We start from the raw sequence: 288,358 nt of genomic DNA, 5'->3' as shown, positions 1-288,358 counted from the left end.
TGATGTTTTCTGAGATATGATGTCACGAACCATTTCTTTTAATTTTCTAGCTCCGATGAATTGACACATGGGAGTGTGTCAAAAAGGGGGAAGTTGAGTTTTAACATCAAACAATGGTTGTATGAACATTTTATGACTTTATTTGTGTGTTTAATAATTTAGGTATGGTAAAACTTAAGCTTATAATGACCCAAAAGTTGCCAGACTTTTTCTAGAGAGCCAGTGAGAAGCATTATTTTCATGTTTAAGCGTTAATGATTGAAATAAACTGAATAGTGTTTAGAAGACAAAATGCCTGTGTTCACGAGAAACTGAGTATCGCACTGGAGAGGAAACCGTGGGACGGCAGGCTGAAAGAAACACATGATTTTTGTGAAAAGGGGGGCAAATGTTAGAATTAAAAATGGTTAATTTGTTTTTGATTTCTTTTACTAAACTAAGTGGTTATAATTAATTTCATACACACATTGCAAATGTGCTCATAAGAGTTGGCACTCAGTCTTTTGAAGGTCATAAGCTTCGTTCGGCGTGACAGTCCGGACTGATATATTGTAGGTATTGACTTTGAGTGCAGAGGATGCAAACATGCTTACACACACATAGATTATGATTAGAATAAGTCTCTGGGTCAGAGAGTCCCAAACATGATATGCTAAACCAATTTTGAATCACTAGAGGAACAATGGATAATAACATTAGATTATTAGGGCTAGGAAGAAAGGTGTTTTGGTTTTCTGCCTTAAAGAGAAAGGAACAGACACCAGACGAGGTCACGGAGATACGAGGATCCTTCGCAGCAGAGATAGACGTGGAGACTGCCAAGACAGCAACTGGGGTGAAGTGTCATGGCGTTTGGGCTCCGGCTAGTCACCTCAAGAGGATGGATCCCATAAGCACAGCAATAAACACGAAGGGATTGGCGAAAATTAAGGAACACCAGACCAATGAGGTTCGAGAGGCTCTTGGTAAAAAGGGGGACACGGCTGTGACCCAAGAATACACAGATCGTTATTTGAAAATCGGGGCAGAATAATCCCCTGATCTGTGCAACGACTGAAGGGTGGTCTAACCCCTGAGGTCGAAGAAAGAAGAGGAGCGGAGAATCACCTGAAGAAGAATTGAACCCTGCAACACTGGATTGCAAGGTGTAAGTGATCTCTTTAAAAAGAGGTCAAAGGGTGAATTGTGAGATTATTATATTATCTTATGCCACGTTAGACCCCTAATTAAAGATTGTGAAATTATTATGCAGTTTTCACTGAGCATGAGCTTTATCCAGAACTGATTTGGTTCATCTGACTGTTCTTTCGGCGAGGCCGTTGCTTTGTGGATACAAAGGGCTTGAGGTTATGTAGACAAAGTCCCATGTGACTGCAAAGTCCTTGAACTCTCGAGAGCTGTACTGTGGGCCATTATTTGAAATAAGCTTCTCTGGTATACCATGTCTGGCAAATATAGCCTTGAGCTTTTTGATGACTGACCCTGCAGTAGTTGAGAATAGCCTTTCGAGCTCAAAGTAGCGGCTGTAATAGTCTACAGCTACTATGTAGTCTCGTCCGCGCCAGGTGAAGAGGTCTGAGGCCACGGCCTGCCATGGTCTCTCAGGCATGAGAGGTGGAATGAGAGGTTCTTTAGGGTTCGCTGCACACCTTTACTGACATATAGAACAGTTCTACACTGTGGTAGCAATGTCTTTGCCCATGCCTGGCCAAAAGAGGGCATCCCTAGCTCCCTGCTCACTTCACTCGATCGCCATGTGCCCAATGTGGATTCTCTCCAGCATATTGTTTCTCAGGGCTGTTGGCACTATGTTTTTGTCACCTTTGAAGATGATGCTATGGTAGTGCAAAATTTCTTCTCTGAAATTCCAGAAATCCAAAAGGGTTTTGGGACATTTCTTTCTGTCCTCAGGCCAGCCAGCATGCACTGTTTGCTGTAACAGGGTGAGCTGTGGGTCACTTGCTGTCGCAGCCTGTATTTCTGAGAGTTTTTGTCACTTACTGTAAGGCTGTTTATTACTGAGTGGACCTGGTCCTCCATGCCTTCGCTCAGCGTGCTGTTTTGGTCGAGCAATGGTTTCCTGGACAGAGTGTCGGCCACAGGTATGTCTTTTCCAAGCCGGTGCACAATCTCTATGTTATATCTCTGCAGCTGTAAAAGCATGCGCTGCAGATGAGCCGGGACTACAGAGATTGGCTTCTTCAGTATGTGCTCCAGTGGCTTGTGGTCTGACTCGACAACGACTCTTTTGCCGTATATGTAGGTGTGGAAACGTCTGCATCTGAACAACACTACAAAGAGTTGTTTCTCAATCTGTGCATAATTAACCTCTGTCCGGGTAAGTGTCTTTGGAGCATATGCTATTGGGTGACCGTCTTGCATCAACATGGCTCCCAGACCATACTTGGATGCATCGACCTGTAGGCGAAACCAGTTACGACGAGTGAAGGGCAGATCAGACAATGGACTCTCAAGTGGTGATGACTTATCAACCTCAAGCTAGGCCCTCCACTTCCAAAGCATACCCTGCTTTATTCTCCTTTATGAATGTAAAGGATCATAATTTGCAAAAGTTGCTTTCATTAATGTCAAAATAATAAATTCTGTATAACCTGCTTTTCTTTTAACCAACTACACGAGTTGCCCCCTGCTGGCCATTAGAAAGAATGCAAGCTCACAAAACTGCTGCACTGGATTAACCTTTTAGATCTCACAACTACTTTATATTCTGTGGTCTTAGTGAAAAACAGCAGCCCAAGCACATATGTCATCAGTAATGGCACTAGGTTAATTTGGGATGGAGCACCCTGCAGCTGTAGTACAATCTGCTCTATCCCCTTTACAGCAATACCAGCTGCATACAGCCCTGAATAATTGCTCTTTACCAAAGAGCTGTAACATCACACAGCAGCAGGATTTATAGCATAAATAATCAAAGTTTCAGCCGTGAAACTAAAGGCAGCATGCTCAGGATTAATCCAATATCATCAGAGCTGTCGCCACATTTTTGTTTTCAGGGAGAGTCCACTTATTATTTGTTAAGAACCACAGTACTTTCTCCTGCGTATTAAATCATCTTATCTACAGATTTCAGTTTTGTAGCAGCCACAATAATGCAAACATGGCTGAAAGTACATGAGAATTTAGGATAACAAATAATTGGCCTCATAGTAAAAGCACACATTCTCTGTAGGTGTTTCCACCTCACATAGCCCCAGAGTAAAAAAGTTAACAACCAAGTATTACATATATTATCCTATAACGCCTCACATTTATTTTACTGTAGGAGACGCATATTTAGCCATTTGTTGCCGGCACGTGCTTTCTCTTCCCATCATAATCTTAACTCATAAATCCCTAATTTTTAATGATCATTTTGTGTGGTGTCCCAGATGATGATGTCAGGTTTTTTTTCTTTAATTATATGCCAAGTTGGAAAATGACATGTTTTGTACCATGAGATACTCCTCTTCACACAGCACATTTGTGGTGCAGGTGTAGTAAAGCAGAAATGTTTCTCAAGCTTCCCAGATGGAAGAGTTTAGTGTTCCTGTTGTGTCTAATTTACAAATTTATGCGTTGATTGTTTCCAAAAATGTATTCGTAAAGGAACCGTACGAGCTTGTTTTCATGCAAGCAGAGCAGGTCCACAAGGCCTGAAGGAATATAGTAGACTCCTGGTTTTTAGGACCAAATCAGTCCCAGTACACAAACCTGTCAGTCCACTGGGTTTCAAAAATCTGCTTTTTCAGAGAAAGAATTAAACATTTTCAACAACTCATTCTGAGCTTTTTCAACTGGATCAATACAAGTGGTGCACATAATGACAGGAGGGATTTTATTCCCCTTGAGTTAGTCAAGCTTCCAACGCTGCACTTGTCACTTACCTTAATGACCCAAATCCCATAAAACGTTTCAGGCTGAGGGTGTGTCATTAAGTCGTTACAGGCTTTTAGGAAGCAGAAAGTCAATTTGCAGCGATGGCAAGAACAGTAATTCAATAACGTTCCGTGTTTGTTTTACATTTAGGCCTTTCTTTGCATTTGCTTTCATACTTCTGTTCTCTGCTGTTATGATTGCTATGATATCCTGGCTTAGGGGTTACTAGTCTCGGCTTCAAGGCTATGCAGCTGCTCTGCCTGGTGTTATAAAACCCACACAGTGCAAAGGCTGGAGACCATAAAATGTGGAGAATCTGTCAAAGTGTGGGCCTCATCCACGAATAACTGACCGCATGTGAGGAAATGCCATTTCAACATAAATAATAAAATTACTTCATGTTGTGCTCATGAACATACTCGAGCATCTTTCTATAACAGTGCCAATATTTGGACGTCGCAAGGCAGCTACTTCTGCTTTTTGTATATGTTTGGTAAAGGCTTACCGTGTCAGAAAAAGCTGAACAGTAAACATTGCACGATTGTGTATTTCTTGTGGTAACATTTTACTCAGAAAAGGTAACATTCTTCACTTGCAAAAACTCTGTCAGATGTGTAGTTGCATCAGCAGTATGCACACATCATCATCATCATACAGGCAGATAATTTAAGTTTTCAGTGCTACAAAAAAATGTGTACAGTGTAACATGTTGTCTGGTAAGGATTGACATTTTTGTAGTGGCAGTTAATCAATAACACCAGCACTCACTAGTTTATTCATACAATAAGAAAGAACACTTTGTGATGGGAAATGTAAAAATAGCCACAGTAATAAAATTCCACAAGTAACTGAAACAAGTGCTCAACGTTCAGAGGTCAAATGCAGTTTTTTGAGCAACATCAGAAGACTTGGTAGATTTCACAACATTTTGCACTGCGGGTGAACCTGCAGGTTTGAGGCATTAATGACAGAGATGATGCTCAGCATTCAGCATTATAGAGATTCCTGAGTGATAAATGACACCTGTGCATATTTAGAAGGTCAGCCTTAAGAAGGCCTACTCCGAGATAAAATAGATATCACTAATGCTAAGTGCTTTGGCTTTATTACAGGAAGTACTAACATATCATGTCAGCTGGTTTAATAATAACCCTAATAACTAAAAATTCTTTAATATTTATATTTAAGTAAATATTGACATACAATATGCATATACATTTTACTATTTAAAACATGCAGTTGAAGTGTAAATTTCCACCTAGGTTATTTTAAAAACTGTAGTAGTCCACTCTTTTATGAGTGGACTACTCAGACAGGATCTTTAATTTTATACACTTCCCTATTAATCCACTGAAATGCCCTATATGGTCACGCTGGTTAGTATTACTTTAACCAAGCTATTGTCTTCATAGGACTGTATGTACATGTGAAGGCAGTTCCTCACAACAGATTACTGAGGATATACTCATATGCAGTGCAAGAAATCCTTAAAAGGAAGTCTCTATTTTCAATAGAAGGTCGTTTAAAAACTCTGAGCTGACCTTGTAGTATAAAAAAAAATAAAAAAGTAAAAGCACCTTCACTGACACATTGCAGGAACAAAAAGGTCATTACAATTTAAGTGTCTTAATCTTCGAATAAAAACCAACAATAAATGCCCATAACTGTAAGGTAAAAACAATCACTGGACATGTTCTCTGTGCCTCTTCTCTAATCTAATATAAAAATCTTACACAGAGCTCATATAACAGGATCAATTACATAAAAGAAGGACTCACAGTTAAGACACATTCATTGTAGTCATAGCTTGGAGTTGAAAGATTTTGTCCAAACAAAAGAATCGGTGTACTGATGTGGCAAAGTTAATGGGAGGTTGTGTGGAGTCATTTGTGACCTCATAAATATATGTATGTTTTCAAATATCATGTAATTTTCCACATCTAAGATTTAGAAATGGAATAATAACATAAATATTTGTATTGAAAACTTTTACATTTAGAATAACCTCTTTTTAAAAGTATACAATAGCATCGTCCCTTGATAATCAATAATATGTCCATGGCGCTCTGCCCATTCAAGTTATATAGAAACATCACAAGTTTATTATCCTCAGCTGTGGCTCATAGCATTCCACCCTCTCTGTCCCCATGTCTGCAGGTCTGGCATGAGTATGAACAAATACACACAAACCTTTAACAGTGGCTACAAAAACAGCCCTCCTTAACTGGAAAGATAAAAACCATCCTTCAGTAATAGTATCAAACAAGAGGCACCTGAAAACCTTAATAAACACTCATTTAGCAGTATCACCTGGCGTCCTGTGGAAAATAACCCAAGAAATAACTATACATGCACACAAGAAAAATATTTACATTTAATAAGCAACCTCCCGCCTACATTAGTGCCCCAATCTGTAAACTAATCATCTTTTAACAAGGAAGAAAATGTAAAAATCTTTGAACTGCATGTCAGCTACTCACTAACTCTGTTTAGTAACTGTGGTGTTTACTGAGTGCTGTGTGTTTACTACCTAGTAAATGTCATCTGATGACTTCAAATTGTCAGCACTTCTTCCCCAGCTAAAAACACCTATGTGGGTGGATGAGTGGTTACACAATCAGTGCTGGATGATGATAAAATGAAGAGCCCATGTTCTTGTCAAGTATCACAGAGACAGATTATTTCTCCATTATAGGCAAAAAAATCATTCTAGCGCCAGCAGTAGCAGTAGTACTAGTACATGTTGTTGTGTTTGGGGTGCCAGAGTCAGAATTTGTCAGTCTCTTCTGGATAAATGCAGGGCAAAAGGTAGATATGTAAACATCTTTAAACCCTGAGTTACAGAAACAGTAAATCAACGGGTCCAGCAGGCAGTCGCTGTAAGACAAAACCATGAGGGCGTCGTACACCTGGACAGCTATGTTTTCTGCATCCTGCCAGTTCTTCAGCCGCACAAACAGCAGTGCTGCTCTAGTTATAGTGCAGGGAAGGAAGCAGAAGGAGAAGACAACGACAACAGATGTGACTAAGCACACAGCCCTCCTCAGCTTAGTCTTCTCCCCAACCGTCTTCTTCCTCAGCCGGCTGACAATGCGGACTGTGCAGTAGACGAGGATGATGTAGGGGATGATGATTTGGGAGAAGAAAACAATCTTAAAAAAAAAAACAAAACAAACAAAAACCCCACTATTAGGTATGACTCGTTACAATAGCCCTATGTGTCACACAGTCAACTTGGATTTCTATACAGACATGGGAAAGTTTATCATGTACACTCCTAACTTAAACACTCTGTCTTCAATTATGGACTAATATTTTGACCCCTTTAAACCTCCTTAGCTTCTCCAGCTATCCCCCTGCCTTTTACTTAAGTTATGATGTTAAGTTAGAAATGTAAACGATTCAAATTAATTCTTTCTTTCAAGAATAACTGGTGATTATCTGTTGATTTTTGTTTTTCTGACATTAGTTAACAGTTGTCTGGTCTCTAAGATTTCCAAATATTGTGAAAAGTGTCTATAGAAGCATTTATCTTTATCTGTACACGTTCCACATTTCTTCCCATCACTGGCCCAGACCCTGAAAATCCTGTGTTTATTTCAAAAGTTACATAAACAAAGGAATATTAATAATTAGGACAAAGAGAAAAAAAGTGCTTAAAAATAAATGTAAATGATTCATGAAAACTTTTGTTTATACGCTGTCTCCAATTTTTACTTCAGAAAAACTATAACTCGGTTCTGCCACGCCTGGGTGAGTGTATCTATGTCTTGTGGAAAGGAACTGCCAGTTAGGGAACTGAACTGGATATTGACTGTAATGCCAGCTTTATAGGAAGTTGAAGCAGTTGTGTTAATCTCTGCTGTTCTTCTTAAATGTTCAAATATAAATATTAAAGTCTTTCTGAATCCAAATCCACCCATTTTCTTTCTGGAGGCTGGAGGCCATCTGATCTGTCAGAGCGAGGCAGCGAACAACCTGTTTTTAGTCTGTTATCACCAGTATATATTGTTAGGTAACATAAAACAACACTAAATCCAAACAAATACACTGAAACCGTACCTCTCTAAAGGTGTCCGTCACATCATGTAAGAATGTCTCCTTTTCCCGTCCGTGGCTGTTGCAGCACTCAAAGGTTGTGACCATAGTAGGAGTGGTGAGGGGAAGCAAGAGGATCCAGATGACGACAGAAATCTGAGGAGATTTCTTAAACACGTTGACAAAATTTCTCCTTCCAAGATGGACCACACTGAAGTAGCGATCGAGGGACATTGTGATGAGGAAGGCGATGCTGGCTCCTCGATTGAGAAACAGCATGAAGAGCATTATCTTACAAAGCACAGTGTCCTCACTGCGCCTCAAGTTGTGCTGGTAATGATGGATCTTGAAAGGAAGGCAGCCCACCAGCAAGAAATCAGCAACCACAATATTGAACAAGAAGATCGCTTTGTTCTTCCAGAACTTGTATCTAAAAAGGTCATAAAACAGTTAATTGTTTCACAGCCAGTCAGTTTGCTTTGTATCAAGAGCGAACGAAGAGGAACAGGAAAAAAATAAACCTAAGCTTATGATGCTGTTTCTGCCATCTACACGACCTCTGAGTGCGACTGTCCAACATTTTACTCAGTTCTCTGAGGAGAGGACGACTCATGTCAGATAAACTCTTCAAAACTGATAGACCGGCGTGGTAACATATGTAGATTTTACTTTGTAGCGACTTGCAAGTGCTGCTTTTTTGTTTTGTTTGCACTTCAGTGTAACACTTACAGCTTAGCTTTTTTGTTCTACACTTTCTATTTTAACTTTTCAAGAAGAAAATTTGATTCATCTGTCCATTTCAAAGGTTTAATAGAGTTGTGGTAGGTCTTGTTATTTTTATGGCGTCTGAATTGGTTGCATCAGAGTGGTCACAGTCTTTTAAAGATAAACTTAAAACCGCTTTCTTCACCACATCGGTAGCTCAGTTGGTTTACACTTCATTTAGCAAACTTTGCCCCCAGTAACGAGAATCCAGCACAGCTTTCCTCTTGGTTTTTACTAAAACAAGAATAAATCTAAACGAGTGAAAAGATTTCCCGTACCTGAAGATGAAGATGTAGAGAACGGACAGGTTGAGAGGCAGACCCAGTGTAAATTCTCCCACCATTACCCAGGAGAGGACTTGGTATGTAATGTCACTGGGTGTTTTGCAGTGGTCAACTGATCGATTTACAGACATGTTTTGTTGAATCATCATATAAATGGCAAAAAATGTCCACCTTCTATAGCAGATAAAGCTACGGTCAAATTAATATGTCGTATATTGAGAAAGCAAGCATTGCAGTTAAATCCTTTATCCTGGAGGTTGTTGTAGGTTCCTATGATCTTGAATCTTCACCCCTCAGGGACAGATGGCTCCTTCTCACTCTCCTTCTAGTTCCTTAAATTGAACAGTCCCTTTAAGAGAGCCTTACAGTGATTGTGGACCTCTGTCAAGGCTGGTTTTTCCATGGCAAAAGATACGGAGGAAGCACACTCTCAATGCAGCGAAGGAGAAAGGAGAAAATGCCCTCGCTTAGCCTCTGTTTATGTGATGCTGCCACGCTGGTTACTTGCGAAGAAGTATTTACATTCAGGAGGTGCTGGAGGTGTGGTTTAGGGAGTTCTACTCAACTGACTGAGAAACTAAGCATGAGAGTTACATTTATGAATCTTTCAATCTGCAAACTCTAAATTATTACTGCAAAAAAGGAATCTGAACTAAACTCCTTGTGACATTCAGGGGACTGTCAATATGAGAAAATCATGCTTGCACATTTGCAGTGTTATGTTTGGAGACATTCATGGAAAAAACATGCAAACACATATAAGTTTTACATTGCTATAAAGTGACAGATCAGTGTCTTTAGGTACACAGTTTTAGATTTGAGATTTTTCCTACATTCAATAACCTGTTATGACAAAGTAATAACATTGTTTATGAATCTTTTTTAAATGTTTAAAAAAAAAAAATCATAAACCTGTGTCTTATTGACAGATACATTTGTTTGTCAAAGCCACATTTGGCAGCAGCTACAGCCTTCTATGTTCAAGGGTAGATATTTTCAATCTTTGCACATCTGGATTCAGGCTGTTTGTTCCACTCTTCCTGACACATCTTTTCAATCTCTCTGAAATTGCATGGAAAGCCAATCTGACTGAGCTGCTACTTTATAGTCGCTGGCAGAGTCTGTATTTCAGCTCCATGCCAGCTAATCTAAGTTGGATTAATACTTATCAGTTGTCTTGGTTAAACCTGCTTTGGTTATGTCAAAGTGAGAGTTTGCCAGAGTCAGAATCAGCTGTTTTTGTTGTTTGGTTGAAGGATTACGGGCAGTGCCAACCTATACCTCTATTTTATCAATATGTCACCGGTGCCACAGAAATAATGAGTGAAGGATCAGCTTCATAGCTTGGAAAGTGTGCACGTGATAATTATCTTCAAATGAAATCACCCCTTACTTTGTGCAATCTAATGTTGGAATTCCAGATTTGTTTATGGTTTCAAACTGATTCAAAATGATTACGACCATTGTGCTTCTGTGATACTGAAAGGTTTTGAAAGGTTCTGCATTCTGACCTGCTAATATTCTAAATGTTTTCTGTGCTGGTGTGCCGGCACACAGCGGGTTAAATGGTATCCACAGGCATGGATATTGTGTTTTTGGATTAGCTTTGTCATAGAGGAGGGATTTTTCCAGGCTGTATTCTTCCTCAGTTCCAGCTGGGATATTCTCCAGACCCAAATGACACTCTACAGGAATGGTATCATCATGAATTCATGCATGTTTGGTTAAGTGTTGTTGAGCATACATATAGGAAAACTGTACAACATGAAAGATACAACAAAAAAGTGAAGGGTTGTGAATACTTTTCAAAGAAATAGTTGTATGATTCATGGGGTGAGGTTGAACCAGAATACAAGTTTGTCTGAAGATCTGATGAGTTTACACTGCATACATTTTGTTACAGTATACAAGAGGATTCTTTAAGGAAATATTACAGCTTTCTAATACAGACAGGAGTTCATCTTATTCAAGTACACCTTTGTTTGAACATACTGGCATTTAGAGAATTGCAAGCAGTGGAAAAGTCATGTCTATGCTTTAGGATGAGCATAATAAGTCTTCTACAACTATGAAAACTGAGGAAATCATAGACAAACACTTTGGTCATTCTTACAAAATACTCCTTGCAAAAATCAACCTGAAAATGCATAACAGCGTTTTTGGTAACTAAGTCAACCATGCAATCTTGTCAAAGTTAACATACTTTGCTCTGTTCATGTTAACCATTAAAGTAACCATTCTTCCTCCTCTCTAAAGCTCTCCTCTGCTGTAAAATACAAAAAAACTAATCATTTCAAACTTCAATATAAATTTGAATTCTATTAAGCCATGCACTGGCATCTTTACTTCACTTTACTTAACTGTAAGCTGTGTCATTGTCTGACACAATGTTGCACAAATGAGCTATGCCACATGGTTTCTGCAACAGACACATGAACACAGTTGAGTACGTTTTGTGCTTTATGGCTTGTTGCACGTCTGACTGTAACAGTGAGAATTTTAACCCATTACAGCCATTGCAACATGACTTTTCTATACCAATAATATGAGTGTATGTCATAGCCCAGCAGGCCTGCCTGAGGATGGTCAGCTGTGACAGTGTTTTTGTTGTTGTTACTCTCTCTCTTTCGCTCCTCCCAGGACGGGACTCATTATGGGTTCCCACCTTTGGCTCACGCACCTGCAGGACATCTACCTACCTGCGCCCAATTATCTCTGTGTTCCTGTCACTACTTAAGACAATGAAGCTGTGCTACTCGTCACTGGATCGTTGTGCGACTCGCGTTAGTGTTGTCCCGGCATTTTGCCAACGATCCAACCTGTGCTCTCTTTCCAAATAGACCTCCTGGACCCATCCCTGTTTTACCCCGGTAAAACAGGGATGGGTCCAGGTCCAGGTCCAGTGAGTGAATTGGTGAGTTGGTGTGTCTGGCAGATCACGGTGTGTGGCTATAGAGGATTAAGTGTGACGTATTACTGAATATAGTAATACAGTACTTTTATTTAATATAGTACTTTATTTAATTGCATAATTACTACCAGGGAAAAGTAATTTGTTATACTATTTGTTACGTTACTTTTATGTTACTCTGTAAAATAGCTCAAGCACAGTTTGCCATAATCACTATTTAAAAACATAAACCTGAGGCTCCAACCCCACAGACTAAAACAATTGCTTAATGAGGTGACACATCTTTAAAATCGTTTTCGTAGTGGAATACAAAGCTGACTGGACAAAGCAAAGATGAAAACCAGAACAAAAAAGCGATCGCCAGGGATTCTGCTTTGGAAACGTGAACAGGAAGAGAGGGAGGCTGCAACCTGACTGCTCATCTGCTTTGTTACCTGTTGAAGTTGAGGGTCTGGCCCCTGGGGTCGGCATTCACTCAATTTTCACTCTGGGTTCTTGGCTAGCTTAGCGTTAGCATGCATCTTGGCAGATGCTTGTAAAGAAACTGAAGTTATCTTAGCAGCATAATGCAGCCGTTTCTGTCCTGGGTGCAGTTTTACACTTCCACTCTAGACTGCGCCATTATTTTCGCTTCTTAGACGTGAACACAAATCAGGTGATTTACAGTGGGATGCAAAAGTTTGGGCAACCGCTTCCTATAGGTTCCAATGAGAGTCTGGATTGTGGTTGAAGGTATTTTGGACCATTCCTCTTTACAAAACATCTCTAGTTCATTCAGGTTTGATGGCTTCTGAGCATGGACAGCTCTCTTTAACTCACACCACAGATTTTCAATAATATTCAGGTCTGGGCTGAGATGGCGGTTCCAGAACGTTGTACTTGTTCCTCTGCATGAATGCCTTAGTGGATTTTGAGCAGTGTTTCCAGAATGAAGCTGGCTTGTCCAAATGTGCTTTAGCATACCTCAAGCGGCTCTGTTTGTGCTGTGGGCGGAGAAAAGGCTTCCTCTGCATCACTCTCACATACAGCATCTCCTTGTGTAGTGTGCCGAATGGTTGAACGATGCACAGCGACTCCATCTGCTGCAAGATGATGTTGTAGGTCTTTGGTGCTGGTCTGTGGTTTGACTCTGACTGTTCTCACCATTCGTCGCTTCTGTCTATCCGAGATTTTTCTTGGTCTGCCACTTCGAGCCTTAACTTGAACTGAGCCTGTGGTCTTCCATTTTCTCAATATGTTCCTAACAGTGGAAACAGACAGCTTACATCTCTGAGACAACTTTCTGTGTCCTTCCCCTAAACCATGATGGTGACAATCTTTGTCTTCAGGTCATTTGAGAGTTGTTACAGACCCCATGTTGCTACTCTTCAGAGAAAATTAAAAGAGGAGGGAAACTTACAATTGACCCCCTTAAATACTCTTTCTCATTATTGGATTCACCTGTGTATGTAGGTCAGGGGTCACTGAGCTTACCAAGTCAATTTGAGTTCCAATAATTAGTTCTAAAGGTTTTGGAATCAATAAAATGACAACAGTGCCCAAATTTATGCACCTGCCTGATTTTGTTTAAACAATTATTGCACAATTTCTGTAAATTCAAAAAACTTCATTTCACTTCTCAAATATCACTGTGTGTGTCTCCTATATCAGCGGTCCCCAACCCCCGGGCCTCGGACAGGTACCAGTCCATGAGTCGTTTGGTACCGGGCCGTGAGAGTTGAGGCTCAGGTGTGAAATGTATGGTTTTCAGGGTTTTTATCGGTTTTCAGCGTTATTTTGTTATCGTTAACTTGGTTTCCTGGGTCTTTTCACGTGTGTTATGAATAAATCTTCTTTTTTTCGGTACCGGTACTAGTTTTATTTTGTTGTATTATCCGCGACACCTTAAAGGCCGGTCCATGAAAATATTGTCGGGCATAAACCGGTCCGTGGCGCAAAAAAGGTTGGGGACCGCTGTCCTATATGATATATTTAACTGACGTTTTTTATTGTAACAACCAACGATTTATACAGGAAAATAAGTATTAACAAGGTTGGCCAAACTTTTACATCCCACTGTGAGTGTGAGTGCAAGAACCGATAAGCGGGACTGAGATCAAGCAGACAATTGGAGCAGGAAGCAGGAATTGGACTTCTGGGAACCGATTTTCTGCAAGTACCGGTTCTCGACTCCCATACCTATGGGAAAACTATTGTTTTGTATGGGGAAATTAATTCATATTGTCTTACAGTGTAATTCATTTGCATCGTAGAAATTACCATGTAAATGACCAGGTTAATTTTGTTCTGGATTGCTTCCCTGCACCTTCAGATCGGAGATGGGTTCTGACTGTTTCCCTGTTCTTTGCTATGTTATTTATAAGTTCTTACCAAGATAATATGAGAGCAGTTTAAAAATAAATATGTTTTAGTGTTACAGCAAGTTGTGAGTATTTTGCAACAGCATTACTCAAGTTAAATAGACAATCAGTAATATTTTGTAATATTTTAATAAAAAACATGCTTCTTCCATACAGACATGACTCATATCAAAACCACCATCACTATACTCTCCAGAGCAGCTGCTAAAAGAAAGGAGAATAAATAAGAGTTTATATCTTGTATTGATTTATTATCGTGAAATAAAACTAAACTACGGTAAAATTTGATTTGAATGAGCAAATCTCATCTCTCATCCGAGCTCCCTTCTCTCCTCAAACGTGAACAAGACAAAAGATTCTTAAACTCCACACTTGGGGCAGTAATTCATCCCCAAGCTGGAGTGGGCACTTGACCGGGTGAGGACCATGACCTCAGACTTGGAGGTGCTGATTCTCTTTCCTGCCATGTCACCCTCGGCTGCGAGATGCTCCAGTGTGAGCTGGAGGCCACTACCTGATGAAGTTATGAAAATGATTCATTTAACATGTTTGTGGTTCTCACAATAAAAAATACTTACTTGCTTGAATTTTAGGTTTTTTGTGTTATTTTAGGCCAATTGTATAAATACACTATGTTAACATGAAAAAATAACTGTAAATTTAGACATGTGAGGTTGTACTGAAAGCAATGATACCACAAAAAATGCAAAGAAAACAATTTTTTAAGGGGAAATATAAAGGTAAAATCAAAAGTAGTCAAAAACAGCCAACTATACCCTGGACCCCAAGAGAATGTGGAACAGGGAAAACAAACAGGTCCAAACAATCACAGGATAACAAGATAAATGAAGTAAAATTAAATGCAAAACACAGGGAACAAAAGACTGCCAAAATAAAATGAGGCGTAACAAAGTAAACATCTTACATCAAGACATAAACTAAATAACTTTGAAGAGCATGTGTACAAGAATCCAAAACAGCTGTAACAAACTTCAGTTAAAGGAGCACAGAGAAATATTTGGACAAGCCTGGACCCAGAGGCCCGCCGCTAACATAGCCACCGGTTGACTGTCTGCTTGTGAATTATCTCTGCTTTGCAATGATTCCTACATCTGAGTCTGTCTTTATTTTAAGCTAGTTTAAAAAAAAAAAGATTTAGTTTTATAAATCTCATAGACTACAGATAATGCAACAAACAGTATTACTTAACCAGGCAACATCTAAATTATAAATTAAACACAATGTTAATACCAGCAGCCTGACACTTTTTAGGTCCCTATCCTACTGCCAAAACAACTGTAACAGATCTGGGTATGGACATGCATGTGGGATCCCAGAGGGTTTTCTCTATTTGTTGGCACCAAGGCGTTGGCAGCAATTCTGTGGTTTGTGTGGGATGTTGAACGATGTCACTGTGGGTCGAGCTTCTTTCAGTAGATTTTGGGACTGGGAAGAAACCTTGTTGGGTTAGATTTTAATCATGTTCCATGAATCAATAACGAGCATTTTTTGTGGCTAAGCTGAGTGCACTGACCTACTGAGAGGCTACTTACATTTAGGAGTACCTGCCGTGGTGTGCAAACTACTGCTAACAGTTCAAATGAGACAACTAATGAAGTGACAGTTCTTTTCCCTCTCAGTCATTAGTTTGACACCATGTTGGCCGCAAAAATAAAAAAAAGTGTTTTCATGTCACATGAAAGGAAAAAATTAACTATTTTTTTAAAACAAAATTTATATTTGAAAAAAATGTATGTAGTTATATACAGTAAACAGTAAATGGCATATCTCTAACTTTTTTCTGTCTAAAATCTCAATGTCATGTTTTTCCCTCAGATGCAGTTTCTTCTTATCTTATTTCTTTACATGGTCTCACATTCTTTAGAAATCCCAGTGTCATCTCTGTCAGTAAAAGCTATGTAATGTGTTCTAATTTGATGTCTGCCAAAACTTGTCAGAACTGGTCTTTTTACACGTGTCAACACGCCATAACCACATGCTTGACTGCTTGTATCCCAGCAACCCTTGATCTGTCTCTCTTCTTTTCTTGAGTCTAAATTCAAATGTATTTGTGCAAGAAGAGACAAAACGGCCAAGAAAAAGTTTTAATGGTAATAATTATGAATCATTTTGGCAGATTGAGTTTAAAGTTCACCATTAGATACATTACAGTCGTCTTTTGTGGTTACTAAAGGCTTCCAGAAGTTTTCCATCCGTGCCATCATTTTCAGTCACAAATATACACTGAAAAGCTTTTAGCTCTCCGTTAAGAGTGGAACGAGCAATTTTTTGACACTTTTTTCCTCATTAATTAAGTAATAGAGCCACTTGTCACAACAGTGACATTCACTCGTAACCCCAGAGAGGAGCTGTATTTTGGCCTGAATGTGTTTTCACCCACATCTGAACATCATGGAAATGTTTTCTTTTTGTTAATTTAACTACCTGTTGTATGCAAATATATTAACCTATATCCACATATACATGTACACCAAAATTTCTGATGTGCCATCATCGGAAAATGAAGATTAACATGTTGGTGCAGAAGTAAAAATACACAAAATATTTACAAAATGCCTCATGTAATCAAAAATATAAAATGCCAACTTGTGTTAGTCTTTTTCACAACTTAATTTACTGCTACAATATATCTAGGGTATGAAAACATTCAGAATTATGTCGTTGTTTTTTCCTGCATACCAAAAAACCCAAATATTGGCAGCCCCAAAAGGAAAGCTAGCAGGGTGGTAATAATGTTTTTTAACCATCTGTTTCAAAAGGCCAGAAATTAATAATAAGGACTCTGCAAAGATTCCTTTCAAGGAAGGTAAGGACTCCCTCCTACTCTTTTACTCTCTTTTCTTTATGTCCAGAGTGTGTAGTCATCCCTCAAAAGGCCATTTTTTTAGTGTGGATTTCTAAATGTACTTTTTAAATGTAAAATGCAGATTGAATGATATGGTAACACAAGAATGAAGCATATTGACTTTGCAGCTGAATTCATTAGGGTCACAGATAAACAAATAATATTTTCAAAATGTCACATTTACACAACTTTCAGACAAGTAAACAAAGTAATCACTGCAGGGTGTTAATATTTAATTGCTTCTAACGCTGTCTCCTTATTATTTAAAGTCATACCATTTTTGACCTTAAGCTATACAATTCTCTCTTTACTTGGTATTTATTTCCTGTTTACACTGCGTAAGTTACTCATTGTCAGGCAAAGCAGATGTCATATTTGTAGATGTAAATATTCAGCTTACATTTTTGCCTTAGCTTATGTATCAATCTCCTCAGTTTGTTTTTTACCCATAACTCAAAAGAATTATTTAACTCAGTTATTACACTTGTAGTTATTCATTATTTTCTTACAACAAAGAACTATAACAAATGCTGCTATGCCAAATAAGTGCATAAGTGTTTGTACCTTGCAGTGACTCATTGTTAACCCACAGATGATTTAAATTGTAGATGAAAGCAGAGAGCATAGACTCACCAGATTCCAGCTTATTGACTACTTAAATCAGGGAGGTGTCTATTTACTGACAGACAGTTACACCAGACATACCCTGCGCTACATCTACTGATGGTGTCATTAAGGTGAGTAATTTCACCCCTGTGACTTATATAGAAATGCTGGGATTTCTGGGACTAAGTCAGGGTGAAGATTAGTTCAGGTTGAGTGTATGACTCACGTTTTACGTTGTAAGAGTCATTTGTGGGCGTGGCACTTTGTGAGCAGAGCTTTCAAGGTGGTATCATCAAGGTGTTCCCAACATACCGTAATCCATTTACTAGAAATAATCTCAGGATGAATATATATACATATCTCTATTCACACATCACAAACAGTTCAGTACCGACCAGCCACAATGTTAAAGCCACCTGCCTAAAATTGTGTAGATCCTTCTCATTCCACCATTTGATGATGTGAAGCCAATCAGAAGACACATGACTGAGAGCGAGACTTACTTCTGACTGTGGATAAACTGAATGTCTGCTACATGGCCCAGTATAAGACAAAATAAATATAAATATAAAAAATAATTATTATATTGAACTGTTAGGAGCTGGAAATTAGCATATTAAATCCCCTGTCATGATAATTTCCCTGTATGTACTTTTAAAATGACGTATTAATCACCTGCAGACTGAGGATCCCCTAAATGTTATCTAACAGATGGTGTGAAAAACAAAAACTTGTTTCACTGTTGTGGCTTAGATAGAAGCTGTGTTGGTATAATTTGACAGAAGAACAGATGTGCATACTTTGGCTGGGAGGCATTCTCTTAGAGAAATTTCAAATTTTGACCCCTGTGCTATATCCATAGGGCTGATAAACTAATATATTTTTTCATTTTTTACTTCTGTATATTTGAAAATCTTAAGAAAGTAGGAATTGAAATATTTATATGCCTTGTCCTCATAACACATTTTAACCATTGAACCATTTTTTTCAACCTGCGGCTACTATAGAGATCAACCACACTCTGTATGGGAACTCTCCCTTCTTTGTTTTCATAAACCTGAAATGACAGTAGTGTTTGCAGTTCTGTCTGTCTTTCCTGTTGAGCTGACCTGTGGAGTTTCTTTTACTAAAAATGGGAAGTAATTGGATAGATAAAGTGCTTTGAACTTGGTGCTAGAGAAGCAGTAGACAAGTGGGTCGAGCAGACAGTCTATGTAGGAGAGGACCATGAGGCCATCAAAGGCCACTACAGCTTTGTGCTCGATGTAATCAGGCATATCTTTGACCCGAATGATAAGCAGAACCATCCTGGCTATGGTGCAGGGGAGGAAACAGAATGAAAAGAGCACCATGACAGCAGTGACCAGAAATACCGCTCTCTTCAGCTTGGTCCTATCCCCGACTGTTTTTTTCCTGAGTCGGTTGACGATGCGCACAGTGCAGTAGAGCAGGATGACAAACGGGATCAGGATCTGAGTAAAGATTACAGTCTCTCTGATGCCATCCACCACATCCTTAGATAGGGGGATAAAAATAAAAGGGAATGTCAGCAGTCTAACCTCTGTTTAAAAATCACTTTGCATGACTGCTGTGGAGGATTCCTAGATTTAAAACAAAATTAAACTCTTATTAAACTGTTATAAGTATTAAGACACAATGACCTTAATTTATGCACGTGTTGTCTACAGTAAGAGAGAATAAGGCATGAAACAAGTAAGCATTACCTTGATAACGGTAGCATTTTCTTTAATGAGGCTGTAAGAGCAGTCAAAGTTTTTGAGCATGGTGGGGATGGTGAGAGGCAGAAGCAGCACCCAGATGAGGACAGAGATCTGTGGAGACTTCTTAAGCGCTTTTAGGGGACTTTTTCGACCAGGGTGCACCACATGAAAATACCGATGGATGGAAGTCGCTGTTAGGAAGGCGATGCTAGCTCCACGGTTTAAAAACAACATGAAAAGCATGGCTTTGCAGACAGCGTCATTGTTACTATTTCTAACTCCCTGGATGAAGGTATAGGCCTTTATGGGCAAGCAGATCAGCAGGAGGATGTCAGCCAAAACCAGGTTGAAGAGGAAGATATTATTTGTGCTGGATTTCCAAAACCTTAGCTTGAAAATAAAGAGGTGGATGACAGATGCATTCAGAGGCAAAGCCAAGATAAAAATCACAATTATTGCGGCTGCATAGAACTTGTACACTTGCATCTCGGCAGCTTCACCGTCTTCAAGAGGTTGTTCAGTTCCATTGGTGCTTTCCATTTTAGCAGTCAAAAAACAAATTGCCTGGGGGTCAGCAAATATTAATTCCAAGCTTGAAAACAGAAACAGATTCTACCCTGGAAGCATAGAGCAAAGCATTGTCTCTAAAGTGAAGAAGAAATCACTTCAAAGATCGAGTTCCATCCTGCAATCAAAACAGAAAAAATCCTGTCAAACAGGTTTCCTCGGTGTCTTTAGTTTTGGTCCTTTTTAAAACTTTAGGTTTCTTCTTTCAGTCCTTGAGTCACTGCTACTTTATGTCCTTTCAGGCGAAAGTCAGTACCAGTTCCAGTCAAATCTGGAAGTAATGTCAGTGTGCAGGTACAGTAGGCATCTCTTTTGTACTGCTGCTCTGCCCCCAGTTTGTAGCTCCTCCTTATTGCATGAGGGGGTGAGTCACCAGGTGTTATTGCACTGTTAGACCAATGGGACTTACATTGACCAAAACTCACTTATAAAATAGATATAGAATATAGAATACGAACAATTCAAACATCTAACTACGAAGCAAAAGCACCTTTGTTTTTTAATCATGGCATGTAAACAAACTTTCTGTGTAGCCTCGTTAAGCCCTGACAAGGTCTGTGTAACCAAGTTAAAACAAGCACTGATAGCACCAGCTTGACTTTTGACAGCGTGACAGCGGTATGGGGAAACATTGTGGGAACATTTCAGGTTTTTGAGAAAGAATTAACCATCTTGCCTTTGTGGGAGTTCAGTAAATCTCTGAAGCTACTGTGTCACTTAGTTTATCTAGAATGACAGCTGTCAAGCATCTCAGCTCAGAGATTTTTGCGTTTGTGTCACTTTTAAAAGTGCAGGCCTCTTATGCAGATGCTAAAAAGGCTGCTTGGGGATGTTTGGGGGAAAACACGGGGTGGGGGTGAGTAGGGGGTGTATTGGCCTTAGGCCTCACTTTGCTCTGCATGCCTTCACTGCTTCAGCAAGTCCAAGCATCTCTAAAGAGTCAGATTCCCCCTCCAGGGTCATTGTGAAAACAATACTATTCATGATTTTAACAAGACTGGGTGAAAGATAGTTTTAAATAGTCTTTTAACTTTCTTTTACTATCTTTAATTTTTTTTTTGTTTAAAAACATATAAAAAATTAAGGCCTGATGTTCTTATGATAAAAGTATCTTGAAAGAGAGAACACTGTCAATAGAGAACTTAGATGTAGATGCTTCTGCTTTTATAAAATATTAAGAGCAATACTGTAAAACCATGTGATCTTTTTAATCAATATTTGTAGCCTGTCAGACGTTAACCTGCTGTTTCCAGATTTTCAAGCCCACTTCTGAGTCCACTAGCATTCAGTTGTAACGTTGTACTTAAACTAACTAACGTTGATTAGTTTGATTATATTCAATTCAATTGAATTGTGGTGGACCACTAGAGGGCTCCACTCACACCCAGTGTATAGGAAGTGTGTTCCTGTGTTTTGTGGCGCGATATGCGCAGTTGATGTTGGAGACGAATAAAGAAGGAGTGAGAACTGAGAGCTCTGTATCGTTGATGCTTACCTCCACATTGGTGACCCCTGACTCGAGCATGCAACGGGCCGCAGATAATGCAGACTCCGCTATGGATGCATCAGTGGCCGCCGAACCTCCGCCTCCTGTTGCAGCTACGTTCGCTGTGGCGCTGAAACTGCCGGACTTTTGGCTCCATGACCCCCCATCATGGTTTGTACACGTGGAGGCTCAGTTCGCCCTTCGCGGCATCTCGGCTGACGACACGAAGTATCACCATGTGGTGGCCTCGCTCGACCCGCTGGCCACCCGTTGCGCCATGACGCTCCTCCGGGACCCACCCGCCCAAGGGAAATACGCCGCCCTCAAGGAGCTGCTCCTTCGGCGCTATGCCCTCTCCGACGCTGAACGAGCCGAAAAGCTCCTCAACCTGTCAGGCTTGGGTGGCGGTACCGCGCTCGAGCTCATGGAGAACATGCTATCGTTGCTCGGGCCGGATGACGGTGGTTTCCTCTTCGCCCACCTCTTCCTGCGCCAACTACCGGCCGCCGTGAGAGCTGTCCTCGCAAACTCCCCGCTTCTGCCTGCGAAGGATTATCGCTCCCTGGCTGAAGAAGCGGATCGCATTCTCCTGGCTAGCCGCACTTTCGACGTTCACGCCCTGGCTACAGACTCGCCGGCGGCACCTTCCACGCCTCCACCTGCCTCCCCCGGAGCATCCGCCCCCTTGCTGACGGCAGGGATTGCTACACGCCGGCACCGCGGAAAGAGCATATGTTTCTACCATCAGCGTTTTGGCGACAGAGCGCGTCGCTGCCTGCCGCCTTGCGCTTTCACGGCCCAGGGAAACGGACCCACCAGCGCGCCGTAGCAGCCGCGACCGCTGGCAATACAGAAAGGCTGCTCTTCATAGAGGACTTGCGCTCCGGGAGACGTTTTCTCGTGGACTCCGGCTCCCAGAAGAGCCTCCTTCCCCCTACCGCTGCCGACGGACTAGCAGCGAACTGTGGGCCGCAGCTCATTGCAGCTAATGGCTCTCCCATCAAAACGTTTGGGGAACGGTTGGTGACTGTTTGTTTTCATGGCCGGGATTTCCAGTGGAACTTTGTTGTTGCCGCTAGCTCTGTACCTATTTTAGGTGCTGATTTCCTGTGTGCTCATGGACTGCTTGTCGATGTTGCTAACAGACGTTTAATCGATGCTCTCTCGTTTTCTTCGCTACCCTGTTTTACTCGGGCCGCCGAGCCCCTGATTCGGGCTAATGTAGTGACCTCCGGGGATGCTTTTCAGCGTTTGCTTTTAGAGTTTCCATCGCTGTCTGTCCCTAATTTCTCTAGCACGGTAACGAAGCATGGGGTTGAGCATTATATTCCCACGGTCGGGCCCCCGGTGTTCGCGCGCGAGCGCCGCCTCGATCCCGCGAAACTGTCCGTCGCTCGGGAAGAGTTTGCAGCCATGGAGCGCCTTGGCATTGTACAGTGTTCGAACAGTGCATGGGCCTCTCCGCTTCACATGGTGCCCAAATCGGACGGTCGGTGGCGGCCATGCGGAGATTTCCGCTGTTTAAATAATGCCACGGAGAATGACCGTTACCCCATCCCCCACATTCAGGATTTTTCTGCCAATCTCGCCGGAACGTCGATTTTTTCTAAAATTGACTTGCAGGAGTTCTTGGGGATGATACATTTTTACAACCGCTTTCTCCCCAGAGCTGCCCACCTGCTACAGCCACTCTATGCTGCCTTAAAAGGTAAAACGGCCAAAGATCCGGTTGACTGGCTGCCGGAACGCGTCCATGCGTTTTCCGCTGCCAAGTCTGCGCTGGCTGACGCCGCCCTGCTGGCCCACCCGCTTCCGTCGGCGGAGATCGCGTTGACCACCGACGCGTCCGACGTGGCAGTAGGTGGGGTGTTGGAACAGCGGGTTTCAGGTCTCTGGCAACCGCTCGCCTTTTTCAGTCGTACGCTCCGGGATGCTGGAGTTGCTGGCCCTACACCTCGCGACACGACATTTTCATTTTTTCCTCGAGGGTCGCAACTTTACTGCGTACGTTGACCACAAACCTTTGACTTTTGCGATGTCCAAGGTCTCTGACCCATGGAGCGCACGCCAGCAGCGCCAGTTGGCGGCCATTTCAGAGTTTACCACAGACATTCAGCATGTGGCTGGTAAGTCCAATCACGTCGCTGACTGTCTCTCACGTGTGTTGGTTTCTCCGGTGTATGTCGGCGTCGACTACGCTGCCATGGCCGCCGAGCAACGTGCTGACCCGGACGTCCTTGCCCTTCGGTCAACAAAAACGGGCCTCGTGCTGGAGGACACCCCGGTGTGGGACGGCGGTCCGCACCTTCTTTGCGACGTTTCCACCGGCCGCCCCCGCCCAGTGGTTCCCCTTTCGTGGCATCGTCGTGTTTTTGACTCGGTGCATGCCCTCTCTCATCCCGGCGTCCGGGCCTCGGTCAAGCTGGTCAGCGCCAGGTTTGTTTGGCCGGGCCTTCGCAAGACGGTGAAAGAATGGGCGGTGGTTTGTATCCCATGCCAATGCTCGAAAATCCACCGGCACACACAGGCACCCCTCGAACCTTTCCGTGTCCCGGGTAGGCGTTTCGATCACGTTCATGTGGACCTGGTTGGTCCCTTGCCGCAGTCACAGGGTTTCACGCACCTTTTGACTGTAGTGGACCGCACGACCAGGTGGCCGGAGGCGGTACCCCTGGCGTCCACGACAGCGGTGACGGTGGCCAGGGCATTTTTGTCAACGTGGGTTTCACGTTTCGGTCCCCCTGCTGACATTACCTCGGACAGGGGCCCCCAGTTTGTTTCTGAGCTTTGGTCTGCTATGGCTGACGGCCTGGGGGTCAAGGTCCACCGCACCACAGCATACCACCTACAAGCTAATGGGATGTGCGAACGGTTTCACCGGTCACTTAAGGCCGCGCTCCAGGCTAACTTAACAAGTGGCGACTGGGTCGACCGTCTTCCGTGGGTTTTGCTGGGATTGCGTAGCGCGGTTAAAGAAGACCTCGGGGTTTCCCCGGCTGAACTGGTCCTTGGCCAGCCTCTCCAAGTCCCCGGGGAATTCTTACCTGAGAGCCCTCCCCCATGTTTCGATACCTCTTTGTTGCCTTTTCGTCCCCCAAGAGACTCATTTCCTGTTCCTGGTCCTGTGCACCACTGCCTGCCTGACACTTTTGTTCCGAGTTCGTTGGACTCTGCTCGTTTCGTTTTCGTCAGGCACGATGCCCATAGGACTCCGCTGCATCCACCATATGACGGGCCATACAGGGTTCTTAAACCAGGCAACAAACATTTCATTTTGGACTTTGGCGGTCGGCAGGAGGTTGTCTCTGTTGACAGACTTAAGCCTGCACATGTTATGCAAGAGGATCAGGTGGTCCCGGCCCAGGCCCCTCGCCGCGGCCACCCACCTGCCACCGGGCTGATGGATTCTGTTTTTTCCCCCAGGAGCGGCCCAAAATCAACGGCGTCCGAGTCGTCTGCAGCTTTTTCTGACCGCCAGTGCCAGCCTTGCTCCCGGGCTGGGTTGCCCTCTGTCAGTTCCCCACCCCCCCGGTTCAGCCGTTCTGCCCGTTTGCTTAAGCCCCGGGTCCTGGACTAGTTCTGCTGGGTGTTCGGGGGGGGCATGTGTGGTGGACCACTAGAGGGCTCCACTCACACCCAGTGTATAGGAAGTGTGTTCCTGTGTTTTGTGGCGCGATATGCGCAGTTGATGTTGGAGACGAATAAAGAAGGAGTGAGAACTGAGAGCTCTGTGTCGTTGATGCTTACCTCCACAGAATTTTATTTATACAGCGCCAAATCACAACAACAGTCGCCTCAAGGTGCTTTATATTGTCAGGTAGACCCTACAATAATACATATAGAGAAAACCCCAACAATCATATGGCCCCCTATGAGCAAGCACTTTGGCAACAGTGGGAAGGAAAAACTCCCTTTTAACAGGAAGAAACCTCCGGCAAAACCAGGCTCAGGGAGGGGCGGGGCCATCTGCCGCAACCGGTTGGGGTGAGAGAAGGAAGAGAGGACAAAAGATGAGCTGTGGAAGAGAGTCAGAGATTAATAGCAAGTATGATTCAATGCAGAAAGGTCTATTAACACATAGTGAGAAAGGTGACTAAAGAAGAAATACTGCATGATGGGAATCCCCCAGCAGCCTACACCTATTACAACATAACTAAGGTAGGATTCAGGGTGCCTCTCACACTGTACAAGTCACCGACCTTGGATTCAGCAAAACAGCCCCAGACCATCAAACTTCCTCCTCCATGTTTGACAGTTGATGCCACACACTGTGGAACCATCCCTTTGATACTCGATGGCATTCAAAGATCCTGAGTGGTGAACCGAAGATTTCAAATTATGATTCATCGGTCCATAATACCTTCTTCTAGTCTTCAGTAGTCCAATGACAGTGTTTCATGGCCCAGGCAAGCCTCTTTGTCTTATTCTGACATCTTAGCAATGGCTTTCTTGCTGCAACTCATCCTGTCAAACCTGCAGCTCAAAGTCTTCTCTTCACAGTTGAAACTGAGACTTGCTTACTACGACCACTATTAAGGCTGTGCTTGAAATGGTTGTCCTGTGAGCTGCCTATCACGTAAGCCTTTAACTCTCAGAAACCTGTCCTCTGATTCAACTGTGGCTTTGGGTCTGCCAGACCTCTTCCTGTCACAGTTTGCCCCAGTTTCTGAGTGCTTTTGATTGTGAAGGAAACTCTACTCAGTGACACCTTGACTTTCTTTGCAATTTCTGTGGAAGAAAGACCTAAATTTTTAAATGTTATGAGGGTCTTTCTCTCTTCCATTGTTAATTGCCTTATTCTCACCGTTTTTGTAGCATCACACTACTTTCTGCAGTACAATACTGTTCTACTGGTGCTCACAAACATATGGTACCAAGGTGTGTTCCAACACTACTTTTATGCAGGCAGAGTAATCCAGGCAATTTGGAACACCTGTAGGAATTAGTAGCACCAGCTTTTAAGGCTCGGTCAACCACCATTGCTGCAGAACAGCTTTAAATTGTTAACCCAATTGTTTTTTGTGTTCCCTGAAAAAGGCCTTTTTCAGAACAGAAAAACCAGAGTTAACCCTGCATGCTGAAGTGGCAGCCCCTAACTCTACTCCAGTAAATTTAAGTAAATGTTAATGTTTGGAAAAATTTACTTCTAAAAGAGCTTTTATTGCACCATTTTCATTTACTCATGAGCTGCTGTAACATGAATCAAATGGCTGAATTGCCACCTCAGCATGCAGTCGAGTTCTATAGAGCAGCGGTACCGGGGTACTGGTTTCCAAGGTTTTTATCGTTAACTTGGTTTCCCTGGGTCTTTTCCCGTGTTGTAGCTGTGTATCTTATTTTGAAAGAAATATTTACGCATTACCATAGCGTCCAGAGAGCATTAAGGGGCAGAGAGGAGGATGTTACTCTCAATGTTGTTGGCGCATTTCAGGAGGACGCTGCTAATAAAGTTACACAATAACACAGTAAATTTGCATTTATTATTATATTTACAAAATGCCACAGTTTTTGTCTTGGTCATATCATTTTATTTTGTTGGCTTTATCCGCGACACCTTAAAGGCCGGTCCGTGAAAATATTGTCTGACATTAAACCAGTCGTGGTGGAAAAACAGTTGGGAACCGTTGCTATAGAGCAGGGGTAGGCAACTCCAGGCCTTGAGTGCCGGTGTCCTGCAGGTTTTAGATGTGTCCTTGATCCAACACAGCTGATTCAAACGGCTAAATTACCTCCTCAACATGTCTTGAAGTTCTCCAGAGGCCTGAGAATGAACTAATGATTTGATTCAGGTGTGTTGACACAGGGTGATGTCTAAAACCTGCAGGACACCGGCACTTGAGGCCTGGAGTTGCCTACCCCTGCTATAGAGTCTTACTAATGACGAATGATGAGTTTGAGACCCCTGATTTAAAGTGTCTTGCAAGAGGAGAGCGAGAAGAGGTTTGGAGCAGCCTTGAGGCCCTGCTGCAGGTACAGTGTAAAGATGCCACCACAAAGGAACCTACAAAGACAAAGAGCCTCCTCCTCTCTTCATTGTCTTCAGACTTTGATTCAGATGAGGAAGCCCTGTGTAAAAGGGCCCTGAATTTGTACAGAGCAGAATCCAGTCGAGCAGAGACCCACCCACAGCTGACTGTCCTGGCCCGCAAGTATTTGATTAGTCCTGCCACTTCTGTCCCATGTGAGAGACTGTTGCAGACTTGCAGGTCACATAGTAACAAAAAAGAGAGCTGCCTTGTAGGGCTGGGTATCGTCACTGATTTCTAGAATCGATTCTATTCCGATTCACAAGGTCCCGAATCGATTCGATCCACGATTCGATTTGATTTGATGAACATTACTTGATGCTGCTGAAGCGAAGCAGAGCAAAGTTACAGAGGTTTTATTAGAGACACAGCTAATCATTTTGCAATTTTACATAATTTTAAAAAGTTTCAGTTTGTTCAGTAGCCTATTGAACAGCACAAATTAGGCTTTCTTTTCAGAAGTAAAAGGGGAAAAAAAAGACAGCTGCCGACAGTGCTGTAAACAACGGTAGATTTGTGCGTAATAAGCAAGCAAATAATGCAGAAAACAGAGATTTTTAAATTGGAAGCTGTTCTTGAAGTATACTGAGAGAGAGAGAGTGAGAGAGACAGAGAGAGAGAGATGTGCCTGAAGTGAGATTTTATTGTGCTGGAAGCAAATCAGTAAAAGTAAGAGGGAATTCATGACGATGTTTATGTGAAGCGAAATGTGAAGCCTAGTTTGGATCTTCTTTTGCTGCTGGTTCAGTCAATATTGTTTGGAGAGAGATAAAACCTGCCGCTTCAGAATCTAGCGCAAAAGGGACGTAAACACAAAGCGTGGATGTCAGGAATCGCTGTGTGCAGGCAGGAGGTGAGGACTCAAAATGCAGGATTCGCAACACAGGAATCAACTCAAAAGGGCAGTTTATTGTAGACTCAGGAAAATGATACAACTAATGATATATTTTTATATATATATATAACATTGTTATACACTAAAGTAGCTTTTAACAATGCTGCAATTATTAGTTTTTGTTGGCATGTAAAATTCTTGGTTAAATGAATGAAACTACACCTGTACATTCTTTACGCCACAAACTATTGGATTGACAGCTATTCTGCAGCATTGCTTAACAAACTGCTCCACATTGGTTAAAGAAGCCTGTTTCACAACACCAACTCTCCCGCTTGGCTTTTGAAACACCTTGTATGGCCTTTTGATGCATAACAGAGGGGAACCTTGTGAAACTGCAGTATATCTGAGGCATACCTCAATAATTATTTACTATCCTGCATTGATGAAAAGCTAATTTTAGTATTCTTTGAGCAGTGAACCCTGCTCACTCCTTCAGTGTGTGGGTTGGAGAATTGGTACCACTGATGTTGCATGGTCGATTGCATTAAGGATCTCTGTACCTCAACAGCTCTTTCACATTAAATTTAGTTTTTCAGTGCAAGAGTTAAAAATATGACAATAATGTGGAAGCTGATAGTTCACTTCCTTTCGTTTGGGAAATTACCACTGATGACTAATCCTCATTTTACCTGTCAAAGACCATCTGTTTGTAATTGGTTTTCTGTGTTTATTTGAAATAACTGAGTATTGATATTAAATTATATTCTGGCATTAGTCTGCAGTCTTATCTACTGATGATTACTTTGTGCGTTTTCAGCTGTTGGTACTTAGCTGGACAAGTTGCTGCCTGTCAGACTGGAGATAATTAACATAGCAGTTTTGAAATTTAGTGTAAGTAGGCGTGGTAACAGCAATTCTTATGTGACAGGCAAAGATTTAGTCCAAGCAAACAGCCTCTTGGTATAATAAAATTGTAGCTGTCAGTGATTTTAATAGAGATGTGATTGCAGGTTGCAGGTGAACTTATCCCTGACACTCAAAATATTATGTCTGTCTGGAGGTGCTGTCGCTTCTAAAGCCTCAAAGCTTTATCAGCCTTAAAGTATTACAAAGCAACAGCTGCTGGTAATTGACTGTTCATGTCATTTACTATCACAGGATCCTGGGAGAACACAAAGTGAGCTTTAACTCTTGACTCATCAGGAAGTCGTCAGAGAGAGGTTTTTAAATCTGAAATATTATTTATCTTTCCTCAAACCACAACATTTTCCGAATATAATAAAAAATTCAAGACTGTTAATAAGTTCATATCTCACATTGCTAAAAACATCATGGTCTGAATCAAAATGGCGCCACAGATGGCAGCCTTGGTACTGCGCTCTCTTGCACTTTCCTTGGTTTTGTTTATATTCCGTACATTTGGTCACTCACTTTTTTTCCAGAGATCAACTGCTAAACATCAGACAGTCATCTCAAAATAGTTCTTATCCTTTTTTCATAAACCTGGAAAGTTTTTCTGAGATTTTAGTCAAGGCACAGCAGCTCTCTGTGGCGCTCGAAGTAGACGCAGACAGGGGGACCCGTGCTGGTGCACTGGTGAAATTACGTTGGCATTCCACACGGCACTCCCCTCCATTCATCTTGCGAATCTCTGCTCTCTTCCAAACAAAGTGGATGAATTACTGCTTTTAAACCGGGCTAACAAGGACTTTGCATGATCTGCTGCCCTGTGCTTTACTGAAACCTGGCTCAATGAACGAATCCCAGACGCTGTCTCAAATGTGCCAGGCTTCCAACTTCACCGGGCAGACCGCAAAACGGAGCTCTCAGGGAAAACAAGGGGTGGTGAAGTCTGCTTCTAGATTAACGAAGGTTGGTGTACTGCTGTCACAGTGTTACAGAAATACTCCGGCCCAAACCTGAAAACTTTTTTCGTCAACTGCAAACCATTTTATTCACCGTAGGAGTTTTCTTCCTTCATACTTGTTGGAGTTTACATCCCTTCTCAGGCCAACCCGAACAACGCACTGTGCGAGCTGGCTGACCAGATTACCACCCTGGAAAGAAAATCCCCCAATTCCTTTACAATTGTCCTTGGGGATTTTAACAGAGCAAATCTAAACCACGAACTTCCTAAATATAGACAGCATATAGACTGCCCCACCAGGGACAACATCACACTGGACCACTGTTACACTACATTAAAAGATGCCTATTGCTCTGTCCCCCAGGCAGCTTTGGGACATTCTGATCACTGCCTGGTCCATCTTATTCCAGTTTATAGGCAATAACTAAAACGTGCCAAGTCTATAGTCAAAACTGTGAAGAAGTGGACTAGCGCAGCAAAGCAGGAACTGCAGGACTGTTTTGATTGCACTGATTGGACTGATTTTGAAGCTGCATCTGAGAATCTGGATGAGCTGATGAACACTGTGACATCATATATCAGTTTTTGTGAAGATGTGTGTGTGCCAACCAAGACCTTTTGCACATACAACAACAATAAACCACATTTCACTCCTAAACTCCAACATCTTCATAAGGCCAAGGAGGACGCCTACAGAAGCGGTAACAGGGCCCTGTAAGAGCAAGCCAGGAGCACACTGACCAGGGAAATCAAAGCGGCTAAAAGGATCTACTCCCAGAAGCTGAAGGAGTTTGCCTACCAGGCAAACAGGTCGGTGGATGATGCAGTGAACATGGGACTGCATTACATCCACCAACATCTTGACTGCCCAGGGAACTTGTGCCAGGGTCCTGTTTGTGGACTTTAGTTTGGCATTTAATACCATTGTGCCTGAACTTCTCTCCTTCAAACTCTCCCAGCACAGCGTGTCACCAGCTACCTGTCGGTGGATCACCAGCTTCCTGACAGACAGGACAGTCTAAGACCAGGCAACAAAGGAAGTTTGACTTACTTGTTGTGCGTCAGAAACCACAGGAAGATACAGACACAGTGTCCTCAGCGGCCAGAGGAGAAGAAGGATGCCACACCGAGGATGTGGACCAGTGGGTGAAAAATTTATCTGACAGACAGCTCACCCAAGCAGAGAAAACATCCTTGCAAAAGGGTTGAACTTTGCTGTGATGCAGAGACAAATCGTGCAACTGGAACTGATCACAGCTACAGAAACAACAATTCGAAACACCAACATTGCAGACATGGAAGCAGAGCAACTACAGACAAAGTTTTCTGCCTGTCTCAGTAATGCAAAGCCCCCAGTATCCAACATAAGTATGGAGGAGCGGAAGGCACTCACATCACTTAGTAATGACAATAACATTATCATCCTTCCGGTAGACAAGAGTAGGCGCATGGTTTTGCTAAACCAGAAAGACTATAATGAGAAAAATTTTTCACTGCTCAGTGACAAAAATACTTATGAGCCCCTGAAACAAGACCCAGGAAGTGGTTACAGGAAGAGGGTGATAGACTAGCTGTGTCCCAAAACGTAGGCTGCATCCTCCTGTGGCCGCATTTGAAGGCCAATTACGTCACAGCGATGCGGCGAAGGTTGTCCCAATTCGTCGACTCCTCCGAATCCGGCAGACAAATGCGTCCTCCTTTTCCCCAGATTTGAAGGATGGGTCGGGTGTATCCTTCGTGGTCCGCCATATCCCAGAATTCATAGCAGGGCCCAGCCAATTCCAGTTTCTAACAATGGCGGCCGCTGCTAACTTTAATATTACTCTTATTAATCTTTCTGGGTCACAAAATAAATTGTTAACATATTTTCAGGGGAGAAAGTAACCGTGTAAACTTCAAATATCTGCTTGGTTTATCAAGACATCACATATTTGCAAAAGTGCTCCGACGTTTTCGGAGACGTCTGTTACCCACCTGCTCGATAGCTAGCCGGGGGGTTCAACAGTCACTCAAGCCGGCGAAAACAGCGGACTTCCAGCTTCATCGTTTTCAGACCCCCACGGTCTTTCGCTACTCAGGTTAAACATCATATATAAGTCACTCAGACTTAGAAATGTTATTATTTAGCTTTTTTTTCCAGTGTTTTATTTGTTCCAGAGTAAATCGGTTTGGCTGAGATCAAAGTTATTAGATTAGATTAGATTAAATAAAACTTTATTAATCCATCGGGTTGGTTCCTCCGGGGTTTTCACACAGCTGAATAAACTTCAAACAGAAAACTGATTAAACAGAAGTGTGAGATGGTTGAGAATTTACGGCAGTGTCCTGTTATATTGTAGATAGCAAGGAGCAGATGGCTGAGTTTATTAAAATCCACCGAGAGTCCGAGACAGCTGGTGATGCAAATCTGAAGGCAATACTGTCCCATTTCACAGCCTCGCACTTCCGGCCTACTCAGCCTTTGAAGGACCCGGCCATGTAGACCGTGAAGCCCGGGTCCTCCAAAGGATGCGGCCTATGTTTTGGGACACAGCTACTGTCTGAAGCAGTTAGAACAAGACAATGCTATCGACCGGACCTCATACCATAGGCTATACCCAGGGAAATCTACACCAAGTCTGTATGGTTTACCAAAGATACATAAACAGAGTGTCGACCGTGGTTCAAGAGTTGGCAGTTCGTCTTGTAATCAGAAGGTTGCCGGTCCAAGCCCTGGCTCCGACAGTCTCGGTCGTTGTGTCCTTGGGCAAGACACTTCACCTGTTCCCTACTGGTGGTGGTCAGAGGGCCTGGTGGCGCCAGTGTCTGGCAGCGTCGCCTCTGTCAGTGCGCCCCAGGGCAACTGTGGCTACAATGCAGCTTGCCATCACCAGTGTGTGAATGTGTGTGTGAATGGGTGGATGACTGAATGTAGTGTAAAGCGCTTTGGGGTCCATAGGGACTAAGTAAAGCACTATACAAATACAGGCCATTTACCATTTTACCATTAAACAGGGTGCACCTTTAAGACCTATTGTCTGTATGATCAACTCGGTTACCTATAACATCTCAAAGTTTCTGGCTTCGATCCTCAACCCGTTGGTAGACAGCTCTGAACACCACATCCAGAACACCTTAGAATTTGTTAAGATGGTGAGAGATGTCATTATGGAGGCAGATGAGACAATGGTCTTGTACGATGTTACATCTCTCTTCACTTGCGTTCCAGTCATGGAAGGGTTGGAGATAGTTCGTAAAAAGATTACAGGATGACCCCAACCTCAGCAACAGGACCACTCTCAGCATCGACCAAGTGTGTTTGCTTTGGAACTGTGTCGTAATTCCACCTACTTCACATACAAGGGTCAGTACTAACAGCAGAAACATGGGTGTGCCATGGGTTCCCCAGTTTCACCCATTGTGGCCAACTTGTACAATGACGAAATGGAAAAGATGGCTTTGCTATCCTACCCTGGAACACCACCAAGTCATTGGTTCAGGTATGTGGATGACACCTGTGTGAAAATCAAATCTCAGGACGTACCACAATTCACAGATCACATTAACTTGGTGGACCAACACATCAAATTCACCAGGAAGGATATGAAAAGTGGCAGGTTAGCCTTCTTAGACTGTGAGATCTCCATCAGTAATGGGGGACATCTAAAAGCTGATGTGTACCGTAAACCTACGCATACGGATCAGTATTTAAGGTTTGACTGTCATCTCCCACTGGAGCACAAACTGGGTTTTATTAGGACACTACAACATAGAGCGAACACCATCCCCACAGAGACAGCGGCCTGGAAAACAGAAGAACATCACATCAAGAAGGCCCTGAATAAATGTGGTTATCCCAGCTAGAACTTTGTCAAAGGCAAGGCAAGTTTATTTATATAGCACAATTCAACAGCAAGGTGATTCAAAGTGCTTTACAGAGACATTAAAAAACAGAAACAAATAAAAAGCATGATTTAAAATGGAAAAAAAAGAGTAAGTTTTAAAATTTAAGCTTAAAAGTAAAACAGTGTGGATTTGCTGCTTTATTCAAATGCAGCTGAGAACAGGTGAGTCTTCAACCTGGATTTAAATAAACTGAGTGTTTCAGCTGATCTGAGGCTTTCTGGAAGTTTGTCCCAGATATGTGGAGCATAAAAGCTGAATGCAGCTTCTCCGTGTCTGGTTCTGACTCTGGGAACTGATAAAAAACCGGATCCAGATGACCTGAGGGATCTGGAAGGTCCATACTGGGTCAGGAGGTCACTGATGTATTTTGGTCCTAAACCATTCAGAGCTTTATAGACCAGCATCAGAACTTTAAAGTCTATCCTCCGACGGACAGGCAGCCAGTGTAAAGACCTCAGAACTGGACTGATGTGATCCACTTTTTTGGTCTTAGTGAGGACTCGAGCAGCAGAGTTCTGAATGAGCTGTAGTTGTCTGACTGATTATTTAGGTAGACCTGTAAAGATGCTGTTACAGTAATCAAGCCTACTAAAGATGAATGCATGGACTAGTTTTTCCAGGTCCTGTTGAGACATCAGATCTTTTATCCTTTAAATATTCTTGAGGTGATAGTAAGCTGACTGTGTTGTTCTAAGTTTAGAAAAACAGTCAAACTGCGTCCATCACTACACCCAAATTTCTCGCCTGGTTGGTGGTTTTTAGGTGTATAGATTGAAGTTTTTTGGTGACCTGTAATCATTTTTCTTTGGCTCCAAAGACTATTACTTTAGTTTTGTTTTTGTTTAGCTGGAGAAAATTGTGGCACAACCAGTCATTAATTTACTCAATGCATTTACCAAGAGCCTGTACAGGGCCTCGGTCTCCTGGTGACATTGTGATATATATTTGTGTGTCATCTGCATAGCTGTGATAGTTTATTTTGTTGTTCTTTATAATCTGTGCCAGTGGGAGCATGTAAATGTTAAACAGAAGGGGTCCCAAGATGGAACCTTGGGGAACTCCACATGTGATACTTGTCTGCTCAGATGTGAAGTTACCTATTGATACAAAGTATTTCCTGTTTTGAACCAGTTTAGTGCAGTTCCTGAAAGACCTGCCCAGTTCTTCAGTCGTTTGAGTAATATGTTGTGGTCAACTGTATCAAATGCTGCACTGAGATCCAGTAAAACTAAGACTGACATTTTTCCACTGTCTGTATTCAGACATATGTCATTAAACACTTTGGTCAGAGCGGTTTCAGTGCTGTGGTTCTGTCTAAAACCTGACTGGAAGGCATCATAGCAGTTATTCTGTGTTAAGAAGTAATTGAGCTGTTGAGAAACTACTTTTTCAATGATCTTACTTAGAAATGGGAGATTTGAGATCGGCCTGTAGTTGTTCATTTGTGTCTTGTCAAGATTGTCCTTTTTCGGCATAGTTTTAATTACAGCAGTTTTTAGTGGTTCTGGAAACACACCTGACATTAAAGAAAGGTTGACGATCTGTAACAGGTCTGACTCCAAAGTCTTTGAGACCTTTTTGAAAAAACTTGTTGGCAGGACATCTAAACAGCAAGAGGAGGAGTTCAGTTGACCTAAGATGTCCTCCAGGTCTTTGCTGTTAATGTGGTGAAACTGTTTCATGGTGTTTAAACTATTTTTCGGTGGACACAGTACATATCCTGAATCTGCTGTTGATGTACCAATTACTTGTCTAATCTTTTGGATTTTGTCTGTGAAGAATTTGGCAAAGTCATTGCAGGCCATGGTCGAATAAAGTTCAGCTGCCACTGACACAGGAGGGTTTGTTAGCCTGTCAACTGTAGCAAATAAGACCCGAGCATTATGACTGTTTTTGGTGATGATGTCAGAGAAGTAGGACCTCCTTGCACTCCTCAGTTGTAAATTATAATTGTAACGTTTCTCTTTATAGATGTCATAATGAACCTGGAGGTTTGTTTTTCTCCATCTGTGCTCAGCTTTCCTACACTCTCTTTTTTCATTTTTCACCAGTGTGGAGTTTCTCCATGGAGACTTCTTCCTTCCAGAGATAACCTTCACCTTAATGGGAGCAATAGTGTCCATAACATTTAACATTTTAGCACTGAAGCTATTGACGAGCGCATTGACTGAACCTCTGGACAGGTCAGGTGTTAATGGGAAGACCTGGTTAAAGATCTCACTACTGTTTTCAGTTATACACCAATTTGTGATCACTGCTGTTGACATATTTGTGTGGGCTGAAATTTTACTTTCAAAGAAAACACAGTAATGATCAGACAGGCCCACATCAGACACAGTAAGCTTTGAAATGCTCAGGCCCTTGGAGATCAGTAGGTCAAGAGTGTGTCCTCTATTATGTGTGGCCTCTGTTACATGCTGAGTCAGCCCAAAGTTGCCCAGAGTGTTACTCAGGTCTTTAGTCCCTTTGTCCTGAGGGTTGTCCACATGGATGTTAAAATCCCCAACAATAATTACACAGTCGAAATCAACACAGATCACAGACAGCAGTTCACTGAGGTCATTAAAAAAGTCTGTGCAGTATTTGGGAGGCCTGTAAACATTAAGAAACACAACTTTGGATGGGGCCTTCAGCTGTAAAGCCACATATTCAAAAGACTGAAAACTTCCAGGAGATAGCTGCTTACATTGAAATGATTCATTAAAGCTTTGTCAAAGCTTGGAAGGCACCTAAAGAAAGCTCTAGCCGATCCAGGAGAGAAGGACAACCACTGCCTAAGCGAAAACCTGTAGGGATCTCGTATGTGTCAGGAGTATCGGAACAGTTGAGACACATTTTTTCTAAATACCACGTCTCTGTGGCTTTTAAAACCCAAAACACGCTGCGTCAAAAATTTGTTCACCCCAAGGATCGGGTCCCCCGACACAAACAGAGTAACATAGTGTACGCTGTTAAGTGCCAGGAGGATTGCCAGGATTTATACATCGGGGAAACCAAACAACCTCTGGTGAAGCCTATGGTACAACACAGAAAAGCTACCTCGTCAGGCCAGGACTCTGCGGTCTATTTACACCTACAGGCCAATGAATGATGATGAGGATGCACACATCCTGGACAGGGAGGAACACTGGTTTAAGCGCGGAGTCAAGAAGGCCATTTACGTGAAAAGGGAAAGACCATCTCTGAATCAAGGGGGGCCTAAGGGTACATCTTTCACCATCTTACAATGCTGTGATTGCAGCCATTCCCCAACTCTCTGTGAATGGTACTCATGGCCATTGATCATTGTTCCTTGATCAATGGCCATTGATTGATAGGCTTTTATCAGTGACTGTTGATCAACGGTCATGACAATTTGCATATTAATGATCAAGGAACTGACCTCCCAGCCCACTGTTCATTCAGTGAGCTAGTTTCAGTTATTGTGCAATTTACTGTTTATGAGGTTGAGGAAACCTGCTGTCAGCTGAGGCTGAAGAAGTCCTTGGATGACTGATGAAAATTTTCTCCCATTGAAAACGCTACGTTCAGATGAACAGAATCAACCTTTTAGGATTTACTTAGTTGGATGACTGAGCATGCATGAAGACAACCACAGTTTTGGTTCTTGTGCAGTCATTTCCCTTGTTGGAGAGTTTAAAAAAATGACAGTCTTGATTTTTGTAAAGGAGTCGCTCTCATGACTCATCAAGTGACACCACTTACTGGCCAAATGGTAATACTGAGGAGAGGTTACCCTTTTTGTTAAAAAGAGCCAGCCAGTGTGATTCAGATTTCTGACAAGTGTTCCTCCTACTGAGAGGAGACATCAGGCAGGATACTGAACACGTTGGACAGATCTACGTTTGGCTTGGATATGGTTTGGTATCCACCCTAAACACCTGGAGGCACATGTTTAAATCTTGGCTCAATACATACTTCCCCAAAGAAATTAAAGGAACACTCTGAAAACACATGAGATCTAAATGAGAAAAATAAAATCATGTTGGGTATCCATACTGATATGAAATGGGTAAGGTTTTAGAAACAAAAAGAAGAAAACAGTTTGATTGTTTGATAAAAATTGTTTGATAAAATTGTCATTTCATTTATTTATTGAAAATAAAAATTAGCAACCTGCAGAGGCCTGACCTCAAAAACCCACCAAAAATCTGAGTGAAGAAATGATGCAGCAGCCTTGTAGCAATTCAAACTGGTACTCACGGTGTGACGTAAAGCGGCAGTTAGACACAGCATGGCGTAAATCTGCACAAACATTTACAAATACGCTTGTACTTCTTGAAGTCCACATATTAGTCACACACAGTGCTCCTGTACATGTTTTAACAAGTTTACACTGTATGTTTGTCTTGTGACTGTGCATGTATTTCTGTGTGTGTGTGTGTGCGCGTGTGGGTGCGTGTGGGTGCGCAGGTCCACAGGCAGCAGGTGGAGGCTCTTCAGCAGCAGTTTAAACAGAGAGACAGTTTGTAATCAAATGGCAGCTGCTGAGTGAAAACTGCCCTAATTAGAAAACTCTGTTATGCCACACTGCTGACTAGTGGTCAGATTATGTACTGCCCCGTCAACTACTGTATGCAGACTGGCATACAGCAGACTGTAAAGTAAAATACAGTCTGTGACTTTGTCTGATGTAAATGTATCACATTCGAAACAGTTTTTGAGTATCCAGAACTGTGAACTATTGTTGCTTATCTGAAATGAAATATTTTCTGACAAAATAGTGTCATAAACTATAGCAATACAAAGCTCAGTATACGGGCCAAAAGTTCAGTTTCTTTCTTTAATTTTTCACCTGTCAACTGTGTCTCATCCTCACTGCTCACTATGAATTTAACCAAAAATCCTTCTAAAAGCATGCCTTGCTGACCGGTGAGCATCAGTTTGAAAAAAGAATTTTTAAAAACCACTCAAAGTTTGATAAATTAGCCTCAAAAGATTTCCTTTGGATGGCAAAATTCCACATTAAGGCTTCAGCAGCATGATCAACATATCTGGTTGAGCCCATTACAGCACATTGTGAATGTCGAGCAAGCAGGAAAGAGAAACTATATACAGACAACCACAAGTAATTAGCAGAGTAGTACGTAGCAGGCTGCTGGACCACAGATATTTATGTTTCCACACAGTTTAAACTGGTCTGAATCTACTGTGCACGTGCACGAGTGCAACAGCACCATTTGCAACAATCTGCAGCATGTCAGAATTTACCCATAGAGCTGAAAGAATTTCATGGACAAGCAGCCACAAGCAATAATCACCTTTAGATTCACCTCTTCAGATTGTTGAACTTGATTAGAGCCACCTGATCAAAAGCTCATGCACATTCACTCATTTGCACAATCAGCACCGCAACAAACTCGCCATATAAGGCCGACCTTTCTGCTCCGTTTGTGAGGCGTTCATCTCACAAAAAAGGAGATTAAAAAGAATCTCACACTACAGGGCTTTAAATAGTTTCTGATCTCAGCAAGCAAAAGCATGATTGGATTATCAGTGCTGTAACATCTCTCTGCTTACATATTGTGCTTTTGTGCCTGTTCTCACCTTCACCAAGTGCTTTTTCAGAGAGAAATGACTGTAGTTCAGATATCTTTGTTGATGTCTGTGTCTTGTGTAAAATTCATGCATACTGAGGCATTTTGCATGTGTTCCCAACAACAAATGGAACAATTTAAGAATTCATAGTATTAATCATATTTAAATGTCAGATAAGAAATGAAAGTTCTTATAAGTGGTTTTTATTCCTGGCATTGCAAACCCTAAAAATCAACACCAAAACAGTAGATAGCCACTCAGACAAGCTGTGCTTTGAGGTCACTTTTTTCTTAACCAGCTATTAACTGAACAAATGACATTGTGGCTTCTGTGGTACTGTTTTATTGGTGCCTTTCAGACATTCATGTACTCTACAGAGACAGAGAAGGACTCACTTGTGTTGTTATGACTATTCTCCACGCTGCCCTCTGCTGATGCCACTTTCTCTGATAAAGAGAGATTTACTGGAAAGACAATTTTACATCTCAGAAATATATTAAGCATTTATTATTTGAGTAAGTATGCCTAACATGCCATGGAAGACAGGAAATGGACTGAGATACGCAATAATAGATTCCAAGTGTGTCTCATGTTGCTGAATATACTTGTTTTAATGTTTTTTTCCCCTCTTTACAACTTGTTTCTATTGTACAGAAATTCTAGAGTCCACCTTTGTGTCTGCAGTGCAAATCTTGTCAGTATCAAATTATCCAGGTATACAAAGGACTGTTAAGTGGTTATTAAGCACCCCAGCAATAATTTATGTGAAAGGACAAAAGTTGATGTCAAAGCACTGACTGACCTCATTATAAGTTCATGTGGTGCAAACTGATATGTTCCCTGTGCCAGTTCAGTCGCTGCACAAACTTGATTTTTACTTCCCAAAGTGCATTAGTTCCTCACATGGAGCATAAAAACATGATTTAAAAAAAATCAACAAATTGCAGCAGCATAGTGTAAATAAGTCAGTTGACTAACATTTAAACTAACATTTCAAACTAATACATCAGATCTTCCCCTCCTGTGTCCATTATGTTTGCGTTCAAAAAGCGAACCTAGTTGATTGTGAAAAAACTCGGCCGAAGGCTTCATAAATGGGGTTTAACTAACCCAGTGATTGACCTCACGATGGCTGCATCTGTCTTTTATATACAGTCTGTGTGTAGAGCTGATCGTGACACACACGTAACAGCTAGCATATGTAAGGTGGAGCTGTGGCAACCAGACACACTGTTAGTCACGTGGCGAGTCAAGGCAGATGTGGGTCATATCTGGGCCTTAACATTTATTGTTTTCTGCTTTATAGAGTAAACCAGAGAAATATCACCTACACATACAGTTTCCTTCTGATATTTGAAGCTTTGCATTGAGTTGTAACTCATTATTATGACAACAAGCAAACTCTACACAGAAAGTTTCCAGCCAGATGGTAGAGTAGAGCAGGGCGATATGACCAAAAATATTTATCACGATATAGATTTGAAAATTTGCGATAATGATATAACTGACGATATAATTGACACTAGACAAAATGCTTTACAACTCCACAATTTTATTAGTGCAAAAAAAAACCCCATCAATGTATTTTCACTTAAACAAGCAGCTGTTTTTTGCATTAAAGTTATATAAAAATGTAACAGCGCAAATTCCTTGCTGACAGTTTAACCAAAAGGCATTTCCAGTGGAAATTGGCCGACATATCCTCAGCATAACCATGTATGATATCCACAAAACTTAAAAAGAGGTTATACACACACAATACGCCGCCGTGCCTTTTTCGCCATGTGCGTATGAAAACAAAGGCACTGCGCAGGCGTGTTTTACCCATATTCTATTGCGATATTTCATTTTCTTACGTTGCCCAACATTATACCGGTATTACCGTGAACGGTATGATATGGCCCAGCCCTATGGTAGAGTCAAACCCAGGTCCTTCTTGCTGTGAGGCAATAGTGCTAACCACTGTTCCACTCAGCTTTAATGCTATATACCTGTCCATCTGGCAACTTTGTAGAACTTTTGGAGCCTTAGTGATCTCCATAGAAGTCCACATTTTCACCAGTTTTGTGCAGAACCAGATCAGATGCGTGAGAGCAGCAGAGTTCATGGCAAATCCCCTCTTTCTAATAGATGTTTTCAAAGTTTCAAACACTGAGTTACAACTTAAAGAGCCACAGTACATTTCAGAGCCACACGACAAAAATGTGTACATTAACTACTTTAATTAGAAAAGAGTCACTGTCTCACAGCCTATTAAAATGTGTGTTCACGTGTGAGTCTGTCAAAGTCCACTACTAACCAATAACGCTTTTTTATAATCATAAAAACAATCAATCGCAGATACTGTTTGTCTACATTTTTCTTTAACAACCACAGGTTTTCGTGTGGGTCGTGTGTTATAACATTGACTACAGCATATAAAGAAACTCAATTTACCAGCAAATTTTATCATATTTAACATATAAATGAAATATGTTCTCATGCAAGCTACACAAAGGGCTGTAGGATCCTCACTAATGATGTGTTAGGTCAAATAAACAAACCAACCCTGAAAAAAAAACAGCCTATCAGAGCCTCCAACCCTAAAGAAAACAGTAGAAAAGCACCATGCAGTATTCATTTACACCAGCTAGAGTATGCCACAGGTTAAGTTGATTTGAAGCATTGGCTGATCAGTGGAGGATCTTTTGGTCCCCACAACAGCGAATCAAAGTCAGTATCAGCATCCTTATCTGCCGTCACCTTCTCTTCTCTTCTGCTCTTCATCTTGTGTCCTTTGCCCGAAACCAACTGACCAGTTAGGCTCTGAATCTCCTGTAGGACTGTCCTTATGTCCAGTTCGTGCTGCGAGGCTTTCAGAGTAGCCCTGTTAAATGGAAACGTCCTTATGAAGTCTCCAACCTTCACTGGTGGAATATTTTGTCCATTCCCTGTGGTTTTCTCCGCAGTGATCCGAACTGGCTTTGTGCTGTGAACGTTTGAAAAGAGTCAATTGTCATCCCTTTTTAAAGGTTCTCAAACTGGCTTCAGTTTTATGAATTTCAAGGCATAAAAATGCAATTTTCACCAAAATTGTAAAATATTCCAAGTCAGAAGTAATTTAAGTAACAGTAATAGGTCAAACTTTCCACTTTTAAAACCAACGATTTGTTCTTCTTTGACATTTTGCAAATTTACAGTACCTGTAAATGTTTGGGAGCTTCCAGGACGCAGCAGGCCGTGTGAATGCTTCCTCACTCTCCTGGGTGTCAGGTGTCAAAGAGGAAACGTCTGTCTCTCCTGAGCACTGCCTCTCAGCTTCTGTTTCAGTGTTGTCATGGTTTGTAACATCAGACCTGTAAAGAGACCCGTTGTTCATGAGGTACGATACAAGAGGCTGACGAGACTGTCTGTTCAACGCTGACTCATTTGTCCTTGAATCCTGGCCCAGTGTCGGGTTTTGGGTCTGGTTGGTGTGGAGTTTGATAGTACTGGTGTTAATTATTCTGCATCTAGCTTCATGTATCTTCGATAATTCAAAAGGGGGAAGGCATCTTTGGTAGTTGGCTTCAAGGTCACGCTGTTTAAGCTTACCCCGTTTTGTCTTTTCAGGCTGATGAGACGTTTTTAGCAGAGGGAGAATTTGAGTGTGCGAGCCCTTGTTACCTCTCTTTTTCTTCTGATGGTTTAACGTTGAGAGCACAGGTGCAGACGGGTGGTTCGCCTTAAAACAAGGTTGCTTGTACCTATGTTTCCGATAAGCTCTGTCTCTTAAGCTGTCGGTCGATGTGTAGTTCATCATATCAATGACATCACTGACTAGCTTTTTCTTCACTGAAATATCAGCTTGGCAGTCCAGTGTGAGTGCAGGGCTGTAGTTGACCTCCAGCAGCCAGGGCTTAAACTTGGCATCTATGAGGATGTCAAATCCAAACAACTCCACACAGTTAGGACAGGAGGGCACTGATGTAGCAATGGCGAGGAGGGTCAGAGTGACGATGTTGTTGATCCTCTGCCACAGAAGCAGCTCGTTGATCTGTTGACTGTGGAGAAAATGTCTGAATTTGCTCATGGTCCACTTACATCCCCGGCCCACTCTTCCTTTTTCAGTTTTGTAGAAGGGACCGAACTTGTTGATGCTGGTGTTAGTGAGGTGAGCATAGAGGTTATGCAGAGATGACAGGTTGAACTTTTCAGTGGCAAAACGCACCAGGCCTTCTTGATGAATGTACACAGTCAGTGGATGAAAGCTCTTCACACACACGTAAATCCTCAAGTCAAACTTGTAGCCGGAGATCAGCAGAGAGCTGCTAATGTACCTCTGAATGACAACAGAGCAATCATAAACCAAGTCCTTAATATCCTCGAAAATGAAGATCCCTCGGCCTCTGGAGAGATCCACAGGCTTAACTATCCAGTAGATCGATGTTCCTCTGGCCAGACGCAGTCTGTTGTACTCAGCCAGGAAGCAGGTGTAGTCATTGGGGAGGATGAAAGTGGTGGGACTGAAGTCATAGAGAGCTGAACCAAATGTTGCTTTCATTCTCCTCAGGTTGCGTGCCAAGAAATCCTAAAGAAATCCGAAAGAAATGCAAATAATTCATTTGGTATAAATTCAGGTTTTCTTTTTAAAAATTACTTTGTTAAAAATGATGTAAAATCTTCCCAAATTAACTAAAACTATCAACAGAATGTGAGGAGACAACCACTGACTTTATATCACAAACATTTATGTGGTGTGCTGAAGATATTTTAGAAGTTGAAGTCAAAGGGCAGTAGATTACCACTTTGCACCACAGGATCATGAGAAAGTGAATCAATACAACCCATATTTAACAAGGAAAGTCATTAAGAATGTTGTTAATTGCATTTGCCACCAAAAAAGACGAAGCCTGTTCAGGAAATAAGGGCAGGGAAAATAAGAAATATCAAAGAGAACAGCACGTCTGAAACTCAAACACTGGTATAATGCTGACCCCTGGTGATAAAAGTTTAATCAGCAGAGGGTAACGACAAAAAGTACATTTCAAACGGACCTATTATGCTCTTCCCTGTTGTTCTCATGTAAATACTATTACACTTGGTTGAAGTTTCAGATGAAGTGAGCGTATGTACAAGTAGTCAGAGTCTACTAATCATTCATTTACAATTTTTTTTCTTTAATATTTTGCATTCCTGCCCGGATGGCACAGTGGTAGAGTAATTACCACGGACCCTCACTGCAGGAAGGTTCTAGGTTTAAATTTCCTGGTCCAAAATCATGCGTGTTAGTTGAACTGGTTGTAGATGTGTGAATCCCAGAAGTTATGCTTTGTGCTTTTCCAACATTTCAAGCACTGACACAAAAATTTTTAAACAGCTCAAGAGCTGAGTTTTGTTGTACGAGAGTTGTTTACGTTTCTCGACGTAGGAATGAGATTCAAATGAACAGTTTCTTTTTCTGGTAATACGTCTGTCATTCCAAAACATGAAGTTTAAAAAAAATCTATGTAGACATGCACCTTGCGTGTGATGCCAACAGTTTTAGGATGGTGGTTGAGGCGTTGCCACGGCAGCAGGTTGTGATATTGTGAGGTCTGAAATAAAGAGCCTCTCCAGTAAAGGTTCCAGTCTTCCTCCTCACGCTCTCCTTCATTATACTCCTCCCACCCTCGCTCCAGAAGCACCTCCCTCACCAGCTCGGGGCCTCTGTCGTGCAGTCTGAACACCAAGGATGCAGCCATGCAGCATCATCCACTATAGATACAACAGAATAATGTCAGAATTTTATTGTAACTTAATTTAATAACCTAAGTTACATTAGCATTTTAGCATTTATAAAATTGGAGGATATGGTGTGATGTAAAAGGAAATTTAGCATGATAAAGCGGCATATAGGAGAAATAGTCATCACTTTATCAAATATTGGCAGACCATAAAATGTGCACTGATATCATCCAAAAAAACAACATCCTGTATATGCATCGCAAAAACATAAGAGAACCTAAAAAAAATAGAACTGTTTTCCTAAAACACTAACAGTTTAAGCTTTCCAGAAAGTTTTATTTACATTTCATCAAAAAGTGTCATGTCCAAAATTCACAGTCACAGTCTCTGGGAAAATCCAAAGTTCTATATTATTCCAAAAAAATCCAAGATGTTCTAAAGCATCCTAAATACCCTGATTAATTGGGAATAGCTGTTTTAAACAGTTCAACAGGTGAAAAAGAGCAGTTCTCTGCATTTGGCTTGTGGACAGTCATGGCTAGGACAAAGAAGCTCAGGGAGGACCTGCGGCTTTGCATTGTGGCTGTTCACAAGTCAGGAAGGGGCTACAAGGCCATATCTAAATGTTTTCAAGTTCCAGTGGCTACAGTGCAAAGTATTATTAAAAAAATACAAGGTGTTCCACAGCGTGGAACACCTTGTATTTTTTTATATATTATATATATATTATATATTATATATATGTATATATTATATATATACTATATATATATATATATATATATATATATATATATATATATATATATATATATATATATATATATATATGTATGTGTGTTTGTGTGTGTGTGTGTATATATATATATATATATATATATACACACACACACACATACACTGATCACAGGCACACCAGTGAGAATTACTAGATTTTGAGTGGGAAAATTTCCACATCCTTTTTGCATCTTCCAGGCAAAATTCAACTACAGTTCAAAGGTTTCAAACAACGTTGAGCTGCCACTTAACAGTTTATCTCTTGGCTGGACACTCAGCACCTTGTGTGTAATCCAAAGCATTTACACGCTAAATCTGAGAAGCCCAAACAAAACCGACACTTTGTCCACCGTCTGCCAAGAAAGAGGGATCAGACTGAAGCTCCAGTATGCCAGCTTACCAATAGGCTCCTATTTAAAAGGGGGACAATGCTGCATTCCAGACTTTGAAAACCTCTCAAAAACATTTGAACATATGATTGCTTCTTCTCACACAAAACAAAAACAGTGGCAAGGATATTTCCTCACAATTTTTGCAGCAAAGGACAAAATGCAAGAAAGTCTTCATCTGCACTGCTTAAAGAAAATGCACTAATGGATGAAAATGGAATATAAATGTCAAATTTACAAAAAATGAAAGAGACTGAGCTTACCTTTAAACTGAGTTGACTTTAAAAGCCGTTGTTTCCTGACAGATAAATGAAAGGTAGGATGCAAAAGTCTTTCTTCTCTGATCACGTTACCCACAGCTTAATACCAACAGGCTTCCTGTTCTCTTAGCTCCTCCTACAGACCAAACTAGACTCTCAGCCTGCTACTGTTGATCGTTGTGGATATATGAAGTACATTTAGAATACAGCACTGGATGTCTATGTTCATATTACACAGTCTCCTTTTCAGACTGGACAAACTTCCCCACAATACCTCCATCACTCGATGTCGAGTCATGACTGATCATCATATACAGCTTTTCAAATGTCAATATTGAGTCTGAATCTCTCTAAACTTTTTTGCTTGCCCCTTCTGCTTTTACAAATTTCATCTTTTAATTCTAGCATGTGGCATGATGCTACTGTAGTGTTTCTGTTGTTCATAAGAAGACGACCATGGTGGCAACAAAAGTTATTGCAACACACAGATACATGTGAATATTGTGTCGCTTCTCTGCCAATTTTTATTCCTCCAGTGTCCAGTACGTGGCGTAGTTTCTCCACAGAATACAACACTTGTGAATATCACAAATAGGGTAACTGTGCATACAAATAAATAAAAAAGACACACCCATCTTAGAATAGATTTTTTTTTATTCAATTTTAATTTCAGCAGACTGCAGGTTAACCAGTAGATGTCATCTTATGTGGAAGAAGAAATTTCGGGGTTGCTTTTGTCTGTAGTTTGTGCCACATTTACTGTCAATTGAACATGTAACTGTTATAAAATGAAACATGCAGTTTATTTAGTTTCAACATTTACCACAGCGGTAGAGTTTATTCAATCTTTCTATGTCCAGCTGGCTCAGATGTGTCCTCTGACCTATCTCCACACCACTCTGCTTAGGCAACAATTGGATTTCCATTTGTACTGAAGCGAGACCTGCAAGACAGAGATGGGGTGGGGGTCTGGAGTCTGTTTCAAGTACTTTGGAAATCATGAAATAAGGATGACTTCAACTTACAGCGGGTAGTGCATTATAGAGCTGGGATCATATTTTAGGTTTTGAGTGTTTCCATGCTTCACCTGGAAGTTATTTTCTTTCCCTTAAAGGAAAAAGACAGTAATGGTTGAATAAACAGAACAAATGGCTCAGAAGTGCATTTTGTGTTTATTGCTGCGCGTCAGTATCCCGATATTTAGCCTGCTCCGGCCGTTTCTTTTAGAGGAGCTGCAATACCAACCATCCTGGCATTTACAAAGGAGTAAAGAAAATTCAAGGAATTCATATTCTACTAATGTAAAGTAATCCAAGTCACTCAATGAACACCAACCTGCAGCTGAGCAGGTGGTATTCAGGGTACAAAAAAATATTCTGTCTGTTGAGACTTCTATTGTATCACAATAGAAGTGTTAGAAATTCTTTAAGTCACCATTGTGTTCTAGCAAATCTAAAAATAGTGCAAGTGCATTAACTGATCACCAGTCTGGAGCAGAGCTGGTGGCATTGTGGGTGTAATTTTAAACAAAAGAAAAACAAATAAAAGCATAATCTGAAAGAGACACATCCAAAAATCTATCATGTCATATTAGAACTCTTAAAATAAGAGGAATTGCTGCACATTTCATACTGCATCCACTCTGAAATCTACATGCATGTAGTCTGCACCAACATCCAACCTGATGAGTGTCTTTAGAAAGAAAAAAAATAAAATTAAGGACACCAACTGAAAGTTAAACTTTAAACATAAATACACTTTAAATGTTACCGATTATAAATAAAAATAACCTCTAGAGCAGTGGTGTCCAAACCCAGGCCTCGAGGGCTGGTGTCCTGCAGATTTTAGATGTGTTCTTGATCCATTACAGCTGATTTAAATGGCTAAATTTAAATCGGCAGGTTCGGCCATCGCACACTAGAATAAATTCTCTTCTTAAATAAAAATGAAAAAGGGCTACTTTAAATGCATCATGTTTTTAATTTGCAAGTTCATAAGCATTTTCCCTTTCACAATCAATTCTACCCCCAGGTCAAAAATATGTCTGGGATAATGTCACTAATATAATATTATTTATAAATATACCCGTCTAGCAGTTAATTGCATAAGTCACAAGCAAAGAAAGACCACACAATGGTGCATGTTTAAACAAGGAGAGTTTACTGGTCAAAATTATTTATTAAACAAATAAACCTTTTTTTTTTTTTTAACCACCAACAAATACACGTTCAAAGCAACACAACGGCGGCCCAATATCAGACCGAATTCCACTCTGAGCAATCTTAATGAAGCAGTTGGTTTTATTTTGTGGATTCAAGCTGCTCTTCATATTTTTGGCCACCAGATGTCACCAGAGAGGACTGTGTTGAAAAGCTTCGAGTAATGAACCGTTTTTCAATACAAGCTTCAGAAAGCTTCATTTGGCCATCACTAATTATTAATATTCAGCTAAAAATCCATACTTTGTAGTACGTATGTTTTTATGCTGTACCTGTTGACATGCAGAAGGCAGCCAGCAGCCGCAGAAGGCAGCAAGGCATCTTTTGAGAAAGAAAAGCCGTTGTTTCTCTGATATATACATATGTTACTACACAGGTGTCATCACTTCCACTGATTACAGCGTTGCAAATACAATTAAACCACAAGATGACGCTACATTATTCCTGGTTGGCTGTGATAGAAGAGACATTTTACAGGGAGGCGACATGACACTCAATCTTTAACTGAGATTATGGGAGAGACCGCAAAATGTAATTTATTATGCATTTGAGCTGAAGGGGAAACTCCTGAGATTAATAATTTATTTTTCTCTCTTTCCCCCTCTGAACCAATCTATAAAATAATACACTGGGTATAGAATTTTTTGTGAAAGTATCGTCTTTTTTTCTTTCTTTTAATGAAAACATGTTATGTTATGTATTTGTTCTCTAATGCCCTTCTTATGTGGAAGTCATGGGAATCTAATGTGCTTGCAAAAGATGGGTACCTTTCTCTCCCCCAGTCACCTGTGAATCTGTCCAATAAAATCCAAATAAACAAGAACTACCTTTAAAGGACCCTCATAGCTCTCGAACTCTTCATATGTATTCTGGAGCTATGACTGCTTAAATGAACGTTTGAATGATTAATGGAAAAGAAAGTATTTTAAAATAAATGACTGCTGTGTAGCATAGTGATGTAGTGATTAACACTGTTGGCTCACAGCAAGAAGGTGTTGGGTTGAATACACTAGCTGAAGTATTTCATATCTGTGTGGTGTCTCTCCACTTCCTCCCATGATGCAAAGATTTGCCTGGGTTAGGTTATGGTAACAATAACATCAGTGTTAAGACAAACTACTTCTGTCAGGCAGGAGGTACTGCAGTATCCCACACCAGCAGACTGAGGGACAGCTTTTCCATCAGGCTGCTGATCAGTGACACCTTACTCTTCCTAACGAAACTTCAACACTATGCACTCCATAATGTATATATTTCTTTTGCACAATTAAACTGCTGACCTCTGTAGATTTTACATGTATGTATGTATGTATGTATGTATGTATGTATGTATGTATGTATGTATGTGGCATACATATTAGTAATGTGCATATATCCTTAAAATTGTACATATATTTTACTCTTATAATTCTCACATTCCTGCGCTTATATTTGGCTTGTTTATGTTTCCGGCGTTTTTGCATACCACTGTTGCTTGTGAAGCTTGCACACAAGAATCTCACGTGTGCTGTACCAGTGTAGAAGTAATGTGACATGACAATAAAAGTAATTTGAAGGTAAGACCTGAAAAAAAAAAAAAAAAAAAAAATTTCAGGGTTGCTTTTGTCTGTAGTTTGTGCCACATTTACTGTCAATTGAACATGTAACCGTTATAAAATGAAACACGCAATTATTTAGTTTCACAATTTACCACAGTGGTAGAGTTTATTCAATCTTTCTATGTCTAGCTGGCTCAGATGTTTCCTCTGACCTATCTCCACACCACTCTGCTTAGGCAACACAGTTGGATTTCCATTTGTACTGAAGAAATCCCTGCAAGACCGGGGGAGGGTAAACTTATCTGGAGTCTGTTTCAAGTACTTTAAAATTAGAAAATAAAATGAGGACGTCGTCAACTTACCGCCCATAGTGCATTATGGACGTGAGATCATATGGTAGGTTTTGAGTGTTTCCATGCTTCACCTTGAAGTTATTTTCTTTACCTTTAAGGAAAAAGAAATCCAAAATGGCATAGTTGAACATGATGCACCTACTGTATCACAATAATAGCCAAAGTAATTTCTTTATACTGAAGTTAATGTTCCCCCTTTTTTTGATGTGCATTACAAGAGACAGTTATAGTTCTTGTTTCAAGAAGATGAAGGCTTTGACAAGGAGAGACTGAGCTGGCAGGAGAGGATCTTAACATTCATGTGCACAAACTTGTACTTTACATTCCATCAAAACCACTGGGGGCATATTTTCCATTATACAAACCAAGAGGTCTCACTTTTACTGACCAAAGATTTAAATTGCATCCAAAGGAACTGGGCTGTGTGAACAATCTGGATACAACTTGTTTTTAACTGCATTACAACTAATGCAAAAAGCAAATGAGCTTGTGTACCTGCCACAATATTCTGCCAGTTCACTGTGACATATTTATCCCGGTCTTCACGAGTGTGTTCATGATACAGTCCCAGAGCATGGAGCAGTTCATGGCAAAGGTTCCCCACGGTGCACACTGAAGCAAAGAAGAGCTGCTGGGCTCCTCCTTGACAACCAACGGATGAGGCACAGCTAGGTGCAAAATAAATAAATGTTAGAGTTCAACCACTCAGTTCTGACCTGAGATTCTCCCTTAATGTCTGAATATATGGATAATGGAGGCTGAAGCCAAAATGTACCAAATTGAATGGAACAGGCCTTAATTTGTGTCACAAACTAGTAATAAGTAATAAGATTAAATAATTGTTGAGCAGGCTTTAATGAGTGCCTACTTTATGGGGTTTCCCTTTTGCTGCCAAGCATGTTGTTTCCCCATCTATTAATCTTTCATTAAAGCTTTTCTTCCCCATCTCTTTCTAGTATCCAGTGTTCAAGTCTCTAGTGAAACCACCACAGTATAAAATTGGATTGAATGATTGAAGCCTTTAGAGATAGACCTGTAATAAAAACAGGTGTGGCAAAGGGCAGGCCCGCAAATGCTGGAAGTTTCTGATTTTCCTTACTGTTGCTTTGTTTCCTTGGAAACAATTTGTTATGGCAATTTCCTGTACTGCTTCATCTTTAACAAACTAATGAACCTACCCAGAGATAGTTGACTTCTTACCCATTGCCAGTCACAAGCTTCAAATAGCTCGACTCGGTGTCTCGTTTCTTAAAACGAATACATGTGACATCCGATATCATCTTAAAGGCAGCTTTAATTTCTGCCTCTCGGGAAACTGTTGGAGTCAAAACCAAATCAGTTATCATTCAGTAATCAAATATCTGGTCCTATTTGAGGGACAACAACCTACCCAGTTCATCAGTGATGATGTAAGGGGTGGTGGCATCCGGCCACAGAGTCTGTACAGCATTTCTGTTCTCCTGCAAGTTTAAACATACAGCAATCAGCAGTGCCACACAAAATATAAATAAATATAAAACACCTCCATCTTACCTGAATTAGAATGTCTCCCTCCTGGACTGGCATGTCTTGATCAAACTCTGACAAAGTGCAGGATTTAAAAATCAGAAAAAGTAGTCATTGGACATGAAAATTAAGTGGTTTAGTGTGGCCCACTAATCAAGAGGCTGATTTTTCCATCTGCAGTAAGGCTCAATTTTGTGATTGGCTGTTCCATGGCCATACGTGCAAGGCAAGAGGCAGCGAGATAAGAAAGATCCCACAACAGAGCCAGCTGATTGGACATTGATTAACTGAAATAGTGCTTGATGGCATCTGACCATCTCATCTGGGCTGGCTAAAGCATCTTAAATACTGTCTATAATAGGATGTGTAGAAGGGCTAACACTAGCTAATCTGCCAGGATTGTGGCCAGTCTAATCTCATGCTATGCTCAAGTTTTACCTTTCAAAGTTTCTGCACTCTCATTCTTTGAAGATTCAGGTTCTGGAGCTGCAGCACCTGCAGACAGCCACATATTTGGAACACCTCAAACATAAAACCTGACAGTCTGAAGTCCTGTGAAAACAGACCTGAAGCAGAGCCAGTTGTATTTGAAGTAATGTGGGTGTCATTGAAAGATGTGGCATAATCTGAAACAAACACATTCAACATCCATCATGTTTCCACTTTTAAGCATGTACAAAATACTAATACTAAAAACTAATTGTGAAGATATAACCCACAAAAATAATGACCAACCTGCAGCAGGACTGGTGGCATTCAGGGCATCAGTTAAAAATCTTGGACCAACTAAAACAGAAACTACAAGTATGCACAATGTTTTTAATCAAGCAAGATACAATTAATCTGCAGGAGCTGTCTGTCAATGTCTAATCATAGAACAGTAGACTAGTGCAAGTGAGTCAAGCCAACACAAAACTGTAGCAGAGTCTGTATTATTGGGGGTGTCATTCAAATTTAAGGGATAATCTGAAACAAACATCCAATATTGACCATCTTTCCAATTTTTAAGCATGTACACAGTATACTAACACTGTGATGGCCTTCCAATGACAAAACAATTATTTGCACCAACCTTCAGCAAGACTGGTGATATTCAGAGCATAATTTAAAGGAGTTGCACCACCTGAAATATAAAGCACATCCAGGGTTTACATTGTGCAGTAGAGATTCCATATAAATGACCGTAATCGTAATCATCATCATCATCATCATCATATTTCACACACCAACCATCCTGGGATTTACAAGGGAGTTGAGAATAATGATGGAATTCATATTCTACTAATGGAAAATAATCTGAGTCACTCAGTGACCACCAACCTGGAGCACAGCTGGTGGTATTGAAGGTGTCATTTAAATATATGGCATCATCTGAAACAAACATCCAAGTTTCGCTTTTTGAACAGGCAGAGTTATATTAACACTGATGACTTTCCAATGACATAACCCACAGAAACACATTAGCACAAACCTTCAGCAAGACTGCTGGCATTCAGGGCATCATTTAAAGGAGCTGTGCCAACCGAAATGGAAGCAGTGTTTATAAAGCGCACGAAACAAAATACTAAATCTGTTCTTTGGTTATACATAACCATAGAAATGGTACAATTCCCAAAACAATTTTCTTAATTAGAGAAAGTAACAAATGTATAAGGGTGCTAGTGAATTAACCAGATGCCAACCTGGAACAGAGCTCGTAGTGTTCAGAGTGTTTTCTAAAAAAGTATGATAATCTGAAAGACAAAGATATCCAGTATTGACCATTTCCACTTTCAGGCATGTACAAAATATATTGGACACTAATGGCTTTCCAAAGACATAACTCTAAAATAATTCCGAAACAACCTTCAGCAAGACTGCTGGCATTCAGAGCATCATTTAAAGGAGTTGGACCCACTGAAATGAAAATCCAGTACATATTTCATATAAATGACCGTAACGATACCAGAATCAAATATTCTGGGTTATTGGACACCCATTGTATGCAGTGGTAGACACTAAATCATAATATCAGATGCACAACAACCACCCTGGAGACAGTTAAGTGGACTGGATTCATGATCTAGCAAATGAAAAATATTCTGAGTGATTCAGTGAGCACCAACCTGGAGCAGAGCTGGTGGTATTCATGGTGTGATTTAGAGAAAAGGCATAATCTGAAATAAAAATACATCCAATATCATCCCTTCTTATTTTAAGGGTGTAAAGAACTTGCAGCATCTGAAACAAATACTGGGGACCCATGAAGAAAAAAATATTCTGTCTGTAGAAACTTCTATTGTATCAAGTGTTAGAAAATCTTTAAGTCATCATTGTATTCTAGCAAATTAAAAACAGTGCAAGTGCATAAACTGATCACAAGTCTGGAGCAGAGCTGGTGGCATTGTGGGTGTAATTAAAAAAAACATCACATCAAAAATCTATCATGTCACAAGTAAGGGGAACTGCTGCACATCTCATACTGCATCCACCCTGAAATCTACACGCATGTAATCTGGACCAACCTGATGCGGTGGAGTATGTTTCATTGTGAGCGCCTTTTAACAAAAGGCACACACACCACACACACACAAAAAATTAAATTAAAAATAGGCACTAACTGAAAGTGAAACTTTCAATATCTTAACTACATTTGGAAAGGTTATTGATTATGAATTTAAAAAAAACAACAAAAAAAACAACCCAAAACAAAACAAAACAAAAAAAAACAAACTTTGGAGCTTACCTCTTGGAGTCGCTGCAGTGGTGCTCTCATACCCACCCGTGGTAGTGGCAGTTAAAGAAACATTACCTACAAAAATGTAGAATCCTCAGATTTGTTATATTGCAGCATATGCAAATCAAACATGCAAATGAATTTAATGAGCACCAACCTGCGAAAGGACTGACGGGACTGATGGGAACACTGCCAACTACATACACACAAAAACATTATCACTATTGAGCTAAAAATCCATACTTTGCAGTACGTATGTTTTTAGGCTGTACCTGTTGACATGCAGAAGGCGGCCAGCAGCCACATAATGCAGCAGGGCATCTTTTGGCAAAGAGAAAAGCTGTAACAGGTGTTGTCTCTCTGATATAGACATGTTACTGTCTCCACAGGTGTCATCACTTCCACTGATTACAACGTTCCAAACTAAAATTCAACCACTAGATGGTGCTACATTATTTTTGGTTGGCAGTGTAGGAAGAGACATTTCACAAGGAGGTGATATAACACTCAAACAATCTTGAATTGAGATTATGGGAGAGACAGCAAAATGTCATTTATTATGCATTTGAGCTGGATATCATGTCTTTTTTTAATGTGCCATATCATGTATTTGTACTCTAATGCCCTTGCTTTGTGGAGGTCATGGGACTCTAATGTGGTTGCAAAATACAAGTGTTCACCTTTTTGTCCACCTGTGACTCACCTGTAAATCAGCTGTCCAATAAAATCCAAATAAACAAGAACTACTTTTAAAGGACCCTCATAGCTCCTCAACTCTTCTTCATATATATTCTGGAGATCTATGACTGCTTAAATGAATTTTTTTTAATGAATACTGGAAGAGAAAGTATTTTTAAATAAATGACTGCTGTGCAGCAGTGGTGGCGTGGTTAGCACTGTTGGCTCACAGCAGGAAGGTCCTGGGTTTGAATACACTGGCTAAAGTATTTCATGTTTGTGTGGCGTCTCTCCACTTCCTCCCATAATGCAAAGATGTGCCTAGATTAGGTTGCTGTAACAATAACAGCAGTAAATACCTCAGATTGCTTAGCTGGCTCTGAACCAAGGTTGTCAAACACAGGGACCTGAACCAGCTTGCAAACAAATGTAATCTGGATATCTTTGCAAAGGTGAATATTTTTTGGATTTCATTATATCTTCACTGTTAATTTCATCCAAATCACAGGCCTGAATTATTGTTAATTTTATAGCCTTATTACTGACAGAGGCAGTACCCACAGCCTGGTATACTAAACTAACAAATAACAGATTAAATGTAATAAACTGAAAGTTTATTACTTTGTAAACAAGTAAGTCTGACACCTTTCCCAGTTTCGTTGCTCGAGCAGGACCACAAGATGGCGCAAAATGAAAACCCGGAGAAGCTTATTTAATTGTATTTAATGTATTTTGGTCCTGAACTGCAGTTTAGTCACAGCTATGTTTGCTATCAGACTGAAGGATGTCTCACAGTAGAATCCTCTAATAAATGTTGTCAATGTTTCACGGGTGGAAGGTTAGAAGTCAATGAAGCGACTTCAGAACAGTATTGACTTGTAAGACAAACTTCAGGGCTAAATACTACGAGTCAACCTCTTGGCTATGTGTCATAAGAAATGTCGCATTCATGTAACGTCGGACATACAGTGAAGTATTTGTAACTAGAAAAATTCAACTTGTTTATTCTGTCACTTGGAGAATCACAAGAGTGATAAAATCTTTTCTTGTTGTTAATTCATTTTTTAATCAATAGTGATGCATTGGGGTGCCTAACATAAGTAGGTTTGATAGGTACATAAGTTTGATAGGTACAATAGCTCAAGTCTTGATTGTGTGACATGGGTTTTTTGTTAGTGAGTAGCACTGTGCTGTAAATTTGTTCTGTTGTGTATTTTCTTGATTAACTGAAAAAATGATTAAATCTAATTCAGCCCAGTTACAGTTTGTTTCCCTAGAACTAAAGCCCAACAGTCGTCTCAAGTCATCAAATGCAAATATTAGCAATTAACTACGGTTTAGAGTTTGTGAAGTTTGAAGTGATGACTTGGAAAAGAATCTGGTTCAGCACAGCGCAAAACAGTTACAATAATAACAAATGGTTAAAAAAAATATGTGTGATTTTTAGTTTATAGTGGTTTATTGCACGTGGGATTAAAAACATATATCAATAAAACAACATCAGTAAGACACGTAATTTTTAGGATTTGTTGGACATCAATAAAAATATTTCAACATTTTAAAAAATAACAATTTTTTAAAATCCATATAATGTCTTACGCTTTAACACAAAAAATCATGAAAATGAAAGAAGAAGAGTTAATGTGACTGCTGTTACTGTTAATGCTACTTGTTGCTAGTTTCCACATTCATAAATGTAAATTTACAATTACTTTCTTGCTATATGTCCTCACGTATGATCATTTTCTCGTTATTTTGTTTGTCCTTTTCTGTTTGTCACATTGCTTTTGTTTCTATTGTTTGTTTGTTTGTTTTATTTGTAACCTTTCCTAATGGTTCTCTTGTGTATTGGCTTGCATGTTTACCTAACAAGCAGCGGATATCCGGGAGGAGACACAAATTCCTTCTGTGGCCACCTGTTGTGAAGAAGTAGCCAAAAATGTTTTATTACCCCTGGCTATTACTTACATCACACTTGACACTTTACACTTTAACTTTTTCACGCGTTATCAGATGTCAGATTTTTCTCACAGACCACGAACGCCCCTTCAGTCACCATCATGAGAGTCATGTGATGTCCTGTCATGTGATGAAGTCACTTCCTACTGATTTGGTGAGGAGCAGAGACACTCTGCTGTATCATGTCGTCTTAGTTAGGCTCCACAGACGTTACCCGGTACAGTAACCATGATGTTTGGGTATAAATGTTCTCGCTTCGAGCCTCTGAAGCTGGCTCTGTGGTTCGCGGCCTTTCTAGGCTGTTTGTTGGTTCGGTCCGGAACGACGGAGAACAACAGCCCGTGGTACCAGGACCTCTGCAGGTAACAACACACACATACACACCTTCGGGGGGTACAAACACTGCAGCTGCTGACAGATTAACAGCGTTAAAGGTGCAGCTGTTGTCCTCTCGTGTACACACATCGTCTAAATAAACTGAATTGAGAAATATGTCTTTTAATGCTTATTTCCAGTCATAGGTAGTTGTTTTTTTTATTTAGCAAACAGCCTAAATAAGTTTGAATCAGCTAGCAAACCAGTACAGCTGAATCAGACTACCCCTGAAACTCACATAACGTCGATGCTAGTTAGTTTTTCTTGTTCATCGAGGAAAAAAGTGAAGCTTAGCTATAAATACCGAAACGTGCACAAAACTGTCGTGCTTAATTGGGGAATGTTAAACCTTAGCTACGTTGCGTTTTTCTCACAGAGCAGCGGCGTATTTATATAAGTAAACGCACCGGAAGAGAATAACAACATAAATATGGGAGTTAAAATAAAGTCAGCGTTGTCCTTCTTTAGTGGAACGCTGTCTCAGTAGCTGCTATTCAAATATTGACTCAGCAATAAAGCGCAAATGATAACCCGGTGACTCAACGCTTAGGTTCAGCCTGGGTTAATATTACTTCCTCGATTTGCCAGCTTCCGAGGACGTTGGTTAGAAACACGCATGGCTTACAGTTAACTTCTCCCTTAGTTTCTGTTCCTCGTCTGTTCCTTTACAGTCTGGTTTAGGTCAATATCCGTATTGATACGTTCAGAGAACACGGTGTATTTTTGTATTCTTTAGGTTTTACAACACCTGTTTTATTAGAAAAACATATAATATCACACAATACCATATCACGTTATACCTAACGGAGGGGGAAATAATGATGCTAATGATTAATTCATATTTTAATACAAGTGAAAATGACAAGAACATTTCTGAACTGTTGGAATTTTTAGTATACATCCATTAAATACTGTCCCCCCTTCTGTGTCATAAAAAGATTACTTCAATATTAGTTAAAAATGAGAAGTGACACCTTGTGTGTGTGTGTGTGTGTGTGTGTGTAAGGCTTGCACATGTGTTTTCCACACTCACTGAAATGGAAGCGTGGGGGTTTTTAAAAATTATTTTATGACCTCCTCCTTTCTTATCTCTGTTTTTAATCCCAGTTGGTTTAATCTCACTTAACTCAGATTAGTCCATTTTGTTTATTCTTATTGTTACATTTGTTTGTTAAAGAAAAGAATGCCTTAAATTTAAGTTTTAGGTATTTAGAGAAAGGCATCAGTTATTTTCTGCCAAGGATTGAAGTGGTAAATTTAGAAGAAGATAATTTAAAACTCGAAGGCACGTTTGTATTTCTTGTTTTGTCAAATCAGAAGTCCAAGCTTCAAATTTACTTAAAGGTTGCGTGATGGAAAAAGCTGAAAAACGTACATTTGCAAAGCACGAATCACAATTTTTACATAAACGCTTTACTTCTGTAAACCACTAGATATTTTAAACTGTCATTTATATGTCAGTGTGTTTTTGCTATACAGATGAGTGTGATTTATTTTATAGGAGAAATAGGTAAAAGAACACGAGTGACAGTATAAATTTTTAAAGATTCATTTCCCATTTGTTCATTGTAGTAACTATTTTTGACTGTTGATGGAGATAAAAATCCTTTTAACAATTTTCAAAAAGTTTTACAGCCCAAAACAATGACTTATCTTTATAGTAGCAGTGGAAATGATAGTCATTTGTTGTCCCAGACTGTAATTTTGTGGGGTCGGGGCCAACAAGCTCATTTCCTGGGTATCTATTTGCTTATTGTCTTCTATTCCTTGTCTTGCAGATATAAATGGGAGGCAATAGATCAAGATAATAAAGTGAGATATACACTAAAGCTCTGTGACTCTTCACCACCAACCAGCTGTGGAGCTGACACTGCCATGTGTTTACGAAACCTCACAACCAACAAAGAGCAGTCTGTTGGTGAGTCTTCTGTCTGCCTTGTTCTTTATGTGGGTTATAGTGCCCACCAACCTGCCCACTGTTTGTTTGCTGTTCCTCCTCTTGCTGTCCCATCATGCTGAAGAATAACCGTTCTGCACAAACTGCACGAGATCCAGTATTAGTATCCATACAAAACACAATCATCATAGCAGCAATAACCAGTCTCTACAGGGCAAGTCGACCAAGTGTTGATTAGTAGTTAGCTTAAGTCAACCTGGCTTCTTGTTACTAACTTTCTACATACACAGCAGACTAACCACAGTGATCAACTTCTCTTTGATTTTCTTGTTGAATGGACAGGCAGTCATCTCACTCTCTCGGGTTATTTTCATGACTTTAGCTGATTAGCTGGCACTTGAAACGTTTTTCATGCCAAACACTGCAAACTAAGCAAAACAACAAATTCACAATTCAGTTTGGGTGATGCACGATGTCATCCCCATTGAAAGTAGATGAGAGATGCTGATTTAAAGCCTGAAATGCATAATTCTGCATATGTTGCTCATCAAAAAAATGGATGACCTCTACCATACATTAAGATATGCTCCTAAAAGCACAGATTTGCTGGAGCGATGCGGTTAACTAATTTAAAGTAGAGAAGATGAGACCTACATGCCTGTATCAGGACACCTGTCAGCCACAGCAGCCATGGCTTTAAAGCTTTAAGAAGATCCACATGGAGAAGTTATTCCCTATATATATATGGATAGACCGTAAAGATGCTTTTTAGTGCCGTTAGGTTGGGTATACAGCTTGATGGCTGTTGGCTTTGAGGTTTTTGTCCAGAGGATTTTGAAAACTCTCAGCAGCAAAGAGGGTGGAAGATGCTTCAAGTAGTAGAAAGCTAACACAAACAGTCTACTTCTTGAGTCAGACTGTTCTCACTACAACCTACTGAGACAGACATCCGCCCACCACTGGTCTGGTTTTATTTGGGATCCTTTCAACAATAGTGTAAAGTGCCCTGGGATGACTTATCTTATTATTTGGCTCTATATAAACAGCACTGAATTGATGTCAGTAGGACAGTGTGTTGAATCACAAATCAGCCAGGCATGGCAGCATCCAGATGGCTCATTATAGTAGTATAGTGCTAGTAATATAGAAACTCAGTATGTTGTCTTCAGCGTGAATACAGTGCAGTTGCAATTTCCATGGTAGTACTACAGCAAGACGCTACGTTAAGTAACTTTCGCTGTTCTGAGAGAGATGTTTAATGTGTGGCCAGTGATATTACGTGTGTGTGCGTGTGCTTGGCTAAGAGTTAAAGGAAATGATTTAATCTAATTCCTGCTAATTTGAGAGTTGAGTTTTAGGCGTTAGCTGTAGGCTTGTATGGAAAAACAAACAGGTTACTGCTGACTGAAAATCCTCATTAGTTGGTGTCCTGCACACATTCAAGCATCTTATTACTGTAAAAAGGATTTTGTCTTACAATCATTTTGGTCTGTTTGCAAGCATGTTGTTAGCTGTGTCTCATGACAGTCACACGACAGAGTGCTTTACAGATCGTTAATGGCAGTGTGGGGAAAACGTGTACATCCTGTGGATGCTAAATATTATATTTTAAGCACAATTTGGTAATATGTGCACTCTTCATGTGGTTTGTGTCTGAATGAAGCATGAAACTGGACTTTGTCTTGAACAAAGTCCAGGCAAATGTTTTGTAGAGAAAAGTGTGTCTTCTGTAGAACTGATCTTTGTTTTGTTTTTTTGGTCTAGAATCCTAATATAACATGTGTCTTTACAGGGTCAAAATTGTGAAAAGTTAGAGGGGAGGAAAGTGTTTTATTTATGTACTTATTTAAAAAACTTTTCCTCATACAAATTATTTGCTAACTACAGCTTGCCTATATAGGTAGCCTGTTAATGTGTTTATGATTTATTATTATTTATTGTCGGTGTAATGTTGATGCCAGCTGTTCCCAAATGTGAGACTGCAGTGGCTCATTTCAAAGTCTGAAAACTTGCTGTGGCCTACCTAAACATTTAGTCACTAAACAATCTTTACAGAAACTTCACTGATTCCCTTCGATCCTCTAAAGATTTAATGGTTTCCATCACTTTACTTCTAGCCTCAGCACAGTGCCATTTCACTGCTAATGAAAGATGTAAGAAAAGTTCAGGAACAAAAAATAGTTGAAAGTGGAGAAATTATTATAATTGTTACTTTTTTCATTCTGCTTTAATTTAATTTTAAATGTCAACATTTCATGTTAATTAAACTTGAATGTTAAAGGTAGTTATGAAAGTCTACTTATTGCTAATAATGTCTCATGATCCATCTGCAGTACAGTCAAAGCCTGCACTTTTTAAACAGACTCGTATATTCTTACAAAATTAGATAAAAGAGGGACACTAGAGGATGCTATCAAACAGAGCAACGCCAAAGGTTAAATACTGTTTACATATTAAAATGCCAGAATGAAATCCTCCTTTCACATAGTGCCATTTGCTCATCTGTGACATTTAACTTCCATAAACTGAAAATACAACAGTTCATCACGCTGTGAAGCGAATAAATTAATGCATAAACAGGCAGCTACAGCATATTCTGCACGGCATTGTCTCTATTGTTGCAGGAGCACTGATGGAGAAAGTTAATTTCAGATTTATTTTTACTTTTTGAAGACCACAACCCCCCCCCCAGGAAATCACAACACGCTTGAATATACTTTGGATTTTCCTTTCAATCATTTTTTCCCTACAAAATGTCACAAAACGGTTTATAAATGCTCTTTAAAATGTGCAGTATTGTGTTTGAATATATTCAAATCCCGTATAATAATTACTTTTCTGTTGATCGTGTCAAAGTGTTTAAAAAAAAAAAGACTCATAATTACATAATTTTGAATATAAATTTTTAATACTTTTGGAAGAGAGACCTTATCTGGTTTAGAAGGTGCATATATTATTGCACTTTCTTGTTTCGTAGGATGACAAGTGAGAACATTAGTGCTGTTTTTCTTGTGGAAAATTTCAGTGTTGTTGCTGACAGCAGGGGTTACAGTGCTAATTGTCTTTCAGAGCTTCATCAGAGATCCCGTCTCTGTGCTGATCGGTCTGCTGATCGGTCTGCTGATGCTGCCGATGCTGTGTGTCAGCAACATCCACAAACAGCATCTGTCTTTAAAGGCCTCTTGTGTCTCAGTGTCTTTATTCATTGTCCCCCAAATTGTTTGAGGGGTCCATCGTCTTTCTGCAATTCAGCCGAGCGAGTGGCTCTCAAACTTTTTCTGTCATGGTTTGTTTTTGGAAACAAAGAAAACGCTTTGTCTCAGGACCTGCAAAATTAATTAAGTTAAATAGAACTGGTGTAATCAAATGAAGACATCAAATCTATAAACTACTCAAATAAGAATTACTTTGGAATTAATCTGATGATTGATGGCTTTATTAACCAAAAGTGCCTGTCAGGTCTTTTAAATGTGGTTCTTTGTTGGTTCTTCTAACCATTTAAAAAGTGACGTTTAGATCCCATAAACTAGACATTTAGCAGAACAACACCTCTTTTTAGCTAAAAATGTTTTTAGTCTTTTAAAATGCCAGAATTTTTTTTTCCGATTATTTGATAATGAACTGAATATGTTTGTTTGGAGTAGTTCTTGGCCAAAATAAAACACTTCACCACAGAAAATCATGAGCCACTAGAATTCATCACAGACCTTGTCGACCATTGTCTGTGTTATGCTCTGGTCTGCTTTGCTTTTCTGTTCTACTCCACTCTGCCACTGGTATTTTCCTGTTTACAGAACAAGTCTATTGTTCCTTTTACAGTCCAAGAAGTATTCCTTCTGTCCTTCTGTTGAGAGGGGAAAAATGGTTTGGTACTCCTTCTTAGAATTGATTCCAAAGTCAAGCTCAAGGAGTTGAATTTGTTTTCTGTGTTCTGGCCCAACACATCAGCTATTTTGATTCAAGATGATAACGATGATACAAAAGCTTGAATCTAAAATGAATGTAAATATTACAGGCTGAGGTGGTAACGATTTCCTTTATCTGTGACTAAGATGTTGGAGAAAGTGTTCAGTTGTATGGTCATTAAGTGGTGTTGAGGACCATCTGGACCCATTTATTATCCTCATCCATTCACACAGCCACAGTTGTTGGGATGAGCTTTGCATCAGCTGACGGAGGAATCCAAACGGTGTGTTGATTCAAACAGCAGCAGCAGCAATGACAAATTCCCTCAGCGAGTCACATGGATGCATTTCTTCAGCTTCAGTATTCAGGCCACAAATGTTTCTTTGCAGTAACATATCCAGGATGGCACCACGTTTCAATCACAACTAGTGCAGTCTTGCCACATTCCTTCTTACTGCTCAGAGTAATGTCCGAGTCCACCAGAGAAGCCCTGAAGCCATGTTTCGTTACACTGTATGAGTGTGGCATTGCCTCTTTGCAGTGGTCCACAAAAGGCATCAAACTGGACTCACGGTGCTGTTTAAGGCTTAATAAGCACCCTGAGAGATGCCTCATATTCCCCATGATGATCACTGAGACTTGTCCAGCATCGAAACCCCGTCATTGGCTGAGTAGCTCTTCGGGGAATAGTAAAGAGACTTCATTGCCAAGAACATGAGGAAAAAAAAGCATTAGCATACTCGTAATACTCAACTTTATATGACTTACAAAACAAAGCGTTTCCATTTCACCTTTGTATAAAAAAACAATAAGCAGTTAATTTTAACTTCATTAGGAAGTAAAGCTATAAAAAAAAAGCAATGGGAGCTGCTGCCACAGGCTGTAACTCAGCAGATATGTGAAAGTAAATCTCAGACAAGACGTGTTTTGTCTTAATATCTTCACTTCATGTTTGACAAGTGTCACTTCTTTCCTTCTTAAAAATCCTCTAATTGATGAGAGGATTGAGATGGCATAAACTGCTGTTTATGCCATCTCAATGAATCTTGCAAACAGGCCTTATTAGCGTAAATGCTCTCTTTCTTCTTTATTGTTCCCACATCAGTCAGATTCATTCAGCTTTGGTTGTGCTCCACATTTTTTTTCTCTCCCTGTGAGTTCAAACAGTCCAAAGCATTGGGCCGTCTGGGAGGAGGAATGCCCAACTGTTTAGAAACCACTAATAAAAGGGTTTGTTTGGACCAGGTGACCAATGTGCTGCTTCCATCATCGTTCATTAACAGACACGTTCGTGTTGCATTTGCACCTTTAATAAAGGGTTAATTAACACATGGTATTTAAAACCAGTTCTTTTCACTGAAATATTTAAATGAGATATTTATTTAATAAATCACATCTTTATAGCCACTGTCGCTGATATGATGACATAAGCTCGCGGTGATTGTTTGAGGATTTTTCTCAACCTCAGTTATATCCCTGCCTTTGATTTTTGTCCGAGACCTTTCTGGCTGCCAGACAGATTTATTTCAGTCCCACAACAACAACTTATCCTGCAGCTTGAGGTCATGACCTTCCTCTGGTGACAAAGTGGTGTATGGTACTGCTCGTCTGACTCCTGAGTGCATCTGTGGCCTGCATTTCCAGCTTATTTCATTAGATTGTCTTCATTAAGCTTTAGTTATTTTTCTTATGAGGAAGCGCCCACGTGTAAAGTGAAAAAAGACAAGCATGGACAACATGAAGTGCTGATCAGCTGAGCTGAAGTTTAATCACATCAGCTGATTTATCACATGACCCGGGAACACATCATCAGGCATTCACACTCACTAACACAGACATGACTCAGGCTTCCTCTCCCCCTCCTTCTCTCTTGTGTTGTTTACTGCCTGCTCGAGCCTTTGTCCATGCTGTCTGGTTGACTGTGCTCAGAAACCACACACTGTTCTCTCACACACTTTGACATTCTCGTCTTCTGTACTTCCTGAAATCAAAATCTTTGGAGCAATGAACGCTTCCGCCACTCTATAAGAGGAAAGTAGCTCTTAGGCTGATCCTAGGGTTTCACTGTCTTTTACTATTGTGTTTGCAAGGCTTTCAGCTTCTATGTGTTCAATGTCATCTAAAAGACTGCCAAGAGAAATTTCCTGATACTTTGCAGAGAGGTAGACCGTGGACAAATAATAATAAAAATAAATAAATAAATCTGTTTATTACAGTAAACTACAAGGAGAAAGCATTGCTAATTTTGTTGCTTTTCAAAATATGTGAACATTAATTTTCTTACAGCCAGCTTCTAAGCAGCATCTGAGCTCATCTAATCAAATTATGTAGATACATTTCTGTTAAATCCATACATGCTGCATACTGAATTTCATTGCTTCTTATCTATGTTGTGCCAGCTGCTAAAGAACAACAGATAACCACTGTAACTGAATATTACAGGCAGGGACGTGAGCCGCGTTTCAGCCAAGTTCAGTAGTTTGAAGACCTGCAGTAGCTGTCAGTGTTAGTAGGTCACATGGTTGTTTAGTTACACTCCTTTATTGTGTTCTCGTGATAGTAGTCTTATCAGAGAGTTCAGAGATCATGCTTTAATATGTCGCATCTAATGAAAACCTGTAAACCAGCTAAACTAAACCAATAAAAAAGTGTAAAACAACTAATTAAACCAGAGGAAGTAAAGGAAACAGAAGTCCCGGAAGGCAAAAATGAGGAACAATAAGCATTATATCTTGATTGTTTTATTTTAGTAATCGATGGAAGCTACAAGTGTTGCTAAATTTCAAAATTAGATTGATTGCCCTAAATTCAAATGATCAATTAAACACACACAGATCATCACTGAGGTCTTTGGTTGTTTGATCCAGATTCTTTTTTTGAAGCTACACAGCATTTTTCAACTTGTAACATTTTATTATCTTAGCTTTTCGTCTGCCTGACTTGCGGTGAGTTTATTTAACAGGCTGAGTCTTAAATCAAGTCAAATTCTTAACATGCACAAGACTTCCCACTGCTGCCAGTTTTCTGTTTTGTAGTGCTTTGAAATGATTAATGACAGTGTACAGACACCAGGGTCAAAATGTTAAGGTACAGAGCCGTCTGGTGATTTGGAAATGAGATGCAGAGTTTACATTGACCTGCTGGGTCAGTGGATGTTGGAGGGCAACAACATTATTCTGCCAAACTGCCTCAGGGACTGTTCTGGATGAATGGCCTGAGAACGAGAGCCTGTGTATGTATGTTTGTTGTACCAACTGAACGATCTTTGTCATACCTTTATTAGATAAATGTTTTCGTGCTGGCAAGCTCAGTGATCTTTATGTGATCGGTCCACATCAAGTTAAATGAATTTGCATTGATCTAAAGGAAAGCTAACTACCATTTCTGATGTTAAAATGAATCACCACTCAGACTTAAAGGTTTCTCTGACCTGTTGTTATATTATGTAATTTAGGGTTTAATGATTTTCAGTCATTTAACTCTTTACATGCATGTTATTATTTTGTAATGACTGTTTTCTTTGTCTTTGCCAAATGTACAGGTGACCTTTCGCTGCAGAAGCTCTCTGACACTGTGCTGGATTTCAACAGCACGCAAACTTGTCCTGGAAGCAACAACAAGATTCAGACCAGCATCAGCTTCCAGTGTGGGAAAACCATGGTAAGACTGACAATCAGTAAAATATACCAAATATTCTTAGATGGATGATTACCTGTTGTTCAATAGCTGCATTTATGGGAATGCACAGAAAATATCAAACTAACTGTTCGATGTTCTGTATGAATTTCCTTTGTCCACTAACACCTGGTGTGTGCTGACGTGTTGTGCAGCAGCTGTATCTCAGTCTCTGCAATCGTTCAGCCACTGATGTGCTGCAGTAACATTAGATGCTTTTGACATAGTTTAGTCACATTGTGTGTTATATACATGGGTCAGAATGGAAGCATAGCATAGTAGAGAGGTTCTGAATAATAAATCTTACTTGCAGCATGAATCATGGTGTCCACCAATTAGCATGTGAACTACTATTTTGAAGCCTTGGTTTCATCTTTATGGACACCTCTTTTCTTTTTTTCATCTCTCGCTCCCTTTTTAACCTTTATGAACGATGAAGGGAGAAAGCAGAGCTCCCTGTGTAAGGAAAGCTACATGCAACCATGCATTGCTAATCACACTGCCACCTTGGTACATGCTCCTTTTTTTAGGAGAGAGAATTCACCATATTTGGACAAGTTGAGTGTTAAGTTTTAGCTATAACACTAGCTTGGTGTGCAGAGTTTACCCATACACTTCCATACACAATGCTGATTAGTGCATGGAAATAACATACAAGTAAGCTAAATACATGGATGGATGGATCAAAGGACATTCTGTGTTGGCATTCTGTTGTTGCTCTTTTAATCCAAACATCATTAGTAAAACATAACATTAATCTTTAATAGCTGTGTGATGCATAGGAAGGTGGCAAGTGGAAATGATCTGTCCAGACTCTGTATTTGAATCAGGTTTTACACGTCATTTTCAGCTCATATGTTCAAGGGCTTTCAGCAGGGGAGTCTGTGGAGTTAGCACTTGACATTGACATCATTATTTAGCCCCCAAAGGTTGCTGCTGTGCAGAGTGATTGCACAAATGATGGGTAATCCATTAGAGGAGGTAGGACATTTGTGATATTGTGATATTTGATTTTACGTAATTGTTCCTAAAGGCAGATTTTGTCAGTTGACACAGAGAGAGGGAAAAATGTTTTGGAAGATTATCTGTATTTTACAAACAGTGCAGCTCACCTATTCAAACAGACTTTAGAAATATGTTAAGTTTATAACAGGAAGACAAGTACAATCAACAAATGAATTTGAGGTTAATTACCTTATTTATTCTAAAATTAAGATGCACAGAAGGTCAAGTTTATTGCGTGTTATTGCTGACACTTTCGATGTCTTTTGGATACAAAGTATTAAACATCCTGTTTTTCAACACAGGAAGTTAAATGGCGCTCTGTTGTTTCATCAGGTATTTGTGTCTGTGTGGAGAAATGTGCAAAAGACAAAAAACTAAAACACTAAGTTAATTTATTGAAAGTGAAACAAACATTTGGAAGTCGCTTTTGCTAAAACCAAACGTAACAACTCTAAGATGATGATTGTTGGATTCCTGTGGCTGCTTGTCAGTGAATCTGTGACTGGAAATGATGTAGAATAATGACAGATACCTCATAGTGTGATCCTGCTCGCTGCGTTGTGTGTATCTGTGGTTTTGATGGGGTGGGTGAGTGGTGGGTTGAAGTATCATTTCCTGTCGAGAAACAAAGAGGAGTTTTCTGTTTCAGAGTGTACGACGGGGAGAAATAAAAGTGGCTTCCACAATTTTTAGGGCAAATCACTAAATGCTGAAAAGAAGAAGTGATGACAGCAAAATGCAGATTATACTAGACGTTATCTTAACAGAACTGTGCCTTGTTTCAGACATGTTGCAAAAGAGTTTTAAAAAACCGAGCGCTTTAACATATGGCATTATCTTTAAACATGTTATTCCTATATTTACTTTGTTGTTGTAGTTTACCCCTCCTTTTTAAGTCAGGTCTAAATGGTAATGTTATAGATGTTATAGTTAAATCCTCAATATCTATTTTTATCAGTACATTTAGGAAAATAAATAAAGGTTATTGGGCTAGAAGTTAATCCTTGATGTGTTTATTATTAATCACTTTTGGAATTTTCTAGCAAACAAATTATGTTCCTGTTTCCCTTTACTGTCATATGCCCAATACAAATATATGTTTTTAAGTTTTTAATTTTACCTCTTTTATTACTACTTTTTTATTGTTATTTATTGCTGTCTGAACAGGTCTCTCCTGTAAATGAGAAGCTGAGTCTCAATGGGATTACCTGTTTAATAAAGGTTAAGGTTGCAATGTTCAGCATTGGCTTGAGGATCAGTGAAATGGAGTGACGTCTTGTGAAGCATTCAGAGATGTCCTTTCAGTCCACTAAAAAGGACTGTGCTAGAGTAGCACTGCACGATTCACACTTTCTTCGAACCAACCAAACAGTGCCTGTGTGGGGGTATCAGCTCACCTAAGGTGGCCCTATTAAGAATATCTGCTCTCATGTCACACAGCTATAGGCTGGCATTATTTGTACATGCACTGATCTTTTATGTCGTCATTTGAAATTTTAAGCATTTGTAATATTAGAATACACAATTATGACAGTAAAGTAAAAGGGATTAATGGGAGAAAATGTTGTTGTTTTTGACTCTGTAAAACAGCAGCTAAAATGTGGAGAATACCTGGAATTTAAAAAACAATGCTGCTGTCAAAGAGTTTTTGAGAAACTCTGAATGAAGCACTGAACCATCAGCAAATCCAGAAGCAGCAGCAGGCTGTGGTTGTGTTTGTTTGAGGCTCAACACTTACTTAGAAGTTCCTCCCCACAATATAACTACAACAAAGGTTAATACTCTGTATTTCTCTGTGATAATGGAAACAATGACACATTCAGCATCTTAAATGCTTAAATCTTTGATGTCATGGACGATGTGCCGTATACTTTAGCATGCATTCATCACCTGTGTCAACATGAAACTACCTTTCTTACTCATGTTCCTGTGTTTGTTCTGCAGGGGACTCCAGAGTTTGTGACCGTGTCTCAGTGCGTGCATTACTTTGAGTGGAAGACCTTCGCTGCCTGCAAGAAAGACAAATTCAAGCCACATAAAGAGGTGCGGTGGAGCATCTGATGGGGTTGCTGACTCATTCAACAGACTTTTACATTTAGAAGAAAGAAGGAATGACATCTTCACTGTGATTAAACACAATGAGCTGAAGAAGAAATGGAAAGCTGTATAACCATATTCCATCACTGCAAAGATGTTTACAGCGTTTATCTGTGCAGAAAATGGGTCACATGTTGTGACAGTGATCCTGTTAATGTGGAAACATTTGAAAAAATGTGTGAAATGAATTTGTTCAGGAAAATGTTAGAAGCAACAAAATAAACCAAAGAGTATGATATATCCATGATCACAGTTACTAAGTTGTGTATTATCAGATAGCTATAAACACACACAGTGCAAAGTTTGTGGTAACACAACAGTAAAACTGTTGAGGGGGGGCTTTTTTGTGAATGCAGCATAAAGTGGTGCACGAATACATCTGTATTGTAGAGTTAATCCAGCTCTTCTTTGCCCAGGTGCCCTGCTACGTGTTTGACTCTGATGGGAGGAAGCATGACCTCAGTCCTCTGATAAAACTGAAAGATGGCTATCTAGTGGACGACGGCGAAGACAGCATAGACTTCTACATCAACATCTGCCGCAGTCTCAGTGAGTACTTGAAGGAAAGGAAGTGATTGGATTCTGTAATAATGAGGGTTTTTTTGTTTTGAGGAACACTACATTGACAAAGTGTGCACAGAGCAGAAAGGGAGCCTGTTTAAAGGCCCTTCTTCTTTGTTTTCATGTGTTCCCTAAATCTAGGTCCATTCCTTGAAGGTCTATAGATGGTCATTACTATAATGTGGCACAATAAAATATTGCATAGCATCGCCACATTGTATGTTAAACAAAGCAATTACTGGAAAGCCATAGAAATAGAAGCAATAGTGGTGCTTTTGCAAGTTAAAATTTTCAATTTAAATGTAAAATAAAAAAAATCAAGGTGTTAAAATTAAATATATAATTACTTGTAGTTTTTCATGTTTCTGTCATTTCATTTACATGGATTCCAGATTCCACTATTTACATGGTTTTAGCTCTGTGTTTGGCTTTGAGGGCTTGAAAAGAAGGCAGCTGGACAAAACTTCTGGTGTTAATAAGATGTTTTTTCTCTCATTAAGAGCCCGGTTCAGTTCTAAGACGACTGATAGAGACTGCCGGGTATTTAACCACTAATGGGGGAGGGCTGTCCCCTTGATTGTCTTGAAGGTGGTTAACCCACTATAAGTTGTCAAATAAGCTAAGGTGTGCAAAGGCATAGGTGATTATCCTCACTGGGGCCAGAGTTCTATTGAAGAGATGATTCTAAGTCTCTCACTGATGAATTTAAAAACTGACATTGACAGAATTGACAGTGCTAAACAGGCCAATCACAATGCATCCTACTGAGTGGTTGCTTGGGTTCTGTTGTGTAAAAGTTGCAGCACTGCTCACTGCATTGCGTAGCACACACTGTGTTGCCAAATTTTCCATGACATAGTCACTGTTTTTACGTTTATGCTGTTTGGTGCGGAGCAGATGGTGTAAAATACTCTTTTGAGGCTTTTTTCTTTTTTCCCACTGAGATCAAGCTGTTTGCTTCAGTCAAAAAACAAAACACTAACACATTGGTGAGGGTGAACCAAAGAATTGTGTTCACCAAATGACACCAGTAGTGATGTGAAAAAATGTTGCTCGGAGGAACACCAAGCTCAGTGCTGTTTAACACCCGTTAAGCAGCTGTAAACAAAGGGGCAGGGACTTGTGACTGTTGTTTACATGCTGTCCTGCATATCGTCATCACACCGAATTAGTTTTCTAACAAGAAGAAATTTAAGAATCTTTTTTTAAATCTCATGTTCTCCTCAATCGTCTCTCAGACCTACCAGACAAAGGCTGTACAGAGGGCTCTGCAGCCTGCCTCGTCACCCGTGAGGGCTCATACAACATGGGTTTTCCTACCCAGCAGCTAGAGCTAATGACTGATGACAGGTACTTTCTTCATGTTTGTTAACTTTTACACTGAACAGGAAGTAATGACAGTGAAGTTTGCAGGTATGGCTCTCCTGAAGCTTGTTTTTGGAGCTGTCTTCTAAGTCTGGTGCTTCAGGTTTAGAGTTGAAACTTGAAGTTAAATTCTAATCTTGGCGCTAAGAGGCAGTATATGCAGGAATAAAAGATTATCAGAAGGTCAAGAATGTGCAGATGTGCTATAGTCATGTTTTTAAATATATGTATGTGTTGACATAACCTTTGGTAAGTTTGAACACAGGTTAAGTCAGCACCGACTGGTTATATGAAAAAATAAACATGAAAAGAAGACCTTTTCTTAGTAGTTTTTCATACTTCTTGCACTTTTTCCTCTCTAGCTTGAGTTTACAGTATTCTTTAAGTGACGACTCGAATCCTCCAGCAATCTGTGGATCAAGCAAACCAGCAGTCAACATCACCTTCAGATGCCCATCAAGCAGGCATTTGGTAGGTTACGCTACAGTCTTCATGATGAATTGTTTGTTTCACTGCTTAAAATGTATTCATACTCATTGTTATTATTGTTGTTGTTTTTTTGGGAGGGGTGTTTTGTTTTTGTTTTTTTGCACAGCTAGCAGAATGAACCTTAACCCCTAACTTTACTTAATTTTCACATTCACAGGGCAGCACTCCTACGATGATAGCTAAGCCAAACTGCCATTACGAGGTGGAGTGGGTCACTGAATACGCTTGTCACAGAGACTATCTGGAGAGCCATACCTGCAAACTGACCAGCGAACAGCATGACATCTCCATAGACCTAACTCCTCTCACTTTAGCCTGTAAGTTTTTGTTCCTCTAAAACATCTTAAACAGCTTAAACAACCTTTTATAAGTTATTCCTTATAGTTGTATGAAGAATGAAATGTCAATGGGGGAACCATTAAAATCCAATGAAAATAAAAATAAAGTGGTAGTAAACCACACTCAGCTGATGTCACGTTAACATGACGAGTTATTAGCTTTACAAATGCTGCCATGTGACAAATACATCCTTGTTCCTCAAACTGGTTTCTACAATTAGAAAAAATAAGGTTGTAACTATCAAAGGACTGCTAGTAAAAACAAAACTGTCAGTTGCCTTAAGGCAGCTGTTGTTTATATAAATAAAACTGAATTAAATTGAAGACGTGTAGTGTAAAAGCAAAATAAAGCTCAAACATTGTATCTATTTTTTTGGCAGTTACACAAAACTTGTTTTACATATTTAACTGTCTCATGTTGCTGCTTTTTTTAGGCCCATTTAGAGGAAGTGACTTTATGACTAAATGGTGTATGAACTTCCTGGTTTTGTTAGAAATGTGAAAGGTTTTTCCACTCACTGCCACAGTCCATTTGAAGTCTGTGTGCCAGTCTGCAGTTTGGGACAAAAGGATAGTTTCAAGTGAAAAACTTAAGGAAAAATATGTTTTTCTCATGTTTGTTTTCGGATCTCTGCCTGCTTCATTTTTTGGTGTGACTGTATAAACATTTTTCTTGTTCTTTAAATTGACAAACTGCTTATTTCAAATCGCTGATGGCCATCAGTGATTTTCTTTTTTCCCCTCCCTTTTTTTATGGATAAGATAAAAAGACATCACATTTTCTGTTGTACACTGCTCAAAAAATTAAAGGAAGCCTATTAAATGTCTGGAATATTGACCTACTCAAATAAGTAGCAGAGGGTGTTGCTAATCATATTTGGTGTCATGAAATTAAGAATAGGTGTGCTGGGGGGCAACACAGTGACAACCCCCAAAACAGGAATGGTTCTATAGGTGGAGCCCACTGACATTTTTCTCCCCTCATCTTTTCTGACTGTTTTTTCACTAGTTCCGCCTCCTCAATGATGGCACATCAATATGTACCATTGCCAAAAGGTTTATTGTGTTTCCCAGCACAGTTTCAAGAGCATAATAGAGATTCCAGGATATAGACAGTTACTCCAGGAGAGCTGGACAAAGCCATAGAAAGTCCTTAACCGATCAGCAGGATGAGTATCTGTTCCTTTGTGCAAGGGCAGAACAGGATGAGCTCTACTAGAGCCTTACAAAATGACCTCCAGCAGGTCACTGGAGTGAGATCTGATGAGTTTTGAATGCATTCTTTTCTTTTTTGAGCGCTGTGCTGAGATGCAGCCAGTATGCTTGCTTCATTTTTAGCTTAATAGAAAAAGTGAAAGAACCTTTAGAGGCTTTGATATTCTTCAACATTTTCAGGGTCCAGGAAATTGAAACATAGGATTTATTTGACAGTTATTTAAAAACAAAACAAAACAAAACACATATACCAGGTGTTCGCAAATTCTTACATTATGTCCTGTTTTGATCTTCCACATATTAAGCAACAGTTTGTACAGTTTAATAAGAGTTTTAGAAGAGCTGCCTCCAGCCAGCTAAGCTAACTATCACCTAGCTATATGTATTATATATGTATAAACAAACATTATACACATACATATATGTGTAGTTATCATGTTGTCAGAATTTTGATATTGAAAAGTAGTTATTGGTTCTGTTGATATTCCTAATAGGTAATGTCCATACATGCAGTAAGATAAAAATCAGTAACATGTTGACTGAAACTTTCAAATGCTTTCTTGTGTTTGTAGCTTCGGATCATCCATACTATACACAGTCTGGGCCCAGTGGCACACCTGACAGCTACGTCTACTACCTGAACATATGTGGTAGGGTTCCCACTCAGGAATGTGGTGACGGGCCGTTCATATCGTCCTGCCAGGTGAAGACTAGCGAAGGAAGGAAGATTGTGGCTGGAAAATATCAGAGCCAGACATTACGGTAATTTCTGTGTGTTTGTGAAGTGTGTATAGGAGTATGGGTGTGGAATAGTCCACTAGCCGTGATTACTATTCGTCAGAGAATCACGAAATACAAAAGGATCAAAGATGGTTTTATTATTAAAGTTGTAAATGTTTTTTTTTTTCTTTCTAACTATCTGAAAATAAGTTTTCTAATTTGATTTAATAAACTTGCTTGTTGAGATGTGTAAATTGTCAAAATGATATCCTGACATTGATCCATGAGCATGGAGCTGTAGAGCAAATCTTCCCTTTCCAACCCCCTTACTTCCCCTTTCCATTGTTTTTCCTCCTTTTCAGTTATTCAGATGGAGATCTGACTCTGATCTATCCAAATGGCCTTAAATGCTCCTCTGGCTTTGAGAGAATGACCATCATCAACTTTCAGTGCAACAAGACTGCTTGTGAGTCAACTTGTTTCTCTGCTTTCTCACAGATGCTGAAATTCTTGGCACCACCTGGCAGTAGAATAAAAAACGGAGCGGACATATCTGTATTATAAAAGAGTTACACGGTGTTCTGCCTTGTAAAACAAAGCAAATTGCACAGACAAGGCAAATAGGAGGTCAAACTCCAAAAAGGGAAATCGAAATAATATTTAGTTTTTATGAGTGTCGTTGGAGTTGATCTCTAAGACAACTCTAATAAAATTCACATTCATAAAATAAATGCACAATTACCATTTAAATAAATAAGAAATGATTGTAAGGCTCACCTTGTATAATTTGCACATTGTTCCTTTAATGTATAAATATGGAGTTTCAGGTGAAGTTCAGTCTTTATTAAGTACTTTTATATTATTTGCCTTTAATTCTTGCAGCCCACGGCGGGCGAGGGAATCCAGAGTTTGCTGGGGAAACCGACTGCACTTATTATTTTAACTGGGATACGGCGTTTGCCTGCGTCAAAGAGAAGGAGGATCTGTTATGTCGGGTCACAGATGGCAACAAGCGTTATGACCTTTCACCCCTCACAAGATACCCAGGTGAGTTTTAACTAGGGCTGCTCAATTAATCGAATTTTAATCTCGATTACGATCTGAGCTTTAACGATCATTAAAAATGACTGAGCCGATTATTAGCCCCTCCCTCGTGCTTTACTCTCGCGCTGCTCCGTGTGGCAAATCGAGCGCACCTCTCTGCATTTCGAACACGTGTCACAACAATTAAGAGCAGCGGTCCCCAACCTTTTTTGCGCCACGGACTGGTTTATGCCCGACAATATTTTCATGGTCCGGCCTTTAAGGTGTCGCGGATAAATACAACAAAATAAAACTAGTACCGGTACCGAAAAAAAGAAGATTTATTCATAACACACGTGAAAAGACCAAGGAAAACCGAGTAAACGATAACAAAATAACGCTGAAAACCGATAAAAACCCTGAAAACTATACATTTCACACCTGAGCCTCAACTCTCGCGGCCCGGTACCAAACGACTCACGGACCGGTACCGGTCAGAGTCCCGGGGGTTGGGGACCACTGATTAAGAGGACCCGAGGGAAGCTCGGAAAGCTAAGCAGAAGTTATTTGGAGAGGAGAGTGACTGCTGTTGGTTGAAAAGAGAGGTAAAAAAAACTTCAGTGGTGTGGAAACATTATGGGTTCGCGGAGTCAGACGTGGATCAAATAGACATAGTGTGTAAACTTTGCTACAGTGTCGTAGCTGCACCACAGAGCAACACTGCAAAGTTCACTAAACATAGATGTTTACATTTTTCATTTATTTTTTATATTGCAAACATTTGCACTGTTATCAGTATTTGCACACTATTTTACATTATTTTTTTGACAATCTTTAAAGTCATTATTCAATACATTGTTATTAAATAAATATCGTCAAATAATCGAGATCTCAATTTCAGTGAAAATAATCGTGATTATCATTTTTGCCATAATCGAGCAGCCCTAGTTTTAACAGATCAGTTAAATTTCTCTTCGAGTACTGGTTTTGCTTTTCCACCAAAAGCCTAGTTTTTGGCAGGCCCATGGTGCCTTTTTAAATTCTTAATTTAGTGTTTAGCGGTGACTTGAACACAATTTCTTCCCTGGTGCAACTTTTGGTGACTGTTAGGTTACATATGAGTGACACGGGGTGGTGATGATGATGATGAAATAACATAATATATCTTGGAAAATTAAAAGTATTGGGATTTATTATAATTTTTCATGTCGTTGTTGTGCAGTGATGTTGGTATTAAGTTTGGTTCAGATTGGCCGACCTGTTAAGGAGGAAATGGGGTACATAGGTATATGCATGTATTTATGTAGCTAACTACAAATACCATATGCTTAAGTTTATTTACTCAGCATGAAGAATTTCTGTATTTCACTTTGATCTAGCGTGTTTTGTCTCTTTAGGTTTACACACAATAAGTTACTATGTGGTTCTAATTAAAATTATATTACTCTATGTTTTCCCTGTTGCTTTTATTATAATTACTGTTAATTCACTTGGTTGTGCCCATAGCTTCTCATCGTAGCACCTGTTCAGTACCATGCTTTCAGATGTGACTGAAAAATTAGGGGAAAAAAAACAACTTTTTTGTATGTTTATTTTTTCTTTCTTGCTTCAGAGTCAGAGGGCAGTGAGAACTGGGAGGTGGTGGATGATAAATCGTCAAAGTCAGACTCGCGTTACTACCTGAATGTTTGCCACAAAGTCATCCCTACAGGAAGGGCAGCTGGTTGTCCAGTGGATGCCGCCATGTGTGCCGTGGGTAAGAATGTCCACAAGGAGGGCGTTCTTAAAGATTAATCTGGTTGAATCTGAGTACTTTAATAGATTTGTTGACAAGTTATAGTATTTTGGTCCTCATGCATACTTCCCCCCCAATAAGTATGAGACAAACCGTATTTTTCTTGCAGTGAATATAACCATTGTGCTTTATGTATTGTCTCTTATTCAGATAAGAATAACAGAACTATCAGCCTGGGAAGCTTCCTCTCTTCACCCCAGAAAACCAAAACTGGAAACGACATCAGGCTGATGTATACTGATGGAAGTTTTTGCACCCAAAACAAGACAAGGATCAAAACTATCCTGACTCTCAAGTGCAAACCAGGTATTTTTTTTTTTAAAACCCTCTTCTCTGTTTTCTTAGTTATGTTTCTGCTACTTTTGACTCTTTTGCGTTTCTTTTTCCTGTACTCCTGCAGGAGATCTCGATAGTGCTCCTGTCCTTCTTGGCGTCTCATCTGATAAGTGTGTTTATGAGTTGGAGTGGTACACAGCCGCCGCCTGCGTCCTCTCGAAGACGCAGGGGGACAACTGCAAGGTGGAGAACCCTCAAGCAGGTATGACACGCTCACACAACTATAAAATATGTGTGGGCTTTTCCTCATTAGTTTTTAATTTGAGCAAGAAAAAGGATGGAAGAAAACAAGGTAGCAACAGGGTTAATAGAGGCTTTTAGGAAGGAGAAAATGGTATTTCTCAGCCACAAATCCATAAATAAGTTTCTGTGTAAGTTTTTCCTTGAAAGATAAAAGGGGGTAATCATGATCCTTCACGTCTCACTTGGAAATCTGATCGTATATCTTTCTGAGCTCTTAAAATTAATTTCCACTGGCTTTGAATCACTACGGTCATGATGTAGTTTGTTTTGACTGTGAACTGCTAGAAAATGGTACAATTTAACCCAGCACTTATAATGAATTTAAAAAATCATAACAAACAGACACACATTATAAATCCAATCCATTATTATTATTATTATTATTATTATTATTATTATTATTATTATTATTATTTGTAAAAGTGCAAAAATCAGACCCATAAATCGGTTGACTGTCAACATCTCTGTAGAGTTACACATTATAATAAACACTAACTGACTGCAGACTAAGTTGTAATTTTCTTCACTGATTCACACAGTAAAGCTCTGTAAAGATTTGCAAAGCAACTCTGGGCTAGTCTGCTTTACCTCAGTAGACAGTGAATGCATTGATCACATTTGTTTCACCCAGTTGTCCTTTCCAAGCAGGAGAATGTAGTGTTGTATTTGAAATACACTGCTGTTTGTAAAAGTCGGGGTAAACCTCTGTCAGTCGATAAGATGACTAGATGCTGACGTTAATGTCTCGCTCTGAATTCAGTTAAGTTTAAATTTAACAGCAGTAAACTGAGATTAACTGACTACTGATTTTAGCTCTAATTAACACTGTTGCCTTCAGTGGGGCGCACCTACTCTATATTTGTCTGCCAGCGTCAACATTCTCCACACAATCTGACAGTCTGTGTCAAATACAGCTGATTGTGCCTTGCTGTCAAATATACTTTACATGTGGAAGAAATGAAGGACAAATAAATAGGCAAAAAAAAATCACAATTCAAAGTTTTAAGTATTTCTTGATTTACAAATTTTTATTTTAAATCTGTTTTTTTTTTTTTTCATCATCTTCCAGACAATTCAGTTTAGAGCTCATTGCATATCTTGTAGTTTTTATGCAGTTTAAATGAACTGTTAGAAAATAAAATAAAGAAAACACCTGTTGTCTTCTGATATATATAAATACAAAAAGGGGATAGAAAAGTGGATCTTGCTCCATTTAATATGTGATCGTTTTAAAAATTGATACTTCCAAATCCAAAATGAATTATGTTTTCTTAGCAATTAATTCCAGCTGTGTGTGCATCTGTCTGTGCATGTGTGTGCGCACGCCAGGAATGACAAAATAATAATCTTGAAAAAGTTAATTAATAAAAAGTCATCTGAACACACCATGGTTTCACTACTCTTGCTCGATACTGCCACCTAGTGGAGAATGTAACACCTGTATCATGATAGGCTACACGTGTGCCCTCTCACATGTTACTTTCATGATGGCAAACCAGGAAGAAAAAAAAAAAACTGTGGTTGCCTTTTTCTTGTCTCTTTACTTTAAATCCTCTTGTTAACCTCTAACTAACCTCTGCTTCTCCACAGGCTTCTCTTTCGACTTGTCGCCCCTCTCCAAGCCTCATGGTGGTTTTTACAACCTGACTAAAGGCATCTATCAGTATTACATCAACGTCTGTGGTCCAGTCAGTGTTTCGTCGTGTCCTGAGAAGGCCGGCGCATGCCAGGTGCAAAAGAAGTAAGACTACAGGCTACAAACATGCAAGAAGAATCGCACTTCTTTATTCTATTCTCCCCCACTTTCTCAACTTTCACTCCACTTTTAAGCACTTTTAAAAACAACTGTGCTTAAAAAATGAACTGACTTGAATTTTCTCACAAATCTGAGAAATCAATGTAAATTATCCCTGAAGTATTCGTAGTGTGCTTTTGCTGTGTTACCTTAGTTTGCTAATTTTAATACCAGTTGGATCAAGAATTCAATAATAATCTGCCTCCATCTGATTGCACTGCAAATTCCTGCTGTATTGAAGGTGTAGTGGAAAGAAGAGGGATAAATGAGCGTCACGCATTGTGCAACAATGTATTTAGTTTAGGATCTATATTTTTTTTTGGAAGCCTAAGTTAAGCATTCCTTCTATCAATCTGCATTTTGTACATTATACTGGTCATTTTACGTCCCAACACACAACATTGTGTGTTACACAATACACACTCATTATTAAATTAAAGATCCTGAAACTGAGTGATTTAAATACACTCAGCAATAAAGAAACATGAATAAATTACATCATATTTTTTTCTCCTGCCTTTCCTATTTAGTTTTTGGAGTCTTGGGGAACAGAACTCCCGTCTGTCGTACTACGATGGGCTGATTCAGCTGAACTACAGTAACGGCACCCCATACAACAACGAAGAGCACACTCCCAGATCTACGCTCATCTCTTTCCTCTGTGACCCACAAATTGGACCAGGAAACCCAGAATTCCAGGTAAAATCCTCCCTACCTCTTTGTCAGATTGTTTAAACAGTGTTTGACGTATTTTGTGTCTCCTGTATGATTTGTATATAAACATCTGTTTGTTAAAATCTTCGTTCAGGTAGAAGACGAGTACACGTACAACTTCCGCTGGTATACCTCCTACGCGTGCCCTGAAAGACCTCATGAGTGTTTGGTGACCGATCCAGACACACTGGAACAGTATGACTTATCCAGGTAATGCTTTTAAAAAGCATTGTGCAGCAGCTGCTTTACCAGTGTCTAAATCCAAGGCCATGAAAATAAGTACATCCAGTCCAGCACTGAATTGTTTCCAATCTGCTGTCCTCCTCGTCAAGCTTTTCTTCTTCAATTTCAGCCTGTCACACACCACCTCCAACTGGCAGGTGATGGACTTATCCGACAGCAATAATCTGAAGAAGTATTACATCAACGTATGTCGCCCCATCAGCCCTGTACATGGCTGCGACCGCGATGCATCCATCTGCGAGATGAAATATGTAACCAAACAGGTCTGTAACATTAAACACCTCCACTAAATCAGAGAGATGCGACATTACTGAGGAAGAACACACAGCTCATGTCAGTCTTCTGGTGAATATTTAACATTGTACCAAACTTTCCCTGGTGGAGACCAGACGGTGAACTGCAGTAACACAAGAAAGCATAGCTTGAGTATCATCCTCAAAACACCTTGTCAAAATCAGAATCTGGACACCAGTGAGTCCAGCCATACACCCCTTTGCCAACTCTGATTGGGTAGTCGAGGCCTGGATGGGATGCGTTTTTCAAAGATCTTGAGGCAAATTTGACTTTGAATCTTTTCTCATTGCATTGAAATCTTGTATATATAGCCTGACCAGAAGGACTGTGAAACTGACTTGAAAGAGGGCCTTGTTGCAAATCCACTTCAGGGTTTATGATTGATTGTGTTAATTTTTCTTGCTGGTTTTAGAGAATTGTGACTATACCACTATGGGCCAGATTTACTAATGTATTGCTCATGAAAAAAGAACTATCTGTATTTGTATCTGTACTTTACCACTGGTTAAAGGAATTCAACCAAGAAGCAGTTTGCAGAGTGGACTGATCTGAACTTTAAATTTGTCTGGCTTTGTCTCTAACTACCATCCCTACATGTGTAATTGACAGTTACAGTCAACTCTGACAACAGCGCTGGCAACAACAAATTCCTCTTTTTCCATCATATAATTTATATTACAGTTGACAGAAACGATAATACTTATTTTGCTACACTATTTTTAATATGTTAATATTTATTGATTAGTCTAGTGTGCCTTTAGAGATGGAAAGATCTGGACATGAATATAGGCGTACCAAACATTTAATAGCCCAGAAGAAAGTGACACAAAATATGATTTGCTATATTTTTGTAAACAAAGTCATTCAGCAAATGATTTTTCTGTGTTGTTGCTGCTCTTTTTTTGTTTTTTAATATTGCTTCCACCCATTTTATAATAACATGCTCAGGGTGAACATTTGAATAAGAATTTCAAAGTAACTGCAGAGTGTAAGTGGTGTCTGATACTGAATTATTTACCTGTTCCCTCCTGCCTCTCCTCAGGGCTCTGTAGAGGAGGTGGTGTCAGTCAGTAACATGGGCATTTCAAAGCGAGGGCCGATCATCGAAGCACGGGACCGCCTTATGCTGGAGTTCACAGATGGCTCTGCCTGTGATTCGGACGGTCAGAAACTCTCGTATACAACGCGCATTCACCTGGTCTGCTCCAGAGGGACTCTCGTGAGTAAATGCAGTTTTGAGAAGAGAATGGCTTGCTGGTTGTCTACAGTGGTGGTTTGAGTGTAACAATGTTTGCGCTCCACACTATTCAGGTTAAGGGACCGCGATTCCTGATGTACCAGAACTGCACTGCCACCTTTATGTGGGAGACCAATGCAGCCTGTGCCATCAGAACCATCACAAACAATGTAAGTGTACTTGCATGGATCTTAATTCTTAATTTGACTTAATTGTAATTGATACACTGTGGTAAACTTAACAAAATACTTGAAATGGTTGTAATCTGCGTGGGGTTTTGGGGGTTTTTTGGGGTTTCTTTGTTTGTTTGTTTTTTTTTTTTTTTTGGCGTATCAGACATGTGCTGTGGTGGACCCCAACACTGGCTTTGAGTACAACCTAACGCCTTTGGCTTCCAAGACCGGATACAATACAAGTGGGAATGGCAAGAAATTCCTGGTAAGACACTTCAACAATATTCTGCCAGCATACATAATTTCTGCAAATTATAGCTCTCAAGTGTTGCATGGAAGTGTCGCAGTGCTATGGAAAACATTGCATTTTTGCATTTCAAGTGATATTTTTCAAATGGTTGTATTAAATTCTAATCAAATAAAGCATTGTGAGGAGGGAATTTAATTGCCAGCCGTGTAGGGTGACGAATGCTTTATGACAGTTGCCTTAAGTAGTAAGTGGAAAATTAATTTGTAATTCAAATTCACATTAGAGCTATATAGCGCATTGATTGTAGTTCATGAAACTTCAGAATAAGATGAAAAATGTTGATTGTCCTCGTTTAGTTTATTTAAAAAAATGTGAAAGTATGAAACAATGTTTTTCTTTCAAATGCTACTAAAAAGGGTAATGAATTATATTAACGGATAAACCTTATGAATGCAGACTGATGAAACAACAATTTCAGCTTTAAAATGATTGCACATCATTTAACTTGACATCAAACTGTTAGCATAGCATTGTAGTAATGGTCGGAAATCTCATTGTGCTTGTTTTGTTTTCTGAGACCATCCAAAGATCACGCAAGTGCAGCTGACATTTATTAGAAAGGGATTTGGGTGTAACTAGCACTTTTTTCTTCTTTTAATTTTTTAACCTCTGCAGAAGTTTCTTCCTGTTGAAAGGGACGTTTTCTTTCCCTCTGTCGCCAAAGTGCTTGCTCATTAGAGGTTGTCTAACTGTTGGGGTTTTTTCTGTATTATTGCAGGGGCTTTACAATATAAAATGATTTGGTGCTATATAAATAAAATTGAATTTAACATTTTAAATAAAAATGTAACCTATTAATCAAATATAAAACAAACAAACAAAAAAAACATTAAAACTATAAAACTTAAATACCAACATTTATAAGCTTTGGCAGGCAAGTGACTAAAATGATCCAAAATATTGTCTTTTTACTGCTGATTTACCTGTTGTTGTTTTTGTTTTGTATTCTTTTTAGTTTTTGAATTGGATGTGTGATGCTGGACTACATCATTCGACTGTGTATTCACAGACTTTGTCGTTAAGACGTTTACTTATTATATGGTATGAAATATCGCATAAAGGAAACTGCACACAAACTCAAAGTGGTATCCCACCTACCTGCAGGTAAACATCTGCTCAGATGTAGCTGAATGTGGTCAGGGAATGGCCGGCTGTGAGCTGGAGAACGAGCACCCCATCAGCCCTGTGGGGGTGGAGAAGACCCTCCAGTATTCAACTGACGGCATCCTCCAACTAACATACAGGGGACCTGTTGACGTTCCAACAGGTAGCAAAAGCACAATAGAAAATGTACAAAATAAAGCAGTTCACGCTGGATCTTGAAATGTGTCACACAGTGAGATCTGATGATGGACATGGCCAAGTGTCCGTTCATTTTGTATTTTGATCAAACAACACGATGGTTATAAACAAAAATACTGATGCTATTTTTACGTTACAGTGGTGCACTTTTTGTGACTTTCCTCCATTTATTTATTTTTTTTGCTTTTTCATCAGCAACTCGGGACACCTTCCGGATTAATTTTGTGTGTGATCCAAAGTCTTACCCTGGATCCTTAAAACTGGTGCGAGAGGACATGAGTACTTCACCTAAGCATGTGGTCCATGACGTCCTCTTTGAGTTCTCCACCGCTTTGGCCTGCATGCCTGCTCCAGTTGACTGCAGGATCACAGGTTTGGACACACACACACACACACACACACACACACACACACACACACACACACACACACACACACACACACACACACACACACACAAATTAATTATCATGGCTTCTTTTTTTCAGGTGTCACTATTTTTTTTTTTTTTTTTTTTTTTTTTAGAATTTGTTAGATTAAAAAAAAAAGTTTACTAACTTGAACATGTCTTCATTTATTAATGAATAAATCTGATTTCTTTTTTTCACTTCTAGATTTACATGGTAATGAGTATGACTTGAGTCACCTGATCCGGGATGAAGATGACTACCCGTGGAATCCCATAAACACAGATTCAGGCACATCAAGGAGGTTTTATATCAACGTCTGCAAACCCCTCCCACGTGTAGATGAGTGTCCAGGTGAGAAATTAATAGGTTTAGATAGACATAAGAGGATTTGACGTTGACGAGGATTTGACACAACTAGGGCTGCAACTATTCATTGATTATTTTGAATAATTTGTTTATAAAAAATTCTCGATACGAAGTCTTTGCTTCGATGCTTTGTTTGAGGCACGGCTCCGTAGCTCGCCATTGTCACCATGGAAATGCTAATGTGAGCGTTTCACCCACATTTGCGACTAAAGCAGACGTGCAATGCAAACATGTTTAGAGCAGCTAGTGAATAAAAATTCTGACAACATTAAGCCCACACAGGGCGCAGTTTTAAACAGAAACACCAACAACAGCAGCGGAGACTATGACGTTGGCACAGTTTAATGTGAAGCCAGAGTCTGTTTACACACTGCAAAGAGACTCAGCCAGTGCTGAGAAGATGAGTGCAGGTAGAGTTAAAGAACATGTGTTTCTAGCGCCCAAAAAAGCAGCTGTTCTGGTGACCACCATTTAAACTTTTACTTTTACCAAAGCCCCTGATCAGCAAACTCCAATGTGAAGAAGACAAGCAAACTTTGTATCTGCTCCTTCCACAGCCATTTGTTTTAAACAGCGAAAAATCAGCAGTAAGCCTCCAGAAGTTGTATTAAAATATGCAGATGAACTGTTAACCTAGTCTGATACCACATTTAAATTGTACAGGTTGCTGGTTAACTGATTTGCCTTCATTTACAATTTATTGTTATAAAATACACCCAGTTAAGTCTGACATATGTTTTTTGATAGTCTTACTTCATTTACTTGGTGTAAATAAGCAGAGCAGAGAATAAGAAGAGTCTTCCATTGGAGATCGGTGATTAATATTGCTTTGAGTGGAACGGGTTAATGAACCCTAACTGATGCAGTGAGTAGCTTCTCTCTTTGTAAACAACCACGTTGCCAGTCTGTGGGCATAGAAGAGATTTTACTCCGTTTCACAAGGGTCAAATTATTGGCCTGCATCAAGCAAAGAAAATAACTAAGAATATGAAACTACAGAAACTGGTTTAGAAACTGTGCAATGCATTTATGAAAATCTGTAACCAAAGTGGGGAAATGGAATCTCTGAGGAACTGATGCGGTCCAATTTAAAAAAAACCAAATAATTAATAGAAATCAACATTTGAAATCACAGCTATGTTTAACATTCAGAGAGCACTTCTACTTACAAAGTCAATGACCAAGTTTTTCCACAAATGAAAAAACTTTATGCAGCTGTCTGACTCTTCCATCATCAATACAAGTTCTTAACATTTAATTCAGTTCTGGATGTAAATAAATGTTGTGATGTTTATAAAAATGATCTCACAGCAAATGCATGTTGTCATCAAAGCTAAATAAAAATATGAATGACGTTTTTTGTTTATTGTTTTGTTTTTTGGAAAGGCATTTTCCTAAATGCTAGACTGTAAGGATGGCACGGGATATTACTGGAAAAATGCAGGCAAATAGTTAGAGTATAACATTTTGTATTGTCTGCAGTGGGCTTTTTGGGATCCTGCGTTGTCATTGGTGGCAAAGGATACAACCTGGGATACATCCAGTCCAGCCCACAGGCAGCAGAAGATGGCTCCATCAGCGTGGTGTACCAGAATGGAGACAAATGCGGGTCTTCGTCCCAGTACTCAACTCGCATCATCTTTCAGTGTGATGAAAACCCGGTCAGTGTTTTTAGACTCTTGAACTAACCCAGTCATAATGTTCACAAGATGACTATTTGATATTATTATAATATAAATGTTTTAGTTGTGTGGATCAGATTTGGTAGGAAAAATGTGATGTTTATTTTCTAGTTTCTAACTGCAATAGAGGCTAAGTGAGAAAACTTGTACTGTTTATTTTAGTGCTTTCTTCAGTAGCACTGTTAGACTTTAACTCACTAACTGAAAGCTACATTTTATGGTTACTTTGTTACCAAAAATACATAAAATAAGTTCCCCTTGAGGTATTTGCAAATGGATTTCATTTGTTTGAGATGTGTACCGAATTAATCTCTGAATACCTTTTGTAGCTTTTTCTGGTCTTGTCTGTTTTAGGCAAATCACAAATAAAAATTCATTTTTGTCTTTTAAATGTTGCATGTTCAACTCGACCTGTAGCAATTTCTTTTAATCTAAATTTTGATTATTTGTGTCCATTTGTATTTACTTCAAGGGCTCTCCCATGTTTGACCGTATAGATGGTTGTGAATATGTCTTCATCTGGCGGACATCCGAGGCCTGCCCTGTCAGGAAGTCACAAGGTAAAAACGTCTGTGACAGTGGACAGAAAATGTTCCTTAAGGTTAAACATAGAGACAAAATCTGTACATTTTAGCATTTGATCCACCATGGAAATGGACAATAAATTGTCCGAACTTTCCCTCATAGGTGCTGACTGTCGAGTTCGTGACCCTAAGAGTGGCTATGAATTTGATCTGAGCTCTCTGAAAGGTAGAGATTACTCCCTAAATGCTGCCAAGTACACTTACTATCTTTCAATCTGCGGCGGACTCCAAACAGATGTTTGCACCCACAAAAAGACAGAAGGTGAAACTGTCTCCTCCTGCCAAGTTGCCGGAGGAAAACATAAGATCGCAGGTATGAAAAGACAGAGTTTCTTATACAGTGTAATGTTTAATCTATGTCATTTTTACAGTACTCGTGTTTTTGAATTTTCGCTCGTGTGAACACAGGAATGGCAAACCAGGTGCTAACTTATGTTGGAGACCAGATCATCCTGAACTACACCAGCGGAGAGATCTGCCATAAAGTTTATGAGAGGTCTACCAATATCTACTTCACCTGCAACCCTGACAGGAATCCTGTAAGTTTAACACACACAGAAAATCTGCTCCTCCTATGTAGCTTTGAAGGGGTTGTTAACAGACAGCAACAGATCAGATACCTGTAAGACTGACTGGTGACTGAGTGACAGTTTTGCACTTGGAGATTTGTGGTTGAAAGAATCATCCTGTGGTTTGTCTCCACATAAATGGCCACTGTGTTTCAGGGCCTGCCTTCTGCACACATCACTGTTAGTTGCAGAATTGATCTCTGAATAGATAAAAAATATAAACAAGATGTATACAAAAAAAAAAAAATTAACATCTCTCTGATTCAGGTTTTTTTTTTTTTTTTTTTTAACACACATAATGTTGGGCCGTTATTTTTCATGACACACAGCTCTTCTAAGCTCTTAAGCAATGGTGTCTAATGCTACTTCACTTTTTCAGGGAGAACCGGAGTATATTAGGGAGACTCCAGACTGCACCTATTTGTTCAGCTGGCCCACTGCACTGGCCTGTGTCCCAGTCAAGACCACCAGCTGCTCTTACAAGTAAATCGTCCTCGTGTCATTATTGTCTTCCAATTTTATGTTCTAAAAGATAAGGCACTATGTGTGTGCACGTGTGTGCACGTGTGTGCACGCGTGCGTGTGTGTGTGTGTTTGGGGGTGCGTGTTTGTGACCTCCTGCTCACCAAAAGGATCATAAAAGCAGGAATTTTACTAAGCAACAAGCAGAACCCTCACATAGATCCCTACAATAAAACACTTCAGCCTCCCCCAGCAACAAACTGGCTGGAGAGGTGGTCAGAGACAAAGGAACGTCTTTGATCCTACAGTTTGAACTAAGACTTACAAATTTAAGTAACACCATGACAACATTTAACAATTTGACTCCAACACACGGACTTCGTTTTTTCTTATAGTGTATGTAGTTTGTATAACTTAGTAGAATTTAATTATCATTTACAGAAAGGACCACAGTTCAGAATTTTCTCCTTTTTTCCTTTTCTCTTGTCAGTGATGATCAGGGTCACTCGTACGACCTCTCACCTCTGGCTATGGACTCTGGGAACTGGGAGGCGGAACTTCCCACTGGGGACACAAATAAACAGTATTACATTAACGTCTGTAGGTCGCTGGTGAAGCAGAAAGGTTGGTGTAAAGGATACAGTAATGTCATTACATCTAGCTCTGGTTTAGAGTTTAAATATAATTCTGGCCCAAATTTCTATGTCTTGAAATCCACTGAAAATCCTTCTCCTTGCTACAGACCCATGGAAGTGTCCCTCCACTGCAGCGTCATGCCTGAAGGTTGGAGATAAATATTTGAGTCTGGGTCAGATCCATTCTGGTCCTACGTGGGACGGAAATGTCCTAATGCTGCAGTACACCAGCGGCCAGGCTTGTCCAGATGGAAGCCGCAACAGGACCAGTATCATCCGCTTCCAGTGTGACAAAAACAAAGTGGTAAGAACTGGACTCAAAAGATGGTCAGCTAAAATGTTTGATGGCAGTCAGGCTGTAAAACATGCAGTAAACAGTTTGTTGAGCATCAAAAGGCTTTCTAAACCACACATGTGTGGGAATGTAGGATCCATGTAGAAGAGGCTCACTGCAGGGTCCAAATTTGAGTTATTTTAAAATATTAAAAACATGTATTTATATGCCCCACATAGACCTCTCGGCCTACTCTGATCTCTGACATTGAAGACTGTGTGTACACCTTCATGTGGAAAACAGCTGCTGCCTGCCCTCTAAATAGTGTCCAGCATGACAACTGCAGAGTCACCAACCCTGCTACAGGTCAGAAACACACACTTTCTCCTCATATCATCTTTGTTTATTTTGATATACCTGCTGGAGTAATAAAAGGAGAATGTTATGGTAATATGGTAATATGCATTTAAATTTAAGTTCTCAAAAAGCATCTGCTTTCCCTTTTTATTCCTCTTTATGTCTGCTGATCTCTGGTATTCTCTTAAGAGTGTGTAAAGATGTGCACAAGTTAAATCTCTATCTCTAAATAGCCGCAGTGCTAAACCATGACATCTTCCATAGGTCATTTATTTGACCTGAACCCCTTGAAGAAGGATGAGGGTTACACTGTGCACCATCATAAGGACCAGAAGATGGTGTTCCGCATGAACATCTGTGGATCTGTGGCCAACACTGGTTGCAGCCCTGACACTGGTACGTCACTGCAATTGGCGAGTTGTTAATTTAGCCGCACCACATTTCTGGATTATATTAGCCAATTTCTGATTACAAAAAATGAAAGATCTACCAAGGTGAGAAGTATACTTGGATTATTTTAATTCTATGAATTGTGAAAAATCAGCAGTGGTGGTAGCTTTTGGTATGCTGCTTCACATATTTCTCTGGTCTAGGGCATCTCTCAGTTGAATATTATACAATTTGGCGCAGATAAATTTGACTCTGTTGTGCAATCATGTCGATGGAAGTCTAGCAGATCATTTCTCTTCAGTCACTGAGACGATCAGAGGTCTCTGTTATGTCATCATTGAATCAGAGTGTATACAGGAGTCACTTTCAGGCAATCAGTTCTGCTTTTAACCAGTCAGTTACTTTATAAAGAAAACAAAGCACCTCTGTAGTTAGGAGAGATTGCTTCCTTCAACTTTCATCTGGTTACTGTTTAGTCTTGCTTAGATATTCAGAAAGTTTATGAAACACCAAAAACGTCATAACTGTTTGTCTGCAACACAAGCAACGAATGAAACCCAAACAGACACTTGAATTTCCAGGTTCTCTCAAATTATTGACCGCTCGCTTACCAGAGAGTTAAAAAATGGTCTGGATTTGTAACTCTGATGATGGCTATGCTAAGAAATGTTTAATCAGCATCAGATACACAGTGGGGGAGAATAATATGTGGCAATACAAGTGCAGTAAGGTCATGGTTCGAATGCTCAACAATGGGATATATTTGCAGTCCTGAAAAAAAATACTATTAAAAAGTAATAATAAAAATGAATCCCAGAGTTTGAGATGAATTTGATCACTCACTTGCTAAGAAATGTAAATATTTCCAAAAAAAACTTTCAGCGTTCAGCAGATTTCCAGCTGGTAGAACAGATCTATGGAATATTTATATGTTTGTGTTTTACATTTAAAGCTTTCTGAATGATCTCCATGAATATGTGTTATAGCTGTGTGCATTAAGGAAGGCAGTGATGTGGTCAGTGGTGGTAAGGTGAGCAATAAGCTCTCATACAAGGACCATGTTCTGGAGCTCACCTATGAAGAAGGAAGTCCATGCCCTGCAAACCGTAGCCTCACCCACAGCACCGTCATCAGCTTCATCTGCAGGTACATTTTCCTCCATTTGCATCTTAATTTTCATCTATAACTACATCAAGCATAGAGCATTCTCAGGAATCACATTTTCTCAAACCTGCGTTGTTCAGGGAATCGCAAACTGAGATTTAAAGTGCCCCTTAAGAGAAAATTCATACCTGTATACATCGTGATACTGTGTGTCATTTGTTTCCTCCAATTTTCCTAAATGTAAAACTAACTTGAATTAATCCTTTATTTCAGAATCTGGTAGTGATGGAAAAACTAGAGTGTGAGAGCTTTATTGATGAAGTAGTGCTTCATCTTTTAAATAAGAGTAAACTCACTACAAGTATTTACAGATTTGTTAAACGCCTTTTTAATGCAACCTTGGTGATTTTTATATATTTATTAAGAATAAACGAGCCTTGCTTTGAATGTTTTGTGTTTGTGCAGGCCAGCTAGCATGAGCTCAGCCCCCTCAGAGCCAGTGCTGATTGGCTCAAACACTGAAACGTGCACGCACTTCTTCGCTTTCCACACACCGTTGGTTTGTGAGCAGCCTGTAAGTATGTTTGTGGGAGAGAAGACTCACCAGTCCATCACAGGTGGAAAAGGAATGTACTTTTGTAATAAGATTTATAAATAAATAAAGTTAGTGTTTTCTCTTGTAGTAAATTAAGTAGAAAAGTGCTGTATAAAAACTACTCCAGCTCCCATGAGTACTCAAAGCGCTTGTCTCATTCACCCATTCATACAAGCACCTTTTCTATACTTAAGTGCTGTCTAGCTAACAATTAGCACACCAATGGATGCAACAGAGTGAACCTTGGTGTCCCTACCTGCACACATGCAGACCCCAACCTTCAGATTAGATGACCTGTTCTACGGCCTGAGCTACAGCCTCACAGCTGATGAAAAATCATAAATGATTATAGCGTGTTTGTGTTTGCTGTGATATAACCAGCTGCTTACTGTTCACTGCACAGATGAGGGAGAAAATTGTTTAGACAGAAAGACTGCATACAGTCAATACAGCCTGTTGTTGTAGTGCTGCCTTTATGTTGAAAAGCTGTTTTGACATACTGCAGTTCAGTTGGAAAACAGGGTGTGCTCTTTCCTAATATGGCACATAATTTCCCAGAGAGAAGCAAACTTAAGTTAACAGAGGCGGACAGGTCACCTGAAGTCAGCTTCTTAGGGGTCATCAAAGGAGCGGGGAATGTCCAATGATAAGCAGATGTCCCTGAAGCTTTTGTGTAGTCTCTAAAAGTTTGGTAACATTAGAAAATAAACATGGTTGAATTCCTGGACTCTAAAGTTGTAATTGTTTGATGGCTCATGACTTACAGTATAGTTTTGTGCTCTAAAAAGGGATTTTTCTTTTCTGCTATTCCTTTAATAAAAAGGTAACTTGTTCAGTCCAGAACGGCTCTGCTCTCATAGACCTGACTCCTCTGATTCATGTCAGCGGATACTACACAGCAGCAGGTCAGTGAGACACAGGTTCACCTCTCACACCTATAGATATAGCAGAGTTGCATCATTTTGAGTTAAAATGACCAGTCCCTGTACAACAATATGCACCGTGTCAGTCCTTAACAGTCTGCATGTTCCTCCTTTGAGAATAGATGATGACATTGACCCGGATAACCCAGACTTCTACGTCAACATCTGCCAGCCTCTAAACCCCATCCCTGGGGTCAACTGCCCACCTGGAGCCGCTATCTGCATGGATCCATATGACGGACCACCTGTGGTGAGTTCTTTGACAAATGCTGTCCTTTACACTATTTAAAAAAAAAAAAAAAAAGTTTAATTGCTTTGATCTGCCTTACCAAGGCAGTGACATCACAAGGACTTAATGTTAATAAAATAAAAATGTATGATTTTCATTATTGTCTCTTGAAGGAAATTGGTCGCACCACCCGTGGTCCAGAGCTCAACAAATTAACAAGGGAGGTATCTATCACCTACAACAGCTCAACAAAGTGTGCTTTGGACCCTCTACAGAACTACACTTCAACCATTGTCTTTACCTGCCGGAGAGGCCTGGAGCTGGTCAGCAGAGCTATATAATAAGAGTATTTAGTTTTTGCCTGTTCTCTTTATCCTGGTTATTTTTTAACTACTTTATATCTCTGAACAGGGCTCTCCGCAAATGCTGAGGCTGCAGGGCTGCGTCTATTTCTTTGAGTGGGCAACCCCGATAGTCTGTTCAGATGCCATTAACATCAGCGGCTGCCAGCTTACTGACTCTCAGCTCCAGTTTACATTTGACCTGACAAACCTCTCCAGGGAAGTCCAGGTGAGCTGATGATATACTGAACACTTTCTAACCAGAGGAAGTCTATTTGATTCAAAAGTTTCACTGTAACAGAAATATTCTTTGTTTAGAAGCATAGGAAGGTCAGAGCTCTGTGTGTATGTCTAGGTAAACGGGAACTCGGGTACGTATCACATCAAAGTCTGCGGCTCAGTGGAAGAACCGGCCTGTAAGCAGAGTGCAGTGTGCCACGTTTCTGGTTCAGACAAGTTGGCGTCATCATTTGGCATCAGTAAAGCCATGACAATGGACTTCAAACACGAAGAGCAGGCTGTGCTGATGCAGTATGGTGGAGGAGATCCCTGCACACCAGGTAAAGTCTTCTGTAATTAGTAAAGCTCTTATAGCTAGCTCAAAAACAAGGTATGATGTTAATGGGAAAAATGCTTCAAAAGAAAAAAACTGAAAGAAAATGACGTTTTATTGTTCAGCCTCAAACTATACACAATATGTCATACAAATTTGCAATAATGATATTAGTATTTATTTAAGAAAAATGACTGAACAGCATTTTTATTGGTCACCGCAGCTTGCAAATAGCAGCATTTATCAGAGGAAACAAAATTAAGGAAGTTTTCCCTGCATGTTCTCCCTGTGTTTGCATGTGTTCTCTGTGGGTACTCCAGCTTCCTTCCACAGTCCAACAACATGCACTTAGTGGGGTAATAATTCTAAACTGCCCATCTGTGTGAATGTCAGTGCAAATGGTTTTCTGTTTAACCATGTGATAGACTGTCCACCTATCCCAGCTAGCATTGGCTGCCACAAATGGAAAAAATGAAGGGCATTTTGTCCATCCATCCAGCTACCCTCACTGATGGCAAACTACCTACAGCAGCTTTCATGCATATTGTGTAAAGTGGCTTCCTTTTACTAAATCATCAATCAGAGGCTGACTTGCAGGGGTTTGTGTCATTGTTGTGTGCACTTGAATGGAAATGCATTACATCATCATATCATTGATATCAAGATTACACTTTTTGGGGGGTCACATAAAAATTTATACCAATGTAATTGTAGATGGTATGATATGACACAGCGCTACTAAACTGAAAACAAAATTTAAAAACACAATGAAAATAAAATAACATAAAAGGTAATGAGGAGAATATGCAAATGTCACATCTATTAATAAAATTGTGTTAAGATTTTTGTGAAACTGGTTATTGTGTGTCTTCTGCATTACTGCAATATGTTTAAAAAAACACACACACACACTAAAATCCAAAATGGTGTTATCTCAAATTAAAGGACAGTTTAATTGCTTAAGGTGAAAAGTAAAACTACCCTGGATAACCTCTTAATGTATCAAATGGTGTAAAACTAATTAATTATTCTACTAATCAGGCCTTATTAGGATGAAGCTCTCAATCTATTATAAACATTGGTCAAATTTTTGAAAAGCAGTTTAAGAGGTTTATGCATTTATATGCAGTGACCACGGAGGGTGAGGCGTGCGTGCGTGCGTGCGTGCGTTTCCATTCGTTCTCATGAAGAAGACTTACACAGAATGCATCAAAGATGGTTTGACAACCGGCAGGTTGTGGTGTGCCACCACTTCCAACTATGACACAATAGGAAGTGGGGATTCTGCAGTGCAGGTGACAGCTTGTGTTCAGTTGCTGAGTATTTTGAGGAGTTGATGTGAGAGGTTTGTTTCTTTTAGACATAAGCTGGGACATGGCAACACGAAAGCTGGGTAATAAGAAAATAAGCACACAAAAAAATATGATGGCTACTATAAAATATGAACTTTAACGTTGGTATTTTTTATTTTAACTTCTAACTGCAGTTGTCACTATCAGTGGTCCAAAGCACAGATAAAAGTTTTACAGAATAGCTAATCTTGTGTTGTGTCAGCAGTGCAACACACATGAATGAAAGTAATGATAAATTTTGTATAGGTGCAATATTTCTGATTAGAGCAATGCTTAGATGCACTTTTGAAAAGATTAAACTCTTTCTTTCTTCGTGCATGGCGAAAACATTTTTATGTGTTTTAGCAGTCAGATTTAGTTTGTTTACTTTTAGAGAAATTACTTATAATCAATTGTGGCTTCATGTTGACGTGGGAAAAAATACAAAACTAAGAACTGTATATAAAAGATGGATGTGGCCTCTTTGATGATACCTGTTTAAACTCGAAATTATTGGAGGTGAGGCCAAAGGAGAGCTGCCCTTAACAACACACCTGAACCAGTGTATTATAAAGGGTAAAACTAAAGTCCCAGTCCTTACACCTGTTATGAATGAGGAAAACAAAACAATTTTTTTATCAAGCTGTAAATGCTCATTTTTGGGCAACTTAGGATGGGGGTGGGCTTCTCATTGTCTTCTTCTTCTGTCTAAATAAAGGCATTAACTCCTTCCTGATAGTTTAACATACTTATCCTAATGCTGTGTTGTCTTCACTTCCAAAACTGAAAATCTTTTGTTTTTCTTTTTATTTCCCTCTCTCTCTCCCAGCCTCGGCTAAGCGTCAGTCCTCCATATTGTTTACATGCGACCATTCTGTAGGAATCGGTTCTCCAGAGCTGCTCTCAGAGATAGCAGGTTGTACAGTCACTTTCCAGTGGCGCACAAATGCGGTTTGTACCCCAAGGAAGATGGAGTGTAAGCTCGTCAGCCAGCATAAGACCTTTGACCTCCGAGCACTTTCCTCCCTCACTGAGCCGTGGAAGTTCAGCTACAAAGGAGATTCGTAAGTGTGGTTTTGATTCCTTAATCGAAGGCAGTAAATCCACAGTTCAATTCTGGAGCTCTGCAGTCGTTCTGCACACACTTTTGATGCTTTTCCAACTTTTCAATATTTATTAGATCTATTTATATTTAGCAATGCATATGCCTCATATAAGATGCATTAGCCCTTTCTAAAAAGAATTTCTAAACGCATGCTGTGGTCTTATGATTCCTCACTCTTTAAAATTTGGCATCTTTGTTTCTGTGGCTTCAGGTATTTCATCAACCTGTGTCAGGGTATCCGTGGTGGGCTGCCAGCCTGTCCTGAAGATGCAGCCGTATGCCGCCGCACAGCAGCAGGAAAAACCGAAATCCTGGGCCGAGTTTACACGCAGAAAATGGAGTCCAGTGGTGTGCAAACCATTGCAAATACTTTACATTCATTGGTGTCAGTTTGTGTAAAGGATATTTTCCCTAAACTGGGTGTTTTTTACTACCATTATTATAAAAAATAAACTGAAAACAGTGTAGACTAAGAGTTAAATATGTAAGCAAGGATCACTGATTAGACATATTTGTTTGCCTTTAGGTCTTGTTTTCTTCTCTCACAGGAGTGTTTTTGATGTTAGAGAACTTTATCCCGACAGTCTCAAGAGATTTCCCTTTCTCTACAGGTGGGAAGATTTTTGTGAACTATTCAGCAGGAGATGAATTATGCTCTAAACGCCAGAAAGCCAAGACCATAATCCAGCTGAGCTGCGGCTCCACAGTGGGACACCCCAAAGTTATCAGGTAACAAAACCTCTTTTAGAGATTTTAATGTTTCCCTTCAGTAGAAATTTGATTAATTCATTTAATACAACATTGGTATTAAATTACTGCATCAAATTAACAGAATGTTTAAACTTTGAATCATTTATTATCCTGTTTATTTGTTTTAAGATTATAGCTAATTTTTTAGCTTTTTTTTCTTTTCTTTTTTTTTTACTTGCTTTATTCCATAAACTTTAGTTTTAGTTAATTGAGTAACATAACATTTCCCCTCAGAATAAATGTTGTTCAGTTGCATCACATTGTCTGAAATTAATGCAACAAATGTTTCCTATCGAAGAGCTCACTGTTAAATTGTCACGTGTTGTTTTTCCTGATCTGTATCTTCACATAAAAGTTGTGTTTACATTGTCTATTTTAAAACAATTTTAACTTGTTTCATTTCTTTTGTCTTTTTTCCCACAAGTCTCAGTGCCCTTGTTTTGTTTTTATTTTTTTGTTATTTGAACTGTTCCTCTGCATCTTAAAGTAGACCTGTTATGCTTTATTCTTAATTTTATATTTAATTGAATATCCTATATTCTCTTGTCTGTGCAGGGTTGATGAGGGTTCATGTGAGTTCTTGATAGGCTGGGAGACTCTGGAAGCTTGTGCAGTGAAACCAACGGAGGTACAGATGGTAAATGGAACCATAAAGGTTCCTAAAACTGGAGTCAGCTTCAGTCTGGGAGCGCTCTACTTCAGGTAACAGAGTTCACCTGTGTCATCCACTCATTACACTCCACCTCATATAAATTTCAGTTTCAATCAGCAAGCAGAAAACGCACTTCCAAAATTCTTTCTGTCACAAAAGTTTCATTTGGGTTTTTTTCTGCCTTTTAGCCACCATCAGGCGTCTGGAGACATTCGTAACAATGGCGACCGCTACATCTACCACATCCAGTTGTCTGGTATCACCAATAATTCCCTGCCTAAATGTCTTGGTGCCAACATCTGCCAGGTGAAACAGAATGACACCTACAGCCGCAAGATTGGCTCATCCAACAAAGCCAAGTACTACATAAAAGGTAAACAGAAGAGGATTTTGATCTATCATTCAAAACCCTTTGCAAAGCATGTGATTGGCAATGACATCAGTGCAAAAAAACCCCACACCTGCATAAGAAACAAAGTGCCATTTCATTTTAGCATGAGTCCTTCCATTTAGTGGTCACAGCATCTTAACATGTTTTTGTTTTTCCATCAGGAGGAAATGTGGATGTGATAGTGCCTTCTGAGTCAGAGTGTGGCCGCGCGAAGAACAAAACGGTTTCATCCACAATAAGGTTTCACTGTAACCCGTCAGCAGGTGTCGGCATCCCGGAGTTTATGCTGGAGACGGACAATTGCCAGTATCTGTTTGTGTGGCACACAAACGCTGTGTGTGATCTGATGTGAGTCCTTTTTTTTTTTTTTACAATCTGACTTTAATCCCAAGAGCACAAAACACTAGATAAATATGTTGAAGTCTCCTCTCTGGATTGAATTTCAGGACTGTTGACAGGCAGATAAATGATGACGGTGAAGAGACTCCGCCTCTGTCTAGGCGGAGCCAAGCAATGGGGGTGGTGCTGAGCCTCCTGTTGGTGGTTCTAATTGTGTGTCTGATGGGGCTTCTGCTGCACAAGAGAGAGAGGAGGTGAGACCATGAGTATCCATTTTTGGTACATATATATATTTTTAAAAAAATATTTTGTATGAAAGCCTCTTTCATAATCTCACCTGTCTGTGTCCAGGGAACTGGTGAGGCAGAAGATCGCTGATTGTTGTAGGAGAGGAAACCAAGTCTCCTATAAATATTCCAAGGTTGGTTGAGCTAATGAATGAACGAGTTTCAAAGTTACTTTGTATTTTCCCCAGTCTAAAGATCAGAAAGCATAACGTAAGGAAGAGTCACGAGTGGGTTACTGGCACTGACAGGGAATAAAGCTGCTGCTCAGGGTGAAGCCAAGGCCAAAATAACAAATGGCACAATAAAACAAAACAAACAAAATAATTCAAAACTCCGACTCCAACATGATCCCTCATGTTATTTAAAGGGTTTCTGTAACTTGTAACTAGAGAAGGAATATGTTATGCTGCAGCCACACCTAGGCTAATAATGGCTGGAGAAAGCAGCACAACCCAAATGAGTTCAACTTGGAGCAATTAACTGTCAGTCTTGTTGCCTTTGAAATGGTTGCTTCAAAGATGGGGACCAGTTGTGCTACCACTCGCAGTTAGTTTCTGCATTCAAAGCAACGTTGGTGCATCAAGGCTATCAGCTTGTGATTGAATGGGGGAAAGCTAGCAAATGCCTGGACTCTGACAATGATAAACGGTGATAAATCAGCAAAAATCACAAATCTGTTGCTGTCTACATACTCAGAAATTCACATCAACTCCTTAAAGAGTCAGAGTGCAGCCAGAAGAAAAATTAACAAATGCCTGCACAAATGAAGCAGCTGCAGGACATGGATTTAAATACAAATTGCCAAATGACAAAGCAGCTTTATTTTTGTGGCAACTTTGGTTTTATATAGAAATCTAACCAGAGTACAACCAGTTGGTAACCAGCGGAGTCGAGTCTGCGTTTACAACTAAATTTGTGCGAGAATACACTATTCCAATTTCAGCAAAGACATCTGAGTATTCACTGGTGCAGCCACGACCACTTTGACATGGCTGTATGAAGCTGTGGTAGCCGTGTCATATTCTAGCTGTGCCTGAACATGGACTTAAGTTTTTCTTAAGGTAATAATATAAAGTGATAAAGTAATCATATTAATAAATAAAAAAGGAAAACTTAAGGATTACATGTTACATGACCAATGATGACCAATGATTAAACACTAAGGTTATTTTTATAGTTTAGCGAATATTCAAAAAGCCATAGCATGCTACAAATCAGATACTCTAGTGAAGCTTTTTTTAAACAACCATGTAGATGAGTAAAAACTTAATATGCATCTTATTGTTTGTGCCTTTTAAATACTCAGGTCAGCACAGATGAAGAAGGAGGAGAGGAGGAGATGGAATGGCTGATGGAGGAGATCGATGCTCCTCCCACATCTTCATCGTCTTTGCACCGTGGCAAGAATAACCAAAGCAACGGTCACATCACGACCAAGCCGGTGAATACAGAGGGTCTGCGGTCGTTCTCGCTGGACGATCAGGATGACGACAGCGAAGACGAGGTGCTGAGTGTCCCCGGGGTACGTGTGATAAAATCGTCAGGACTCGCTAAGCACTCTACGGCTCATCGCAGCGCCTTCTTGCAAGTCAGTTCTTTGTCTTTTTCTCTGGTATCATCTCAGTCGTTCATGGTAGCAATGATTGCACCCATTGCTCTCAAAAGCTCACAGAAGTCTTTTATTTCAGGAGGAGAGCGACGAGGACCTGGTGGGCCTCCTGGACGAGTCAGATAGGAAAAGGAAGAGCAGCAAACCTCGCTCTTCTGGCCTTAACCACGGTAACAACACGGCAGCGAACAGGAAACGGGAAGAAGACGACAGTGACGAGGACCTCCTCAGGGTGTGAGGTCACTCTGTCCTTCCTGGTTCTCTCCATCCAATCCGAACTCTTCTCTCTCAGTGAATGTCTCCATAATAGCAACAGTGAAATGCCAACAACACACCGAAGACAGAAACCTTTCCTTTCTTTAGGGATATATTTTTATTGGGCTGCACCTTCATTCGGCCTACACCGACTCAGTCCAGTTCACCGTCCACATATAATTTTTATTTGACAGCTCATTTAAAGTGTTCTTAAGGTTCTTTTGAACTCCACCATATTGTCTTTCATGATCCCGATACTTCAGCCTTGCCACATTTGTCTGATGAAGAACAAACAGGCCAGTTGAGGCTCTTAAAATCGACTCTGGGAGCACACAAAGCTTCTTTCTAATGTGATTTCCAGCTTGATGTGTCAACTAGACATGTCACCATAACCATATGCACCAAACGGTAAACAATGATACCACAACACTATCATTACAAGAAGGGAAAATCTGATATCATCACTGAAATGAGGCATGATAAGATGTGAATGAAAATTAAGTTATATATGTATCTTCTATTTTCTTCTGGTGTTTTGAACTGAAGCTGTTTTCCTACCTTGATTAATGGTACTAACACTGGCTGCGTGTCTGCTTGTGGACTGGGTGAAGGTATTTAATAAGGAAGACTTTTTTTCCGTTTGGAGTTGTTTTTTTGCTGTCCATTGGCCCGCAGGTACTTTATGAAAAAACTGTCATGATATTTATTCCCATAGCTTAGGCAGTGAAGGTGCCAGCTTCTTTCTAAAAAGGGAATGAAGACACCAGTTTGTGTTTTCGTGCTGTTTACAGTTGCTTTTATAGCAGACCCGTTTTCCCCTTCTTTGCCCTCGAAAAGAAAGCACGATGCCTTCATACTGATGAATTTACTTTGCATTTTCATCTATGAATCATGTCCAGCAACGGATTGAATTTCTTTGTTTGTCTTGATTTGATCAGAGACGTTGTAAATAGATGATAATGTTCTATAATATGGACGTTTCGTTTATAGTCTTCACCGGTGAATTGGTCACACGTTTGTTTTGGTGATTATTTAACGGCTCGTCCGAGCTGATTACGTTTGTTTCTCTGTTCTGTGTGAAAATGGAGATGGCCTTAAGTATGAATGGATGGTTGAAGAAAGTTGAAAGTGAAACTGGAGGCGTTCCTTTGGATTGATTTGGTCCCCTCCCCTCCTGTTAAAGCCATATTTCTACTGCCACCCTTGGCACTAATATAGGGAAATCGATTCTTTTGTTTCTTTTTCTTGCTCGTGTGCTCTTGTACTTTACAGGCTCGGTTGTTGTACTCAGATCTGATTGCTGCGTGAAAAGTGAAGCCAACTTTTCGTAGTGCTGAAATCCACCCTGTTCAGCCAAATGCATGATGCAAAAGATGGTAGTGAAACTAAAATGCAGGATGTTGAGCAATATGTTTTGCTTTTTCACAGAGGATGTCAGTAATAATGGAAACCTACTTTATGCCATATTTCCACATGAGAGTAATTAAATCTGTAAGCTTGCACAGTGTAAACACAGCGTGATTGAGATTGATTTTTCTACAACAGTTAGAGCTCAGACCGGGTGATTTTACAAAACAAACACACCTCAAATACGGTGATTTTATGGACACATGATCATCACAAAAACAATTAGGTTGGATTATTCTGTTTTCACTTCACTCTTCTTTCTGATGTGCGGAGCAGCTGAAAACCAATAAAATAGCTGCTGTTAATCTCAATTTTTTCTAGTTAATTGGTTTAGAAAAAAGTAGCACACCCTCATAAAGGAAGGTGGACTTTTTGAAAATCGTTTAAAAAAAAACTAAACTGAAAGTCTATTTTCTAGGTTTCCACTAATTAATCAGATTTGGTTGGTTGGTCAAATTGACTGAAATGTCAGTTTAAAACTTTGCAAACTCCCTGAAGACATCAAGTCTAAAGATTTAGCCTAATTACTGCTAACAGGGAGGCACATTTAAAGCTAAAACGATTTTTTTAATTAAAATAATTTGTAATATTCTTTGGTTTTCGACTCCTCTACTATAAACAACTGTTTGCTTTCACTGGCAATAATAAGTTTTGAGTTTCAGCCTTGTAATTGGAACAAAAAAGATATCTGAAAACTGTGTCGCTGCTTGTATAACCAGGAAGTATGGTGAGCTGCAGCCCTTGGTAGCATAAATCTTTATCTCTGTACATCAGTAATAACTTCTCATTTTCTCCAACTGGGGAAAGGAGGTGAACAATCCTGAGCTTAATTAAATCACTTTGCAGTGCATTTGTTGATCCATAGCCAGACATTTACTACCATAAAAAAACGTGCCCTTGATCGTATATTCATCACATTAGTTGCCGTTGCATTGCTGGTGTAGATTAATATTTGTGTTTTCTCAGTATTCAAATGTGAGTTTATTGCTAAAACCTCAATAACAAAGATTTGCCATTCAGGGTATTTCTAAAGCTTTGTACACATAATTGTTAAGCGCGTTTTTGTATGATGCCACGTGCCCAAAAAATACTGATAAAATAATGAGAAACAGCATTTAATAAAATAATTGTCATTTGCACTGTAAACTTCAGTGTTTCACAGAAAGGGGTTTGAGGAGTGTTGTGATAGCAAAGAGTAGAAACAAATCGCACTCCTCCTTTTACTTTTTCTGTTTCTCTCTGATTACAAACTGAACATTTCCAAAGCAGCTTTTGACATTTTAAAACTCTCTTAATAAACTCTCTTATCATATAATCATATTATTGTGCTACTGATCTGAAATTCTGAACAGTGCAAGTGTATCTACCTTTAACAGCTTAAAGAATGAGAGTACACGGCACATGGTCAGGTTTCCAGAAAACATGACAATGACATTGGTAACAGGTGAAATATTTATGATCAGTATTTATCATAAAATATGATTGTAACAGACTTTTTATAAACTTTCCTTTTACGTGTTCGTTCATTCAGCGTGTGGTTTTGCTATATGAACTTGAGCTGTTCTTCTTAAAGTTTTTTACCAGAATCCTGACCCTGTTAGTCTGAGAGGTGAATTGAAAGTGTCTATCTGTGTTTGGCACTTTGTAATCATCTCTCCCGAGTCTCAACATTGTAGCACTCCTCATTTCAGAGTAGCAGGAGGTAAAGTTTGTGAAGTTATTTGTTCATTGTTGCATTAAATTTGTTTCTGCTTTGCACCAAAGTTCCTGTGGCTCATCTGCATGGTACTGTACTGAACCATCTCTTTCTTGAAATTATTACTGGACATTCTTGTGCTTTTTTTGTTTGTTTGTTTTTGTCCACAGTCGTGGAAACATTTGGGTATGATGAAACAAATTTAGTATGTGAGACTGACATCAAGCAGCAGACAAACCAACTGAAAAAAGAGACTAAAAAAAGCACAAGAAACTTTCTTCAATGATTTGGTATGATGGGATATCATCATTATGTTTTAGTTGATGTAAGGTTATGTTTGATGTTTTCAGCTCTTTGCCTGTTTTCCTATTTAAAATAAAAAAATATGTAAAATATTGCATTATTTGAATAAATAAGAGATCTGCTGTTTATTACTTTTGTGGTGTAATCTCATTTTATATGTCTGACAAAATTTCTAAAAAGAAATTATTTAAAAGTCAACTTTGGCAACATTACAATTAAGTTCTTATTTGGACGAACTTGATATTTGACCTGAAGACGTCCTGGCATCTGGCTTGTGTTCAACAATTTGAAACTTATTTTGTCATCTCATCTTGTCTGGACCGACTTAACGTATGAAAGAAGAACGAGGCTTGAATGTTTAATGAAATGACATACAACTTTGAACTTGTCTTGAATGACACGAGACTTCCTAACATCTATTCTTGGGTAAAATGAGGTTTTATCCAAGAATAGGTCTTAGGTCTTTAAAATTTGTCTCAAAGAAACTGAGACTAAAACCTATGCAAATATTAAAATATTTCAGGTACAATGAGGTAGGAGAATTTTGGGGAAAAACATCCTTTGCTCTTGTTATCAATAACTTGATCCTGTCTCTGGCTTCAAGTTGCTTAAAATGATTTCACACTAGTTAAGACTTGAGTCTTAGTTTGAGCTGACTTCAAAAGGATTTCCAGCAACACATGAGCTTGTCTTGAAGATTAAATCTTGATCCTGTAAGTCAAGATTCAGGCTTAAATTGACTGACTTAACTTGGACTGACACTTAACCTGCCTTCAAGTTCTTTAAACTTGTCTGAAAAGACTCAAGAAACTCAACACTTTCTTTCAGCTGATCTTATCTTTTTCAGTTCTTAATGTCTAACAGATTCCAATGAAGCACCTCTTAAATGTTAACTGATTAAGCATCATCACTGTGTCACCATCCAGGCCAATGTGTCCACGCTGAGGAATTTATGTAAATTAATCCCCAAAGCAGACGTTCTGCTGGCCTCTGATGTCAGTAAATTGGATAGCAAACGTCTTTTAATGCTCTAGTGCACAGGCTGTGCAGTACCAACGCATTTCTATGGACCTTTGCTCCTTCTTGTGCTGTTTAAAAACCCAGTGCATGTGCATTTCAATGGTCACTCTGCAAAGGGAAGCTCAGCATACAAATTAGACTCCGGCTGAGTGTTTTTTGCAGCTGGTTAAAGTAAAGAAACCCTTCTACAATCATGACCACTTTTGATGATATCTTAGAAGAAGCGGGGAAGTTTGGCCGCTGCCAGAAGCGTATCTTCATCCTGCTGTGTATGGTGTCCATGCCATGGGCAGGTGTGTATGTCGGGATAGTCTTCCAGGGTTTCACCCCTGATCACTGGTGTCGAGACCCTGCAGTGGTGGAGAGGAGAGAGGCATGCGGTTGGAACCTGGCAGAGAGTCGCAGGCTCACAGTACCTCTGGACAACAGCTCTGGTCAGCAGAGCAGCTGTGAGCAGTACGAGGTGGACTGGAATGCCACTGAGCTCACCTGTGACAATCAGGAGCTGGGGGACCTCAGCAGAACTCCCACAATCAGCTGCAAACATGGCTGGGAGTACGACTACGAGGGAAGACGGTCTTTTGTTACTGAGGTGGGGAACAAGAGGTCACAGCCAACACACACAGACCAAAAAACAAAAAATAGACAAAACATTTTTTGAGTAAAAAACTGTGAATTCAACAACATGACGCAGCTTGGAATATAGAAAACAGAAATAATGATTTGTTTTTTAAAAAAGGGGTCATTCAGTCTCGACTTAAAGTAATTTTTTGCTTCTTTTGCACCTTGAAATCTGAGGCAGTGTCTGAACATGAATATCTCAAATAATATTAAAGGTAAAAGCCTGGAACTGTAATTTGGGGCAAATGCAAAAAATGTCTGTGTTGGCTAATTAAAATATGCAAAAAAAATTCAAGCCAGCCTGTAAAGTCCCACGCTGATAAAGATATTTATATTTGTCTATATTTAAATATATTTATTTAGTTTATGTAGTTATTTTATTGATTTATAATTGGTAACATTTAGATTAAGTCTACTGCTATTGTTGCTTTTGTGGGGCAGCTTGTCATATTTGCTCAATCCAACATGAAAGTTGAATGAAAATTGCATTTTCTTTATTTTTGAGAAAGAATTTCTTAAAAAGATTCTGCATGCTTTATTTTTGCATTATAATGAAATATAACTATATATCATTCAGAAAGTGTTCTCTGGCAATGTGAAGTGTTTTTTAATTGGGTGCTCAAAGATTTTACAGAAAAATGTTCAGGCTTTTCTATTTAATAGATTTTAATGTGTGAGGGAAAAAAGTGGGTGTATATATATACATATCCATCTATCTTGTATGTGCAGATAACATTTTACAGCAATCACTGTAAGTGTTCTACTTTTCCTGTAATAAAATTGTTATGCATATATATATATATATGTATGACCTATGGGACCGGTATGGGAAATGAATGGGAATCCACTAATTGGTTATGAGAAGACCTGGATTGATTACGAGAAGGCCTATGGCTCAATTCCCCACACCTGGATCCTGGAATGCCTAGATCTATACAAGATCAAAGGAACCCCTGAGAGCCTTCATCAGGAACTCAATGGGAATGTGGCGGCCAACTTCAAGCCCATAGCACAAGTCACCATCAAGTGCGGGATCTACCAAGGAGATGCTCTGTTCCCACTGCTGTTCTGCACAGGCCTGAACCCCTGAGATCATTAACAAGACTGGCTACGGATACCGACTACAGTTGTCAGCCATCTCCTGTACATGGATGACATCAAGCTATATGCCAAGAATGAATGAGGCATTGTTTTACTGATCCACACCACCAGAATATACAGCAATGACATTGGAATGTCAGTCGGACTGGAGAAATGTAGTTGGATGATAACAAAGTACTAGAAGGCAACATTGCAGACATAGAGGACAGTTACAAGCACCTGGGGATCCCGCAGGTGAATGGGAACCATGAAGAGGCCGCTAGGAAAGCTGCAACCACCAAGTTCCTGCAGAGGGTCAGGCAAGTCCTGAGGAGTCAGCTGAACGGTAAGAACATGATCCGGGCTATCAACACCTACGCCCTGCCCGTGATCAGGTACCCTGCTGGGATAATAAGTGGGCCAAAGGAGGAGATAGAAGCCACTGACATCAACATCAGGAAACTCCTGACCATGCATGGAGGGTTTCACCCCAAGTCATGCACCCTGAGGCTGTACACTAAGCGGAAGGAAGGAGGCCGGGGACTAATGAGTGTCAGTACCCCAGACCAGGAGGACGCAGAAAACATCCAGGAATACATCAGGAAGATGACCCCAACTGACAGCGTGCTCAGTGAATACCTCGGGCAACAGAAACCCTAGAATGAGGAGGAACCATCATGGAAGGACAGGCCCCTGCACGGTATGTACCACCGGCAGATAGAGAAGGTGGCTGATATCCAGAAATCCTACCAGTGGCTCCAGCAGATCCCAGGAACGACATCGGAGATCTCTGTCCAGCTAAGAGCTAAGATACAGCTAAGATACTGCGCAAGACTCTCAAGCCCCCAGGCCTCTGGTAGAGGACCCGAGCTTGAAGGATTGACCGGCCGCAGGGGCGAGAGGGGATTTGTTTTTGTACACGTGTGTGTGTGTGTGTGTGTGTGTGTGTGTGTATGTACACATAAATAAATACATAAATAAAAAGAGAACTGTGTTGCTCAGAGAATCTGACTACTTTGGTAAAACCTAAATATGTCCGTATCCCAAGCAAAGATTTATTAATGACTAATATGGTAATTTTGTGTTGTTCGTAAAATGAACAAAAACATTGGCAGCATGCCATACAATTTGTTTTGACAGATTCAGGACATTTTTCACTTTGTTTTCCCAGTTTGACCTGGTGTGCTCGAATGCATGGTTGGTGGACATGTTTCAGGCCACTCTGAACGTGGGGTTCCTGGTTGGAAGTATTGCCATTGGCTACCTGGCTGACAGGTTAGGCTATGATTGTGACAGTGATTAAAAATTGACTCAAAATACATTAAATTACTATCTATTTATATTTTTTTCTTGTTGTTTTTAGCACTTACATGACCAAATAATTGACATTATGTGAGACAGACTTACAGCAATGTGATGATTGTTGATGTCTGACTTCAGGTTTGGCAGGAAAATGAGCTTCCTCATATCCAACTTGCTGAATGGGGTTGCAGGGATCCTGGTGGCCGTGGCTCCAAACTACATATCTTTACTGGTTTTCAGGACTCTCTATGGGTTTGGAGTGAAAGGAGGCTGGGTAGCTGGATATGTGCTGAGTAAGACTACCTTATAGCCTTTACCTTTGCTTTTCACCACAGTCAATCAAGGATAGTCATTCCCTGAACAGCTTTTACTTGCTAGCAAGGGAGACTGGTCAGAACCAGGGTCTTGGAGCTGTACGCCTTTTATTGAAAACAGTTACAGTACACACAAGCACCTCCCATAGTAACCCCCCCCTATGGTTACAAAAGATAAGGCACTGTGTGTGTATGTGTGTGCATGTGTAAGCAAGTGTGTGTGTGTGTGTGTGTGTGTGTGTATGCAGGGTCATAAAAGCAGGAAGGTTACTAAACAACAAAACAGAACCCTCACACAGGATGTTCCATTAAATAAACCAATGCAGCCTCCCCCACCGTCCAACAGGCTGGAGAGGTGGTCAGAGACAAAGGAATGTCTTTGATCCTGCTGCTTGAACTAAGACTTACAAATTTAAGTAACACAGTGACAACATTTAACAATTTGACTCCAACACACACCTTCCTCTATTTATCTCAGTCACAGAGATCGTGGGCGTGGAGTTCAGACGTACAGTCGGAGTAATTTACCAGATGTTCTTCAGTGTCGGCATCCTCATCCTCCCTCTGCTTGCCTACTATATAACAGACTGGCGCTGGCTGCAGGTCGTCATCACCATCCCCTACATCCTGTTCCTGTCCTACTACTGGTAAGAGTCACCACAACCACATACAGCAGTATGAATGAAGTTTTATTAACCCACAGAAATCTGTGTCTTGTAGTCATTTCCAAACGTTTTTATAAAAATGAGTAGTCTTCTCACTTATGCTAAAAAAAAACATTATCCAGTTATTATATACATATTAATAAATTTTAAATGCAGGTTTAGAATAAATGTTTTCCTTTGTAGAGCCAATGAGGGTATATTACACCAGAGGTACTGTGGAGAAAAGATATTATTACCTTTAGTTTTTTGCCACTATGTCAACCTGTGCACCTTTAGCACTATATTTTATCAGATGCTACCCTTACGTGGGTTGTCTGTTTTGCCTGTTCTTTCTTTGTACGACCCATTAAACCTTAAAATAAAACCCCAAAATCTCTTTGTCTTAGTGAAAAAATACACGCACCTACTGATAATTTGTCATTATCAATTAAAAAAAAGAAAGAATTTGTACCTTTAAATAGTTTTGTATTTAACAACAGATTTGTTGTTGACATTTCCAGGTTCATCCCAGAGTCTCCGAGATGGCTTCTCTCTCAAAACCAAAACTCCAAAGCAGTGAAGATCACAGAGGACATGGCCAAAGAAAACAAGATGACTCTTTCCAAGAACATCAAGGTAGCCATTGGACACAAAATCTCTGCATCTGTTACCTGGAATCAAATTCTATCAGCATATAACATGACAATTTGAAGTCTAATTCATTGTGACTTATTAAGTGAGATAAAACTTACATTTTAGGAAATAGAAATAGATTTACATTTCTGTAAATGTGTGAGAACTGAAAATACCAGTTTGTGGACTTTGGAGAGAGAAATGTTGTCCCATTTGTGTCTGATGAAAATGTAGCTCCTCAACAGTTCTGGGTCTTGCTTGTTGTGTTTTTCATGTCATGATACACCAGATGTTTTTGGTTGGTGAAAGGTCTGGACTCCAGGCAAGCCAGTTCAGTACCTGAACTCTTCTACTTTGAAGCCATGCTGTTTTAAAAGGTGCAATAAGCGGTTTCAAGCCTTCCATGAAAAAGACACGATCTGGTTTGGATTAGACTGCATTATTTTTTGTGAGATTTTTTTTCATGGAGAAACATAGTAAAACAGGCTGAAGCTAAGGCATAAAAACAACCAGAAATACTTTTACTATGTGATGTTATATGAATGATCCTGCAGACTCTGAAAGATGATAACGCAGACTCAACCACCGCTTCCTTCATGGACCTGATCAGAACGCCAAACATGCGAAAACACACTTTTATCCTCAGCTATAACTGGTAAGGATTTAATTAAAGCAGGACACAACTGTTATTATAAATGACTCTTCTTTATCCAAAAATAAAAAAAATCTATTTAGGATAAAGTCTCCCAATTGCCAGTCTTGGTAGCCGGGAATCGGTCCGCCGGGACCTCCGCCTGACGCACATTGCACCCGACCCGTACGTGTGTCTCCTGTGGGTGGTGGGACTGCAGGAAGATGGGCCCATGTCCCTTTTTCGGGCTGTGCCCGGTCAGGCCCCATGGACTAAGGCCCGGCCACAAGACGCTTGGCCTTGGGCACCCTCCCCAGGCCTGGCTCCAGGGCAGGGCCCCGGTAACCCTATTCTGGGCAGGGTAAACTGTTCCCTTGATGTTTTCCTCATAAGGGTCTTCTGAATCGCTCTTTGTCTGGTCCCTCACCCAGGACCAATTTGCCATGGGAGACCCTACCAGGGGGCAAAAGCCCCCAGACAACATAGCCCCTGGGATCCCTGGGACACACAAACCCCTCCACCACGATAAGGTAGCAATTCACGGAGAGCTGAGTGTAAAAGCGAAGCTCTCAATTTACCGGTCGATCTGCGCCTCTATGGCCACGAGCTGTGGGTAGTGACCGAAAGAACGAGATCGCGAATACAAGCGGCGGAAATGAGCTTCCTCCGAAGGGTGGCTGGCCTCTCCCTTAGAGATAGGGTGAGAAGTTCGGCCATTCAGGAGGGGCTCAGAGTAGAGCCGCTGCTCCTCCACATCGAAAGGAGCCAGCTGAGGTGGTTCGGGCATCTGACAAGGATGCCCCCCTGGGCGCCTCCTGGGCGAGGTTTTCCGGGCACGTCCCACTGGGAGGAGGCCCCGGGGCAGACCCAGGACACGCTGGAGAGATCATCTCTCTCAGCTGGCCTGGGAACGCCTTGGTGTTCACCCGGATAAGCTGGAGGAGGTGGCTGGGGAGAGGTAGGTCTGGGCTTCTCTGCTTGGGCTGCTGCCCCCGCGATCCGGCCCCGGATAAGCAGAAGAAAATGGATGGATGGAATTTAGGATAAAGATTCGAAGTTAATGAGATGTTTTTTCTCTCAGGTTCACCAGTGCTGTCGTCTACCAGGGTTTGATCATGAGGCTGGGCATTCTGGGAGGAAATGTCTATATCGACTTCCTCATCTCTGGCTTGGTGGAGTTTCCTGCTGCCTTCCTCATCCTGTTCACCATTGAGCGCATCGGCCGACGCCTCCCCTTCGCCGCGGCCAATTTTGTAGCTGGAGTCTCCTGTTTCATCACTGCCTTTATTCCTGACAGTGAGTGATTTTTCTTAGTGCTCTTGAACGTTGATTTCCAAGTTTTCTTTTAATGGTTCTGTCTGTTCTTGCAGGCATGTTTTGGTTTAAGACAGCAGTGGCATGCATCGGCCGATTGGGGATCACGATGACCTTTGAGATGGTGGTGTTTGTTAACACTGAGCTCTACCCGACGTTTGTCAGGTATAATACAGAAAATGTATTGTGTTTGGGATGAACAGGTATAATTTATGCATCAACTAAGGTAATCAGTAAACAACAGTAAATTCTGTGTATAACAAAAGGACATCACAAATCACTATTGATAGAACTGTGCTCACAGAAAGCTTAGACTGCTGCCAAATCCGTTTGAAGCTGTACCTGATAATATAATTGTGAAACTGATCAAAATATGAACTTTTATCCTTTTCTTTTATGTCACAGTTTCAGAACCTGTCCAAATCCAGCTGTTTTTGTATTTGTATGTAGATAACTAATGTAACTGTGGATATTTAGCCTTTTAAACATGTCTTCGCATCAAAAGTTTAAAAAGTAAATATAAAAGAAATGCTGTTTTTATGTCTTTAGGAACCTGGGAGTGTCTGTTTGTTCCACTCTGTGTGATGTTGGAGGCATTGTGGCGCCATTCCTGCTCTACAGACTGGCTGTGATCTGGCTGGAGCTGCCACTCATCATCTTTGGTGGGTTTTCTGAGAGTAAAAGTCAGATAAATGTGACTATCAAAGCTTAAATGCATTATTGAATTGTGTTGTGTAGGATTTCTGGCTTTCCTGGCTGGAGGTTTGGTGCTGCTGCTCCCTGAGACCAGAGGCGTACCGCTGCCCGATACCATCGACGACATTGAGTTCCCAGAAAAGTGAGTAGTTAGTGCAGTAGGAAAATTAAGCCCCTTTAAATCCCGTTATATCTCTGCTATTGTATCTATAGTAAGTGCAGATTGAGAGACTTTTTTTTTCCCAACACAGCACATTTAGTATTTTTGCTTAAACTGACTAAAACAAGTAATCAGTTATCAGAAAAGCTGTTGATTTATTTTCTGATTGACAATCAGATTTATGAATAATAATGCATGGGTGTTTTAGACTCGTAGCTTTGTAGTTGATGTGCATAACGCGACTTTGTGTTTTCAGAGCAAAGGAGAAAATCAAACTGAAGAACCAGCAGATGGTGAACCTGCTGCCCAACTACCAAAATACAGCGTCCAACAAAGATCGGGCAACTGTTTAAGCTCCTTTGCACACCAAAGTATTTATTTATGCTGTTTAACAGTGTTGCTTGTGGATATATTAGTTACTTCCTTGATTTTTATTTTAGGAGCCAATTTTAACATTTTCTCAGTTTTTCTTCGTGCACAGTGTTTAGTGTTTAGACTAACTTGTGTCTTTTTATGGAACCACGTCATACAGTTATTAAAGCTATCTTTAATACAACCAAGCTTCAAGTATTTTCATTTAAAACATTTACTGTTATAAGATTTAAAGTGCGCCATCATCTCTGACTTCACTTAATTAATAACCTCAGTAAACACTTTTCATATGAGTTTATGTTTTCAATTGTCTCTTTCAACTCCTTTGTAAGCTGATGTTAACCTTTTGCATTTAGGTTTCAGAGTTCGCCACGGTACAGAAACCGTTTAGTGAAAGTTACAAATGATCTTCTCATGGCTCATGAGTGGACTCATCTCTGTGCTTGTCCTGTTAGACCTCAGTGCAGCTTTCAATACTGTTGATCATAATATTTTATTACATCAATTAGAGCATGCTATTTGTATTACAGGTACTGTGCTGCAGTGGTTTGAATCGTATCTACCTAATCGACTCCAATTTGTTCATGTAAATGGAGAGTCCTCTTCACACACACTAAAGTTAATTATGGATTTCCACAGGATTCTGTGCTAGGACCAATTCTGCTTAAATTATACATGCTTCCCTTGGGCAGTATCATCAGAAGGCATAGTATACATTTTAACTGCTATGCTGATGACACCCAGCTTTATCTATGAAGACAGATAACACACACCAATTGGTTAAACTGTACGAATGTCTTAAAACTAAATTAAGTCACACTCAATCAAGTAGGAAACAACAACTGAATCTTTATCTTGTATTTCACTCAATGTAACCACAAAGAAGTAGATTTGTAATGCATTTTCTGTAAAGCATGGCTTCTAAAAAAAAAAATGTTTAACCTGTTAGAGAAACATTTTCATTGCTTTTGAAACCAGTAAGCTGCTCTGCTTTTAGTCTATCCACTTCAGGATAGAATAGAAAACCGAAAAACTCCATGTCATGAAGTCAATCATTGCCAGAGCAGAACAATATATACAGGTTAAGACATCCTCAGTAAACACACTGCAGATGATAGCTTTTAGTTGGCTTTGATGGTTGTGTCTATCCAGTCCTTAAACTTAGACACTCGGGCGTAGACACCAGGTTTCATGGCATTGGCGCAGCCCAGACCCCACGATGTGACACCCTGCACGACGAACTTGTTCTGCTCATAGCACACCAGAGGACCACCGCTGTCACCCTACAGGAGGAGAACACGTGTAGAAATAACTACAGTTTTTGATTATGTTTAAGTTAACAGCTGCTGAAACCAGCCTAGAAAAGAGCAGGAAACACGAAGGAAGTTGGGTTTTTTTCTGCATTATTGTGTAAGCAATAAACTAGTGCTTATTTGCCAAATAAAAAAAAACTATTTGCAATATTAAAAATCTCTTTCTTAGAAAGTAAACATATTTGTGTTAAAATGATGGGGGTAAAAGTGAGAATGGCTCAGGAAATAAGCCAAATACCTGAAACTACAAAAACAAAACATTCGTATTTAGTTATTTCCCATCCATTTTAGAAGCAACACAAATTTTCTATATCTACAGTCCACACTATAAATATTTGGGCTTGTTTTTCCATGTTTCCATGTTTAATGAATTCATATTTAATGAATGTGTATGTTTAATCAAAATATGTTTGTGCCAGTACTGAAAGTGATGTGTGCTGTTTAGCCTTTTTAACACACAATAGACAAAGTCAAGTGTTTACTTAAATTCTCAAGAGTTGATGACACTCTTTGCAGCCATGCAAATAACCTTTGATCTTTGTCTTTAACTTCTTCTACTCGGGTTGACTGAAATTCTCCAACATTTCTATAATCATTTTCTGGAAAGAACCCCAATAACTCTGGCAAACCAAAGAACTTCCTCTATGAACTTTTGCAGAATCACCTGACAAAAAATGTCTGATCTTTAACCTCCCAGCTCAATAGTGAATCGTCTGTTTGTTGCTGGAGTGAAATTGATGTTTGAATGACACAAATAGCTGACCACTGCATTCACCAAAGTGAGTGTGCTGCTTTCTGTATGCTTCATCAAAGCAGCTCTTTCACCTCACACACTTGAAGAATTTTCAGTATTTGAAACTGCTTACCTGCTGAGTGCTACATGTGAGAAAGGACAGCTGTGAAAAATAGCCCAAGCCGGTTCTCCCCAAATAATCTTAAATTCATGTGTAAGAAAGCAAATTCATAATATTTGATTCTTATATTTTTCATTTGCATAGTCACATCATTACTCCTCATACTGTTTGACAACTTCACCTTGAAAGATGTCAAACTATGAGTGAGCTCTTTTTAATTTTATTTTTCAAGGACAACATATCCCTGCAACAAACCCTTGCAACTGGGCACGCCATGTTAAAACTGCCATTTTCCCCACACAGTTCTTTCTATGTTGATGTAAACCTATTCATATTAAAGCTACGACTTGGAATGTTAATGTGCTCAGAAAATCCTTACTGTATAAACCACATATGGAAGAACAGATGTAAGAAGTTAAAACAAGTATGTCTAGTTTTAGCTGGGCTAACAGGTTTTATTTAATATAATTAAACATTCGTATCAAAAGCATAAATTACCTGTTATACAATCAGATTTTTCCAAGTATTGGATTATTGTACAGTTCCACATGCAAGTTATTTGATTTTGGTCATTTTATCTGTAAATTTCACAAATGTCAAAGCACCTTTGAGTTTATATTAAATTACATTAATGGGTGGAGAATAATTAACTGTTTGAATTTACTATAGAAACATTATTACTATTACTAAATTCTGTGTTGAACTGTTGTAAACAAATGAAATATTTATATATCTGATTCATTTTTTCAGTCATTAGTTTCTGGAAATCTATTAAAATATGTCAGGTCAGTAAGATGAAGTAAAACACACACATTTTATAAACTTTCCCCAGTTTTCATAGGTTTGTGTTTTTCATACCCGGCAGCTGTCCGCTCCTCCCTCGATATATCCGGCACACATCTCGTTGTTTTGAACTCTGCCGTTCAGGTATTCTGGTAGATTACACACCTTGTTCTCGATAATGGGAAAACCCTCTTCTTTCAGGACACCATCGCCTCCTGTACCTGCCAACACACCTGTGTGCAATTATCTTCCTCCTCCTCATGGCCATCGTCATAAGATGTGTAGCAATACATGTACAGTGGAGTTTCTTGTGTTATAGAGCGCTGACAATTATTTACAGTGTTCAAAAAGTTTTTAAAAACTTTTACAATTGACCAAACTGCTAAACCTCCCTGTCCAAGATGTAATGTGTTTAATTAACAAAGAATCATTAATTAGAAATTATGTTCAAAAATAGTAATTATTGCTGGTCGATATAGAGCCACAGTAAAGCTTATTGTTCAAATTCTGCCACTTGCTGGTGAAAGGTTTTCATTACACTCAATGATTTTCCTCCTTCTAACATCTTTGTTAGAAAAAAACTAACTTCAAATGAAACAGAAGAAAATAAAACTTGTGAAACAGTGGCTGTTATCAACAAGCAAATCCTGTCTACTTGATGTCCCACCTGTGTTTATGAGGACCAGATGTGGCTTCAAACAAACTTTGATCAAAAGCACATAAACGTGTGATTTGTATCAGTTTGTATCAGTCAGTTTTTACTCTGTCATTACAATAAGATCCACAGACATTTAAAAAAAAAGCACACATCTATGTGACGTACCTTGAGTCTCACCCCATCCAGTTACAAAACACTCTGCTGTACTGGAAACTATATAGTCCTTTTCTGGGAGACAAGCTGGCTGCACGTTATTATTTATTATTGCAGGGCTGAAAGAAATGCAAATATCTTTAATGGCATTCACAAGATCAAACTCGTGTCAACAAGTTACTTATTTTTCTGCATACTCAGTTCCAAAAAGGTTGGTACACTGAGCCAAATGTAAATAAGTTAATATCACATAATATAATATAACAATTTTAATGCATGGGTGTTACCATTTTATTGCTAGTATGTATCATATTGTTACCAGTTTGTCACTAAGCTATTGCTAATTGGTTTAACTCATGGGGATACTTTTGCTCCTATATTATTACACAATTACATACATTTTAATGTAATATTATTCCAGTGTGATTACTCTTCATACAAGATAACACTTTTACATTACTTCCACATTATTGGCTACTCGTTTCCACCTTATTACCCCACTATTATGATACTATAAGCAAGCTGTAATAGACGGTGCTACCCATTCACGGCTAATTATAGATGAATTTGACTGATAGCACTATTGGTTTTTTTTTTTCACACTTTCTTTTCATAGATATTGTGATAATTGTAATATCAGATGGATAACTAAATAATTAATAGACAGTATCTGTATGCTGGATTAAAGTATGAGAGCCTGTTTTCTAACAAGTCTGGTAGCTGAGTCTCAGTGTTAATACTTTCAAAAACACATATTTCATCCATGCTTCAGTCCTTCAGGTTAGCTAAGATCAAAGTTCAGATCTGCACCAAGTTGTTTGTGTAATATCATTAATAGCTGACCCAGGATGATTAGACCCATACTGACCTCTCTAGTTTAAGCAGAGCAATATCTGCTCTGTTTGGTCCCATTACTATTTTCTCAAGTCTCCTCTCTTGTTTCGATGGCTCATTGCCTCTCTCCGTGTGGATACCCAGGAATACCTTGTAGGCTGAAGGCCAAATGGAGCTGGTGGAATAATCAATCACTGTTTGAGTTATTGCAGAATTTGATTTTAATTGTTAATGGTGGTCCTGTTCCTACCTCTCGAAGCAGTGAGCAGCAGAAAGGACCCACTGAGGGTCGATCAGAGTTCCTCCGCAGACATGTTTTCCTATACTAGTAGAAAGATAAACAGATGTTTGTTTCACAATATACAGACGAGATGCAGCAGCAGCTTGCTTTCAAAAACAAATGAACTAAAAAGTGAACAGACAAACAAAACCCAGGCCAAAATCAATATAAAATACTGTAACATATCGCTATTAACATTCAATGTATTTATTTCTATAACAACAAGAACAAGTCTTTACAGTATTTACAGTTAACAGTCAAAAGTATTTAAATTACTCTGTACATGTTATATTATGAATGTAAGTCCTTTTGGTGTTATTTTCTCACCTGGTTCGGAGGCTGATTTGCCAGGGCCATGAGTGAGGATTCGACACACAGCCGCCGACAAGACGACTAAAACAACGTTTTGGTTTGATTACTGGTGTTCCGCACTTCATTTCAACTATAAAGCAGTAGTTCATTGTCATGAATTCTCAGAAGATGAGTGAAACAAAAACACTGAATTAGTTTAAACTTTAAACTTTATAGTCTCATTAGCAACAAGCCAATGGAAAAGTTTGCACAAAAATAGGTTTATTAATCCATTTTACTCAGTAAATGGATTTTATCTGGTATCTCTAGCATGTCTTGGTTAGCTGGACAATAATTCAGCAGCACCGTGTATTGCCTCACAGTATCAAAGTCATGTGCTGGGATCCATCAGCTGGCAGTGTGAACATGTTCCATTGCATTTTAGGTTACTGTAGATTAAAAAGACTGGACATCTCTATGTGGTAATCCTGCACTTTTTACCCTCTGAAATCTGGGACAGGCTCCAGTCTCCACACATTATTGAGATCAAGAGATTCTGCTCTTTTGGTTTGGCTTTGGCTCTTATGGCCTCATTTAGCATCACTCTATGCCTTCGATTTAGGTCTAATTTAACAAATATGAATGGTTTGTGTTTTTACTGTTAAATTAAGTCTTACTTTTGTGTATTTACCACTACTGGGGAGAACAAACATGGGGTTTGAGGCCTGGACAGAAATGTTTTGTTTTCCACAGTGGAAAATAGCTAGAGGTCAGTGGGTATCATCTCAGTCAAGTCCTAATCTGTTTGTCTGGGGTGATTTGTTTTGGTTTGAATTGCAAAAGGCCATGGTACACCTGCAGCAGAAGTACAGCTGCACAGACTGTTGAACAGTTCTGAGAAGTATTTTTAGGTTTGTTGTTGATCCTGCTCTGATGGATATTTTCATTTGTGTACCTGGCCTGTATCACTACACTCACTGGCTTTAGAAAGTCTGCCCACTACCATCTTTCCCATGATGGTGTGATTGTGTGTCTTTGCACATAGTAGGCCGATCAAAATAAAGTCCCAACCTTGTCTGCATGGATTCTCAGCATAGCTGAACAGGATTTGGCTCTCCCAAACAAGTCAGCTCTTCACATTCACTTACTGTCATTTGTCTTTATCTTTAATTATCTGAAGTCCAAAGAGAAAAAAATATTTATTATCATCACTGGCACCTACTAGCTGTAAAGAGGTATTAGTCCTATTTCCACTTCTAAATAATGGGATTTATAGTAGCATGACAGAGCGGTGCAGCATAGATAGAGACAGAGATTTTTATTGTTGAGACAATGTGTGAATTTCTCTGACCAAAACAATATTTGTTTGATAGTTGCTAATTGAACTAAGTGAGGTATTCACTGTTGTTAACATGGTTAGAATACCAGAACACATGTGGATAGAATCAGACCCACCATAGAGTCCGGTGGGCGACACAGGTGGAGATGAGTGAATGGAAAGCAAGGGTTACTACAGTCTGCAGTTCAGACTGAGCATCAGTCATGCTGATAGAGTGGTTAAAAAGGTTGGTAGATGGTAACAAATTAAAATAAAACACACTGAATTTGAATGCCAACACAAACAATGTTCATATACCACAGTCAGGGATCTGGCAGTGTTCCCATATCCTGTCCCTATCAGTAGTGTAGCACCACGGTCCAATTATATCGTTGTCTGGATTTCTGCAGCTCTGATAGTGGACAGAGGAGTTAGAAGCTAGAAAAAAAATCTGTTCTTACCACAAAGAGTTTTTATTGCAACACCCACGCACTTACATTGCCGTCCAGACCCTTGGTGGGGTGAGTCTCTGGGGTGAAGCTGATGTGACTGTGAGGAGTCTGAGAACTCCACGCCTGGCACGTCACACCATTCGCAGTAACAGAGGTTGGACCTCGGTATGTCGCTCCATTTCCGATCTTGCAGTCTAAAACAGCCGCAGCGAAACAGGGGAAGTAAATGAAAGGTCAAACAAACTGGCAAGGAAGCACAACATGTGACATTTAAAGCTGATTCACCTTTTTCCGGTGGAGTCTGGATGGCAATGGAGGCGATGTGTGGCCGAGGAGAACTGACTTCTGAAGGTCTGACAGAGCATCTCTTCAAGTTGCAGTGCTCCCAGCGGACTGCGGGGTCTGTAGTGAAACACCAGGGAGCTCGGTCCCCATCAGGGTTCCTGCACAGATTCCCTCTGAGGTCCCTGTTGTAAAAAAAAGCCCCTGAAACTTTAAGACATCAACCTATTAAACAAGATATTTTTATAGAGTTATAGAGTTATATATAGAGTTAAGCCCAGAGAGGGGGCTTAATAAATAGATGGATCTAATTGGGGTTGGAAAAATTGTTTTTTGTTTTTTTGCCAGTCAGAATTCTGACTGTTAAAAAATTTCAAAAATTTAAATTCATGGATTTTACCACATAGGTTTAAGGTACATCTTCAGCATACTAACATTCTTCTTGTATGTAGTGATGAATTCCTGGTTCATGTTTGTGTTAGAATATAGTTTTTTTTTATAGTTTTTTTCCCCCTCTCAAGGTTAGCTGTCCTATCCTCTTGTGTCATCCTGTTGTGTTAGCCATAATAACTGAATGTGTTTAATACTTACGCATCAGGGTAGGCTTCTGGAGTCTTGTAATGTCTGTGAGGAGTCATGGAGCTCCAACTTTGACATTCTTTTCCACTGATGGTCTCTGATGTTATGCCCCGATAACTGAAACCGTTCCCTTCATAGCAGTCTTCCTCATTTGGGGGGATCACTGGATCACCTGCAGCAAGGGATATTGAAAGGGGGGAGATTCAGTCATTTTTGAAACACAAGGACGAGATAGATTAACTAACACTATACCTTGTGTGCGTGCATCCCCACACCGTGGCACGTTGCAGTACTCCCAGCGTTTGCTGGGGTCAGTTGTGTAGCACCAGGGCATCAGTTCATTGTTGGGGTTACGACAGTAGTTATTATCCAGACCTCTGACAAAGAAGATGAAAACATGAAAGCCCATAAAAACATACTTGCACTGAAAAAATAATCTTGAACAGATTTCTTCTTTCTTTTCTCATATTTTTCTCATAAATGTTACTGAATAAATTCAATGAACATTTCAAACCATCTAATGTAAAGTAATATTAAACATTTTCTTTTTTGTTCTTTTTACAGTTCTTTTTACATAAAAAGTATGCAGTGTTTACTTAATATAAAAATAACATCTCAAATATGATGCAAAGAATGACAATTCGTAAACAAAGTTTATTTTCTTTCATTTATACATAGATATGTTTGGTAATTAACAGATGTAATTATTGAAGTTTTCAACATAAAAATGCCAAGCAATATAAATGCTTTTTGTTTTGTTTGTTAGACTCATGTCTGCAAGCATTAGTAAGATGACATCATAATGGCAACATGTGTCTGCAGAGTTGTCCACCATATTAGATTGTCACGGGCTGGGTGTGTGACCCAGCATTTTGTGTTTATTTTCTGTATTGTTGACTTATGTTTTTACTGAAGATATGTTTAGTTCTTGTGGCTTCTATTTTTTGGATATGTTTGAGGTTTGTTGTAGCATGACATTATTTTGTTAGATTCATCTAGTTATCTTAAGCTCCTAATTTAGTTAGTCTTTAGTTCTGTTTATTAGGTCACTTTGTGTCATCACCTTCTGTGTTTAGTTTATCTTGTCGGTTCATGTCTTAAGCTGTCATGTTTCATGTCTGCGTGGTTCATGTTTGTCAACCTCATGTCGTGTCTGCGTCCTGTCACGTTTCCTGTTTATTTTGAAAGTTTTGTTTCTTGTTCTGTGCTTATTATACATTTCCCCTGTTGTGTCATTATGTGCATTTGTGTCAGCTGTTTCCTTATGTATTTCCACTTCCCATGATCACTCCCCTGTGTATTTAGTCTGTGTTTTTCCACTTGTTCGCCGTTGCGTCGTCTGTTACCATCGCTGTCACTTTAGCTACATGTCATGACCGGAGCGAACGAGTGGGGACATAGGGCTTCAGCAAATCAGACAAATATGCAGGTGCCAAACCATTTAAGGATTTAAAAACCAATAAAAGAAATTTAAAATGAATCCTAAATTCAATTGGAAGCCAGTGCAGGGAGGCCAGAACCGGAGTAATGTGTAAAATTTCCTTCTACAAGATAAAAACCATGCCGTAGCATTCTGTACTAGTTGCAGGCGTGTCAGAGTGCCCAGTCCAACCCCTATTAAAAGGGAGTTGCAAAAATCCAAGCGTGAGGTTATAAAAGCATGGATAACAGTCTCCAACTCACGCCTTGAAAGAAAAGGTTTAACCTTCAACAGAGGCCTGAGTTGATAGAATGATGATTTCACCACCCCATTCATGTGGCCATCAAAAGTAAGTGCAGAGTTGATTTTTAACCCAAGATTGGTAATCGAGCTCTTAGAATAGATCCCTGTGGTACACCCCATGGCAGAGGGGCCACAGAGGACGATGACGGACCCAACTTAACACAGTAGCTCCTGTTTGAGAGATATGATTTCGTGCAACTGGTCGGTCGGGTTATTGTCACCCCAGAAATATTTCCATTGTGTTTTTTCCTATTTCCGTTGTGTTTTGTGTGCTTTTGCAGCGTTTTTCTTTTTGCAAGTGTTTTTCTTTTTGCAGCGTTTTTCTTTTTGCAGGTGTTTTCTGAAGTTGCAGTCCGTTTGGCCTCTCAGGGCCACTGTATAATCCTCTGCATTCAGTACAGAATTTATGGTATTATACAAAATACGAGGGTTATGTGAATTAACAGCAAGAAGTTGAGAAAAATAGGAGTTTTTGGCAGTCTTTACTGCCTTCTGGTAAGCTTTTCACCATCCTGGGTCGGTGCTTTACCCTTCAGAGTTCCACATGTAACCCAGTTCCTAAAATCATCTTAAACAAAAAAGAAGAAAAAGTAAAACATTTGATGTTCACCCACTCCGAGGGTGGATGAGCTCTGATGAGAGCCTATTGTTTTATTCCACTCCTCGCGTGTCAGCCAATCGGTGAAGCAGCTCTTGTCCCAACTTAGTATCAGCTCCCAAGTTTTCAGCCTCTTGCTTCTACAGCCGAACAGATCAGGCGGGCTAAAACTTTGTTATCGGTAAGCTAGAGAAATTAACCCCTAACAAGTTTTTTTTTTTTTTTAAACCCTTTAAACTGATATTGTTCACGAAGTATGGTTTTGCACTTGTTGTCGTAGAGGACAGAGTGAAACGGAGAGTTTACCAAGCTGTGGCGTCACGTGAACGCTGAGCATCCACTCGACAGCGGTAAGCTAAATGTGGCTAATTAGACACGTGATATGCGGAGTGTGGGTACAGTTGTTGGGTGTCTCTGAAACGCACTGTTGTTACGCTAGTCATATTGTTAACCAAGTCATTAACATGTGAAAAGCTGTAAATGGTTAAAGCAGCTGAAAATAAGTTTATGAGAGATAATTGTAAGCAGACTTTATCCTGCTTCCTGCTTAATTTTTTTATGTCAATCAGTTGTTTTACAATACTCAGTATTGAATACTTGGAGGTAATTTTTAGTGTATTTCCACTTGTACTAGTAGGCCTATGGTACAAGCGGGATTAAGCACATCTATTTTAATACTCCTATTTGTGGACTGAGTCCTTGTGTTTACATGTTATTGAAATTATTTGCTGTTTGTTCAGTTCTGATAAGCATTTGTGTGTTGCTCCATTTCTTAAAGGGGGTAATATACTTATTTATTTGTGATTATATATATGCAGTGAGTGTATATCTGATGGATGTAATGAATGTTTACCATGAAAAGTGAATTATATGGTGACTATAATTCCTGAATGTTTGAAGCCTTTTAGATAATCTTTAATGTTACTGCAGGTTACAAACAAGTATTGAACCTTGATACTGTGAAATTTTGAATATTGATACTGTGAACTTTGAAACTTGATATTTTAATGTTGTACAACATGACTGAACTGATGATGATTAAACTGATGATAGCTGATCTGAATAGTAGTTACTGCACTGTGACACTACTTTAGTTTAATTTGTGAGAGTTATTCTTAAATTGTTTGTGACATATATTTGACAATTGTTTATAGGTCAGGTTTTTATATGGGATGAATCCAAAGACCAGGTCAGTGATTCCAGAACCCAGAGTGTTCCAGTGTTCACTGGACGGCGAGTCAACCCAAGATCCTAGGAGACGATATACATACACACGCACAATCATTTGCACATTGATGGACTGCGATCCCCTACTGTACAAGTAGTGCGGTAGGACAGACAATCACACACACACACTCCTCATCGGACGGACTCTGTTGCAATACATCCATTTGTCATGGGCCCCACCGGTAACATTTGAACTTAAAAAGACTAATCTTTTACTTGTGCACAATTTTATTTTTATTCTATTTTTTTGCTACTTTGGGGGAAATTTTTATACTTGAAGTTCTGTTAAAACCTGTTGTAATCCTGTGTTGTTCACGAATTTCTTTTAAAAGGCTTAACATCACTGAAGTACTTTAAAGCCACACAACTGTGTTTGTCTGGTTCCTCTGCTGTTCATGTACCAGAGTTCTAAGGGTCGTTCTTAATCTTCTGATACTAGCCCAAAATTACTCATATACAGTACCAATGGATAATAATAATGGATTGCATTTATATAGCACTTTTTGAGACCCTCAAAGCACTTTACAATTCCACTATTCATTCACTGGCTGCCATATCGCACCATCGGCCCCTCTGGCCATCACCAGTAGGTGGTAGGTGAAGTGTCTTGCCCAGGGACACATCAACTGTGACTGTCCGAGCTGGGGCTCGAACCGGCAACCTTCCGATTACAAGACGAACTGCCAACTCTTGAGCCACGATTGCCCTAATAACCAAGGTAATGACTCCATGTAGGTGCTACACACACTAGACAAAGGAGCTTGCAAAGAAATACACACACTAGAGCTGAAAACTATTGACAAAAACTGCAAACTGCAAACTCCCACTAATATTTGGTTCGCCACGTTAGGATGGACATTAATTCCTGGATACAGCTCTTACTTGCAAGGGTAGTTTTCTGGGGACTGGTTGTGTTTATGTGGCACCTGAGCCGACCAGCTCTGGCACGTTTTGCCAGACTCAGTTACAGCAATTGTTCCTCGGTATGCTACACCTTCCCCGGTGACACAGTCGACCTCTGGGACAATGGTGGAAGGTTCAGCAGCTGAAGACGGAAGAAAAGATGTATTTCATGTATCACAGCAAATTCAAAAGTGTTAAATGTTTTGGTGTTAGTAGTCTTCTTGCAAAAGTAGAGTTAATTTTACTCTAAGTAGAGTCACATTCTTTTAATGTAACTCTGAGGTGTAAAATGATAGTAGTTAAAACCGAGTGTTAAAAATGAGTGTTTCTATGTCAAATCTGGAGGTGTTACAATGGAAACATTAACTCTCGACCTCTTAACTCTGAACTCCTACAGGGGCTATGACACTAATAAAGTAAATTCACAGACTCCGCCCCCAGCGGCTCCAATCGAAGCTGAAGTGAAGCCGTTTCAGAACATTTTGCTCTACATATTTGAGTTGTTTGCCATGCTTGGTAAGTCATTTTTTCAAAGATTGTTTCAATTATTATTATTAGCTTTTACTTCTGTGGCTCTTTGGAGTTTAGACAAAGCTGTGTGAAAGGCATTAGCCATGTTGCTCGGTGATAGCATAATATTCTGTTTTAGCTAGCTGAAAGGTATTGTTTGTGGGCAAATACCACAGCCTTGAAAAAAAGCTTGCATGTGAATTTTCAGTCAAACTTTTGGTCAAATACACATAAAACAATGTCTAGAATGTGAAATGTTGGTATAATGGTGCTACTAGAAGCCTGAAAATGATCTCCCATAAAAAAACAAGCAAACAGCAGTAGCAGATGTCCTGACTGGGTTCTACGTTAGCATTTATATCCCTCCAGAGTTTTATGCACACGGTTTAGGTAAAAATGAAAAAGGTTGAGGTTTTACATTTAGTTCAGTATTACCTGTTGCCTGTGTCCTTGTCTTTTGGGAAAATACTTTACACAAGTAATGGCTCAAAAAGGATTCCTTTTTTTTTTTTTACTGTGCTGCAATTGATTACAGGATTATTTGTGCCATTAATTAGTGTCAACTAATTTTTATTCAATCTCCACATAGGATATGCTTGTGAAGATGGAATATGGGGGAGAGCAGAAGTGCGTTGAAGTTCCACAAAGTGATGAATGAAGGACATGCATATTGTATTGAAGAAATAAGTGATGAGAATGCTGTAATTTGCATTTACCAGCTCACCTATGTCAGACCTTTTGATAAACAAAATTGTGAGAATGAAAGTGAGAACATGTACACTGTTACATCTTTCAGAAAATGTTTTGAAATTGTGGTGCACAGTTCAGAATAAAGGTTTTTCAAAAACCATTGCATCTTTTTAGTAACTGTTTATTTCCAAAAGAAATTTCTAGAAGTTCAGAACAGGAAAATTCCCGCTTTTTAGAATTAATTAGAATATAACTCTTAGTTAAACTAAAATACTCTTTGAGAGTTAATATATAAACTCTTAACACCAAGTGTTAAATTATCAACTCCAGACAGATTTGGTGTTTAACACTAAATCAGAGTTAATGTACCAACTCTCCAAAAAGAGTTAAATTAACACTCTCTGGTGTGGACCCATATAGACACTTTAATAGTGTTGAAATCAAATCCGACAGTGTTAATTTGGACATGCTGGATTTGCTGTGTACAATCCAGCAAAAAAAGAAGTGAAGAATATTCTCTGTATTTTGTTGTCTTTTATACTTTCTTACAACTTCATTTACATAAAGTCTCCTTTAGTTCTATTCTTCCTTTTCTGTTATTCATTTTACTTATACTTTTAAGTAGTTTCTGGCAGTGGATGATGGTAGCTTGAGTTTATTTAAATATATATATTTCAATGTTTATTCAACATGGATTTCTGAATGGGTTGTTGTGTTTTGTCTACAAGCTGCTGAATTGGGATTTTGCCATCAATAAAGAACACTTGAAATAAATGTTGCCTGCTTAACTCTGCACCTTGATTGGATTTAATCATGGTACTTAAAATAGCAGGTCACTATAACATTAGTTGAACTTGAATAAACTGAATTTAAATACTTTGCTGCCTGTAAATAGATTGAGCAACAAAAACTATGAAGTTTGAATGTCTGGTTTCATTGGAACATGAATATATTTGTTTGTCTGCAACAACTCTTGCACATGACATTCTTAATTTTTGACCATCATGCTAATTGTGTTGCAGAAGAACACGCTGGGCAACAAACAACAGCTGTGAAAGCCTTTTTGTAGTTCATTAATGAGGAAACATTTAAAAATGTAGACTTACTGCAGCGCGGTATGGCGCAGTAGTCCCACCGTTTGGATGGGCTGGTGGTGAAGCACCATGGTCGGGGATCTCCATCTGGATTTCTGCAGTAGTTCTCCTCAAGATACTTTTGTGGTAGACTGCACAGAGTATAAGAAGAAGTATCCAGAAAGTAATCCAGAAAAGGCTTGTTAAACTCACAAAGGTTTTGCACTTACCTGCTGGGATGGTAGTCATGGTTGTGAGGTTTCTGAGAGTCCCAGCGTTGGCAGGTGAAGCCGTTTTCAGTGGTGGAGATTTTTCCTTTGTAGTCCTCACCATTGCAGACCATACATTCCTCTGGGAAGGAAAATCCCTGATGTATCTGATATGCTGGGCCATGGATAGCAGATAATGTTGTTCCAAATTATATATTAGTATTAAACCAAATGAAGACCATTGAATGTAAAATAGCTGCTAGAGTATAATTAAATATGTATGTGTGTGTGTGTGTGTGTGTGTGTGTGTGTTACCAGAGCAGCTGGGTACGTTGCAGTGCTCCCAGCGTTTCTGGGGGTCAGTGGTGTAACACCAGGGTCCCCCTTTGTCCCCATCAGGGTTTCTGCAGAAGTTGGACTCCAGATCTGCTCGTGGGTGGCTCTGCGGCGTGAAACTGCAGCAGAAACATTAACAAAAATTAATGTCATCAATAAAATTTTGTATTTTACTGATGACTTATAAAGCACTGAATGGACAGGCTCCAGAATATCTGTCTGACTTACTGCAGCGTTATATGCCCTTTAGAGCTCTTAGATCAAGTGATCTCTTGCTCTTGGCCACATCTAAGTCGAGACTGGTTCACAGAGGTGACCGGGCGTTTGCGGTTGTGGCACTGAAATTGTGGAATGATTTACCTCTCCACATTAGAAAAGCCCCGACCGTCAATCTTTTCAAATCCTGTCTTAAAACACATTTTTACTCATTGGCTTTCAACACTGCATGAGAGTTACTATCTATCTACTTACTCACCTGTTACCTGGTATTTGTTATTTGTTATTGATGTCATTTGTTACTGTGCAATTTTTATGTTTGTACAGCACTTTGGCCAACATTTTGTTGTTATTAAATGTTCTATAGAAATAAAATAATAATAAAAAGATAAGAAATGATTAAGTTAAATCAGTTGAATACATACTTTGGCCTGTGTGGGTAGCTTGCGTCCCATCTCTGACAGACCTGTTCTGATTTTGTTCTGGACTTTGTTCCTCTGTAATCTGTTCCTATCCCATTTGCGCATTCCAAGAGATATTCTAGAAAAAAGAAACAACAGGACTCTACTGTTGTGTTGTATTCATTCAGATTGAACCACAGTAGTGTTTAACTTGCAATCCAGTTCCACTGTGTTTGCAGACACAGTCCAAACATCATTGATCATGACACATTGGCTAAAAATTAACCACAATGTTAGGAAAACTAAAAAGATCACACAAACCAGAGTAGAACAGTCACCAGAGACAAAGAAAAGAAAATGCAAAAACAGACATTTCAGTCTTATATCACTTTAGAGGAATTTGAAGATCATTACCGTTTTTTTCATATAAAGCTGTGTTTCTTCTGCGCATGATATTCTCTGTTTTAGAGTTTGCAGCTGCTGTCCAGCACTCGCTGTCGTTTTCATCATACATAAAAGTCCTGTTTTAAAAAAAAGTACATATCTATATAAATGTGGTGTGTGTGTGCACTGTTTAATACCCAATATGAAAACAATTGGGAGTGTGAGGTATGAACTTACCTGCATGTGAAGAGTGTTTCAGTGTTACATTTGGTAGCACATTCGGCCAAAGTGCTAACTGAATACATGCGTTTATTCAGTGAGAGGATCCATGCCCCTTCAGTTCTGGAGTAGCCCTCTATCTCAGTAGCACCAACTGCAATCATACACACACAAAAAAAAATCCCCCAAAGCTTTATTTATTAACTGATTGATTTGTTAGTTTATTCTTTGCTGTTTGCCTGAACATTTCCAAAATAATTTAAGCAAGCTTCTGTTACATTACTGGGATGTAATTAAGGTAGATAGGATAAAAAATTTTAAGAAAATCACTTTCTTTTGTTGATTTGACCTAATCTTGAATCAGCAAGTCTACATTATTAGTTACACTGGTGGATACTCTTATTAAGCATGTCGAAATTTTCAAATGGGGATGTCAATGTATTTACAAATGATCCTACTAAGGAAAAATTCACGCTCTAAACACTAGGTTTCAGGATTTTTTTTTTCTTTTTTCTATTTTTTCATTCTGTATGATGGCATTGAGAGTTGATATCCCTATTTTGGTCATCACAGCCACACAGGTGTGTCTATTAGCATAGAAGCCCCGCCTACCTCCACTCAAACCTTCTGTTTGCAAGAGATAGTCAATCAGATAAAAGACAGCTAAAGAAGGTTGTTTTAGACTATAGATGGGCTGAGAGAAATTACATCCGGCATTACATTCCATTATATAAAACATCTTTGCTTTGAGCCCACAGTTAATATCATCTATCAGTTGTAGACATGAGGTTTAGCTTTAAATTTATTATCCAATGCTGTCTGTTCTGACCTGTTTCCATTACATTTATGTGGCTGTGTGAACAAAAACTCTGCATTTAAGCTCCTAATACATATCGATGAGGCACTGTGAATCTAACAGTGAATCCAACAACTGCCTCTTCAATGGCTATGACACATTTATTAATAATTATCATTCAAAGATCAATATCTTACCACTGCAGAGCAAAGCTCCAAGGAGGAAAGCTGCTGTGTTCAGGTCCATGGTGAGACCCTAATATGATCAGATACCTCCTGGTTTATTGTTGGACTTCTTTTAGCATGTTGGGAGGACCAATAGGACAGCTCAGTTATTAGTTAATCATTGTCCTAACAAGGACAGCAAAAGGGCAGCAGGTCGAAATCCTTGTTTATGAGAGATTTTGGAGCAAAACAGAAGAAAAAAATGTGATTAAAAACACAGCAATTTAATTATTTTCTGCTGCATCGTTATGAAACACAGCTGGAGTGCATGTAACACCTCAAGAATTTATCTGTTCTCAGATGTAACGACTGGACTTTTGAACAAATTATTCTTCGGCCAATCCTGTAAAGTTTTGGAAACTCTGACTCTTCAGGTAGCACATGAAGAATATAATAAAGGTTTATTATCTTGTTTTTATATTTCACTTTCATCTCTTTGTATAACAAAATATAGGCTAAAGGTTTGAGTCAAAGCAAGAATAGTTTTTTATCTTTATTATTTTTTGTTTTGAATTGTTTGGTTGCAGTGTTTATTTATTCATTTTAGTTTAGTTTTTATTAATTGAGTGATAGGGTGTGACTACTTTATCATTGACAAGATGTTGCTGTGCAGCAAATAATGAATTTGAGACTGTGGAAAAAACCCAACTCTTTCTGTTTCCTGGCTATGTCCATCTTTTCTATACAGTCTATAATGGCGTGGAGTCAAAAACAGGAAGAGGCAATCTTTCTAAAACTGGCTGGATGTTTGAAATCTGTTTTATTAAAAACTTAGGAAGATGAGACGATTTCTTATTATAACCAAAGAAACACAGCCTAGTCTTTGGAATTCATGTCAGGCTTAATTTAATTTTGTTCAAATATGTGATATAAGCAATTTACAAATATGATAGAAGTAAGAGTTGAGAAATCTTACATGAGCACAGCAAACAGCTGACCTTACATGTGACATACACAAGACTGAGTGAATTCAGCTGAAAGTCTTAAATACAATGGTAGTAATGTTTCTGAACAACAAAGCATGTAACAGAGGACATAAAGAAATACATACATATACAACTCGTGAGACCATATGATCATATGATGATCCTAATGCTACCTCAGAAAGGTTAAAGTAAGAAAAACACATCCTATCAAAACCCTCATAATAATAATGATATTTCAGTAAAGTCAGGGTTCTCCACGCAGCTTCCAGCTTCAGTCTAATTGACTGAAGGAGGATGTGTGAGGATGTGTTAGTAACAATGTCAAGTGTAGATAACACACACTGCACACTACAAAGATGCAACAATTATAGAAGGAAGAAAATATATTTTTTTAAGTATTTATAAAAAGTTTTTCAGGTGTCAGTCTTTTAGAAGTCAAAATATTTTGGCTGTCTTTTAAATGTCTCTCTTTGAAGGATTAGTTTTATAATGTAAGATAGAATTAATTTTACATTAGTGTTAGGGTTTGGCACTTACTTGTGAAGGTTAAACTTTGGGGTTAGCGGGTTGTGAATGCCTTGAAGTCAATAGATGCACTTACAACAATATCCACAAACATGTCTGTGTATTTATCCACGGTCCCTGGGCCTAAACACAGAGTCGGGCACAGAGCAGCTGCTCCAAGGTGAAGAAGGCCAGACAGAGATTTCTCTGATTTGCTCAACTTCTTTTAATCAAGTTAATTTTTCTCTAAATTCTATAAACTTCTTTGATTTAGGTTAATACGAGAAAATAAATATGTACTGGTTAATTTAACACTGTTATATATATATATATATATATATATATATATATATATATATATATATATTATTATTATTATTTTTTTTTTTTTACAAATTCCAGGAATACAGTGGATGGAGGCAGAGTGATTCAAACACAGTCATTTTTATTGTGTAGTTAATAAACGTCACACCATTTTCTTAGAAAAATAAAAGACAACTGACCATCTGTGTCATGTGATGTGATGATCGTGCATAAATATTGAAGCTAAGGCGGGACCATTCAAGCATTCCTTAAGAAGACACATTTAATGATTGCATAATCCCGCTTTCTTCCTGTGTTTGACTCTATTAAACAGTAACACGCTGTTACCCAGCTGTGTTTCATCTGGCCCCTTTGGACTTGTGGATCGACCGGTGTGAGGTGCACGAGGTCTAAGCACCCCTGAAGGGACTCTGATAGTTTGCACTGATCCATGGTTTGCTGAACAGAACAAGATTTGACTTGATTTCTTAAACTTTGCGGCAGTAAGGATGACCTTTGATGACCTCTTGGAAGAGGCCGGGTCATTTGGCCGCTGTCAGAGGCGAATCTTTGCCCTGCTCTGCCTCTTGTCGTTGCCCTTTGCAGGGGTATACGTCGGCATCGTATTCCAGGGTTTCACCCCTGATCATTGGTGTCGGGACCCTGCAGTGGTGGAGAGGAGGCATGCATGCGGCTGGAACCTGACAGACAGCCGCAGGCTGACGGTGCCTCTGGTCAATAGCTCTGGACTGGTGCAGCACAGCACCTGCGAGCAGTATGAGGTGGACTGGAATGCCACAGAGCTGACCTGTGACACACAAGAACTGGACCTGAGTGGAGTCCCACTTACAGCATGCAAGGTCAGTTCCTATATGACTGTTTTTCACAGTGTTTATGTATAATTTTCATATAGTTCAGTTTTCAGTTTTATTTGTCATATGCAAGTTAGCACAGGGTCAACATTGCAATGAAATGTGTTTGACGAGCAGCAGTCACTCAGCAGCATGGTACAGTAGAAGAAAATATAATAAAATATAATAAAATAAAATAAAATAATAAACAAAAAATAGAAAAATAGTAAAGAGCAAAATATTAGAGAGATGTGGTAAAAGAGAAAAGATGACTAAATATATATGTATCTATAAATATAAATATATGTACACTAGTGATTAAATAAGAAAATCTTGAAAAGAAATATGACAGGAGGGCAGATGGGATATTGCACAGGAATGAGCAGCAGTATTGCACTTTTTAAATATAAATATCAATAACAATAAAGTGGAGTGACCAGTGCAGATTAAACAGAGTACTTGTGAAGCTGCAAGGTAGCTTCTGAGTGCGTCCTGTGGACTGTGTGTGTTTAAGTGTTGTGGTTGAGGTGTTGTATGGCTTGGTGGTAAAAACTGTTTTTAAGTCTTGTAGTCCGAGCAGACAGACTCCTGTAACGTCTGCCAGATGGTAACAAGGAGAACAGCTGATGTGCTGGGTGGCTGTGGTCCTTGATGATGCTGTGTGCTTTACGGAGGCATCGCTGGAGATAAATGTCCTGAATGGCAGGAAGCCTCATGCCAGTGATGTGCTCTGCTGCCTTCACCACCCTCTGTAGTGATTTACGGCTGCTGGCAGAGCAGCTTCCGTACCAAACTGTAATGCAGCTCGTCAGCAAGCTTTCAATTGCACACCTGTAGAAATTTGAGGTGATGTTGGCATTCATGCCAAACTTCCTCAGCCTCCTCAGGAAATAAAGCCGCTGGCGAGCTTTCCTCATAGCAGTGTCTGTGTGAAGGGTCCAGGAGAAGTCCTCGGTGATGTTGACTCCAAGGAATTTGAAGCTGCTGACCCTTTCGACCTTGACACCGTTGATGTGGATGGGCTGGTGTCCTCTGACTGGTCGTTTCCAGTAGTCCACTATCATTTCTCTAGTTTTGCTGATGTTGAGAGTCAGGTTATTTTCCAGACACCACTCGTACAGTGCCATCACCTCCTCTCTATAGGCCGTCTCATCATTGCCTGTGATGAGGCCTATGATGGTTGTGCCATCCGCAAACTTGATGATGACGTTGGACTCGTGTTTAGCAACACAGTCGTGTGTGAACAAATTTCAGTTTCATGTATAGTTTCATATGCATAGTTTACGTAGATAAATGGGTGATGTTTTATAATTTAACTATAGTTTTATAGTTTAATAATGTCAGTCTTGAGCATTAAATAATGGATTCAGTGCTGTTATAGGTAGTAGAAACAAAAAGAAGACTAAAAATGTTTTTTTTAATGTTTTTGTTCATCAGTGACATTATGGAAAGACCAAAAAAACCCAAAACAAAACAGCCTTTAACTACTTTTACACAAGATAAAGTGTTCAAGGTACAGTTTTTTGGTTGGTAGATTGTTCCAGCATGTTAGAGAAATTCACAGAGCTGTTCTGTGTATTTAGGCTCTCTCAGGCGCTTTTGATGTAATCAGTCCCACACAGACTCCATGATGTTGATAATACGACTCTGTGGGGGACAGACCATCTGTTGCAGAACCCCTTGTGGCTGAAGATAGTTTACACTATTTTTACTTATGAGACTGACTGGATGTTAGGACTCGTCGCTTTCCTTCTGCGGATGAATCAGAGACCAGATATCTCCCTGAGCACTGCGTTAAAATAATTTGAATCAGCGCAACAGGCATTTACTATGGTTTTAGATTCTACACATTGTTCTTGCTTGTTCTGTGCTCAGGGCCTACTCTACCCCCAGTGCACTTCTTTTAGTTTTCAGCCACAGCCACTGGTGACTGAAGAAAAGTCATCCATGAAGAAAACAAACTGCCAAATACTAAAGTTCTTCTAATGGACACTTGAGGCTGGCTCCAAAATGCCACTATGAGTATGAATGAATACCTCTTGCTTTCTGTTAATCTTCATATCTTTTAATTCATGTTACTCAGTAGCACCTGAGTTGGCAATGTTTAATAGTGTGTAGATAATAAGTTATTAAGAATACAACCAAAGAAAACAATTTCCTTGTCCATATACACTGGGGCAAAAAAGTATTTAGTCAGCCACCAATTGTGCAAGTTCTACCACTTAAAAAGATGAGAGAGGCCTGTAATTTTCATCATAGGTGTACCTCAACTATGAGAGACAAAATGATGAAAAAAACAGAAAATCACATTGTCTAATTTTTAAATAATTTATTTGCAAATTATGGTGGAAAATAAGTATTTGGTCACCTACAAACAAGCAAGATTTCTGGCTCTCACAGACCTGTAACTTCTTCTGTAAGTGGTTCCTCTGTCTTCCACTCATTACCTGTATGAACTTATCAGCATAAAAGACTCACTCCAAACTCTACTATTGCCAAGACCAAATAGCTGTCAAAGGACACCAGAAACAAAATTGTAGACCTGCACCAGGCTGGGAAGACTGAATCTGCAAAAGGTAAGCAGCTTGGTGTGAAGAAATCACTCAAATCCTGTAGAGCCAGACGTGTCCCTCTGCTTAAGCCAGTAAATGTCCCGTCTGAAGTTTGCTAGAGAGCATTTGGATGATCCAGAAGAGGATTGGGAGATTGTTATATGGTCAGATGAAACCAAAATAGAATTTTTTGGTAAAAACTCTACTTGTCATGTTTGGAGGAGAAAGAATGCTGAGTTTCACCCAAAGAACACCATACCTACTGTGATGCATGGGGGTGGAAACATCATGCTTTGGGGCTGTTTTTCTGCAAAGGGACCAGGAAGACTGAAATATGTAAACAAAGCAATGAATGGGGCCATGTTTCATGAGATTTTGACTGAAAACCTCCCATCAGCAAGGGCATTCCAGATGATGCGTGGCTGGGTCTTTCAGCATGACAATGACCCCAAACACAGCGCCCGGGTAACGAAAAAGTGGTTTCGTAAGAAGCATTTCAAGGTTCTGGAGTGGCCTAACCAGTCTCCAGACCTTAACCCCATAGAAAATCTTTGGAGGGAGTTGAAAGTCTGTGTTGCCCAGCAACAGTGTCTGAAAACCTTGTGAAGACTTACAGAAAACATTTGACCTCTTTCATTACCAACAAAGGGTATATTAAAAAGTATTGAGATGAGCTTTTGTTATTGACCAAATACTTATTTTCCACCATAATTTGCAAATAAATTTTTTAAAAATCAGACAATGTGATTTTCTGGATTTCGTCTCTCATAGTTTAAGTATACCTATGATGAAAATTACAGACCTCTCTCATCTTTTGAAGTGGGAGAACTGACTAAATCCTTTTTTGCCTCACTGTATTCAGCAAGGATCAACAAGAAAAAGGTAAGAAACTGTGTGTTGTAAGCAACACAAGGCCTCTAAAAGTGTGAAAACTTACAGTTTACAGAGTTAAACCTTGTCAGTTGGAGCCTGTGTTCCCATTGGGGAAGACAAATGACCGAAAAACACAACTGAAAAGCTTTGTGTGAAGTGTTTAAACTGTCCGTATTGGATTAAATGTTTACTTTTTACCTATAGTTATAGAATATTCACAACATACTTCATACCGTGTACATTATAACATACCATAATAGACCCATTTCTGTAATATACTTACATATCTATATTATTGCTAATATATATTGTAATATATCTATATCACTAAAGCACTTCTGGATGGATGCAAACTGCATTTCGTTGCCCTGTACCTGTGCATGTGCAATGACAATAAAGTTGAATTCTAATTCTAATTCTAATTCTTTATTTTGTCTTTCAGGAAAGCTGGGAGTATCAGTATGAAGGCAGGAAATCCTTCGTCACAGAGGTGAGAAGACAGTTTGCGTAAACTTAACAAAGTTGCTTTAGATTTAAGAGAATTCCCTAAAATTTCTCTGTATTAATTGACTAAACTGTGCAGGTATGTAAGTGAAATTGGAAGTTTTCATATAGACATGCAAAAATGTCTTTGTTCCTTTTTCAGTTCAATCTGGTGTGTTCAGATGGATGGTTGGTGGACATGTTCCAGTCTACTCTCAATGTGGGCTTCTTGGTTGGCAGTTTCTCTTTTGGATACTTTGCTGACAGGTGAGGCTCCAACAACCATCAAGTTTACTGTCCTGGCCAGGTAACATATATAATTACAACTGTGTTTTATAGAAAAATTTAACTATAACACCCCTGAAACACATGAAGGCATGTTTGTGTGGTATGAATAGGCACACTCCTGCAGGCCTCTTGTGGCTTGACTTGTGGCTCTGATGTGTCCTGGTGTGAATATATTATTTTCAAAATAATATTCATTCACCTGATGTATTTTCCATTTCACTCTGCAGGTTTGGCAGGCAGATCAGTTTCTTGGTGTCCAACATTTTGAATGCAGTAGCAGGGATCGCAGTGGCTATAGCGCCAAACTACATCTCCATCCTTGTGTTCAGGACCATACTTGGCTTCAGTGTCAAAGGAGGCTGGATGACCTCATATGTTCTGCGTAATCATCTCCATGTTTTCTGAAACTGATTTTTTCTCTGAGGCATCTTCATAACTAACTGTGTAGAAATGACACGGCCTAACTTTTGATCATACATTTTCAAATTATTTTTAGGTGAATAATGCAAGAATTTGCTTAAATTTGTGGAATTTATGTACTTGTGTTATTTTTGCATGTCATATTGTTTTGTTTCTAACAAAATTGTCTTACTTTTAATACCATTCCTGTCCCTCTGTTAGTCACAGAGATTGTTGGTGTGAAGTACAGGAGAACAGTGGGTATCTTGTACCAGATGTTCTTCAGTGTGGGTCTCCTCATCCTTCCTTTGCTCGCCTACTTTATCACAGACTGGCGCTGGCTCCAGGTCACCTTCACTGTGCCCTACGTGCTCTTCGTGTGTTATTACTGGTAAAAAACCAAACAAACAAAAAAGAAAAAAAAAATCACAATGTTGTTTGACATTGTCATCATGTACACATGACAAAAACAGACCACTTTATTGATACAAAAAATTGTCTGTGCCTGCCTTTGCGCTCATAAATGACCAGTGGCATTTATGACAGTGCGTCACCTTCATATATATGTATATATGAACATTCCAGTGTTCAGCATGCGGATCGCCTGATCTCTGAGGCAATCATTGCATCAGAGTAAGGGTTAGGGAGTCGGGGGCAAGGCAATGGACTACCAATCACGCCATGTGGACTGCCATGTCCACATGGCGTGATCATCCAGGAAAAAATGCTCTCTTGAAATGAGCTACTAGTCACTTTTTCATCACTCTTATGAAAAATTTTAGATCTGTACTTGTTCAGAAATGTCCAACACTCTCTGTCATTTTTTCACATAATAGTCTTATCAATATTGCCCATTGGCCAGAGGGGCCGATGGCGCGAGATGGCAACCTCGCCTCTGTCAATCAATGTGACAGTGAATGAATAGTGGAATTGTAAAGCGATTTGAGGGTGGAAACCTGTTTTTGGCTTTCCTAGCACACACATTTGGATACTAATCAATTGGATACTAATCAAGGATTTTGTGCACTACTGCAAGTTGTTTGGATAATTGCACAAATAGGTATATATGCAGGTTACCTAATAAAGTGGTATGTGAGTTTGGATCAGGAAACAAGACTTACAGTACTTCTAGCATAAGATGGTGCTTCCCTTTTTGGTAAATGCCCTTTTACTAGTCCCTAAGGACCCCAAAGCGCTTTACCACCCATTCACACACACATTCACACACTGGTGATGGCAAGCTACATTGTAGCCACAGCCACCCTGGGGCGCACTGACAGAGGCGAGGCTGCCGGACTGGCGCCACCGGGTCCTCTGACCACCACCAGTAGGCAATGGGTGAAGTGTCTTGCCCAAGGACACAATGACCGAGACTGTCGGAGCCGGGGCTCGAACCGGCAATCTTCCGATTACAAGACGAACGCCCAACTCTTGAGCCACGATCGCCCATTTTTTGATCAAAATAGATTTTCCCACTAAATTTATTATAGTAAAAGGAAAACGAAAACTGCCCATTATCTTTGGGACTATGGTTTATATATGATGTATCTCATTGCTTTTGTTCTGTGCTGATGCAGGAAGCACTCTGGCCTTTAAATAGTAAAGCAAGAAGTAAGGTTATGGAAGTCAGCAAGGTGGACAGAGATGTAGTACTTCTTCCTCTCCTGCTGTGGTTTCAGATTCAAGATTCAAAGTGTTTATTGTCATGTGTGCAAAGAAAAAGCATCTCTCTGTGCAATGAAATTCTTTCTCTGCTGTCCACACGCAGATGCCGGTTAATATGTACAAATAGATAAAATAAAAATATCATGAATAAATACATGGAGACAAAAAAAAATTAAGTATTAAACAGATATATGTGCAAAAGAGCTATGAGCTTAATATGCTGGTTTAATTACTTGTTCCATAATAATAACCATTTTCACCTTGCATATTTACCATAGTCACTTTCCAGGGAGTTAAAAAGCTCCTCATCACCTAAATAATGTATAAATCTTTTCAGTTAAGATTTTTATCTACAGACTTGCACCTTTAGACACTTCTTTGTTTCTCAGGTTTATCCCAGAGTCTCCGAGGTGGCTCATCTCTCAGAACCGTTCCTCCAAAGCTTTGAAGATCACTGAAGCCATGGCCAGAGAGAACCACAGGACACTGTCCAAGAATACGGAGGTAGGCCGATTAAATAGTTCACTTACAGAACAATTTAAGAGTTTATGGATAGCAATGACTAAAGGAACAATATATTCACCAAATATGTTTATCAGTTTACTGCTGACTTTAGTATTTAATGGAATTTGTTGACAAAGATAAAGAAAATCACCAAAACTATTCTCTAACATTTCATTTCCACTAACAGGAAATATTAAGACCTATTAACTCCTTATTTCTACCATTATTTTATGACACTTTTTAATCCTGCTTTAATCTCACATTTCCATGTTTTTATTTCCCAGTCACTGACTGATGGTGAAGGTGAGTCTACCTCTGCCTCTTTGCTGGACCTAATCAGAACTCCAAAAATGAGAAAGCACACCTTCATCCTCATGTTCAACTGGTGAGACTTGCCTGAAATCACACGTTTTTTGCCTACATGCAGGTGATGCTGAACCTCTATGTTTGTTGTGCACAGGTTCACCAGTGCTGTGGTTTATCAAGGCCTCGTCATGCGCTTGGGGATAGCAGGAGGAAACGTCTACATTGACTTTCTCATTTCTGGCTTGGTGGAATTTCCTGCCGCCTTCCTTATCCTCTTCACCATTGAACGTATTGGCCGGCGTCTCCCATTCGCCACTGCGAATATCGTAGCTGGAGTTTCTTGCTTCATTGCTGCTTTCATTCCTGACAGTGAGTTTTATGCATAGACTGTACAGAAAACACAGACATGGTCACCACCCTGGTACCCATTGGTTATTGACTCCCTGTGTGTATCTCAGGCTTGTTCTGGTTAAAGACAGCGGTTGCCTGTATCGGTCGGTTGGGGATCACCATGGCCTTTGAGATGGTGGTGTTTGTTAACACAGAGCTCTACCCCACATTTGTCAGGTGAGGAAACTAATTATAACCTGCTGAAGTTATAACCAGGAAATTGTGTTTATCTCTCCATCATTTTGACTGAATACAGGAACCTGGCAGTGTCTGTTTGTTCTACTCTGTGTGATGTTGGAGGCATTGTGTCCTCATTCCTGCTGTACAGACTGGCTGCTATCTGGCTGGAACTGCCACTCATCATCTTTGGTGGGTTTATAATGTTTACCAGTAAGCATGTATATGAAAAAAAAAAGGTTAAATACCAGATGAAAGATGCAAAACCTCATATTTATGTCTTCTCAGGCTGAATTCTTAAGAATGTTAAGGACTGTGCTCTACATTGCCACTAATATATTTTGGAAAAGGATGAATCTACAGACAAAATACGTACAAAAAATATTCGGTATTTTATGTACATAAAATATTCGGTATTTTTTGTACATAGCTCAAGTAATGTGAATGCGGGAGTGAATGTGAGTGCAAATGGTTGTCTGTCCCTGTGGAGACCTGTCCAGGGTGTACCCCGCCTCTTGCCCTAAGACAGCTGGGATAGGCTCCAGCGCCCCCCGCGACCCTTTAAAATATAAGCGGAAGCGAATGGATGGATGAACTAATGTTAGAGAAATGTATCTATTTTAACATTTGCTTTAAAGGTGTTTACTCTCACCAAATCACATAGATGTTACTAGAATTAAAGAGTACAGATGCAGCTGAACAAGCAGGTTTAGTCTGGTCATTTCATCTCTTGAGTTTTCCCATTTTAGATAAAGATTCAGCTGTTTGTTATTTATTATATTTATAAGAACGTCCCTCTCCCTCTCCCTCAAATCAAAACAAAACCAAACAAACAAAACCCCTAAAAGCATAATATTACTTTGCCGATGGGTTGCCAGAAAAATACTGATAAAAAATTTTTAAATTAAGATTTGGGGGAAATATGTCAGAGATTTTCCGTATGGGCTGTATAGGATTTCTTCTGTAGAATGTATATGATAAATAAAACACATTTACATAGATAAAAGCTACACCAGCGGTCCCCAACCCCCGGGCCTCGGACCGGTACCGGTCCGTGAGTCGTTTGGTATCGGGCCGCGAGAGTTGAGGCTCAGGTGTGAAATGTATGGTTTTCAGGGTTTTTATCGGTTTTCAGCGTTATTTTGTTATGGTTTTTATCGTTTACTCGGTTTTCCTGGCTCTTTTCACGTGTGTTATGAATAAATCTTCGTTTTTTTTGGTACCGGTACTAGTTTTATTTTGTTGTATTTATCCGCGACACCTTAAAGGCCGGTCCGTGAAAATATTGTCGGGCATAAACCGGTCCGTGGCACAAAAAAGGTTGGGGACCGCTGAGCTACACAATTACCTACTGATATATTCAAACATGCATGTAATGTAATAGTTAGGCTTAAAATGGCAGAAAAGTAGTTTTGTTCATTGTAATTAATTAATAACATATTATATTTTTTATCCATATTTAATATAATAAAAATAAATAGCAACTATTACATTTTTTTTTATAAAAGTAGTAACTGGGTTTTAAAAGGTAACAAATCAAGTTCATAGATTTACCTTTTCAAAAACATCCACAAAATGTTAATAATGTACTCTTAATAACAGATCCTAACAAGGAAAAAACAAATGGATCAGATATAATTTCACAAAGTAGTGACACTATTTATAGAATAAAGTAGTAAGTAGTAATATAGTAGTAATATAGCATCACTATGTTTCGATTTGCCATATTTGACCTTAAAAACGTTTAAAACTTTTTTTAAAAAAGTCTACTGCTGCTGTAAAACCCCTTCATCACTTAATGTGAATTTTTACTTATGTAAAACTACAAAGAAATTACAAAAAATATTTTGGCACTCACAGTGTTGTTGAATTACATCAGTTATAGAATAATGTTCTTGAGTAATGGTTGTACTGGCTGCTGACTGTGAATGGTCCTTTTTTGTCACCCAATTTTAGCCATTATTTTTTCGACAACAACTTCAGGATGTTTCCTGAAGCAGTAAACTAGAATTTAACATCTTATAGGTTATTCAAAGGAAGTAATCTGTTAAATTACAAATTACAAGTTTCAGTTCATTTTATAGAGCCCACTGTCCAGAGTTTGAGCCATCCACACAGTATAATACAATGTTACTAACTGCCTGTGTAACTATTCTTTGGAGTGAATAATTCAAGTAATTCATTAAATGTAATATTTTTAGCTAATGTTTAACTAAAATGCTCAGAAAATGTTTTATACTGATACCAGTTCCTTTAACGCTTTTGTAGGAGCTCATGAGTGTTTAAAAAAGTGATAATTGTTTATTCATTCGATATTTTATTTATCACAAAGATGTTAAAAGCTTTTTATTTCGTTTTTAATCAACAACAATTTGAGTCAGAAATATATTTTTTTAGCAGCCTAAGTGTGATTATCACACACTAAATTTAAAAAACATAACAATATCTTAAATTGAAAAGTCTTTAGCTTTTTTTGTAGGAAATAATTAAAATAATTTTGCAATTACACTGACATTATCTGCATCTTGTTTTGGTACAGGTGCTGTGGCAATCATAGCTGGAGGTTTGGTGCTGTTACTTCCTGAAACCAAAGGAGTACCTCTCCCTGAAACCATTGATGATATTGAGTTCCCTAATTGGTAAAATGTCCCAGTTTTTTCGGTCATAACACATTCAGAATCCTGTTTACTGAGTACAGCTAAAGTATTAGTCCAGAGGTCCATATGAAGAGCACTGTGTATAACTTGTTATATTAATGAGTAAAGTAATCCTTCTTCTGAGTTCATATTACTTTTTAAAGGCATTACAATTAGCATTTGTTTTTCATCACTGGTTTTTGTAAAACTTAAGTAAAATTCAAAGAAAATCTGTACTAAAGTTTCATTGTAACTGATAAGGAAACTTATCTCAATAGACATTTACTATGCATTATATGTGGGTGTAGTGTCAAAATGTTTTCTTTCTCTCAGGAAAAAGCGGAGCCAAGAAGAGAATCATCAAATGAAGAATCTTCTGAAGTCTGAAGATCAGATGAAAAACAGGGAAACGACTACTGAATGATTACATTTTATTTCACCCAAACACAAGGAAGTACGTTTTTAATATTTGTATAATTTCCTTGTTTCATTTAAGTATTGTTTTTCCAAATTTCATTCATTGTTCATTGTCCTTCTTTTTTTTAAAACCAGTAACATGCACTGTTTATAGTGTATCCACATCAGACAGCAGTGCTTGTAATATCAGAGCAGAACAGTGTATATATGTTAAGATCCTCAATAACCACATTGCAGTTTAGTTGGTTTTGATGGTTCTATCTATCCAGTCCACAAACTTAGACACTCGAGCGTAGACGCCAGGTTTCATGGCATTGGCACAGCCCAGACCCCAGGATGTGACGCCCTGCAAGACAAACCTGTTTTGCGAATAACACACTAGAGGACCACCGCTGTCACCCTACAAGGAGAAAACACACACATATACATATATTTTACTGTTCAATTCACACACTAGCTGCTTTTGATGCCGTTGAGGTTAACTGCTGGCAAAACTAACAGAGAAGAAACAGAGGAATTGTTTGGCCAGTGGCTCATTTAAAAAATATAACAGAAGACTAATTAAGGGATTGGAAATAGCACATCTACTGTATTTGTTGTTGACTATATACATTGAAAAAGTGGGATAGTAAATATTTACTGTTAATTTACTGTTAATATGGAAAATTTACATGCATAACAGATAAAAAGAAGTTCAAACATCTGTCTAGTGTTGATTAGATATTTTTTTCTGTGTGTGATAACAGAGGACTCAAAAAACTTTAACATGTTTGTAAAATCAAATTTTTCCTGGTTTGAATGTTTAATTTGAAATTATTTGATTTTGGTAGCTTTAATTTATCAGTCTGCAATTTTCTAATATTTTAGAATGACTTTTAATTTGGTGTTAGTTTAATAGTTGATTGTTGAAAGAACTTCTAAATGCAAAGTACTCTAACTTTATGAAATCTTTTCTCATGTATGGTGAACTGTTCTACTGTAAACATATTTTTAAAAAAAAATTGTACCTGGCAGCTGTCTGTTCCTCCTTCGATATTTCCAGCACACATCTCATGATCTTTGACTCTGCCATTCAGGTATGCTGGGCGATTGCAGACCCTATTCTCAATCACAGGGAAACCAGCTTCCTTAAGGGTGCCATCACCTCCCGTACCTGCAGACACAATTCTCAGCGGTTATCCTCCTTGTCATTATGATAAGACATGTTTAAACCAGTGGCTGTTGTTTGCATAAAAACAAATACTATTATCAACTTCTTGTATGTTGGTTCTATTGCACTGGTCTTTATGTCTCCTTAAAGGTAATTTTTGTCTTAAAAATGCTACTTTGTTTGAACAAAGTGGAAAACATTCTATAAATGATTAAACAGCTACAATGTTATGTCCAAGGCACCTGTGCATTGTATTTCAAAGCGACATTCAAGCCAGAGTTTACTCAACATTTGTACATAATAATGATGTGGGGTATAGTTAAAAGATCACATACTTATTTTTAAAACTAAACATAGAAGAATTGTTTATAAGTTGTCCTGTAAGGTAGGAGTACACAATTATTTCAATCAGAAGATTAAAGTGCTGGTTGGGCTAAGTAAAAACGCTCTGGTTAAACAGTGCCACTTTGTGGTGAAAAGCTTTCATTACATCTTGCAGAGGATTTTACAAAACAAGACCTGATTGTATTTCATATTAATCTGCTCAGTGTTGAATTTCTAAAGCTTGTAAATGAGTTTTTTAAGTTTATTATCTATAATGCATCGTGAGTTAGTAAGCAAAAACATGTGATCAAAATTGGTTTAAACAACATAACCAGACACTTTGCATTGTATTTCTGTATTTATTTATACAAATTTATACAAATTGATGAGGAATTCAGATAATTCTCACAAATAACGACAATAGCACACATAAATGTGACCTACCTTGAGTTTCTCCCCATCCAGTAACATAACACTCTGTTCCACTGGGCACTATGTAGTCCTTTTCTGGCAGACAAGCAGGCTGTACTTTGTCGTTTATTAGCACAGGCCTGAAAACGCACACACGACATATATTCATACATTGAGAAGCATCAAATTTCAGTCCAATAACATATGGGGGCCACTATGAAGCATGAAGATGGGGTATTCTTTTCTGACACATAGCAATAGGACCAAATGGTGGACGTACAAAGGTAAGAGTGTCCTAGTTATAATATTTACTGTGACATAAAGATTTTGCGTACATAGAAATCCACTTTTTCTTTTCATTGCCTCAGCACAATGTTGTGCTGTAAGGGGTACTTTTGAGGAAGACTTTGCTGACGGTGTGTTTATGTGTAATTATATTTTATTTCATGTATTTGTGCAAAGATTTGTACACATTTCACATGTTGCTGATGTGATGCCTCTTGTGCGGTGAGAGACCATCAAATATTTTCTCTATTTCTGGGACAACAGCTGCCAAACCACAGAGGATACGGGTGGTGAGACAAGATTTGGCCTCTTCTAAGTCACAACAACATTAGACGGCATTCACAGCTTTGAAGTCTACACTGGGAAGGCTGTCCAACCACCTGAGCTTCCAAGTGAATGGGCAATGTGGTCCTACATACAAAATTGCACGAATTCTGTGCAAATCCAAAAAATAAAGCAGCCAGTGATGGGATATCTCCAAAGTATGAAGAGAAGGAGAAGATACAGAGACCCACAGTTCCCATTCCAAACTGGGAATGGGTAGCAGGTCCACTAAGTTGCAAAAGTAAAGAAAACAATACACAAAGAAGAAAAAGCAATATGTATATATATATACAGTGGCTTGCAAAAGTATTCGGCCCCGTTGAACTTTTCCACATTTTGTCACATTACAGCCACAAACATGAATCAATTTTATTGGAGTTCCACGTGAAAGACCAACACAAAGTGGTGTACACGTGAGAAGTGCAACGAAAATCATACATGATTCCAAACATTTTTTACAAATAAATAACTGCAAAGTGGGGTGTGCGTAATTATTCAGCCCCCTTTGGTCTGAGTGCAGTCAGTTGCACATAGACATTGCCTGATGAGTGCTAATGACTAAATAGAGTGCACCTGTGTGTAATCTAATGTCAGTACAAATACAGCTGCTCTGTGACGACCTCAGAGGTTGCCTAAGAGAATATTGGGAGCAACAACACCATGAAGTCCAAAGAACACAGCAGACAGGTCAGGGATAAAGTTATTGAGAAATTTAAAGCAGGCTTAGGCTACAAAAAGATTTCCCAAGCCTTGAACATCCCATGGAGCACTGTTCAAGCGATCATTGAGAAATGGAAGGAGTACGGCACAACTATAAACCTACCAAGACAAGGCCGTCCACCTAAACTCACATGCCGAACAAGAAGAGCGCTGATCAGAAATGCAGCCAAGAGGCCCATGTTGACTCTGGACGACCTGCAGAGATCTACAGCTCAGGTGTCCATAGGACAACTATTAGTCGTGCACAAAGTTGGCCTTTATGGAAGAGTGGCAAGAAGAAAGCCATTGTTAACAGAAAACCACAAGAAGTCTGGTTTGCAGTTTGCCACAAGCCATGTGGGGGACACAGCAAACATGGAAGAAGGTGCTCTGGTCAGATGAGACCAAAACGGAACTTTTTGGCCAAAATGCAAAACGCTATGTGTGGCGGAAAACTAACACTGCACATCACTCTGAAAACACGCCATCCCCACTGTCAAATATGGTGGTGGCAGCATCAGGCTCTGGGGGTGCTTCTCTTCAGCAGGGACAGGGAAGCTGGTCAGAGTTGATGGGAAGATGGACGGAGCCAAATACAGGGCAATCTTGGAAGAAAACCTCTTGGAGTCTGCAAAAGACTTGAGACTGGGGCGGAGGTTCACCTTCCAGCAGGACAATGACCCTAAACATAAAGCCAGGGCAACAATGGAATGGTTTAAAACAAAACATATCCATGTGTTAGAATGGCCCAGTCAAAGTCCAGATCTAAATACAATCGAGCATCTGTGGCAAGATCTGAAAACTGCTGTTCACAAACGCTGTCCATCTAATCTGACTGAGCTGGAGCTGTTTTGCAAAGAAGAATGGGCAAGGATTTCAGTCTCTAGATGTGCAGAGCTGGTAGAGACATACCCTAAAAGACTGGCAGCTGTAATTGCAGCAAAAGGTGGTTCTACAAAGTATTGACTCAGGGGACTGAATAATTACGCACACCCCACTTTTTAGTTATTTATTTGTAAAAAATGTTTGGAATCATGTATGATATTTGTTCCTCTTCTCACGTGTACAACACTTTGTGTTGGTCTTTCACATGGAATTCCAATCAAATTGATTCATGTTTGTGGCTGTAATGTGGGATGGTAATTCCACTAAGACAAAAATATTGCACAGAATAAGGAAAGACTGAGATATTGCACATGTCACATTATGACATTTAATCATTAAATAATCTTGGACTATTCTGTTTCTACAGTTATGCTTACATACTTACAGTTATATATGTTGTGTCCAGTGACCAAATTTATGGATGAATTTGACTGATCCAGTTTTCCAATTGCTGTAGTATTTAACACAATTTCTATTTGTAGTTGATTAGGGATAATTAGACCCATACTGACCTCTCTAGTTTGAGCAAAGCAATGTCTGCTCCATTTGGTTCCTTCACTATTTTCTCAAGTCTCCTCTCTTGCTTTGATACCTCATTGGCGAGTTCTGTGTGGACACCCAGGAGTACCTTATAGGATGAAGGGCGGCTTGACCTATATTGTATAACATGTAGAAACATAGGCACTAATTATTTAGGATTTGAGTTATTGCAGAATTTGATTTTAGGTGTTAATGGTGGCTCTCTTCTGACCTCTCAAGGCAGTGAGTAGCAGTCGCGACCCACTGAGGATGGATCAGTGTTCCTCCACAAAAATGGGTTCCCGTACTGGTAGAAAAACAGACATTTAGTTCAAAATGTACAGATGAACTGTAACAGCTTGCTTCAAAAAAACAGATATTAAGAGGCAACAATGGTAAAAAGTGAACTGACAAATAAAGAAAATTATCAGACAACTGATATAAATCATCTCTAATTTTCTGCTTCTAAATCTAAGGTTATTATCATCATGCAAGGTACACCATGTTTGGTTAGACACCACATTTCATCTTGTTACCTTGTCCATCAGTAACACTGTGAAGAATCTTGGAGTCATTTTTGACACACTCATTAAACAAATACGTAGGACTGCCTTCCTGCATTTACACAATATCTCTAAAATTAGAAATATCTTGTCTCAGAATGATGGTAAAAAACTAGTTCATGTATATATTACTTTTAGTCTGAATAATAATATAATAATAATAATATAATAATATTTAATAATTCATTTTTATTATTAGTCAGACCTAATCCCTCAGTAAAAACAAAAACAACTAAACAAAAAAGAAGCGAACAAAAAAAACTTGTGTATATTTTTCTATCAAAATAATTTAAATTTCTGGATAACTCTACATATCTGTTAGGGAAATTCAGAGTATTTTAAAAATGCAACTTTTTGGTGTTATATCCTTACATGGTCCGGAGGCTGATTTGCCAGGGCCATGAGTGAGGCTTCGATACACAGCCGCCGACAATACGACCAAAACAGCGTTTTGGTTTGACAACTGGCGTTCCACATTCCAGTCCAGCTGCAAGGTAATGATTTATTGTCATGAATTCTCACAAGACCAGTGAAGCAAAAAAACGACAAAGTTAGCTTCAAGTTTTGAGGAATTAATTAATACACAGAAGTCTTAACACCCTTGTCAGCCACAGGAAAATTGAACGGACAAAAAGAAATTCTGTTGAAACTGAAAGAGTTGACAAGAGTTATTACCAGTGATGGGAATAACGGCGTTACTAACAGTATTACTTTTTTCAGTAACGAGGAATCTAACTAATTACTATTTCTATCGTTACAACACTGTTACCGTTACTAACAACAAAATGCGGTGCGGTCGCGTTACTTATTTTTCAACAAACAGACGGTTGAAGCTGTGTTCAGTTTTCCGCATCTTATATCAGTTGCACGGAAGTAGCTGTAAGTAATCTGGGCGCTACAGCTTTAAGCAGCTGCGCGCGCTCCCGCGGACGGCAACCACTTTCTGCTCGATGATCACTTTTTGGTACACCTGGAGCTAAGCAGGTGTTTCACTGAGGAAGAATAAAGTAGTCGTGGTAAGCCAATCACATGACCACTTCAAGATGACAAAGCAACAAGGTGATATATACCTGTTTTTAATTATATTGATAGGCCATGTAAAACCAGAGTCATGATAAACAATATATACTGTGTGTTTTTCCTGAATAGTTTCGTCACGTTTACTGTCTAAGCACAGAGCTAGCAAGCACTCTGTGCTTATGATCAAAACAAAACAAAAAAACAAAAAAAACCTGCCCTTTTGTGTTGATTGAAAAATGCACCATGTCGACCAATCAAAAAATGATATGGCAACATGACATTTGGTTGTTTAGGAAGAGGGGGACAAGAGAGAGAGAGAGAGTGTGTTGTGGATAGATTTGTGTTGTGTGTCAGAACAATGAGGTGACTGCTGTCTGCAGGTATCAGGCTGTGATGTTCTCCTTTATAGTGGACAGAATTTATTTTTTAGGAGTGGCACAAATAATTTGTGTGGCATCTTATTGAATGCAGAACACCTGATTGTTCTGTAAATAGTTTGAAATGGTTATTAAAAAGAGGGTAAAAGCTAAATGGCTGCAAATAACTTGTGGTTTGTAAAAACTTGTGCATAGGATTTTAAAATTGACAATTTATATTTACATTTAAAGTTATGAAATATGATTCATTAAACATGTTTGTGGTTGTTACAGTAAATAATAATAATAATAATAATAATAATAATAACTTTTTCTACTCAGATTTTACATTTTTTGTCTGATTTTAGATCAATTGTGTTAATACAGTATGTCAAAATGAAAACATAACTGAGACACATGAGGTTGTGCTGAAAAGGATGATACCAAACAAGGCAAAGTAAATAGTTTTTAAAGGTGAAATGTAGAGGTAAAATCAAAAGTGGTTAAAAATGGCCAATTATACCCTGGACCCCAGAGGGTTAAACATTTTTTTAAAGTTACACAATAGTTACTTTTCAAGTAATTAATTACTTTTAGAATTTTGTAACTCAGTTACTAACTCAGTTACTTTTTTTGAAGAAGTAACTAGTAACTATAATGAATTACTTTTTCAAAGTAACTTTATGTTTTAAGATGGCGGCGCGAGCAGTCGCAGTGGCCCGGCGCTCTACTCAACTTAGCGGTTTTCTTTTTATTTTGTGTATTTTTGTTTCACTTTTACTCCGATATGCAGGAGCACATATGCAGTACAGTAAAACTGAACTGCTTGCGGTTCTAAACCACAAAAACCTGCACACCTTTGCTGACAATGACTGGGACTCAATTTCCCCTGAGATCCGGAGGGTCACCGACTCTAATTTCACCATACCACCGCTGAAGTGGCGTAGGCGACGGAGGCACAGAAAACAGAAGAGAGGGAAGAGAGCTGGGCTGAAGGCTAGGCTACGTGCTAACCCACAAAGGCCGGCTATTCCGAGTCTCTTCCTCACCAACTCATGGTCACTAAATAACAAGATGGATGAGCTACGACTGCGGATCACCTCAGGCTGTCTGGATTACTGTGTTATGATCATCACAGAGACTTGGCTGGACTCTTTTACCCCAGACACTGCGATTGAGCTAGCGGGCCACGCTACGTTCAGAGTGTACAGGAACAAAGAGTCCGCTAAGAAACGCAGAGGAGGTCTGCTAGTGTTTGTAAACAATAACTGGTGCACCAGCAACACAGTTAAAGTCGTCCACTGCTGCCCGGATATAGAATACATGATGGTTCAGTGTAGACCCTTCTACTTGCCGAGAGAGCTCACAGCAAACACAATAATAGCAGTTTATGTGCCACCGCAAGCTAATGCTAAGTCAGCCATGGAGCTACTCCAGCACTCCATTAATAAACAGCTAACAATGCACCCGGACTGCGCTGTGCTCGTAGCAGGAGATTTTAACCACGCAAACCTGAAATCTGTCCTGCCTGGATTCTTTAAAAAAAGCTTTCCAACGAGGGAAAACAACACACTAGACCAGGTCTACACCAACATCCCAGATGCTTATAAGGCCACCCCCCTACTTCATCTCGGACTCTCTGATCATCTCTCTCTGTCCCTGATCCCTGCTTATAAACCTCTAATTCAAAGACAAAAACCATCTGAAAAAAACAGTAGGAGTGTGGACCGCGGAAGCCACCACGGCCCTACAAGACTTTTTTTGATAACACGAATTGGAGTGTATTTGCAGAAGGATCAGACTTGGAGGGCCACACATCTGTCGTACTCTCATACATCAGGTTCTGCACTGAGAGTGTGACAACAACAAAGACTGTTAAAGTGTTCCCGAACCAGAAGCCATGGCTCAACAGTGAGGTGAGAGCCCTACTAAGAGCAAGTGACAGCGCCTTCAAATCAGGAGACCAACAAGTCTACAAAGAGGCACGCCAATCTCTGGTTAAAGGCATAAAAGAAGCCAAGCGCAAATACAAACAGCGTATCAAGGAACACTTTGACACAAAGAACTCCAGAAACATGTGGCAGGGGATCAAGACACTCACTGGCTACAAAGACAGTTGCACATAAACCAACTCCCCAGAGATCACCTTATATGACACCCTAAACCATTTTTTTCGCCCGCTTTGACCAAGAAAACAGGGACACCATCACCCATCCTGCCGTTACAGAGAGGGACGACACTCCCATCCAGCTGGATCAGCACCAGGTCAGAGCCACACTGCGCAGAGTCAACGAGAGGAAAGCAGCTGGGCCTGACGGTGTATCCGGTAGGGTGCTTAAAGCATGTGCAGACCAACTAATAGAGGTTTTCACCACCATCTTCAACCTCTCACTGCTACAGTCTGTAGTACCATCCAAGTCAGCCACCATCGTTCCAGTGCCCAAGGAGAACACAGTGAGCTGCTTGAATGACTATTGTCCAGTTGCTTTAACACCTATAATTGCCAAATGTTTGTATATGTTATGTTAGAATGCTGTTTGTGGACTTCAGCTCTGCCTTCAATACAGTTCAACCCCACAAATAAACTAAGCAACTTAGGACTCAGCAGCTCACTGTGCAGCTGGATACTGGACTTCCTGAGCAATAGACCCCAGAACGTCACAATGGGAGAGCACACCTCCTCCACCCTCATTCTGAATGTGGGTGTCCCACAGGGGTGTGTCCTCAGTCCCCTCTTATACTCACTTTTCACCCATGACTGTTCACCAATCCACACCAGTAACACCATTATAAAATTTGCTGATGACACCACCGTCATAGGACTGATCGACAACAACGATGATTCCGCCTACAGAGAGGAGGTTCAGCATCTGAAGCAATGGTGTGACGAAAAGAACCTGCATCTGAACACAGCCAAGACCAAGGAGGTGGTAATCGACTTCAGAAGAAAAAAGTGATCTGAGCACTCTATCCTCCACATTGATGGGGAGGAGGTAGAAACAAATAGACTCAACAGAAGTTTTTACCCATAAGCTGTCAAACATGCCCCACCTCCACCCTGATTGGAGGATAACTGCACTGCCAGCACTCATGGACATTACACCTCATTCTTAAATCGTATCTCTGTTTATACTTCAATGCAACCAACACCCCTACCTCGTTAAACTGTATTTATTATAACCTTATTTAGTATAGTTCCAACAGCACCCCCCCCCCTCCCCCCACTCAATGTGCAATATCGCTGATCACACTGCACCTCTCAATGCACCTGCTAGTTAGATGGCATGTATGTGTACGTATATAGATGTAAGCGTGTATGTGGAAATATGTGTGTGTATGTATGTACGGATGTATATTTGTATATATACATATATGTATGTAGAGGGGCTTGCAAAAGTATTCGGCCCCGTTGAACTTTTCCACATTTTGTCACATTACAGCCACAAACATGAATCAATTTTATTGGAATTCCACGTGAAAGACCAATACAAAGTGGTGTACACGTGAGATGTGGAACGAATATCATACATGATTCCAAACATTTTTTACAAATAAATAACTGCAAAGTGGGGTGTGCGTAATTATTCAGCCCCCTTTGGTCTGAGTGCAGTCAGTTGCCCATAGACATTGCCTGATTGAGTGCACCTGTGTGTAATCTAATGTCAGTACAAATACAGCTGCTCTGTGATGGCCTCAGAGGTTGTCTAAGAGAATATTGGGAGCAACAACACCATGAAGTCCAAAGAACACAGCAGACAGGTCAGGGATAAAGTTATTGAGAAATTTAAAGCAGGCTTAGGCTACAAAAAGATTTCCCAAGCCTTGAACATCCCATGGAGCACTGTTCAAGCGATCATTGAGAAATGGAAGGAGTACGGCACAACTGTAAACCTACCAAGACAAGGCCATCGACCTAAACTCACAGGCCGAACAAGGAGAGCGCTGATCAGAAATGCAGCCAAGAGGCCCATGTTGACTCTGGACGGGCTGCAGAGATCTACAGCTCAGGTGGGGGAATCTGTCCATAGGACAACTATTAGTCGTGCACTGCACAAAGTTGGCCTTTATGGAAGAGTGGCAAGAAGAAAGCCATTGTTAACAGAAAACCACAAGAAGTCTGGTTTGCAGTTTGCCACAAGCCATGTGGGGGACACAGCAAACATGTGGAAGAAGGTGCTCTGGTCAGATGAGACCAAAACGGAACTTTTTGGCCAAAATGCAAAACGCTATGTGTGGTGGAAAACTAACACTGCAAATCACTCTGAACACACCATCCCCACTTTCAAATATGGTGGTAGCAGCCTCATGCTCTGGGGGTGCTTCTCTTCAGCAGGGACAGGGAAGCTGGTCAAAGTTGATGGGAAGATGGATGGAGCCAAATACAGGGCAATCTTGGAAGAAAACCTCTTGGAGTCTGCAAAAGACTTGAGACTGGGGCGGAGGTTCACCTTCCAGCAGGACAATGACCCTAAACATAAAGCCAGGGCAACAATGGAATGGTTTAAAACAAAACATATCCATGTGTTAGAATGGCCCAGTCAAAGTCCAGATCTAAATACAATCGAGCATCTGTGGCAAGATCTGAAAACTGCTGTTCACAAACGCTGTCCATCTAATCTGACTGAGCTGGAGCTGTTTTGCAAAGAAGAATGGGCAAGGATTTCAGTCTCTAGATGTGCAAAGCTGGTAGAGACATACCCTAAAAGACTGGCAGCTGTAATTGCAGCAAAAGGTGGTTCTACAAAGTATTGACTCAGGGGACTGAATAATTACGCACACCCCACTTTGCAGTTATTTATTTGTAAAGAATGTTTGGAATCATGTATGATTTTCATTCCTCTTCTCACGTGTACACCACTTTGTGTTGGTCTTTCACGTGGAATTCCAATCAAATTGATTCATGTTTTTGGCTGTAATGTAACAAAATGTGGAAAAGTTCAAGGGGGACGAATACTTTTGCAAGCCACTGTATGTGCGTGAATGTTTGCAGGTGCATGTATAACTTGTACATATCTTTCTTATGTAAATGTAAATTTGTCTGTTATTGTGTAAATACTTACGCTATTGTGTACTCCACACACATGGAGAGATGCCAAACTGCCTTTCATTGTTCTTGTAACAATGACAATAAAATATTCTATTCTATTCTATTCTATTCTAACTTGCCCAACACTGATTATCACTGCAGTCTGCAGTTGTGACTGAGCAACTGTAGAGTCACAGTGATGGAGTATTATTGCGAATGCAAATAAAATATACTGAATATACAAACCACAGTCGGAGATCTGGCAGTAGTCCCATTTTTTGTTTCTGTCTGTAGTGTAGCACCATGGTCCATTCACATCACCGTCTGGGTTTCTGCAGCTCTGAGAGTGGACAGAGGGGGAGAGTTAGATGGCTAGAGAAAAAAACAAAGAGTTCTGTCCTTTCCCCAAAGTGTTTATATAGCAACACCCACACACTTACATTGCCTTCCAGACCTTTGTTGGCGTGAGTCTCTGGAGTGAAGCTGCTGTGTTCGTGAGGAGTCTGAGCGCTCCACGCCTGGCAGGTCACACCCAGCACAGTAACAGAAGTTGGACCTCGGTATGTTTCTCCATTTCCAATCTTGCAGTCTAAAACAGCAGCAGAGAACCAGGAAAAGTGAAAGAACTGACAAAAAAACTGACAAGCAAGCAAAATGTTGGCAAATCCACATTTTAAAAAAAGTTGATTTACCTCTTTCTGCTGGTGTCTGGGTGTTAGTGGAGGGCTCCTGTGGTTGAGGACGAGTGGTTCCTGAAGGTTTTGTAGGGCATTTCTCCAAGTTGCAGTACTCCCAGCGAACTGTGGGGTCTGTAGTGTAACACCAAGGAGCTTGATCTCCATCAGGGTTCCTGCACCAATTTCTTCTGAGGTCTCTGTTGAAAGGTAGATCTGGAACATTAGGATATCGACCCACAAAACAAGGTACTTTTTTCTCCTGGAGTCAAACCTCAGGAGGACTATAAATCTCTGCTGGCTCATTTATCATATAACAAATCAACTGGCACATCATGCTTAGAACAAATATTAGCCTTTGTAGCCTTTCTAGCTGCTACTTTTTTTTACGAGTATTTGTCATCAGTATATTTTGACCTATAACACCGTAGGTGTTCAGAACAGTTTTGTCTATAGTTCTTAAGTAAGTCGAAGAAAAAAGTTTGAAAAGAAAAGTTATAAAATTAAAGATAAACAGAACAAAATGATTTGCAAAAAGGAATCCCAATCCAGATAAGTTCAATATTTTATTTATAATAGGACATAGAAAACACACTGAATATTTAAACTGAGACATTTTTCTATTTTGTGAAACATATCAACAACTCACTTCAAATGTATCAGGAGCAACATGGAAAAGCAAGTGGTAGAAATTGTGGCACAACTTAAGAATAATATTCCTTGAGTAAAATTGTGAAGACTTTCAATATTTCATCATCTATAGTAGATAACATCATCAAAATATTTAGAGAATCTGGAGAATCCATGTTTATAAAAGGCAAGGCCAGATAAGGGACCTCCCGGCTTGTTATCAGCACTCAGTTCAAAGGCCTGCATTTCTGATGGTGTCGGGGTAAATCTGTGCCTATGGAATTGGCACCTTGCACATCTGGAAATGAGAGATTTCACCAACATTTTGTGCATCAAGAAATGAAAAATTTGCCAAAGAAGACCCAGGGCTATTGAGTAGCTAGAATCCTTAGCATTCCTCTCCCAAAAGTCCAAGTAAAGTATAATAATTAATCTCTAGACAAATTGTGGATTGTTTTGTCATTATGCAGTAGGTTTCTCAAAAATGTCAGGACGCTCTTCTGCCTGTATAAAATTCTGCTGTGTATAAAATGGATTTGATCCTTACGCATTTGGGAAGGCCTCTGGAGTTTTCTCATGTCTGTGAGGAGTCATGGAGCTCCATCTCTGACATTTTTTCCCACTGACGGTCTCTGATGTTATGCCCCGATAATTGGAACCATTCCCTTCATAGCAATTTTCTGTATCTGGGGGGATCACTGGATCATCTGCAGCAAAAGGTAAAGAAAGGAAGAACATTCCTGGCTACATTTTGAGAAGATGAAGCTGACTTTAAAAGAAGGAATAAGTTGACTAATATTATACCTGGTGCAGCTTCATTCCCACACCGTGTCACATTGCAGTACTCCCAGCGAGTGTCAGGGTCAGTTGTGTAGCACCAGGGCCTCCTTTCATTGTCAGGGTTGCGACAGTAGTTATTGTCTAGACCTCTGACAAAGATAAACACAGAAAAACACAAAAATGCGTGATTATCTTTCAGATTTCATGTGATACTTTTACCAGGGTCCTTAAACCAAAAACAGGTTATTGAGTAAGAGTCAACAATAGACATTCTTCTTTTTTTCTTTTTAGTACAAGCACAGTGGTCATACTCCACAGTTCAAACCATCTCAGTTTGTCAATGGTGGCTTGTTTACACTGACAAAGGAAATAATACAAAAATAAATTTTAAAGTTCAAGTTTTTAACTTTGTTTTCAGAAATTTGGAGACAGTGCTGAGTATTTGATATACAGAATGACTGTTCCTCTCTCAGCAGTATGCTTTCTGTAGCAACATCCCATTTACAGTGCCCTTTCACAGCATGAAGCCATACTGCTGCTGACTGATCCTCGACTCTCTTCTTCTTAACCTAGCACTTTCCCATAGCTTCATGAAATGGCTGATCAACCTTGCGCCACTCCAGCTGCTACAGCTCTGCCCATAGTCCTTGTTCTTAAAAATTAGTACCAGTAAACCTCTTCTCCATTCCTCAGGCATCATTTTACTCTCGATCATTTGAGTTAAACAATCTGGTTAAAAACTAATCTGCCTTCTCACCCTAGGCCTCTCCATACCTCAATAGATATTTGGACTAAATGCCTTTCCACTCTTTATCCTCTTTCATAGCTGCCTTCATTTCTTTGTTTCTATTTCTCTGCACTTCCTTATTCACTTACTGCCCTCTTCTCTCTCATTTTCTACCTTTTTCATGTGGATCATGAAGTTCTACAATAGATCTAAAAGCTATTAATGAAAAAGTTGAACTGTGCCACTAATATTTTGTTCACCATATTAAATCACTAAGGGCTGACACTGGTTTCAGGTTCAGCTCTTACTTGCAGGGATAGTTTTGTGGAGTTCGGTTGTGTGTTTGTGGCGTCTGAGCCGACCAGCTCTGGCACGTTTTGCCAGTCTCCGTAACAGCAATTGTTCCTCGGTATGCTAAACCTTCATTGGTGACACAGTCCACCTCTGGGATGATGGTGGGAGGTTCAGTAGCTGAGAAAAGAAGACAAGATGGATTGTATAGAGAAGTCATAAAAAAAGATGTCAAACATCTGCACTCTCTTTATTATCTGTAAAAAGCATGTTTTAAACTCGATTCTGAAAGATGCTATAAAAACGGTTTATTGTTTTTACATATTTAAATTGTTTTTCTGTTATATTTCCACTGACTTGTACTTTTAAAGCTGGTGGGTTCTTGCAGTGGGTGATGTTGCTTTGAACAGAAATATTCATTCAACATGGATTTCTGAATGCTTTGTTTACATTGTTGTCTAGAAACTGCAGGTGCATTTGAGGTTTACATCAAAGAAGGAAACCCCTATTAAATGGTGGAAATTTCAGTTGTATTTAAATTGATTTTCTGAAATAAATGAAACGAATATGAAATTAATATAGAGCCAGTTTTGATTGGTTCTGTACAGGAAATGGGGTTAAACAGGCAGTCCCCTAGGTATACAACAGGGTACGCAGTGCATTATGTTGCTTAAGAGAAATAATTTGTCAATCACATGGCAGCAACACAAAGCATTTAAGCATACAGATATGATCAGTGTGACCTACTGAAGTTCAAACTAATGATCAAACTGGAGAATTTTTTTTCTGAACATGTCGATCTCCTTATGATCACAGTGTACACTTATCATGGTTGCTTCCAGCAAGATAACACACCATGTTACAAAGCTCAAATAATTACAGACTGGTTTCTTAAAGCTAATAATGAGTTAACTACGTAAATGGCCTCAACAGCTATCAAATGTCAATGCAATAGAGACCTGTGGGGTCTGGCAACAAACATCAGTGATGCACCACATTTTCCAATATTGTGAAATTCTTATCCTCATTAAACGTGAGGACTTACTGCAGCGCGGTATGGAGCAGAAGTCCCACCGTTTGGATGAGCTAGTGGTGAAGCACCATGGTCGGGGATCTCCATCTGGGTTTCTGCAGTAGTTCTCCTCCAGATACTTTTGTGGAAGACTCAACAAAGCATAAACAGAAGTATTTAAGCTTTAGCGTAGCTTCTGGAAAATGTTTTCAATGTCCACAACAAGCTCACTGAAGTGTTGCTCATGTTGTCTTACGTGCTAGGATTGTAGCCATGATTGTGAGGTTTCTGGGAGTCCCAGCGTTGGCAGGTGAAGCCATTTTCAGTGGTGGAGATTTTTCCTCTGTAATTCTCACCATTGCAGACCATACATTCCTCTGTGAAGGAAAAACACTGATTTATCTGAAATATCATAGCATGATAATTACCGTTCTTCCATATTGCATATCAGTATTTCAGAACATTGTGTAGTGCCTAGATTGCACATATTAGCTACATTAGATAATTTAAAAACCAAATGGCGATTGTTGAAAGAGAAATGGCTGCTAGAGGACAATTAGATGTATGTTGGCGAAATAAAACAAAACAAAACAAACACAGAGATTTATGAATCTTACCAGAGCAGCTGGGTACGTTGCAGTGCTCCCAGCGGGTGTTAGCATCAGTAGTGTAACACCACGGTCCATTGCTGTCCCCATCAGGGTTTCTGCAGAAATTGGAGTCCAGATCTGCTTGTGGGTTGCTCTGCGGCGTGAAACTGCAGCAGAAACATTAAGGACAAATTTCACAAAGCTATAGAAGGATATGAAATGATGATGCAAAATCAAATGCAAACACACACTTTGGCCTGTGTGGGTAGCTTGAGTCCCATCTTTGGCAGATCTTTCCTGAGTTTGTTCTGGACTTTGTTCCTCTGTAATCTCTTCCTATTCCATTTACACACTCCAGAAGATATGCTAGAAAAGAAAAGAAAAGAAAAGACTAGAAATAGATTTATTGATGTTTATCACGCATTATCTATAGTAAAAAATTTATCTGATCTGAGTTCTGTGATGTTTTATGAAACTAAATTAAATTACAGCAGTGTTTAACTTTCAGTCCTCTACTGTGTTTATAACATTAACTACAATGTCAACAAAAAGCATTGGAAACAAAAAACATGTAAACTAGAATAGACTAGTCACTGTAGCTGATAGAAAGGACAACATGAAAACAGAAGCTTTAGTGTTAGTTTTAGTCATAGAGAAAAATTTGGATCATTACCATTTTTTTCATATAAAGCTGTGCTGCTTCTGCGAAAGACATTGTCTGTTTTAGAGTTTGCTGCTGTTGTCAAACACTCTTGGTCCTTTTCATTATAGATAAAAGACCTGTGTGGAAAAAAAATGAGGTGTTGTTTGGTTTCTTGCAAGTTGCTATACAAATCTAAGTTAAGTACACATTAGGAGTTGAGGTGGCCACTGGAACATACATGGACAAGGAAAGATCCATCCAGGATGTACTCCCAACTACAAGAGAATAACAACATGGGCCAGACCCACCCAGAGTTGAAACTGAACAATACTGAAAGAACATCTGTGAGAAAGAGGTGCCACACCACACCAATGCCAAGTGGCTGGTGGACCTACAGTAACACCAGACCACAGCAACCTTCCACAGACATACGGAAGCTCCTCTCAAGCATCATAGCAACTAAACTGAGTAGAAACATGAGTCAATACACAAGAATAGCTCAGAAAGGCATTGGAAATACAACAGACAGCAGAAGCATCAGCTCCTGGTCTATAGAGCTGCAACACAGGACTTTACAACTACGCAGACCACCCTGAACGCCGCCTGGATTGACAACCTACAACCTTCACACAACCGTATTAGAGTGCCTGCACTGTACAAGGCATAATGGTAGGAATAAGATCCCAGTCAAAAACACATAAGGCTTACTGGTCATCAGATCCCCAGTGTGAAAAATACACTGGCCACACAAGGCAATAGATGCAGCTGATGTCAAGAAACAAAAACTCCACACAGTGCATGGGGGTGTCCACCTTGCATTGTGAGGCACCTTCAGGTTCTACAAGCAGTGGAAAGAGTGTAAGGATCAATGAGTTTCAGAGCCACAACCTGAATCATGGAGCATCCACAAATACAGCTGAAGATAGATGATGATGAGGAACAGTTGTGATAGATGTGGCAGTGCAGAGCAACATCAGGAAGAAGAAGCACAAGAAAACTGAAAACCACCAGGAACTAAAGGAACAACTGGAGCAGATGTGGAGGGTAAAATGCAGCCCTATGGATAATGGCAGGAGTAGGAGCTAAAACTGGAAAAAAAAATGTATTTGCATATACATAACATTCTATATATATGCAGCATTTTGATCCACAGAACGAAATGAGATGTGAACTTACTTGCATGTGAAAGATGTTTCGGTGTTACATTTGGTGGCACACTCAGCCACAGTGTTAACTGAATACGCACGTTTATTCAGTGAGATAATCCATGCACCTTCAGTTTTGGAGTAGCCTTCCACGTCATTGCCACCAACTGCAATCAATCACATCCAAACCCCCCCCCCCCAAAATCAGTTACATTTATCAATGTTTTCTTTGTTGTGTGGCTCAAAGATGAGTAAAACCTGACTTCACATTTCATTTTTTAAAATATAAAACAAAAGAATCTATCTATTCTATTATATTCCATTTGTATCTCGATGATCTTTCTGTTGTGTAAAATGAATGTAAGACTGCATGTATGGTGGGTAACCTTCTTATTAATCATTTAATGTATACTGATGATTTGGCTCATTTTGTTTCCCTACAGTGCTGGTTTGAAGCAGGGACTTAGAGTGTGTGCTAGTTATAGTCCCCAGTATAATATTGCTTTTAACCCTAAAAAGAGTGAGTTATTGTGATTGCTACAACAGTGATGATGATGTGAAACAACAGTGTTTTAAGTTGCACATGTAAGCTAATAATAATAACAACTATTATTATTATTATTATTATTGTTGTTATTATTATTATTATTGTTGTTGTTGTTGTTATTGTTATGATTAATAAGATACAACAAAATAATATATTTTAAAAAACCTTTTTGGTATTCAGTTATTATTCAGTCAGGTCTTTGGGATTTAAGCTTTTTCACTGTCATAGGCTGTAGGTAGTGGACTCTGGAGTCATAGAAATGTTAGCTAGACTTACGTGTATAAAGGAGTAAAAGGAAAAATATAATCATTCTGTTGGACACATAAATTAAATCTTTGTCTATTAACTCATTAAACTAACATAAAAATGAATGCAGTACACTTAGGAACACATTTTAGGAAATCTGCTAATTTGGGGAAATTAGCAATAACACAAGGAAACATAAGGGTGGAAGGGAACAAAACCAGCATCTCGAAAGCTCAACATTTCTTATTTGTTAGATCAATATAAAACCCAAAGTGCAAGTCACCTTTAGACTCCCACATCAAGAGTGCTATTGGACTTATCGTCTGTTGCTATTAGATACATTTCATTACAAATCTAGCAGTTCTCATAACAGCAAAATACAAATGCTGTCAGACTTAATTTTAGATGAAGGTTTTTTTTTTCTTTTCCACCTTGCGCAGCAGCTAAATAACATTATTACTAAACAGTGATCTAACATGACTAACTGTCCTTTTTGTTATGTACCCAAATGTTATATTTTAAAAGAGAGTATATATTCATTGTCAATAAGCAGGTTTTGTCCAGTCAGTCAGTCAAGGTTGCTGATTAGAGGGTTTATCGGGAAATCGTGTAGCCAAACAATCCATTTTACGTCATCTGACTAAAAGGAACCAGTGTACAGGCTACAAAATTATTACAAAGTCATCCTTCACACTAATTACACAACTTTTTGAGTCTTTATAAACTAAATTACACAGAATTACCTGCAATTACTTTAATGTAAACTTACATTTATCAAATTCAATTAATTATTCAAGTCTTGAACAACAGTATAGCTTTGAATGTGCTGATGTGGTCTGTCACGACCTGTTTAGACCAACGACTATTAGAAAAAATGAGGCTCTGTGCTTTTTATGTGGCTGAGTTATAGCACTTGAAAGTTTTCCATTATTTAATCTAAATGTAAACCAAAATGTAAATGTAAAAAAAAAAAACAATTTCATTGCACTGCCTGATGTTATTCCAAAAACCCACATTTAAACAAATTCTGTATTAATTTGGATTAGACCTGTTTTAACTAATGAGGATATATTTTTCTACTTTGGCTGAGTTATTTTTATTCTTCGTCATCTGAAAGAGGAAACAGTGCTAGTCAGTCATTGTCCTGTGCTGTAAGGGTTTAGACCTCAAACCCTTGTTTATCTTTTAAATGTAAGAAAACAGAGCTAAACAAATAACAAGAAAAATCATCTTTACATGCCCTATAGTAGTTGTACTACTTACCAGTGGAGATCAAGGCTCCCAGGAGGAAAGCTGCTGTGTACAGGCCCATGGTGAGACCCAAAAACTAGCAGTTCATCATCGACTAACTCAAAGAGACACCTCGTGGTATATTATTGGGCTTCTTTTAGCATGTCGGGGGGACAAATAGGGAAATTCAATTATTTGTTAATCATTGTCCCAACAAGGACAGCAAAAGAGCTGCTGGTCAAAATCCTTGTTTATGAGCACAAGCAAAATCATTGCATCACAAAGAAAAGCACAGCATTTCATTCTCAATTATGTGTTGCATATTGTTAATTTTTTTTAGCTGCACCAAGTGTTGTTTAATTTCCAGTTTTATTTAATTATTAAACCACATCAATTAGAGAGTGGAGAGAGAACTTGGAGGGTTTATCTGTTGTTGGATGTAATGATCAGCCTTCTGCCAATCACATAAGGTTTAAAAAAACTACCCCTAAACTCTGACTTCTTTAGATATCATGTGAGCGTTTGTGTCTTCTTTTGTATTCCAATTATGCTCTTTGTTTTAAGCATAGCATTACTTAAGCTTTGAATTAGAGCAATAACAATTTTAATTCAGTTTAATTCAGTTAGTTCACAGAGTGGATTTGCTCATTGCAGTTTAGTTTTCATTATTGAGAATGTTTACTTTTATTTTTACTTTTATTTTTGGTTTAGTCTTTAGTAGTTTGAGTTAATCTATATGTTTTTATAAAGTTAATATTAATAACGAGTTGTCAGGAGCAAAACTAATCACTTTCTGAAGCCCGGTCGTTCACACTTAACTAGACAACCCAGTCTAAATGAAGCATCAGTACCAAGTAATTCTTCATGTGTTTGCAAACTGAGGAACAAAGACATTTGTGACACATTTATTATAGTTTCATAATTAAACAATATTGCTAAAATTATCTCTCATTTTTTAAATTATCCTTCAATTTTTAATTCACTCAGCAATACTTCCTTTTTAAGCCCTGTTTGAGTTGAACTTTTTGGTTTGCTGCAATAGGTTTTAGTTGAATAATGAAAGTTATCTAAAATTATAAATCCTATTTGTGTTTGTTAATGGAACAAGGTAGCAGAATGTTCATTCTACAGGTAAATACTATGTGATCTAGATACAATGAAATCAATATCAGTGGTTAATCTTCAGCTAAAATGGACCAATGCCCCTCCACTGCAAACACTGGATTACCAAACAACCTACTCTAGACAGATCAGTGTACGACAAGAACAAGTCCCTAGTGTTCAATTTTACTTCATTAAAAAAATATAATTATTCTTGTATTTTAGAGCATTTTTAGTCAAATTCGGAATATGGTTGCAAGAACAAGTAAATAACTCCTTAAAATGTGATCTGATCTTCATCTAAATCTCATTTGAGTAAAAACGATTTGACTAAAATACAACCCAGTTCCAAAAAGCTTTGAAAACTGTAAATGAAAACAGAACTCAATAATTTTAAATCACTGAATGAACCCATAATGTATTAACTGTTACTGTACTTTTATTACAAGTGTTATACTGTAAAGGCAACAGGCTGTACTCTGCTTCAGCTCCTGTGCAGAGTATTAACATTCAGGGTATAAAAAACATATCAAGTGTTTAAACTGATTCCTTGTACTGTTTCATGAACAATAACTATTTAAAAAAACGTTGGACTGGAAGTTGCTGTAAAACTAAGTGTTACTAAAAAGAAACAGCTGTAGAACATTTTGTTACTAGTTATTTTGTAACTAGTTAAGTAACAGCTTAGTAACATGGTTGGGTATAAAAAGCTCACAGTAAAGAGGCAGAGTTCCCCTTAAGTAAAGATGGGCAATTGATTAGTGATGGTAAATTTCACAGGTGAGTAGCTCAAATGTGCTGTTAGCATGTTAGCAGAGCGATGCTACTGTGAACCGAGGAGCTATTGTCTTGATGTGAGCTTCTACTCAGGATTTTTTCTTCCAGTTCAGAGCAGAAATGTTTTTGTTAAGAAACTGGCTGTCGTTTTTTTCCCCACAATTTAAATTTTATGCTTGATATATTTCTACTAATGAAATTAGTTTGCTAACAGCAATAGGGATGAGTCAGTGAGTCAGTTGGGCTTGTGGATTATGATTCACGAGTCAGTAAAGTGATTCTCGAGTATTGAACGCTTCGTTCATGATTCGAACATCACTACAATTGATTGCCAGTGTACTTTATATCTCATCATGTACATAGTATTATCAAGGGACAAAGCAGAAAATCATATAGGATCGCTGCATCACAAAGGGCCGTCAGGCAGCACTGCATTAAAAACAGGCATGATTGTGTCATTGAAATTCCATGAAGTGACCTAGTCTTCAAAAAAAATTGCATCTCCCTTAAATTATTTGTACCTGTTGATTGATAATTCAACATATCTGCCATGGAAAAAGGTGTTTACAATTAGAAGATTTTTCTTTAATTTTTCCAAAGACATTTTATAAGGATAAGCAAAAAATTGCAATGCACTGGGGGATTCCCATTCTCTCTAACAGCATGATTTCTACTAGCTTCCACCGGCTGAGACAGAGGTGAGGGATGGCTTTTTGTCACTTCTCAAGCTTCCACTGATTCAGGATGGGGCAGCTAATTGGACTGTAGGTTATAGAAAAAAATCAAAACAAATAAGCAAAAAAACAAAACAAAAAAAAAACCAGGAGGAGACAGGCCCCCAGATGAGCTTCTGCTCTGTAGGACGTAACAAAGCACTTTACCATATACAGATGAAATACACATTAAAACAAATTCAAACATTGCTGCATTGAGGATTTTCCTGCATTCTTCTGCCACTGACAATTTCAAACCTGCACTCCGTCTTCTCATTACACTGGTAGTGAACAGACACAACATTGGAGCTCGCTATTTGACACAAATCTGCAACCGACAGCAAGCACAGAGTCTTCAAACAAGTTACTGAAGTAAGGATTGAAAGATTTACTTTTAAACAATAATGATTAAGACCTTTTTCAAAAGGTTGTTTTACCTTGATTGCCAGCTATTACTGTTTTTATCTTCATTTTTTTCATATTTATCCACCCAAACAATGCTTTAATGATACAGTTTGATTAGATATGCATTGTTGAAATTGACTTGAAAATGTATGACAACTGTTCAGTAATGTTACACAGAGAAACCAAATCCTGTATGGGTCTTTGCCTTGACAGACACCTAAAATGGCTTGAGCTGTGGTAAGTTACCCTTCACTGTGTCTGTTTCTAAACATTAAGTCATGTGAATTTTTAAAGAAAAATACAACAACAATAAAAATATGTAACTTTTTTAGGAAAATCCACATCTTAAGACGTTTGACTCAGAAACTAACTCGCATGTCAGTACTGACAGGTATGTTTGCTATTCAATTTAAGAAAAAAATAAGACATTAAAACATCTGTTTGCATCATATGTTGCAAAAATAATCCGCTGCTGATTTTCCTTGTTTTGTGTGCAGCAAATACTGCTTCCAAGATGTGGGGATCTTACCGCCTCCAAAGAAATACTACTGCTTGTCCTTTGTTTGCAAGGATTTTTGGGAACCAGAGAGCAAAATGTCAAATAAACTGAATGTCCCTCTGAAAAACAAGATCCCTTTGGCTCAAAGTCGGCCTCCTCCACAGACAAAAGAGAAGCAGCCAGACTCATCAAATGAAGACTTTTGTGCTCTGGACGATGAAGTGCCCTCAGTCATGTTTAGACCTATTAGCTTGCCTGCATGTGAGGTCCCACTGCCTCCAAGTCCTCCACCTGTTGAAGCTTTTGGTCACTGGAAAGCACCGAAGGTCAACTTTGTTGTTTTTGGATGATAAAGAGGAACATCTGATACCTAAAAGCATTAGGCTGATGACTTGTAATGTTCCACTGTCTCCATGTCCTCCACCTTCTGAAAAGAAGTATGCTTGCCTTCATTCTCTTAAACATGAGAGGTCTTATTTGGTGCCTCTCAGCCTCCTGGCTAATATTCCAATGACTCCTAGTCCTCCACCATCACCTGTGTGTGCTGAATACACTGATCCAAAGTGTATCAGCTCACTGCCTCATGAGGTACCATTGCCTCCAAGACCTCCACCATCACCTGTGTGTGCTGATGACACTGATCCAAAGTGTATCAGCTCACTGCCTCATGAGATTCCACTGCCTCCAAGTCCTCCACTTCCTGATGCCTGGTTTCAGTGAAAGGACACTAATAAGCAGGGGCGGATCTAGAAGGGTGGCATGGGGTGGCAAGTGCCACCCTAAAATAAGCCCTTGCCACCCCAAGTGCCACCCTAGTTTTGCATATGGCAATGTTGTTTATTAAAATACGATAGCATTAATGCTTCGATCAAGTTAGCTTCAATTTGTACTGAGCATGAATTTTAAAACTAACTGAATTGATTGCACAATCCCCCCTTGCCTCATAAAAAAATGGTTCAGCCCATAGCTCCTCCAACATGTTGTCAATAGCTACCAACGCTATGCTCTGATTGGTGCAAGGGGGGGGGACATTTTGAATGAACACAGCACACAGCATTCAGATTTCAACTCAGACTGTTGATTTGTATTCTCTGGGAATGTCATAAAGGTAAGTGTTATTAGCCCAATAAATCATGAAAAACAAGGTTTATATTTATGTACATTCACTGATAGTTTTCCTGTACTTAATGTTTATTATTTAATGTTGTTTTGTGCTATTGCATACCGTGAAAGCTGCGGTTATCATGAAAAAAAGTGCGCAAATCGTAAGATAAACTTTAATTTGGGTAATCAAGTGCATTTTAGTTTTAATATTAACCGTAAAGGCCATTACATCGAACGTGTTTGCGTAAAAACGGCAGTAAGTCTGAGTGCGATCATCATCAACTTGAAAAGTTGATGTATAACCTATATATGCACATCGAACGTGTTGCGCTTTTGCGGATAATTTATCCTCATAAAACTGTCTAAAAAAATAGAAAAATGAAGTTGATATGAAGCCTTGATGAGCTGGTGCTAATGTTCGTAAACGAGAAAAGTGGGAAATGAAGATTGTGGTTCATCCGTTTCTCAGAGAAGACAACAGCAGGGATAATATTATCGTTTGATCCTGGTGTTGAAGCTGTATCACGGCTTCCTAATGCATTGTTGCCAAATGCATTGATCTGATTGGTCTGATTTGTGTATTCGGATCCGAAACATCTGAAAAATCGGTTTGAATTATATGTGCAAATTCGTCCAGTGAAATAACACGGTCGGGGCGGAATGCCTGCATTAGCAGGCAAGTCTGAAAAATAATTTTAATGCATTAAATATTCGCACTGATTTTGTGAAAGGGCCTTCGTATTAAATCTGCATTTGCATAATTTCAGACACTACTGAGAGGTATGAAGAGAAAGGGTGACATCACTAGTTTCTTCCACACAAAGAGGAGAGATCAGGGAGACAAAGGGCTAGAAGCTGGGCCAGGGCAAGAAGCTGAACCAGGGCAAGCAGCAACAGAGGAAGAAGAAACATGGTCCAAAGCAGAGAAGGTGATGGGCTCAGACAGCAGAGGGAAGGAGAGACAGCCTGAGTTCTCTGTGTTTATTCAAAGCGATCCCCATGGTAAGATGTCTATCTGAATTTGCATAAATGTAGAACAATAAAATATATAACTAACATGTAAAACTAAATTACAGTAATGGTTTAATCATATTAAATATGCATTAGCACTATGTTGCAATACAAATCTAATTAATTAATTTGTGCATATCAGATTATTTGAGCAAATAGGTTTTTCAAAACACAGTTGAAGCTCATGCAATATTTTGTGTTTTGTATGTGATTTTTTAGACATATCCAAAGTCAGAAGTGACAACCCAACACAGCCACATCTGAGTTTTCCTAAGACATATCAAGGATGCAGCAGGAGGATCTTCCGCCCAGAATGGTACAAAATACACCCTTGGTTGGAATATTCCCAGAGTAGAGACTCTTGTTACTGCTTTGCTTGCCGGCATTTCTCTCTTCCTGATGCTCCCAAAAGTGTGTTTACTTCAGTTGTTGGATATCGTAATTGGAAGAAAGCAATGTTTAAAGACAGTGGGTTCTGTTGTCATGCAAAGTCTCAGAGTCATAAAACAGCAATGATTGCTTGGGCAGCGAATAACAAAATGAGTGAAAAAAATGAAACTCTGATGACGGCAATGGATGACCATCGCCAGAAACAAGTGCTTGAAAACCAGACTTACATTAAGACTATAGCAGAAATTCTAATCTTGACTGCTACAGAAAATATAGCTCAACGTGGACACAGGGAGTCTGCTGACTCAAATAAAAGGGGCATTTTCCTAGAAATGTTGAACATGGTAGGCAATCATGATCCTGTGGTTAAAAGGAGACTGGAACAACAAGCCAAAAATGCTTTGTACACCAGTAAAACCATCCAGAATGAAATTGTTTCATGTTTGGCTGAAATGGTTGCTGACAGTGCACAATTTTCAGTCATTGTAGATGAGACTAAAGATGTCAGTAAATCAGAGCAAATTTCTTTTATAGTTAGATACTACTATAATGGTGCAATACACGAGTTTCTTAGGGTTTCAAGAGGCAGACAGACTGGATGCTGCTGGGCTGACCAGCAAGATTATTGGCTGTTTAGAAAAACATGGGCTGGACTACAGACAGAACCTTGTTGGCCAAGGGTATGATGGAGCATCTGTGATGAGTGGGTCACATTCTGGTGTACAAGCTAGGATAAAGGAGGTGGCAAAGTATGCTTTCTACATTCACTGTAGTGCCCACTGCTTAAACCTTGTCATAGTAGATGCAGTCCAAAGGGTGCCTGATGCAGGAAATTTCTTTTCTTTGCTAGAACGATTATACACATTCATATCTGGATCTTACGTCCATCAGAAATGGCTGACAGTGCAGCAGGAAATATTTCATGGGGTACCAAGAGAACTGCAGCGCCTTAGTGATACACGTTGGTCTTCTAGACATATAGCATGTCGCAATATCATGGACAGGTTGCCTGCAATTTTCCGTGTACTAGAAGAGATCTCATCAGAGAACAATGCACAGAGAGCTGTAGAAGCAAAGGGCATTCTGGTTCAAATGGATCTGAATTTTGTTGGATGCCTTGCACTCTTCAGAAAAGTATTGAGTGATTCTAATATGTTATCAGAAATGCTTCAGTCCAAAACTGTTGACCTGTCTAAGGCTATAAACCTAGTTGAATCGCTTAAGGAGACAATGGTTTATTACCGAACTGAATCCTTTTTTGATGACCTGTGGACTGATATTGTAGAAACATGTGAAAAAAGTGGCATTTCAACCCAACACATCCCAAAATGATCAATACAGAAAGCAAGAAAACTTCATGATTCTCTTGTTAATTCTACCCCTGGACAGCATGCAGACCCAGACAGCAAACAAATGTTCAGAATCCAAGTATTCTATCCAGTTATAGATTGTATGATGGGAGAAATGGAAAGACGCTTTTCTAGGCTGAACTGTAATATTATGAAAGGTGTTCAGGCATTAAATCCATCAAGTGGCACATTTTTGAGAGAGGAGGATGTACTACTTCTTGCCCGTGCTTATGACTCCAATACTGATGATCTGAAGCATGAAGTACCTCGGATTAGGCGAGTCTTAGAAAGACTTGCAAAGAGTGATGAAACAGTTCCTACCACTCTCCTACAATTTGTGAGTTTCTTGGAGTCGTATAATGATGTGTTTTTTGAACTGTTCCGGCTGTGCAAAATAGCTGTAGTGTTGCCTGTCAGCAGTGCATCTTGTGAAAGGACCTTTTCTGCTTTGAGGATAATTAAAAACTATTTACGATCAACTATGACAGAGGAAAGACTGTCCAATCTGTCTATACTCAGTATTGAGTCCAAACGTACAAAAGCATTGGATTTGGATGAGTTTGTCAGACGGTTTGCTCATCAACATGGAAATCGCCGCATTCAGCTGTTGTAGACACAATATTCTTCAACGTGGCCTAATGTAATGAAAAATAAACTAAAAGTACTTGACTAGTGAATACCGATGGTGAAAAAATGTTTTTTTCATATTATTTTGTTCAGTGTTTTTTGTAAAGTGCAGATTTCTGACCTTTTGCTGTAAATGTAAGGCTGTAATACACTTTTGAATGTATTTCCAACATAAAAAGAGTGTGAAACTTAATTAAAAATACAAGTCCAACTTAATCCACCTTGTATTGTGTAGGTTTCTGGATTTTGTACTTATTGGTATATATGCTTATTTGTTGTATAGGCTATACAGTACATAAAATCCAAAATATTTTTTAATGTAACTGAAATATTTAGTTATTTCGGCTAATGCCAAAAAGAATGTTAGACTATGTTATATTAAACAAAAATTGATGTATTTTGACTATATATGGCATGTATTAGAAAATGTAGCACCTGCAAATGTGTAAAGAAATGGCTTCGACTTTGCCACCCTATCTGATCTCCATGCCACCCTCATGCCACCCCCAAAAATTTTTCTCTAGATCCGCCCCTGCTAATAAGGTCATGCATCCAGATTTTAAAAATGAATGTTCTTCACTGGATGATGAAGTGGCCTTTTTCATGTCTCCTTGTGATGTTCCTCTGCCTCCAAGACCTCCACCCATTGCAGAGTTAGGTTACTCTAGAAAGCACAGATATTCAAGTATTTCTTCTGTGGATAATGAAGAGGAACAACTGATGCCTAAGCATTAGGCTGATGACTTATAATGTTTCATTCAGGGGCAGCTCTAGAAGGGTGGCATGGGGTGGTAGGTGCCACCCTAAAATGATCTCTTGCCACCCGAAGTGCCACCCTAGGTTTGCATATGACAGTGTTGTTTATTAAAATAAGATACCATTAACACTTTGAGCGTAATTACAGTTAACAGTGAATATAAATGCTAAAACTGAATATATTGCATAGTGTTACCCCCCTCCACAAATAACAAATGGTTCAACCCATAGCGCAGACTGGCTTTTTTCTTGTTTTCAGTAGCAAGTGATGCTTATGATTGTGCCAGAGCACATTTTGAACAACACCATGGGAATTTCAGATTTCACACAGGTGGTTGGTTGATGCACTCTGGAAATGGAATAAGGGTGAGTATTATTAACCCTCTGGGTTCCACGGACTCGCTGCACCCCCAAATCACATGACTGATTTAATAGCAACAAGCTGCCACACTGAGTCTTTCAGCCCGTGCTGAAAGATCGGACTTCAAAGTATACACCGCTTTTTAAATTTTAATTATAGGCCAGTAAATCCAGAGTTATGATAAAATATATATATATTAGGGGTGCAACGATACACAAAATTCACAGTTCGGTTCGATACTTTGGTGTTACGGTTCGATATTTTTTCGATACAAAAAAATGTTCATGCCTTTTTAATTTGTCATTTATTAAAATTATAAATATATATTTTAACTCAAAAGTACAGTTTTTAAATTTAATGTTGCTGAAACAACAAAATAATAAAAAAACAAATCTATCTGATCGAGGAATCACTCATCTTTGGAAAAGAGAGTTTATTACAGAGAAATGGCTCTTTCCAAAATTAAAGCTATACTATACGCTTCTTCTGGGCTATATTCTCAGCAGCATATTAAACATATCAGGTCCCCATAAGGAGAATCATGTGCTAAATGACTCGGGTAAAGTTTGTAGGATGCGTGCTTGTTGTTTTTGTCTGCTTCCACTTGTCTTTGCACTAGGATGATGTCGGCTTAACTTCTGTCTCGCTCATATATATAAGTGTATATATATGAGCCATGCTTTTTTCTATATCACTTTTTAGGTTTTTTTTTTTCCAAAGCATTTTCTAAGGACAGCGCGAAAACAGTAAAGAAAGGGGGAAAAGCCACCTACTTCCTATTGGTGGAAAAATGTACCATGTAGACCAATTAAAAAAAAAAAAAAAAGAAGTCAACACCTGGGATGTGGTTGTTTAGGGAGAGGAGAAAGTTTTGGGAGTTATGGTAACGGCAGCGAGACAGAGCGAGCAAGTGAGCGAGAGGGAGTTTTTCGATCTAGGAGATTTGTGACGTTTAGTGTGGGGTGTGTAGTTAGTGTGTTGTGTAGCTGTTGTTTTGTTTTGTTTCGTGTGTCACTGAGGGCACTTATGAATGTCACAAAGGCACATTGCACTGTCTTGGACAACCAATTTTTTTTTCTTTACTGGCACACATAATTTGTGGGGCATCTTGTTGCGACACCTGATTGTTCAATGGCTGTACAAAATAAACGGCAGGTGTATTGGCTGCATTTTTAGATAAATAGTTGTATATGTTTACAAAATGTGTCCACAAGTTTTCAAAATCTACAATTTATATTTGCATTTTAAGTTATAAAAATTTAAAAAAAAATACTAGAATTTTAAGGTTTTTTTGTGTAATTTCAGATCAGTAATATTAATACAGTATGTCAGTGAAAAAACAGCTAAATTCAGACACGTGAGGTTGAGTTGAAAAGAATGATACCAAAGAAGGCAAGGGGAAAAAAATAAAATAAAAGGGTTAATCCAATGAATCATGAAAAATCTGGTTTACATTTTTGTTCATGAAAGTGCAGATTTCTGACATTTTCTGTAATTTAAGCATGTAACAATTTGATTTTTTTTTCTAACAAAAAACCACGTGAAACTTGAATTAGACTTGTGTTTGTAAATGAACTGCCCAATGTTGTGTAGCTTTCTGGATTTTATACTTATTGGGCTACATATTTATTTATTATACAGGCTATACAGTACATGAAAACAAAACTTACATGTTTTATGTAACTAAAGTGTTTAATTATGTGGGCTGCAGAAAATAATTAAGTTATAGACTATACTTATATGAAAAACGTGTATACTTACTGCATTTGAATCATTTTAACCATAGCTTTGATTTTGCCACCACATTTGATTTCTTTGCCACCATCATGCCACCGTAAGAAAATGTGCCATCACCGGCACACCTGCTTTCCATCCGGGGCGATTACCTGAAGGAATATTTAACCCCGTGCAGACGGATTCTCCACGCCAGTCCGTTAATCACCTCTCTGTGGTAACTTGCCTCCCGCAAAAGCGTTGTACTGATGTATCATTTGAACTGCGTTAACTCTACCTTCATGTGTCTAGATTTCGATCCGGCGTCCTGCATCTGCCACCTGCCTGTCCTGCTCGCTTGGACCACCCGGTGCACCACCTGGCCTCATCACTGACTCTACGGATACCCTTTCCACGGACTTTCACACTCCCTTCCCGAGTCCCACGGTCCCACTCCGATCGTAAGCCAACTACACAAACCCTGTCTTGTTGCGTTTCCCTGTTTTCCCAGCTCACTATTAATTTTCTCCCCTTTCTGTTGCAGCTCTCTCACGGTCCCGATTTCAGCTTCCCCGCGTCATCTATTTCCCCGGGTTTTTCAGTTCCTCGCTTGCTTCTCTGGTTATCCTGGGTCACCTTTTGTTAATATAGTAGTTTTTTGCTGCTCGCATTTGAGTATGCTTTTGGATCCTTTTGGTGCACGTGCACCTCGGCGCCTGACAAATGACACTGACCAGTGTCCCATTCTACCTCCTCCTGAAGTCCCACTGCGCCCAAGTCCTCCACCTGTTGGAGTTTCTAGTAACTACAGAAAACACCTAAATTCAACATTCTCAGAAAAGCCTCCCGGTGCAACTGCTCATGAGGATTCACCACGCCCACCTGATGAAATTCCACACCTTCCAAAGAAGAGATACTTCCATTTATCTACTGTTGCTTTTCCTTGTCTCGATGATTAAAGATGTGTTTGTAATAATAAATACATTTTTGAGCAAATACATGTTGAGATGATATGCTTGCTTATGGTGGTTATTATTATTATTCAAAAAGGATTATTGCTGATAAACTCTTAGCTTTTCCTACTCATTTTCTCCATGAGTTATTTTGATGTACACTTTGAAGATCCACTCACATTATTATTAAATATGTATATTCTCAGTAGAGTATATAGCCACATGTGAACAAGGAATACATTCAATTCTACCAGATACTCACTAACAAGTTACCTCGACATAAACAGTGTTGTCGAGTAATGGAATACATCCTCTATGCTGTTACATATATAAAATAAAAAATATGCGTAACTGTATTCCTTTACAGTTACCCTATAAAAAGGTGGTATTCAAAATACAGTTACTTTGTTGAAATGAATGGATTACACAGCGATATTTTCCTGTTTCATAAGGCTGTGCCCTCTCTATATTTGGTTTCCATGCTGGTGGAAACCCAAACAAAACACACATTAAGGACCCGGCCTTCGCGGTCTACGTGGGCCAGGTCCTCAGGAGGTCGGGTAGGCCAGAAGTAAACGGCTGTGAAATTGGATGGTCTAGCCTGATCTACTCCCGCCCTTAATTCAGAGTATTTCCGGTCGTCAGCGCCACAGCACGAAAAGCGAAAATGGACCCCGAAATCTTGCTCCGTTTTTTGTGTACATTTTTAATTATCGACGAGCTAAAAAAAAACTGTGTCGCCGTCGTCATCTCCGACATGCTTTGTACTGCAGGCTCATCAGAGAAAATCATATCAAGGTAAAACTATTAATCTAGATGCATTTAGGAATTACTTAGTTAGTTTTATGGATAATTTCAGTGACTGAATGACGGCAGTCATTCAAAATATATGAACAAAATCTCTTAGAAAATGTTCTTCTATAAGTTCCAATTTATTTTCAATTATTCATACGATCCTGTTACTTATTTGTGTACATAAAATGGCAGTAAAATTGTCAGAAAGCTAATTTTTAGTTCATAAAAAAGCTTAGCTACACAGATGAAATGTTTAAAGTGTTATTTCTCAGTGTTAGTATATTTCACTCAAGCTTAGTAATCAATATATGCCATAATATATAATAGTCATAAAATAAATCAAGTCATACCTTTCTATTAAAACTGTTTATGCTGTTCTCCACCTTTTCCTTAACCAGACAAGGCCGTTGTACTGCAGGATTAACCAAGGTGTACCAGTCCTGGACCGTTTTTTTAACCAGGAGGATCCAAGGCCTGATTTTCGGCTAAGCAGGGCGTCTCTGGCAGTGTTGCTAAATCCCCTGAACCAGGATCGACGGCATGGATGGGGTGCCACAATTGAGATACTGGTGTTTCTTTTCTGGTTGGCAAGTGGAGCATCCTACAGGGTGGTCTCAAGAGTGTTTGGGATGCCTCGTTCTACTGTCCACTACATCGTCCACCGAGTCACAAAACAGGTATTGGCCATTCGCTACCAGGTCATCCACCTCCCAACAACCCCAGAGGACCTGGAGGTAGTGTCCCGTGGGTTTGCAGGGCTGGCACGCCACAGAGCCTTCATGAAAGTGGTGGGTGGAATCGACGGCTGCCACATACGCATCAATTGGCCCTGATGGTCAGTCCTATAGGAACAGAAAACTGTTTCCATCCATCATCTTGCAGGCGGTTTGTGACCATCAGGGCCGCTTCATCGACACATACGTGGGCTGGCCTGGGTCGGTTCCAGGGTGCTCCGCCACAGCCCACTGTACAGGGCATTTCATCCCCGCAGATGGAGGGTACCCATGCCTCCAGCGTCCACTCCCCTTCATCACACCCTACAAGAGGCCAATCCAAGGTGTGTAAGCCTAGCGCTTTAACAGCCATCATTCCAGGGCACGCACCATCATAGCGCGTGCTTTTGGAATGATGAAAACGAGGTTCAGGGCCATCTTCCTGCAAGTGCTGGAGGTGCAACACACCTTTAAACCCCACCACTCAATGTCAAATTAATTGTGTGTACACACACATCTATATATATATTAGGAGTGCAACAATACTCGTATCGATATTGAACCGTTCGATACAGTGCTTTCAGTTCGGTACGCATATGTATCGAACAATACAAAATTTTTTATTTATTTCATCAACTTTGACAATGCTGTCTGTGTTGAGAGCTCAGTGGATCTGCTTTCGACTACTCCGCCTAGGCTGCACTGTCGAGTGCAGATCCACTGAGCGCAGCGCAAGCTAGCAAGACAGAAGCTAATCTCGTTGCAACATGGCAACTGCCTCAACGCTACCCGAAATTGAACCTCCCCCACCCTCATTCAGATCTGGCGTTTGGAACTGTCTTGGTTTTCATGTGAAGCATGACCCTGATGGTAAGCACGTCATGGACAAAAGTAAAACAGTATGTCGGATGTGCCACGCAATGCTCAATTGGTGGGAACAAGTGCGTTAGCGCAGTTAGGTTGTTAACGTGTTGACGCCGTCCAGCCCCACGCACGGGGCGATCCCCGGTAACTCATTAACGAAGATTTGCCGCGTTATGGCGTTAATGTCATTTTAACGAGATTAACGCTGACAGCACTAGTGCGAACACAATGAATATGACTACACATTTACACCAAGATCATCCTAGTGCAAAGACAAGTGGAAGCAGACAAAAACAACAAGCACGCATGCTACAAACTTTACCTGAGTCATTTAGACCAGCGGTCCCCAACCCCTGGGCCTCGGACCGGTACCGGTCCGTGAGTAGTTTGGTACCGGGCCGCGAGAGTTGAGTCTCAGGTGTGAAATGTCTAGCTTTCAGGGTTTTTATCGGTTTTCAGCGTTATTTTGTTATCGTTTTTATCGTTTACTCGGTTTTCCTTGGTCTTTTCACGTGTGTTATGAATAAATTTTCTTTTTTTCGGTACCGGTACTAGTTTTATTTTGTTGTATTTATCCGTGACACCTTAAAGGCCGGTCCATGACAATATTGTCGGGCATAAACCGGTCCGTGGCGCAAAAAAGGTTGGAGACCGCTGATTTAGACAGCCGTTAGCCCATGATTCTCCTTATGGGGACCTGATATGTTTAATATGCTGCTGAGAATATAGCCCAGAAGAAGTGTATAGTATAGCTTTAATTTTGGAAAGAGCCATTTCTCTGTAATAAACTCTCTTTTCCAAAGATGAGTGATTCCTCGATCAGATAGATGTTTTTTTATTATTTTGTTGTTTCAGCAACATTAAATTTAAAAACTGTACTTTTGAGTTAAAATATATATTTATAATTTTAATAAATGACAAATTAAAAAGGCATGAACATTTTTTTTTCCGTTTCAAATATATTTTACATTACATGAACATTTTTTGTATCGAAAAAATATTGAACCGTGACACCAAAGTATCGAACCAAACCGAACCATGAATTTTGTGTATCGTTGCACCCCTAATATATATATATGTATATATATATATATATATATATATATATATGTGTGTGTATATGTATGTGTGTGCATGTAAGAATAATGTGTGTATGTATATCACTACAGGTCATTAGAGCATGTGCCGTCCTCCACAACATTTGCCTCGGTGCTGGCAACACTGTGGCTCCTGAGGATGAACCTGAGGAAGATGGATCAGAGGATGATGAGAGGGAGACTGGTTTGGAGGCAGTCAGTGGTGCTCTTTGGCGGGACCAGCTGTCTGCCGAGGTGTCTGCCCTGGAGGAGGTACCACCAGACCATAACTACTGTTAACAGGCAAGTAAACGAGGAATCTTTTTTAATAGCACTTTTTCAAACTGTTGTCTGCTACAGAGTCACAAGTATTATACTAGTAGTAATATAGAATCCACTTTCTACGGTTCCTACTGTACGGAGCCCCGCAGGGGACATGGGAGAAAAAAAAAATTAAGACGGACTTTTGCGAGATCTCGCAAAACTAACTCGGGATCTCGCAAAACTTTTGCGAGATCTCGCAAAACAAACTCGGGATCTCGCAAAACTTTTGCGAGCTCTCGCAAAAGTCCGTCTTAATTTTTTTTTCTCCCATGTCCCCTCCGGGGCTCCGTACTACTGTGACGTTGTCGTCCCTGGCTCTCTTTCTCTGTCTCTCCCTCCCACTCTGTTTCTGTGCTACTGCGAGTGTAACTACCGCCCCTCCCCCCTCTTTCCAGCGCAAAGCACAAGGCTCGTGTGTGGAGTGAAGCAGAAAAAAAGTGCGACAGAGAGGGTGAGAGAAAAAAACAAAACAAAAACCACGAGCCCGCTCGTGTCGTTCATGTCAAAGAGTCGGCTCTAAGAGCCGTTTCGTTCGCGACCGACACATCACTAGTGCCGGTGCGCCTAAAGTTAGGCGGTGCAACCATGGCAAAAAGTTAGTCTAGAGCCCTGCTAGAGACAAAGCACGTAAAAACTCCAAAACACAACAGAAGTGCTCCAGGATGCTAGGTGCAGTGTTGAGCTTTTGTTACCTAGTGGCTACACAAGCCAAGTACCAACGACCGGATTTGGTGTGTGGTAGTAACAGGTAAATGAACTTTTCAATTATTTGAATATATGTGAGTGCTTGTGTATAAATACACAAACAATACACATATGCTTTCAATTGTGTAATTTATATGATCTAGGTAGCAAAGTTTTGGAAGTTCAGTTAATGCTAGAAATGTATTTTGGAGTTTGTATGTGCTTTGGAGTTTGTACGTGTTTTGGAGTTTTTACGTGCCTTGTCTCTAGGGGCCACCGTATATATTTATATATAAACATATAAATAAAACCACAGTGTTTTTTACATTAATAATTCCTTTTGTGCATAATTTAATATTGTTGTTAATAATAAATTAATTAAAGCAACACAACAACCTGAAGAGCCGGTTGGGAGCCGAAAAAGTCGGCTCTTTTTAGTGCACCGAGCTGAAAGAGCCGGTTCTCTAAAAAGAGCTGGAAATCCCATCACTAGAGACTTCATCAGAATTGTGAACATCACAGCAGATGCCTTTGTGTCAAAGTAACTGAGAATAAAACACAGAAAAACATGAAGGAGATTTTTCTGACCTGACTTTTTATAGCAGATAACCTTAAAAATATTCTGTAATTTTACATAATTTAGAATTAAGAGAACCGGCGCTTTTGGCTCGGCTCACTAAAAAGAGCCGGAAATCCCATCACTAGTAAATCCAGAATAAACACAAAGAATGTATGCTTAAATTCAAAGAGAATTTCAATAGTTTTCTTCATTCAAACTTGCACATTCATGTTAATAAAAACCTCTATAAACATTTATCCACTCTCTCTCTGTCACTCTTGGGGAGGTACTTCCAAATCCTCGAGACGAGGAACCAAAGCTATGTAAAGCGCGTGTTTTCAATGATATCAATGGGTCTTCAGTTTGTTGCAATCCACTTGGCATTGTGCAAGTCAATATATCTGAGGTAGACTTACTGAGTCCCCGATGCTCCGTGAGTGGTTTGTTGCAAGCTGGGTGGCGCTTTAGCCAAAGTCCTAGCAGCATCCCAGACTAACATATGCTTCGCTTCAATGTGATATTTTAAGCTGGAAATTCTTCAGTGAAAAGAAAATTACTTCTTGCACAATGTGCATAATACTTTATGTCGGTCAACTTTCCAGTCTGGTTATTTTTTTTAATACTCAAATCATCTTCAATATTGAGTTGATTGGTTCAGCTGCCCATCACAACCAGATCAACTGCCCATTTGCGCAAGTGCGAAGGTAACTCTACTTTGACAAACTGGCCAAAATGCATTGACAGAAACACTTCAGGGATTTTGAGTCATTCTGCGCTCCAGATGCGTTAATTGCCTTGAAAATTTTAATCACATTGACCGTGATGGCGGATTCATTTGCGTTAATTTTCACGGCATTAATAAGTTCACAGCACCTACAATGGTCTTAATTTTTCTCCTTTGTACTTCACTCTTCTATTGTCATAAGGTTTGCCGAATTACTATCCAGCTGGGAACTTGGACTGCAAATGGATTGTTGTTTTCTTGATTTCTGCACTTACCCTACAAAAGGCAGAATAATATTTCAATAGAGAAAACTCAATTTGGCTAACCATAAGAATACATTTATAACTGAGAGTTACATAGCACCTTTTAAGACACCCCAGGATACTTAAAAACGAGAACTGTCATTATTCAATACACATTTAAAAATCAGTTAAGTCTGTTCAAGACATGTGAATGCACAATCCATTAGTTTCTTGTATATTAGGTTCTTGCATTCATATATTCCCATTTATAACTGAGCCAACACAGGCTGCTTTAGTGGACCTTCGGTAAATCCCATTTGATCACAAGTTACTTCTATATAATATTCCAATGGAAGCAAAATATTGATGCTTTGTTTTTTCCCCAGATCTATTCAATTACCTCACACACATGGAAGAGCTGGGCATTTCAATTTGAAATCAGCTGTCATCGGTGCTTTGTGTACTACCACTTGCCTTCTGAGAGCAAAGGTCTTCTCCATTATTGCAGCCAAACCTGTGGTCATTGTTTTTCTTAACTTCTGACAGGCGGTCCACTCTGATTTCTTCTAGTGTCTCTGCAGTTTCACCAGCTGGATAGGTGGTGCTGTAATCCACTTCACCTTTTCTTGGCTTCTTCACAGCATATGAAGTGGTATATTGACTGACTGGACGTAGTCAATCAGTAAGACTCAATTTTTTTTAGCCCAACTACATTCAAATCACAAACTTGATGATGGCCAATGATCCCTTTCGTCGACGGTCACTGACAGGGTTGGATGGCAGCTGCGATCTGAGACTACGTACACGGGTATTTTTGAAAACGGAGTTTTTCCCGCTTTCTTTTTTTAAAAAAAATCCCATCCACACATGCAGTTTTGAAAAATATTTCCGTCCACATGTAAACACCAAAAACACAGTCAAACATTGTCAAGAACATGCCAAATCCTAGCCGTGTAGAAAGGTTGGCCAATCAGAAGTCTAGAAGCCTGGGAGGGAAAGAGTAAACAGGGTTTTATGCAAACCTTAAGTACTTCCGAAAGGTTTTGTGTTTTTCTGGATAGGCAGCTAATTTTGTGTTACTTTTCAAGTGCTTTTATCATTTAAAATGTTAATAACCAAAAAACAGTATGTTGGCTGGCGTAGACTCACAACTTAGGAATGAACAAAATGCATACAGCACGCATATATTTTAATTAAAAATAAATTAAATGTATTCAAAACTGACGACAACGTCGGCGTTGGGAAACCATCAGTGTAGATTGTAGAAGTTCACTCTGATGTCTCTGTCTTAACTGCGTGTTGTAGAGACTGGAGCTTTCCGTCTCTCCCCGATTCTTTGATGTTGGCAAAAGAAGCACGACGAGATGTTAAACTAGGTTCAACTTTTATTTCAAACAAATCTAACAAATGCGCATTTGGAGATCAACAGTCGAATACAATCTAGGCTGCCCTACGTGACCCTACGTTCATCTGAAACTTCCTGACTCAGCAGTTACCCTTATACCTTCGCATACCTTCCCCTGCTGCCCGACTCCCAAACTTGGTGGAAAACTATTAAAAACCTGTGCCCACTCTACAAGTTCTACTCTCTCTCTCTCTCTATGCTGTGTGTGTGTGTGTTAGTAGCTCACCTATGACCTACTTAAATGAATAACAACTATAATACTTTGTACGTAAACTTATGTAGTTAAATCCCTAAAGTTATAATACTTCATTCCCACAGTGTGTATATGTAAGCGTGTAAAAGCTGCAGATAGTCAGATTAACAGCAACAGTATTTTGTCTATGGCTACGTTCACACTGCAGGCGAAAGCGCATCAAATCCGATTTTTTGACCCTATGCGACCCATATCCGATCATGGTATGACAGTGTGAACGGCACAAATCCGATATTTTCAAATCCGATCTGGGTCACTTTCGAATGTGGTACTGAATCCGATACATATCCGATGTTTTAGAAAGCGACTGCTGTTTGAATGGTCATGTCGCATTAAATCAGTCTTACGTCACTGACAGAAGACAGATGCCAATTATCAGCTCTGGAGAAGTGCCCGAGAAGACATCGCGAACGCTTCCTGGCCATCCAGTGTAGATGTTAGTGAAACTGTTGGGAAAACAACGTTGGAGAAACGTGAACATTTTATTTGTACTGTATAATCTGCAGATTCTGACAGAAATCTGCAACTACCCTTTGAAGCACTGCTCCTCTCTGAAACAGCAATAAGAATAATTGTTAGGTTATCTACATTATTATGTAAATAACAAAATACCTTAAAGCAAAAATTGGGAAACGTAAAGTCCGAAGTCTTTATATTAAGGGCCATCAGTCAAACAATATTGTTTGGTCTGGGTCTAAACAGAGCGCGTTATGTGTGACGTCTTCTTTTGCGCATGCGGGCCGCTTTGAGCGTTCACACTAGAGCGCGTTTGCTGTTGCATTTTATTTGTAGTGTGAACAAGCAGACAAAGAAAAAATCAGATTTGATCAAAAAATTGGAATTGAGCATTAAGACCTGCAGTGTGAACGTAGCCTATATCCATTGTAGAGCTTACAGTTTTTCTCAAATGCTAAAACACATGTCACAAACGTTACCACCAGGTCCCCCAATGTCCAAACACAACACCCTTCTCTAAAGCTACATAAACACAACCACACCTTCCCACTGCAAAACTCAAACTCCCACACCAAGAGAGCAGCTCGAAGCTGTCAAAACTGTAAACACTATACACAGCATTACACACTAGAGCAAAACAATTGAAAACACAATGCTCAATTTGTGAGAAGGTTCTTTGGTTCATAACTGCCAATGCATATTTTTATAAACTGTACAGTAACGGATCGTCATAGAACCCTGCAGAGGATTAGGCATTTAGATTTGTGAGTTTCACATGAAGACTATAAATCTATAAAAACATCCTGCATGTACGTACACTACTGTAACACAACTCAATGCAAAAACAGAATCTATCGCACACAACAGTACTCTCGGAAACATGATCAGGGTGTGAAGTCTTTTTTATTGTCTACACGGTCTTTTTACAGTATTACACACAGTCACTGTGCGGCATCATGTCGCCGAGCTGCATTGGGCCACATCACCTCATCCACATCACAGGCTATATTGTCCCTTGCTAGGCACCGCGGGAAAAACGCCCTGGAATGGCGAATCCATCCCTGGAAGGCCTCCACTGGGATGTCAGCACAGGCCAGCTCCATTGCCCGTACGAGGTTCTCTCTTGTGTATGGCTGTCTGTCATACACCTTCCATCTCCATGATGAGAAGAACTCCTCTATAGGGTTCAGGAAAGGGGAGTAGGGTGGCAGACAGACGTTTAAAAAGTGGTCACTGTTGGTGGTGAACCACTCTCTGATTTGGTGTGTTTTGTGGAAGCGGACGTTGTCCCAAATGATCACATACATGTGATGTGCTAGCCTAGGATGGTGTTGTTGACGGTCCAGGAGGATGTCTTTTAGCTCCTCTAGGAAGGTGAGGAGACGTTGGGTGTTGTAAGACCCAAGGACAGCATGCCGGTGGACAAGCCCCTCCGTACCCATAGCTGCACAAAGAGTAATATTACCCCCCCCGTTGGCCAGGAACCTCAGTGATGGCTCTTTGGCCAATGATGTTACGGCCTCTTCGCCTTCGTTTCTGGAGGTTGAAGCCAGCCTCATCCAGGAAGAGGTACTCATGGGGTCTGGCCATCGCGTCCAACTGCATTATCCTCTGTGAACATGGAAAAGCGTACAGGTGTTCAGAACGGTCAATCAGGTAGCACAGTATTGTCCAGAAGTAATGTAGGCCACTAAGCAACACAGTATGTCCACTAACTGTACTGTGGACATGGATGTATACGTACTTGCACATACTCGTAACGTTGTTCTATGTGTCGCGCAGAGTTGCGCTCAAAGGGAACCCTGTAGACCTGTTTCATCCTCATCTGTTGGCGCCGGAGAACTCGGTCTATTGTGGACACGCTGACAGCATCAATGTTCTCAAAGTTTACATTATCTGCAATGACTTTGTCTCTGATCTCTCGGAGTCTAATGCAGTTGTTCTCACGGACCATATCTGCAATGAGGGTTTCTTGTGCCGCTGTGAATATGGCAACCCTCCCACCTCTATGTGGCATCCTTTCAGCTCTAAAGAAAGAAACATGTGTTGTCAATTGACTGATTTATATGTAAAACTACATGTAAAGTAACAGACCACTTTCACAGGCCTGTAAAACTGTAGTGTGACAAAGAAAGCAATAGTGTACTATACCTGTTGTGTTGTCTAAATGCCTTGATAATGGTGGCCACGGTGAACCTACTCAGGTTTGGATGTACTCTTCGTCCCGCTTCAGCCATTGTCATGCCATGGCCAATGACATGATCAATTACTGTTGCTCGCATATCATCTGTTATGATGGTGCGAGGTTGTCTTCTTCTCCCACCTGGACCTTCTCCTCTCTCTTGTTGGCCTCCTTCTCTTCCTCCTCTACTCCGAACTCCTCTTCTTCTTAGGCCTTCACCTCTTCCTCCTCTGATCTCAACCCCTCTTCCTCTTTGGCCTGCAGCTCTTCTCCTTCCGCACGCTCGAATGCCTTCATCCATTGTGATTGTTTGGCATCTTCACCAAACTATGCTTTTATAGGTGGGGTCACATCATTAGCAACAGGTGTCTTCAATTTTGAGTCGCTGTGTGTAGTGACTGACACCAGGTGTGTTCCCTGTGTTCAAAGATTGGTGACTGTGGCAAGCATTTTGCATCACATGGGCTTTCATTTGAGAATATGAGCAGAGTTGTTTTGCAACATGTGTTTTAGCAAGGAAAAATGTGTTTAGATTTATTAGTACAGAGGGTTGTGTTTTGTGAATTGTGTCTTCATGTGACATGTGTTTATGGTACTGGAATATGGTGGCTACATTTAGTAAATGTGTTTAGACTACTGGTCATTTGGGTTACAGGATTGGCTTTTGTGTTTTAACATTTGAGAAAAACTGTAATCTCTTGTGAACAATAACATGGCGCACACCTTTGACGTTGCATGACTAAATCTCTAAATTTTCCTCATCCACATGTAAACACAAAAACTGAGTTTTTGAAAATTTACACCCTGACAGGAGTTGTTAAAAATCTCCATTTCCAGTGATCGAAAACGCCATGTACGTGTGGACGAAGGGAGGATTTTCAGAAATACCCGCGTACGTAGCCTGAAACAGATTAGATAAATTACTCCCACAAATTTCAAATTAAAAAAGATCACTTTGCCTAAAATACCATTTGACAATTAAACATTTGTTATCTTTACAGGGACTGCCAGGCTATGTCCACACGTACCCGGGTATTTTTGAAAACGCAGATTTTTCTATGCGTTTACACCTTTCATCCACACGTAAACAGCGTTTTCGGTCACTGAAAACCAAGATTTTTAAAAACGCCTGCCAGGGTGGATATTTTTGAAAACTCAGTTTTTGCATTTGCGTGTAGACGAGGTAAACGGAGAAAACGCAGAGTCAAAGGTGTGCGCCTATTTTGACATCACACTGTGCGCCACGTTATTGTTTCGGTGAAATGAATTTCTACAGTGGCGGACTTAGACAAAATACTGTTCCTGTTAACTTTACTATCTGCAGTGTTTACATGCTTACATATACAACACAGTTACTGTCCCTCCACACATAGGACTCGGTTCTGCCTCTATGCGCCATCTTTGTTTACTCTTTTCCCCCCAGACTTCTAGACTTCTGATTGGCCAACATTTCTACACGGTTAGGAATATATCGCCACCTGTTGCTTTGGCATGTTCCTAGCAGCGTTTTCCTTCAATTTTGCGTTTACATGTGGACGGGATTATTTTTTAAAACGGAAACGGAAAATCTCAGTTTTCAAAAATACCCGTGTACGTGTGGACGTAGCCCCAGTCTCCAAGTGTTTTAAGTCGATAAATATTTACTTAAAAAAATAATGACAAATAGAAAATCTGTCCATGTGTACCAAAAACATACATCAAATGCTTAGGTAAACTACTGTGCAACAGTTGAACTACAAAGTAGAGAAGAATGCAAATATACAGTTACAGCAATTCCTTAACTTACAAATTTCAAACCATACATAAAATTTATATTTATCACGAGATGCTGTTTCTGTGGTAGATCCCAACTAGCTTATGTGCAGAGGTTAAATTATAAACACTGTCTATATTTGAATTAGCTATGTCTTTCATTTTAGGCTATCATGCTTGTGTTAGCTTGACATTGTGCTATAGTGTTGCACTAACAAGCTACCAAGCGTGGCTTAAACAGCCAGATTTACAACAACAAAAATAACCCAAACATGAATAATTATCACTGAAAAGAATTAACAAACTAATGATACCTTTTCACACAAAGTATTTTCATAGAGATGGTTGAAGACAGATTCACTCTTTGTCATGTCCTGCGGAGCAGACCGAGTGGAGTGAGTGAGGTGGACCCAGGTGCATACACAGACGAGGAGCCAAAACTGACCTTAACCTCCTAAGACCCGAACTCTTCCACGGCATGCATTTTAAATTTCTCTTTGATATTTGGGCTTATTGGGACCCGATGAATGTAAAAATAAAGAATTACCAGATTTTTCTTTTTTTTTTTTACGTAATTTTTGTTTCTAAGAAAAATGAGAGCCACATATGAGGATATCTGTTTACAATTTCCATAGAACAGTAGCAGTATAATGTCCTTGTAAGTGGATATCAGGCCCTTGTAGAGCAAAATTGAGTATTTTGGTCTAAATAACCCAAAATGTGATGTCCACATATGTGGACACCAGGCCCTAGGAGGTTAATGAAAAACAAGCCTTTATTTTGGGGCTGACACTCACAGACAAGAAGCAAGGCAAAATGAGGGAAAATCTTTCTCTTTTTTTTTTAAGTTATTACAAATTGGACAGACACACGGAAAGGGAGAAAGAAAACAGAGGGGTAGGGGAGACGGCAAAAGAAGACACTGCGAAAATCCGTTGGATCACCCGTCAAAAGAAGAAAAGAGAAAAACAGCAAGAGAACAACATGATAGAGACAACAACCTAGATACATGTAAGTAACAGTAAATACTAAATATTGAATGTTACTGAGTGGCACGCAGGACCCACAGTGCACAATATGCTTTAAGTTAGCAGCCAAGGAAGATAGTTTGTGTATGTGAGTGCCTGTGTGTACACCTGTGTGCGTGAGCGCGTTTAAGTTCAAAAGGTTTCTCCATCTGGGGGTGTGAGGGAAAATCTAAACTTAAACTAGGAAACTATAAATAAGACTTTCACTATGACTTGACAAAATTAAACTGGATGTGGGGTAGGTAACACAGATGACGTAACAATGAACAAAGGGAGACGGAGGACTTTGTTACGACTGTTATCGTAATGTTGTCTCATATGTAAATCTGAGTGTACAGGTTAGTGATGGGTCGGTCGTGAACGAAATGGCTCTTAGAGCCAGGTCCTTATTAGGAGCCATGGGTTTTTTCTCTTTCTCTTGCTCTCTCTCTCTCTCTCACTTTTTTTTTTTTGCTTCATGCTGCACGTTAGCATTGTGTTTGGGCTGAGCAGAGACGGGAGACACAAACAGAGCCTTGTGTTTGTGCCCGAGGGGACAGGGGCGGTAGTTACATCGCAACAGCAGTAGCACACGAAAAGAGCAGGAGGGAGAGAGAGAGAATGAAAGAAACAACAAGAGACAACATCGTCACATTAGAAAGTTATGTTAAAGAAAATGAGTGACACCAAGAAAAGAAGCAAAATCTGTAACCATTTCAATTTTATTGACAATAGAAATGCTTTTATAACATAATAAATAGAATCTTTTTTAAATCAGAACAGATAAATAACTGTATAGCCACTTTTTATTTCACTCAAAATCATCTTGTATAAAGTGTGATTTCCTTATTTTGTTTAACTTGTATTTTTCTTCTCTAGCAGACTTTGTGATTTTCATGCACTATTTAATGTGTATTGTTACGGATTCAAATATTGGGGATGGATACAAGAGGAAAAACCAAAATAACAACACTGGTCCGGCCGGGTTGAGTCAAACGATGATTTTAATGATCACACGCGTGGGAGATGGACACCGTACGCAGACAGCATCAGATCTCAAAATGGTGGAGCATTGATCAAACTCTTATAGCCTCTAGTGGCCCCCACCTAATCATAAAAGCCTAAACATTCACATTCTTTCTCTCACACAGCGCCTAAGCTACGACTTTGGCTCCCTGTTTATCTGCTCCTGCTGAGATGGGGCAGAAAAGCTCTCCAGTATGTTCTGTTCTCTTCTAATCAGACAAATAAGGCGATGACTTTCTGCGAACAGTATTTCTTATAACTCAGCAGTATAATGCATCATAAAACAATATTATTCATTCACAATAAATCAGCAGTCTAATGTAATGCAAATCAGTTTAACAAATATAATAGTTATCACCTTCTTCTAATTCAGGAGAATAATGCAAACTAAAACTACATAATAATTCACAATCTTTAATTAGGGGTCTAACATGGCATAAAATAATATTATAATCCCACAGTATCCATACTTAATAAAAAATACTTGATAAAAACGTTCACGTCAGAACAGAACACAGTATAGATGTTAAGACATCCTCAACAACCGCATTACGGATGATAGCTTTTAGTTGGCTTTGATGGTTGCATCGATCCAGTCCACAAACTTAGAAACTTGAGTGTAGACACTGGCTGTCCTGCCCAACGTACATCACACTCAGCCCATGTTGTGACACCCTGAAGGACAAATCTGTTCTGCTCATAACAAACCAGAGGACCACCTCTGTCACCCTACAGGGAGGAAACACAAAATAGATATTAGATAGGGGATACTTTACTATTTTACTAACACAGCTCTTTTTGATGGTGTTTAGGTTAACTGATGCTAAAACCAAGCTAAGAAAGTGTCAGAGTCTGCGTGTGGAGAGAGGAGAGCGGACCCAAACGCAGACAAAATGAAGCGTGGAACTTAACTAGATTTTAACGAAACGTGAGCTGTTTATTGTGGCTGTTAAAAAGGTGCAAAACAAACCTAAAGTGGAAAAACTAAACATAAACATGAAAACCTGGTGTGGATGGGTGGATACCAGGAAACAGGGCGTGAACACAACAGACAACCTAACAATGGATGTATGACAACAGATCACATAGATACACACAAGGGTGACAAGGGAAGTGGAAACACACGGGGAACACAGCTGAAACAGATGAACATGACGCCACAGGGGAAGAAAAATTAAACAAATTAGACTGTCAAAATAGAACAGAAAATACAGAGGTGCAGACTTAAGACACACGACCTTGACATAACATCAGGGAACAGGAGATGGGACACGGGTATAAGAAACAAATACAGAACATGACAGCGAGGGGGAGACAAGGAATGAGACACAAGGGGAAACATGTAAAGAAGAGGAGGAGACAAGACTGGGGACACGGGAAAGAAAGGGAACGAGAGCGACACAAAGGGAGACAAAGACATCACAGAGACGCACAAAGGGCGACGGGGACTTAAACACAGGGGACATGACAGACTCCCACACTAAAGACATGAAATTATAACCATCACATCATAATGAGGAAGACAGACATGGGGGGGACCTGAACAGACAACTAAATAGGCAAACAGAAAACTCAAACAGAACTAACAAATTAGAACATAATACTACAAAAAGGCATGAAACTCAAATACTGGGTCAAAAGACCCAGAACCATGACAGAAAGAGCAGAATATTGAAGGCTGACAGGTCTGAGTTCTGACAAAGTGAGAAGATGTCATTTTTTAGTCAATTGCAGTGTGTGAATTTATAAAAATTGGAACGTACATGTTCACTTTTCACAAGAACCAAGCTATACTTCTTTTGAGATTATTTACAAGGATAGAAACTGTTAAACAATGGAGAAGAAGGAGAGGGATTGTTTGGCCACTGGTTCAGAAAAACACAAGAGTAGTTAAGAGGAAAGAAATGTATGCATATGGGTTGTTGACAATGGCCATAATTAGATGAATTATGAATCCTACCAGAGCAACTAGGTACGTTGCAGTGCTCCCAGCGGGCATTAGGATCCGTAGTGTAACACCACGGTCCATTGCTGTCCCCATCAGGGTTTCTGCAGAAGTTAGTAGTAAAGCTCTGCTTGTGGGTGGCTCTGTGGCGTGAAACTGCAGCAGAAACATTAAGAACAAATCTCAAAAAGGCATAAAAGGATATGAAATGATGATGCAAATCAAATGCAAACACATACTTTGGCCTGTGTGGGTAGCTTGAGTCCCATCTTTGACAGATCTTTCCTGAGTTTGTTCTGGACTTTGTTCCTCTGTAATCTCTTCCTATTCCATTTACACACTCCAGAAGATATGCTAGAAAAGAAAAGAAATAGATTTATTGATGTTTATCACAAATTTCTTAATGTAAATTATTTATCTGATCCGAATTTTGTGATGTTTTATGAAACTAAATTAAATTACAGCAGTGTTTATCTTTCAGGTGAAGCTGTTTTCAGTGGCGGAGATTTTTCCTCTGTAATTCTCACCATTTCAGACCAGACATTCCTCTGGCCAAACTTCTCACCCTATCTCTAAGGGAGAGGACAGCAACCCTTCGGAGGAAGCCCGTTTCCGCCGCTTGTATTCGCGATCTCGTTCTTTCAGTCACTACCAACCCGTGACCATAGGTGAGGGTAGGGGCGTAGATCGACCGGTAAATTGAGAGCTTCGCTTAATCCTCTCTAGGCAGACGTTACAGATTTGCAACAGTTAAGAACTAACAACCTGATTACCCCACATACATATTTTATGAGGTTTTTTTTACTCAGAAGTACCACTGCAGGACTTGGTTGTGCATTAGCAACAAAAAACTTAATTTGGGCCTGAGAGGGTTAAGTCCCATCTCTCTTCATCACAACAGACCGGTACAGCGGCCGCATCACTGCAGCCGCTGCACCAAATGGTGATTGTTGAAAGAGAAATGACTGCTAGAGCAGCGGTCCCCAACCTTTTTTGCGCCACGGACCGGTTTATGCTCGACAATATTTTCACGGACCGGCCTTTAAGGTGTTGCGGATAAATACAACAAAATAAAACTAGTACCGGTACCGAAAAAAAGAAGATTTATTCATAACACACGTGAAAAGACCCAGGAAAACCGAGTTAACCATAAAAACGATAACAAAATAACGCTGAAAACCGATAAAAACCCTCAAAACCATACATTTCACACCTTAGCCTCAACTCTCGCGGCCCGGTACCAAACGACTCACGGACCGGTACCGGTCCGAGGCCCGGGGGTTGGGGACCGCTGTGCTAGAGGACAATTAGACATGTATGTCAGTTGAACTAAATAAAACAAACACAATGACATGTATGAATCTTACCAGAGCAGCTGGGTATGTTGCAGTACTCCCAGCGGGCGTTAGGATCAGTGGTGTAACACCACGGTCCATTGCTGTCCATATCAGGGTTTCTGCAGAAGTTGGACTCCAGATCTGCTTGTGGGTGGCTCTGTGGCGTGAAACTCAGGAGAGACATTATAAAAACTTTTCACAAAGGCATAAAAGGATATGAAATGATGATGTAAAATCAAATGCAAACACATACTTTGGCCTGTGTGGGTAGCTTGAGTCCCATCTTTGACAGATCTTTCCTGAGTTTGTTCTGGACTTTGTTCCTCTGTAATCTCTTCCTATTCCATTTACACACTCCAGAAGATATGCTAGAAAAGAAAAGAAATAGATTTATTGATGTTTATCACAAATTTCTTAATGTAAATTATTTATCTGATCCGAATTTTGTGATGTTTTATGAAACTAAATTAAATTACAGCAGTGTTTATCTTTCAGGTGAAGCTGTTTTCAGTGGCGGAGATTTTTCCTCTGTAATTCTCACCATTTCAGACCAGACATTCCTCTGGCCAAACTTCTCACCCTATCTCTAAGGGAGAGGACAGCAACCCTTCGGAGGAAGCCCATTTCCGCCGCTTGTATTCGCGATCTCGTTCTTTCAGTCACTACCATCCCGTGACCATAGGTGAGGGTAGGGGCGTAGATCGACCGGTAAATTGAGAGCTTCGCTTAATCCTCTCCAGGCAGACGTTACAGATTTGCAACAGTTAAGAACTAACAACCTGATTACCCCACATACATATTTTATGAGGTTTTTTTTACTCAGAAGTACCACTGCAGGACTTGGTTGTGCATTAGCAACAAAAAACTTAATTTGGGCCTGAGAGGGTTAAGTCCCATCTCTCTTCATCACAACAGACCGGTACAGCGGCCGCATCACTGCAGCCGCTGCACCAAATGGTGATTGTTGAAAGAGAAATGGCTGCTAGAGCAGCGGTCCCCAACCTTTTTTGCGCCACGGACCGGTTTATGCTCGACAATATTTTCACGGACCGGCCTTTAAGGTGTCGCGGATAAATACAACAAAATAAAACTAGTACCGGTACCGAAAAAAAGAAGATTTATTCATAACACACGTGAAAAGACCCAGGAAAACCGAGTTAACCATAAAAACGATAACAAAATAACGCTGAAAACCGATAAAAACCCTCAAAACCATACATTTCACACCTTAGCCTCAACTCTCGCGGCCCGGTACCAAACGACTCACGGACCGGTACCGGTCCGAGGCCCGGGGGTTGGGGACCGCTGTGCTAGAGGACAATTAGACATGTATGTCAGTTGAACTAAATAAAACAAACACAATGACATGTATGAATCTTACCAGAGCAGCTGGGTATGTTGCAGTACTCCCAGCGGGCGTTAGGATCAGTGGTGTAACACCACGGTCCATTGCTGTCCATATCAGGGTTTCTGCAGAAGTTGGACTCCAGATCTGCTTGTGGGTGGCTCTGTGGCGTGAAACTCAGGAGAGACATTATAAAAACTTTTCACAAAGGCATTAAAGGATATGAAATGATGATGTAAAATCAAATGCAAACACATACTTTGGCCTGTGTGGGTAGCTTGAGTCCCATCTTTGACAGATCTTTCCTGAGTTTGTTCTGGACTTTGTTCCTCTGTAATCTCTTCCTATTCCATTTACACACTCCAGAAGATATGCTAGAAAAGAAAAGAAATAGATTTATTGATGTTTATCACAAATTTCTTAATGTAAATTATTTATCTGATCCGAATTTTGTGATGTTTTATGAAACTAAATTAAATTACAGCAGTGTTTATCTTTCAGGTGAAGCTGTTTTCAGTGGCGGAGATTTTTCCTCTGTAATTCTCACCATTTCAGACCAGACATTCCTCTGGCCAAACTTCTCACCCTATCTCTAAGGGAGAGGACAGCAACCCTTCGGAGGAAGCCCATTTCCGCCGCTTGTATTCGCGATCTCGTTCTTTCAGTCACTACCATCCCGTGACCATAGGTGAGGGTAGGGGCGTAGATCGACCGGTAAATTGAGAGCTTCGCTTAATCCTCTCCAGGCAGACGTTACAGATTTGCAACAGTTAAGAACTAACAACCTGATTACCCCACATACATATTTTATGAGGTTTTTTTTACTCAGAAGTACCACTGCAGGACTTGGTTGTGCATTAGCAACAAAAAACTTAATTTGGGCCTGAGAGGGTTAAGTCCCATCTCTCTTCATCACAACAGACCGGTACAGCGGCCGCATCACTGCAGCCGCTGCACCAAATGGTGATTGTTGAAAGAGAAATGGCTGCTAGAGCAGCGGTCCCCAACCTTTTTTGCGCCACGGACCGGTTTATGCTCGACAATATTTTCACGGACCGGCCTTTAAGGTGTCGCGGATAAATACAACAAAATAAAACTAGTACCGGTACCGAAAAAAAGAAGATTTATTCATAACACACGTGAAAAGACCCAGGAAAACCGAGTTAACCATAAAAACGATAACAAAATAACGCTGAAAACCGATAAAAACCCTCAAAACCATACATTTCACACCTTAGCCTCAACTCTCGCGGCCCGGTACCAAACGACTCACGGACCGGTACCGGTCCGAGGCCCGGGGGTTGGGGACCGCTGTGCTAGAGGACAATTAGACATGTATGTCAGTTGAACTAAATAAAACAAACACAATGACATGTATGAATCTTACCAGAGCAGCTGGGTATGTTGCAGTACTCCCAGCGGGCGTTAGGATCAGTGGTGTAACACCACGGTCCATTGCTGTCCATATCAGGGTTTCTGCAGAAGTTGGACTCCAGATCTGCTTGTGGGTGGCTCTGTGGCGTGAAACTCAGGAGAGACATTATAAAAACTTTTCACAAAGGCATTAAAGGATATGAAATGATGATGTAAAATCAAATGCAAACACATACTTTGGCCTGTGTGGGTAGCTTGAGTCCCATCTTTGACAGATCTTTCCTGAGTTTGTTCTGGACTTTGTTCCTCTGTAATCTCTTCCTATTCCATTTACACACTCCAGAAGATAGTCTAGAAAAGAAAAGAAAGAAAAATAGATTTATTGATGGTTATCACAAATTTCTTAATGTAAATTATTTATCTGATCTGAGTTCTGTGATGTTTTGTGAAACTAAATGAAATTACAGCAGTGTTTAACTTTCAGGTGAAGCTGTTTTCAGTGGTGGAGATTCTTCCTCTGTAATTCTCACCACTGCAGACCATACAGTGGTCTCTGGCCTGCTGTAGAGGAGGGGTAGCACAGTGAGCTCGAAGGAGCAGCACGGGGGGTGTGTTTGAAACAGGTATGCTGGGTCAGGTTAAATGACACTGCTATCTTTTGGGGGTTTTCCAGTGACAGCGGAGCACAAGGACGTGTGTGTGGCAGCAGCCTTGGAGTGACTGTTCCAGCGTGCAGAGCACCGAAACAACAGCATCTGCTGCCCACAGACAATAAAAGATAACAGAGCAAACTGCCAACTGTGTGTGTGCGTGGGGTCCTTACCACAGTGGTGCTGAAATCTTGGTGCTATGTCGGACCCCCAGTCACTCCGCCCGTGGGCCAGGTGATGTCCGCACAGCAGGCGGCTGCGCAGGAGGAGCAGCTGGGGGTATTGCGGGACCACTTGGAGTGGGACACCGCTGTACTGCAGCGGCTGACGGGGGCGTCATCATCCCCCCCCCGCTGTCGGTGGCACTTTACCGGATGGTACCATTGGTATTTATAGAGACTTTTCACGCCACAATGCTGGGGTGCCGCTGTCTGGAGGAAGAGTGGGCACCACGGCTGTTGCCTCTGTTGTCGGGTGAAGCCCAGACAGCTGCCCTGAGCCTGCCTCCGGCGTCCCATGGAGTGTATTAAGATGTCTGTCAGGCGGAATTGGATCACCTTGGTCTTTCCCCGGAGGATTACCGGCAGCAGTTCCACGCTGGTCAGATGTCGGGAGGGGAGCGGCTGATAGCATGGGCAAGGCAGCTCGAAGACGAGGCGAGGTGGCTGTGTCCAGGGCCCATGGAGGAAGAAGCCCGTATGCTGGGCTTGGTGGTCATGGAGCAATTTGTGAAGGGGTTGCCCAACGCCACCACACATTGGGATCGCTACCCCAGCCCCATCGATCAGAACGCGGCAGTCACACTGGTGGAGGACCATCTGGCCGCTGGCCAGGAGCACACGCATCTGAGCAGCCAGCCTACAGGATGCCGACGACATTGAAGAAGGGGCCTCAGCATGGACAGGACAGAGTGAGCACCGGTGTGGAGCCCCAAGAACCTGTTTGCACCCCTGCTTCCTGCCAGAGACCCAGAAACGTTCGTTGCCGCCTCTGAGACCCCGGGGCCGGAGTGCTGAAAGTGCGGGTGGCTGGGGCACCTACGGCGGGAGTGTCCGATGATGGAGGTGGGCCAGGTGTTCCGCTTCGCTGGGGCTCTGGCCTTGGTGTCCACCTTGGTGGACACGGGCTGCACCCAGACCCTCGTCCACCGAAGCTTGGTTTTCCCCGGCTCATTGTTGGAGGCGGAGTGGGTGGAGGTAAAATGTGTGCATGGGGATGTTCACAGGTATCCCATAGTACCGCTGCTGCTAAAATTCCGGGGCAAAATGCATAGAGTAAAGGCTGTGGTTAGCCTGCGCCTGTTGCGTCCCCTGATTTTGGGTACAAATTGGCTGGGGTTTCATAGTTTGTTGGGGCAGTACATGGGGATGCGATTGTGACTGGTAGATGCGTGTAATGTCTGCATGGTGCTCAGTGGTGATGCGGGGTCGTCCGATGCTGACTTTGGGGGGGAGGAAGAAGTGGGTCCTTCTACGGAGGTCCTTCTGCCTCCTGTGTCACGCCCTATGGAAGATTTTCCACTGGAGCAGTCTCGTGATGACACCCTACACTCAGCCTATGACCAAGTGATAGATATTGATGGTCACCTGGTGTGCCCTGAAGCCATGCAGACTTACCTGCACTTCCAATTGCGGAACAATAGGCTGTATTGAGTGAGTTGCGACACTCACACTAACGAAATACACACCCATTGCAACCCCATGGCAGGGCACATGGGATGCAGGAAAACTCTGGAGCAAGTAATGGCCCGATTTTATTGGCAGGGCATCTGGGCAGACGTGCGCCGATGGTGCGTGTCATGCCCGGATTGCCAGATGGTGAGCCAGCCAGCCGTTCCAAAAGCACTTTTGCATCCATTACCCTTAATGGAGGTCCCATTCGAACGCATTGGTATGGACCTCATTGGGCCATTCCACCAGAGTGCACGCGGCTATCACTTTGTATTAGCTCTGGTGGACTATGCAACGTGATACCCGGAGGCAGTGCCACTGCGCACCATTTCTGCAAAGAGCCTGGCTCAGGCACTGTTTCAGGTCATCTCCCGAGTCTGTATTCCGAAAGAAATACTGACTGACCAGGGCACGTCGTTCTTGTCTCGCATACTCAAAGAGCTGTATGAATTACTGGGCATTAAATCTGTTTGGACCAGCATCTACCACCCTCAGACTTCACCCTCAGAGAAGACAGCAGCGATCGCATCCTGCCTGCGCCCCTAGACCAAAATGGAGGTGAGACGGTTCCCTGGGCTGGCCGGCTATTATGGCCAATTTGTGCCAGGGTTTGCGGACCTGACCAGCCCCTTGATCGATCTCACCCGAAAGGGTGCTCCAGATCTGGTCCAGTGGACAGGACAGTGCCAGGCAGCGTTTGTGCGGGTGAAACAGGCTCTCGGTGGGGAGCTGTTGCTATACACACCTAATTTCTCTCTCCCTTTTCTCCTGCAGACAGATGCCTCGAACAGAGGGCTGGGGGCCGTTTTGTCCCAGCAGGTAGAGGGAGTCGACCGACCGGTTGGTACATCAGCTGGAAGCTAATGGACCGAGAAACCTGGTACAGCACTGTGGAAAGGGAGTGCCTAGCGACCCGGTGGGCAGTTGACTCCCTTCGTTACCAGCTCCCGGGATGCCCATTCACCCTCTGCTCAGACCATGCCCCGCTGCAGTGGCTCCACCGCATGAAGGATGCCAACGCCCAGATCACCCAGTGGTATCTGGCCTTGCAGCCTTTTAAGTTAAGTTTTTCAGAGTATTGTGTAGTGCCTATATTTCACATATTAGCTACATTAAATACCAAACCAAATGGCAAGTGTTGAAAGAGAAATGGCTGTTAGAGGACAATTACACATGTATGTCAGCTGAACAAAACAAAACAAACACAATGACATGTATGAATCTTACCAAAGCAGCTGGGTACGTTGCAGAAAAGAAAAGAAAAGAAAATGACTAGAAATAGATTTATTGATGTTTATCACATATTTCTTAATATAAATTATTTATCTGGTCCGAGTTCTGTGATGTTTTATGAAACTAAAACTAAAGACATTCCTCTGTGAAGGAAAACACTGATTTATCTCAAATATCATGGCCATGCATGATAACTTACCAAAGCAGCTGGGTATGTTGCAGTACTCCCAGCGGGTGTTAGGATCAGTAGTGTAACACCACGGTCCATTGCTGTCCCCATCAGGGTTTCTGCAGAAGTTATACTCCAGATCTGCTTGTGGGTGGCTCTGCGGCTTGAAACTGCAGCAGAAACATTTCAAAAAATTTTCACTAAGACATAAAAGGATATCAAATGATGATGCAAAATCAAATGCAAACACACACGTTGGCCTGTGTGGGTAGCTTGAGTCCCATCTTTGACAGATCTTTCCTGAGTTTGTTCTGGACTTTGTTCCTCTGTAATCTCTTCCTATTCCATTTACACACTCCAGAAGATATGCTAAAAGAAAAGGAAAGAAAAGACTAGAAATAGATTTATTGATGTTTATCACACATTTCCTATAGTAAATAATTTATCTGATCCGAGTTCTGTGATGTTTTACAAAACTAAATTAAGCTGTGTTTATAGACTCAGTACCTTACTCATAATGACACATATGCTAAACATTAACTACAATGTCAACAAAAAACATTGGAAACAAAAAACATGTAAACTAGAAAAGACTAGTCACTGTAGCCGACAGAAAGGACAACATGAAAACAGAGGCTTTAGTGTTAGTATTATTCATAGAGAAAAATGAGGATCGTTACCATTTCTTTCATATAAAGCTATGGTGCTACTGCGAAAGACACTGTCTGTTTTGGAGTTTGCCGCTGCTGTCCAACACTCCTGGTCCTTTTCATTATAGATAAAAGACCTGTGTGTAAAAAAAAAAATTAAAAAATTGTTGTTTCCGTTAGGTTTTGAGGTGGCCAATGGAACAACGCATACATGGACAAGGATTGATAATATGGTATTAATAGAAAACTACTATGCCAGCTAACCCACTAAGACAGATAAAATCAAATCACTTTTATTGTTACATCACATGTGTGCAAGTTTAACAAGCAACAGTAGTGTGCAAAATACAAGAAACATAAGCTGCGAGCCAAATATAAGAACAGGAATGTGAGAATTATAAGAATAAATATATGTATAAATATAAGAATCTATGCACATTAATAAATATTTATACCATACACATATATATATATATATATATATATATATATATATATATTAGGGGTGCAACAATACTCGTATCGATATTGAACCGTTCGATACAGTGCTTTCGGTTCGGTACGCATATGTATCGAACAATACAACATTTTTTATTTATTTTATCAACTTTTCTTCTGACGATGCTGTCTGTGTTGAGCGCTCAGTGGATCTGCGTTCGACTACTCCGCCTAGGCTGCACTGTCGAGTGCAGATCCACTGAGCGCAGCGCAAGCTAGCAAGACAGAAGCAAAGCTCGTTGCAACATGGCAACTGCCTCAACGCTACCCGAAATTTAACCTCCCCCACCCTCATTCAGATCTGGCGTTTGGAACTATCTTGGTTTTCATGTGAAGCATGACCCTGATGGACAAAAGTAAAACAGTATGTTAGATGTGCCACGCAATGCTCAATTGGTGGGAACTAGTGCGTTAGCGCAGTTAGCTTGTTAACGTGTTGACGCCGTCCAGCCCCAAGCACGGGGCGATCCGCGGTAACTCGTTAACGGAGATTTGCTGTGTTATGGCGTTAATGTCATTTTAACGAGATTAACGCTGACAGCACTAGTGGGAACACAACAAATATGACTGCACATTTATGCCGACATAATCCTAGTGCAAAGACAAGTAGAAGCAGACAAAAACAACAAGCACGCATGCTACAAACTTTATCATTTAGACAGCCGTTAGCACATGATTCTTCTTATGGGGACCTGATATATTTAATATGCTGCTTAGAATATAGCCCAGAAGAAGCGTATAGTATAGCTTTTATTTTGGAAAGAGCTATTTCTCTGTAATAAACTCTTTTTTCCAAAGATGAGTGATTCCTCGATCAGATAGATTTATTTTTTTTATTTTGTTGTTTCAGCCACATTAAATTTAAAAACTGTACTTTTGAGTTAAAATATATATTTATAATTGCAATAAATGATAAATTAAAAAGGCATGAACATTTTTATGTATCGAAAAAATATCGAACCGTGTCACCAAAGTATCGAACCGAACCGTGAATTTTGTGTATTGTTGCACCCCTAATATATATATATATATATATATATATATATATATATATATATATATATATAGTCATCAGTATGAATATTGTGCAAAAGAAATGGCATATATGTACAATATGGAGTGCATATATGTACAATATGGAGTGCGTAAATGTCAACATTTTGTTCGCGTGAACAGACCATGTGAGATCCTCCACCAGATATACACCTAAGAAACGGAAGCTGCTCACTCTCTCCACAGCTGCAATGTTGATGGTGATGGGGGTGTGTGCTTCTCTACACCTCAGGAAGTCCACTGTCAACTCCTTTGTCTTCGTGATGTTGACTCTCTTGGCACCAGTGTGTCAGGGCGCTGATCTCCTTCCTCTAAGCCGTCTCATCACCTCTGGTGATAAGACCCACCACTGTTGTGTCGTCCACAAATTTCACAATGATGTTGGAGTTGCTAGTGGCCGTGCAGTTGTAGGTGTAGTGTGAGTACAGGCGAGGGCTTAGTACACACACCGACTGGCCGAATGGGGCGCGTAGGAGGGCTTTGTACGCATCCAGGAAGGAGGTGTAACAGTGGTCAAGCAGCCGCTCTCCTCGTGTTATGAAGTAAATGTGTTGGTGGAGTTTTGGTAAAACTTTCTTCAGGTTTCCTTTGTTAAAGTCCCCGGTTGTGATAAATGCCATCTCTGGGTGCATGGTTTTCTGGCTGCTAATCGCACTGTACAGTCCCATCATTGGCCAGTCAGCCTCGGCTTGTGGGGGAATGTAAACAGCCGTAATAATGACTGCTGTAAATTCCCTCGGTAGCCAGAATGGCTGGCACTTAATGATCAAGTACTCATCAGGATTATACAGCTCATGTGGGAACTATGGATGAGGAGATAGCCAACATTCACAGTTACCAAGAAGCACCTAGTTGTTCAGTTTAATAACATCAAGAGAAGCTATTATCAAAGCTCGAGATCAAGAGTCTAAAGTACAATGGGAACAGCAGTGAGCAGTATGGAAATATTTAGCTAACCCTCGTAGAAGAGAGCAGTGAATCCTAACTAAATGTTGCCCAGCCACCTGCAATGGCAGATGCATCTACTGAATTGAGAAAATATGTAGCCAAGGTAGCCACCCAAGCAAACGCACGAGTCTCCTGGCTAACAGTCCCATCAGAGGAAATGCTTGCAGATGTAAACAACTGAACAATACTGAAAGAACATCTGTGAGAAAGAGGTGCCACACCAATGCCAAGTGGCTGGTGGACTTAGAATAAGACCAGACCACAGCAACCTTCCATAGAAACACGGAAGCTCCTCTCTCAAGCATCATAGCAACTATACTGAGTAGAAACATGCGTCAATACACAAGAATAGCTCAGAAAGGCATTGGAAATACAACAGACAGCAGAAGCATCAGCTCCTTGTTTATAGAGCTGCAACACAGGACTTTACAACTACGCAGACCACGCTGAGCACCGCCTAGATTGACAACCTACAATTCAATTCTTCACACATCTATATTAGAGTGCCTGGACTATACAAGGCATAATGGTAGGAATAAGATCCCACTTATTGATCCATAAGCCTTACTGGTCATCAGATTCCCAGTGTGAACAATAAAGAAAGAAAGGAAAGAGTGTATGGGTTAGTGAGTGTCAGAGCCACAATTTGAATCATGGAGCATCGACAAAAACAGCTGAAGATAGATGATGATAAGGAACAATTGTGATAGATGTGGCAATCCCAGTGCAGAGCAACATCAGGAAGAACGAGCACAAGGAAACAGAAAACTACCAGGAGCTAAAGGAACAACTGGAGCAGATGTGGAGGGTAAAATGCGGCCCTATGGATAATGGCAGGACTAGGAGCTATAAATGGAAACATTTTTATTTGTATATACATACCGTTTGTATATACATGCAACATTTTGATTCACAGAACGAAATGTGAGATGTGAACTTACTTGCATGTGAAAGATGTTTCAGTGTTACATTTGGTGGCACAGTCAGCCACAGTATTAACTGAATACGTTCGTTTGTTCAGTGAGAGAATCCATGCACCTTCAGTTTTGGAGTAGCCCTCCACGTCATTGCCACCAACTGCAATCAGTCACATCCAAAAAAAAAAAACAATTACTTCATGTATTTCCTGGTCAGAAGTGACTGCCATAGGAAATGAATGGGAACCCAAAAGCTAAATTTTCCAATCTTTTATTTAGCAGACCAAGTATTGGATATGAGGAGTAAAGTGAAATACTTAGGTCATATCTTAAAAAATGATCTCTGTGATGATGATGATGCGAAACGCCAGCATTGTAAGTTGCACATGCAAGCTAATATAAGGCCACCTAAATTTTACATGTGCACAGACGATGTTAAAATAGCCATTTTCAAGCCTATTGTGCCTATGGCTCATTTGTGGTGTAATTATATCAAAGTCATAATGAAAAAAAAAACTGCTGGTGGCTTTTCAGGATGCATTTAAAATTTTCCTTAAACTTCCAAGATGGACATCTGCAAGTCAAATGTTTGTCGTGAGTAACGTCCCAGCTTTTCGTGCCTTACTGAGGAACTATATGTACAAATTTATGTGCTGTTTGAATGAGTCAAGAAATTCAATAGTAAGAGCTGTGACAGTTATAACACATGGCGACACAACTGTAGTTCAAGTTTTTATTGCAATAAGTGTCCTTATGTTTGTGAGTTTTGTCTTTGTTTTTTATAATATGGAGGAATTTTGTCTGAAATATATATATTTATACAAAAATTCCCCCTTCGCCCCTGTGGACTGTCTATCCTTCAAGCTCAGGTCCTCCATCAGAGCCTGGGAGCTTGAGAGTCCTGCGCAGTATCTTAGCTGTTTCTAGGACTGCACTCTTCTGGACAGAGATCTCCGATGTTGTTCCTGGGATCTGCTGGAGTCACTCGCCTAGCTTGGGAGTCACCGCACCTAGTGCTCCGATTACCACTGGGACCACTGGGACCTTCACCCTCCACATCTTCTTGAGCTCTTCCCTGAACCCTTGGTATTTCTCAAGTTTCTTGTGTTCCTTCTTCCTGCCAGCTACCATCTTGCACCCTGCTGTTATGTGCTGGATTGCCTCATGGGCATCTTTACACAGCCTGCACCTGGCATTTTGCTTGGTGTGGTAGACCCCAGCCTCTATGGATCTTGTGCTCAGAGCTTGTTCCTGTGCTGCCATGATTAGGGATGCATATCGTTTAGGTTTTATCCGATACCGGTGCCAAACTGGTACTTTTGAAACGGTGCCAGTGCTTAAACGGTGCTCGAACTGGTGGTTAAAGAATGGAGAACACAAACTTTGTCCAAAAACCTCTTATGTTTTTATTTTTAGCAGTCTCTTTTTTCTGCAAAATGATAACCAAGTTAGCCTTTTCTGTTGATACAACATGAAGGGAGTATCTGCCATCAAACAAGAAGACAGCCGCAACATTAAGCTAATCACCCAGAGAAGAACGGCTGCTACTGCCATCGTCATCCATCATCATTTCTGGTACACTGGCAGGGCTAGCGCCAGGACTCTCCTCGTCGATGTTGCTAACTCCGGGTCCGATAACAGGCACCACACCCGCAGTAGATGCGCTCGGTGTGAGGACTTGCAGCAAGCTATCAAATACGGTGCATTTCTCGGCTTTTAAAAAAACACTATGCGTCGCCAGGTGTTTCATCAGATTTGAGGTGTTACCTCCTTTGCACAGTATCAGCTTAAAGCACTTGTTGCAGGCTGCTGAGTTTGCATCTTTTGCTGTGAAGTCCAGCCAGACTTTTGACCGCTTCGCCTTGGGAGTTTTTAATCCTTGGAAAGGTAAAATGATTGGCTAGAATCCAAAGTGTATGACATCTCAGGGGGAAAAAAGCACCGAAATAAAGCACCGAAATGTGCGCTGCTTTTCGGTCTGGTTACTACCGTTTATGTCAGAACACCGGTACCCATCCGTAGCCATGATTAGTGCCTCTGTGCTGTCTTTCTTTGTGCAGCCACTGGTAGGATTTCTGGATGTCAGCCACCTCCTCTATCTGCTGGTGGTACATACAGTGCAAGAGCCTGTCCTTCCATTATGGTTCCTTCTCTTCCTCTTCTTTCTTGGGTTTCGGTGCTCAAGGTATTCAATGAACACGCGGATCTTGTTCTTACCATTGAGCTGACTCCTCTGCAGGTACTTGGTGGTTGCAGTTTTCCTAGCGGCCTCTTCATGGTTCCCATTTGCCTGTGGGATCCCCAGGTACGTGTAGCTGTCCTCTAAATCTGCAATGTTGCCTTGTGGTAGTTTGATCCCCTCAGTTCTGACTACCTTCCCTCTCTTCGTTATCATCTGACTACACTTCTCCATTCCGACTGACATTCCGATGTCATTGCTGTATATCCTGGTGGTGTGGATCAGTGAATCAATGTCTCATTCGCTCTTGACATACAGCTTGATGTCATCCATGTACAGGAGATGGCTGGCAACTGCTCCATTCCGTAGTCGGTATCCGTAGCCAGTCTTGTTAATGATCTCACTGAGGGGGTTCAGGCCTATGCTATGGGCTTGAAGTTGGCCTCTAGTGTTGTCCTCTACATTCCCATTGAGTTCCTGATGAAGGCTCCTAGGGCCCTGTTGATCTTGTATAGGTCTAGGCAATCCAGGAGGAAATTCCAGGACATATTTTAAGAAATCTGCTACTGCTAAATTTGGGGGATTAACAGTATCACAGGGAAACATAAGGGTGGAAGGGATCACAACCAGCACCTCAAAAGCTCAAAGATTCTTATTTTTTAGATCAATATAAAACACTTTTAGACTCCCACATCAAGAGTGCTGTTGGATTTCTCATCTGTTGTTATTAGATACATTTCATTACAAGTCTAGCAGTTCTCATAAGAGCAAAACACAAATGCTGTCAAGACTTATTTTTCCATCAAGATTTTTTTTCCTTTGCCACCTTGCACAGAAGTTAAGACAGCAGGTAAATAAAATATTTTACTGAACAGTTATCCAATATGAAGGCATATCAATGTATATTCAAGTAATTAATTAGAATTTCGACTTGTTTTAACACAACAGGCCGGTGTGTAAAAGTAGTTATTAAAAGCAGAGGAGATATTGTAGCGCTGTCCTTTTTGTTATGTACCCAAATGTTATATTTTTAAAGAAAGTATATATTCTTTGTCAATAAGCAGGTTTTGTCCAGTCAGTCAAGGTTGCTGATTAGAGGGTTTATCGGGAAATCGTGTAGCCAAACAATCCATTTTACGTCATCTGACTAAAAGCAACCAGTATACGGGCTCCAACATGGTTACCAAATCATCCAACACACTGTTTTAGGTCTTTATAAACTACACTACACAGAATTATCCTAAATTACTTTAACGTAAGCTTACATTTATCAAATTCCATTAATTATTCAAATCTAGACTAAAGGTATAGCTTTGAATGTGCTGATGTGGTCTGTCATGACCCATTTAGACCTGAGAGTGTGAGAAAAAATGTGTCTCTGTGCTTCTTATTTTGTTGAGTTATTTCTAGCATATGTAATGTAAAAGAAAGAAAAGTCTTAGTGTTATTGTTGCATTCTGCATTATAAGAATTTAGCACTTGAAACGCATCCATTATTACCATTTAAACTAAATGCTAAAAAAAAGAAGCCAACCCCCCCCCTTCACACCTTGTTTGCTTTTTTAAATGTAAGAAAACAGAGCTAAACAAATAAGAAGAAAAATCATCTTTACATGCCCTATAGTAGTTGTACTACTTACCAGTGGAGATCAAGGCTCCCAGGAGGAAAGCTGCTGTGTTCAGGCCCATGGTGAGACCCAAAAACTAGCAGTTCATCATCGACTAACTCAAAGAGACACCTCGTGGCATATTATTGGGCTTCTTTTAGCATGTTGGGGGGACAAATAGGGCAATTCAATTACTTGTTAATCATTGTCCCAACAAGGACAGCAAAAGCACTGCCGATCAAAATCCTTGTTTATGAGCGCCAGCAAAATCATTGCATCACAAAAAAAAGCACAGCGTTTCATTCTCAATTATGTGTTGCATATTGTTAAATATTTTCAGCTGTACCAATTGTTGTTTAATTCCCAGTTTTATTTAGTTATTAAACAACATCGGTTAGAGAGTGGAGAGAGAACTTGAAGGGTTTATCTGTTGTTGGATGTAATGATCAGCCTTCTGCCAATCACATAAGGTTTAAAAAACCACCCCTAAACTCTGACTTCTTTAGATATCATGTGAGAGTTTGTGCCTTCTATTGTATTCCATTATGCTCTTTGTTTTAAGCATAGCATTATCTAAGCTTTGAATCTGAGCAAAAGATTCAGTTTTAATTCAGTTTAATTTCACTTAGTTCACAGAGTGGATTTTAGTTGTAATGGTTTAGAATTTTTACTTTTATTTTTGCTTATTTTTTTACTTTTAGCTCCATTTGTATTTGAGTTCATCTATATGTTTTTATAAAGTTAATATCAATAAGTATTTGTCAGGAGCAAAACTAAACACCTTCTGAAGGCTCTTCATTCACACATAACTAGACATCACATTCTAAATTAAGCTTCACTACCATGTCATGCTTGATGTGTTTGCCAATTGAAGAACATAGACATTTGTAATACATTTATTTTAGTTTAATGAGTAAACAATATTGCCAAAGTTATTTTTTATTTTTTGAAATTATACTTCAATTTTTAATTCACTCAACAATACTACCCTTTTGTTCCCCTATTTGAGTTTTACTCTTTGGCTTACTGTAATAACTTTTAGTTGAATAATTAAAGTCATCTATAATTATCGTACTGCTCTTCTTGTGTGTGTGCGTCGGTACACAATTCAGCAGCCAGCCAAACTCCATTCAAAAGAATACGGGAGTCAGGATATACAAGGCTAGCCACAAAAGACGAAGATATATTCATGTAATAGGTTATCCTATGCATACATGACATACATGTGGTTAGATTAGCAATATACTCAAACTTAGGCTTTAGAACACAACTCTCGCTAAGTTATCCTTTTCTAGTTGTTGTTTCTGGCTATTGATTTGTTCTCTCCTTTGGTTTATAAATTTCCCTGGACCTGTCCCAGCCCGTGTTTTTCCATGTCAAAAAGTGTTTTGATGTGAGTGTTTCGAGTGGTGTGTGGCTGAAGAGGACATCCTTGTGTATGACTGAAGAGGATTAATGTGTGATTTTTCCACCCTAAAGGACCCCTGGATTTCTCCCTCCCCACATTTTTGTAGATAGCCCTTGGTGTGTTTTTCTCTTGTAAATAAACTGTTAAATGTTTTTCTGAGGTCCTGTGCCTGAATCCAGACCCGCTTCTGTGATACCTTAGTCCCTAGTGACAAGTCCATAGTGTTCACTTTTCACTTTTCTTCATTAAGATAAAAAATATATAATTATTGTTATATTTTAGAGCATTTTAGTCAAATTCTAGGTATGGTTCCGAGAACAAGTAAAAAAAACAAATACATACATAAACATCTGGAATTGAGATACTTCTGCAATCACACAACCTTACAGTTTCCCAACCTAACTCCAAAAAGGTTGGGAAACTGTAAATGAAAGCAGAACTCAACGATTTCAAATCATTAAATTGACCCATAATTTCTTAACATCCAGAGTATAAAAAAACATATCAAATGTTTAAACTGAGTCCTTTTACTGTTTCATGAGCAATAACTATTAAAATAAACGGGATTTCTTTAAATCACCCCGTAGTTCTTCAGCTAAGACACCTGAGTTAGAAAACACAAACACTGCAGTCGTCTTTACACGCGTGGGCAGTGATAGACACACGAACTGCGTCTCATCACTGCCTGCGTTCTTTATTTATACACTTCTGTATGTCTGTGTGTGTGTGTGTGTGTGTGTGTGTGTGTGTGTGTGTTCAAAAATAACAACGTCACTCAGAAACAACAAAATCAGCACAGCACAAGCACGCTCTGCAAAAGCCTGCGCTTCCTGTCTACTTTTCACAGTGTACTCAGAGCAACAGGTTTTTTCCCTTTTCTACATCTGCATGTTCTCAGAAAACAGGAAGTGGTTTAGTAGCTGAATAAGTTCATCACAAAAGTTATTAGGTGAAAAGTCACGTAGACATGTAGATTGCCTAGTGATAAAAGAATACATTTCATGAAGCTGATCACATTATATAAAAACAATATTCTTTTGACAGAACCCATGCTGGAAAAGTAAAAGAAACAGCTGGAAGAACATTTTGTAACTAGTTAAGTAACAGCTCAGTAACATGGTTGGGTATAAAAAGAGGCAGAGTTCCTCTAAAGTAAAGATGGGCAATTGATTGCCAGTCTACTTTATATCTCGTCATCTACTGTACATAGCATCATCAAAAGAGTCCAAGAATCTGCACAAATCTCTGTGAGCAAGGGACAAAGCAGAACATCATATAGGATTGTGGCATCAGAACGCTACCAGGCAGCACTGCATTCAAAACAGGCATGATTCTGTCATTGAAATCACTCCACTGGTTATCAAACACTTGTAGAAATCATTGTCTGTGAGCACAGTTCATCACACCATCCACAATTACAGTTTACAGTACTGGCAGAGTCATGCAAAAGTCGACACATCTGGAAATGCTGCAATCACCGCAGCTTTAAATTGTAAGATAGGGCCTTTACCTTTATGCATAATCACTTAAAACTATTACTTTATGCATAAAGTGCCCCGATGAAACTATTGTTGTAATTTGGTATTATAGAAATAAAACTGAATTGAATTGAATTCTCTGGGTCAAAGCTCATTAAAATCCACTCAGGCACAGTGGAAAACATGGATGCTGTTTCATCTGAAGTTAAGCAGAGACGGACCATCTGGCTTGGTACTGGTGCTGATTTCAAAAGTCTGCATCTCTGATCGTATGGAGGTGCATCTGTGCTTATGAGTATGCACATCTGGAAAAGCACCATCAGTGATGAAAGGTTTATACTGATTTTACAGCAACATACCTTGGCCTTGCATTTTTCTGAGAGACAGTGCTAAGCAGCATACTGCAGCTGTTCCAACAGCATAGCCGTCGAGTAGAAAAGTCCAGTTGCTGAACTGGCCTGACTCCAGTGCAGTGCTTTTAGCAGTTGAAAACATTTGGGGCATCATGAAATAAAAACTACAACAAAGAGACCCAGGACTGTGAAGCAACTGTGCGTGCTCCCAACACGAAACAAATTCTGTTGGGGATGCCTACCTTGGCCTCACCGTTGTGCAAGATACGCTTCATTATATTTTCTAGTCTTTGGCTTGGAAGGAAGTTGGTTTGGAAACATATTTGGCGATGCTTCATCTTCTGCTTTGCGTTTGTGTGGGAGCCCTGTCAAAAACCTGTCCATTATGCTAGCAGTGTCCAAGCATTCTTTTTTTATTCATATTGCACACCTCCTAGCTATGTCTTGATGCATGCTCAATCATCCAGGTAAGTAAATCTCCAAAAGTTTATTCTGTCCGTCTGGACCAAGTTATCAGATGAACAGAATGAACTTTGGGAGACCCCCTAGCAATGGCTCTGTGTCCTAGCATCTGGTCTCCTCGGTTCCTGGTTTTTTAGTCCTCCAGTGTAAATGAACATGTATAGCGTTTGTACCTGCACTGGAATGCAACTCATACAAGACCTTGATACTGTTTTGTAATAATAGTAAACTAACAAACTAACCCTCAGATCTTGTTGACATTTTGATGAAACCTGTGGACAGAGAGAACCACAAAGGTTGGTATGCAAGCATTAGGTGACCTTAAGTCTCCAAATGCAACTGTGAAACAACACAAATTACTAATACTACACTCCACTACACAATTGCCAAGGTCCCCAGTACTATGGATAGAAGAGTGAAAGGTCTAATCAAGTACACATTTCTGGCATTGAGTAGTGATTGCTCCAAAGTGAAACAATGACTGTTTTGAATACATTTTTATTAATACTAAAATAACGCCAGGTGGTGTTATATGGTGTTACAGTAAAGAATAGACTATGCCATTCATACAAAATATTATTAACTTTGGACATCGAAAGTAAGTGAAATTCAGTTTTCATCCACCCGAAGTCACTGGAATTGTACATAACTCAAAATCAGTCATCACGTTTTTTAATGACAGTTCCAGGGCTGACTACAAACAGTGCTCACATTTAACAGAGCTACAGGACAGAGAGGAGTAGATATCTACATCTTACAGAAAGTAGTGGGTTAATTTTGATTTGTGGACTCTACATTAAACACATTGAACAAAGAAGCTCAACACAACAGTCAGCATTCTCTGTCAGATATGGAGGGGGGAAGATGGCAGAAGATTGCAGCAAAGGTTTTGGCAGAGGAGAATGGCCCAACGTACATCCCTCAGCCCATGTTGTGACACCCTGAAGGACAAATCTGTTTTGCTCATAACAAACCAGAGGACCACCTCTGTCACCCTACAGGCAGGAAACACAAAATAGATATTAGATAGTGGATACTTTACTATTTTACTCACACAGATCTTTTTGATGGTGTTTAGGGTAACTGATGCTAAAAGCAAGCTAAGAAAGTGTCAGAGTCTGCGTGTGGAGAGAGGAGAGCGGACCCAAACGCAGACAAAATGAAGCGTGGAACATAACTAGATTTTAACGAAAAGGGAGCTGTTCATTGTGGCTGTTAGAAAGGTGCAAAACAAACCTAAGTGGAAAAACTAAACATAAACATGAAATCCTGGTATGGATGGGTGGATACCTGGAAACAGGGTGTGAACACAACAGATGACCTGACAGCGGGGACACGAAAGAGTGAGGGAGCGAGTGTGATACAAAGACAGACATAGGCTGTGTCCAAATTCAGGGGCAGCATCCTTCAGAGTCCGCATTTGTAGGCCAATTATGTCACAGCGACGCAACGAAGGCTGTCAAAATTCGAAGCCTCCTCCAAATGGGGCCCTACCTTTTCTCCAGATTTGAAGGACGAGTTGGGTGTATCCTTCGTGGCTGACCATATCCCAGGACTCTTTGCAAGTCAAAGGTTGAAGGAAACTTTGTGTAAAAAATGGCAGACGGTCAAAGCGAAGTGGAAACAAACTTTTAAAAGTAAGTACCGAGTTTTTATCTCAATAAATATATTGAGCGGAACAAATGTTAGCATAGTGAAAAGTCTTAAAAAGCTAAATTTAGCTAACCTTCAGCTAAGTTACGTGACGTTAGTGATATCGCCACTTCATGTGGCTCGGGTCATATGTTCAGTTCAGTTTATTTTTATTTCAAACATTTCAAACATGTGCTTTGGTTAGTTTCTGACGAAGCTGATTTTATAAGAATGTCATGTTTCTGTATCATCTCTCTCCTGTTACAGCCTCTTATCCAAACAATAGCCTGTTTAATATTCTGATATCTTCAACATCTTAAGTAAATTATACTGCACAGTTTTCTCTCCAATAAAAGAATATTTACTGCATCAGTTTGACTCCCATTTTATCTGAAACGTACAAGGATCTAATCTTTTCAGTTTATTTTTGGGATATTTTCCATAAATATAACTAAAGCTTTCAGCCAGTGGTCACTGTATATTAATATTTGTCTGTTAGACAGTCACAAGTTATAAATGAAATGAAATAAAGTATATACCTTGAATTTTGACTGAAATGTAATATTTGAGACAACTGAGTTAATTTTCACCACTGAGGATTTTTTTTTTTTTTTCAAAAACTGGTGTATATATAGTAAAATATCAAAAATGTAAATCCTGTTACATTTGTACCTTTATTTTGCTGCACTGCAGTTTTTTTAATAAAACAACCTCTTCAATGAACTTTTAACTTGGTATTAATTTCACGCCTGATTATTGAAAGTTATTCCTCAAAATCCAACAGATTGGGCATTATGAATTTGCTCTCATATGTTGTAAATAGATTAAGTTTTTATATTGGTCAATGTCACAGCTGTATCAAATAAAAAAATCTATTTTCTAGAAAACTATTAAAAATATCAGGTCACTAAACTGAGGCAATACTGTTATCAAAACAGAGTACACACTGAGGCAGACAACAGTGCACAAACAGTTTTATAGAACTTTGCCCAGTTTTTATATCTTTCACTTTGTCATACCTGGCAGCTTGCTTTTCCTCCCTCTGTATTTCCAGGACATATTTCGTGGTCTGCAACTATATCAGTGTTGCGATTACAGATTTTGTTGTCGATCACAGGGAAACCAGTTTCTTCCAGGACGCGTCCACCTCGAATACCTGTCGACACACCCCTCTGCAATTATTCTCCTCATCATCTTGATAAAATGTATTGTGATATCTTTACTGTGGGAATTGTTTGGGTAATGAATAATGCTGTTATCAGCTCTTTGTGTTTTATATCTAATGCATACTGGTCTTTTTTGAGCCTCTCAAAAGTGCATTTTGTCGGAAAATAAGACCTGTTTAACAAAAAAATGTTCTGCAAATGATTAAGCTGATTAAACTGTTGCAATGTTAAGTGAAAGATGGGCTAGAAGACCATCGCCAAGCAGGTGAATGAGAAGGCGACAACAGTTGGTGCGATTATTTGCAAATGGAAGAACCATAAAATAACTGCCTATCTCCCTCGGTCTGGATCTCCACGCAAGATCTCACCTCATGGAGTTTCAAGGATAATGAGAACGGTGTGGAACCAGTCCAGTCCAAATAGGCTGGGGTTCAAATCATTTTCCCCTGACTGTATATCTAAAAAGTCAGATTTTTTTCTTCTCACTCTGAAATGTAAATTATTTTCACAAAGACGCACAAGAGCACACACAAATGTACCTTGAGTCCTACCCCATCCAGTAACATAACGCATTGTTCCACTATATAGTCCTTTTTTGGCAGACAAGCCGGCTGCACTTGGTTGTTTATCACCGCAGGTCTGAAAACACACACACACACAAAAAAAAATCAATGTTGTGTGTGTGTAATCTGATTTCACCTAGGAAAATTAGGCCCATACAGACGTTGCTAGTTTGAGCAGAGCAATATTCGATCCATCTGGTCCACTCATGATTTTCTCAAGCATCCTCACTTGTCTCGATGGCACAGTGGCTCTAAGTGAGTGCATACCCAGCACTACCCTCAAGGCTGAAGGCTGACTGGAGCTGCAGTGCATAATAAGTAGAAACAAAGGGAGTAATTAATCAATTTTTGAGTAATTGCAGAATTTGATTTTCAGGTGTTAACGATGACTTTATTCTAACCTCAAGCACAAAGCAGAAGTTAAGACCCACTGAGGGTGGATCAGAGTTCCTCCACAGTCGATTCTTTCACTGGTAGAAAGAGAAACAGATTTATTTCAGAAGATGTGCAGCATATACAAAAGGGAAAAACGGCAAAAAGTGAATTGACAAATAAAGAAAAATCAGACAATTGACATGTAAATAGGTTTGAATGTAAATGCTATAAACACTTAAATAAAATACTTAAATTAACTGTATATCAGCAGTGACATGTTACAGTATTTTATTTCTCAATATCTGCACATTTGTTGAGGAAATTGAAAGTCCTTTACAAATGGAAGTTGTCTTTGAACATACAAGGAGTGCAGAATTATTAGGCAAGTTGTATTTTTGAGGAATAATGTTATTATTGAACAACAACCATATTCTCAATGAACCCAAAAAACTCATTAATATCAAAGCTGAATGTTTTTGGAAGTAGTTTTTAGTTTGTTTTTAGTTTTAGCTATTTTAGGGGGATATCTGTGTGTGCAGGTGACTATTACTGTGCATAATTATTAGGCAACTTAACAAAAAACAAATATATACCCATTTCAATTATTTATTTTTACCAGTGAAACCAATATAACATCTCCACATTCACAAATATACATTTCTGACATTCAAAAACAAAACAAAAACAAATCAGCGACCAACATAGCCACCTTTCTTTGCAAGGACACTCAAAAGCCTGCCATCCATGGATTCTGTCAGTGTTTTGATCTGTTCACCATCAACATTGCGTGCAGCAGCAACCACAGCCTCCCAGACACTGTTCAGAGAGGTGTACTGTTTTCCCTCCTTGTAAATCTCACATTTGATGATGGACCACAGGTTCTCAATGGGGTTCAGATCAGGTGAACAAGGTGGCCATGTCATTAGTTTTTCTTCTTTTATACCCTTTCTTGCCAGCCATGCTGTGGAGTACTTGGACGCGTGTGATGGAGCATTGTCCTGCATGAAAATCATGTTTTTCTTGAAGGATGCAGACTTCTTCCTGTACCACTGCTTGAAGAAGGTGTCTTCCAGAAACTGGCAGTAGGACTGGGAGTTGAGCTTGACTCCATCCTCAACCCGAAAAGGCCCCACAAGCTCATCTTTGATGATACCAGCCCAAACCAGTACTCCACCTCCACCTTGCTGGCGTCTGAGTCGGACTGGAGCTCTCTGCCCTTTACCAATCCAGCCACGGGCCCATCCATCTGGCCCATCAAGACTCACTCTCATTTCATCAGTCCATAAAACCTTAGACAAATCAGTCTTGAGATATTTCTTGGCCCAGTCTTGACGTTTCAGCTTGTGTGTCTTGTTCAGTGGTGGTCGTCTTTCAGCCTTTCTTACCTTGGCCATGTCTCTGAGTATTGCACACCTTGTGCTCTTGGGCACTCCAGTGATGTTGCAGCTCTGAAATATGGCCAAACTGGTGGCAAGTGGCATCTTGGCAGCTGCACGCTTGACTTTTCTCAGTTCATGGGCAGTTATTTTGCACCTTGGTTTTTCCACACACTTCTTGTGACCCTGTTGACTATTTTGAATGAAACGCTTGATTGTTCGATGATCACGCTTTCAGAAGCTTTGCAATTTTGAGACTGCTGCATCCCTCTGCAAGATATCTCACTATTTTTGACTTTTCTGAGCCTGTCAAGTCCTTCTTTTGACCCGTTTTGCCAAAGGAAAGGACGTTGCCTAATAATTATGCACACCTGATATAGGGTGTTGATGTCATTAGACCACACCCCTTCTCATTACAGAGTTGCACATCACCTAATATGCTTAATTGGTAGTAGGCTTTCGAGCCTATACAGCTTGGAGTAAGACAACATGCATGAAGAGGATGATGTGGACAAAATACTCATTTGCCTAATAATTCTGCACTCCCTGTATATACTCACTTGGTCTGGAGGGTAGTTTGCCAGGGCCACGAGTGAGGCTTTGACACACAGCCACTGACCACCATACTACGAAGACAGCGTTTTGGTTTGATAGCTGGTGTTCCACAATTCAGTTCAACTGCAAAGTAATCATTATTATTATCATGAATTCTTACAAAAAGAGTGAAGCACGAAAGTTAGTTTGGATTGGTGTTAATTAATAAAAGAGAAGATTTTACAGCCTTGTAAGCCACAAGAAAAATTGTTGGATAGACCAAATCAGATTCTTTTATTTTACGACGTAACTCAATTTATTCATTTATCTATCATCTCTTTGTTCATTGTTTCTTTGATTTACAGAATCAAACTGGAAATACGTTTTTTGCACGACCTGGATCTGAGGTGATTCTGAGGATCATCTAGAGCATGAATGGAGATTTTAAGGACATTATGAAGCTACCAAAAATGCAAATAAATTGACATACTATTGCCCAATAATAACAAAGATCTTAAATCAGTCTCAGAGAGGATGGTTAATTAGGGGTGTGTGTGTATGTGTGTATATATTTATATTATATAGGACCTCACTGGGGTATTCTGTAATTGATACATAATTACGTTTGCATATCCACTGGTATGTAGCCCACATGTATTATCACAGCAGGCCTGCTGTACATCGAATGACCAGCAGATGACATTACTTCCAAATGAGCTGTTAAACAGGGCATCCTGTGATCTGCCTTTTGGGGAAGATGCCGGAAAGATTCAACACATTCATAGAGCTTCATCACACCATCATTATTGAGGACCATATTTTGCACCTCCATTGCTGAGGGTGCTCTAAGGAGCTTTGGCTACGATATGGTTGGTGCTTGTCGTGGTGGAAGTCCCCGATTGGACATCGGAGGTGAATGGAGCCATAAAGCTGAGTTCTATCACGGTTGGTTAGTTTGCGGGCTGAGTGGAGCACAGCTCTGGGGGGAGTTTAAGCAAAATCTTGGGTGTAAGTTTGGTTAAACAATGGGAAAAGACTTTCAGTCTGCCTCGTAGTGATCCTGGCAAACCGTCAAGCAAAGCAACTCAGGCAGGGAAAGTGGTGTTCTATTTATAAGTTGCAGGTAAGGTGCTAGCTGACTTCAACTGAGGATATAATAGGGTCCTGGAAGGAATACTTCAAGTACCTTTGGAATCCCACTGATAAGCTTTCTGTAGAGGATGCAGAGTCTGGAAACAAGGGTGATGACTCGCTCATCACCTGGAGCAAGATAACTGGGATAATTAACCTGTTAAAACCCCATTCCATCGTTTGTCAGTCAAACTTTTAGGTCAAATTACCATAACTCTTGAACCATTGGCGCAATCAAAAAATTCTGTTCCTGAAAGCATTAACACAAATAACATAAAATAACACAGAAAACAAAGTAAATAGCCAAAACAAAACAAAAAAACAGTACAAAGAACCCAAATGCCTGATAAAATGTCTGCTTTCAGGAACTGAAACTAACCAACTACAGGGAGATCCCACTCCTGGGCCTCCCAGGCCAAATCTATGCCAGGGTACTGGAAAGGGGAATTCATCCATTTGTCAAACATCAGATGCAGAAGGAACAATGCAATATTCGTCCTTTTATGGAACAGCTATTCATTCTCTTGAGAATATTTGATGGTGCGACTGGACTTCTTTTAAGTTTTTCTTGTAGATGTTTCACCTTTCATCTCAGTAACTTCTTTAGTTCTATCACCCCAACAGACCACTTCACTCTCAGACTGCTGGCTGTGGTTCCTAAGATATTTAAAAAGCAGAATGGGATCATGGAATCATTGGTGGCTATTATTCTAAGGTTGTCTTCTAGTATGTTTTTTTAGATTCTCTCTGAGGTCCCTGTTGCAAAAAAAGACCTGATACTTCAGAACATCCACCTACTAAACAGTTTTTTTTTATGTAATATTAATTTCTGGTATAACAAGTTAAGATGTACATCTATCATTCTGTGGAGATATCATCTGAATTTCAGGAGCGGGACCACACCTCGTTCACGCCCCTTACGACCTCAGACTATAAATGCCCCCTTCTCCAATACCCGCTGTTCTCATTTCCATGCCCCACCCTTTCCTCCCATTTTCCCTCTTTTCTCCTCTTCTCCTCCTCCCTTCCTTCCTTCACTTCTTGTTAGTACATGGGGATCTTCCCAGCCCGGGAGCCGTCGCCAGTCCCCTTCGAGGCCTTTCCCAAACCACAGCACCAGTTCATACTTCCTCATCACTCATCGTTCCGAAGTTGTGGTCCCAGCTAATGAAGCACAAAGTTTCTCAAAAGTGACAGCCCATCTAGTGGGTAAAACCTGTCTCATCTTTAAAACCACTAAGCTCTTGTGGTTGTATATGAGCCTGCTGTATCTTAAACGTGTGATGCTTACGCATTAGGATAGACCACTGAAGTTGTGCTATGTCTGTGAGGAACCATGGAGCACTGATGGTCTCTGATGTTATACTCCGATAACTGGAACCGTTCCCCTCAAAGCAATCTTCCTCATCTGCAGGGGTCACTGGAGGATCTGCAGCTGGAGATAAGGAAAGAAAAAAAAATCCTGGATGCATTTTTGTGTGAAAAAGAAAGAGGAGATAAGCTGACTGATATTATACCTGGAGTAGGTGCTTCCCCACACAGTGGCACGTTGCAAAACTCCCAATCAGTGTCAGGGTCAGTTGTGTAGCATCAGGGGAACAACTTATTGTCAGGGTTACGGCAGTAGTTAGCATCCAGACCTCTGACAAAGATGAGCACGGAAAAACACAGCAATGAGGCCATGAAAACAAACTTAATGCAGGCATGTTAATGAAGTTTTAGTAATCTACAATAACTTGATGGATTATTTAAATTGAAATTAAGTTGTACAAATTACTTCCCCAAAATGTTGACTACATGGTGAAAAGGGGCTTTACAAATGCATCTTCTCCTGTATAAACTGGATAGACCCTGAAACAAGAACTCATGGATTATTTTAGTTCGACCATTTAACAAGAGATAACTCTTAGCGATTCTTCACGTTGCTGAAGTCAAACTCTTACAGGGATTTTGCTTTGACATTGCTTTCTAATGGCTTAAACACTATAGACAGAGTTCATTATGGGCAAAAAGTTTCTAAATCTTGTAGTTTATTATCATATCTTTGTTTTTCTCCTGTGATTACCATGTTGCAGCTGAAAACTATTAATCAAACCTACAAATTGAAAAGTCCCACTAATATTTTCTTCACAACATTAATATCACAGAGAGTGGACACTGATTTTTGGTTACGACTCTTACTTGTAAGGGCAGTTTTCTGGGATTTGGTGGTGTTTATGTGGTGTCTGAGCTGACCATCTCTGGCACGTTTTGCCAGTCACAGTTACAGCAATTGTTCCCCGGTACGCTACACCTATATCAGTGATGCAATCCATCTCTAGGATGAAGGTGGGAGGCTCAGTAGCTGAGGACATAAGATATGATAGAAAATAGAAAAAACAAGTCAAACATATATATATTATATTATATAAAACATATAAGGATGTATATTTATGGACCATTAAACCCTATTGCAAACATTTTGTTCAATTCAATTCAATTCAGTTTTATTTATATAGCACCAAATCACAACAACAGTCGCCTCAAGGCGCTTCATATTGTAAGGTAGACACTACAATAATAAATACAGAGGAAAACCCAAATGACCCACTATGAGCAAGGACTTTGGTGACAGTGGGAAGGAAAAACTCCCTTTTAACAGGAAGAAATCTCCGGCAGAACCAGGCTCAGGGACCGGTTGGGGTGAGAGAAGGAAGAAAGGATAGGATAGGATTTTGTAAACTTTGTTTCAAAGATGCTATAAAATATATTGCTTATTGTTACACTTCCTTTTACTTATGCCTTTCAAAGGTAGCAGGTGCTGGAAGATGGTGATATTCATTTAACTTGGTTCTTGTATATTGGCTATAAGCTGCAGATTTTACCCTTACCATTTTACCAGGTTTTACCATAAAAAGGAATTATATATATATATATATATATATATATATATATATATATATATATATATATATATATATATATATATGTTAACTATATTCAGTTTAATTTAATTGACCTTTAATATGGTAAATGGCCTGTATTTGTATAGCGCTTTACTAGTCCCTAAGGACCCCAAAGCGCTTTACACATCCAGTCATTCACACACTGGTGATGGCAGCTACATTGCAGCCACAGCCACCCTGGGGCGCACTGACAGAGGCGAGGCTGCCGAACACTGGCGCCACCGGGCCCTCTGACCACCACCAGTAGGCAACGGGTGAAGTGTCTTGCCCAAGGACACAACGACTGTCGAACCGGCAACCTTCCGATTACAAGGCGAACTCCCAACTCTCAACCCTATATTAAACATTCAAATGTTTTTAGTACAATAATTTGGCATTTTATATCTAAAATAATGTTTTGAAATTGAAATTAATATTTTTAGGAAAAAAGTCTTGTCGATTCCACAGATTGTGATGCAGAGATATGAAAATGCGCAGGAAAATCTGACGTTCATGGCAAACTTCACCGACGATACTTAGGGAGGAATAAACACACATCAGCCTTAGGCCATTTTGGATGAACGCTCACGCCCCCTAGAGAGCACTTTCTCTCTTCATGTCAACACAAAGATTTATGGGTAAAAAAAAAAAAGCAAACGGATATACACTGTATAGGTTAGGCCTGTTCGACCGTTCATTAAGACAAAAAGCTAATAAGATGAGCAAATCACATGGCAGCAACTCAGCTCATTTAGGCATGTACACATGGACTAGACAACCTTGTAATGCTCATACCAAGCATCAGAATGAAGAACAAAGTGACTTACTGCAGCGCGGTTTGGAGCAGTACTCCCATCGTTTGGATGGGCTGGTGGTGTAGCACCATGGTCGGGGTTCTCTGAGTTTCTGCAGTAGTTCACCTCAAGATAATTAAAACTGTAAATAACCATAAACAGAAGTTTAATAGAGTAAATTGTTGCCCCCCAGTGGTAAAAATACAAAAGTGCCTGTTACAGGGCTAGTTCATGGTTGACCAGCCTATAACAAGAAAACATGTACACAAGTAAGGGAAAAAGAGTTTGAGGTTTTTATGTTCTGCTGTTTACAGTTCAACACGTATCCACATCCTTCCTTCCTGATCATTTCTAAGAGTCTAACCAAGAATATCACAAGAAGTATTTACACTTTAGCTTAACTTCTGGAAAATGTCTTGAAGATCCAGAACAGGCTCAATATATCTCATAAAGATTTTGCACTTACCTGCTGGGATGCTAGCCATGGCTGTGAGGTTCCTGGGAGTCCATACATACAGTCCTCTATGAAAAGACACTGATGTCTCTGATATGTCATGACATGCAAAATAGCTAATGTTGTTCCAGAACCAAAACATTTTCAGAATACTGTATAGTGTCTACATTTTACTGATTAGCCACTTTAAATGTTTTAGACAGCAAATGAGGATGGTGGAAAGTGAAAGAGTTGCCAGAGGATAATTAGACATGAATTTAGGACTAAATAAAAATGAAATAAAACAAAATTAAGTAAAGGATAAAGGATTTATGAATGCTACCAGTGCAGCTGGGTATGTCACAGTACTCCCAGCGGGTGTTGGGGTCAGTGGTGTAACACCAGGGTCCATCACTTAACTCATCAGGGTTGGACTCCAGATCTTGGTTGTTGTCTGGTGCAAAGCTGCAGCAGAAAAATTCAGAAAAATTTAAAAAAGATTATAACGATATGAAGGAATGATATAAAATCAAACAAAAGCCTGTGATTACATACAGTACATCATGCGGGTAGTCTGAATCCCATCTCTGACAGACCTTTCCTGATCTTGTAATGGACTTTGTTCCTCTGTAATCTATTCCTTTCCCATTTACACACTCCAGAAGATATTCTAGAAATGAAAAGAAAGAAAGAAACAAAATATAGAGCAAGGATAAGCAACTTCTTTCTAACATATTCATATTTTTCAGTCATTGTCTTGAATGAGTAATTGACCTGATCCCATTACTGTGATGTTGTATTCAACCAAACTGAACCACAGCACCAGTGTTTAACTTGCTGTCTGTCTTTACTTTGTTTGCAAAAACACTCCAGACGTCATCATTATGCATTAGCTAAAGTTAACTCCAAAGCAGAATATTCACTTTAGACAAAGAAAAGGACATTATGAAAAAAGAGGTGTTAGTTTTATAATATTTATTTGGGGAAACTTAGGTTCATTACCATTTCTTTCATATAAAGCTGTGCTGCTTCTGCGCATGATACTCCCTGTTTTAGAGTTTGCACCTGCTGTCCAACACTCTTGGTCCTTTTGAGCATGCATAAAAGACCTGTGGAAACAAACAAATATGTGTTTCTGAGTGTGATATAAGTTCTGATCCCCAGAGTGAAAATAGTTAGTGCCAGATGTGACCTTACTTGCAACTGAAGGATGTTTCATTCTTACATTTGGTGGCACATTCAGCCAAAGTGTTAACTGAATACTGTTTCCTGTTCTGTGAGGAGATCCATACCCCGTCAGTTTTTAAGTACCCCTTCACCTCAGCACCACCAACTGCAATCACATGCAAAAAAAACTTTCTTTTCACTCACTGTGGGAAATAGTTAAATTTAAAAAAAAGTAATAAAATGAAAATTTTATCAGCAGAGTAACCATAGCAGAGTCTCAGCATGATAAAGAACACAGTTACTAACAGGTCATTCAAAATTTAAAAATGCAAGTGAGGGCCCAGAAGGTCTCTCCCCCTTTCATTGTTTCATGCTTGTTTCTGTTTCTTTGTGTTTTTCTGTCTTTGCTGTGGGTGCATGTGCTTCATGCTTAAACCCCCGGGATCACTTTGCTGTTGCTTCTACTTGTTTTATCTGACTGTGGTCTTTTTGAGGAAGCTAAATAAACTGCATTTTACACCAGAGGATTTTTTATTTTTTTTTTACTTTTAAATCCATCGTCTACATGTTGCAGCTGTTTACAGCTGTCACAAACAACTGCTCTGGTGTTTGTTCTTCAGCCAGCTGCTATTAAAATTGAGGTTATAACATATAAAGCGCTGTCAGGGTGAATACTGAAAAGTGACCACTGCTGTCAGAATCTCTGTTTCTCATCATGTTTTTTTTTTTAATTTATGTTTTTCATACTTTGTGGTGAATCAAATCAAATCAGTTTTATTTATAGAGCGCCAAATCACAACAACAGTCATCTCAATGTGCTTTATATTGTAAGGTAGACCCTACAATAATGCATACATGTAATAATACATACATACAGTGCAGCTGTTGTTCCACTCCCCTTTCCCAGCCCACTTTTCAACAAATTATCATTGAACACATGCATATGGTCAACCACGTGGAGTTCAAAACCAGTCTCCAGTGCAAAAGCAAACACCTGACTTTTTCTTTTTAAGTGCTCTTTCTCACGGTCCCTTTTCCCCTCTGTTTTTCTTTTCCTTCCTCTCCTTCCTTCTCTCTTTCCTATCCCCCAGCCATGCCTGTCCCGTCTGTAGCAACTGAAAATAAAATAAATAAATAATAACAACAAAGGTCGATCAAATGGACTAATACCGCAAGGCCGTGATGATCCACTTGGTAAAGTAAATCCATTGGGTACCTTTGTTTTTCTTCAGACATCAATTTTGATCGCTAAAGAACCTAACGGGACAGGCAAAAAAAAGCAAACACCTGACTCAACCACTCTATCATAAATTAAGCATTGAGCAGTCATTGTGCATTGATTTAGCTCTTGAATGTTTCACCTGTTTCATATGTTTAACATTTAAAAATCCTGAAAAGAACAGCACAAAATATCTAAATCACGACTAAGTTGCAATTCAGTGAGCCACAAGAAGATGGTAGTGACAGATGACCACAAATTTTCCATGTTCCATTTGTTAAAACCAGCTGAAGTGTAAATGGTAATATTAAGCAAACTGAAGGGCTTGTTTGTCTGTTTTAGATGATACGTACTAGCCAGAACAAACAAAGAAAACAAACAAACATTAAACCAAAAAAAAAAACAAAAAAAAAACCAGTCACACTTGTCTTGGGGCATCATTATCTTGTGCTGTAAGAGGTTTGTCAGTGTTCATCTTTTAAATACAACAAAATAAAAAAAAATAATGAAATCATTTATGTAGGGAAAAAAAGCTCGGAAAATCAACAGATTTAAGCCTGACTTTGCTTCTGCTTTCAGTCTGTGTCTCAATATCAAAATGAACAAAAACTGTTTTTGGTGCATGCATACTTTTCTCTTGCATGATTCAAAAGCAAAATAGCTTTGAAAGAATTTGAAAGTTGGCAAGGTGCTGTCACAGTGAAGCCAACCATTGCCACTTATTACCACTCAGGCAAGTAGGAATGTATTCATAATTATTATTTACAGATGCAAGTGTAACTTACCTGTGCAGATCAAGGCTCCCAGGATTAAAGCTGCTGAGTACAGGTCCATGGTAAGAGACTATTACGAGCAGTTCGTCATCGAGATATCTCCTAGTATGTTGTTGGGCTCCTTTTAACATGGCAGGAACACAAATAGGGCAAGGCAAGTGTTAGTTAATTATTTTCATTACAAGGACAGCAAAAGAGCAAGAGATCAAAATTCATGTTTATGAAGTCAATCAAAATTGTTGTATCAGAAAAATCACAGTACATCATCCCGAGTTATGTGTTGCCTATCTTAAGATATTTTTGTCTGCACAATGTGTTGTTTAATTCTCAAATATTTTCCAGCTATATAGCAACGTAAATAGGAGAGTAAGGAGAGAACCTGGAGGAACGACTGGCTTCTTGACCTACTTAATCATCTGCCAGTCACACTGAGTGTAGGAAAGAACAGCTAAACTCTGACCTCTTTAGACATCATGTGAGCTTCTGTGTCTTCCTTTTGCTTTCATTTAAGTTTCTTAGTACTTAGTATTAAACATTTAATTAGCAAAAAGCTGGATCCGCGCGATAACAGTTTTATATTTTTAATTGTTTTTCCGTTGTATTTTCTTTTCAGTTCAGTGTAGTTTCGTTACTTCATAGAGTTGGTTTGCTCATGTTATGTCTTTTTACTTTTAGTTTAATTATTATCAGTTTGAGTTAGTTTGCATATTTTTAGAATGTTAATTTCAATTAAATTAAACACCTTCTGAAAGCTTGAGACTCCATGTTAAATGTTAAATCCCAGTTTAAATGAAGCATCAGTACCTCCTTATCCTGTGTTATCAGTTCAAAGAAACAAAACATTCATTCTAGTTTTACAAGTAAACAATATTGTTTGAGTTGTTATTTTTAATGTAAATTTTTAATTTTTAATTCAGTCAACAATACTTCATTTTCAAGCCTTCTTTAAGTTTCACAATTTGACTTTCTACAATAACTTTTATTAGAATAAATAACGTTATCTGTCTTCTTACTATAATGATAAATATATGTATATAAGTTGTGCAACCATCATCACACATGCAGAAATTACTGGCATGTTTTTAAAAAAGATTTATTGTGAATACCAGTTCTTTTGATTTTCACTTTCATCATCACCCCCTTAAAAATGTGATGTTATGCTCTCCATTTGCATTTGTTTGGATTTTATTCAGTGTAGATAACTTCATGGTGGCCAAAATTTAGGTCACCATTAAATATGTAATGAAGAATTGGAAAAACGCCAAAGTACACAAAACAAAACAAAACAACAACACATGTGGGGCAGCAAAAACACGCCCCATAACTGAGTTTTGCCAGTAATGATAACGACTGTGTTACTGGAACACCATCATCAGTCTTCCAATAACTGCTACATGACCTAAAATTAAATCAACATCAATAGTTAATCTTCAGCTAGAAGGGGGCAGTGCCCCTCGACCACAAACATGGGATTACCAAACAACCTGGAACAAGTAATTAGTGTTTCACTGCACCAGTCTTCCTCCAAAAATCTTCTCAGTAATGTACCTCAACCTAATATGTCATCATCTCCAGTATATACAGTGAGGGAAATAATTATTTGATCCGCTGCTGAATTTGTAAATTTATTCACCTACTAGGAAATGCACAGTCTCTAATTTGTATTCATTTGTATTTCAGTGAAACACTTATTTGATCCCCCAAGTAAAACTTGACTTAACCCTTTAAGACAGACTTTCCATAGAGCCAAGTCTGCCAGAGCCTATCTTTATGTTATTACATGCGGTAGTGCCATTTTTGGGAGCATTTCAAGTTGCTATACATCAATACAACCGTTATATCCCAAATTTTAATAATATGTATGCAGTAAGTCCATAGTAACTACATAAATTGAAAAAAAAAATGGAAAAATGGAAAATCTTTTTTTTTTTTCATATATTTCTAGTTAGAGAAATTTAAGAGGTTTATCCCTCAAAACTGCAAATACAAAAAAGTTGCACAAAATAGTTTCCAACCACAGGAAATTTATTTTTGAGTGTCTTCATAGCTTTATAAAACTGAAAATAAATATTATAATGCAAATTTGCAAAAAGAAAACAGCATGTGCATCAAAATAAACTGTTCTCAGCAGTGCAATTTGAGTTCGAAGCATCCCAGAAACTATAAATAAAAGCATAAAGTCAAATATAACTTAAAAACAGGCTTATAAGCAGTGTTGGGCAAGTTACTTTGAAAAAGTAATTAATTATAGTTACTAGTTACTTCTTCAAAAAAGTAACTGAGTTAGTGACTTTGTTACAAGATTCTAAAAGTAATTAATTACTTGAAAAGTAACTATTGCGTTACTTAAAAAATTATTTAACCCTCTGGGGTCCAGGGTATAATTGGCCATTTTTAACAACTTTTGATGTTTCCTCCACATTTCACCTTTAAAAACTATTTACTTTGTCTTGTTTGGTATCATTCTTTTCAGCACAACCTCACGTGTCTGAATTTACAGTTATGTTTTCATGTTGACATACTGTATTAACACAATTGATCTAAAATCAGACTAAAAAACATAAAATCCGAGTAGAAAAGGGTATATTTTTTTTACTGTAACAACCAAAAACATGTTTAATGAATCATATTTCATAACTTTAAATGCAAATATAAATCGTCAATTTTAAAATCCTATGTACAAGTTTGGCAAACAACAAAGTTATTTGCAGCCATTTATCTTTTACCCCCTTTTTTAATAACCATTTCAAACTATTTACATAACAATCAGCTGTTCTGCATTCAATAAGATGCCACACAAATTATTTGTGCCACTCCAAAAATTTCTGTCCACTATAAAGGAGAACATCACAGCCTGATACCTGCAGGTCTGACAGCAGCAGGTGTATCACTGCTCTGGCACTCTGGCAATTACACATTTATTAATGGTTATAACTTAAAGATCCTGCCATAGCTTACCAAGGCACCTAGTAGGAGATTTGTTGTCTACAGGCTCATGGTGACACACTACTACCAACAGCTCATCAGTAACGGATTTACAGAGGAGCCTGTTGTAGTTGTTTCCATCCCTGTTTTCATTTGCACAGTTCTGTTTTTTAATTATTCATTTTTAAATTATTAATAATCTAATAAATGTGGAGTATTTTTTTCATCATGTTGTAAATTGTGTTTTGAATCGGCATGCTCCATCTGCCTGTCACACTGTACAACTATTGCAGGATGTACTGTGCATTAGATGGAGGACATTTATGGGGACATATCCAAAGGCAGGAATGATTTCCTGTGTCGTTCAGTAATATTTGGGTAATCTCAGTCTCTCACTGAGCGTCCGCCTGTGACTAGCATGCATGTTATAGAGTGGGTGGGAGTTATTGTACAGCTCTTGGACAACATCCGCCCTTTTGACATTACCTTAAGAGAGTCCAGCTCCATCCCTACAACATTACTGGCCTTGCAGATCAGTTTATTGAATCTGTTGAGACCTTGAACCTGTTGCCCCAACATGCAACAGTATAGAGGAAAAAGCAATCAAATCCTGATTAAACAGTGCATATTAGGTTAAACCACCGTATTAATTTTAGATTTATTAAATGTGTAAATCTATAGATTTACCACTATGCTGCTTTGACTTAGCAGTCACACTTCTTTATATTTCTGCTTCATTGCATTTCAGCAAAATAATTTGTCTTTTTACTCCACCACTGATAAAACAATTGAAAAAACATATAATCATATGTATAATCTTAATCATCAACATTTTCAGTAACAAATAAGTATTTAAAAATTCCCTACATTAAAAGCACTAAATGTCCTTACATTATGGGATATACTATACTAAATATTTTTAAAGTTTATATTTGAATTATTGTATATTTATTTTTGCATATGTCCCTCAGTGCTTATTTAATCACTGCCCATCATGTCTTTGTAATGCAGAGCCTGTTTCATGGCATAGATCTTATATCTGGCTGCATTAATAAGTGTTTTCTTTTGTCTGGACTTTAGTTGTCTTGAAGAAAAAGAACCCCCAAAACAGAGCAATTGGCAGTCAGTGTAGTACCTATTAATGGCCTGAAGAGAGTGGTGTTGATCATCAACCTCGGGAAGCGTTACCCTTAAAACAAACTGCCTCATCTCTCCAATTTCACCTGAGCCAACAATGGGAGCGGATATCACACACAAAGGACGGCGTTTGTGCTGCATGTGAAAAGAAAGTGAGGAGAAATAGATGAAAGGTTGAAGCCAATATGTCCGTGTCAAGGACGTGAACTAAAATAGAGCCCCAGATGATGACATCTACAAATATAATAAACTGCTCAGTGTTCGTGGCTGATTCACATTGAATAGCCCATATAATGAATGACCAACACATATCATGATACAATTTGAGTAATTCTGATGGGGCAAATGGTTCATGGGAATGAGGAGCACCTCTACAGTTTTCAGTATTACTATTGAGAGAGTAAAGTCATGTTTTTACACTCATATTTGTTTTGCCTTCTTCAAAGGTCAGGTACTAACAATCTATTGAGAAGAAATTATAATTTAATTGAATGCACACATGCAAGGAAAATGAAAACAATTTTTTATACATGATAGAGCTTGACATTGGCCTAAAACATTCCAAGTATTTGCATAGTTAGCCTTGATGGGTAATAAAATGATACAACTGAAAACCCCACTCAAACAAGTATAGAATTTATGAGACACTAGCAGGTACTTTGAGACACTTGTACTGCAGAATGAGCTTTTATTCCTCTCATTATGATCAGTGGTTGCAATTCTATTCTGCACAATAAGTCAGACTGTTTCAAACGTGTTTTCATGGAATTTAAATACTTTAAAATTTGAATCATAAAATCACTACATTGTATTTAGAATAGAATAGAATTCAACTTTATTGTCATTGCACATGTCACAGGTACAGGGCAACGAAATGCAGTTTGCATCCATCCAGAAGTGCTTTAGCCATGATTAGAATATATATTAGCAATCATATAGATATGTAAGTATATTACAGAAATTGGTCTTTTGTGGTATGTTATAATGTACACGGTATGAAGTATGTTATGAATATGCTATAACTATAAGTATGTACAGGCTGTAGTGAGTACAAGCTATGTACAGGCTATGAACAGGATATAATTATGAAAAAAAACTATACAGAATATGAAATAAAGAACTTTACAGAAATATGAGATATACAGCTATACAGAAATGGGAACTATGCAAGTTGTAAACAGTTATAGAATTAAAAATTATCGTATGATTATTTACACAGTTATTATCTACACACTATACAGTAGTGCAGTTAAGAGGCTATATAAAGTGCTAGTGGTTGTGAGTGGTGGTTCAGTCCATGTTATTATTGTGTGTTTGAGGGTACAGTTGTCCATTGTGTGTGTGTGTAGGTGGTTGTGGGTGTGTGTATGTCCAGTCCATGTGTTAACGTGGGTCAGATGTCAGGAGGCAGTATTCAGGAGTCTGACAGCTGTGGGGAAGAAGCTGTTCCGGTACCTGATGGTCTTAGTCCGGAGGCTCCTGTAGCGCCTCCCAGAGGGCAGGAGGGTGAAGAGTCCATGTGATGGGTGACTGGGGTCTTTGATGATTTTCCCAGCCCTTTTCAGACACCGCTTCCTGTAGATGTCCTTTATGGCAGGAAGTGGTGCTCTGGCGATGCGCTGGGCAGTTTTCACGACCCTCTGCAACGCCTTCCGGTCCGAGGCAGAGCAGTTCCCGTACCAGACTGTTATACAGTTGGTCAGGATGCTCTCGATGGTGCAGCGATAGAAGTTCACCAGGATGTCTGAGGACAGGTGGTTCTTCCTCAGAGTCCTCAAGAAGAAGAGGCGCTGGTGAGCCTTCTTGACCAGCTTGGAGCAGTTGGTCGTCCAGATGAGATGAGATTTATTGCTGAAATTATTCTAAATTAAGCCGACAATTAAGCCAATCAAACTAAACAAAATACAAAATGCAGTTTTAAAATCAGGATTTACTTTATTAAAGCAAAATTGCTTTCTAAACCCTGTGTGAAAATGTAATTGACATCTCTCAGTCTTAAAAGGATTACAAAGCAATTTCCAAGGCTTTGGGACTCCACCAAACAACGGTGAGAGCCATTACCCACAAGTGGAGCAAATTTGGAACAGTAGTGAATCTTCCCAGCAGAGGCAAGCCTACCAAAATTACTCCAAAGTGATCAACAATTCATCCAGTACGTCACGAAATAACCCAGGACAAAATCTAAAGATGTGTGGGCCTCATGTCTTGGGGTTAGTGTTTATAATTCAGCAATAAAAATGGTATCCATGAGAGAGTTTCAAGGTGAAAACCTCAGCTGACCAAAAAGAACAAAAGGGCTTGTCTTACATTTGCCAAAAAAAAATTGTGAACTGATGAGAGTTGAAGATTTTGAAGGTTTGGGTCCCATTACATCTGGCATACAACTAACACAGCATTTCACAAAAAGAACACAATGCAACAGTAATAATCTCGGGCTGCCTTGCTGTTTCAGGACGACTTGCTGTAATTGATTAACCATGAATTCGGAGAATGCCAAGCCATACATTTCTGCTCTGCTCTCCTTTTTTGAAAGCTGATTGAAATACTTTGGCATTGCCTTAAACAGGCTGTTCATGCTTGAAAAGTCTCTAATGTGGCTGAATTAAAGTGATTCTGCAAAGAAGAGGGAGACAAAATTCCTCCACAGTGAAAGATTCATTGGCAGTTCTCACAAAAACTTGATGGTATTTCTAACAGGGATTAAGTTATTAACCCCTGTTAGCAAGCTTAGGGGGAAATTACTTATCACAGGTAGATTAGAATAATATTTTTTCTTTAATAAACTAAATCATCATTAAAAAAACGGATTTTGCTCCCTTGGGGTTTGTGGTGGCTTTGACCTTCTTGTCACGTGATGGGGGCTCCACCAGGTGTCAGGCGGTTCTTATGGCGCTGTGGTCTGGGGTTCTGTCCTCAGCTCGTGCTGGAGTGGCTGCCTGCTGCCTCTGGTCCCCTGGCACTCCTGCCCTTGGCTGTGAGCACTCCTATCTGGCCCTCCCTCTTGCCTCGGCTAGGCTGGACACACAGCTGTGATTGGGATGTGTGACCTCGGGTCTTCAGCACTTTTGGGGCGCCGTGGTCGACTGGCTTCTCCTGGATCTTTACCCTTCCACCCTTGGCTCTTGGGGGGCATTGTTGTTGCAGTCTATCACCTTCATTTTCAACTACATTTAATGACAAACGTTCATACGCAGAAACTCACATCCTCTGTCTCGCTTTCTCTCTTACGTGTTCAAACAGAACAAACAAAGCACCTGAAAGACAAAACAAAGTGAGGTACACAAGCAAACATACAATTTGTATGTTTGCTTGTGTACCTCACTTTGTTTTGTCTTTCAGGTGCTTTGCATCCTTTGAGTGTGTTTTGTTACAGATGCAGCAGTTGGAGGCCCAGCACGTCTGTTTGCTTCATCGTTGACTTTTTCCCATCGCCCCTCTTCTTTTCTCTCTTTCTTTCTGTCCCTTTTCATGTTCTATTCCTCCGCTTTCTTCTCCCATCTCCCGTTCCTGGCCTTCACCCCCCTGTCCACTCCAGCATAATATCCACACGCATGATAACACGAATAATAAAATAAAATAAGATAAATAAATAAAAGAAAAAGATTAACAAGGAGAGCCAACAGAGAGTCTCAGATTTGAGCATATTCAATGATACTAAAACTAGAATGTGTTAAATGTATTAGTTCATTGCTAACTCACTGAGAATTTCCAGCTAATTTCATGGAATGAAAATTCAGAAAACTTCTGTTAAGCTTCAAGGTTGCAATTCTACCAAGTGTTTAATAATGATGTCACCCATTAACAGACAGGAATAAGGTAATAAATCTACAAATATTAGAAAGCTTTTAAAATAATGCATAATGCAGTCCTGTGCAAACACCTTAGACTATGCCATAAATTATTAAATTTACCTCTTAAGAATCTTTTTCAGGGTCTCGTGAACTTAAGAAAAGTCTTCACTTGAATGCTTGATCCTATTTGATAATAGTAGATGTAGCATTACTTTTTAGCAAGGCTGTTCTCAAAAAGTATTTCATTTAAAACTACAGTATTTGTGTGTAAATGCACTTGCGGCCTGACCTTGGCCACCTGTTTTGAAATGGTCTGTTGAGTTGGTTCATAATGGCTTTTAACTCAGATTAGACCATTATACTCAATGTAAAATCCATCAAATGTACTTTCAATGGACTCTTGTTCTCATTTTTGTGCACAGGAGCAAGGGATACATTCAGAGAAAGAATCGGCCCATTTTTCTATGAGGTTCCTACTTTCAGCTATAATAACTCACCATATTGTTTCACTAAGTGCAGTGGTTTTGTTATATGTTTCTGCAAGTTGAAGGTCAGGTTCCTCCATAAAGTGGGATGACAACACTTCAAGCAGAAGATAGCAAGTGAGAGCTGTGGGTGCAGTGTCCAAGGTTTGCTGCTCAATCAATATCCAACTATCAGACCTCAATTTAGAAATGTCCCTCTCCTTAAAAAGGGAAGAATGCCTTCCTTCTACAGCTGCACCAATCAGAATATAATTTGTTCTGCTTCTCCTTCATTTCTCTCTCTCTTTGTGTGTGTGTGAATGAATTCAAACTAAACTAAATCTACAAATGTTCGTCTTTCTGATACATTTTTCCTGTCTTTCGTTTACTCTGTCCATTTATGACTGAAAAAGCATTGTTTTTCTGTGCTTTCAAAGTTTCATCTGCATTAATATTTTCTAAAGCCGCTGTGCTTTAAATAGTGAATTCTGTCCAAAATTGTCTTGAAGTGGTTGATTTGTAAAGACAGGTACAACAGTCATAACCCATCATAGACAAAAGGTCACTACATCATTACTACTATATCATTTTCTAGCTTGGTGTGACATTAACCTTTCACCAACAAAAATCTGCTTCACTGTCAAGTCTGTGTGAACAAATCTGAACAAATTGTCTCGAGATGGTCAGCAGATATCGTGCTCACAGGAACAAAAAACCTGAAAAGATAATGTTCCAGCAGTGGTTGCTGCCGGTAAGCTTTGTGACACGGTGCTGCAGCCGTCATGATGATGATTCTCATATAACGCTTTTCTACTCTCCTGGAGCACACAAAGCACTTTATAGAACATGCCACATTCAACCATTCACACAAGCACTTTCCAGAGGTGGAAAGTAACGAATTACATTTACTTGCGTTACTGTAATTGAGTAGTTTTTTTGTGTATTTGTACTTTTTAAAGTCATTTTTCAAGTCTGTAATTTTACTTTTACTTAAGTATATTTTTTAAAAAGTATTGTAGTTCGCTACGTTTTCAATCACACCCGTTACTGAGTAAATTAAAAAAAACAAAAAAACATTGCGCTTCGGAAATACTGCAGGGAATGATGGGTAGTAGAACAAATTGGTGCTAAGGTCACGTTAAAGATGGAGTCTGATATCGGTGTTACGGATCCAGTGAAAAAAGAAGCCCCGTCGAATTCTGCTGACCCTGAATTCGAAGAAACGGATGTGAACCCCTGGCCGTATTTAAGGGACCATTTCGGCTTCAAGTGCAAGAAAGGCAACAGCTTTATTATGCAGTGTAAGCTGTGTTTGCCCAGAGAGACCGAGTTAGCAGCTTTTAAAAATTCCACATCAAACCTGCGCAAGCATGTAGAGGTAAGTTAAATACAACTTGTACCGTTATGGTAGCAAAAAGGCTGTGTTCAAATTAATCACATTAAGTTAAGACATCTGTGAAGAACACAGATAACGTTGGTTGGTACTAGCAACTTGCTGTAATCGGGCATGTTGTTGTCCACGCAACTTACATTTTTTTTACTGGGTTGGTAAATTGCCAAAAGAAAATGTGTTTACCTACGTTTTTCCTGTTTGTTAATAATAATAATTTATTTTTAAAAAATAGTTAAATTAAAGACAGAAGCGGCTACTTTCTTACTTAACCCACATATGTTCACACTGCAGGCAAAAGAATAACAGAGCGCTCACTTACCTTAGATTAGTCAAAGACAGCTGACTTCTGTTACTTGTTAATTAGCACTTGCAACCTCCCGTTAACTAGCCTGTTACTGTCCAATAAAAAAAAAAACCACGAGGTATATTGGTATAATTTACCAGCGGTAGCTATGTAATGCATTGATGTCTTATTAGGGACGTCAAAAAACTTTCTCTCAAACTTAACACTGGCCTGCCTGCCTCAGCTGCCTTCGAGCGTCTCTTTAGCTGTGCTGGACTACTGTTCACTGCAAAGTGAGCAAGGATGAACTCTACTAACTTTGAAAATCAACTGCTCCTCAAAATTAACAGGAAGTTCAGAGAGTAACACTCTAGGATGGATACAGGAACTTTAATCTAGAGGTACAGTAGGGCAGGGCCAAGTTTAAAAAATTAAAAAACATTTTTAAAGCAGCTGCCGTTCAGTTCAGTACTTGTTCTCTTATTTGACAGTTTAGAACACATTCTCATGTGAAAGAATGATATGGTTTTGTATTGAAAACACTGTGATACCTGACAGTTTGGTTGATTGGTTTGGTGACCATTATCCATTTTCATGTATAGACTTGCAGTTTAACTGCCACTGCACTTTAATTTGTAAAGTTCTTCTTTTCACTAAAAAAGAACTACTTTGAGATTTATATCCCACTGTCTTTTTTTGCACTACTCAGAAGCGGCTGTCCTCCTGCTGACAGAAAAGTAACTATGTAACTTTTACTCTGAGTACATTTTAAATGAGCTACTTTTTACTTTTACTTGAGTACATTTTTAGACAGGTAATTTTACTTGTACTTGAGTAAAATTTCAGCAAAGTAATAGTACTTTTACTTGAGTAAAATATTTTAGTACTCTTTCCACCTCTGGCACTTTCTTCTATGATTTTAAATGCTTTCTAACTAACATTCACACACAATCATACTCCGATGGATGCACTGGAGAGCAAGGATATTTTGCATACAGACTGGGGGAGCCAGGGATCAAACCTCAACCTTCTGATCAGCTCTACCTGCTGAGCGACAGTCACCCCATTAAAAGTGGTCTTAAGGGATGGACATGGTCAGCTACAAACCTCGGGTAGAGTGTGACTCAGCAGGTACTAAAGCTCTCAAAGTGTGCCAAGAAAATATCCCTTACATGATTATACTGCCACTACCGACCTGAACCGCTGATGGAAAGCAGGATGGATCCATGCTTTCTTTTTGTTTATGCCAAATTCTGATCCCACCTTCTGATGCAGAAATAAAGACTCATCAGACCAGACAAACATTTATCATTTAATTTCAGTGAACCTGTTTGAACTGTAGCTTTAGTTTCTGGTCCTTAGCTGACAAAGGTGGCACCTGGTGTGGTCGTCTGCTGCTTCAGCTGTACTTCAGGGTTTTGCATTGAATCGTTATTTGAATTACCGTTGCCTTACTATCAGCTGGAAGCAGTATGGCCATTCTCCAACAAAAACCAGAGAACTGCCACTGTCCTTTATTGGACAGTTTCTGAAATACTCCGACCAGCACGCCTGGCACTAAAAACTGTGCTGTGTTCAAAATCACTACAAAACTTTTCTTTGCTATTGTGGTGCTCAGTTTGAACTACAGCAGGTGTATTTGACCATATTTACATTCCGCAGTGCATTAAGTTTCTGTTATATGATTATCTTAGTTAACAAGCAATATACCTAATAAAGTCCCTGGTGAGTTTAGGCTTCCCATGTCCTATCAAAGTGATGCATTTTGTCCTCATGTGACCTTTGCTTTTTTTTTTCTCATGCTGCAATCTGACAACATCATGCATTATATTATTCTTGCCCAAAAACAATAGCTTGCATCTGGATTATCATAATAATCCATGTGATTGCAACGCATAATCAGTTTGAGCTTTTCCTCCTGACTATAAACCCAATCAAACCCCAGAAACCTATCAGGGTTACTTTGTCACTTCAAAATATCATCGCTTTGTGTGTTTTCAATTACAACCTCATCGAACAGAAGGTCCCGACAGATGGACACAGAATGATGATACATTAAAACTGCGTATTTTTTAAAAAATAAAAAAAAACACACACACATTGTTCCTTAAATTGAGTGCATTTTTCCTTTGATTAAAGCATTGCTTAAGTGACTTGTCCTTGACTGAACCATTGTAGAGCACTGTGGTTTTGAAGGATGTGGGATTAAACACTCTGCACACCTCACAGTACAGGTATCTTATGCTCAGTGTGCCCATGGATTTTACAACTGTTGTACATGGACATACAAAAAAAGAGTGAAAGCGTGCTTTGGACCCTCCACATTGCACATATGGTTCAAGTCTTCACTGCTTTTGTCTGCCAGATACAAAAGTGAAATTGTTGGGTAGAAATGCTAACCTGGTTAGCATCATTGTGTCAAACCCTTGTTATTATCAGATGGGAAAGGCAACCCTCTCTCCTCTTGACTGAAAAGGAAAAATATTTCCACTTTGGGTGAGTGCTTGTTATAGAAACCTCTTTGTCTGTGCTGGAGGTTGTCAGCGTTTGCTGTCATGCCAGAGAAATAAGAGATTCTGAGATTGACAGCTTTAGACAGAAACCTTATAACCTTAAATATAGCCAAACCTTATTAATTTTAGATTTCATCTTAAAATTGCCTGAATTTTAAAAGACAGCAGATCACTTTAAATTTAGCTTTTTAAGTGGCTGCACAAAAGTCTCACAGAACATTTAGTCCTGAAAGTTGGTATTTTATCCAGTCTTGGCTTTAATGGCTCTTCACACACACACACACACACACACACACACACACACACACACACACACACACACACACACACACACACACACACACACACACAAAACAATCAGCTGCACATCTTATTTTTTCCCACCTGATATACATTATTTAATTATCAATTTTATGTGTTTTGAAAGGGTACCCAAATCACAAGGGTAAAGATGCATTTCTTAATTTCATTTTACTAGTTTTCTTTTCTTTTGATTAGTGATAAATACTAGCGCATCTCACAAAAATTGTTTTATTTTGAAAGCTCTTTTTTTCTGCAAACTACTTCAAAAAATGTAAAATTTCATATTCAGGGCTATATTCATAACACATAAAGCAAAATAGTTCAAGCTTTATTTCTGTTAATTTAGATTTCTGTGAAAATCAGAAACCAAAGATCTATTAATAGATAGATAAATGCATAAAATGCCCAACTTCTAAAAATTATTAGTTTTAAAGTGCTCATTTTTCTACTCAGAGCTTGGTTGGGCCTCCTGTACCACAAATTATAAATGTGTCAAAGGAGGTAAATGTAATTTGTGGTAAAGGAGGCGTTGATGCAGTAATTTGTCATAAAGTGAATCCCAGGTCGCTCAGGCTCTTCTGTATTTTTGGGTGAGAAGGTTGGTTAGTAGTAGTTTTAATACTGTAGGCTGGTGCTAAGTCCTGCTGGAAAAGGAAATCAACGTCTCCATAATGCTTGTCAGCAGATTGAAAGTACCTGATGGTAGACAGCTGTGTTGACTTGGACTTGATCCAACACAGTGGCCCTCATTTGCCAATATCTGTGTGGAAACATCCATACTTGTTTGTGCAAAAAACAAATGTGTATTCATGAAATGTGCACCAAAATTAGAATATGTCCAGCAATGATAGAAGTAATTTTGAGATAAGGAATATGTTTAAATGAAAAGATTAAAGCTTTTTTCCATTTGTATTCTTTGTTGTTGTTGTTGTTGTTGTTGTTAGTTAGCATTAGATAAAATGACATTCTGACATTTTCCCTGGTTCAGGATTGGCTTGATATTAGCAATGTGACAACTGTAGCACCTTTTCTTAAGACGTCTTTGTAAAGTAGCTCCTGATGCACTGACATCATTCAGTCCACGCCTTGTGAAGCTCTCCCATCTGAGTTTTCAATGTGTCTAAACCTTCGTTGTCAAAACACAGCAGCAATGCACCAATCAAAGCATGTACTAATATACTGAAGGTGGTACTGACATAAAATGAAAACAACTTTTAAAATAAAGATTGAGATCTGCAGTGATGTTAAACTTTCTATTTGAATTCAAGCATCAAGCAGAACATTTCACACACAGTCCATAGAAACAGGCTAGCCATGTGAATTTAGCTGCATTTAGCTTTTTTTTTATCTTCTTCCTCTCTTTTTTTTTTATTTTTCTCCACATTTTCCATTATGCTTGAAGCTGACTGTGTGTGATAGGAGAAGGTGATAGAGCTTCATTTCATGTAAGATGGTAGAAATCTTACCGCTCATTAGTGTTTGCTATATTGCTGATCAAAACTACAGCAGGACAAAACGAACCTCAGGCCCCCAGGAAATGCCCTTGTGCTCTCAATGGCCAGTCTGTCATTATGTGAGTCTCATAACTGGCTCAAAATCGGTAGAATTTTGCGGTGTAGTTCCAAAACAATGTGCCAGTCTATGAGTGCATCCCCTCTAAAACCCTAAGATGATTACGGGACAAAGCAGTGGCCAGAAATAGCAAATCTTTTGACAATACAAGGGAATAAAAGAGTATAAGAAGACTATCTTCACATGCTAAATGCTAAAGTTTTCATGTGTTTTCCTTATATATGAAAATTTTATAATGCATGAATATGTACCATACAACACTCTTCCACACAAGCTGGGTTTGTTACACCCTGATTAGTGATAATAGGACAGCTCAGCAAAAACATCAAATTAAAGGGATTCAATTGGTCTGTGTAGGCTAATCTTTTTTCTACTGGGAGCTTCAGTCATGAAAAACATAAAACATGATGGGGTCCTGTTCTTAATGTTTAATGACAGCCCAAAATGTTAACTGATAAGCAATATTTTCCTGCAGCCTCCCAAGCTCCTCGTGGCCTCATCTCTTCTGTTGTTTCAGGAACAATGCAATGCATCTCCATGAAGACAGTCATATATACAGTGCTGCAAAAATATGCACACATGCACACACAGAGCCCAATGTACTGAGGCCAGCTGTCTCCTTCTTTGCCATTACTGTAAGAGAATACCCCCGGCCAGCGCTCTAGCCCACTCGATCAATCTCTCTCCATTTGACAGAAACTATGCCCACCTGTTCTCCCACAGTCCACACACACACACTCAGAGACTGAAGACAAACGTGTGACTTTGGGCTTCAGGTTTGGCTTGATGGAGGCCAGTTTACTGTGTTCGGCCTCAACGTGTCTACTAACGGACATAATATGATGAATGATAAAAACATCAGCTGCAAGGTTTCAGGGTCTTCTGACACATACATGTTGGGCTCTATTGTTTTTTTCTAAAACCTCCCGCCTCGTAAAATAGAGTTTAGAAAAGTAAAGCAAAATGAAAACAACAAGCTGGAAGACACTACAATGGGCTGGCTGTAGCATTTTTGCTTTATTTTTCTCTGGGTCCATCACTTCAAGTGACCCTTTTCACATTACACAGATTTCAGTGCTTCTTACACCACTCCCACACTGGCAGCAGCTGGAAAAAATACATCAAGGTGGAGTTCAGTCTTATTTTTAGGTAGGGGGTCTTTGTTACTGATGCTCTCACTCATTCTTTAACATTCCCAGGGTACTTTACTGGGGAACACGTTAACCTGAATCCAACAGTCTAAATATGAGAGAAATTGTCTTTTTTGTGTGCGACAACTATCTGTAACTTATGTTACAAGTTAGGCATCAATCATGTGATGGACAAATATGCTGCATGTTATTTGAATGGAGATTAAACCTCCTTATAAGATAAATGGTAGGTAAAGTTCTTTTTTTCTTTTTTTAGATCTGATGTGATAGTATTCATACACTCCTGTATGTCTGCTTTTAAGTGTAATTACAGTTTAATCTTTTAACTGTTGTTTCAGCTGCTGCTCTGCCTGCTAATCATTGCAGGGTTTCAGCAGGGATGCATCCATAGATCACCACATGTCTGTTTCAGCCACATTTTTCATATGCGCCACATGTTCACTTCTATAAACTACAGCCAACAAAAATGTGGGACATTGTTTCAATATGTGGGGAAACAAGGCATAAACATTCCTTATATTTCCACATAAAGTGGGGTGAAAGGTTTGATTGATTTTTGCTATTAAATGCAAATTTCTGCATTGGCACCGAAGTATTTTAAAACAGCATTAATTAAAATCTATACAAATTAAAGTGTCTGCTATATCTATGTATTTGCTGCTGCACTTCAACTGCTGCAGCGTTTTAAGACAGAAGGTTTCAGGTTACTTCACACAGACTCTCAGTGTGTTTTGTCATGCCTAGGCGGTGCCACACAAACGTTTCTCAGCCCAGCAGCCTGAGGAATGCTAAATGGTTCGAACATTTGCAGTAGATTTATTGGTTTATATAAGACAATCAATCACTGGTATTTCTTTAATAAGAAACTGGTGGACTTTTACTGTTCCATCAATTTAGAGTTGTCTTCAAACTAAGATGCAAAAGGAACTTATTTGTTTATGTTGCACATTTTTTTCATATGTGTGATTGGGATCAAAGAAAATCAGTGAAAAGGATTTTGTGAAGTTTTCTCTAAGACTGTCTGTTTGGTGTACGGCTGTCATCTCTTGTCCTCTCAGTGCAGAGCTGGAAAGGAGGACCATATTTATGTGTGGCTGCGGTGGATGATGGAGATGCAAAACCACTTTTGATTTTGATTAAATGTAAATAAGCATGTTGACCTTTTATTAAACCAGACAAACATTTGCCCTACCATTAACCCCAAATATTGTGATGGCATAAATCTAACATATTGTACTACAAGAGTAGTCAGACTGGAAAAAGAAAATGTCAGAAAACATAGACTAAAGAAACATACTTGATTTAGTTAATTTCTCAGATAACTCGATGAGGAAATGAAAAACCTGGAATTTCCTTTTAAAAATGAAGTTTTGTTTGCTTCAAAAACACAATATATGGTACAAATTAGTTGTATTAAACTTGAAAAAATCAATTAAGACCATTTAGTCATCAGGAAAGCATTTACTGAGAACAGGGAAGTGTCCCCCTGTTGGCCATTAGGAAGCATGACTATTTAAGACACTCTATTTGCTTCATTTTTCAAACCTGGAACTATTATATACAGTCTATGCATTTCAGTGCACAAAAAAGTTTCAGTCATGGATCTTTTTTTTTTTTTCAGAAATTACAGCTGGAATCATCGGGAATCAGTTTATATCTTCGCACTTTTAAATCTTCACCTGTCTGCAGCTGACATTTCTTAAAAGATTAAAGTTCTTTAAATCCAAACTCAAACATTCCTTGCAGGTTGTGGGATTTGAACCTGTGATCTAACCTTTAGGCTTCTGCTGCCCCGCATCTCAGTTAAAAATCCTTGACACAATAGAGACCAAATCCTTTTTAACTCCCTCTTTATTGAACTTTTTTTTCCTTTTCACCATGGTCATAGATCACCTGTCCAACCAGACTTGCTTCTCTTCACACCTCACCAATCACTCTTCATCTCCACCCCTTTCCCACCTTTCCCTGTCCTCCTCTTCTCTACCTGTCTGGTCCTCAGCTCCATTAAACACACACACACACACAAACACACACACACACAAACCCCCGGGGCCCTGTGGTGCTTGCTAATGCTTGTAAGACTCAGGCAGGAAATGGGGAGGTGTTGGGTGTTGGTGGGGGTGGAGGTTTAGGGAAGAAGGGGCTCAAGGTGGGTCTTCTCAGGTTACCTGTCCAGGTAAGTCTGTTTGTTTAGTGGTACCTCTGTAGTATTCTGGAGGTCCGTGCTGAGACATGGAGTGCTCTCTGTTCAAGTGTGTGCTCCTGGTTTTAGTGTGTGAAGCTATGTTGACATTTGAAAGAGGTGACACCTAATCCGACTATTGTGGAAGACCCTCCTCCTCCTCTCTGACTGCCTCTCAAACACAGACCTCGGCTCTTGTCTTACATGTCAGCTATCTTCTTAAAAAAAAATTATAGCCACTGATGGGAGCCATCTATCGCCCCAGAAAGAACTTGTCAAAGTAACGTTGGCAGAGGTTTAGGCGCAGCCAAGGCCGAGCTCTCACTGCCTCAGAGAAATATACAGCCAGCTGAAGCGGGTGATGACGGCCTGGCGAGATGAACTTGGAATGATAATCTTTCTAAGTTCATCCAGCACGAAACCATATCTCTGTTGGGCTGCTCTCTGATAAGCACAGAGGAGTACAAGAAGACTTTTATAGCTGTAATTATCTGTTCCCAACTTTTACAGCAGAATCCATCAGGTCTAACTTGGTATAAATTCACTCTTTGTAGTGAAGGGAGTGACAATCAGGAGATGCCATCATAAAAATAAAAGCACTTACTGGACCTGGACTGGTTTTTGTTTAAAGACTTTCCTAAAATTCTGTGTGGACGATTAGTGGTGCTGTCAAGCTATATAAATCTCACCCAATGAAAGCCTGAGAGTCAGCTGTTGCAAATAAAATGTGTAAAAATAATTGAGTATGTGATTATTTTTGTTCACAGTAAGAGGTTGAAGTCTTTGGATTTAAGTGGCATGCCATGGCATAATTCATCGAGCATGGAAACAAGATGAATTCAACAGATACATATTAAATAGCATCATGTGAAGAGCTGGCATGCTCTGCGAGTGACTTGATGACAGAGAATTTTTTTCAGTGAAAAAGGGCAGGATAAAAGAAATAATTCTTCTACCACTGCATTTTTTCCATGGCAGTGTTTTTCATCCTATTGTTCTGGGAAGACAACCTTGAAAATACTGGCTGCAGAGTATTTTGGGAAATCTTGGATGCTGCCATTCAGGTGGATGTTACTTAAATAGGTACCACACATCAACACAACAGTGTTGATGGAGGCAGAGCCTTTCCACAGAACATGTGCTCTACCATGCTGCAAAAACTGTGCACACACTCCCCAGATCCCAATCCTATAAGCATATGCTCTAACCCATAACCCATGACCAGAGGACACCCCTTCATGTCCCACATCCATGCCCCAGTGGGAGAGAGCAGTTTGCCTTCCAAGATTCATTTTACTGTGTCACGCAATATGCACCGTCTCAGCACTGTCATCAGAAGCCTAAAGCACTTTTTCCATTACTACCAACTTGGATCGACTCGCCACAGATCGACTGGTTTTCCATTACAATCCAGTTCTACCTAACATGTGTCCTGAGACGTAATTAATATGCAACACAAACATTACAAAAAAGGTGGACGTCGACACAAGAATAAGCCTGCTGATTGGTCTGTGGCTTTTCATCAGATTCAGGTATCACCTGTTGTTTTTTGTTCTTTCCCCCCCCTGCCGGGTTTCAAAAATGGCGGCTTTAATTTTGTTGAACGAGATGCTCTCATGACTTATCGAGTGACGCTACTGATCAGCCAATCAGTGGCATGCAGTCTGACAACATCACTTTTTAGTATCATGCTCAGATTGCTTGGGTACTAAAAAAGTACCTGGTACCAGGTACTATGACCTAATGGAAAACCCTGAAAACCGTGGTGAACTATGTAGTAGGTACTAATGGAAAAGGGGCTTATGTGTCACAGTTGTGATGTTTGTATCAAGTGGAGCTTATTTCAGCATCGAAGAACTTGATTAACAGAGTCAAATGGCCATAAAGAAGTGTACATGTCTGGCTTTTAGATGAATCGAACAGTTTTGTTTTTTAGCAATGTACCTTTCCTAAACATTAAGTGGAACCCAACAGAATCAGGATGCACTATTAATCTGATGCTTCTTAGCACAGGATAATACTGTACCTCACTACTGTGTAGGACTTTAATGTGTGGCAACACCGTAGTTTTGGTATTAGTTTGACTTTTGACATTTGTGCGTTTCAGCGTTACAGTTTCCACTTCTGAATCAATGGAAATCATGTATGTGGGAGGTAAACACCTCAATAAAAGTCAGTCAGCGTGCGCTCAGCACCAGGATTTGTTTTACCCCACAGCTGACAGCTCTGGCACTCAGACTCTGGGTAACAAGAACTGCAGCTGTGTTTCCACCCGACGTGGCCCTCCACGTTTGTTGCTCATGACAAGCAAATCAACCCTTTAATGTATTTTATAAATGTATCTTGTCACTGGGTTTGTTGATGCAAGTAGGTGTTTGCCATGTCATCTAATTTTCTATGACTAAAAAAGCCTTAATGTTACTGACATTTGGTTATTTATTTCTCTATAATGGAACATGCAATACAATCAAAACATATGGATGCCAGTGTCCACCTCACGTGTTGGATGTGTCAGGAAACCAATGAAATACTATTTCAAATATAGCCAAATATAAGTTAAGAGAAGACACCTGCTTGAGGGAAAGTGTGAATATTCCTCTGAAATTAAGTTCACACTAACACGAACACTTTCTTCAAGAGAGTCATGAAAGTCACATCGTCAATAAACACTGGTGACCCTGCTCCATAAATGCCATAACCTTGCCTCATAACCATTGTATGTATTTGTTCATGTGGTGTTTCTCTTTTCTCATTTTATTGTTCTGGCTGAAGTTGATCTTGGTTTCATCAGTCAGTTTGTCACTCCACATTTTTGCCATCTATTTTACAACCAGTGATCTTTAGTCTTAATCTTTCGTGTTAAAGGAGAAAACAGGCTTCACCTGGCCACGAAACAGTTAATACAACACAATCACACAATTTCAAAAAAAAAAATTGCAAAAACTTGTGGTCCTAATTGTACGTGACTAGCAGATTGAAATTAATAATAATACCATTTAATATTATGTTGAAAATACTTAGGTTGTTTGTTGTGACTGACAAAAGCATCATGGTGTAAATAGTGCTTAGTACTCATCCACTTTCTGTGAATCATTTGTATCAAAATGTCCATCATCTGTTCTCTCTTTTGCTTGTATCTTTCTCTTTGCACATAAGAAACTGTAGCAAAGTGTGGTAGAAATGTGGGGAATGCTGCAAAGCAGAGCAGGAGGATTCACTCTTCCATTGTTAAAGGGCTGTTCCGCCCCATCTCTCCTGTAAACAGGAGAAGAAATCAGATAGCCTCACTTAGCTGTGCTCTGCTCCAGCTACAGAGATCATACACTGAAACATGGAAGGTTTGGGAGGGGGGCAACAAAAAGAAATATATGCACTGAAAACATGAAAATGCTTTCAATTTATCTTCAAGAAACGTAAACATCAAATGTATCATGTTAAGATGAATGCATAAAGACACATGCCATTGAAGCAAAATTAGCATTTTGTATATTTACTAGACAACAGTATAATCAATCGGAATCAGAATACTTTATTAATCCCAGAGGAAATTATGTGGTCACAGTTCCAAGACAGTAACTAACTAAACTATCAATACTACTATTGTTAAGATATGAGCAACGAACAACCCATTTTTGTTTATTTTCTCCCAACACTATACCCTTTTACAGGTATTTTTTATGTTCTATTATTAATTTTGATTGCTTTTGAGTACATGCAGATAACTTTTAAATTCCACCTATTTTTTTTAAACAATCAATTTGATTTTGGCTGTATCAGCTTTCTCCACCAAAATGACAGCAGAACACGTTTGAACTTGTCGCCTCGAGCCACTGGTTTTCTGCTGAAAACAACTGCCAGGGGCAGCAGGAAACATGGTTGATGAGAGTGTTGAAGCTGACAAGGTAAAAGAAACTAAAAAAGTAAGAGCTGTAGAGCCAGTGATTAGTCTTTGTCACTCTGTCACTACAAGTGACCGCTTTCATCAGCTAAAACTCTATTGTTGATTAGGTATGTGGGCGTTCATCAGTAATGCTGGGCTCCTAGCATAAATAACATAAAATTAGCAAACAGAGAAATTCTTTTTCCTGATATAAAATCTTGATTACTAGGGCATTAAAGTCTCAGCATCCCAAGTAACATAAATTAAGTCAAACATTTTGTTCATCATAATCATGCTCAAGAAATTCCTGTAAATAACTGACTCCCTGTTAAAACTTGTGACCTTTACTATCAAGGTCATCATTTGAAGCCCTAAATCTTTAATTCTGGATGAATTTCAACATTCAGTGTGGGGATCTGTAGAGCCATCTTATAGTCTGGCTGTGTCAGCTCAACACACCCACACCACACAATGGTTGATATTCCTCCAGATGTGCCACAGATACAGAAAATCCAGCCAATTTTCACAACAAAATACACAGTGCAGATTTTAGCAGTGCTTCTGAAATGCTCATGGTGACGTTTGAAGATGTGTGAAGGACAAAAACCCACTGAAAATTACAGCAAGTCTAACATATTTGCAGACCTGATATACTGGCTGATATTAGCTAATTGCGAATATATCAGTATTGGCACTTAAAACAGCCAATAAAAGAAATAATATGGAAGAGATAGGATCAACACCCTTTAACCATGCTATTAGTGTCGATGTTAAATAGATTGTCTACCAAAGGGCACTCCAGAACTTTCCTGCTGACAAACATAACAAGCATCTGATTTGAGCAGAGTCATCCATAAATGAGTAATCTATGACTTTATGTGAGAAAATAAGACATGTCAGACATGCACCCAGTGTATTGTCAGAGTCAGAGCTGCTGTCATAAATGCATTATAATGAAATCGTTTTGGAAGCAACACTCTGCATTTCGTGATCATCCTGGTAACACATCTGGGCAGCTATTTAAACCAAGCCTCTACTTGAATGAATATGAAAAGAGCCACAACACACACATAAAAACTCATGAATAATCTTTTTTTTTTTTTTTAACACGTCTGCTTCTACTTTGCACGCTCAAGTTTCACAGTGTTACGGCCAATCCAACCATCGTCTGCTCATCTGACCTACAGCTTTTCTACATTACTGTAGTTCCCCCCTCACCCCGACTGCACAGGTGAAAGTTATAAATCTACAGTGTGAATGCAACAGTCCAAGTGGCTCAAATGTTTCCTGGTTCATCTAATGACCGGCTCTTTGGTGACATGGCAGGGACAACAGAGTATCTACATTTTACAGTTTCTATCGGTGGTTTTTCACTCTGTTGGATTTGTTATTCATTCATGAGATACTTATTTTTTAGTTTTTTAGGGCCTTTGAGTTTTGCTTACTTATGTTACTAGTTCGTGGTTCTTGTTTGCTTCATGTCCCTTTTTCATGTCCAGTCTGTCTTTGTCTCTTCTGTGTTCTGTCTTCAGCTTCTGTTGCGATCTTGTCCTCATGTCTAGTGGGATTTTTTTGCTCTCCCTGTCTCGTTAGTTAGATTTAGTTCATCTGCATTTCCTGGTGCATGTCCCTAAGTACCTCATGTGTATTTAAGTCTTCAGTTTCCCTTTGTTCTTTGTCATGTCATTGTGATATCCCCTCATGTTGTGTATACTCCTGTCTGCTAGTTTGTTCCAGCTCTTCTCTGCCTTATGTTTTGTTTGCCACTTACCAGGTAATAAAGCTGAGTTTTATTACATTGTGGGGCATTGTATATAAGTGTAAAAATATTGTTTACTTTTACAGTTCATTGATTAAAGAAAAAACCAGACTTAACATTCAATGTGCTAAAAAAAAATGTGTTTTTTGACTGTAAAAGCTTATATAGCTTAGAAAGCCTTGTTGCTTTTGCTTTAGTTTCCTGAAATGAAATCATCTCCACAACGTGGATTTGGTTGGCAGTTGGTCATATAATTTGAGTGTTGGCAATAAATGTGTTGTTAATGTGTAGTAAATGTGGAATGACTGTAGTAGCAAGTGTCTCGGGAGCTCAGAGGAATTAACAGGCTTCGAATTCCTCAACGGGCCATGAAGATTTTAGCGGGGCAGACAGAAGCAGACATGTGATAGGGATCTGATGAGAAGAAAACAATTGCACTGATCGCTGTGGTAGAGCTGTATCATCGCAGCAGCAAGTAACAAGAAGTGAAATCAACATAAAAATTAGCAACAAATGTGCAACAAGGGCCGACTCCAACCAGTTGAATGCAACCACCAATCATTAAATTCTTTAAATTATTTCTTCTCAGTACATGTCTAATTTTGGTTTTTCAACATCAGAAAAGTACAGGATGGGACAATCTGGCCTCCCAGCAGCACCGAAAACATGAGTTCATGAATTCAGAAAGCAACACTGAGTTGACTGTAAGAATTTTTCTTATCATGAACACAGAGTAACAAATTTGTGCTTGAGGATTAGGTCAGATTTGGTTTCATTAAATGGATGGCACATTTAAATAACCATGACCAGAGCTAGTTAACAAGTTTTTTTTTTCACTATAAATGGTAAATGGCCTGTATTTGTAAAGCGCTTTACTAGTCCCTAAGGACCCCAAAGTGCTTTACACATCCAGTCATCCACCCATTCACACACTGGTGATGGCAAGCTACATTGTAGCTGGGGCGCACTGACAGAGGCGAGGCTGCCGGACACTGGCGCCTTCTGACCACCACCAGTAGGCAACAGGTGAAGTGTCTTGCCCAAGGACACAACAACCGAGACTGTCCAAGCCGGGGCTTGAACCAGCGACCTTCCGATTACAAAGGCGAACTTCCAACTCTTGAGCCACGATCACCCCACTTTACATATAATTGTAAAACAAAAATTTAATAGATCTTGTAAAAAAGGAGGTGGTTGACAGCAGGAAGCTGGTCCGTGGATTGGGGATGTTTTTGACTGTATAACACATCTCACATGGGCTCCTGCTGAGTTTCTGCCTCCACCATAGTATATTGACTGAGTGAGGCCCTAAAGGACCCTGCAAGTTTTACTTCTTCTTGAGAGCTTGTTGATTGTAGCTCTGATTCACTCGTTTTGGCTTGAGTGGCACTAAAATTGTGAAAAATAATTTTAAAATTGGCCTAGTGACATAATGGAATATCCATTTTTATAGAGACTGTGGTCAAAATCTGAATATTTTTACCAACATTTGCTTTCATTTCTCGTTGATATTTCACAAATATTTAAAAATTAATATTAAAGATACAATTTAACTTCCCGGAGGCAAGTAAATTAAAAAAAAGTATGTGATTTCCCAAGACTTTTCTGTACAAAAAACTAGTATATATTAAAAAAAACCCACCTTATGTAAAACTGCAAATTTTAGGCTGATATTAAGAAAAAATATAGAGAAAATCAGTCATTCTCTGCTGTATTTTCTTGTATTAATGCAGAAAAGACACAATTCAAACGTTTCAAATTAAGAGAGAAGATAGATAATAGAAATATAAATATGCATAAATAAATATACACATTTACTAGATTTTAGGTATGTTTTTAAAAAAAAAAACTGCCAGAAAATAGGTATTTACAAAAGTACAATTACAATCCTACGTTATATCAAAACCACGATGGAGGCGGATGGGCTTCAAACCACCAACCTTTCGATTAGTAAGTGGTCTGCTCTACCTCCTGAGCCACAGCCACACCATAATATGTACAAAAATGGTGCTTCAATTGACAGACAGAACGCTGTTACCAGATTACTAAAATAAAAACGATGCACTCCATCCTTCTCTGTGCTTTGATTAAAGAGCAGCTCTTGTCCTTAACCTCGTCCCTGTGTCTCATACAATTAGAAGAGCTTTACGCCGTCCTATTCTTCAGGAGGGCTGAATTAACTCTTTGTGGAAAGAAGTGATTTTTTTCTTATGAATCGTGCAAAAGTACAAAAAGATGAAAGAACATAATTTTTTTTTTTGAAACAGGCATGTTTGCGTTAATGACAACACAAGAATCAGACCCTCTCCATCCCTTTTCTTTCTGTCGTCACTCAAGTCAGATGCTGACATTAACCTACAGCTGTCTTCCTCACAGTTGAAACTGAAAATTCACAGGCATGCCATGAGAAGGAGAACATAGCTAAAACTGTCTCTGTCTTTGATTTGACTCTCAAATTTTCTTTACCTTTCCCAGCAGCATTTTAAACATTTTTTTCCATAGCAGTACACAATATGGGCCTTCCCTTCCTGAATCACAAATTTCTCTCCATTCATGTGACTGTTTTTGTCTGAAGCCCAATACTCACATATTTTACAAGGACAGAGTCGTGAAAGGAGCACAGGATACAGCTGTGTATTACAGCCCTATTATTTAGCTGACAGTCCAGCCTGAATATTTTTAGAATGGTTGTTACTGTTTTAGTATAGAAACTACCAGAATCCTCTAGATGTTATTTAAGAGGGAACCATAGGACTGATGTAGCATCTGCAAGGATATGGACGCTGTATTGAACCACACCCACAAAACCGTTGATTTATTTTCCTAATTTCACCTGTGCCAATGAAGAGCAATGAAGTGAAGTAGTTTCAAAGGGTTTCACTTCAAGATAAGGAAAGCCCAGACTGGACCTTCTTGTTAAAGTCATCCATACACGTGATTAAAAAGCCTCCTGGTCAGTGTTTTCTGGCTATCTTTCCAGGAGGGTCTATGATGAGGCAGGCGCAGCAGACATGGGAGAGATCAGGTTTCTTGGTTAGCTTGTGAAGACCTTGCTGTCCTGGAGGATTTAGTAGAAGATAAGGAGAGGGAGGTCTAGCCATCTCTATCTAGACTGCTGTCCCTGCTCTGACCCATATAAACCGTCTTCCAGCTTTGGATCAGCCCTACTCTCTTGTATGTGCACCTGTTTATTCATGAGGGGCTCAAAACAGTATGAAAAGGAACATGGCAGCACTTTGTAATATCACAGAACTGTAGTATCCTAAACGGGGTTGGACTTTTTGGAAGATAGCGGCAGAGCAGACGATTGGTAATTATCAAACAATCAATATACCTCACTATTTATCAACCAGCATGATTAATCAAAAATTGAAATTCATTGATTTCACATTAATTCACTTTTTTTGTCTCTTTAAAACGTTCGAATGCCTGCAAGCTTCTACTGTTTTTAGCATCCCAGCACTATAAACGTTGTGTAATTACAAAACTGCAGGAGCGACATGATGTGTGACAGAGGGCCACTTCATCCACTTCACGATTTGACAGTGGGACAGCCTCATGCCTCATGAACTTATCAGGACCGTGCTTCCAACTCCTCGAGTGAGTGTGAACGCTGGAGATTAAGAAATTATTTAATTTCTTAATAAGAAAACAAAAATAAATAAAACATTTGCAGAGTTTCTTACACTTTCTTTAGTGTAAGAAATAGTTCATGTTTTGCACATTTATTACAGTGATGCTTGAACAGTGTTATTTGTGCACTATTAATTTTAATAGATGTGCTCATATGATAACAACCATGAGTGAGAATGTATCCAGTTAATATTGGCAGCCCCTCTTCTCAATATGTTGCTTAGAGCTATTAGTGGTCAATAATATTATACATTTAAGCTGCCTGGTATGCCATAGTAAACATATCTTTTTGGTATTTGAAAAATTTAAATCACGCATGAAATTAAGTGACATGCCAGATGTACTGCTGTCGAGTCCTGCAGCCAAGCATCAGCTTCCTGCTGTGTTTTTTATGACAGCTACAATCTTTAAGGACCCCACGCGCATCTTTCAATGTTAAAGTGCAAAAGATCATAAATAAATAAACATTGGCCAACTTAATTTTACCCTCCCCCATTAGTTACGTCAAAGACTTGTGATGAGAAAGTTTAAAGCATACATTTGGTAGCTCCTTCCTAAATGGGTACCCACAAACAACTCATACTCATCACTAAACCTTCTGGATGATTGAAAGCTGAGTGAGTGCATTTAGGGAGCATTTTTTGTATGTATGTATTGTCACAGAGGAAATCATCAGAGCCAGATGGATGACCAGTCATTTAGGCTGCAAGGGCAACTGGAGTTTCAGAAAAGCAACACAAACATTGTTTACTTCACTGAATGGCTTTTATCAACTGGGCACAATCAGGTCAGTCAGGTTAGGAGCACTGCGAGGAATTTGAATCAGATTTTTTGGTCGACATTCACAACATTAAAAGACGAGCTTTCTCTTTACAGTCCTGAAAAACCAGAAGAGTTGTTTTTTCAGATGTTCCGTTTTAATCACTTTTTAGTCATTTAATCATCCATTACATTGGAAATGGGCTTTTAAGCACTACATCTATCCAAAAGTATCCCCTCCAATTAAATTTCACTAAATTCAATTCCCACTTGGGCTACAACAATCTAATCCCTGCATCACTGTATCCGGCTCTCAATAAATCCATGATCCCAAGTCAAAGAAAATATTCTAAACATAACAGGGTCCAAAATTAATAGATTTTCTCTTTAGTAAATAAAATTCCCAAAGGTTAAATATTTGTAGTAAAATACTCATACTGATGATTTTGCCGACATTTGACACTTATTTCCGTCCTGCCACTCGTTTGTATTTCCACAATATTCACCCTTACTCTGGCAATGAGTGGCCAACCTTAACACTAACCAGGCAGTGAATGCCAGCCATTCAGAAGCAGAGCTGGGAGGGTCTTTGTGGAATATGAGAATCAAAAACGTAGATAATAAAAAGGTTTAAGTGGATAAAACTAATAAAGCCTCCAATAGGTTTACAAACCTCTCGGTTTTAATTCTAATAGAAAATAATAGTAAAAATGCAGAATTTTGAGGATTATAATTCTCATATTTAGTGGTGTAAATTTTTCTACACTTTCCACTCTTTCACAGTGGAGAACTGTGGCCTTAGACGTGACACTCAGCTGCAAACCACCCCAGTGCAAGCTGGAGTTTGTCATACATTAACTCCAAAAGGAAAGCAAAAGATCTCATCTCTGCTTTTTGCAACGATGAAAGCAAAGCAGAGAAGCAGAAAACCAGGAAATTCGTGTTGTCAGATATTGTCAGTGGAATAACATGAAGGAAAACACGGAGAGTGGGGGAAGTAGTGGGAATAAAACCCGCAGCCTTGAGTACAGACCAAGTCTTCGTTTTGGGGAGTGGGGGCAGTTGAAACACAATCTCACACCAGTTTGTAATAAAAAGTTAGAAAATGCAATAAATATTTTACATACGCACACACAGAAAAGGAAGAGAGCATAGAATATAGAATAATTCGTACATGGGTTATGGAGGAAACTGCTTATTTGAGATGCTTATAAGATAGATAGACAGATAGAAACTTCACAAGTAGTCTCAACAGTACATAGATAATGTGAGTGGACAGCTAACCACAAGCAAGCTTTCTAATGTTGAACAGTGCTTTATTTATTCAGCGGTAAACTCTGTTCAAACCTTTTTGGCATTTCACTGCTTGAAGAAAATAACAGAGCAGCAGCCACTGAGGAGAGAGCCGATACATCTTTGAACCTGACAGAGCTGTCACTTTATAGTTACAGGCAGAAAGCAAATACAAACAAAGACTTTACACTGGGGCAAGATTGACAGAAACAATACTTCAGGTCATATATCAATATATTCACAGAGAACACTGCTGCATGCTGTGGCTGTTGATTTACAGAATGTACCCGGAAAACGGTATTTTACAAAATGACAGAGTAGTATTTCACAGTTTCACATAAATGGCTGCAGAGGTGGTCACTTCAGACGTACACAGATACACACGATGCAAAATAACACATTGCTACTCTTGTAAGGACTTGTTTTAAATGCATTACTGGCCTGACAAATGCTTTTTTTCTCTCTTTTTATTGCTGTTTTTAATAAAAACACAGCCAAAACATGATGTAAAACTGCAAGAGGTCTGAGACCTGCATTCTTCCTCCAGGAAGTATTACAGCCAAAAACAGCTGGTTAAAAAAAGCGTGGCACATTCAAGAAAAGTTCTTTTGTGTTTATTAAAAAACAAAAATCCAAAACAATGAGTGAATTTAGACGGGACCTACAGTACCAAATGTGGCTGGACAGATGAAAAACGGTGTGATCTAGCTCGATATCAGCAGGGACAAACTTTCTCCTGCCTTAATAAATATTTACTTTATGTTACTAGTATGTTGTCAGTCAAATTTAACATGATTTTTTTTATTTGTTGTGCCCCTGTGGTTGTAGATTATCAATCAAATTTGCACAGCTGGAGAGAGAAGACAGGGGGAGTGTTTCTTAGCTTTTCAAGGAGGGCATCTCAGAAAAATTTGAGAACCATGCTAAGTCAACAATGCCAAGAGTACATAATGAGGAGGCCGGGGTGGTTTCAAATGGCATGGAGGAATCAGTGAATTCAAGGTGGCAAGTGTCCCGTAAAACTTTCCCCGCTGAACATCTGTAATTGTGAAAGAAATTCAGCTGGAAGTCAAGAAGCTAATGAATGAGCCACTGACTGAGAAACATAAGCTTTGTAGTTCAAAACAAGCCTTATTTATGTTATCCTGGCCCTGCCTCTCTCAGATGATCCTCTGTCTGAAACAAGCCAATTTATCTATTTTTTTTCCTCTTTGCTGCTTCTTTTAAACATAAAGGTTTAACAGCAGATGGCCACATTAGCAATATCCAATCTTTTTGATCTCATACCAGGAGAAGGAAAAAAACTGCCTGAAACTGAAGCCTGAGATTTTGGCTCACATGGATTACTTGTTCGCATGCTGACCTCATTATTTGAACCACAGGCCTTGGTGAATGTGAACATTCCCAAATTTAACTGTATATATAACAGAAAATAAGGAAAAACATGAAATCTTTTTTAAACTTACTTTCAGCTTATTTTATTAGCTTATTTTCAGTGTAATCCATTTGATGGGGTTACACTGAAATGGTTTATGATTCTTTGGTCAGTTTTAATTTCGGTTAACTATACAAATTTATGCTGTTAACCAACTGCTAACTTTACCTTTTCAGGAGACTGCCACCAAGTTTCTGTTAGCTTTTGTTTAAGAGAAGGCTCAAAACAAGTTTTCTGATCCACTTCCCAGTGTAACCAGATACTTCCCGTGGACCATGCAGGACAGAAACAGGCTTCACTACCAAAGCCATGTTCATTACATTTAAGCAAATTGTCTTGTGTGTAATTTGGACAATGAAAATCAAAGACATAGGACACAGAAGCTATATCAGGCTGCAGCCTCACACACAGTATTTCTGTAAGCAAATTCACTTAAACCCAGATAAAATAATGCTATTAATCCACATCTTACAATTAGCAGAGTGCAAACGACAAAATGATGCCTGAATTGTTGTCAGTTTTTAGGCTGGCTGGATATTGTGACCCTTGTAAATATAGAAATAGACACACGCCTGTACATACATCCAAGCTCACAAATTACTTTTGACAGTTGTGTGTTCGTCCTCTGCTCCCTCCACTTACATCGCACCAGTTGTCCCAGTAGGGCGGGACTCTGCTCACACTAAATGCTCCCTTTATCGAGTCCGTGGGCCTGGCTCGGACACTGCACAGTAGGACAGTGTGCGTCCATGTGTGTGTTCGCTGAGTTGAAGAGCAGTTGTCGATGACAGCTGCATGAGAGGAGGGAGAGAAAGAGTCAAGTGGCCTCAAATAGCCGACGTTCTCCTCATTCATCTGAAAGACCTCGCCACTCTTTCTCTCTCACTCAGCAGCCATTCGTGTGAAGTTCACATTTCTTTTGCTGACACAGCCATACAGTTTCATAAAACGCTCATAACAAAGAGGTAAGCACAGTCCACTCTGCAGTGAAGTTTAGAGGTCAATCTGATGCTGTCGTAGAAATGTCCCTCCTAGTCTATCAGCGGTAGGTAAAAGGCTCTGGTTATGCAGTTCGACCCATCAAGTAGTTTTACATTACATATATACCATGGCAACATGCTTTAATCCACTTTAAGTGGTTTTTCAACCAACACCAAATGTCTCAGTTAACCTGTAAATGTATTGCCATTTCACAGTATATTTTCTGTGACATGAGTTATCGTTGTGTAAAGGGGACCTATCATGCTTATTTACAGCTTAGAACTTTCATTCTTGGACTCTACCAGAGTAGCTTTGCATGAATCACTGTTTTCTTTGGCCATTTTCCTGCTTTTTCTTTCATTTTTAGTCCAGTCCTTGTACCTGACCATTTTCAGAGAACCCTTAAATCATTCAAGTATAAAAAGGCACCTAACTCAAAGCATTAACCACTGTTGTGTCTACAGTAACAACCTAGTAAAGAACCAGTTTTAAATTGTATATCTACAGTAGGCACTTTGCTAGTAGCAAGCTGCTGCATAAGCACACTCCTATAGCTGAATCTATGAAAAACACCAAAGATAACAGTTTAAAAGGAATAAAATCATATTTTTGCACCAACAAGGTGATTCCCAAAGACCTACTAGCTCAAGAATTTAAATCTCCTGCCATGATGTGCACTGTCTTAAACAAAATTGAAGAAACCTGACAAATGAAGGACAAAAGAAGAAGTGAAAGGTGTAAAATATAACACAGGACCTGGAGATGAATCTGGCCCTTCAGCTGATCCATCTGTTGTTTGCTGAAGCCTCATTAGAAAATGTCTCAGGGGAAGAGTGGCTGTCAAGAAGCCACTCTTATGGAAGGGAAATAGGGAGAAAGGGTTGATGAAATGGACATAGCTGAAAATCACTGGCAACAATTCTTATGGAGTGAAAAATCGAAATTTTACATTTTTGGTTCAAATCGTTTTCTACATGTACGGATGAGGTAAGGACACCAATGAGTGTCTCCAGCAATCTGAGGAACATGGTGGAGGCTCTGTCATGGTTTGAGGCTCCATTTTAACCAGTGGTGTTGGTGATCTTATCAAAATTGATGGAATTATGATCACAGAAAAGTACTATTGGATTTTGACACACCATGCAACACCATCTGGAAAGCATTTGATTGGCAATGGCTTCTATTCAGGTGTGCCAATGCACAGAAAGCACACCTGAATAGAAAATCACACAATGGAACGGTACCAGTCATGAGTTTGCCGCTCCTGAGCTCAATATTACTGAAGCAGTGTGGGTTCATCATGACAAAAAGCACCCAACATCCAAAGAGGAGTTCTGAATATCCTTCAAGAAGCCTGGAGAACTATCCTTGAAGACTACTTCAAGAAATAACAAGAAAACTGCCTAAAAGAGTCTATATCGAAGAATAAAGGTGGTCATACCAAATATTGACTTTCAAGCTGTTTCATAATGGCCAAACTTTGCATTTGTGTTTGCACATGCTCCACTATACTGCTCCTATTTCCAATTTTCCATGCAAAACATAAAGAAAAAAATGTGTGAATTATTGTGAATGACCAAAAATAGTAAAGAAAGCAATAACAGGTCCCCTTTAATAGTGTATTTTGGGTTATTTTTGTTTGGGTTATGACCAAAAAGAAGCAGTTGGCAGCGTTTTCAAGCAAGCACTGATTTGGTGAAGTTTGAAAAGTGTGATATTTATCCTAAAGTGTGATTCAATTTGGACTACAAATAAAATGTTTACAGACCTTTACATCACATGTTGGTGTAAGAGGTTTTCCTGTCAGGGCCAACAATGTGCTTAATATGCCAAGAAAACAGGAAGTTCCTGAACCTTGAGATTTTCAGTATAAACACAAATAAAACAGAAAGGAAGCAAAACCTTGCAGTATAATTGGTGTAATAATTTCAGCACGTGATACAACATGTAATGCTCCTGCAGTAACCTTGATGACATTTTAAATTTTAAACCAAATGCACTTGTTTTGGAATCATCAAATCTATGCTTACTGAGCTAACAGCCTGCTGCACTCAAAGGCAACAAAGTCTGCATTCCTACATTTTGTAAAGATATTGATTTGTTTTCCAACATCTTTGTTGTGGTATTGTCATATATATTAAATCCTCAGTGACACAGGCCTAGACGCCAAGCGGTGACATTGGGTTAGCTATGCTGAAGTGTGCATTTTGACTGAAAGCTGTTTTTTTGAGGTTGGTAATGTCAAAATGGTTACATGGAGATATACAGCGCAGCACTAAAAACTTCCTTGCGATTGCTTCAGTCAAAAGCAGAGTTCCTCAGTCATGCTGACTTGTCTGTTAACACTCGCCAACTACTCAAAAAGCAAAGTGAAACTGTCAAAACTGCGATGCAAATTTGAAATGGAGACCTTTGGCCCTTAAAGTAAAAACTGTGCACTTTAAACTGAGTTGGTTTCAGTAGTAAGTCACTTTTACTTTGAAGGCAGTTCCAGCTTCACACTATTAAGTTTCACATCATCCTGGCGAGTGAATGGCAAGTCTTTGCAGATGAGTCAGCATCTCCGGGCAACGATTTACCTGGTGGCGGCCACCAACCACAAGCAACCATTCACCAGTGGCTCAACGAATCCACATTTGTCCCTCACGACTAGAGGTTGCGGGGATTACTGATTGATCTTCAGGTCTGTGTTACTGAGCCCTAACTTTGCGCAGTGCCATATGAGACAACAGTTTGCTTCATCTTTAAAAAGTATGAGCACACTTAAAGGAACCTCACACATTTTCCCATATTTTCCCAGTTTTGGAGATACTAGCTGCCTTTCTCTTGAATTCAGTGGAACTACACAGCATTCATCTTGTGATGTTCAAAGCACCAATAATGTGGATATTTTAAAAAACTGCAATTGTGTCTCCTTCTATAAATCATGACCCAGAAGCCTGTTTTGTTTTGCTTTTTTCGTGCCAAGCTACACCTGCTGAACATAGTTTCCATGTGGCACATGGGGAAAAAAACTAAGAAAAGACAGGGCCTGAATTTGGTAGAGAGGAAATAGTTCTAGATGGTGGATTTAAAAAAAATATGATGTGCTCATTTTTTCTGGAATGACGTACTGCTGCTATGTCTGCCACTTTAAACACCACATTGTCACTTAGTGCAATTTTAGGAGAAGGCAGCTGATGTATAAAAAACTGGGCATCTCACATCAAAACAGTTAAGATGGATATTTAGCGCTACAAGCCAGGAAAAATATGCCTCTTTAAATTTCTAAGGTTTGAAGTTGTAATCATGGCTTAAATATCTTTTGATATCAGTTGAAATTCATTCATTCGGGTTACATTTAATGTGTACTGTGTTGTGCCGGATGAAACATTACTCCATGTATACCCAAAAAGTTTGTCCTCCTCCCTTCGCTCTCTGCCAAAATCTTGCTGTGCTGCCTCCTTGACACCAGCGTGGCCTTTCCTCCAGCCATAACACACTCCTAGTGTCTGAGCCCAGTTGCCCCAGTGAGGGAAGTCCTGCCAAGTCCTTTCAGGCGCTAGTCTTTGGAGTCCGACAGCACATGTGTCTCTGTCCGTCTGTCCAAAGACTTTTTCCACTTTAGGAATGTTGTCCCTGCCTGTTACAGAAGCACAAAGAGTCTTGTCTTTGTCCATATCCATCAAGATCATATTTTCTCTCTCTCCCCTCTGCGAGTCCACTTTTGTTTCCATGTTCGCTGTGTATCCACACTGTTGCCGTTCAGCTCAGCAGGGCTGCACTGCTGCTGCACAGTCCGCCGTAACACAGAGCTGCAAGTAAACCAGAAGCCGTTACAGCAGGAAAAAAAAAACTGCTGCCTCACTGTTTTTGTCTATCTGTCAATTTATATGTCAGTCATCCCACAACAGCAGTAGAGTAGAGCAGGAGTGCAGGAAAGTGGCTACAGCCGAAGTAGTAGACAAGAAGAGGGGGGAGGGGGGTCTCAGTGGTCTCTAAAACCAGTACAAATCCTTGCTCTTATCCTGTGCTGGCAGACCTGAGAGAAAAGGAGAGAAAAGCAGGAAAAGAAAAGACAGAGAAGGAAAAGGGACGAAAAGATTAGAAAACGAGGCGCAAATGCCCTGTTGATAAAAGCAGAAGGAACTGCCCGAGGCAGAGGGGGATGAAAGCGCGACAGCAACAGAAAAGAAAGTTGACAGCTGGTGTTAAGGTGCTGATTGACAGCCAGTTTGTTGGTTTAAACCACTTGTGTAAGTTGATCTCAGGCAGGGAAACAGATCGTTATTTCATTCTGCTTTTCACAGTATGTTACTAAAGCTGTTTTCCCCCCAATTAGATATTGAGAGATACACAGAAAGAGAATGTTATAATGAATGCTAGAGCAGCCTCATTTATTAATTAGTTTTCTAAATGAGTGCGCTTTTTGACAAACCAAGCTCAACATCTGCACAAACAAGCAGAAAATCCATTTAAAAGACTGATATCAGTGTCAATATGAATGTCACTTACTGGTTTTCACGGGTGGTTTTCATCGACTCGAAGTCAAAGTGTAAGCTCACATCTTAAGCTCAATTGATTGATTTTGTTTCAATTACTTCAGCCTCATAACAAGTTAACCTTGCATCCCATTACACAGTTTTCCCGACCCTTTCATTCTTCTCAAACAGTATTTAAAAGAAAAAAATCCAGTAACTCACACTTCACAGATACGTCTGTTCTCGGTGTCTTTCACCAATACTAATTACCAATGAGAACGAATCCAATGAGAAGAATGCGACGCAGCATTTAAATCAATCCAGTCTGCAATTTGTATTAAGACTGTTCTGTTCTAACCTCACAACAACAAATCAATATAAAACAATTATTCTTATGTGTTTGCTTTGAATCTCTTAGTGTGGGAAAACATTTTTATCTCAATTTCCAATTAAAGATTGTACTCTTTCTGAGATCTTTGATATCCGAGGACTTCTCAGTCCTATTATTACTCAGTACTAGAGTAGTTTTGGATGATTTACACAAGCAGATTAAGCCAACTTTCTTTTAGGATTTCTTTTGGATATCCACACTCATTCCTAAAACTAGGAAGAATTTTCAAAAATCAAGTGTTTAGAGCAGTATTAAACCTGAGCTTTTGGCTCATATACTGACAAAAATATGTATGACAGTAAATAAAGGAAAACATAACAGGTCTCTCTTTATTTAAGCTAACATTTTAAGTAAACAATGACCAGCCGACATTAAAGGAAGTCTTAGCCCTGCAATTTGAGGGCCTCATCATAACTCGCCAAAATACTGCCCATCGACCCCTGAGGCAAAGCAAGCAGACTAAACCTTATCCACTGCAGGATTCTGCCATTAATTCGTTTTTCTTCTCTAACCATTCATGAAGTTTGCATTGTTTCATAACAAAAGCTAAGAGAGCATTAATAGAGAAAGCGTAATACATCTTAATCTGAAAGCTGAGGCCTTGAATAGGATTCAAATAACTTTAGATATCTAAAAATGTGAAATTTTGCATGTTAAAGGATTATTTTTAACTTATGCGATGACAAGAAGATATCCAAAAATTAAACTGAGGGGTTTTTTTATTGCAAAATTTACCTTCCAGTGCTTGGTTCGGAACTATTTTACAAAGAAAGAAGTTCTACTCAAACAAAAATATTTTAGATTTTTGATTAAACTTGGTTGTTGAATTGCTGGGCCTCTCTTCCCCAAGCACAAAGCTCATGATTGTTTTATCACTGTTTTACTAAAAATAGGCTGCTGACTAAAAGGCTGGTGTAAAAGTCATTTTGTCATAACTGTGCAGAAAAACAGTTTCTATGTGTGCTGCAGTTCAGCCTATTGTTAGTTCTATTTGTTTAGTGCATATGACAGTTGTTGCAATTCTGATGAGGAGAGATCCTTCTGTTCATCATCCAGCTGTCTATTTTAGCTCAAGTGCCCACTTGAGTTGAATTTTCTGTTACCTGAAGGACAGAAGATGCAGTTTTCTATGCAGATCCTAAAATAAATCAACTTCAAAATTGGCAGTACCTGTGTCCATGTTCAGTCCAATCTCTGTTCCTGCCCCCGTGAAGGCACCGCTCCAGGCCGACCCCGTCCCCGATTCCCCTTTACCCCCGAGGTCACAGGGAGAGCCACTGGGCCCCGGTACCGAGCTGCCGGACGTCAGGCGGTGGTGCGACCTCACTGACGGCACCAGCAGCGAGCCGTAGCGTGGGTCGAACGCTGTGCCATACATCTCGTGAACACCTGGACGTGGGTAAGCTGAGCTCTGGGTGCTTATAGCACCTCCTAGCGAGTAAGGGTGATGGTGGTGATGGTGATGGTGGTGGGATGGGTGCCAGGCATCGGGGCTGGGCTGGTGGAGGTGGCTGTGCAGGGAGGCAGAGGAGTAAGGGTCACCTGGAAAGGAGAGCTCTGTGTGGGGAGCCGACAGAGCGCTGCCCAGTGTGGAGGAGACTGACGGCTGGTAGGAACTGTTCCAGAAAGACGGAGGGAAACTTCTCTGGCTCATAGGAAAGGATCCATCTGTGAAGATAGAAATGCACATTAATAAAGGAAACTCATTTCATAAGTATGTCACACCTACTTATTTAGACTTTTAAAAAGTATGTAGCTTGAATAATGTTAACACATTGTGGTTGAAGGTTCATTCTTGACTGTTGTTTTGAAACAAGGATCATTTTTTTAGCGTCATAATTTATGGTATGCGTATTGAATTTATCGCAACTTATCGATCATCTTTTTAAGGCAAAAAAGCACAAAAACAGTCTTTTCAGCTCCTTTAATATGAATTTTGCTGCTTTTCTTTCTTTAATATCACTGTAAGTGGAATCAGTTTGTTTTTTTAGACAGTTTAAAAATGTAATTTGAAGCTGTGTCCTTGGCAATGTGGTGTTTGTGATGGTCATTTTTCTGATATTTTATGTACAAGATAATCAATGACTGCAAAATAGTCGATGCAATTTTAAAGCGAGCGCTGCTGAGTAATAATAATAATGATGATTGTGAGGCTTGAGGATAGTAAGTTTTGTTACAAAATGGTACGACAATTTAAATTCCTTCTTCACTCACAATCGGTCATTTTTTTGCTGATAAAACTTACATAAAGGTGCTGGATTTAAAAAGTGTTTGCTAAACGGGAAGAAATGAAAAGCAACTCAATTCAACATAGATTTCAAAAATAATAAAGGAATGAATCCTTTTATGTCAGCTTTTATCATCCCTTTATGTTTACACAGCTAAAACTGAATATTAATGGGGATACCAATTCAATTTCTTTTAATTCTTTAGCTGATGGAAAGAATCACCGGTTAACGTGACCCTAAAAAGGATTTCACTTCAGTGAAACCTGTGATAGATGTAATGTCATTAAAAGCGATATACAAAAAAATAAATGAGAAAATTCCTGGCAAATACTTTTAATTGTGCACTGAATTTATATCTTTGGATAAATATGTAGCTCTCACCATCTTTAATCTGACCCTGTAAAGGTATTCCTGTTGTTGCATATATTTAAATCACTCCGAATTAGATAACTGGCAGCAACACAATGTGGATTTCTTAACATATTGTCATATGTTTTTGTTATCATCTCTTTTTCGTTGGCATAGTTTACACAATAAAAAATACAAATTCAGACATGAGTGCTCAGGTGTAGTTGAGTTATTTCATTCTCATATTTCCTTTGGGACTCGTAAAATTCACTGAATTCTTTTAGTATTTTTTATCTGCATCGTCTTCTTTCTCTTATGGTGTTGGGGACGTTGCACTTGGGCACCAATTATGGCAACCCCCCCCCCCTTGCCTTGGATTCATTACTTCCTGAGAATTCTAGCCTAAACCAATTAGATCAGGCGTGGGTTGATCATCAGTTTGCTTTGTGTTTTTGTGCTCTCCGGTCCAATTCCAATCCGGCCCCTTCACACTCCCGCTCCGTCACAAGTGTAACTCCACGAAGAGTCACACTTGTGGCTGCTGAAGGATCGCTTAATTAATGGATATGGTAGAATCGTAGCGGCAACCTCTGAGATGTTCTCGCCTTTCTCAGCTCAAAACAGGAACTTGTAATCAGCATCTGGAGTGACTGGATGTATTAAGATCGGGTCCATTACTTATTGGAAAATGCAACTGCTCCGTTTCAATCTCATTTCCTTCACAGAGTGTGGTTAGTAAGCCTGCACTGGTGCAGCTTTGGCTTTGGTGGGTTTATAACCCACTTCCACTCACGGCTAATTGGTTTGGAATAGCACTTAATGTGGGGGACCGTCCACGCAAAGGCGCAAAGGGACTGAAAGCATGCAGGGAGGGGGGTGTAGCTGCCAGATTATAATTGGGCCTCTGACTCTGATGAAGTCACGGTAGTGTTGAAGCAGGATTATTCCACTGAATTTTCCTCGGAAAATGCAAAGTCAAGGCTCAATTAAAAACTTTTTCCCCCCTTAGAAGGACACAACATATAATTATGGTGAGCATGATGTTTTTTTTTTTTAATAAAAAATGATTCTATTTATGTGACTTTACTGTAATAGTCAGTAAAACTTCTGTTTTCATTTTAAGATATTTGCACAATGGGCCATTATCACACTTGTGGTGCATATGAAACACGTCTCTCCCTCTAAATAATCTGAAAGCTGTTTCAGAGGCGTTTCTTTATAGACTAAATTCTTCTTTTTATTCACAAGAACAGGCTGAATTACGCCTACTTATTGAATACCTACTTATCGTACTATTTGTATTTATCATATGTATAATGTTTCCTATATTTAATAGATACTATCAGTTATTTCACTTGTAATTTTCTACCACTAAAGTTAAATAGCAGCTTTCATCATCCTTAGTGATGGTTCACAGCAAAAGGTGGCATTAAAATCAATCCTACAATTTTAAAGACATACACATGTTTTGGGGACATACGTGACACACAACTTTCCATTATCCTTTCTATACACATGGACAATTCCTAAAAAAAAAACACTATAAAAAGTTGGAGGAGTTGACATTACACATTTAAAAATATCACACCAGTGCATGTAAATAGATGCCTGGGGCATAATTGATTCTACTCAATCACTTTAATATTTAAAGACAATGAAAAGCAGCATAAAACTCCACTAAAAGAAATAAGTGGCAAATATGCAGGAATATTTAAGTATCACCAGCGGAAAAGGGCCACAAAGCTGAGTCCGCCAATGTCAACATCAGAAAAAAGAACACACACAACCTGAGAATATTAAGGCATTTCATGAGTAGAAATGTGAAATGTTGAGAAATGTTGCCTACAATTCTCAAAATACTGACAACTCTAAAATAATCCAAAATAATCCACTAATACACACATATGTGTGTGTATGTATACATACATATATACAAAAAGAAACACTACACACCTCTTACGGCCTTGTGGCTGCTCGACGCGGGGTATGCACTCGTCTGGCTGAGAGCTCGGCTGAAGTGTTCATCCACCACCGCGCTGATATCGCCCTGGAAGTAAGTGAAGAGGACACAGCGGGAACTCAGGTACTCGGCACCGGGCGGCAGCTCCTTGTCCTCCTCTTTGATCGCCGGGGGGCCAAGCCGGCTGCCGTTGTCCTGGTGGTCTTGCATTTTGGAATACAAAGCCAACTTCTAAAAAGGACACATATATTTATATGATTGTAATAAAACAATATATTCATGCTTCTGATGCATAAATAATTTTTTGTATTGACATGACATTTGACATCAAAAATATATTTCTATAAGGACACAGCAGGTTTTAGAGGAAGATAAAGGAACCCAGTTAACATCTGCTTGTCTGAGACTGCATTGTCTAAAACTTTATAATAACTTACAAATTTGGCATTAATTTTGAAATTTAAAAAATAACGGGTTTTTTTTGCAGTGTTTGGTCATTTAAAAAAAAACCTAATACTTCCAGGTATGAATGAATAAACTGGAACATGCTGATATTATCAACATGTGAAGTGAAGTGGTCGTTTTAAATATAATAATGTATTAAATGTGTGCATAGTAACTGATAATTACAAATAAAAATATATAAATAATAGTGTTAAAACAATATGTAAATGACTTAAGTAACACCAGGGCATATATAATTACTGTGTTATATGATTAATTCAGTTTAAATGACTAAACAAAATAAAGGATTAGAATTTACTGTCTAGCAAGCACTGAAAATCTAGACTATAATCATGTGGTGTAACTGGAACAGGCTCATCCCCAGGCTGTTTAGACCAGACAAAGTGAGTTGTGGCACTATGCGAAATATGTGTAGATGTTGACTGAGAGTTTTTAAGAGTAAAAAAGAAGCTCTTTAACAGGTCTAGAAAAGCCTGTTTAAAACTAGTCACTCTCTAACTTATGACCCTAGCAGGCTTCAGAAGTCCCCTGACAGAAGCAAATATAATATGAAAAGTTCTGTTAGTAGATGAAGGACATTTAAGCTGAAAACAATCTGAGATATACTTTCAAAAAGTGACAATATTACTTTAAACTTACTGATGTTACTTTAACAACTGCACTTAAAGATAAAACCCGCATAGCAAATAATGTCTGTTGCAGTCTGAATAGCACACATAAAAATATTTTAAAGCAGGAAAATAAATACATAAATAAATACATTTTAAAACACGTAAAGAGATAAAAGATTGTAAAGCAAATAAGTCTTCATTAAATCTTTTTTATTATTATTTTATTTTAGTTGTACTTTTGACCACGTTAAATTATAATGTTTATCTAATACTGCAATTGACTCTATACCACATATATAACCTATGAGGTAACTTAACAGTGACATAAATGCAAACAACATAAACTGTTGACGCAAAATTGCGTTTTAAACTTCTCTACACTTTCCGTTTTGTGTAGCGAGTTTGAGCCTTGCAGCAGGTAGCGCAGTGATACAGTCATTTTTATAAGATCCTAAGCGGTGATTAACTGTCTGTTTAACACGTTTTTAAATGCGCGCTGTTTTTAAAAAGTGCTTTTAAGGGCTGTAAGTTTAGGTTGTGCGCTTTAATGGCCTTTATCTTTTGGGTTTATGCGTAATAAAGTTTTATTGACTTTAAATAAAGTTTCTGCATGTGGCTTGCAACCTAAAGCGAAGACATAAGTCTTATAAAACACTTTATGTCTGTGTGTTCCGTACCTGGTGGTGGTGGTGATAGGGGCTGTAGGAGCTGAAATAGGGCTGAGGACCAAACACTTGGTACATCACATCCAGGCAGCTCATGGCGAAGAAATCACGGATAAGAACCAAGCTTCATTGATAGAGCGTGTATGGTCGGACGGAGCTGAAACAGTAATCCAGGAAGTGGTGGAAAGCGGCACACTCTCAGACTCTCTCCGCTGAGCCGCTCTGCGCTCTTTACGCACTGGACTCACACTGAAGGGAACCCCTACAGCGTCCGACCTTCCTCCTCCTCCTCCCGCCACACACCCATTCTGACACCTCCTTCCTACCAATCCGAGCACAGAGCTCCGCCTCCGCCTTAATGGGCTTCTAATTACTGAACACCAAAGGACACTGCTGAAGCGTGGAGCTCAGGCGTCTGCTGGAAAAAATGAAAAAAATCTTCACTTATAGTTTTGATAATTATACTATTATACTGTGCTCTATGAAAACTCTGTAATTATAGTCGTGGAAATTTTTTACAAAACTCCTTCCTTCATTATTTCCAATTAAGTGACTTTATTTAAGGACTGCAGTGATTCACATGAACATTAATACAAAACATATAAAAGTTCATTGTTGACCTTGAAAATGATGCTGCGACAAAATACTGTCAAATGTCTATTTAGTTGCTTTATTTTAAATTATTGTGAAATTAATTTTGTAAATATTTCACTTGTCAGGACAAACTCATGTCTGTAAACAACTTTTTACATGGTAGTTAAAAAAATGATGACTTTATTCTAAAATTTCTGGATTTGTCTGCATTGTTGGGAGTGTTGGGTGTAAATGCCTTCAAATAATTTAAAATAGTGTCAAGTATTAGCATATTGGTCCAAATTAACTACACTGGCAGCCACATCATTAAAGAAAGGTGACATGAACATCCTGAACCTAGATCGGTCAGAGGTCACTTCCTGTTAATAGGTCATTCTTCCTCCTTACCATCATCAAGTGGTACTCAAGTCTAATATAAGCCTTAAGGGAGCTCTCATTAATATTTTACCATACAAAACCACCTTGAGACGACTGATGTTTCAACATAGTGCCATATAAATGCCATTTATTTGAATTGATCTGTCTCATTTTACAGTGCCGCATGCCTTCTGCTGAAAACCTTGGGACATGACAGTCTTTTGTTTGTTTGTTTGTTTCTAACATATAGATATGCTGAAGTGAGACTTTAAAACACAGGATCCAAAGCACCTGCTGTAACTCTGCCATACACCACAGGATGACCTCAGAGGTCCCGTGTCCCGATGGGCTGACACTTTACGGAGACATGTGGCTTTTAATGTTGTGTTTGAGCGGTGCATTTTTACCCAGACACTGGGGGTGGGTCTGTGGGGAACCTATGTGGCACCAGGTTACCTGGTAACTTGTCTTTATTCTTATTTTCATTATTAACAATAATAATATGCTAATCAATAATCAACACCATATCAAGTTGTAAGTTTTTGTTTTATTTAGTTTTTTCTCTTAAACATGGGAAATTAGGTTTCTGCTTTTGTACGTTGGATAATAAGTACCATGATTTTTGAAAATGATGTTTCCCCAAATTAAAAATTAGTGTAATACCCAATGATACTGGGTTAAACAAAGACTATGCTGACAAGTCGGTTATGTTAACTTCCATCAGTAAGACTTTATGGTGAGTATGATGGTGCAGAGCTGCTGTCATTGCTCCCAGCTGAAGTTTTCCTTGTGGTTGAAGTCACAGTTGAGAATGTAACAACTGCTGCTTCCTGCTAATTGAATGAGTAAACAAATGAAACCAACCAATGAGTGGAATGTAAAGCTATGAACTTCCCCAATCCCTCAACGGCTGCCCAAATTCTGGAGGTCAAAGGTCAGATAGTTTGTTCCCGGTATGGTGGTGTGTCAGTGTGAGTGTGTATAAATATGTAGACTTGTGTGTGATCTACATGAAAGAAAATACAAAAAGTCATAATTCATAGACTTACTGTAACACGCAGCTTCACCAGGTTTTAATTTAATCTGGTGTATTTAACATCTACAAAGCCAATGTCAGGACAAAATTAGTAATATAATTACACTGCAAGAGTCTTTTTTTAAAGCTACAATATAACACAATAATATACAGCAGTTATATTTGTTTCAAGCCCTGCTAACAATATTACTGACAATTATAAAACAACAGCACAAGAATAAACTTATTACAGTGTAATAAAAACAATGTATTATGCTAATAGACATCAGCTCACTTTTAGCTTTTCTTTTGTTTTTTCTCATTTTTATTTCTATCAGGTGATTCACGTGATTATATTCTTTAATATACTATATGGTATAGTGTGCTTTAAATGTTTTCTTTTTGTTATTGTGTTCTACAGAATTTCAAAGGACGCTTGCAAAAGGTTTGAAGCTGAATCATACTAAAATCATTTAAGATCATTTTAAGAGACCTGGAGGATAATACTTCATATTACATATTATACTTCAGATAATATTTCAGTCAGCAGATGTTATCTCTGAACATTACTGCATCTGCTTCCTTGTGTTTGTGATGATTACATTTCTGATGTTTTGATTTAATTTAGTCTGGATGCTTTCATATTGCACTCTTACGTATATGTGTGAACTTTCTTGGTGAATTTTGCAGTGTGTATTTGTGTGTGTTGGTGTTATTGTTATGTAACCACATCTTTCTGAACTGCTGCCAATTATATTTTTAATCTCAATAGTATTATTGTCCTAAAAAACTCTAAAAAAGGAAAAAAAAGAATCAGTTTTGCTTCAGGCTATATTAAATTAGATATGTTTACTTCCCACCAGAGTTATTAAAACTTTGTTGTTTGTTTATTTGTTTGCCTTTTAATCAGCATTTATTTATATTTCTTTCTTCTTTTTTTCTTTCTTTCTTTCTTTCTTTCTTTCTTTCTTTCTTTCTTTCTTTTTTTTTTTGTTGCCAAACCGGTCTTCTTGGTTCACTTTAGTTGTTATCGTTTAAAAATTGTTATTTTGAATCTGCAAGGTCTAATATGGTCAGAATAGATATTGCATTACACATGCGAATCCCACTGACTCACAGTCAGGAGATCCAAGGCTCAACAAAACATGTGATCCAAAAGTTTCCTCACACTGTAAAATCTAATATTGTGTTTAATTAAAAATATTAAATAAGCTGAACTCAATTTTTATCAATTTGTTATTAGAACTCGATTTAAATAAGTTACCAGTACTTTTTATGCAAAACCGCTGATAAACTCAATTTATTTGAGTTTTCTTAACTTAGAAAAACTAAGTAAGATGGAAGTTTTGCTTCTCAGTGCAGAAGGATGAAAGATGTGTTTTGAAAATGCCCCGTCACTACCGTCCTCCTCCCTAGCATGATCAGTCCGCATGTTCATGGTGCCAGCATTTTTTCTGGAATATGTTGAGCAAACCTGGAGAAGCTTCAGCTCAAGATATTATTGTTTTCATTGCTGTGGATCTTTACCTGATACACTGACTTGGTGAGTAAATGTTTACTCTTATTCAAACTGATTTTGTGGCTTCTCTTAGTTTAGCACCAGGTTTATAATCTTGCTAGTTAGTGTTAGCCTAGCGTTGCTGCTGCCGCTGGGCTCATGTTACTTAAAAATTAACACCACAGCCTTAAAAACCTTATATAAAAATATGTCTGTGAAATTTTCTGTTGATTGTTTGAAATAAAAAAGTGAGATAAGAGTCCAGACAAAATTCTTCGGGAGGTGCAGCCTTTAGGGGTGGGGTGTGGGGGGTATTTTCAATCCATAGCCATAACTAACTAACTAACTAACTAACTAACTAACTAACTATATATGTCATGTTTAACCTGAGTAGCAAAAGACCACAGGGGGTTGAAAACCACAGGCCAGGAGTTAGCTGTGCTCGCAGACTCTTATCAAGCCTTGACCTCCCGGTCAGCTATTGAGCTGGTGGATAACAGAGCTCTCTGAAAACTTGGAAGCACTTTTGCAAATATGTGATATTTTGAAAAATTAAGTAGATATTTGAGCATTACACAGCTACATTCTCGCCTGAAAATATCTTAAAAGGTTATTTTGTGACCCAGAAAGGGTAGTCTGGGGAAAAGGAGGATGCATTTGTCAGCAGCAGTTGTCGGAGCCTGTGCGTACTTGTAAGCGCGGCAATGGCGGAGGAGCGCAGCTAAAAAACATAACTTTTTCTTTCTTCAACTTGAAATGTTTGTCAGTAGGTAAACAATTAGTATTGTACAGTCAGAAATATCAAGTTATTCTTAATACTTGCAATGAATAAGTTGTCCTAACAGTCATCTTAAGTAAGCTTTACTTAGTTTTTTTAGGCAACGAGTTTACATAGTTTTTTTGAGTTCTGGGAACTAACAAGGTTGTACAGTGTACTCAAAATGAGTAAGTTGCCCTAACTTGGTCTTAAGTAAAACTTTACTCAATTTTTTTTTGAGGCAACAAGTTTACATGGTTCTGTGAACTAATTAGATATTACAGTGCATTCTTGTTGTGTTGACCGATTTGTCCAAAGGAAAAAAGCATTTCCTATCATTTTGCATTTAGCTTAAAGATTATTATTTCAACATTACCATAATAACTGACTCACAAGTCATACTGCATGCTAATTAAATGTTAGAAAAGTTTTAAAAACCTGTGTAAAGAGCAAACCTGGGCTATAAATAAACATTACAGATAAAAATGGGAGTGCACACTAATGTAACCATTATGTTGAATTTTCCCCCTGTGCAGTAATAATCCTTTGTACTGATTTTGTCATTCTGGCACTCGACTGTCCTTTTAGCTGACCCCCTCCAACAACCAGCACACCTGTTCCCCACCACAAGTGTCCCAGAGAAGCTATTAAAACCCAAAATATCTTCCATTGAAGTGCAGCTCAGCTCATCTCACAGGCACCATTCAATGATCGGCCTGTGTGTGTGTATTATGGAACTGGGACCGCCAAGGTTCAATGAGGAATTTTCAATCAGGAGTGTTATCTGCTGTCACTCACAGGTTTGATAGATTTGAGAGAAGGTTTTTGGAAGAATCTGGAGATGTTCTTCGTATGAAATTATTTCACCACAGATAAACATTGAAGGAGAAAGAATGCTTTTTTTAAGCTATTTCGGGGCAGTCCAAGTCAAGGCAGAAGTTGAGCATCAGTTTAACAGATGCTCGAAAACTTTGCCTTTTCTTGTCTTTTCTACAGTGACATGATTTTACATGGTCACAACTTGAGATATGAACACATGCTCTCAAAAACAACAGCAGCAAAGCAGGAAGTCAGCTAGTGATGTTACTGGAGTGGGTCTCTTCCTCTTTATTTTTTAACTTTAACTTTTGTGCTGGTTAACCCTACATGTGAACCATGAATATTATGCTGCATCGTTAAAATCTTTCCTTGTGGGAAGCATTTTGTAACATGGATTTAGATAAGTGCTCCATGACCAAAGATAATGAGATGTTGTGAAGTAACTCAGTTTGCATCGGTGCAAAAGCCTCAATAAACACAAAGTAAAAGCAGATGATCTCTTTAACAGGAAGGGAAAACAGTAGACTGAGCCACACTTCATTTCACTTGACTGGTAAGCTTTATTTTAAATCCCAACTTTGGAAATTAAGCATTTTTCACCATCTTGTCTACATTAGTATTACTTGTATGAAAGAACTTAGTAAACCATTGTCTTCAATCATAAAATGGTTACCATGTTTGCTTGGTAAGTGAAAGGTTCGCCTTCTGCAGGTGGTCGGGCATCTGTGGTCAAACTCTGATAACACCTGCTATAGCAATCCCTTGTGGAAGGAAATAGCCAAAATCCACTTTAGCTTCAGGTCATTGCAGTTTCAATCTGACTAACAAAAAAAGCTCAATGGCTGTTTTTTCCTTTTCAGAATTCTTCACAAGTTTCCACCAAGATGAGGCAAAAAATCAGTAATCAGAAAAAGACACGGGACGTCTTCTTTTTTTCTTGACTTTAAATTTTAACACACATTTTTGAACCTGCAGGGTTAGCATTATGAAGGGACCGTTAATCCCATAAATAATGATCTTTTCCCAAATCTAACAGGTGATTGGAACATTTAACAATAATTCAACTGTAATAATATTGTATATATGCTAGGTTTTCAAAGCTTAAATCATTTAGATTCTTTTGTGGATCAAATGAGAAATGCATTTTGAACCCAAATTAACCTTTCATCAGGGCTCGCAAAATTTCAAACTCCCTGGTAGCCCTTTGGGCAGGGACTCTTCAGTTTTTGGTAGCCCAAAATAAATTTAAGTAGCCCGAATAAAAAAGAGAGCAATTTTTTGATTGATGTTTTGTTTCCTGTTTTGTTTCCTTTACAATATTATACATTAAAGTGTAATATTGTAAAGGAAACAAAACATTAATCAAAAAATTGTTGAAAAACAAATTACAACATTGTATAAAAATTACAATCATCAACTCAAATACTTGGTTCTAATTGAACAGAAATTTCTATGAACTTGTAAGAACTGTGTAGAACATGAATCAGTCTGTGTCAGATCCTGAATTTGAAATTTCCACTGAAGTCACGGGTAAGAGGAAAGTGGAACCAAGATCGAGGCCATTTGCTTTTTGAAGTTTGCAAAGACTGCTAAATTTTGCCAGTGGTAGTTCACTCTTTGCAACATAGTACGCTGTTTTAAACTGATTTTCAGGTTTATTTTTAGTATGTTATTTGCAATTGGTGTTTGTTCTGGGAAAGATATTGCAGACTGAGCAATAATGCATTTCTTGCATTTCTCATGGGTTCTAATGGGGGCCTTTCTTAAAATGACTGGTCCCAGTAACAAAGGCGCTTGTCAACTCAGAAATCGAGGGAAAACCAACAACACACCCGGCAGAACATTATGTTATTTACACGGGTGCACATAAGTGGTCCGCATGTGCGCATTCGCTGTCAAAATAAAAGACGCGCACCAGATAAGTTGCTGCAACGCGCGTTTGCGTCCATATAAACGGCACTGTTTTTGTCCGCTAGAGTGGGAATTTTACGGCACGTTCCGCACCACATCTCTGTGCGTTCATCATTTGTTTGAAGCCAGCTCACCTCCTGCAACCACTTTTCCGAGAATACGCGCTTCTTTTGTGGTTCGGACTCCTTCTGACATTTCTTTGGAGGTGGAGGAAAACCAAAGTAATTGCTTAAAGGAGCTTCTTCGACATCTTTAAGAGTTCTAAACAAATGTCTGTCCTCCTTCAGAAAATCCTATGTACGCAAACACGCGTTGCAACTTCTTATCTTGTGCGCGTTTTTTATTTTGACAGCGAATGCGCACCTGCGGACCACTTATGTGCACCCCTGGTTATATAGCTCATCATATCGCAGCCACAGAAATTCTTTTGTCCATGAAACCATAAAGCTGCACTTTCTTTTTGCCTTATAGTCTGCTTTGTCATAACTTTTCCGTTTTGTGGTAAGCTTTTCTTTGGCTGTCACTTCTTCACCCTGGCTCAGCATAACTAAAATATATATCCTGCTGCTTTTACACACGTACTCACATAACGCTCAGCGATTCTCTGCGCGATCAACCGCTCACATGTTTAAGCTTGCTGCGGAAGATTTCACTTGTCATGTTTGCATAGTAAGCTAACGATTGATAAGACGATGTCAGAGGAATTGGTGCGCAAATTATCATCACTCACCAATCAGTGCTGTCGCTCTCTATACACAGTTCGCGCGATTGCAAAGTGAAAGCAAAAAACAAGCGCAAATTCAAACGCGATTTCAATATGTCACATATTGACAGTGGCTCACCGATGCCAATGACATAATTACCCAGCTACATTTCCGAAAGAATGCAAAAACATTGACATATATTTTTCCTTCCTACGATAGCCCGACGGGCAGGGCAGAGATAGATTTTGGTAGCCCGACTGGAAAAATCGCTAGCCCCGGGACGTCGGGCTAGCGATTTTGCGAGCCCTGTTTCATGCCTGTGGACTTACAGTACGTGATCCTAAGCACGCTCTGTCTTTCCCGGACATGTTTTAGCATTAAAACGCACACACGCACAAAAACATCAGTGCTCTTTAGCACACAATAAACAGCTCTGGAGTTTGAGCTGAAAACTGACTCCGGTGTGCCCGCCTGGGATTGGAAGCTGTGACAAATGTGAAAACACACACACACACAAACCTGCACACACACTCCTGGCACTGGCAACTGTGTAGCTGATCCTCATGTTATGTCTACCAAAGACAGAGTACTGTTTCATTTTCCTCTAGAGAGGTGAACACTTCAGTGAATCAATTTTTTTGTTTTCATTTGTTTTGAAAGTCCCACCATGAGTGTGACGACGTCTCTTCCCTCTGTACAACTTTAAAGCAGATGTCAAACCTTCGATTAGAAAGAGCTTAGATAGGCTGTCAGGGTCCTGGGTCGCTCAGACCATGGGCAGGCATGGACTTGTTATATTATATGTATTGCTGTGTTGCTGCCCCTCTTCTCCATGCTTGTAGATATGAGTGTGTGTGTGTGTGTGTGTGGGTGCAGGTGTGTCTGAACACTTGTTTACAGGCGTGCGCCTTCAGGCCTGGTGGGTGTGGCCCTGCTAGGGACTGGCCACACCCGAAGCTACACACCTGCTGCTGATCAGGGCTCGTCGGGGGAGCTACTTAGGAGAGTCTTGGAGCTCCCACCGACGCTGGATCATTGCGTGGCTTCACGTTAGTCTCTCGACCAGTTCCTAGTTTAAGTCTGCTGCATTATTGTGTGTCTGACGGCTGCCTCTCTCTTATGTCCCCAGGAGTAGCGGGGAGACGAGAGGACAGCGAGCACGGGGTGCTCATCACGGAGAAGCGGAGACAGGAGTACTAGCACTGTCTCCGCGTCACAGGAGTCGGGAGAGCACGGGGATTTATTGTCATGTTTTTCCATCACTGTAAATAAACACACTGCTAAGCACACAGAGCTCCGCGTCTGGGTCCTCCTTCCCTACACCCCCACGGTTTGCCCTGCCAAACCGTGACATAGGCAGGCAGATCAAAATAGTTAGTTTGTTGTCATGATCAGTTTTGTACATTTTGGAAAACTATATTTTATTTGGGCTTAATGCACCATTAGCTGTATTAGTCGGTTACACCACAGCAGCAAAGCTGTAGACACATAAACATAAACAGGGGAACAACTTGTAATGAGGTATTAATATAGTGAACTGATGATAGAGTTTAAACTGCAGTGAAAGAAATTACATTTAATAACACACAACAGAAGAGAAGAGAATAGAAGAGTATACACTTCCTTTGCACCTATAGTATTCAATAGTATTCAAGGTTGTGTCTCACTTTATTGTGTTTAATGCAAGACAATCCTTTGCCATAGCTTCTGATCAGCAGGAGCCATTTTCATTTGTCCCTAATTTCGGTTTGTAGGTAATTACCTTCTTTTTCATACACTCCATTTAATTAGTTTATCCATTTTTTTTGTCACTAAGACGATATTTCCAAATTAAAGAATGTGTTTTGACATTATTGGGGTTTTTTAAGATATATTAGCAAAACATTATTTACAGGAGACTGTTTTCTACCCAGAATATTATGTCCTTGGGGCCTGAAGAAAATAAATGTTGTTTTCTTCAGGTTGTTCTTTCATTTGGGGCTGTAATTATTATTTTATTTCTTGTCCTGTGGTATCCATATTTGGATTGTCTTTGACATGGACATGTAATGCCTAGATGGAAGATGGGAACTTGAGACCTCTTGTTTTGTTCAGTCCAGAGCCAAACATATTCAGGTTTTTATTAATCACAAAAACAAGAAGTCTTCACATCAAAGAAGCTGAAACACAAAAATGTTGAATCATTTTACATTTAACATGATTCACGTACATGAGAATGAATGAGCAGGTGTGTGTGTGTGTGTGTGTGTGTGTGTTTATAAGTGTGGTCGTTACAGTTCATCCTGTTCAACCATCCTAGCTTTTCCTTGATGGTGGAGGAGTGTGCCGGTTTTGTTTGGCCACAAGATGAGGAAGACCCGACCATGACCCTCCATTTACCAATGGTCTACCAGTACCCCATCAAGGACAGTGTTTGTGTGTTTCTGTGTGTACTGCTGCTTCACACGTTACTGTCTAACTGGTTTAATATACATATATATATATATATATATATATATATATATATATATATATATATATATATATGCATGTGTGTGTGTTTTAAATTAATTAATGTATATTCTGCATGTCAGAACAAAATTAATAATATACCTACACTACAAGAGCCTTTTTAAAAACTGCAATATAAGGCAATAATATACATCAATTATCAATGGAGAGACTGAATGAATTGTTGGGTTCTTAAACAAGATGAACAGATAGACGACTTTATTATAATAACGTCTAAAGTGTGTTTTGCTCTTTAATTATTTTATGCGTGGTGGTTGTGTGGTAGCCTGTTAGGAAAATTAGGTATAAAATTTGAACTGATTTAATACAGGTTAATGTGAGATGACTCAATAAAGTCAGTTCAAATTAACATAATAAACTACTAATATTTAAGTTTAACGTGTGAATATATCTCATGTTTCATTAACTCCAAAGATCGTGAAGAAAAGTGTAAAATCTGTATGGTATGTTGTAATTCAAAACCCAGGCGAAATGTTTTTGTTTGGCAGAAATTGTTCCCAGGGATGTGTTCGCTGTATCGTTGTTGTTCGTGAAGGCCAGCGTCCTCTTTAAACCCAATAACTCTTTTTTTTTCTTTAAGGCTAAAGCTAATCAATATCTTCAAGACAGCCAATATATTTATGCAACTTTAATTTCTTTTCCTTTTTCTTTATGGATCTATATTAATGGAAAAATATTCTATCAGCTTCATAGCACCTGAGGAGTCATGTGTGGTGAGGGTGATAGAGAATTACTTTATATGATGCTTAAAATGAGGGGATGATCTGCTGCAGTTAACTGGAGCCATTAAAATATTACATGCTTGATGCAATATTTTTGCTGCTTTTCATCTGCATGTCGAAGGTTAATTGTGCCAGCATAAAGGGAACGACCTAACGACCTTAAATGGAATAACTCCAACTGCTTTAAGCATGGTGTTGTAAAGTTACAGTCAAAACTGCACAAACGTCAGAAAAGAAAGGAATTCCCCCGCAGCTCTGAAACACACAAAGACACGGCAACATACACACACACACACACTTGTGGCTTATGTCTAGAATCAGTAAAGCTGAGTGAGTGTGTTTCTGTGTGTCTTTGAGACTGAGAGAGAGGAAGGAAGACAGAGAGAAACAGAGCCCAGTCTCACAGCAACACATTGTATTTGACAACAAAAGCTGGTTACATTTTCATGTCAAGAGGAGGGACTTGCCACACTACATCTATTCATGTGAAGAATATTGCAGACAGGTTTATTTTAACCCAAACCATGATCTCTTGCACAGTAGATACCTTTAAATGACAACAAGAGGTTGAACAACGAATCCCATCAGAAGTGCCAAAAACTGCAGTTCCTCTAATTTCCACTGGTCACTTTACAGCAGAAATTAGTCTGGTATATTAAAAAGTTTGGTTTTGACGCCACATTTTGCCTTTCTGTCAGTTGTAGAAATAGTTGAATTCAATTCAATTCAATTCAATTTTATTTATATAGTGCCAAATCACAACAAAAGTCACCTCAAGGCGCTTCATAGATACAGAGAAAAACCCAACAATCATATGACCCCCTATGAGCAAGCACTTTGGCGACAGTGGGAAGGAAAAACTCCCTTTTAACAGGAAGAAACCTCCGGCAGAACCAGGCTCAGGGAGGGGCGGCCATCTGCTGCGACCGGTTGGGGTGAGAGAAGGAAGACAGGATAAAAGACATGCTGTGGAAGAGAGACAGAGGTTAATAACAGATATGATTCAATGCAGAGAGGTCTATTAATACATAGTGAGTGAGAAAGGTGACTGGAAAGGAAAAACTCAATGCATCTTGGGAATCCCCCGGCAGCCTACGTCTATTGCAGCATAACTAAGGGAGGATTCAGGGTCACCTGGTCCAGCCCTAACTATATGCTTTAGCAAAAAGGAAAGTTTTAAGCCTAATCTTAAAAGTAGAGATAGTGTCTGTCTCCCGAATCCAAACTGGAAGCTGGTTCCACAGAAGAGGGGCCTGAAAACTGAAGGCTCTGCCTCCCATTCTACTTTTAAATACTCTAGGAACAACAAGTAGGCCTGCAGAGCGAGAGCGAAGTGCTCTAATAGGGTGATATGGTACTACAAGGTCATTAAGATAAGATGGGGCCTGATTATTTAAGACCTTGTATGTGAGGAGCAGGATTTTGAATTCAATTCTGGATTTAACAGGAAGCCAATGAAGGGAAGCCAAAACAGGAGAAATATGCTCTCTCTTTCTAGTCCCTGTCAGTACTCTTGCTGCAGCATTTTGGATTAGCTGAAGGCTTTTCAGTGAGTTTTTTGGACATCCTGATAATAATGAATTACAGTAGTCCAGCCTGGAAGTAATAAATGCATGAACTAGTTTTTCAGCGTCACTCTGAGACAGGATATTTCTAATTTTAGAGATGTTGCGCAAATGGAAGAAAGCAGTCTTACATATTTGTTTAATATGTGCGTTGAAGGACATGTCCTGGTCAAAAATGACTCCAAGGTTCCTCACAGCGTTACTGGAGGCCAAGGTAATGCCATCCAGAGTATGAATCTGGTTAGATACCATATTTCTAAGATTTTCAGGGCCGAGTACAATAACCTCAGTTTTATCTGAATTAAGAAGCAGAAAGTTAGCGGCCATCCAGGTCTTTATGTCTTTAAGACATTCCTGCAGTTTAACTAATTGGTGTGTGTTATCTGGCTTCATGGACAGATAGAGCTGGGTGTCATCGGCATAGCAGTGAAAATGTATGCTATGTCTTCTAATGATGCTGCCTAAGGGAAGCATGTATAATGTAAACAGAATTGGTCCTAGCACTGAACCCTGTGGAACTCCATAATTAACCTCAGTGTGTGAAGAGGACTCTCCATTTACATGCACAAATTGGAGTCTATTAGATAGATATGATACAAACCACTGCAGTGCAGTACCTGTAATACCTACAGCATGTTCTAATCGCTCTAATAGGATATTATGGTCAACAGTATCGAACGCTGCACTGAGGTCTAGCAGGACAAGCACAGAGATGAGTCCACTGTCAGAGGCCATAAGAAGATCATTTGTAACCTTCACTAAAGCTGTTTCTGTGCTGTGATGAGCTCTGAAACCTGACTGAAACTCTTCAAATAAACCATTCCTCTGCAGATGATCTGTTAGCTGTTTGACAACTACTCTTTCAAGGATTTTTGATATGAAAGGAAGGTTGGAGATTGGCCTATAATTAGCTAAGACTGCTGGGTCTAGAGATGGCTTTTTGAGTAAAGGTTTAACTACAGCCAGCTTGAAGGCCTGTGGTACATAGCCGATTATTAGAGATAGGTTGATCATATTTAAGATCGAAGAATTAATTAATGGCAGGACTTCTTTGAGCAGTTTTGTAGGAATGGGGTCTAAAAGACACGTTGATGGTTTGGAGGAAGTACTTATTGAAGTTAACTCAGAAAGATCAATTGGAGAAAAAGAGTCTAACTTAACATCAATGGTACTAAGAGTAGCTGTAGATAATATTACATCTGTGGGATGATTACTGGTAATTTTTTCTCTAATGATAAAAATTTTATTTGTGAAGAAGTTCATGAAGTCATTACTAGTTAACGTTAAAGGGATAGTTGGCTCAACAGAGCTCTGACTGTTTGTCAGCCTGGCTACAGTGCTGAAGATAAACCTGGGGTTGTTCTTATTTTCTTCAATCAGTGATGAATAGTAAGATGTTCTGGCTTTGCGGAGGGCTTTCTTATAAAGCAGCAAACTATTTCTCCAGGCTAAATGATGATCCTCTAAATTTGTGACACGCCATTTCCTCTCCAGATTACGAGTCATCTGCTTTAGGGTACGTGTTTGAGAATTATACCACGGAGTCAGGTACTTCTGATTAGAGACCTTAGTTTTCACTGGAGCTACAGTATCCAGAGTCGTACGTAGTGAGGAGGTGAAATTATTAACAAGATAATCGACCTCTGTTGGGGTAGCGTTCAGATAGCTGCTCTGCTCAGTGTTGGTACAGGGCATTGAAGATGATAACAGTGGGTGGATTATATTCTTAAACTTAGTTACAGCGCTTTCAGAAAGACATCTACTTTGATAAAATCTACTCTCCACCGCTGTGTAATCAATTATTGTAAATGTAAATGTTATCAGGAAATGATCAGACAGGAGAGGGTTTTCAGGAAACACTGTTAAATGTTCAGTTTCTATGCCATATGTTAAAACAAGATCTAGAGTGTGATTAAAGTGGTGGGTGGGTTCTTTTACATTTTGAGAGAAGCCGATTGAGTCTAATAACAGACTAAATGCCATGTTGAGGCTGTCATTTTTAGCATCTACATGGATGTTAAAATCACCCACAATAATTATTTTATTTGAGCTCAGAACTAAATTAGATATAAAGTCTGAGAAATCAGACAGAAACTCTGTGTAAGGCCCAGGTGGACGATAGATGATAACAAGTAAGACTGGTTTCTGAGTTTCACAGCTGGGGTGGACAATGTTAAGCATCAGGCTTTCAAATGAATTAAAAGTCTGTCTTGGTCTTTCATTAATTAATAGGCTGGTGTGAAAAATTGCTGCCACACCGCCCCCTCGGCCTGTGCTTCGAGGTTTCTGGTAGTTAGAATGACTCGGGGGTGTTGATTCATTTAAACTAACATAATCATCCTGCTGCAACCAGGTTTCTGTAAGGCAGAGTAAATCAATTTGTTGATCAATTATTAAGTCATGTACTAACAGAGACTTGGAGGAGAGAGACCTAATATTTAATAATCCACATTTCACTGTTTTACTCTTTGGTTCAGATGTGGATACTGTATTGTTCTTTCTTTGTAATTGTTTATGTTTAAGTTGTTTGTTGCTGGTTTTTAGTTTGTTTTTTGTCTTTTTGGAAGCTGACACAGTTTCTATGGAGATGGGTTTTTGGGGGGGTAGCAGGAGGAGAGAAGCTGCAGAGAGGCGTGTAACACTGCAACTCTGCTTCCTGGTCCCAACTCTGGATAGTCATATTTTGGGGGGTTTAATAAATTTGTCCATATTTCTAGAAATGAGAGCTGCTCCATCCAAAGTGGGATGGATGCCGTCTCTCCTAACAAGACCAGGTTTCCTCCAGAAGGTTTGCCAATTATCTATGAAGCCCACATCGTTTCTGGGACACCACTCAGACAGCCAGCAATTTAAGGAGAACATGCGGCTAAACATGTCACTCCTGGTCTGATTGGGGAGGGGACCAGAGAAAACTACAGAGTCCGACATTGTTTTAGCAAAGTTGCACATCGATTCAATATTGATTTTAGTGACCTCCGATTGGCGTAACCGGGTGTCATTACTGCCGACGTGAATTATGATTTTACTGAATTTACGTTTACCCTTAGCCAGCAGTTTTAAATTTCCTTCAATGTCGCCTGCTCTGGCCCCTGGAAGACAATTGACTATGGTTGCCGGTGTCTCTAGCTTCACATGTCTGAGAACAGAATCACCAATTACCAGAGTTTGACCCCCGGCGGGTGTGTCACCGAGTGGGGAAAAACGGTTAGACACATGAACGGGTTGGTGGTGTACCTGGGGCTTCTGTTTAGGACTATGCTTCCTCCTCACCGTGACCCAGCCACCCTCTTTCCCCAGCTGCTTGGGGTCTGCCGGGGAACAGCTAGCGGGGCCTACGCTATCTTCGGCTGCACCAGCTACAGGGGCCTGGCTAGCTACGGGTGAATGAAGGGTGCGAAGCCGAGTCTCCAATTCAGTAATCCTGGCCTCCAGAGCTGCAAATATGCTACATTTGTTACAGATATCATTACTGCTAAAGGAGGCCGAGGAGTAACTAAACATCTGACACAATGAGCAAGAAAGTGCAGGAGGGACAGGTGAAGTAGCCATGGTGCTAACGAGTCGGCTACGAGCTAAGCTAAGCTAGCGAAACAGTACAGAGACAGTGAGTGAATACTTTGGCTATAAATTAGGTAGTGAGTACACAGAAAGTGTGCTTCGGATGAAGCACGTGAAGATTATACTATGAAAGAAGAATGTATTTAAAAGTTGTTAATTAAATTGCTAAGCAAATAAGCTACTCAGAAACACCACTGTGTTTGAGCAGGAACAGGAAGTGATACTCTACCGCAGAGCGAGCGAACACCAAGTGACAGCGCCACCACATATATAATTTACCATTTTAAGTGTAGTAAGACTTAAAGTAACACATTATAAGGGGTGTGGCCATTTTGAGTGAGAAGCATGTGCTGTATTTTTTGTAAGCTTCCTTTTATATAAAGTTTATATAAAAACCTATATAAGGTGAAGTATCATTGTTGCTTTGTTAGTACTAAAATAAAAAAAAACAATGGATCACAAAAGGCTGATACACACAGATTGCCACTGGGTGATTACATGGATACATATATCAGGATCGCCCTGATCCGTGCATCCATGTAATCCATTTAATGACATGAACTGTTGGAGAAACAGTAAAAAAATCTCCACAAATTGATGCCACTCGTCAGTGCAGTTGCAGCATTAGGCTATGATGTTACAGGGTCATGACTTTTGTAACTAATTAGGCAGCAACTTGATAACATATTTGGAAATCAAAAAAAGTATCTTACAGAGGAAGAGTTTCTCAGAAGTAAAGGTAACCAGAGGCTCACCAGTCAGCAAAAAACTGTGAATTTGAATCCTCATCTTCAGAGGTTCAGAGCTTCTGGAGAATTCTCTGTGCAGAAGGGACAAGGTTGAAAGAAATATTGACGTGTTCTTCTGGTCCACGGTCAGCACTGCATTAGCAGGTATGATGAAATCACAGCGAGGGTTCAGGAACACAGTTCACCACAAAGCACAAACAAAATCTCTGCCATGCAAAGAAGAAGCCATAAGCGCAAAGCTCATTTAAAATGGACTGAGGTAACGTGGGAAACTGATCTGTGTCCAGATCTTTGACCAATTAAAAACATTTGGAACATCATGATTCCCATCAGACAAAAATGGGACAACATTCCTCTCCTACACTTTTTGGCAGCTGCACAGTTTCATATGTTTTCTGTGTTCTTTTGTGAAAAAATATGGGTTTAGATATTTACAAACCATTGCATTCTACTGTTATTTGCATTTTTCACAGGATCTCAGCATTTGTGGAATTTGATTGTAGATCAAAGGAGCAAGAAGAAACGCTCAAAAAGCCAGAACATGAACCAAGACAAGAACTGAAGAACTGAGCAAGAACAAGCGACACAGAATATAAAAACAAAGAAACGGTAGTGCTGCATAAAGCACGAGACACGTGGACCTTTTGGAAGCCTCTTAACCTCCACTGCACTCCCAGTGAACTCTTTCACTTTTCACGTTTGAAAAAGTAATTTCACTCAATTTCAAAGGCAGTCAGCACATTGAAAAAAAAGATTCATAAAACCATGTTTTAATCAATGCTGTCAGATAGAAAACTACAATTAAATTTCACACTGATTAAAATAGTTGATTTGCTTCATTTTGACACAAAAATAAAACTGTTGCCGCGTCTCACAAAGAGTCTGTTTTTCATTTCAGGACGACACAAAAGAGCAGACAAAATCAATGTGTAACTTTTTTCACCTTTTCACAATTTAATTTCAAATTCATTTAAATGTATTATTACACCAGGTATAGCAAGGGCAGTGTTTTGAAAGAGTGTCTGAATATCCATTTTATTTTATTTTTTAATTCATTATGTGGTGGTTTTGAAATAATAACTTTGCTGAAGGCCTTCCAAAAGAAAACCTTGAAGGTTCAGGGACTGCTAGTTGGCAGGATCAGACTTTTGTGTGAGTTTGTCATGGGGACAAAAATCCACTGACTGAATATGTACTCAAGGCACTGCTGTGAACAGTGCCCTCACGTCCTAATGGGTTATAAAAGTTTAAAGAACATAACCTCTGATTTTGCTAAATAAGTTGATAAAAGTAATTATGGCTCACAGGGAACTATAGCACGTCTAATTAATTAAAAGCACACTGAAGCCAAAAAGTTTTAAAATGCAAGTATGTTGTTCATTCGTCATCTGTGCTTGATGTTCCTGTTGGTGTAGGACACATTAATGGTTAATGTAGGACTTACCGTTTTGGAAAAGGAGGACAAATTTGTGAAGTGAAAAAATAATTCTGATTCAAACCTAATACTTTCCTTTTGGACCTTGACTCCAGGGAAATTAAGAAGCTCAGAAACACATTACCCATAATGCTAATGTAATGATCCAAAGATGTACCAATAGGAAGCAGGAAACTGCAGATAGGATCAAAGTAGAGTCCTAGAGTATTGACAAGGAGAGTGGTAGGAAGTGCCTTCAGCTTTCAGGCCCCCCTTCTGTGGAAACAGTTTGGATTCGGGAGACAGACACCATCTCTTCTTTTATGATTAGGCTTAAAACTTTCCTTTTAGGGTTGAATCAGATGCCCCTGAATCCTCCCTTAGTTGTGCTGCAATAGGTTTAAACTGCTAGTTATGATTAATCCCTGGCTCTCTTCCACAGTGTGTCTGGATGATCTGATATCGTCGTGTTGGTGTTGTTCCTGGAACAAGGTGAACATTGCAAGTGACCAATCACATTGTTGTGAGGTTATTCTTTGGCGCGCCAAGCCATTCATGCATTTATGAAATTCCAATGTTGCAAGGACAATATCAATTCTGCTTAGCGTTTATTAAAGGGTCAGGGTCCGTTGATCGGCGGACAGAGGCGGTTTCTCGCAGCTTAAGTACAGTTTTTTGTCGCAAAAGTATGACATCACAACATTCTGATTGGTCACTTGCAATGTTGATCCTGGAACAACACCAACACAACGATATCCGATCGTGCGTCTTTGTCCTGTCTTCATGCACTCATTCCCAGCTGGTCGCGGTAGGTGGCCACCTCTCCCTGAACCTTGTTCTGCTGGAGGTTTCTTCCAGTTAAAAAGGAGTTTTTCCTTCCCACTGTCGCCACAGTGCTTTGAGCATTGAGGCCTCTTCCACATGCGGTTGAAACCTTCTGTTTGTGAGGTGAAGCCAATCAGAAGAAAGTTGGCCTAATGATGGAGAGAGGTTCACCTTGTTTCACTGAAGATAAACTGTCCTGCACCAAAGTTCAGTGTAAGATATGGAGACTATTTTAACCATGAATTATGCAAATCTACTTTGATTTAACCCATCTCATTTTGTATTCTCTATGTAAAGCCATTAGCCACAACAAAGAGATGCCATCTAAAGCAGTGAATCACAGTGAAATTGCAATCGTTCCTCAGTTTTGCCTTTTCTTTATTATTTGTTCCAGCTCCTTTATTCATTCACATTTGCTTCACACGCTCCTGTTTATGTCTGTACATCTCAGCGGAGTTAACACTCAACAAAACTTTAAAAACACTTACGCCGCCTCAAGGAGGAAAACAGCTTTTCTGTGTGAATGCCTTCACAGAAACCATTACCAGCCCGTGAAAAAGAGAGCTCTCTGACACAAGGCTATGAGGATATTCACATAAAAGACACGATTGTGCATGACTGCACTTCAGAAAAAGTCAATTCAGGAATAGGATCCAGTATGGCTTTTGTCAAAGCTCGGTTTGAGGACCCAAAAGCACGACACACAAGTCAAGACAGCGAAAGCTGAAAACAAAAATCAAGCTTTACATACAAAAGCGCAAGTACAAGGTTAAACCAACCAGGAAGGGGGAATAAATCACAAAGAAGCGAGCAGAAATACAAGTTTGGTCCAAAAACCAAGAAACGTACAAGCTGAGCAACAGACTGCTGAAAACAAGCACAGAGACGTATGTATACTGAGGGGGGCTTGTGGACAGAGTGGAAACAGGTATGCAGAGGAGCAGGTCATAATACGTGTCTCCTCATGCAGAGGGTCTCCTCTCACTCTGTTGCCTTGTACCCTTGCCTCCTTAGCAGACCCCTGGGTGCCGTTGCTCCTCTTGTGCGTGCTGACAGGCCCAGCTGTCTGCTCTTTTTTGCCCTTGGCTGTAGCTCGTTAATTTCTACCAAAGGCCCCTAAGCGACAGCTCTACTTCATAGTGGCCATACTTGGAAAAGAGGAGCTCAGCAAGCAAACACACTTACTTACTTGTATGGTCACAAACACGTCTAGAATGAGAGGACAGGTAACTCAGAGGTGAGAACCAAGTCACAAGTTGTGTTTCAGAGCACAAAGGTAAAACCAGATGAGTAGAGATTCCTCTTCCTCACATATGGGAAACAATATTTTATGATCTGTTAAATTTTATTCTCATAAATACAAAATGTATGTTATGACTGACCTTGGCTGGTAACTGTGCAGGCTGGGGTTTGCTTCTGTTCATTCCAGCTCTAGTGTTTTGACTTTCTGATGATTCAGTACTATCTATTTAATCTTAACAGTTACAAACAACCATGTGGATGTTCACTGGTGTTAATCACAGACCCTCAGCCCAGCCGTATGGCCCCCAGCGCTGTCCCACCAAGCAATGTAAATTAGATCAGTTAATGAATGTTTTCTTTCATCACATACAAGTGCAAAGTAACTATGCTATCTATGCACACCTTGCCTCTCTGTTTACCTCCCCTATGTGCCAAGCATTCAGACTAAATGAAAATATACACGGGCAGAACCATGCCTGGCAT

The 288,358-nt window shown here is 39.5% G+C and overlaps 11 protein-coding genes and 1 pseudogene across 23 annotated transcripts; 3 read left to right on the top strand and 9 right to left on the bottom strand.

Annotated features, from left to right (window-relative positions):
- Positions 1 to 6,557: 6,557 nt before the first annotated feature.
- LOC146372083 (12-(S)-hydroxy-5,8,10,14-eicosatetraenoic acid receptor-like) lies at positions 6,558 to 9,097 on the bottom strand. The gene is made up of 3 exons (XM_084953405.1): positions 8,961 to 9,097; positions 7,942 to 8,347; positions 6,558 to 7,031 (listed from the first exon to the last, which is right to left on the bottom strand). The coding sequence occupies exons 1-3, from the start codon at positions 9,095 to 9,097 to the stop codon at positions 6,558 to 6,560; spliced, it is 1,017 nt and encodes a 338-aa protein (XP_084809531.1).
- Positions 9,098 to 18,711: 9,614 nt separating this feature from the next.
- Positions 18,712 to 20,053, bottom strand: LOC146372082 (hydroxycarboxylic acid receptor 2-like). The gene is made up of 2 exons (XM_084954401.1): positions 19,434 to 20,053; positions 18,712 to 19,223 (listed from the first exon to the last, which is right to left on the bottom strand). The coding sequence occupies exons 1-2, from the start codon at positions 19,968 to 19,970 to the stop codon at positions 18,759 to 18,761; spliced, it is 1,002 nt and encodes a 333-aa protein (XP_084810527.1). The 5' UTR covers positions 19,971 to 20,053; the 3' UTR covers positions 18,712 to 18,758.
- Positions 20,054 to 41,192: 21,139 nt separating this feature from the next.
- Positions 41,193 to 46,835, bottom strand: ttll2 (tubulin tyrosine ligase-like family, member 2). Its single transcript, XM_084953756.1, has 4 exons — positions 46,752 to 46,835; positions 45,118 to 45,352; positions 42,820 to 44,186; positions 41,193 to 42,605 (listed from the first exon to the last, which is right to left on the bottom strand). The coding sequence occupies exons 2-4, from the start codon at positions 45,337 to 45,339 to the stop codon at positions 42,284 to 42,286; spliced, it is 1,911 nt and encodes a 636-aa protein (XP_084809882.1). The 5' UTR covers positions 45,340 to 45,352; positions 46,752 to 46,835; the 3' UTR covers positions 41,193 to 42,283.
- Positions 46,836 to 50,626: 3,791 nt separating this feature from the next.
- LOC146372080 (hatching enzyme 1.2-like) lies at positions 50,627 to 55,428 on the bottom strand. 8 transcript variants are annotated; one of them, XM_084953451.1, is made up of 18 exons: positions 55,353 to 55,428; positions 55,238 to 55,276; positions 55,090 to 55,155; positions 54,470 to 54,520; positions 54,210 to 54,260; positions 54,047 to 54,097; positions 53,836 to 53,877; positions 53,685 to 53,735; positions 53,437 to 53,487; positions 53,100 to 53,162; positions 52,931 to 52,990; positions 52,803 to 52,859; positions 52,392 to 52,438; positions 52,249 to 52,318; positions 52,059 to 52,173; positions 51,354 to 51,526; positions 50,868 to 50,949; positions 50,628 to 50,779 (listed from the first exon to the last, which is right to left on the bottom strand). In XM_084953451.1, exons 1-18 carry the CDS (start codon positions 55,399 to 55,401, stop codon positions 50,647 to 50,649), a joined length of 1,251 nt encoding a protein of 416 aa, XP_084809577.1. In that variant the 5' UTR covers positions 55,402 to 55,428; the 3' UTR covers positions 50,628 to 50,646. The 8 variants fall into 8 exon arrangements, with proteins under 8 accessions (XP_084809580.1, XP_084809581.1, XP_084809577.1 ...); XM_084953452.1 differs by having other exon boundaries at positions 53,100 to 53,150; XM_084953454.1 differs by lacking the exon at positions 52,931 to 52,990 and having other exon boundaries at positions 50,627 to 50,779.
- A 2,430-nt stretch (positions 55,429 to 57,858) lies between these two features.
- igf2r (insulin-like growth factor 2 receptor) lies at positions 57,859 to 104,552 on the top strand. The gene is made up of 50 exons (XM_084953619.1): positions 57,859 to 58,079; positions 59,871 to 60,010; positions 67,437 to 67,555; positions 70,520 to 70,618; positions 71,089 to 71,221; positions 72,472 to 72,583; positions 72,961 to 73,069; positions 73,245 to 73,404; positions 75,213 to 75,402; positions 75,723 to 75,826; positions 76,243 to 76,407; positions 77,996 to 78,139; positions 78,329 to 78,484; positions 78,579 to 78,716; positions 80,348 to 80,498; positions 81,083 to 81,251; positions 81,361 to 81,476; positions 81,619 to 81,772; positions 82,846 to 83,022; positions 83,115 to 83,210; positions 83,377 to 83,478; positions 84,628 to 84,790; positions 85,021 to 85,197; positions 85,440 to 85,586; positions 87,084 to 87,262; positions 87,756 to 87,843; positions 87,971 to 88,180; positions 88,276 to 88,406; positions 88,816 to 88,919; positions 89,389 to 89,522; positions 89,641 to 89,837; positions 90,047 to 90,173; positions 90,429 to 90,560; positions 91,541 to 91,700; positions 92,124 to 92,232; positions 93,077 to 93,158; positions 93,299 to 93,426; positions 93,579 to 93,728; positions 93,817 to 93,975; positions 94,102 to 94,306; positions 96,460 to 96,694; positions 96,947 to 97,083; positions 97,347 to 97,464; positions 98,041 to 98,187; positions 98,326 to 98,510; positions 98,690 to 98,876; positions 98,975 to 99,121; positions 99,219 to 99,288; positions 100,461 to 100,742; positions 100,843 to 104,552. The coding sequence occupies exons 1-50, from the start codon at positions 57,946 to 57,948 to the stop codon at positions 100,999 to 101,001; spliced, it is 7,317 nt and encodes a 2,438-aa protein (XP_084809745.1). The 5' UTR covers positions 57,859 to 57,945; the 3' UTR covers positions 101,002 to 104,552.
- Positions 104,553 to 105,545: 993 nt separating this feature from the next.
- On the top strand, positions 105,546 to 113,395 carry LOC146372078 (solute carrier family 22 member 2-like). Its single transcript, XM_084953623.1, has 11 exons — positions 105,546 to 106,036; positions 108,317 to 108,420; positions 108,586 to 108,740; positions 109,240 to 109,408; positions 109,927 to 110,041; positions 110,593 to 110,693; positions 111,751 to 111,965; positions 112,040 to 112,148; positions 112,533 to 112,645; positions 112,722 to 112,821; positions 113,096 to 113,395. Exons 1-11 carry the CDS (start codon positions 105,638 to 105,640, stop codon positions 113,190 to 113,192), a joined length of 1,677 nt encoding a protein of 558 aa, XP_084809749.1. The 5' UTR covers positions 105,546 to 105,637; the 3' UTR covers positions 113,193 to 113,395.
- A 73-nt stretch (positions 113,396 to 113,468) lies between these two features.
- Positions 113,469 to 130,548, bottom strand: LOC146372077 (plasminogen-like). Its single transcript, XM_084953620.1, has 19 exons — positions 130,491 to 130,548; positions 129,516 to 129,651; positions 129,309 to 129,415; positions 128,919 to 129,033; positions 128,257 to 128,396; positions 127,963 to 128,116; positions 127,766 to 127,884; positions 125,439 to 125,601; positions 121,261 to 121,385; positions 121,021 to 121,180; positions 120,433 to 120,614; positions 120,193 to 120,341; positions 120,014 to 120,107; positions 118,414 to 118,528; positions 118,057 to 118,131; positions 117,841 to 117,981; positions 116,985 to 117,091; positions 116,237 to 116,382; positions 113,469 to 114,494 (listed from the first exon to the last, which is right to left on the bottom strand). The coding sequence occupies exons 1-19, from the start codon at positions 130,537 to 130,539 to the stop codon at positions 114,333 to 114,335; spliced, it is 2,439 nt and encodes an 812-aa protein (XP_084809746.1). The 5' UTR covers positions 130,540 to 130,548; the 3' UTR covers positions 113,469 to 114,332.
- Positions 130,549 to 132,576: 2,028 nt separating this feature from the next.
- slc22a2 (solute carrier family 22 member 2) lies at positions 132,577 to 143,820 on the top strand. Of its 3 annotated transcripts, none has more exons than XM_084953625.1 (12): positions 132,577 to 133,110; positions 136,969 to 137,016; positions 137,173 to 137,276; positions 137,525 to 137,679; positions 138,027 to 138,087; positions 139,751 to 139,865; positions 140,150 to 140,250; positions 140,326 to 140,540; positions 140,630 to 140,738; positions 140,818 to 140,930; positions 143,278 to 143,377; positions 143,708 to 143,820. In XM_084953625.1, the coding sequence occupies exons 1-12, from the start codon at positions 132,760 to 132,762 to the stop codon at positions 143,796 to 143,798; spliced, it is 1,563 nt and encodes a 520-aa protein (XP_084809751.1). In that variant the 5' UTR covers positions 132,577 to 132,759; the 3' UTR covers positions 143,799 to 143,820. The 3 variants fall into 3 exon arrangements, 2 of the variants coding, with proteins under 2 accessions (XP_084809751.1, XP_084809750.1); XM_084953624.1 differs by having other exon boundaries at positions 132,578 to 133,110; positions 137,919 to 138,087; XR_014802761.1 differs by lacking the exon at positions 140,818 to 140,930 and having other exon boundaries at positions 137,919 to 138,087.
- Positions 143,821 to 143,827: 7 nt separating this feature from the next.
- Positions 143,828 to 164,035, bottom strand: plg (plasminogen). Its single transcript, XM_084953621.1, has 19 exons — positions 163,902 to 164,035; positions 161,877 to 162,012; positions 160,731 to 160,837; positions 160,309 to 160,423; positions 160,085 to 160,224; positions 159,724 to 159,844; positions 159,501 to 159,619; positions 158,473 to 158,635; positions 157,462 to 157,586; positions 157,205 to 157,364; positions 156,046 to 156,227; positions 155,794 to 155,942; positions 155,600 to 155,693; positions 149,324 to 149,438; positions 148,621 to 148,695; positions 148,382 to 148,522; positions 145,710 to 145,816; positions 144,799 to 144,944; positions 143,828 to 144,191 (listed from the first exon to the last, which is right to left on the bottom strand). Exons 1-19 carry the CDS (start codon positions 163,948 to 163,950, stop codon positions 144,030 to 144,032), a joined length of 2,406 nt encoding a protein of 801 aa, XP_084809747.1. The 5' UTR covers positions 163,951 to 164,035; the 3' UTR covers positions 143,828 to 144,029.
- Positions 164,036 to 189,401: 25,366 nt separating this feature from the next.
- LOC146372074 (plasminogen-like) lies at positions 189,402 to 207,447 on the bottom strand. 4 transcript variants are annotated; one of them, XM_084953626.1, is made up of 14 exons: positions 207,298 to 207,438; positions 203,503 to 203,638; positions 200,093 to 200,199; positions 199,667 to 199,781; positions 199,443 to 199,582; positions 195,927 to 196,041; positions 195,704 to 195,843; positions 194,576 to 194,690; positions 194,353 to 194,492; positions 193,225 to 193,339; positions 193,002 to 193,141; positions 191,874 to 191,988; positions 191,650 to 191,790; positions 189,402 to 190,418 (listed from the first exon to the last, which is right to left on the bottom strand). In XM_084953626.1, exons 1-13 carry the CDS (start codon positions 207,344 to 207,346, stop codon positions 191,748 to 191,750), a joined length of 1,470 nt encoding a protein of 489 aa, XP_084809752.1. In that variant the 5' UTR covers positions 207,347 to 207,438; the 3' UTR covers positions 189,402 to 190,418; positions 191,650 to 191,747. The 4 variants fall into 4 exon arrangements, with proteins under 4 accessions (XP_084809752.1, XP_084809755.1, XP_084809754.1 ...); XM_084953629.1 differs by lacking the exon at positions 189,402 to 190,418 and having other exon boundaries at positions 191,655 to 191,790; positions 193,002 to 193,128; positions 207,298 to 207,443; XM_084953628.1 differs by lacking the exons at positions 189,402 to 190,418; positions 191,650 to 191,790 and adding an exon at positions 192,162 to 192,356 and having other exon boundaries at positions 191,877 to 191,988; positions 193,002 to 193,128; positions 207,298 to 207,447.
- A 2,898-nt stretch (positions 207,448 to 210,345) lies between these two features.
- On the bottom strand, positions 210,346 to 225,113 carry LOC146372073 (plasminogen-like; annotated as a pseudogene).
- Positions 225,114 to 254,121: 29,008 nt separating this feature from the next.
- Positions 254,122 to 267,863, bottom strand: vgll2a (vestigial-like family member 2a). The gene is made up of 4 exons (XM_084954206.1): positions 267,647 to 267,863; positions 265,887 to 266,124; positions 262,528 to 263,025; positions 254,122 to 260,527 (listed from the first exon to the last, which is right to left on the bottom strand). Exons 1-4 carry the CDS (start codon positions 267,728 to 267,730, stop codon positions 260,484 to 260,486), a joined length of 864 nt encoding a protein of 287 aa, XP_084810332.1. The 5' UTR covers positions 267,731 to 267,863; the 3' UTR covers positions 254,122 to 260,483.
- Between the last annotated feature and the right edge of the window lie 20,495 nt (positions 267,864 to 288,358).

This window comes from Perissodus microlepis, chromosome 15, assembly GCF_051167445.1.
Source record: "Perissodus microlepis isolate ML-2025 ecotype Zambia chromosome 15, ASM5116744v1, whole genome shotgun sequence".
In the NCBI taxonomy this organism is placed as follows: Eukaryota; Metazoa; Chordata; class Actinopteri; order Cichliformes; family Cichlidae; genus Perissodus; species Perissodus microlepis.
Note: the sequence above shows the minus strand (reverse complement) of the source record. Positions and strands in the feature narration are given on the sequence as shown.

Excerpts from the sequence above, each read along its gene's own strand:
- LOC146372074 (XM_084953626.1), bottom strand. The coding sequence starts at position 207,346 with ATGGGCCTGAACACAGCAGCTTTCCTCCTGGGAGCCTTGATCTCCACT. Across the intron at positions 199,782-200,092 it reads AGCTTTATATGAAAGAAATG|CATATCTTCTGGAGTGTGTA; the intron begins GTAACGATCCTC and ends CTTTTCTTTTAG. Across the intron at positions 196,042-199,442 it reads CAACATACCCAGCTGCTTTG|ACTATCTTCTGGAGTGTGTA; the intron begins GTAAGTTATCAT and ends TTTCTTTTCTAG.
- ttll2 (XM_084953756.1), bottom strand. The coding sequence starts at position 45,339 with ATGGCTGCATCCTTGGTGTTCAGACTGCACGACAGAGGCCCCGAGCTG. Across the intron at positions 44,187-45,117 it reads CTGTTGGCATCACACGCAAG|GATTTCTTGGCACGCAACCT; the intron begins GTGCATGTCTAC and ends GGATTTCTTTAG. Across the intron at positions 42,606-42,819 it reads AAGCTCCCAAACATTTACAG|CACAAAGCCAGTTCGGATCA; the intron begins GTACTGTAAATT and ends AAACGTTCACAG.
- LOC146372083 (XM_084953405.1), bottom strand. The coding sequence starts at position 9,097 with ATGTCTGTAAATCGATCAGTTGACCACTGCAAAACACCCAGTGACATT. Across the intron at positions 8,348-8,960 it reads CTCTACATCTTCATCTTCAG|ATACAAGTTCTGGAAGAACA; the intron begins GTACGGGAAATC and ends TGACCTTTTTAG. Across the intron at positions 7,032-7,941 it reads TGACGGACACCTTTAGAGAG|ATTGTTTTCTTCTCCCAAAT; the intron begins GTACGGTTTCAG and ends TTTTTTTTTAAG.
- LOC146372080 (XM_084953451.1), bottom strand. The coding sequence starts at position 55,401 with ATGCCCTGCTGCATTATGTGGCTGCTGGCCGCCTTCTGCATGTCAACA. Across the intron at positions 53,488-53,684 it reads TACCACCAGCTGTGCTCCAG|GTGGTGCAACTCCTTTAAAT; the intron begins GTTGGTGGTCAC and ends TTTATATTTCAG. Across the intron at positions 52,991-53,099 it reads TGCCACCAGTCCTGCTGCAG|ATTATGCCACATCTTTCAAT; the intron begins GTTGGTCATTAT and ends TGTTTGTTTCAG.
- plg (XM_084953621.1), bottom strand. The coding sequence starts at position 163,950 with ATGGGCCTGTACACAGCAGCTTTCCTCCTGGGAGCCTTGATCTCCACT. Across the intron at positions 160,225-160,308 it reads AGCTACCCACACAGGCCAAA|TTTCACGCCGCAGAGCAACC; the intron begins GTGTGTGTTTGC and ends TTTCTGCTGCAG. Across the intron at positions 144,945-145,709 it reads TGGATGGGGAGAAACTCAAG|GTACGGGAGGTGATGGCACC; the intron begins GTAGGTCACATT and ends TTGTGTCTGCAG.
- igf2r (XM_084953619.1), top strand. The coding sequence starts at position 57,946 with ATGATGTTTGGGTATAAATGTTCTCGCTTCGAGCCTCTGAAGCTGGCT. Across the intron at positions 67,556-70,519 it reads TCCAGTGTGGGAAAACCATG|GGGACTCCAGAGTTTGTGAC; the intron begins GTAAGACTGACA and ends TTTGTTCTGCAG. Across the intron at positions 93,159-93,298 it reads CGGATACTACACAGCAGCAG|ATGATGACATTGACCCGGAT; the intron begins GTCAGTGAGACA and ends CTTTGAGAATAG.
- LOC146372077 (XM_084953620.1), bottom strand. The coding sequence starts at position 130,539 with ATGGACCTGAACACAGCAGCTTTCCTCCTTGGAGCTTTGCTCTGCAGT. Across the intron at positions 120,342-120,432 it reads CCAGACTCCACCGGAAAAAG|ACTGCAAGATCGGAAATGGA; the intron begins GTGAATCAGCTT and ends CGGCTGTTTTAG. Across the intron at positions 114,495-116,236 it reads GAGGAGCGGACAGCTGCCGG|GGTGACAGCGGTGGTCCTCT; the intron begins GTATGAAAAACA and ends CTCCTCCTGTAG.
- vgll2a (XM_084954206.1), bottom strand. The coding sequence starts at position 267,730 with ATGAGCTGCCTGGATGTGATGTACCAAGTGTTTGGTCCTCAGCCCTAT. Across the intron at positions 266,125-267,646 it reads CCTATCACCACCACCACCAG|AAGTTGGCTTTGTATTCCAA; the intron begins GTACGGAACACA and ends TGTCCTTTTTAG. Across the intron at positions 260,528-262,527 it reads TGGACTGAACATGGACACAG|GTCTGCCAGCACAGGATAAG; the intron begins GTACTGCCAATT and ends CTTTTCTCTCAG.
- slc22a2 (XM_084953624.1), top strand. The coding sequence starts at position 132,760 with ATGACCTTTGATGACCTCTTGGAAGAGGCCGGGTCATTTGGCCGCTGT. Across the intron at positions 140,931-143,277 it reads ACTGCCACTCATCATCTTTG|GTGCTGTGGCAATCATAGCT; the intron begins GTGGGTTTATAA and ends GTTTTGGTACAG. Across the intron at positions 143,378-143,707 it reads GATATTGAGTTCCCTAATTG|GAAAAAGCGGAGCCAAGAAG; the intron begins GTAAAATGTCCC and ends TCTTTCTCTCAG.
- LOC146372078 (XM_084953623.1), top strand. The coding sequence starts at position 105,638 with ATGACCACTTTTGATGATATCTTAGAAGAAGCGGGGAAGTTTGGCCGC. Across the intron at positions 108,421-108,585 it reads ATTGGCTACCTGGCTGACAG|GTTTGGCAGGAAAATGAGCT; the intron begins GTTAGGCTATGA and ends GTCTGACTTCAG. Across the intron at positions 111,966-112,039 it reads CACTGCCTTTATTCCTGACA|GCATGTTTTGGTTTAAGACA; the intron begins GTGAGTGATTTT and ends CTGTTCTTGCAG.
- LOC146372082 (XM_084954401.1), bottom strand. The coding sequence starts at position 19,970 with ATGGAAAGCACCAATGGAACTGAACAACCTCTTGAAGACGGTGAAGCT. Across the intron at positions 19,224-19,433 it reads AAAATGCTACCGTTATCAAG|GATGTGGTGGATGGCATCAG; the intron begins GTAATGCTTACT and ends CCCCTATCTAAG.